Here is a 288,358-nt window from a genome sequence, read left to right as displayed (position 1 = left end):
CCAAGATTTCTCTATGTTCCCGAGGGCCTACAGTTACAACTCTGCTACCAGACTGTAGCAATTCAAAAGTTACGTCGAATGAGCCTATCGGCGTATACCTGGCTATTGTAGTTTAGGAGATATTGGCAGATTTAGCCATTTTGATTGGGTATGAAAATTTATGAAAAGTTCAATTACACCAAGATTTCTCTATGTTCCCGAGGGCCTACAGTTACAACTCTGCTACCAGACTGTAGCAATTCAAAAGTTACGTCGAATGAGCCTATCGGCGTATTCCTGGATATTGTAGTTTAGGAGATATTGGCAGATTTAGCCATTTTGGGGGGTATGAAAATTTATGAAAAGTTCAATTACACCAAGATTTCTCTATGTTCCCGAGGGCCTACAGTTACAACTCTGCTACCAGACTGTAGCAATTCAAAAGTTACGTCGAATGAGCCTATCGGCGTATTCCTGGCTATTGTAGTTTAGGAGATAGTGGCAGATTTAGCCATTTTGGGGGGTATGAAAATTTATGAAAAGTTCAATTACACCAAGATTTCTCTATGTTCATGAGGGCCTACAGTTACAGCTCTGCTACCAGACTGTAGCAATTCAAAAGTTACGTCGAATGAGCCTATCGGCGTATTCCTGGCTATTGTAGTTTAGGAGATATTGGCAGATTTAGCCATTTTGGGGGGTATGAAAATTTATGAAAAGTTCAATTACACCAAGATTTCTCTATGTTCCCGAGGGCCTACAGTTACAACTCTGCTACCAGATTGTAGCAATTCAAAAGTTACGTCGAATGAGCCTATCGGCGTATTCCTGGCTATTGTAGTTTAGGAGATATTGGCAGATTTAGCCATTTTGGGGGGTATGAAAATTTATGAAAAGTTTAATTACACCAAGATTTCTCTATGTTCCCGAGGGCCTACAGTTACAACTCTGCTACCAGACTGTAGCAATTCAAAAGTTACGTCGAATGAGCCTATCGGCGTATTCCTGGCTATTGTAGTTTAGGAGATATTGGCAGATTTAGCCATTTTGGGGGGTATGAAAATTTATGAAAAGTTCAATTACACCAAGATTTCTCTATGTTCCCGAGGGCCTACAGTTACAACTCTGCTACCAGACTGTAGCAAGTTAAAAGTTACGTCGAATGAGCCTATCGGCGTATTCCTGGCTATTGTAGTTTAGGAGATATTGGCAGATTTAGCCATTTTGGGGGGTATGAAAATTTATGAAAAGTTCAATTACACCAAGATTTCTCTATGTTCCCGAGGGCCTACAGTTACAACTCTGCTACCAGACTGTAGCAATTCAAAAGTTACGTCGAATGAGCCTATCGGCGTATTCCTGGCTATCGTAGTTTAGGAGATATTGGCAGATTTAGCCATTTTGGGGGGTATGAAAATTTATGAAAAGTTCAATTACACCAAGATTTCTCTATGTTCCCGAGGGCCTACAGTTACAACTCTGCTACCAGACTGTAGCAATTCGAAAGTTACGTCGAATGAGCCTATCGGCGTATACCTGGCTATTGTAGTTTAGGAGATATTGGCAGATTTAGCCATTTTGGGGGGTATGAAAATTTATGACAAGTTCAATTACACCAAGATTTCTCTATGTTCCCGAGGGCCTACAGTTACAACTCTGCTACCAGACTGTAGCAATTCAAAAGTTACGTCGAATGAGCCTATCGGCGTATACCTGGCTATTGTAGTTTAGGAGATATTTGCAGATTTAGCCATTTTGGGGGGTATGAAAATTTATGAAAAGTTCAATTACACCAAGATTTCTCTATGTTCCCGAGGGCCTACAGTTACAACTCTGCTACCAGACTGTAGCAATTCAAAAGTTACGTCGAATGAGCCTATCGGCGTATTCCTGGCTATTGTAGTTTAGGAGATATTGGCAGATTTAGCCATTTTGGGGGGTATGAAAATTTATGAAAAGTTCAATTACACCAAGATTTCTCTATGTTCCCGAGGGCCTACAGTTACAACTCTGCTACCAGACTGTAGCAATTCAAAAGTTACGTCGAATGAGCCCATCGGCGTATTCCTGGCTATTGTAGTTTAGGAGTTATTGGCAGATTTAGCCATTTTGAGGGGTATGAAAATTTATGAAAAGTTCAATTACACCAAGATTTCTCTATGTTCCCGAGGGCCTACAGTTACAACTCTGCTACCAGACTATCGCAATTCAAAAGTTACGTCGAATGAGCCTATCGGCGTATTCCCGGCTATTGTAGTTTAGGAGATATTGGCAGATTTAGCCATTTTGGGGGGTATGAAAATTTATGAAAAGTTCAATTACACCAAGATTTCTCTATGTTCCCGAGGGCCTACAGTTACAACTCTGCTACCAGACTGTAGCAATTCAAAAGTTACGTCGAATGAGCCTATCGGCGTATTCCTGGCTATTGTAGTTTAGGAGATATTGGCAGATTTAGCCATTTTGGGGGGTATGAAAATTTATGAAAAGTTCAATTACACCAAGATTTCTCTATGTTCCCGAGGGCCTACAGTTACAACTCTGCTACCAGACTGTAGCAATTCAAAAGTTACGTCGAATGAGCCTATCGGCGTATTCCTGGCTATCGTAGTTTAGGAGATATTGGCAGATTTAGCCATTTTGGGGGGTATGAAAATTAATGAAAAGTTCAATTACACCAAGATTTCTCTATGTTCCCGAGGGCCTACAGTTACAACTCTGCTACCAGACTGTAGCAATTCAAAAGTTACGTCGAATGAGCCTATCGGCGTATACCTGGCTATTGTAGTTTAGGAGATATTGGCAGATTTAGCCATTTTGGGGGGTATGAAAATTTATGAAAAGTTCAATTACACCAAGATTTCTCTATGTTCCCGAGGGCCTACAGTTACAACTCTGCTACCAGACTGTAGCAATTCAAAAGTTACGTCGAATGAGCCTATCGGCGTATACCTGGCTATTGTAGTTTAGGAGATATTTGCAGATTTAGCCATTTTGGGGGGTATGAAAATTTATGAAAAGTTCAATTACAACAAGATTTCTCTATGTTCCCGAGGGCCTACAGTTACAACTCTGCTACCAGACTGTAGCAATTCAAAAGTTACGTCGAATGAGCCTATCGGCGTATTCCTGGCTATTGTAGTTTAGGAGATATTGGCAGATTTAGCCATTTTGGGGGGTATGAAAATTTATGAAAAGTTCAATTACACCAAGATTTCTCTATGTTCCCGAGGGCCTACAGTTACAACTCTGCTACCAGACTGTAGCAATTCAAAAGTTACGTCGAATGAGCCCATCGGCGTATTCCTGGCTATTGTAGTTTAGGAGTTATTGGCAGATTTAGCCATTTTGAGGGGTATGAAAATTTATGAAAAGTTCAATTACACCAAGATTTCTCTATGTTCCCGAGGGCCTACAGTTACAACTCTGCTACCAGACTATCGCAATTCAAAAGTTACGTCGAATGAGCCTATCGGCGTATTCCTGGCTATTGTAGTTTAGGAGATATTGGCAGATTTAGCCATTTTGGGGGGTATGAAAATTTATGGAAAATTCAATTACACCAAGATTTCTCTATGTTCCCGAGGGCCTACAGTTACAACTCTGCTACCAGACTGTAGCAATTCAAAAGTTACGTCGAATGAGCCTATCGGCGTATTCCTGGCTATTGTAGTTTAGGAGATATTGGCAGATTTAGCCATTTTGGGGGGTATGAAAATTTATGAAAAGTTCAATTACACCAAGATTTCTCTATGTTCCCGAGGGCCTACAGTTACAACTCTGCTACCAGACTGTAGCAATTCAAAAGTTACGTCGAATGAGCCTATCGGCGTATTCCTGGCTACTGTAGTTTAGGAGATATTGGCAGATTTAGCCATTTTGGGGGGTATGAAAATTTATGAAAAGTTCAATTACACCAAGATTTCTCTATGTTCCCGAGGGCCTACAGTTACAACTCTGCTACCAGACGGTAGCAATTCAAAAGTTACGTCGAATGAGCCTATCGGCGTATTCCTGGCTATTGTAGTTTAGGAGATATTGGCAGATTTAGCAATTTTGGGGGGTATGAAAATTTATGAAAAGTTCAATTACACCAAGATTTCTCTATGTTCCCGAGGGCCTACAGTTACAACTCTGCTACCAGACTGTAGCAATTCAAAAGTTACGTCGAATGAGCCTATCGGCGTATTCCTGGCTATTGTAGTTTAGAAGATATTGGCAGATTTAGCCATTTTGGGGGGTATGAAAATTTATGAAAAGTTCAATTACACCAAGATTTCTCTATATTCCCGAGGGCCTACAGTTACAACTCTGCTACCAGACTGTAGCAATTCAAAAGTTACGTCGAATGAGCCTATCGGCGTATACCTGGCTATTGTAGTTTAGGAGATATTGGCAGATTTAGCCATTTTGGGGGGTATGAAAATTTATGAAAAGTTCAATTACACCAAGATTTCTCTATGTTCCCGAGGGCCAACAGTTACAACTCTGCTACCAGACTGTAGCAATTCAAAAGTTACGTCGAATGAGCCTCTCGGCGTATTCCTGGCTATTGTAGTTTAGAAGATATTGGCAGATTTAGCCATTTTGGGGGGTATGAAAATTTATGAAAAGTTCAATTACACCAAGATTTCTCTATGTTCCCGAGGGCCTACAGTTACAACTCTGCTACCAGACTGTAGCAATTCAAAAGTTACGTCGAATGAGCCTATCGGCGTATACCTGGCTATTGTAGTTTAGGAGATATTGGCAGATTTAGCCATTTTGGGGGGTATGAAAATTTATGAAAAGATCAATTACACCAAGATTTCTCTATGTTCCCGAGGGCCTACAGTTACAACTCTGCTACCAGACTGTAGCAATTCAAAAGTTACGTCGAATGAGCCTATCGGCGTATTCCTGGCTATTGTAGTTTAGGAGATATTGGCAGATTTAGCCATTTTGCGGGGTATGAAAATTTATGAAAAGTTCAATTACACCAAGATTTCTCTATGTTCCCGAGGGCCTACAGTTACAACTCTGCTACCAGACTGTAGCAATTCAAAAGTTACGTCGAATGAGCCTATCGGCGTATTCCTGGCTATTGTAGTTTAGGAGATATTGGCAGATTTAGCCATTTTTGGGGGTATGAAAATTTATGAAAAGTTCAATTACACCAAGATTTCTCTATGTTCCCGAGGGCCTACAGTTACAACTCTGCTACTAGACTGTAGCAATTCAAAAGTTACGTCGAATGAGCCTATCGGCGTATTCCTGGCTATTGTAGTTTAGGAGATATTGGCAGATTTAGCCATTTTGGGGGGTATGAAAATTTATGAAAAGTTCAATTACACCAAGATTTCTCTATGTTCCCGAGGGCCTACAGTTACAACTCTGCTACCAGACTGTAGCAATTCAAAAGTTACGTCGAATGAGCCTATCGGCGTATTCCTGGCTATTGTAGTTTAGGAGATATTGGCAGATTTAGCCATTTTGGGGGGTATGAAAATTTATGAAAAGTTCAATTACACCAAGATTTCTCTATGTTCCCGAGGGCCTACAGTTACAACTCTGCTTCCAGACTGTAGCAATTCAAAAGTTACGTCGAATGAGCCTATCGGCGTATTCCTGGCTATTGTAGTTTAGGAGATATTGGCAGATTTAGCCATTTTGGGGGGTATGAAAATTTTTGAAAAGTTCAATTACACCAAGATTTCTCTATGTTCCCGAGGGCCTACAGTTACAACTCTGCTACCAGACTGTAGCAATTCAAAAGTTACGTCGAATGAGCCTATCGGCGTATTCCTGGCTATTGTAGTTTAGGAGATATTGGCAGATTTACCATTTTGGGGGGTATGAAAATTTATGAAAAGTTCAATTACACCAAGATTTCTCTATGTTCGCGAGGGCCTACAGTTACAACTCTGCTACCAGACTGTAGCAATTCAAAAGTTACGTCGAATGAGCCTATCGGCGTATTCCTGGCTATTGTAGTTTAGGAGATATTGGCAGATTTAGCCATTTTTGGGGGTATGAAAATTTATGAAAAGTTCAATTACACCAAGATTTCTCTATGTTCCCGAGGGCCTACAGTTACAACTCTGCTACCAGACTGTAGCAATTCAAAAGTTACGTCGAATGAGCCTATCGGCGTATTCCTGGCTATTTTAGTTTAGGAGATATTGGCAGATTTAACCATTTTGGAGGGTATGAAAATTTATGAAAAGTTCAATTACACCAAGATTTCTCTATGTTCCCGAGGGCCTACAGTTACAACTCTGCTACCAGACTATCGCAATTCAAAAGTTACGTCGAATGAGCCTATCGGCGTATTCCTGGCTATTGTAGTTTAGGAGATATTGGCAGATTTAGCCATTTTGGGGGGTATGAAAATTTATGGAAAGTTTAATTACACCAAGATTTCTCTATGTTCCCGAGGGCCTACAGTTACAACTCTGCTACCAGACTGTAGCAATTCAAAAGTTACGTCGAATGAGCCTATCGGCGTATTCCTGGCTATTGTAGTTTAGGAGATATTGGCAGATTTAGCCATTTTGGGGGGTATGAAAATTTATGAAAAGTTCAATTACACCAAGATTTCTCTATGTTCCCGAGGGCCTACAGTTACAACTCTGCTACCAGACTGTAGCAATTCAAAAGTTACGTCGAATGAGCCTATCGGCGTATTCCTGGCTATTGTAGTTTAGGAGATATTGGCAGATTTAGCCATTTTGGGGGGTATGAAAATTTATGAAAAGTTCAATTACACCAAGATTTCTCTATGTTCCCGAGGGCCTACAGTTACAACTCTGCTACCAGACTGTAGCAATTCAAAAGTTACGTCGAATGAGCCTATCGGCGTATTCCTGGCTATCGTAGTTTAGGAGATATTGGCAGATTTAGCCATTTTGGGGGGTATGAAAATTAATGAAAAGTTCAATTACACCAAGATTTCTCTATGTTCCCGAGGGCCTACAGTTACAACTCTGCTACCAGACTGTAGCAATTCAAAAGTTACGTCGAATGAGCCTATCGGCGTATACCTGGCTATTGTAGTTTAGGAGATATTGGCAGATTTAGCCATTTTGGGGGGTATGAAAATTTATGAAAAGTTCAATTACACCAAGATTTCTCTATGTTCCCGAGGGCCTACAGTTACAACTCTGCTACCAGACTGTAGCAATTCAAAAGTTACGTCGAATGAGCCTATCGGCGTATACCTGGCTATTGTAGTTTAGGAGATATTTGCAGATTTAGCCATTTTGGGGGGTATGAAAATTTATGAAAAGTTCAATTACAACAAGATTTCTCTATGTTCCCGAGGGCCTACAGTTACAACTCTGCTACCAGACTGTAGCAATTCAAAAGTTACGTCGAATGAGCCTATCGGCGTATTCCTGGCTATTGTAGTTTAGGAGATATTGGCAGATTTAGCCATTTTGGGGGGTATGAAAATTTATGAAAAGTTCAATTACACCAAGATTTCTCTATGTTCCCGAGGGCCTACAGTTACAACTCTGCTACCAGACTGTAGCAATTCAAAAGTTACGTCGAATGAGCCCATCGGCGTATTCCTGGCTATTGTAGTTTAGGAGTTATTGGCAGATTTAGCCATTTTGAGGGGTATGAAAATTTATGAAAAGTTCAATTACACCAAGATTTCTCTATGTTCCCGAGGGCCTACAGTTACAACTCTGCTACCAGACTATCGCAATTCAAAAGTTACGTCGAATGAGCCTATCGGCGTATTCCTGGCTATTGTAGTTTAGGAGATATTGGCAGATTTAGCCATTTTGGGGGGTATGAAAATTTATGGAAAGTTCAATTACACCAAGATTTCTCTATGTTCCCGAGGGCCTACAGTTACAACTCTGCTACCAGACTGTAGCAATTCAAAAGTTACGTCGAATGAGCCTATCGGCGTATTCCTGGCTATTGTAGTTTAGGAGATATTGGCAGATTTAGCCATTTTGGGGGGTATGAAAATTTATGAAAAGTTCAATTACACCAAGATTTCTCTATGTTCCCGAGGGCCTACAGTTACAACTCTGCTACCAGACTGTAGCAATTCAAAAGTTACGTCGAATGAGCCTATCGGCGTATTCCTGGCTATTGTAGTTTAGGAGATATTGGCAGATTTAGCCATTTTGGGGGGTATGAAAATTTATGAAAAGTTCAATTACACCAAGATTTCTCTATGTTCCCGAGGGCCTACAGTTACAACTCTGCTACCAGACGGTAGCAATTCAAAAGTTACGTCGAATGAGCCTATCGGCGTATTCCTGGCTATTGTAGTTTAGGAGATATTGGCAGATTTAGCAATTTTGGGGGGTATGAAAATTTATGAAAAGTTCAATTACACCAAGATTTCTCTATGTTCCCGAGGGCCTACAGTTACAACTCTGCTACCAGACTGTAGCAATTCAAAAGTTACGTCGAATGAGCCTATCGGCGTATTCCTGGCTATTGTAGTTTAGAAGATATTGGCAGATTTAGCCATTTTGGGGGGTATGAAAATTTATGAAAAGTTCAATTACACCAAGATTTCTCTATATTCCCGAGGGCCTACAGTTACAACTCTGCTACCAGACTGTAGCAATTCAAAAGTTACGTCGAATGAGCCTATCGGCGTATACCTGGCTATTGTAGTTTAGGAGATATTGGCAGATTTAGCCATTTTGGGGGGTATGAAAATTTATGAAAAGTTCAATTACACCAAGATTTCTCTATGTTCCCGAGGGCCAACAGTTACAACTCTGCTACCAGACTGTAGCAATTCAAAAGTTACGTCGAATGAGCCTCTCGGCGTATTCCTGGCTATTGTAGTTTAGAAGATATTGGCAGATTTAGCCATTTTGGGGGGTATGAAAATTTATGAAAAGTTCAATTACACCAAGATTTCTCTATGTTCCCGAGGGCCTACAGTTACAACTCTGCTACCAGACTGTAGCAATTCAAAAGTTACGTCGAATGAGCCTATCGGCGTATACCTGGCTATTGTAGTTTAGGAGATATTGGCAGATTTAGCCATTTTGGGGGATATGAAAATTTATGAAAAGATCAATTACACCAAGATTTCTCTATGTTCCCGAGGGCCTACAGTTACAACTCTGCTACCAGACTGTAGCAATTCAAAAGTTACGTCGAATGAGCCTATCGGCGTATTCCTGGCTATTGTAGTTTAGGAGATATTGGCAGATTTAGCCATTTTGCGGGGTATGAAAATTTATGAAAAGTTCAATTACACCAAGATTTCTCTATGTTCCCGAGGGCCTACAGTTACAACTCTGCTACCAGACTGTAGCAATTCAAAAGTTACGTCGAATGAGCCTATCGGCGTATTCCTGGCTATTGTAGTTTAGGAGATATTGGCAGATTTAGCCATTTTTGGGGGTATGAAAATTTATGAAAAGTTCAATTACACCAAGATTTCTCTATGTTCCCGAGGGCCTACAGTTACAACTCTGCTACCAGACTGTAGCAATTCAAAAGTTACGTCGAATGAGCCTATCGGCGTATTCCTGGCTATTGTAGTTTAGGAGATATTGGCAGATTTAGCCATTTTGGGGGGTATGAAAATTTTTGAAAAGTTCAATTACACCAAGATTTCTCTATGTTCCCGAGGGCCTACAGTTACAACTCTGCTACCAGACTGTAGCAATTCAAAAGTTACGTCGAATGAGCCTATCGGCGTATTCCTGGCTATTGTAGTTTAGGAGATATTGGCAGATTTACCATTTTGGGGGGTATGAAAATTTATGAAAAGTTCAATTACACCAAGATTTCTCTATGTTCGCGAGGGCCTACAGTTACAACTCTGCTACCAGACTGTAGCAATTCAAAAGTTACGTCGAATGAGCCTATCGGCGTATTCCTGGCTATTGTAGTTTAGGAGATATTGGCAGATTTAGCCATTTTTGGGGGTATGAAAATTTATGAAAAGTTCAATTACACCAAGATTTCTCTATGTTCCCGAGGGCCTACAGTTACAACTCTGCTACCAGACTGTAGCAATTCAAAAGTTACGTCGAATGAGCCTATCGGCGTATTCCTGGCTATTTTAGTTTAGGAGATATTGGCAGATTTAACCATTTTGGAGGGTATGAAAATTTATGAAAAGTTCAATTACACCAAGATTTCTCTATGTTCCCGAGGGCCTACAGTTACAACCCTGCTACCAGACTGTAGCAATTCAAAAGTTACGTCGAATGAGCCTATCGGCGTATTCCTGGCTATTGTAGTTTAGGAGCTATTGGCAGATTTAGCCATTTTGGGGGGTATGAAAATTTATGAAAAGTTCAATTACACCAAGATTTCTCTATGTTCCCGAGGGCCTACAGTTACAACTCTGCTACCAGACTGTAACAATTCAAAAGTTACGTCGAATGAGTCTATCGGCGTATTCCTGGCTATCGTAGTTTAGGAGATATTGGCAGATTTAGCCATTTTATGGGGTATGAAAATTTATGAAAAGTTCAATTACACCAAGATTTCTCTATGTTCCCGAGGGCCTACAGTTACAACTCTGCTACCAGACTGTAGCAATTCAAAAGTTACGTCGAATAAGCCTATCGGCGTATTCCTGGCTATTGTAGTTTAGGAGATATTGGCAGATTTAGCCATTTTGGGGGGTATGAAAATTTATGAAAAGTTCAATTACACCAAGATTTCTTTATGTTCCCGAGGGCCTACAGTTACAACTCTGCTACCAGACTGTAGCAATTCAAACGTTACGTCGAATGAGCCTATCGGCGTATTCCTGGCTATTGTAGTTTAGGAGATATTGGCAGATTTACCCATTTTGGGGGGTATGAGAATTTATGAGAAGTTCAATTATACCAAGATTTTTCTATGTTCCAGAGGGCCCACAGCTACAACTCCGCTACCAGATTGTAGCAGTCCGAAAGTTACACCGAATGAGCCTATCGGCGTATTCCTGGCAATTGTAGTTTAGAAGATATCGGCAGATTTAGCCATTTTAGGGGGTATGAAAATTTATGAAAAGTTCAATTATACCAAGATTTTTCTATGTTCCCGAGGGCCCACAGCTACAACTCCGCTTCCAGATTGTAGCAGTCCGAAAGTTACACTGAATGAGCCTATCGGCGTATTCCTGGCAATTGTAGTTTAGGAGATATTGGCAGATTTAGCCATTTTGGGGGGTATGAAAATTTATGAAAAGTTCAATTACACCAAGATTTCCCTATGTTCCCGAGGGCCTACAGTTACAACTCTGCTACCAGACTGTAGCAATTCAAAAGTTACGTCGAATGAGCCTATCGGCGTATTCCTGGCTATTGTAGTTTAGGAGATATTGGCAGATTTAGCCATTTTGGGGGGTATGAAAATTTATGAAAAGTTCAATTACACCAAGATTTCTCTATGTTCCCGAGGGCCTACAGTTACAACTCTGCTACCAGACTGTAGCAATTCAAAAGTTACGTCGAATGAGCCTATCGGCGTATTCCTGGCTATTGTAGTTTAGGAGATATTGGCAGATTTAGCGATTTTGGGGGGTATGAAAATTTTTGAAAAGTTCAATTACACCAAGATTTCTCTATGTTCCCGGGGGCCTACAGTTACAACTCTGCTACCAGACTGTAGCAATTCAAAAGTTACGTCGAATGAGCCTATCGGCGTATTCCTGGCTATTGTAGTTTAGGAGATATTGGCAGATTTAGCCATTTTGGAGGGTATGAAAATTTATGAAAAGTTCAATTACACCAAGATTTCTCTATGTTCCCGAGGGCCTACAGTTACAACTCTGCTACCAGACTGTAGCAATTCAAAAGTTACGTCGAATGAGCCTATCGGCGTATTCCTGGCTATTGTAGTTTAGGAGATATTGGCAGATTTAGCCATTTTGCGGGGTATGAAAATTTATGAAAAGTTCAATTACACCAAGATTTCTCTATGTTTCCGAGGGCCTACAGTTACAACTCTGCTACCAGACTGTAGCAATTCAAAAGTTACGTCGGAAGAGCCTATCGGCGTATTCCTGGCTATTGTAGTTTAGGAGATATTGGCAGATTTAGCCATTTTGGGGGGTATGAAAATTTATGAAAAGTTCAATTACACCAAGATTTCTCTATGTTCCCGAGGGCCTACAGTTACAACTCTGCTACCAGACTGTAGCAATTCAAAAGTTACGTCGAATGAGCCTATCGGCGTATTCCTGGCTATTGTAGTTTAGGAGATATTGGCAGATTTAGCCATTTTGGGGGGTATGAAAATTTTTGAAAAGTTCAATTACACCAAGATTTCTCTATGTTCCCGAGGGCCTACAGTTACAACTCTGCTACCAGACTGTAGCAATTCAAAAGTTACGTCGAATGAGCCTATCGGCGTATTCCTGGCTATTGTAGTTTAGGAGATATTGGCAGATTTAGCCATTTTGGAGGGTATGAAAATTTATGAAAAGTTCAATTACACCAAGATTTCTCCGTTCCCGAGGGCCTACAGTTACAACTTTGCTACCAGACTGTAGCAATTCAAAAGTTACGTCGAATGAGCCTATCGGCGTATTCCTGGCTATTGTAGTTTAGGAGATATTGGCAGATTTAGCCATTTTGCGGGGTATGAAAATTTATGAAAAGTTCAATTACACCAAGATTTCTCTATGTTTCCGAGGGCCTACAGTTACAATTCTGCTACCAGACTGTAGCAATTCAAAAGTTACGTCGAATGAGCCTATCGGCGTATTCCTGGCTATTGTAGTTTAGGAGATATTGGCAGATTTAGCCATTTTGGGGGGTATGAAAATTTATGAAAAGTTCAATTACACCAAGATTTCTTTATGTTCCCGAGGGCCTACAGTTACAACTCTGCTACCAGACTGTAGCAATTCAAACGTTACGTCGAATGAGCCTGTCGGCGTATTCCTGGCTATTGTAGTTTAGGAGATATTGGCAGATTTACCCATTTTGGGGGGTATGAGAATTTATGAGAAGTTCAATTATACCAAGATTTTTCTATGTTCCAGAGGGCCCACAGCTACAACTCCGCTACCAGATTGTAGCAGTCCGAAAGTTACACCGAATGAGCCTATCGGCGTATTCCTGGCAATTGTAGTTTAGAAGATATCGGCAGATTTAGCCATTTTAGGGGGTATGAAAATTTATGAAAAGTTCAATTATACCAAGATTTTTCTATGTTCCCGAGGGCCCACAGCTACAACTCCGCTTCCAGATTGTAGCAGTCCGAAAGTTACACTGAATGAGCCTATCGGCGTATTCCTGGCAATTGTAGTTTAGGAGATATTGGCAGATTTAGCCATTTTGGGGGGTATGAAAATTTATGAAAAGTTCAATTACACCAAGATTTCTCTATGTTCCCGAGGGCCTACAGTTACAACTCTGCTACCAGACTGTAGCAATTCAAAAGTTACGTCGAATGAGCCTATCGGCGTATTCCTGGCTATTGTAGTTTAGGAGATATTGGCAGATTTAGCCATTTTGGGGGGTATGAAAATTTATGAAAAGTTCAATTACACCAAGATTTCTCTATGTTCCCGAGGGCCTACAGTTACAACTCTGCTACCAGACTGTAGCAATTCAAAAGTTACGTCGAATGAGCCTATCGGCGTATTCCTGGCTATTGTAGTTTAGGAGATATTGGCAGATTTAGCGATTTTGGGGGGTATGAAAATTTTTGAAAAGTTCAATTACACCAAGATTTCTCTATGTTCCCGAGGGCCTACAGTTACAACTCTGCTACCAGACTGTAGCAATTCAAAAGTTACGTCGAATGAGCCTATCGGCGTATTCCTGGCTATTGTAGTTTAGGAGATATTGGCAGATTTAGCCATTTTGGAGGGTATGAAAATTTATGAAAAGTTCAATTACACCAAGATTTCTCTATGTTCCCGAGGGCCTACAGTTACAACTCTGCTACCAGACTGTAGCAATTCAAAAGTTACGTCGAATGAGCCTATCGGCGTATTCCTGGCTATTGTAGTTTAGGAGATATTGGCAGATTTAGCCATTTTGCGGGGTATGAAAATTTATGAAAAGTTCAATTACACCAAGATTTCTCTATGTTTCCGAGGGCCTACAGTTACAACTCTGCTACCAGACTGTAGCAATTCAAAAGTTACGTCGAATGAGCCTATCGGCGTATTCCTGGCTATTGTAGTTTAGGAGATATTGGCAGATTTAGCCATTTTGGGGGGTATGAAAATTTATGAAAAGTTCAATTACACCAAGATTTCTCTATGTTCCCGAGGGCCTACAGTTACAACTCTGCTACCAGACTGTAGCAATTCAAAAGTTACGTCGAATGAGCCTATCGGCGTATTCCTGGCTATTGTAGTTTAGGAGATATTGGCAGATTTAGCCATTTTGGGGGGTATGAAAATTTTTGAAAAGTTCAATTACACCAAGATTTCTCTATGTTCCCGAGGGCCTACAGTTACAACTCTGCTACCAGACTGTAGCAATTCAAAAGTTACGTCGAATGAGCCTATCGGCGTATTCCTGGCTATTGTAGTTTAGGAGATATTGGCAGATTTAGCCATTTTGGGGGGTATGAAAATTTTTGAAAAGTTCAATTAAACCAAGATTTCTCTATGTTCCCGAGGGCCTACAGTTACAACTCTGCTACCAGACTGTAGCAATTCAAAAGTTACGTCGAATGAGCCTATCGGCGTATTCCTGGCTATTGTAGTTTAGGAGATATTGGCAGATTTAGCCATTTTGGAGGGTATGAAAATTTATGAAAAGTTCAATTACACCAAGATTTCTCCGTTCCCGAGGGCCTACAGTTACAACTCTGCTACCAGACTGTAGCAATTCAAAAGTTACGTCGAATGAGCCTATCGGCGTATTCCTGGCTATTGTAGTTTAGGAGATATTGGCAGATTTAGCCATTTTGCGGGGTATGAAAATTTATGAAAAGTTCAATTACACCAAGATTTCTCTATGTTTCCGAGGGCCTACAGTTACAATTCTGCTACCAGACTGTAGCAATTCAAAAGTTACGTCGAATGAGCCTATCGGCGTATTCCTGGCTATTGTAGTTTAGGAGATATTGGCAGATTTAGCCATTTTGGGGGGTATGAAAATTTATGAAAAGTTCAATTACACCAAGATTTCTTTATGTTCCCGAGGGCCTACAGTTACAACTCTGCTACCAGACTGTAGCAATTCAAACGTTACGTCGAATGAGCTTATCGGCGTATTCCTGGCTATTGTAGTTTAGGAGATATTGGCAGATTTACCCATTTTGGGGGGTATGAGAATTTATGAGAAGTTCAATTATACCAAGATTTTTCTATGTTCCCGAGGGCCCACAGCTACAACTCCGCTACCAGATTGTAGCAGTCCGAAAGTAACACCGAATGAGCCTATCGGCGTATTCCTGGCAATTGTAGTTTAGAAGATATCGGCAGATTTAGCCATTTTAGGGGGTATGAAAATTTATGAAAAGTTCAATTATACCAAGATTTTTCTATGTTCCCTAGGGCCCACAGCTACAACTCCGCTTCCAGATTGTAGCAGTCATAAAGTTACACTGAATGAGCCTATCGGCGTATTCCTGGCAATTGTAGTTTAGGAGATATTGGCAGATTTAGCCATTTTAGGGGGTATGAAAATTTATGAAAAGTTCAATTATACCAAGATTTTTCTATGTTCCCGAGGGCCCACAGCTACAACTCCGCTACCAAATTGTAGCAGTCCGAAAGTTACACCGAATGAACCTATCGGCGTATTCCTGGCAATTGTAGTTTAGGAGATATTGGCAGATTTAGCCATTTTAGGGGGTATGAAAATTTATGAAAAGTTCAATTATACCAAGATTTTTCTATGTTGCCGAGGGCCCACAGCTACAACTCCGCTACCAGATTGTAGCAGTCCGAAAGTTACACCGAATGAGCCTATCGGCGTATTCCTGGCAATTGTAGTTTAGGAGATATTGGCAGATTTAGCCATTTTAGGGAGTATGAAAATTTATGAAAAGTTCAATTATACCAAGATTTTTCCATGTTCCCGAGGGCCCAATCTAAAACTCCGCTACCAGATTGTAGCAGTCCGAAAGTTACACCGAATGAGCCTATCGGCGTATTCCTGGCAATTGTAGTTTAGGAGATATTGGCAGATTTAGCCATTTTAGGGGGTATGAAAATTTATGAAAAGTTCATTTATACCAAGATTTTTCTATGTTCCCGAGGGCCCACAGCTACAACTCCGCTACCAGATTGTAGCAGTCCGAAAGTTACACCGAATGAGCCTATCGGCGTATTCCTGGCAATTGTAGTTTAGGAGATATTGGCAGATTTAGCCATTTTAGGGGGTATGAAAATTTATGAAAAGTTCAATTATACCAAGATTTTTCTATGTTCCCGAGGGCCCACAGCTACAACTCCGCTACCAGATTGTAGCAGTCCGAAAGTTAAACCGAATGAGCCTATCGGCGTATTCCTGGCAATTGTAGTTTAGGAGATATTGGCAGATTTAGCCATTTTAGGGGGTATGAAAATTTATGAAAAGTTCAATTATACCAAGATTTTTCTATGTTCCCGAGGGCCCACAGCTACAACTCCGCTACCAGATTGTAGCAGTCCGAAAGTTACACCGAATGAGCCTATCGGCGTATTCCTGGCAATTGTAGTTTAGGAGATATTGGCAGATTTAGCCATTTTAGGGAGTATGAAAATTTATGAAAAGTTCAATTATACCAAGATTTTTCTATGTTCCCGAGGGCCCACAGCTAAAACTCCGCTACCAGATTGTAGCAGTCCGAAAGTTACACCGAATGAGCCTATCGGCGTATTCCTGGCAATTGTAGTTTAGGAGATATTGGCAGATTTAGCCATTTTAGGGGGTATGAAAATTTATGAAAAGTTCAATTATACCAAGATTTTTCAATGTTCCCGAGGGCCCACAGCTACAACTCCGCTACCAGATTGTAGCACTCCGAAAGTTACACCGAATGAGCCTATCGGCGTATTCCTGGCAATTGTAGTTTAGGCGATATTTGCAGATTTAGCCATTTTAGGGGGTATGAAAATTTATGAAAAATTCAATTATACCAAGATTTTTCTATGTTACCGTGGGCCCACAGCTACACCTCTGCTACCAGATTGTAGCAGTCCGAAAGTTACACCGAATGAGCCTATCGGCGTATTTCTGGCAATTGTAGTTTAGAAGTTATTGGCAGATTTAGCCATTTTGGGGGGTATGAAAATTTATGAAAAGTTCAATTATACCAAGATTTTTCTATGTTCCCGAGGGCCCACAGCTACAACTCCGCTACCAGATTGTAGCAGTCCGAAAGTTACGTCGAATGAGCCCAACGGCGTATTCATGGCTATTGTAGTTTAGGCGATATTGTCAGATTTAGCCATTTTGAGTGGTAAGAAAATTTATGAAAAGTTCAATTATACCAAGATTTCTCTATGTTGCCCAGGGCCTATAGCTACAACTCCGCTACCAGATTGTAGCAGTCCGAAAGTTACGTCGAATGAGCCCAACGGGGTATTCATGGCAATTGTAGTTTAGGAGATATTGGCTGATTTAGCCATTTTGGGGGGTATGAAAATTTATGAAAAGTTCAATTATACCAAGATTGCTCTATGTTCCCGAGGGTATATAGCTACAACTCCGCTACCAAATTGTAGCAGACCGTAAGTTACGTCGAATGAGCCCAACGGCGTATTCATGGCTATTGTAGTTTAGGAGATATTGTCATATTTAGCCATTTTGGGGGTATGAAAATTTATAAAAAGTTCAATTATATCAAGATTTCTCAATGTTCCCGAGGGCCTATAGCTACAACTCCGCTACCAGATTGTAGCAGTCCGAAAGTTATGTCGAATGAGCCCAACGGCGTATTCATGGCTATTGTAGTTTAGGAGATATTGGCAGATATAGCCATTTTGGGGGGTATGAAAATTTATTAAAAGTTCAATTCTACCGAGATTTCTCTATGTTCCCGAGGGTATATAGCTACAACTCCGCTACCAGATTGTAGCAGTCCGAAAGTTACGTGGAATGAGCCCAACGGTGTATTCATGGCTATTGTAGTTTAGGAGATATTGTCAGATTTAGCCATTTTGGGGGGTATGAAAATTTATGAGAAGTTCAATTATACCAAGATTTCTCTATGTTCCCGAGGGTATATAGCTACAACTCCGCTACCAGATTTAGCAGTCTGAAAGTTACGTCGAATGAGCACAACGGCGTATTCATGGCTATAGTAGTTTAGGAGATATTGGCAGATTTAGCCATTTTGGGGGGTATGAGAATTTATGAGAAGTTCAATTATACCAAGATTTCTCTATGTTCCTGAGGGCCTATAGCTACAACTCCGCTAGCAGATTGTAGCAGTCCGAAAGTTACGTCGAATGAGCCCAACGGCGTATTCATGGCTATTGTAGTTTAGGAGATATTGGCACATTTAGCCATTTTGGGGGGTATGAAAATTTATGAAAAGTTCAATTATACCAAGATTTTTCTATGTTCCCGAGGGTATATAGCTACAACTCCGCTACCAAATTGTAGCATTCCGTAAGTTACATCGAATGAGCCCAACGGCGTATTCATGGCTATTGTAGTTTAGGAGATATTGTCATATTAAGCCATTTTTGTGGTATGAAAATTTATGAAAAGTTCAATTATATCAAGATTTCTCTATGTTCCCGAGGGTATGTAGCTACAACTCCGCTACCAAATTGTAGCAGTCCGTAAGCTACGTCGAATGAGCCCAACGGCGTATTCATGGCTATTGTAGTTTAGGAGATATTGGCAGATTTAGCCATTTTGGGGGGTATGAAAATTTATTAAAAGTTCAATTATACCGAGATTTCTCTATGTTCCCGAGGGTATATAGCTACAACTCCGCTACCAGATTGTAGCAGTCCGAAAGTTACGTCGAATGAGCCCAACGGTGTATTCATGGCTATTGTAGTTTAGGAGATATTGGCAGATTTAGCCATTTTGGGGGGTATGAAAATTTATGAGAAGTTCAATTATACCAAGATTTCTCTATGTTCCCGAGGGCCTACAGTTACAACTCTGCTACCAGATTGTAGCAATTCAAAAGTTACGTCGAATGAGCCTATCGGCGTATTCCTGGCTATTGTAGTTTAGGAGATATTGGCAGATTTAGCCATTTTGGGGGGTATGAAAATTTTTGAAAAGTTCAATTACACCAAGATTTCTCTATGTTTCCGAGGGCCTACAGTTACAACTCTGCTACCAGACTGTAGCAATTCAAAAGTTACGTCGAATGACCCTATCGGCGTATTCCTGGCTATTGTAGTTTAGGAGATATTGGCAGATTTAGCCATTTTGGGGGGTATGAAAATTTATGAAAAGTTCAATTACACCAAGATTTCTCTATGTTCCCGAGGGCCTACAGTTACAACTCTGCTACCAGACTGTAGCAATTCAAAAGTTACGTCGAATGAGCCTATCGGCGTATTCCTGGCTATTGTAGTTTAGGAGATATTGGCAGATTTAGCCATTTTGGGGGGTATGAAAATTTTTGAAAAGTTCAATTACACCAAGATTTCTCTATGTTCCCGAGGGCCTACAGTTACAACTCTGCTACCAGACTGTAGCAATTCAAAATTTACGTCGAATGAGCCTATCGGCGTATTCCTGGCTATTGTAGTTTAGGAGATATTGGCAGATTTAGCCATTTTGGGGGGTATGAAAATTTTTGAAAAGTTCAATTACACCAAGATTTCTCTATGTTCCCGAGGGCCTACAGTTACAACTCTGCTACCAGACTGTAGCAATTCAAAAGTTACGTCGAATGAGCCTATCGGCGTATTCCTGGCTATTGTAGTTTAGGAGATATTGGCAGATTTAGCCATTTTGGAGGGTATGAAAATTTATGAAAAGTTCAATTACACCAAGATTTCTCTATGTTCCCGAGGGCCTACAGTTACAACTCTGCTACCAGACTGTAGCAATTCAAAAGTTACGTCGAATGAGCCTATCGGCGTATTCCTGGCTATTGTAGTTTAGGAGATATTGGCAGATTTCGCCATTTTGCGGGGTATGAAAATTTATGAAAAGTTCAATTACACCAAGATTTCTCTATGTTTCCGAGGGCCTACAGTTACAACTCTGCTACCAGACTGTAGCAATTCAAAAGTTACGTCGAATGAGCCTATCGGCGTATTCCTGGCTATTGTAGTTTAGGAGATATTGGCAGATTTAGCCATTTTGGGGGGTATGAAAATTTATGAAAAGTTCAATTACACCAAGATTTCTCTATGTTCCCGAGGGCCTACAGTTACAACTCTGCTACCAGACTGTAGCAATTCAAAAGTTACGTCGAATGAGCCTATCGGCGTATTCCTGGCAATTGTAGTTTAGGAGATATTGGCAGATTTAGCCATTTTAGGGGGTATGAAAATTTATGAAAAGTTCAATTATACCAAGATTTTTCTATGTTCCCGAGGGCCCACAGCTACAACTCCGCTACCAGATTGTAGCAGTCCGAAAGTTACACCGAATGAGCCTATCGGCGTATTCCTGGCAATTGTAGTTTAGGAGATATTGGCAGATTTAGCCATTTTAGGGGGTATGAAAATTTATGAAAAGTTCAATTATACCAAGATTTTTCTATGCTCCCGAGGGCCCACAGCTACAACTCCGCTACCAGATTGTAGCAGTCCGAAAGTTACACCGAATGAGCCTATCGGCGTATTCCTGGCAATTGTAGTTTAGGAGATATTGGCAGATTTAGCCATTTTAGGGGGTATGAAAATTTATGAAAAGTTCAATTATACCAAGATTTTTCTATGTTCCCGAGGGCCCACAGCTACAACTCCGCTACCAGATTGTAGCAGTCCGAAAGTTACACCGAATGAGCCTATCGGCGTATTCCTGGCAATTGTAGTTTAGGAGATATTGGCAGATTTAGCCATTTTAGGGAGTATGAAAATTTATGAAAAGTTCAATTATACCAAGATTTTTCAATGTTCCCGAGGGCCCACAGCTACAACTCCGCTACCAGATTGTAGCACTCCGAAAGTTACACCGAATGAGCCTATCGGCGTATTCCTGGCAATTGTAGTTTAGGCGATATTTGCAGATTTAGCCATTTTAGGGGGTATGAAAATTTATGAAAAGTTCAATTATACCAAGATTTTTCTATGTTACCGTGGGCCCACAGCTACACCTCTGCTACCAGATTGTAGCAGTCCGAAAGTTACACCGAATGAGCCTATCGGCGTATTTCTGGCAATTGTAGTTTAGAAGTTATTGGCAGATTTAGCCATTTTGGGGGGTATGAAAATTTATGAAAAGTTCAATTATACCAAGATTTTTCTATGTTCCCGAGAGCCCACAGCTACAACTCCGCTACCAGATTGTAGCACTCCGAAAGTTACACCGAATGAGCCTATCGGCGTATTCCTGGCAATTGTAGTTTAGGCGATATTGGCAGATTTAGCCATTTTAGGGGGTATGAAAATTTATGAAAAGTTCAATTATACCAAGATTTTTCTATGTTACCGAGGGCCCACAGCTACACCTCTGCTACCAGATTGTAGCAGTCCGAAAGTTACACCGAATGAACCTATCGGCGTATTCCTGGCAATTGTAGTTTAGGAGATATTTGCAGGTTTAGCCATTTTGGGGGGTATGAAAATTTATGAAAAGTTCAATTATACTAAGATATCTCTATGTTCCCGAGGGCCTATAGCTACAACTCCGCTACCAGATTGTAGCAGTCCTAAAGTTACGTCGAATGAGCCCAACGGCGTATTCATGGCTATTGTAGTTTAGGCGATATTGTCAGATTTAGCCATTTTGAGTGGTAAGAAAATTTATGAAAAGTTCAATTATACCAAGATTTCTCTATGTTGCCCAGGGCCTATAGCTACAACTCCGCTACCAGATTGTAGCAGTCCGAAAGTTACGTCGAATGAGCCCAACGGGGTATTCATGGCAATTGTAGTTTAGGAGATATTGGCTGATTTAGCCATTTTGGGGGGTATGAAAATTTATGAAAAGTTCAATTATACCAAGATTGCTCTATGTTCCCGAGGGTATATAGCTACAACTCCGCTACCAAATTGTAGCAGACCGTAAGTTACGTCGAATGAGCCCAACGGCGTATTCATGGCTATTGTAGTTTAGGAGATATTGTCATATTTAGCCATTTTGGGGGTATGAAAATTTATGAAAAGTTCAATTATATCAAGATTTCTCAATGTTCCCGAGGGCCTATAGCTACAACTCCGCTACCAGATTGTAGCAGTCCGAAAGTTATGTCGAATGAGCCCAACGGCGTATTCATGGCTATTGTAGTTTAGGAGATATTGGCAGATATAGCCATTTTGGGGGGTATGAAAATTTATTAAAAGTTCAATTCTACCGAGATTTCTCTATGTTCCCGAGGGTATATAGCTACAACTCCGCTACCAGATTGTAGCAGTCCGAAAGTTACGTGGAATGAGCCCAACGGTGTATTCATGGCTATTGTAGTTTAGGAGATATTATCAGATTTAGCCATTTGGGGGGGGTATGAAAATTTATGAGAAGTTCAATTATACCAAGATTTCTCTATGTTCCCGAGGGTATATAGCTACAACTCCGCTACCAGATTTAGCAGTCTGAAAGTTACGTCGAATGAGCACAACGGCGTATTCATGGCTATAGTAGTTTAGGAGATATTGGCAGATTTAGCCATTTTGGGGGGTATGAGAATTTATGAGAAGTTCAATTATACCAAGATTTCTCTATGTTCCTGAGGGCCTATAGCTACAACTCCGCTAGCAGATTGTAGCAGTCCGAAAGTTACGTCGAATGAGCCCAACGGCGTATTCATGGCTATTGTAGTTTAGGAGATATTGGCACATTTAGCCATTTTGGGGGTTATGAAAATTTATGAAAAGTTCAATTATACCAAGATTTTTCTATGTTCCCGAGGGTATATAGCTACAACTCCGCTACCAAATTGTAGCATTCCGTAAGTTACATCGAATGAGCCCAACGGCGTATTCATGGCTATTGTAGTTTAGGAGATATTGTCATATTAAGCCATTTTTGTGGTATGAAAATTTATGAAAAGTTCAATTATATCAAGATTTCTCTATGTTCCCGAGGGTATGTAGCTACAACTCCGCTACCAAATTGTAGCAGTCCGTAAGCTACGTCGAATGAGCCCAACGGTGTATTCATGGCTATTGTAGTTTAGGAGATATTGGCAGATTTAGCCATTTTGGGGGGTATGAAAATTTATTAAAAGTTCAATTATACCGAGATTTCTCTATGTTCCCGAGGGTATATAGCTACAACTCCGCTACCAGATTGTAGCAGTCCGAAAGTTACGTCGAATGAGCCCAACGGTGTATTCATGGCTATTGTAGTTTAGGAGATATTGGCAGATTTAGCCATTTTGGGGGGTATGAAAATTTATGAGAAGTTCAATTATACCAAGATTTCTCTATGTTCCCGAGGGCCTACAGTTACAACTCTGCTACCAGACTGTAGCAATTCAAAAGTTACGTCGAATGAGCCTATCGGCGTATTCCTGGCTATTGTAGTTTAGGAGATATTGGCAGATTTAGCCATTTTGGGGGGTATGAAAATTTTTGAAAAGTTCAATTACACCAAGATTTCTCTATGTTTCCGAGGGCCTACAGTTACAACTCTGCTACCAGACTGTAGCAATTCAAAAGTTACGTCGAATGAGCCTATCGGCGTATTCCTGGCTATTGTAGTTTAGGAGATATTGGCAGATTTAGCCATTTTGGGGGGTATGAAAATTTATGAAAAGTTCAATTACACCAAGATTTCTCTATGTTCCCGAGGGCCTACAGTTACAACTCTGCTACCAGACTGTAGCAATTCAAAAGTTACGTCGAATGAGCCTATCGGCGTATTCCTGGCTATTGTAGTTTAGGAGATATTGGCAGATTTAGCCATTTTGGGGGGTATGAAAATTTTTGAAAAGTTCAATTACACCAAGATTTCTCTATGTTCCCGAGGGCCTACAGTTACAACTCTGCTACCAGACTGTAGTAATTCAAAAGTTACGTCGAATGAGCCTATCGGCGTATTCCTGGCTATTGTAGTTTAGGAGATATTGGCAGATTTAGCCATTTTGGGGGGTATGAAAATTTTTGAAAAGTTCAATTACACCAAGATTTCTCTATGTTCCCGAGGGCCTACAGTTACAACTCTGCTACCAGACTGTAGCAATTCAAAAGTTACGTCGAATGAGCCTATCGGCGTATTCCTGGCTATTGTAGTTTAGGAGATATTGGCAGATTTAGCCATTTTGGAGGGTATGAAAATTTATGAAAAGTTCAATTACACCAAGATTTCTCTATGTTCCCGAGGGCCTACAGTTACAACTCTGCTACCAGACTGTAGCAATTCAAAAGTTACGTCGAATGAGCCTATCGGCGTATTCCTGGCTATTGTAGTTTAGGAGATATTGGCAGATTTAGCCATTTTGCGGGGTATGAAAATTTATGAAAAGTTCAATTACACCAAGATTTCTCTATGTTTCCGAGGGCCTACAGTTACAACTCTGCTACCAGACTGTAGCAATTCAAAAGTTACGTCGAATGAGCCTATCGGCGTATTCCTGGCTATTGTAGTTTAGGAGATATTGGCAGATTTAGCCATTTTGGGTGGTATGAAAATTTATGAAAAGTTCAATTACACCAAGATTTCTCTATGTTCCCGAGGGCCTACAGTTACAACTCTGCTACCAGACTGTAGCAATTCAAAAGTTACGTCGAATGAGCCTATCGGCGTATTCCTGGCTATTGTAGTTTAGGAGATATTGGCAGATTTAGCCATCTTGGGGGGTATGAAAATTTTTGAAAAGTTCAATTACACCAAGATTTCTCTATGTTCCCGAGGGCCTACAGTTACAACTCTGCTACCAGACTGTAGCAATTCAAAAGTTACGTCGAATGAGCCTATCGGCGTATTCCTGGCTATTGTAGTTTAGGAGATATTGGCAGATTTAGCCATTTTGGGGGGTATGAAAATTTTTGAAAAGTTCAATTACACCAAGATTTCTCTATGTTCCCGAGGGCCTACAGTTACAACTCTGCTACCAGACTGTAGCAATTCAAAAGTTACGTCGAATGAGCCTATCGGCGTATTCCTGGCTATTGTAGTTTAGGAGATATTGGCAGATTTAGCCATTTTGGAGGGTATGAAAATTTATGAAAAGTTCAATTACACCAAGATTTCTCCGTTCCCGAGGGCCTACAGTTACAACTCTGCTACCAGACTGTAGCAATTCAAAAGTTACGTCGAATGAGCCTATCGGCGTATTCCTGGCTATTGTAGTTTAGGAGATATTGGCAGATTTAGCCATTTTGCGGGGTATGAAAATTTATGAAAAGTTCAATTACACCAAGATTTCTCTATGTTTCCGAGGGCCTACAGTTACAATTCTGCTACCAGACTGTAGCAATTCAAAAGTTACGTCGAATGAGCCTATCGGCGTATTCCTGGCTATTGTAGTTTAGGAGATATTGGCAGATTTAGCCATTTTGGGGGGTATGAAAATTTATGAAAAGTTCAATTACACCAAGATTTCTTTATGTTCCCGAGGGCCTACAGTTACAACTCTGCTACCAGACTGTAGCAATTCAAACGTTACGTCGAATGAGCCTATCGGCGTATTCCTGGCTATTGTAGTTTAGGAGATATTGGCAGATTTACCTATTTTGGGGGGTATGAGAATTTATGAGAAGTTCAATTATACCAAGATTTTTCTATGTTCCCGAGGGCCCACAGCTACAACTCCGCTACCAGATTGTAGCAGTCCGAAAGTTACACCGAATGAGCCTATCGGCGTATTCCTGGCAATTGTAGTTTAGAAGATATCGGCAGATTTAGCCATTTTAGGGGGTATGAAAATTTATGAAAAGTTCAATTATACCAAGATTTTTCTATGTTCCCGAGGGCCCACAGCTACAACTCCGCTTCCAGATTGTAGCAGTCCGAAAGTTACACTGAATGAGCCTATTGGCGTATTCCTGGCGATTGTAGTTTAGGAGATATTGGCAGATTTAGCCATTTTAGGGGGTATGAAAATTTATGAAAAGTTCAATTATACCAAGATTTTTCTATGTTCCCGAGGGCCCACAGCTACAACTCCGCTACCAAATTGTAGCAGTCCGAAAGTTACACCGAATGAACCTATCGGCGTATTCCTGGCAATTGTAGTTTAGGAGATATTGGCAGATTTAGCCATTTTAGGGGGTATGAAAATTTATGAAAAGTTCAATTATACCAAGATTTTTCTATGTTGCCGAGGGCCCACAGCTACAACTCCGCTACCAGATTGTAGCAGTCCGAAAGTTACACCGAATGAGCCTATCGGCGTATTCCTGGCAATTGTAGTTTAGGAGATATTGGCAGATTTAGCCATTTTAGGGAGTATGAAAATTTATGAAAAGTTCAATTATACCAAGATTTTTCCATGTTCCCGAGGGCCCACAGCTAAAACTCCGCTACCAGATTGTAGCAGTCCGAAAGTTACACCGAATGAGCCTATCGGCGTATTCCTGGCAATTGTAGTTTAGGAGATATTGGCAGATTTAGCCATTTTAGGGGGTATGAAAATTTATGAAAAGTTCAATTATACCAAGATTTTTCTATGTTCCCGAGGGCCCACAGCTACAACTCCGCTACCAGATTGTAGCAGTCCGAAAGTTACACCGAATGAGCCTATCGGCGTATTCCTGGAAATTGTAGTTTAGGAGATATTGGCAGATTTAGCCATTTTAGGGGGTATGAAAATTTATGAAAAGTTCAATTATACCAAGATTTTTCTATGTTCCCGAGGGCCCACAGCTACAACTCCGCTACCAGATTGTAGCAGTCCGAAAGTTACACCGAATGAGCCTATCGGCGTATTCCTGGCAATTGTAGTTTAGGAGATATTGGCAGATTTAGCCATTTTAGGGGGTATGAAAATTCATGAAAAGTTCAATTATACCAAGATTTTTCTATGTTCCCGAGGGCCTACAGCTACAACTCCGCTACCAGATTGTAGCAGTCCGAAAGTTACACCGAATGAGCCTATCGGCGTATTCCTGGCAATTGTAGTTTAGGAGATATTGGCAGATATAGCCATTTTAGGGAGTATGAAAATTTATGAAAAGTTCAATTATACCAAGATTTTTCTACGTTCCCGAGGGCCCACAGCTAAAACTCCGCTACCAGATTGTAGCAGTCCGAAAGTTACACCGAATGAGCCTATCGGCGTATTCCTGGCAATTGTAGTTTAGGAGATATTGGCAGATTTAGCCATTTTAGGGGGTATGAAAATTTATGAAAAGTTCAATTATACCAAGATTTTTCAATGTTCCCGAGGGCCCACAGCTACAACTCCGCTATCAGATTGTAGCACTCCGAAAGTTACACCGAATGAGCCTATCGGCGTATTCCTGGCAATTGTAGTTTAGGCGATATTTGCAGATTTAGCCATTTTAGGGGGTATGAAAATTTATGAAAAGTTCAATTATACCAAGATTTTTCTATGTTACCGTGGGCCCACAGCTACACCTCTGCTACCAGATTGTAGCAGTCCGAAAGTTACACCGAATGAGCCTATCGGCGTATTTCTGGCAATTGTAGTTTAGAAGTTATTGGCAGATTTAGCCATTTTGGGGGGTATGAAAATTTATGAAAAGTTCAATTATACCAAGATTTTTCTATGTTCCCGAGGGCCCACAGCTACAACTCCGCTACCAGATTGTAGCACTCCGAAAGTTACACCGAATGAGCCTATCGGCGTATTCCTGGCAATTGTAGTTTAGGCGATATTGGCAGATTTAGCCATTTTAGGGGGTATGGAAATTTATGAAAAGTTCAATTATACCAAGATTTTTCTATGTTACCGAGGGCCCACAGCTACACCTCTGCTACCAGATTGTAGCAGTCCGAAAGTTACACCGAATGAACCTATCGGCGTATTCCTGGCAATTGTAGTTTAGGAGATATTTGCAGGTTTAGCCATTTTGGGGGGTATGAAAATTTATGAAAAGTTCAATTATACTAAGATATCTCTATGTTCCCGAGGGCCTATAGCTACAACTCCGCTACCAGATTGTAGCAGTCCTAAAGTTACGTCGAATGAGCCCAACGGCGTATTCATGGCTATTGTAGTTTAGGCGATATTGTCAGATTTAGCCATTTTGAGTGGTAAGAAAATTTATGAAAAGTTCAATTATACCAAGATTTCTCTATGTTGCCCAGGGCCTATAGCTACAACTCCGCTACCAGATTGTAGCAGTCCGAAAGTTACGTCGAATGAGCCCAACGGGGTATTCATGGCAATTGTAGTTTAGGAGATATTGGCTGATTTAGCCATTTTGGGGGGTATGAAAATTTATGAAAAGTTCAATTATACCAAGATTGCTCTATGTTCCCGAGGGTATATAGCTACAACTCCGCTACCAAATTGTAGCAGACCGTAAGTTACGTCGAATGAGCCCAACGGCGTATTCATGGCTATTGTAGTTTAGGAGATATTGTCATATTTAGCCATTTTGGGGGTATGAAAATTTATGAAAAGTTCAATTATATCAAGATTTCTCAATGTTCCCGAGGGCCTATAGCTACAACTCCGCTACCAGATTGTAGCAGTCCGAAAGTTATGTCGAATGAGCCCAACGGCGTATTCATGGCTATTGTAGTTTAGGAGATATTGGCAGATATAGCCATTTTGGGGGGTATGAAAATTTATTAAAAGTTCAATTCTACCGAGATTTCTCTATGTTCCCGAGGGTATATAGCTACAACTCCGCTACCAGATTGTAGCAGTCCGAAAGTTACGTGGAATGAGCCCAACGGTGTATTCATGGCTATTGTAGTTTAGGAGATATTATCAGATTTAGCCATTTTGGGGGGTATGAAAATTTATGAGAAGTTCAATTATACCAAGATTTCTCTATGTTCCCGAGGGTATATAGCTACAACTCCGCTACCAGATTTAGCAGTCTGAAAGTTACGTCGAATGAGGACAACGGCGTATTCATGGCTATTGTAGTTTAGGAGATATTGGCACATTTAGCCATTTTGGGGGGTATGAAAATTTATGAAAAGTTCAATTATACCAAGATTTTTCTATGTTCCCGAGGGTATATAGCTACAACTCCGCTACCAAATTGTAGCATTCCGTAAGTTACATCGAATGAGCCCAACGGCGTATTCATGGCTATTGTAGTTTAGGAGATATTGTCATATTAAGCCATTTTTGTGGTATGAAAATTTATGAAAAGTTCAATTATATCAAGATTTCTCTATGTTCCCGAGGGTATGTAGCTACAACTCCGCTACCAAATTGTAGCAGTCCGTAAGCTACGTCGAATGAGCCCAACGGCGTATTCATGGCTATTGTAGTTTAGGAGATATTGGCAGATTTAGCCATTTTGGGGGGTATGAAAATTTATTAAAAGTTCAATTATACCGAGATTTCTCTATGTTCCCGAGGGTATATAGCTACAACTCCGCTACCAGATTGTAGCAGTCCGAAAGTTACGTCGAATGAGCCCAACGGTGTATTCATGGCTATTGTAGTTTAGGAGATATTGGCAGATTTAGCCATTTTGGGGGGTATGAAAATTTATGAGAAGTTCAATTATACCAAGATTTCTCTATGTTCCCGAGGGCCTACAGTTACAACTCTGCTACCAGACTGTAGCAATTCAAAAGTTACGTCGAATGAGCCTATCGGCGTATTCCTGGCTATTGTAGTTTAGGAGATATTGGCAGATTTAGCCATTTTGGGGGGTATGAAAATTTTTGAAAAGTTCAATTACACCAAGATTTCTCTATGTTTCCGAGGGCCTACAGTTACAACTCTGCTACCAGACTGTAGCAATTCAAAAGTTACGTCGAATGAGCCTATCGGCGTATTCCTGGCTATTGTAGTTTAGGAGATATTGGCAGATTTAGCCATTTTGGGGGGTATGAAAATTTATGAAAAGTTCAATTACACCAAGATTTCTCTATGTTCCCGAGGGCCTACAGTTACAACTCTGCTACCAGACTGTAGCAATTCAAAAGTTACGTCGAATGAGCCTATCGGCGTATTCCTGGCTATTGTAGTTTAGGAGATATTGGCAGATTTAGCCATTTTGGGGGGTATGAAAATTTTTGAAAAGTTCAATTACACCAAGATTTCTCTATGTTCCCGAGGGCCTACAGTTACAACTCTGCTACCAGACTGTAGCAATTCAAAAGTTACGTCGAATGAGCCTATCGGCGTATTCCTGGCTATTGTAGTTTAGGAGATATTGGCAGATTTAGCCATTTTGGGGGGTATGAAAATTTTTGAAAAGTTCAATTACACCAAGATTTCTCTATGTTCCCGAGGGCCTACAGTTACAACTCTGCTACCAGACTGTAGCAATTCAAAAGTTACGTCGAATGAGCCTATCGGCGTATTCCTGGCTATTGTAGTTTAGGAGATATTGGCAGATTTAGCCATTTTGGAGGGTATGAAAATTTATGAAAAGTTCAATTACACCAAGATTTCTCTATGTTCCCGAGGGCCTACAGTTACAACTCTGCTACCAGACTGTAGCAATTCAAAAGTTACGTCGAATGAGCCTATCGGCGTATTCCTGGCTATTGTAGTTTAGGAGATATTGGCAGATTTAGCCATTTTGCGGGGTATGAAAATTTATGAAAAGTTCAATTACACCAAGATTTCTCTATGTTTCCGAGGGCCTACAGTTACAACTCTGCTACCAGACTGTAGCAATTCAAAAGTTACGTCGAATGAGCCTATCGGCGTATTCCTGGCTATTGTAGTTTAGGAGATATTGGCAGATTTAGCCATTTTGGGTGGTATGAAAATTTATGAAAAGTTCAATTACACCAAGATTTCTCTATGTTCCCGAGGGCCTACAGTTACAACTCTGCTACCAGACTGTAGCAATTCAAAAGTTACGTCGAATGAGCCTATCGGCGTATTCCTGGCTATTGTAGTTTAGGAGATATTGGCAGATTTAGCCTTCTTGGGGGGTATGAAAATTTTTGAAAAGTTCAATTACACCAAGATTTCTCTATGTTCCCGAGGGCCTACAGTTACAACTCTGCTACCAGACTGTAGCAATTCAAAAGTTACGTCGAATGAGCCTATCGGCGTATTCCTGGCTATTGTAGTTTAGGAGATATTGGCAGATTTAGCCATTTTGGGGGGTATGAAAATTTTTGAAAAGTTCAATTACACCAAGATTTCTCTATGTTCCCGAGGGCCTACAGTTACAACTCTGCTACCAGACTGTAGCAATTCAAAAGTTACGTCGAATGAGCCTATCGGCGTATTCCTGGCTATTGTAGTTTAGGAGATATTGGCAGATTTAGCCATTTTGTAGGGTATGAAAATTTATGAAAAGTTCAATTACACCAAGATTTCTCCGTTCCCGAGGGCCTACAGTTACAACTCTGCTACCAGACTGTAGCAATTCAAAAGTTACGTCGAATGAGCCTATTGGCGTATTCCTGGCTATTGTAGTTTAGGAGATATTGGCAGATTTAGCCATTTTGCGGGGTATGAAAATTTATGAAAAGTTCAATTACACCAAGATTTCTCTTTGTTTCCGAGGGCCTACAGTTACAATTCTGCTACCAGACTGTAGCAATTCAAAAGTTACGTCGAATGAGCCTATCGGCGTATTCCTGGCTATTGTAGTTTAGGAGATATTGGCAGATTTAGCCATTTTGGGGGGTATGAAAATTTATGAAAAGTTCAATTACACCAAGATTTCTTTATGTTCCCGAGGGCCTACAGTTACAACTCTGCTACCAGACTGTAGCAATTCAAACGTTACGTCGAATGAGCCTATCGGCGTATTCCTGGCTATTGTAGTTTAGGAGATATTGGCAGATTTACCCATTTTGGGGGGTATGAGAATTTATGAGAAGTTCAATTATACCAAGATTTTTCTATGTTCCCGAGGGCCCACAGCTACAACTCCGCTACCAGATTGTAGCAGTCCGAAAGTTACACCGAATGAGCCTATCGGCGTATTCCTGGCAATTGTAGTTTAGAAGATATCGGCAGATTTAGCCATTTTAGGGGGTATGAAAATTTATGAAAAGTTCCATTATACCAAGATTTTTCCATGTTCCCGAGGGCCCACAGCTACAACTCCGCTTCCAGATTGTAGCAGTCCGAAAGTTACACTGAATGAGCCTATTGGCGTATTCCTGGCGATTGTAGTTTAGGAGATATTGGCAGATTTAGCCATTTTAGGGGGTATGAAAATTTATGAAAAGTTCAATTATACCAAGATTTTTCTATGTTCCCGAGGGCCCACAGCTACAACTCCGCTACCAAATTGTAGCAGTCCGAAAGTTACACCGAATGAACCTATCGGCGTATTCCTGGCAATTGTAGTTTAGGAGATATTGGCAGATTTAGCCATTTTAGGGGGTATGAAAATTTATGAAAAGTTCAATTATACCAAGATTTTTCTATGTTGCCGAGGGCCCACAGCTACAACTCCGCTACCAGATTGTAGCAGTCCGAAAGTTACACCGAATGAGCCTATCGGCGTATTCCTGGCAATTGTAGTTTAGGAGATATTGGCAGATTTAGCCATTTTAGGGAGTATGAAAATTTATGAAAAGTTCAATTATACCAAGATTTTTCCATGTTCCCGAGGGCCCACAGCTAAAACTCCGCTACCAGATTGTAGCAGTCCGAAAGTTACACCGAATGAGCCTATCGGCGTATTCCTGGCAATTGTAGTTTAGGAGATATTGGCAGATTTAGCCATTTTAGGGGGTATGAAAATTTATGAAAAGTTCAATTATACCAAGATTTTTCTATGTTCCCGAGGGCCCACAGCTACAACTCCGCTACCAGATTGTAGCAGTCCGAAAGTTACACCGAATGAGCCTATCGGCGTATTCCTGGAAATTGTAGTTTAGGAGATATTGGCAGATTTAGCCATTTTAGGGGGTATGAAAATTTATGAAAAGTTCAATTATACCAAGATTTTTCTATGTTCCCGAGGGCCCACAGCTACAACTCCGCTACCAGATTGTAGCAGTCCGAAAGTTACACCGAATGAGCCTATCGGCGTATTCCTGGCAATTGTAGTTTAGGAGATATTGGCAGATTTAGCCATTTTAGGGGGTATGAAAATTTATGAAAAGTTCAATTATACCAAGATTTTTCTATGTTCCCGAGGGCCTACAGCTACAACTCCGCTACCAGATTGTAGCAGTCCGAAAGTTACACCGAATGAGCCTATCGGCGTATTCCTGGCAATTGTAGTTTAGGAGATATTGGCAGATATAGCCATTTTAGGGAGTATGAAAATTTATGAAAAGTTCAATTATACCAAGATTTTTCTATGTTCCCGTGGGCCCACAGCTAAAACTCCGCTACCAGATTGTAGCAGTCCGAAAGTTACACCGAATGAGCCTATCGGCGTATTCCTGGCAATTGTAGTTTAGGAGATATTGGCAGATTTAGCCATTTTAGGGGGTATGAAAATTTATGAAAAGTTCAATTATACCAAGATTTTTCAATGTTCCCGAGGGCCCACAGCTACAACTCCGCTATCAGATTGTAGCACTCCGAAAGTTACACCGAATGAGCCTATCGGCGTATTCCTGGCAATTGTAGTTTAGGCGATATTTGCAGATTTAGCCATTTTAGGGGGTATGAAAATTTATGAAAAGTTCAATTATACCAAGATTTTTCTATGTTACCGTGGGCCCACAGCTACACCTCTGCTACCAGATTGTAGCAGTCCGAAAGTTACACCGAATGAGCCTATCGGCGTATTTCTGGCAATTGTAGTTTAGAAGTTATTGGCAGATTTAGCCATTTTGGGGGGTATGAAAATTTATGAAAAGTTCAATTATACCAAGATTTTTCTATGTTCCCGAGGGCCCACAGCTACAACTCCGCTACCAGATTGTAGCACTCCGAAAGTTACACTGAATGAGCCTATCGGCGTATTCCTGGCAATTGTAGTTTAGGCGATATTGGCAGATTTAGCCATTTTAGGGGGTATGGAAATTTATGAAAAGTTCAATTATACCAAGATTTTTCTATGTTACCGAGGGCCCACAGCTACACCTCTGCTACCAGATTGTAGCAGTCCGAAAGTTACACCGAATGAACCTATCGGCGTATTCCTGGCAATTGTAGTTTAGGAGATATTTGCAGGTTTAGCCATTTTGGGGGGTATGAAAATTTATGAAAAGTTCAATTATACTAAGATATCTCTATGTTCCCGAGGGCCTATAGCTACAACTCCGCTACCAGATTGTAGCAGTCCTAAAGTTACGTCGAATGAGCCCAACGGCGTATTCATGGCTATTGTAGTTTAGGCGATATTGTCAGATTTAGCCATTTTGAGTGGTAAGAAAATTTATGAAAAGTTCAATTATACCAAGATTTCTCTATGTTGCCCAGGGCCTATAGCTACAACTCCGCTACCAGATTGTAGCAGTCCGAAAGTTACGTCGAATGAGCCCAACGGGGTATTCATGGCAATTGTAGTTTGGGAGATATTGGCTGATTTAGCCATTTTGGGGGGTATGAAAATTTATGAAAAGTTCAATTATACCAAGATTGCTCTATGTTCCCGAGGGTATATAGCTACAACTCCGCTACCAAATTGTAGCAGACCGTAAGTTACGTCGAATGAGCCCAACGGCGTATTCATGGCTATTGTAGTTTAGGAGATATTGTCATATTTAGCCATTTTGGGGGTATGAAAATTTATGAAAAGTTCAATTATATCAAGATTTCTCAATGTTCCCGAGGGCCTATAGCTACAACTCCGCTACCAGATTGTAGCAGTCCGAAAGTTATGTCGAATGAGCCCAACGGCGTATTCATGGCTATTGTAGTTTAGGAGATATTGGCAGATATAGCCATTTTGGGGGGTATGAAAATTTATTAAAAGTTCAATTCTACCGAGATTTCTCTATGTTCCCGAGGGTATATAGCTACAACTCCGCTACCAGATTGTAGCAGTCCGAAAGTTACGTGGAATGAGCCCAACGGTGTATTCATGGCTATTGTAGTTTAGGAGATATTATCAGATTTAGCCATTTTGGGGGGTATGAAAATTTATGAGAAGTTCAATTATACCAAGATTTCTCTATGTTCCCGAGGGTATATAGCTACAACTCCGCTACCAGATTTAGCAGTCTGAAAGTTACGTCGAATGAGCACAACGGCGTATTCATGGCTATAGTAGTTTAGGAGATATTGGCAGATTTAGCCATTTTGGGGGGTATGAGAATTTATGAGAAGTTCAATTATACCAAGATTTCTCTATGTTCCTGAGGGCCTATAGCTACAACTCCGCTAGCAGATTGTAGCAGTCCGAAAGTTACGTCGAATGAGCCCAACGGCGTATTCATGGCTATTGTAGTTTAGGAGATATTGGCACATTTAGCCATTTTGGGGGGTATGAAAATTTATGAAAAGTTCAATTATACCAAGATTTTTCTATGTTCCCGAGGGTATATAGCTACAACTCCGCTACCAAATTGTAGCATTCCGTAAGTTACATCGAATGAGCCCAACGGCGTATTCATGGCTATTGTAGTTTAGGAGATATTGTCATATTAAGCCATTTTTGTGGTATGAAAATTTATGAAAAGTTCAATTATATCAAGATTTCTCTATGTTCCCGAGGGTATGTAGCTACAACTCCGCTACCAAATTGTAGCAGTCCGTAAGCTACGTCGAATGAGCCCAACGGCGTATTCATGGCTATTGTAGTTTAGGAGATATTGGCAGATTTAGCCATTTTGGGGGGTATGAAAATTTATTAAAAGTTCAATTATACCGAGATTTCTCTATGTTCCCGAGGGTATATAGCTACAACTCCGCTACCAGATTGTAGCAGTCCGAAAGTTACGTCGAATGAGCCCAACGGTGTATTCATGGCTATTGTAGTTTAGGAGATATTGGCAGATTTAGCCATTTTGGGGGGTATGAAAATTTATGAGAAGTTCAATTACACCAAGATTTCTCTATGTTCCCGAGGGTATATAGCTACAACTCCGCTACCAGATTGTAGCAGTCCGAAAGTTACGTCGAATGAGCCCAGCGGCGTATTCATGGCTATTGTAGTTTAGGAGATATTGGCAGATTTAGCCATTTTGGGGGGTATGAGAATTTCTGAGAAGTTCAATTATACCAAGATTTCTCTATGTTCCTGAGGGCCTATAGCTACAACTCCGCTAGCAGATTGTAGCAGTCCGAAAGTTACGTCGAATGAGCCCAAGGGCGTATTCATGGCTATTGTACTTTAGGAGATATTGGCAGATTTAGCCATTTTGGCGGGTATGAAAATTTATGAAAAGTTCAATTATACCAAGATTTCTCTATGTTCCCGAGGGTATATAGCTACAACTCCGCTACCAAATTGTAGCAGTCCGTAAGTTACGTCGAATGAGCCCAACGGCGTATTCATGGCTGTTGTAGTTTAGGAGATATTGGCAGATTTAGCCATTTTGGGGGGTATGAAAATTTATGAAAAGTTCAAATATACCAAGATTTCTCTATGTTCCTGAGGGCCTATAGCTACAACTCCGCTAGCAGATTGTAGCAGTCCGAAAGTTACGTCGAATGAGCCCAAGGGCGTATTCATGGCTATTGTAGTTTAGGAGATATTGGCAGATTTAGCCATTTTGGCGGGTATGAAAATTTATGAAAAGTTCAATTATACCAAGATTTCTCTATGTTCCCGAGGGTATATAGCTACAACTCCGCTACCAAATTGTAGCAGTCCGTAAGTTACGTCGAATGAGCCCAACGGCGTATTCATGGCTATTGTAGTTTAGGAGATATTGTCATATTTAGCCATTTTTGGGGTATGAAAATTTATGAAAAGTTCAATTATATCAAGATTTCTCTATGTTCCCGAGGGCCTATAGCTACAATTCCGCTACCAGATTGTAGCAGTCCGAAAGTTACGTCGAATGATCCCAACGGCGTATGCATGGCTATTGTAGTTTAGGAGGTATTGATATGAGTATCAAAGCGAAAATTCAGTCTGGTACGGATAAACGGCTGAAGTAAATGGTAGCCCGTCGGTACCAAAGCAGCTCTTGCTTGCAAAAAGGTTGGTGATCCCTGGTATAAATGAACTGACACCGTCAATTTACCTGTTCAAACATCATTTCTTTCATTAGCGAAAATGATTAGAAACATAATTCGAATATAGTTGATTTGGATCAGTGTGCTGCGGGGATGATATGTAAACGACAACACCGTGTATTTTACAGCACCATGTTGGCATACGAATATTTCTCAATTTTGCAATTTACTTCGAGTATATAATTGTCTTAACAACACGTGCTCGAAGAGATTCATTTGATAAACCTACAATTTGCAACTGTATGTCCTGTGCAATTTTTCAACTGATTAGAATCTTGTATGATGTTTTGCTGTAGCCGTTCCAAGGGAATGACGTCTTTATTGAACCATACGTATAAATTCGAATGTATTTTAGAATTTCATAACACGCACATATATATTCATATCAAACACGAGTATATGATATTTGTGTGGCTCTTTTTATCAAGCTTTCGCGCGAAGTGCGAAGTCTTATCGAGTGTTTCTTGGGAATGATATAGTCCAGGGGCGGGCAACTTCTCCAGTCGGCGGGCCGGATATAGGAAAATTAAGTACTTGGCGGGCCGCATTGCTGAATCGATACATTATTCGCCCATTTATCCACATATACAAGGAATAAATCGCATTTAATGAATGTATTTTAACGACAGCAATGTCACTTCAAAGCCATTTCTCGCCGATGGTGACGAAGACAATGTGGATTTGAGAATAGCATTGTCATACAGGCGCCGCCATGTCTGCTTCTATCTGATCAGTCAACACACGGTGCAATTATTAATTAAGATTTCAAGGCGTTCGATAACCCCGGTAATTTACCAAGATCATTAGGGTTGAGTAGGTGACGAGATAGGGTCATTGTTCAACTGTGTGGCCTGGGGAAGCGAGTGGCGCAGTTGGTAAAACACTGCAGTCTCGACATCGATGGTTGATGGTTCGAGTCTCGGCTCTGCCATGTTTCTATGTGTCGGAGGTTTATCTGGGCTCCTCATCGCCGATCCCGTTGTGATACAGCGCATAGAAAAGCTCAGACGAAGAGAGAGAGCCGAACTCTTGAAAGGAGGCAGCAAATGAGCCAGAAAAAGACTGAAGTCAAGTGGACAAAAACACATTATGAAATTTACTGTGCGGGCGCGAATGACCGCGTTGTTGAAAGCGCCAATTATATGTGTGTGAATAAAACAAAACAACTGTGTGGCCTGATTAATCTCGATATTGGATTCATGCGGTCCGCGTCCTCTACGAATTGCCCGCGACTCGTTTTGAGTTGGCGACCCCTGGTATAACGGTGTCGTACTAGGGCTTACCATACGTGCTCTTGTAAGAGGATTTGTCTACTTTTTATACTTTTTTGAAGGTGTCCTCGGAGGACGCCCAAATATCCTCTTTTTTGAGATTTTTGGTTGAATACATGGTAAAATCGACTGAGATATAGTATATTAGCACTGAAGTAACGATACAGCGGCTATTTCGGGAGATGAGCCGGAAAGTTGACCTGATAATGTGAAAGGAGAAACTGTATTTCGGGCGCTGAGCGACAAAGGTGACCTTTCTTTTTTGGTCAACCGACCACGAAGTGGGAAAAATTTACCATCCTCCGGTTTTGCAAGTCTGAAAATTTTGAAAAAGTGTCCTCTTTTCAGATTTCCAAAATATACTAACCCTACGTCTTACAAAAGCCTAGAAGTGTGCCGTGCTACAAGTCGGCGGTTACGGAATGAAAAATAAGAAATATCAGCCTGGTGTAAATGACCATTTGTAGTCGACAAACACCATGATTACCAGAAGCAACATTAGGGTTGAGTACACCGTAAATGCCGATAATGCAACAATTCTCGCATCGACGAACTTACGCGTAAGCTCCACTCTCGCACGCTGCGCAAACACGTATAGTATGACATACAGTCAGTAAAATTTGACGTAGTAAGTAAGTAGTGGGAAATCCCGACAAGATTGCGACAAGAGAGCGCAATCGTTAAGCGTCCGGCTTCTTGATCGGTAGGTCGTGGGTTCTATTCCCGGCCGGGTCAGACCAAGGACCTGATTAGTAACACTGGTATCCATGGCTTCCCTGCTTGGTGCTCATGCATTACTGAGATAGCATGGAGGGGTGGTGCATGACTTAGAATGCCGTAAATGCTATATCTGCACTTCCTTGTCCGGCGGCATATGCACATCATGCACTCATGGTATGCATATGCGCAGATCGTGTGTATGTGTATCATGAGTCGGTGTATAATTTAGGGATGGTGTGAACGTGAGGTTCACGTTCGCGTTCTGTGTGTGAACCTCGGATATTTAGAGGTTCACGTTCACAAACGAACCTTGGTAGGTTCTGCACTGTGAACCTTTTTCATATATTACTATTTTCACTTCAATTTATCATCTCTGATTGAAATTTATTGCATTTCAACTGCGAGCCACTCAATGCATGACGCTCGCAGCAAAAGTTTGTCCGAAATATCCAGCTTTCCGTTTGTGAATATTTAGTGACTCTCTGCTGTGAGCTTGACCCGCAATCACACAACATCAAGAGCGAAATACAATGCATGTAGCATGTAGGTAGTCAGCGAATGATGCTTATTCAACCAATTAATGAAATTTATATCATTGTCTGATGTAAAAAATCTAGCAGGCGTACGTGGTCAATCTTGATTTCATATGTTTATTGTATCATAAAAACCAAATCCGTGTGATTGGGGTGTTGACTACTGCAGTATAACTTGTTAAAGTATTGTCGGTAGCACGTACAGAAACCCGTTTTGCACTCTATTCGTTAAACGTAGCAATACTCAGACGCCGAAGACATTGTCCGGTCTGGCCTGGACCGTTGAGGCGTAAGCTTATATTTCCTTGCAAGTCCTCGTCGAAATTGTCGGCAAAGCGACGAAAGATATTGATATTACGGGATTATCATATCATTTGATTGTCCCAGTTGATATATTTGGCTACGTTTAAAACGTCAATATGTACTGCAGCATTGCGGCATTATGACTCCCGAGTCGACGCTATAGGCAACGTGTACATTGATATTGGCTATAACTTCACTGAAATGTAGGGATGGAATTAGCAATATGACGTCACATGACGTCATGAGGTTCACGTTCGCGTTCGCACAGAACCTTTCAAAAAGGTTCGCGTTCACACGAACCTGAACCTTTCAGAGGTTCACACCATCCCTATCACTGTATATGCCGCAAAAACATCAAGAACAAAAATAAACTACGTCCTTTCCTTCCTTTCTCGGCAGACTGGGGCCGTGGGTCACATTATCATGTAAGACGAAAAACTCTCCGCGGGCCGGACAAAATCCCTTCGCGGGCCGGATCCGGCCCGCGGGCCGTATGTTGCCCACCCCTGATATAGTCCGAAATGCTGCGTGGCAATAGGGTTGCATTCAAAACAAAAATCTGTTTAAAACCAGGCCCATATTTAAAACATGTATTTTATTGTTTTTGTCTTGTTTTGTTTTTGCCTTGTTTTGTTTTTCAAGCCATGACGTCACGAATATACAATTGTGTCAACTACGTGTGACTATGTCGATTGACATTGACAATTGAAAATATAGGGTAAATATAGCTCCTTTGACGAAAGAGGCTTCCAACCCCTGTCATATACGGACCATAATATTCTCAACCGGGGCTACATCCACATGCAGCATTTTTACGGTCGGCAGACATCATCATCGGAACATTCATTCGGCACTAATGATCTATATCTACGCAGCATAGATATTGAGCCGCCTATTTTGAGGGTACCATCCATTCCTTGTCATATACATCGGCTATATCGGGTGTACATCGTCCGTAAGCTCATACTACATATTTTGTGGAATGTATTTACACGATTATGGCACAACTATACATCTTTAAAAAAAAAATTTGTATTGTTTAAAAAGTTCTTTGTTTAAACACCTTAAAACACATTTCAAACAAGGTTTTTTAGACGACCATTTGTCTTACATGCAACCCTACGTGACAATATGTCAACGTTTACGGTCCCTTAATCGGATAGGCCTACTTTACTAAATCAAAAAGTGGCGTGAGAAATGTATCCCGTTATAACGGTATACCATTAATACTGTACTCTTTTTGCTCACTCTGAGCACTTCGTTTATTTAACAAATAAAAGAGTTCATCGGCATATTTTTCAATTATCACAGCTGTTTCACGAATCGAATCGAAGTCGAATCAATACACGAAGTCAGTCCAGTCGAGTCGAATCATTTTCCAATTTTATGAAAATCTCTCGAGACAAGTCGAGTCAACGAGAAATTGCGACTGGAGCCGTTACAGTCCTGGGTAGCATAACCAACCTTAACCATAATGTTGAAAGAATCGAGTTATCTTATGAGCTCTGTAAATGTGATTGCTCTTTATACATACCAACGTATCACCAATTGCTGACTTAACCGTGTTCAGATTTTGATATCGTGATCCGGATGTTTTCCGTGTTTGGTGTTTTGGCAGCATCTTCCGTCGACGTTTCGAACGTTCAGACGAAGCTGCTGAAACAGAATCTTTGGGAAATACCAGAGCACAGCTGTCGTGACCTTTCGATGACAACCGAATAACAGACATGAGAATTTTCATTCACTAGTACTGGATTCATGACACAATAATACAAATGGCTTAATGCATGCCATACTGGAGACATCACAACACTATGAATGATGACTGCTTAACTCACGTAATGACGAAATGACTTTGGCATCTGAGGAAATACCACGACTGTCTTCAACGGTCAAACAATTTGACACACAACGTATAGTTAATTGTGCGTTTCAATACATCAGGGGTGTCAAACATACGGCCCGCGGGGCGCATCCGGCCTCCCAGACCAATTCATCCTGCCTGCGAGGCCATTCTGAGTAAATTGATATATTATCGCATTATTCCAGCAGCTTTTTAGTAGAAGTTGAGATTTATAGTAATAATGCTTCGACGTAAATATCATAACCCATCAAGACAGCAAATGTGGAACATATGCATTGTTCAGACGTCACATTATAACTACCTGTCGGCAGGCAGTTTTGAGTTCTTACTCAAGTATCCTTCGGCAATAAGTCGAAGACATTGACACTACATTTTTACATGGCATAAAAGTACACAGTTCCGAGTTTTCTGAAAAAATCGCCCAAATAATATTTTTTCACAGAGGCGGAAACGACAATCCGAAACCGTTGCATGTAAAATACACGGATAATATAATTAGAGCCCGACTGATATTGGATTTCAGAGCCGATACCGATAAGACCGATCGATATCCAGTACCTCCACCGATAACCTCGATATATTCAGCCGATATTCAAAAAGATATGGAATCTAGCTCAAGGCCCATATTTAACACCTCAGAGCATTTATTTCAACAACTTTACAGCCATTGATATGCTTGAACATGAAATAAATGATCTAGGGGCTATAAAAATATATCAAAAGCACCAATTCAGCAGTTGCAGATTACAGTTCACGAAGCACAATTTCTCGGCCCTTTCTTCAAGGAGTGAACTTCTGTGGTCTTCCATAAATGATGTATATATAGTACTAAACACAGTGAGCAGTCTTTCACTTGGTACCATAGTTAGTGGCACAGAAAGAATTGGAAATCTTTCTCCATTTCGGTTCCACCGCTCCCTTGCAGGGGATCTTTCCTTCAATGGTTTCACCAAATATTGATACTAATATTGATATTATTCTGGCAGTGCACCTGCAGCCTTCAGCACATCATTAACAAATAGCTGAAGAGAATGTGAAAAACAACTCAAATTGTCCACGTCTGCAACTGCTCCACCCATCCGGCAATCCCACTTGGGCCTTGATCACGACCAGCATTTCAACAATCAATTGATCAATATTTTACGCTCGTTTGTCAGAATTGGCCAATGTCATCATGGAATCAAAAATTTTCATATCAACCATTGGCTTTACTCCACGTTTGCTTCATTTTCTCGCCCTATATGCTCGCATATTCCCTATCATGGTGGCCCCGCAGGCCTCAGTCTGACTTCATACATTACTGGTATAATTAGCTCTGTTGGTAGTGAACCAATAGCACAAGCACAATCTTCAGAGAAATGTTTCGATGCGACGCTTTTCTCTATCATCACAAGGGTCAGTCCAGCATGATTGAAGTTCCAATTTCTCTTACTGATTGAAATCTTCTGCAGACAACTGTCCACCCAGCTGCTCTCTGTTGTTGGTGATCGATTACTGCAGGGGGATTCCCACGAAGTCAGTGGTGGTTAGTTATCTATAATATTTTTCAGATAGGCACGCCTATTATCTGTATATGCACTATGCACTATTTGCAGCTTGGCCATTTATTTTTATAATATATCGTCCTCACGTCTTCTATCGACTTATCTGACTCACTGCCACCATGTTGTGACGTCACGAAACTGGCCGATATTTTTTTACCTTCAATGGCCGATACCGATATTTCTCTGCAAGCGTGATATCGATTCGATATTATCGGCGAGCCGATAATCGGTCGGGCTCTAAATATAATATCTGCGCTAATAATAAAATACAAATATCTTTGGTCGCAGTGTTGTTTTACCTTACGCTGACCCAAAAGACGTCGTCTACGCCCTATCTACAGAGAAACTAAAATGGTAAATTGGCGATTGAAAAAATATTGAACAAAATTCCCATGCCCGCGTTTACAATACCCTGCAGGCCTAATACGCAGGGTCGACCACGCAAATCGACTAAAACAAGGAAAGCATAGAATTATTTCCACTTATATCCTGGTTGAGCCACAGTTAAGTCGCTTATAACTGTATTGTCGTATTTCTGCCAATTCTAAAGTTTGCGAATAACGGTGTTACTCGGATAGAGTTTTTAGCCCACATGATCTGTGATATAATGTGTAATACTGTTTTGCATAGCGTTGGTAGTAAAGCATTCCAGTGAAAACCAAAGGTATGGATTTCAACGTAACCTATTGGAATTATTTGACTGATCCGGCCCGCGAGCAAGTGAAACTCTTGAATCCGGCCTGCGACCCAAGTTGAGTTTGACACCTCTGCTTTACATCGATTCCTTGATGATTTTCCTGCGGAGAGTTCTTAATATTTGAGAATCTGACAGAATATTACTTTACATATACGGTATAGATTTCATTCCGTTTTGTGACGAATCGGGGAATATCGTGGGTTATTAGCATCCAGAAGTTCTACTCTGCAGGCTTTGGCATCACCCTTGTTTCTCACAAAGGTCCATTGAAATATCGTGGTAGCTCTGCCTCTATGCAGGAACAAATATGGTATCGGCATATACGCCATGGATATTCGTACGAAGCTGTGAAATATATTGGAAAACACTTGGTGGTACAAGGCATCGGATTTGTTCCATAACCTCTGAGTTGCAGACGCATATTTATTGAATGCTGCCAAATTCCGATGATTTGCAGGATTGATCGCTTTCACATTCTTGACAGGAATGCTTCGTATAATATTTAAATCCCTACATTCCCAACATTCTGCGGATTTGCTGCAGTTGTATCGCCGTGTTCGAGCTAAAGTGTGAAATGAATAATTGTTACAGACCTGCAATTACCGATGCGGCACGATGTTGGTGCACGACATACAATTCCTGTGGAAGCCTTAACTCTTGGAAAACGGAATGCGGATTGGAATCACGGAAGAACTGCTCGATCACAGATCACGTTCTTGGCAACTGCCCATCTCTGTTTTGCAGTCTACCAGGAAACATAATTCCGAACATAGCATATACATAGTGAATGGTATATTGCGATTACGAATTCGATTTTGTATAAAGTTCAAACTGAACCGTTTCACTTCGCAACCTTAACGGTATCAGCTCGGGCACAATCATGAATGTATGAAGATAAAAACATTTGCGGCGTAAAAAGTCCCGATACTCATCAGCTAGCGCACACCGAGACGGGTTCTCACAACCGAAACGGCCTATTCTGCCTTTTTTATTCGAGACACAATTCCCTGGGAATAATGAGAAATAGGAAATGATTGCACGGACGCTGCCCGGATGCCGACGCATCAGTGATGTCACGACTTTTGTTGCCGAACAAATCGATCACGTATAAAAAAAATCAAGTCCTAGTAGTGGATAGAACAGTTTTTATATTTTAATCGTTTGTTAATGGATTTCTCTCGATCGCCACGAAAATGGCAAGTCACCGAAATTACCTTCAGTAGTTCAGACGCGAGAACCATGACATCAGTGATTTCTAGGGTACAGGATTTAGAAAGAATCTTCCCATATTCCAGATACTTGGAATGTCAATGAAAATGATGGCGCGCCAAATTATAAGATGAGTATATACCCCCTGTAACCAGTCCCTTTGGTGTCATCTTATCTATTACGCTACCCTAACATTATTCCCATATGTTATTTCGCTTCTTCTTTAAAGAGCTTCTTGGAGTTATGGAACTTCAATATATAATTGGATGGTATATTCATTTTGAAATGAATCCGAATAATTTCGGCTGACATTCGTCTATTATGCTATCCATATTACATTCCCATTTGATATTTCGCTTTGTTATTCAAAGTGTTTCTTGGAGGTACAGAAATTCAGGCATTCAATTGAATCGTATGTTTGGGCTCATTTCAATGTTATTAAATGTCATAGATATATCGAGAAAATAAATATTACCGTACTCAGGGTTCCATCCCTTGTTAAAACATTAGCTTACTGTGTCGATGATTTTTTTCGTTTTATTTTATGCCTGACGTCGTAAATCTTCAATTGACGTTGTGATATGTTTCCGCATAATTATAATCCAAAATTTAAGGCCAACAAGGTTTGACGCGACGAAAATGGTGTCGGACCCAGAAATAAATTATCATCATCGGTACACCCGTTTCGTTTCAGCTATTCATATCAATAGTTATATATACGCTGCAACTGTTGAACCGACGATGATTTCGAAGGTTGCAACCAGGGCCGTAACAGCACTTCGTCAGGCCCCCCCCAAAACTTTGGTCTTGGGCCCCCCCATAGTGTTATAGATCTAACGTCTGGGGGGCTTCGCCCCCCAGACCCCCCTCCGGCGATACACTGTTTACCACTATTCATCATATTCATTGGGAGTTTCTTTAGTGAGTCGGCTTTTGTCGCCTAAGCGCGCAAAGCGCGCAAAATTTCTAGAATTCATGATTTCATCGGTCAGTATGATCGGGAATTGCATACATTGTTATCAATTTTTATCTTCTCTCTGCTCACGTAATCAGATTTGCCGGTAGAGCTGAGTGAGGTGTGTTTAAAAAGGTAGGACCACTCAATAATAATTAAACATCTTCGGGCGTATACCCGTTGGCAGGAACGAAACAGCACCTCGTCAGGCCCCCAAAACGTGGGTGTTGGGCTCCCATAGGGTGATAAAACGCCCCCCCCCCCATCACGTTGTTCGCGTTTGTCACGAAATTACCCGTACGGTATTGAGAACCAGCGCGAAGCGCGAAAATGTTCGATAATTTATGATAAAATCGGTAAATCAGATCGGCGACTACATATATAATATGCTATCAATTTATTGTCCTCTCTACTCACGTAATTAGATTTACCGGTAGAGCTGAGTGAAGTGTCTTGAAAACGGGAGGGCCCGTAAATAATGATTAAACATCTTCGGGCGGGCGGAACCGTTGATATGACTTCGTTACATGATGTTATTTCGTGACTTCAAGTCTGCTATATCAAAAAATATAGAACCGCCCAAACGTAGGCTTCTAAACTAAGAGAAGCACACGATTTAAAATTGGTATTTCTGCACTGGCATAAAATTTTTCCCAGCGGGATGGTATTTGTCTTGTGAGGTTCTGATTGCGAAGACAGAAACATTCGGCGCCAGTCATTTAGGCGCCTATGGACAATTTAACCTATATGTATTTTGTATATATAGCGAAGTCTTTGATCTGCATAAGGGCATAGACCTTTTCGGCCAAGCTTTTCTCGCTGCCAATCGTTCTGGCACACTTCTTGGAGTCGCATGTTATATGGCCTAAAACTTGATTGTATGTCTTGGTGGGTCGTGGCGCGGTAATGGCCCAATACCCAACAGGAATGATAAACGGCTACGCGAATTCGCGCGCCGCGCGAAAAAATTTTGAAAAATTGCATAAATTTTCAAAAAATACTCTATGATTTTTGCTAATTCACAAAATAATTTTGGGCCCCCGTCGAGCTCGGGCCCCCCCCCAATTGGGGGGTTTGGGGTGCGGCAGTTACGGTGCTGGTTGCAACCATTTTATATTTGATACGTCGACTTTATCTAGTGCAAGTCTTCCCAAGGCTCATATACTACACGTTTTTGGAAAGTATTCATAAAATTTCGACGTGATTATGTAACTTTTGAAACAAACTATTTTTTTAAATGGCATTTGTTTGAAACCGGGGCCTACGGTAACTTATCGTAGGCCCCGCAACTGCTTTTTAAAATGCAACCATATCTATACGACTTTCGCTTTAAAACTGAGATTCTTTCGCGTGTTATAGTTTAGTCATTATTCGGTGATGACATTATACCCTTGGGAATAAGTCGCATCATTCGTAGGGTGATGGCAATGCGTGTAATCGTAAGTGCAAAGTAGTAGGTAGTTGAATAAACTCACATTTCCTAACGTTTGGTGGGCTCTGATTTACGGATTCATTGTTCGAGCTTCTTTCAGATGTTTATGCATAAGATTTTACAGCTAATTCAAAAATATCCAATGAGAAAACAAGCTGCGTTATGTATAGGCCTATTGGCATTTTTGACACTGGAAGGTGAGTTGATTTCTATACTGGGGCCCAATTTACGAATTAGCCCACGAGCCGACATAAAGAATAAATACTATATAGTCATACATGAAGTATATCTTTCTTTCGAATTTTTAATCGTGATCCAGCAGCGAGATTCTGTCAGGTAGGCCTACCAACTGGTACCAATTGTTACCTATCATCAAGCTCGGGCACCTATGTTTCACTGAGACTGATTTTAGGTCATCATCATCGCTGTCAGTACGGAACGAAAAGATGAGCTTTGTTAGTTCTGGTGTTTTACATTCACTTATCAATAAGTCAAGTGGTCTACTTCATGATTTGTGTCGTTGGCATTTCGAATTATTGTAAATGTGCTAGTTTTGGTAGCCGACGAAATTTATCCGAATTCTTTTAATTTGGCAATATTCGAAACTCTATTTCGGGAAATCTGAATATAAACAGGATACCGATGACTATGCTCAGAAATACCAATACCAAATGTTGCCGTGGGTGACTTTTGTGAACGAAAAAGGCGCCACCCTGTTTTGAGATGAGGCTTTCTGTCTGTACAATTAGAAACTGGCATGAGCAAGGTATTTCACATGGAAACATGGGTGGTACAAAAGCCAAAACGGCTGAGAAATCCAGTAGTAGTCGCTTTGACATGGATATTTGCCGTGCAGGCGGGTTTTATGGCTGTTCGTTTAAGGGCATGTGGCTGTACGCTATATATGCGGTCGTTAATACAGCATAAAGTTTGAACATGGATGTCATATTATACTCCTATACAGACGAAATTCTGAAGGTATCCTAGATGAAATTCCACATTGATTAGCAAAATTAGTAATTATATTTATATTTGACTTGTTTTCCTCAGCTCCAGCGTCCGATATACCGGCGATGACAATTAAACATGCTGCGCATGGACTTCATAGTCCATTAAATTCCAAATGTGATTATATTTGATAGGTGTGTGACGAACTCCCCTCCGTCAATTGCCTACATGTTCAAATTGTATTACGCGCATGCGAAACGCTACAGCTTACAAGTTCAAATGCCAAACCTTTACCATCGAAGGACAGCACGGATGGATAACGGACTTTCGGAAAGAATTTCCAATATTAATGCAACTATTTTGTAAACCAAGCCTTCCACTTGAGTAGTTTTGGTGGTTGAAATGATCAAGTTTGTGCAAAAATAACGAACTGACAATGATGAAATTCGATTAACGATCATGAAATTGAACATTTGCGATATCTGTGGTCAAAAAAGAAAACTGATACCCAATTGCAAGACTTCACGTAATGGGCGTAAGGTAACAAACTGTGATTGCGTTTTAGGCGTGGCTGCTAGGAATGCATCGTGTGTGGAATTGATTCATGAGAAAGACAATAATAATAAACCTGAATCCGACATCGACTGGCAATGCGCGCTTTTCAATTCCAGGAACCGTATTGCCTATTGGAATGATCAGATTGAACAACATTGGTAAGACTATTCGATAGCAATAATCAGTCAGCCTTGCGCCAGTAGCATTTAGGGATGGCCAAAGGATTTGGGGCCCAATGCATACAGTATCATACGCAGTCTACCATAAACGACATTCCAGGCGATTTCGAAAAGTATCTACTATCCTGACCTAATTATTATCCGTATTTTCGCTTAGCGATAGTCGCTCTCAAATAATAACAACTGTAACTGTGTCCTGTCTGCAATTCTGATGGCCACATGGATAAGACGGATATGAGATTTGTGTGGATGTTTTGTCCAACAACTGTAGGAACAGCAGACGACAAAAAGGTTGATCTCAGTTCTACGGTTCTACAACTATGCTTAGTGATATTGGCTGTAGAAGTGGCTCACTCGTCACCTAAGCCCGCCGGGTCGATTTTGATTTCGAATAGGTTAAGATATTCGGGATAGTACCGGGCTGTGGGAGGTTATGCGATCAATTCAGAAATATGATGTGAAAGCATTCAAATACAGTTCTCGTTGCAAATATACAATTGACTAAAATTTGCAGATTCACAGATTATATTACTCGTCTCGCTTCGCGCAAAATATCTAGACGGTATGCAATGATTCCCAAATGCAGAGGTCATTATATTCCATGTAAAATATGATTACGTGCTGCGTGTGTGTACTCTGAGACCTCACGTGCACACACAGTTTTATCGCACAAGGCTGGCGTTTGATCAGCAGAATTTTTGTGTATAATCTTGCAGCACACGACGTGTTCATATCAGGGAATGTGGTGATTCGTGATTTTTGAGAGAGGCACTCCCCAACTAGTAGAACCGGTCATTCTAACCCAGGGGCGGCCAACCTTTTCAGCCAAAGGGCCATATTTGATTGACGAACTATTGCGCGGGCCACTAGCCGCGCGAAGCGCGAAAATTTTGCGAAGTTCATAGGTCAATAATATTGTCACTTGACTATATTGCGGGCCTGCTGTATATCGCTGGGCTCAGTTTGCAAGGAATGGACTATTCGGCGCCTGGACATATCGATATCGAAAGCTTCGACCAACACGCGTCAATCATTTTGAGCCTGGGTTTCATAAACGACGGTCTTTCTGCGAGCGCAAACGCAAGGTCGCATATGTTGAACGACACTTTGTCTTCTAATTGCGAATATAGTTAGACTCAATCTGATACATTAGGCTTTCTTTCATTTTCAGAAAGGGGTAACAATAGTAAAAGCAAAAAATCCAGTGACAACATGTTGCGCGAAGCGTGTAGAAAATTTTTACTTTTGATCAATTTATCGCAAATTATTCTGCTTTATTGTAGTGTACGAAGATCTACCAAAATGTGACTGGCTCATGGATCTGCCAATGCGCCGGAACTGATATTTTAGTCATCACATGTCAAATGTTGCGGCCAGACTAATCAAATTATTGGTTGGCCTTGCAAGTTCACAATTTGTGCAATCCATGTTTCATAATATTACTAATTTTGGAAATTAACTCGCGGGCCCCTCAAAACCTTCTCGCGGGCCACGGGTTGGCCGGCCCTGTTCTAACCTATTCAAGCCCGAATTTCTTTCCCAATACAAGCGAGAAACCTAAAAGACAGACCAAACTCGAACCTTGACCAAATAATGTTTGTTAGAGTTCTTATAATATGGGGACCGCTAGGCCATGAAAATCTATGAAAGGTGGCGATGAAGGAAAAACGTTTAGATCCTGGGGCGACCAACCATCTTTTATTCTCTGTGGGATTTCTGTCGATATTGAAACCTGCAATGATGTTATCGAACATCTGAAAACGGGCAAACTTTACCAATTGCTATCTGGTCAACGTTACATTGAAATGTCCATCGTTTATCAGTTCCATCGCCGGTCAAAGGTATCCGGAATTTCACCTCAATTGTCCTTCATATCCTGATGTTGCCTGTGAGGACGAATCAGCTAGCAGCGTGATGGTCGACTCGTTTAACTGCTCATTCACGTATTGCTCCAATGGAAGTTACCAGGGTAAGCATCGCGTTAGATTAGCGCAGTGTTGGGATAACTCGAGTCATCTTTTTCGCATGACATGACTTGACTCGAGTCACCAGGCAAAAATAATTTGACTTGACTCGGCGTATCAGAAATGAGGATTGACTCGTGACTCGGAACAAAATTCACGAGTCAATTGCAAGTCATCAAGTAATCGGCGTCGATAGAAATCACTATGTATTTGTAAATGTTCGGATTGTTCGCGAAACGCTGGTGTAACCCGTTGGAGCGAGCACTCCGTCACTGATCGTGCGTTTTATTGAGCCTCCATTGTTCTCTCACAAATAAATTGGCCACCAACGGGTTGATCGGATCTTACATTATCGTAAACTAGTAGTGAAGTAAATAAATAGCAAAATATATATCTCTATTCTCACCTTAATTAAACCTCGTGTTTTATTTAAATTGAATTCGAATATAGTTTACATACTCGTCAACCACTGGCGCAGGCTAGAATTGTAACGCAAGAATATGTAGGTGGGTAAGGTATTGCATCTTATCAATTCGTTTCTCTATTCTCTATTCTCTATTTTGACTGGTAACTATAAACTGAGGCTATGCAATTACTTACGTAGTTTAACTGTTCTAAGTATATGTGAGCGATACAACGCATTACTGCGTGTATATTGAACTGTATATTCATTCATCGGTTCAAAATCAATAACCCTCCATTCTGTATTTCAAACAGCTAGATATATGAAATGCAATCATGCAATCAATGCAATCAATGCAATCATGTCTCATGCTTCGAAAAGGCAACTCAACTCGCATTTTGACTTGACTCATGACTTGACTTGACTTGACTTGACTCGAGTCACGACCAAAAATCGAGTGATTTGACTTGGCTCGAGTCACCTTTGAAAATCGATTGACTTGACTTGACTCGAGTCAAAATGTGCAATGACTCGAAATGACTTGTGACTCGAAGGTAATGACTTGATCATAACACTGGATTAGCTTACCCCCTATTATTATAGACAGTTTTAATGTTCCCTCTACTTGGTAGACCGAAACATTCTACAAACGATTTCGAGGGAATATTTCACCACTCAACGTGTTATAAGCCGTCTACTTGAACGATTTTTGGATTGCAAAGGAAGGTGAGGGATTAAAAAAATGTGCAAAGTATTCACAGTCGGAATAGCGTGTCGGTTCAATTAATATTATACTCTTTCATGATTCATGATTTCCTTTCTAGCGTGCACTTGGATGCATAGAATAATCAGAAGTTGGAATATCAAGTAGTCTATATCAGTGGCTCTCAACCTTTTTGTCTTTGCGGACCCCTTGTTGACCCTAATGGATCACCAATGACCCCCAAGTTTTAGTTGAAATTAAGCTCAATCATCCTGCAACCGTCATCTGTCTTGTGCAAATAATATCTGTAGGCTGTTGATAAACAGAATCAATATGACTTTTCTTGATATTAACATAGCGTATTATTTATGTGGAAATTCGGAAGACTTTCATTATTTCAAAGCGAATTCTGTAGCTGCATTTCTGACATGTGTGTCTTGAAAATTACGCTGTCGATTTGATATGAACGCTTCTGACGACGCCTTTGGATATAATCGCGATGCCACCAAAATTTAGAAACATATTTTTAATGAACACATAACGCCCAGTCTATAGTCACTTTTATCTACAGCAGCTTATCTTGAAGATATTCTGGATAAACGGTTATGTGTATCGCAGGAAAAATGGATTCAATCCTAACAAGCAATATGTTGGCATCAGTAGGCTATTGCCAATTTGGCAATTAAAATTAGTTTGCACAGTAAAAGAATTCAGCAGCAGTTATGAAACGAAACTGCCCCGTGATATCGGTAATTACAAAAAATACAAATTAGGCTATCAACCAGTTTGCTAATGTGCAGGCTTCGCGGACCCCCGGTTAAGAACCACTCATCCAGATCAAATACGTAGAATGATGTTATATTACAAAAACGTTCGCAGTTCACAATTGAACATAAGATTATTTTGCGAATGTGAACGAATCGTTCGTTCGCATCATCCATATTACATATGACGCAATTACAATGAATTTTAGTGGTCATAAATATTGGCTTTGGCATGTGTATGACTTTCAAATCACAACTTCAATATTAGTTCATCATCCACCACCTAAATTACGTATAGTAACCGATAGTGGCGTTAAGGAAACATACTTATATTATTATTATTATTATTATATTTAAAAGCGATTTTAGTGACGCATATAACAACTATGGTCTTTTGCGTCACGACGTAACGGTTGCTAATCGAATCGATATTGCGATAAGTAAATACAGTCAACTAAACATTTAGTATTGTCTTTTTGTCTTCGCAAGGAATTCCCACAGCAAAGGTAATATATAATCACTTGTTATTACATTTTCCATGGTGAAGGGTACTCTCAGGTCCATTACGGCAGCTCTAAACTGGCATCTTTCATTAACGTACTTTGCACACTCCATAATAACGTGCTCTGCAGTTTCTTCTACATGGCATGTGGTACAATCAGGGGTATCGGAGCATCCAATTTTGTTAAGATGGGAGTTGAGACGACAGTGTCCGGTGCGTAATCTGAAAATGGTGGTTTCGGCACGGCGTGGCGTGGTAAAAGTAGGTAGTTTTGTGTATATGTCAGGGCAGAACTGTTTGAAATGTGCTCCAGAGGCGGTTTCAATGAAACGTTGGTTCCAGTCTTGCCTACAGCGACCTAAAATCAATGAGTTGGCCTCGCTAGAAGTAAGATCTACGCTAGAAGTAAGATCTACACTTTGGTCAGCTAAGTCATGGGCCGCAGCCTCTTTCGCAAGTCGGTCAGCGACTTCGTTCCCTTCAATACCACAGTGTCCTGGAATCCATACGAAAGAAATATCTCTATGGCTTTCATGTAAGAGATGGTGAGTTAGTTCTAATATTTGATTGGTAATATAGTTATTTTCACCAAGATGGTTTTTCAACGACAGCAATGCACTCAAAGAGTCACTCAGAATAGCAACTCGTTCGATGGAATTTTCTGAAATCCATATCAGTGCATCGAATATTGCTTTCAGCTCAATCGAGAAGATTGATAGGAGTTTCGAACATACTTTTGATGTTCTTATATTGCGATCAGGGATGTAGAAGGAGTACCCAGCACCGTTGATGTTTTTAGATCCATCGGTGTAAACTAGCATTCTGTTTGGGTATTGCTCAAAAATATAATCTCTGAATATAGCATCGACAAGGTGACTTGGTGGATCGCGTCCGAGGGCTGTTTGTAATGATGTATCAATCATAGCGCATTTCAATAACCAAGGGCATATGGTTAGAGGGTGGTCACCTCTGACTTGCAAATCATCCAATATTTGAAGTCGGGATAAGAGATTGAAAGTCACGAATCGGTCCGAGAGTAGATTGTACATTTCCTCCCATTAACCCTCCAATAAACTGCGTGCTGGTTTGATTGTTGTGTTCTGATCTTGGAACGGTACTTGAGACAAAGATATTGGTGCCTTAGAAAAAGGGGCATGTCGTTACACGAGGCCTCTAATACGCATATAGGGGTGCTGGGCATGGCACCGCAAGGAAGTCTCAGAGCTTGATTGCGGATTGATATTATTTTCGTGAGGTGTGATTTCGGTGCGAAGAAGTACGCTTCCATGCCATACTCTATGATGGATCTTATCAGGCTCCTATACAGGGTTAATAGCGTTCGAGTGGATGCACCCCAAGATGTGCCGGATACCATTTTGAGTAAATTCATGCGCTTTGCGCATTTGGATGCAACGTTAGATGTGTGTATCTTATAGTTGAGTCTTTTGTCAAAAGTGACACCTAAATATTTGAAGGATTCCACATACCTCAGTTGATGACTTCCAAGTTTGAGTACAGGTTGTGCATAATTTCGCTTTTTCGTGAAAACCATTGCTACGGATTTCTCGACCGATACCATAAAACCCCACTTTACACACCATCGATGGATCTGATCAAGGGATGACTGAATGTTTTGAGCAAGTTGGTCAACAGCAAGACCGGCCTCCCAAATGGCACAATCGTCCGCATAGAGCCCCATGTCTGACTCGATAACTGTTGGAAGGTCATTTATCATAATGCTGAATAACAAAGGGCTAAGCACACTCCCCTGCGGAATACCATTTTCGGTGAGGAAAATGTCGGATAACGTTGTCCCGATTCGAACTTGAAAAGTACGGTCGTGTATGAAATTGTTGATCCAAGAAAGACAAGGCCCCGAAATACCCATTTCCCGTGATTTATGGATGACAGCAGCCCTCCACACCATGTCATATGCTCTCTCGATGTCTAAGAAGACAGCCAAGACCGATCTTCCATTATGGATAGCTTTGTAAGTGGCATCGTGTAATCGGAGAACATGATCCAGGGCCCGCCGTCCCCGACGAAAGCCACTTTGAGCTGAGTGGAGTAAGCCGTGCTTTTCTAGATACCAAGATAGTCGCTTCATAATCATCGTCTCCATCACTTTACAGAGGTGGCTGGTTAAGGCTATAGGACGATATGACTGTGGGTCTGATCGGTCCTTGTTTCCTTTGGGAATTGGAATAACAATCGAGTGCTTCCAGCTGCGAGGGACAGTCCCATTGCACCATGAGTTATTTATCACCGAAAGCATACTGAGTAGGGCATCTGGCGGAAAGTTTTTGAACATGGAGTAGCAAAGAGTGTCATGTCCCGGGGACGTGTCTTTTTTCGACTTCAGTGCTTTCTCAAGCTCTGCAATCGTGAAAGGATTGTTCAGAAGAGTATCGTTCCTATGGTGTTCGACTTCTATGAGGAGTGAAGCTCTCAAGTCCAACCTATGACGGTAATTCAAAGAGCTGCTACAACGTTGGAATGTCTTCGCTAGTATTTGTGCTTTTCCTCTTTCATCAGTAATATAATTGCTCCCAACTTTCAAAGATGCCACCGAACTATTAGAAAGATTGCCCGAAATAGAACGGACGACACTTCACACTTTCTGGAGATTTCCCCTGGTGCCAAGTGTTTCACAAAAGGATCTCCATGATTCACGTTTCGCTGTTAGTATCACTCGTCTGCACTGTGCACGACTACGTTTAAATTCAGCAATGTATTGCGCATCAAACGTTTGCCTCATTTTCAAAAACGCTGCCTTCTTCTTTCTCACAGCCCTGGCACAATCGTCGTTCCACCATGGTACTGATGAGCGACTGTGACTTCTCTTGATTGGAATGGACAGGCTGGCCGCACATAATACATCACTAGTGAATTTGTCGACCATGGCGTCAATGTTGTTCCCTAAATTTGGCACCTCGGACAGATCAAGGATCTGGCGAAAGCTCGCCCAATCTGCCTTCGAGAGGGCCCAAGTGAGCAGACGTTTGTTAGAGCGGGGTAGTTTAGCCAATAAAGATGTCAGTATGACAAAATGATCACTGCCTAATAGGGAGTTTGTCACGTTGGTAGAGCACGAGTGTGCGATATCTGCCGACGCCAGTGACAAGTCGATGAGTGAGGCCCTGCTCACTGCGTTGTATGCAGTATTGATGCGAGTTGGACTCGTTGCGTTCAGGGTTACCAATCCATGCCGATTTATCGAATCATACAACAAGTGACCTCTGCGATTCGAGTTTCCAGCACTCCATGACCAGTGATGGGCATTGAAATCACCTAATATCAAAGACCTGTCGGACAGGTCACCCAAGAAGTCTAAGTCACCATCAACAACTCGGTATTCGGGAGAGCAGTATATGTCACAGATCCGCAAACCGTTCACTTCGATGCACAGCGTATCTATACCACCACCGGGTGACTGAATATCGAGTATTCGATAAGACAATTGCTTATTGATTAAAATGGCTAGCCCACCACTGCGAAGTGTTTTATCTTTTCTTTCCATGATGTACCCTTTAATCTTTGGAACATATTTATCAATAAGATGTGTCTCTTGAATTAACATAATATCAGGAGGCGTAGGGAGTTGTTCTATAAAGTTCTTCAGTTCAGGTAACTTCCTGTATATTCCTCTGCAGTTCCATTGCAGTATAAGAACACCAGCGTTCTTATACATTTTGTGGAACTGCGCTCAAAAGGCTTTTCAGTGATTCAGGGTCGAAAGAAACGCTTAGCCACTTCTGAGCCGCGGAGGTAATCAATGACGGAAGATCGATATCATCGCTTGAACGACAAGTTTTAGCTGTGAGGTTCACAATTTCGCATATGAATGCGAAGAATAGTAACGGATGTGTAGAAGACATGATAGATAGAATTGACGAGTCGTGATCTGATTCGGACGGGGTACTGGTGGCCTCGTTTACATGAGAAGAGGTCTCCAAAAAGGATAAGTTCGCATCATTTGGAAGGGGTTGTCGCGGTGGACTGATTTTCGCCGAAGTTGACTTAGCAGAGGCGTTCTGACGTTGGTGTACAGCCTGCCGTCTGTGTACAGCCTGACTATAAGTTTTACCGCTGGGAGTTGGCGACAATTGTGTATGTGAAGACGTTTCTGGTGCTTTTGATTTAGCATCGACATGCGATACTTTGGATTTAGCATCGACATACGATAGACTCTCTCGTTCTCGAATTATTTGTATTTTGGCTTCCCTTTTATACACTGGGCACCCACCGTATGCTGCGCTATTGGGCATTTTACAATTGACACACCTCTTTTCCTGATCGCACTGATGATGTTCATGCTCATGACTCCCACATTTGGAGCACGTTTTTCTTCCGCCGCAATTTGCCTTCGTGTGACCAAATCGATTGCATCGGTGGCACCTCAATGGGGGAGGATTATAGGGATTGGTCTTGAATCGAAGATATCCAATATACAACTCATCTGGAGGTGTTGGAACATTAAACCCGAGCAGCATTGACAAACTAGCAACATAGCCATCAGTGGACTTGCGTTTTAGACGTTTAGCAAAGCACACGTGTGATTCGCTTAGGAATTCAACAACTTCGTATTCTGACATGTCAGCTGGCACACCTCGGATAACGGCCCTAGACGCATGCTGATGCAGTTTATTCTCATCGTAACATCCCGTATTAATTGGAATTGACACTACTCCGTCCGTAAACATATCTAGAGATAGGAGCTTATCGGCCTGCATGCGATTGTGGCAGGTGACGAGTAAGTCTCCCGACGGGAAGACACGGATCCCTTCATAATTACCAATCACTGCGTGTAAGCACTTGTTCACTGTGGTAGGATGATAGTGTTTCATCTTCCTATCTTTACCCTTAACAACTATTTTCAAATTTTCGGTGCGAGCTGGATCGGCTGAGAGGTCAGCATAGTCTGCATCAGACTTATTATTCATTGCTTTCAATGGCGGACTATCACAATCAGACTCGCTTTGTGAACCTCTTTTACTGCGTTTTGACGTGACAACAGTAAATTCCATGTCATCGTTACCAACATCCGCTGCCATCAGGCGGGATGGTGGCTTATACAGCAATTAACTTCTCACTGCACGTAATCCTATCCGAGTACCGCTAGAGTATTACTACAAGTAAGCCGTAAGCCTTTACACCAGAAGACCAAAACCTCGCAACAAGCTATCGACGCTGATTGCAGGATGAGCTGCTCAATCTAGACACGTCCGCACACCTCGGCGGTCAGACGCGAATGAAACATACTTATAATATTGTAAACTTCATTGAGGTGAAATGAAATGATTCTAGTCATATCTGATATCTTATAACACTCCTCTGGTAATATTACCTAGGCCTATATCTATGGGGTATGTTTTACATTGTTTCAGGACCGACAAACCATTATAGTTAATTATGCATTAAATCGCGACGTCAACTTCGTCATCCCCCACCTTTTATTTGGTCGTGACGTATATGTAACACTCCTCGTTTTTGGTTATATCATATATATTTTGGATGTGATTTCTCGGGATGAGCTTCCAACTCTTATACGCTTGATTTTGCTCCTCATGTAGTACGGTGATAGCATGAACATAAGCTGATTTATCACATCAATGTGAAAGAACCGCCTGTAACTGGTGGGCAGAGTGTGGCTCGAATTTTAGGATCCGTATTTATTTATAACTGACCAATATATTTGTTGATAAAATTCCTCTTATACTTATAAACCTGGGTTAGTATAAACCTGGGTTAGTCAAAGTAGTCCAACAAGCTAATCGAGTAGAGGAAGTAGGCAATAAAAAATCTATTAAATTAGTGGTATAGTAATGGTTTAGACAGCGAGCTAAAACGACTCCAAGTAAAAGCAGAGTTTGCTCGCTTTAAATCTACCCAAGAAATCGAGTAGTTGTGAAAAGCAGTCATAAACATAGTTATGCTCTGATGAACTGTCAAAGGCTGGCAACTCATCTATGCGGTCAATGTAAAGCAGTGTTTCTTAACCTGGGCGCCAGCACCCCAAAGGGGCGATTTGGATTTTCAAGGGAACGGAACGGAAACGCTCATGGGGTGATATGGGGGACGCTGGACTCAGGGGGTGGTTTGGGGGGCGCTGGCGTCGCAGTAGAGTATGCAGTGGGGGTATATGATAAAATAGTAGAACAACATCTCTATATATATCTGAGTTCCTATTGCAATTTAACATTAGATGAAATCTGTTGAAATCTCGAAATGTTTTGTCGCGTTATAGGCGCGAAATATATGCGAGCATTGTTTGCAACATGTTTCCATGTATGCAGTGGTTTATTATAATTCATGTAAAATTAATGGAGCTTATTATTAGGTATCTAATTCCCCGTTAAAATACTCCAGTCACGCTAGCTCGGGTAATTTTCCACTATATGTTTTGAATAATAGGTATTTTTATCCCGCAGCGCATAACATGTCAAAATTGTAGACAGAGGCACTGTACCACTTTTGAGAGTGGGAGCCCCTTATGCATTGAAGATGTTTTGAAGCTTTTTGGTCCAAAGGATTAACTCAATATATTGGTATTAGAGAGCTACAAAATTAAATCTTGAGCATATATCTTCATCGTATCGTAAAGGATGATTCTGTTTAGTGTTATGACCCGCAACGTCACATCACCGTTATATAATATGGGCAATGTTCCCTCTAAGCTGCGCACGTGCGCAAATGCGCAGTGCTGACACGGTCTCTGCGCACAGAAAATCTAAGTTGCGCACAAAAAAATCCGAAGTTATGACCTTTTTTTCAGTCGTTACGCACTGTTGTCCAAGGGTCTACGCAGTGAGTTAGTGAGTGTGCGCAGACTCGTCAAAAATTAGAGGGAACATTGAATATGGGTTGCTTTGTTTGGAATACATTCATGTTAAAGTTAATAACTGCGTACGTACACTACTAAATTCAATATGAGCAAAGATCTGTACCACTACCCCAGTTGTTTTACTAGTCACGTAAAGTAATACATCAACACCCAATACAATTAACCTCCCCGTATTGCCAATCGCAGAGATGAATTGGTGATGTGTACACAGGGCTCGAACCAGATAGTATGGGCCTGTACCCGATAGTTGTTATAACAACTTTGAATTGGTCCCGAATAAAGCACACACAATAATTATAACGTTAATTAGTCGTGTGGTCCGCGAGCGTGATTCAAGCTACTTCCGATCGTGAAATCCCAACCCGAAAAGACCGACCGGACTTCAAACTCTTACCCCTTGTTTCACTACCGTCCTTAAAATATGGAGGGAGGAAAACAGTTTTTAATCACATGATTATCATCTCCCCATTAAAACAATTCTCGAGAGGGCTGGGTGGCGACGATATGTCACATTGCGTTATTTCGTGTTATAAAAGAGGCACAGTCGCCTACAGATTATACCAACTAGTCCAGTATGCTCTATTATAGTGATAGAATATTTGTAACGTTAGTGACAAACGGACAATCAATGCTCGGTAACCACTTGTTTAACGCTGACTCTCACAACTATGCAGAATATATATAGGTAATCACCCTCCGACGACTTGTTTTGTTTCCGTAGAGCTTGTCGTGATTCCACTACTCCTCAGTCACCCAGCATTACAGCAACCACAGCAACAGGCGAGTGAAAGTATTTAAATAATCTATACCTAATATTTGATAGCAACGTTAGTGAATTATTCCGAAACTCACAACATTTCAGAATACGATTTGCGATCTCGTGGTATATAATTCAAGAACTTACTCGAAATAAGTGTTTAAATATCTCGGTCCACGGATTTTATCAAGTTGTGCCAATTATTGGTAGGCCCATGTCGCCGTAGTGATATAAAAGAAATCTGATGTAGCAGGCACAGCGCCAGAGATTTTGGAGCCAACTCAAAATGGTGTCATAGAGTATCCGACGACAGCAAGTTACCTTTCAACGATGTCCGGATCAACGAAGGAGCTAACAACAATGAGTGGTATGTAACTGCATACTATCTTCCAAGCGGAAAGACTCTCTTAGTTATTGTCTTCCATAAATTCAAAGTGTTGCGACTGGAAGATGAACATAGCAATCACCAGTCACTGGGAGTAGGAGGGAAGATAGCGTATAGTTGTATAATCCACAGCTGCAACATCAATGGATTGTGGCCTCCAGTCCGACCGAGGTCGACACCAGACTTCCTATCGAAGTGTTGAAGGATTATCTATAGGCTCCTTTTCGCCACATTATCCGCGCAAGCGGTGTATTAAAAAAGCCTAGAAGTGGGCCGTGTTACTAGTCGGCAGCTACGGAATTGAATATAAGGAATATTGGCCTGGTGTAAATGACCGTTGTAATCGACAAACACCATAAATATACCACAAACAACCAAGGCTTTGGAGTCGGAGCCCCGGAGTCGTGTATTTTCAACGGATCCGGAGCTGAAACCGGAGCTATAACTATAATTTTTATGAAGCCGGTTGTTTGAAAAGTAGCTCCGGCTCCGTTGTATATCATAAGATGCTATGCTAATACTTTTGGCTGAGTTCACAAGATTTTACGGTAATCGTTCAAAAAATTAGGAATCGTTGCCTCGTTGGCGCCACCTTCTTTAAACGAAGAATGTTCAAATTGGTCAAAACGTGCCAAACTTGAGTATGCGAGGGTATGCCGTGGGTATACCGTGCATATTACGACGTATAATTACTGTATTGTGGGACGTGGTTATTCGTCATACATTGTAATTTCGTCATCAGCACAGTACTGTTGGCCAATAGAGCGGTTCGATAAATATTGATCACTATGCATTTTACAAAATGGGACTGGTGCTTATGAGAGCTGAGCAAATTTACTAATGAGTAATTAAATTAGACGAATCTATGCTGGAGGATAAACGTGATCTTGCTGCACTTGCATATGTCGATTTGGAGGTGCGCACGCCCAGATACTGTACGCCGTCTAATCTCTGAATTCGACGAGCAAATGCCCGTTTTTCGATGATAGCCTCTTAATTCTACCGCGAAATTTAACAGTGTATTATTGAGTTCTTGTTGTCTGTGGTATTGATGGTGTTTTTCGACTACAATGGTCATTTACATCAGGCCGATATTCGTTATTTTTTGATTCCGTAACTGCCGACGTGTAGCACGGACCACTTCTATAGGCTTTTTGTAAGACACCGCTTACGCGATGAACACGGCGAGGAGGAGCCTAGATAACTCTCCAACACTTAGGTAGGAATGGTGGAGTCTACCTAGATCAGACTCAAACCCACAACCCCCTGGTGTTGTAGCTGTGGATTTGTGTTATTGTGTGTGACTGCGAATTGGAATTCAATCATGCGCCTGATCGTGTTTCGCTGTAAAGATCTGCGAACGCAAATAAAGAAACGCATCCCAGAACGCCGGTATACTGAGCGAACAATTTTCGCGATGCGAGCTGGTCAATTCGATGCTTTCCAGTATGTAATCATCTGTTTTGTGCATATATTCTTGTATGCTTGAAACAGTCGCATTCCTGAATTGTCACGCAATGATCGTGAATAGTTTAATTCGTTACTGACACGGTGAATTTTGTAATGCACGTCGTCAGTTGTCAAATGTTAATGCAACACCAGATTCTCAGTTCGCACTAGTTCTAAACTTATTCGATTCTCCCGTAGGAAAACTGTCTAATTCCAGTAAACTTGATCGACACCGGACGGACTGGTAAGGAGCGCATCAATATCGAATTTCGACCCATTTGATACTTAGTGGAGAGCAAATTTATACTGATATGGTCTCAAAATGCGCTCATGTTGCACTTGCTGCAGTAACACTTGAACAATCTCACAATTTCAAGATTTCAGTCATCTGTATGCTTGATATGAACAAGTGGAGCGCCGGTATAAAAACGTCGCATTGGTATTTTATTGCGGTAATCATTGACTACTGACTGTATCATTCGATAGTTTACGGAGCCGGAGCCGGAACAGCGATATCAATGAGCTCTGGAGCTGGAGCCGGAGCTAATTCATGATAGAAGAGAGCTCTGGAGCCGGAGCTGGAGCAGCTTAAAATGTACGCCAGCTCCAGTGCCCTGCAGACAACACCAACAACCAGTCACTGTGGCGAAATTTGTTACATTGACGATTCGATATTTCAGATTTTTGCCAAAATATAAAGTGCCTTCCTTGTCTATGTAACAGACTCTTTCTTGGCCTTCCTTGGTCTTTCTTGGCCCGAATGCTGGTTTCCGAATCTGATGAATTTTGGTTAAACATGTCAGACGCAACACTGTCATCAATTGGTTGGCATAGTACAGGGGCCCGCGAGGGTACGTTGAGCCGCCCGTCAACAGTTTAAATTCTTATATATGACAATGTGGCCCGTTGGTCTACAACATTTTCGAGCAAACATTTTTGACCATAAACATTAACAAAACAAACCTGCGTTCCAATCTAACTGACGTTCACGTGTAATCTTTACTAAGGGCTTCTACATCCTACATGCAGCCAGAGTCAATTCGGATTTTCAAACGCCGCTGCTCATTACCACGTCACAAGTATTAGCTTTGCTCGTCGATGATTACGTAACAAATTATCCACACATAATAAGCAGGGATTTCTAGATATCCCTGATGATAAGTCGATATTCGATGAACATGTGGTCGTGTGATTGTAAGCATCATCGGGACGTCGTAAATCCGGTTAACAATATACTCCAGACATCCCCACGTAACAGCATAACAATAATCACCACTATGCCTAGCTTCAAATAGTAGCGTTAGTATTGATTTTTAGTTATGCTTAGTTGAACGCAGTTTTAACGTTGCTTTTGGCGAGGATTAGACCTACGACCGTTAACTGGACAAAGATTGAAATTTTGTACTCTTCAAATGAAATATTACGATTTCCACATCGAATCATTAGAAATCAACGACTGCTGATATGAATCATAACCGAGCTATTTACTCATAATTACATCGCAGGCCAGATGTTTGACGCTCCGGATTTATACAATACTTCATTATACAGTCAGCATTTGTAGCAGGAAACTATGGTTGCAAATTTTACGTAACTGACACGTTTGAACTCCGTTTATTACAGACGAGTGTATGATCGAAGCTGCAGGACGTTGCTATTGGATTTTTCTACAGCGTTCATTTTCAATTGACTTCTTCCGGGCACAAAGAATTTGCGCCAATCGAGGATTAGAACTTGCAGCGATTCCAGATGAAGAAACCTACCGTGCTGTCGTAAATCATATCAGGCGAAAGTCGTCACGGGCTGTAGTTTGGCTTGGAATGACGATAAATGAGCAGGTCAGTTGACATTTAAAGTGACATGCTTAGGAATCGTACCAGCGTACACTAAAATAAATGTACACATAATATTACAATGAACAGTAGGAATTAGAGCAGGGGTCGACTGCAGTCGGATTTTCTCAATCTTGGCCGGATCAGTGCTTTTTCTGAAACAGCCGGAGGCAGATGGGAGCCGGAATCGAGATGGGAGTCGACTTTTAGTAAGACTGTGTCACCAACAGGAGTTCGTTTGCATCTAAGAATAGTATATTGAGCGCTCTCTTATTTGAAATTTCATTATGGTGAAATCGTATTTTGTGATACGATTGTTGATATACAATGTTCTTTCCAATTCTATACTAGTTGGTGTCGATTAGGCCTGTCCAGCCGAGAATATTCATTTCAATATGAATATATAATTCAATTGTATATTGAGGACCTTCAATTTCGTTAGTGTAAATAGAGAATTGATTGGATGACTAAGCACAATTCGCTGGCTTCCCACATGCTGTGTGTTTCGTTCTTGTTATTCTGTGATTGCGGGCAAAACTGACATCACAGAGTCACTGATTATTGGCAAGCGGAAAGTTGAAGATTCCGAAGAAACTTGAAAGCAAGTAATTTTTTGAAGCGTGGAGGGTGGTCCGAAGTTGAAAAGCAAAGAATTTCAACCAAAGACGTGTAATGACATTTAAAACTGTATTACGTGGAAAGGGTTCACAGTACAGAACCTACGAAGGTTCGTTTGTGAACGCGAACCTCCAAACTTTAGAGATTCGCACAGGAAAAAAGAACATGGTCCTCACGTTCACACCATATCTAGTAGATATGTACAGGGTCAGGATCATGGTGTCTAGACGGACAGGAATCCCGCATGATTTTCTGAACCGGATTGGATCTGGAATCTTGATCTGGTCAGGATTGTAATTCCTGACTTTCAGTTAGGCGTAATTAGGAAAATATCGTAGGTACTCCGGTATAGAAGCATAGAAATAGCAATTTCCAAACATGAATATTTTAGGCAGAAAACTGTTGAGTACACTCGGGGCACCGTGTACACCGTGTACTGTACGCCGTGTACTGTAGCACAGCTACAACCCCCATGAGTGGCGGGTTCGAATCCGACAGAGGTCGACTCCAGAATTCCTGCCTAATTGTTGGAGGTTTATCTAGGCTCCTCCTCACCATACCATCCTTGTAAGCGGTGTCTTATAAAATCCAAGAAGAGGACCGTGGTACGAGTCGGCAGCTACGGAATAAAAATGAAGAGAATTGGCCTATGGTGTAAATGACCATAGTAGTCGACAAACCCCACGATTATCACAAACAACAACAGCACCCGTGTGCCACCCGTGATATTCAGGCTTACACCACCATGGTGTAAATCAAACACAACATCTTAATCTAAAAGATTCTTGCATGGAAGGACTAAGAAAGATATGCACGTAAGCACCTAGGATTTATAACCGCGATATAATTCCGAGTTAGGCTCTGCTCTCGTGCACCACCTTTTGGATGTGAATACACTCTCTTTTCGCGAAGAGTGTGGCACTAGGTTTAAGTCATTAACATCTCAGTAAGTAGTGCAAACCAAGTAGAAGTGTATGCTTGATTACCCGTAAAAATAACAAGTACTTTGTTACTGATGACTAGGACGATTTTTTCACCTAAAAACGGAAGATTTTGACCAATAAAAATCAACATTTTGACATTGTTTGTCCTTGAAAAACTTTATTTTCATCAAATTTTGGCATCGAGTATGCAGATTAGGTGTTTTCGTAAATAATGTTAGAATTTTACTAGTCATCTTCATTTGTGGTTGGAACTGTCTGTCCTTGCGAAGTAGTTTGGCCAGAAAAAAAAATTTGACATTAAAACTGACAGATTTCTACATGAAAAACTTAACGAAAAACTTTAACGAAATCTGGCCCTATGAAGAATTCCAGTAGTTACATCACGTACTATGGTATAAATGATTAAAATTTGTTGTAGTACAACGAAAGATACTTTCGTAAATTCTCGCGTAGAGAGTGTATGTATCCCTACTAAGTAGCTTGCCAAGACTGGAGAAAGAACGTCCAACAGCAGCTGTTGTTGGCTGACGAAACTGACGTTGTTCGTACACTGCTGGTGGCACACCGTGTTGCTTCATTCTGACAATGTTGTCTACATCACAATTTTTCATCATGCGCTTCTTGATATAAGAACCATGCAATGCACAAGCAGTCTTGATTCAGTTAGGATATTTCGGTACGTTGACGATAACACCATGTCAACTTTTTTGTTTCATGATTCACAATGAGCAGACAGTTGTATAAAAATTTTGACAATTTTTTTTACTTATTTTGACATGTCAATAAAAATCGCCTGTCCTTGAAAGGGGCAATAGATGATCGGAATTTTTGAATGCGCATTGCGCATGCGGAAAAAATGACGGAAATAGGATTAAGTGTGGATCAGGATTCTGTTTTAACAAAGCGGATCAGGTTGTGATCTCAACAAAACCATGATCCACACATCTCGAATAGGGAGGTAGGCCAAACGCGCAGCCTTATCTACACATATTTAAATCTTTTGGAGAGTCAAATTCACTATTAAGAACAAACGTGTGGATGTGCACTGTGCAGTGTTTCCAATGATTAAGCAATGCGACGTCCTAATTTTGTGTTCACATCCTCCACAGCGACTTGCATTCGTGTTCACACTTACAGCCTTCCATCCCTAATGAACACTATTAAGGTTCAAATTCGAACCACAGTGTCTTTTATACGGATAGATAACTGATTCTTATGGTTCCACGCGGGTGTTGCTTCCGAACTGGAATCTGGAATGGATTCGCAATTGCTTTTTTGTTGTTGTTGTTGTTGTTGTTGTTGTTGTTGTTGTTTGGTATTCACGGTGTTTCGACTGCTATGGTTGTTTACACCAGTCCGATATTCCTCATTATGATTACTGATTTGCTCACTTCGAAGATGGCTTTTTTGCCATTGTTGATCGCCTTCGGGTAATAGATTCAATAGGCATAGCCAATAGGCAACAGGCATACCAGTGTTGGGATGACCTGAGTCGTGAATTGACTTGACTAGTCACGTGTTTTGAATGATTTAACTTAACTCAAGTCACTGTCCTGAAATTTCATGGCTCGACTCTGACTCAACGTATGAGAAATGTGGAGTGATTACGTCTATAAAAACAATTGCCAAGTCAATATTCCCCGAAATATTGCACATCGAAAAGCACTCTGAACCTCTCAGCCGCAATACCAGTCCTTTATTGATAGGGGTTTACCGTCCATATCTATTTCCATTTTTGATATGGTTCTTCCGTCAGCAGAAACCTCGCCGTTACCTGCGTTCATACGGCTTTGATTTTCATAATATTGTTTCAAAAAGCATATCTAAATTATCCCGCAATCAACGCTTTCGTAGACTTCGTAGACATGGTTGTACAAGGTTACAATGAAACGAGTCGCAAATTTTCGTTGACTCGATCTTAAGCGAGTCATTTCCCCCCAAAAAAACGGAAAATGACTCGACTCGAGTTGAGTCAATTCGTGTATTGACTCGACTCCTAGTCGAGACATTTGATTATTCGATTCACCCCGTGTAGCAGGACCAGTAGTTGAAAAATAAACCCATAAACCGTCTTTGATTTATTTAAATAAACATGTTAAGAGTGAGAAAAATGAGTATATTTTGAATGCGAGAACTTCGATATCACTCAAGAGTTTTATAGAAGTGAGTCGAACCTGTATTGAGCTCGAGAACGAAAAGTGAACATGATGGATGACTTGAATTCAGACTTGATTCAATATTGAATTGAAAATGACTCGACTTGACTCGAGTCAAATATATGAAAGTAAAACGGAATCTTGACTGGGAACCTCGTGGCTTTGCTACAACCATGAGGAAGTAATATTTTACTAAGTACTAAAGTTCGTTCTTTCTTGCTCGTTTCGACAAAATTTACGGTTAACAAATTTCTTTTACGCGCTCAAGTATTCTTTCTCCTCTACGCATATGAGCTTGGTACTGTCGTCACTGCATCCTACATGCCGCATTTCAGCCAATAACCCCCTGTTACATTGAATTAGCGCCATATTACTTGGGCGGGATCTGTATTCTCATCGACTTATATAAATAACTCATGACTCGCGTCATATTAGTGGTTTCGAAATGATACGTAACCAAGTTCCACAATTTTGGCGTGGTCTAGTCAGCATATGCACATACAATACGTATACATCTGCCTCCACACGTATAATCAGATACCACAAAATGAAATCAGTTGATGTTTTGAAAGGCATTCGAAATCCGAAAATTTCAGATGACTTGATTTCATTCGAGTCACATTAAAATCTAATTAACTTGACTTGAAGAATTTTATAACGACTTGATTTCACTCGAGTCAGAACTTGCGGTGACTAATGACCCAACGTGATCCGAACACTGAGTACGTTTTGGAAGTATAACTCATTTCCCAATATTGTTTGATTTTTCAAGACGAAACAGGTCCATCCTATCGGCTCGTTCCAAGGACAATGGCTCGGCAATATTCCCATATGGGATTCGGCACCCGAACCAAATATATACCTTGAGGTTAACTCTCTATACACTGGAATGATGTACATTCGACCTGGTATACCGATAAATGGTGCAGTGTGTTGGGGACCTAAGAATATCGGCACGACGAGAGAGTTGGCGGAAACTGATGGTATGCATGTTATATATAATTAATACAGTATGACACTGTCTGATAACATGCTTGGTAACATTTGGTCACTATATCACGAATTGAGGTTGACTGAAGTCAACAAACCGACTTGACGAATGTTCGTTTTTTCTTATCCATATACTCGAAACAGTTTCACAATAACAAAAATGAATATATATCTATTTATCGTTTACTCAAGATCATTCGGAGTAGGTTAGGAGGTTATATTTTTGAAAGTTGCGTCCTACTGCAAGGAACTAAAATGTATTCGGTATCACAGTCACCACACCATCGGCAGTGACGCCATTTCGTAACGATGACATTGGACGGGTAACGATAACGAGCCGAGTTGCCACCACTTCCTGGATTACCACGCCAAGTGGTACGTATGTATTTTTACATTTACTTGACATTGCTTCGCGGGCCGGATGAAATCGTCTCTCTTCCATCAAGATACCTCGTAAGCGGGTATGGTTGCTATTAACCTAACAGTATTCGGCGTCTCATGGCGAATAAAATAATGTAGCAAATCAGAATCTCGTCCGTCAGTAATGAGCTCTCTCCAATGCGATTTACCGCGGCGCATTAGTGCCAAAATCTGAATTGCAATATATTTTGCGACCAGCTCGAGGGGCTTTGAACTCACGTAAACACGAGACGCAAAACATAGTGTCGCAATCAACGCGTTCGTTTGTGATTTGGTCATGTCGGCAATCTCTGAAAAGGATGTTATCGGCTGAGGACTTATAATGCTTTGTGGTCAACGATTTGCAGTTAACAGTGAACATCTTTCACAATAAGGGCAATAGAAATGCAAAAAATGTGGTTTTGGATTTCGGCTGAACAGAACAAAATCGCAGTCGAACAGTGCATTGTTGTTCGCCTGCTAAAGGTCACTATACATCTAGTATCGAGCATACATGGATATTTTAGTTCATATGAGGAAACAGTTGGGTCAATATAACATTCTTGAAACACGGCGCGGATAGTAATTGGCAACGAGTTTATAGGCATACCGAATTGGACTGAATGCTATCGTTCGGCATCGAACGACGACCGCACGACATGCTAGCCAAAGATAAACAGTGGGTATTATATGAATATTAACCATAGATTACTAACTAGTAGGCTAGTACTGGGCTAGTAATCTATAACTTAACACTCTAATAGCATGCTTGCTAGCCTTTACAGAACTCAAGACTGCGTTATATTCATAAATGTCTAACGGCGATCAATAATGATGTAAGATTGTGTGTGGGTCACAACACTACCAAAATCATTTTTATGGTGTGAGAGGAGGAAGATACTGACAATTTGAATTTGTAGCTCACGAAGAAAATGATAGTTGGTTTTATTTTAGCTTCAAATCATGTCTACCGTACAAATGCCTCTCATTCTCAAGCGCGGTATAAAACCACGTTCTCATGTTTCGATCCGTAGTGTGCTGCATGATACACTGCCTATAGTTGGAAACATTTTTTCGGGCAAACCCCTATATAGTGCAATGAAACTGTGTTAAATAAGACCTTGCGTTTTAAAAGTACGCGCATGGAGTATAAAACCAACATTTCACAGGAATTATAGTAACCACGGATTTTTTTGGAAATATTGCATATACGTCATTGATATATTTCGCGAGAAGCGCGAAGAAAATATTGACTATTTTGTGAATTTTGTGATAAGTAAATTTGCAAACGACATCTCAGGAACATGAAGGACTATAGTTCTACGATGGAACGTTGTGTCCCTATGAGTACTGCTACGCCATTTATCTCCGGCGCCCCCATAGCGTCCCAGCGCCTCGCATATCCCCCCCCCCCCACACACACACACTCCGTGTGTTACCCCTCCTTCGAAATTCGTGGCGAGTTCAACTCCGCCAGCTATAAACTAAGCGGTTAGTTAACGCGAGAAAGATGCAGTAATTTCAGTTTTGCGTTAACTTAGCGGATACTGATGTTTGTGACGCAGTCCGTTGACGTTTACCCTCGATTCCTACGTTTGCGGTAAGTCAATTTCACTGGAAGACATTGTTATTGAAGGTTTTGTAATCGCGACTGCCCGCTTGTCTCTAATTGGTAAATGTTGATTCCGTAGCGCGGTTGTTGTTATGAAATGCTCCCCAGGGTTGTCAAACATACGCACACGAGGACGATTTGTCCCGTCCTGTTTAGATATGCTGAGTATAGATAAAAATATTTTAACTATAATAAACATATCTATCAAAGGTCGAGACATAAAGTTTTGAATTGCTACCAATTAGAGTAGGGCCGGCCAACCCGTGGCCCGCGGGCCACATCTGGCCCGCGGGAAGGTTTTGAGTGGCCCGCGAGGTAATTTCCGAAATTAGTAATATTATCAAAAATGGAGTGCTCAGATTGTGAACCTGCAAGGCCAATCAAAAATTTGATTATTCTGGCCGCAACATTTGAGATGTGATGACTAAAATATCAGTTCCGACGCATTGGCAGATTCATGAGCCAGTCACATTTGGGTAGATCTTCGTACTATCGTACACTACAATAACACAGAATAATTTGCGATATATTTATCAAAAGTAAAAATTTTCTACAGGCTTCGCGCAACATGTTTTGCACTCGATTTCGTGTTTTTAATATTGTTACCACTTTCTGAAAATGAAAGAACGCCTAATGTATCAGATTGAGTCGAACTATATTCGCGATTACGAGACGAAGTGTCGTTCAACATATGCGACCTTGCGTTTGCGCTCAATGCAGAAAGACCGTCGACTATGAAATAGGGATGGTGTGAACGTGAGGTTCACGTTCGCGTTCTGTGTGTGAACCTCGAAAATTTAGAGGTTCGCGTTCACAACAGAACCTTGGTAGGTTCTGCACTGTGAACCTTTTTGGTAAATTGTAATTTGCACTTCATTATAAGATCTTTGGTTAAAATTTATTGCATTTCAACTGCGGGTCACTCTATGCATGGCGCTGGCAGCATACAAAATCAACACTATAAATGAGCATGCACCTTGACAACATTAAAAGTTTTACTTGCTTTTTTGTTACAAAAAATTTCTCGAAATATCCAGTTTTCCGCTTGTGAATATTTAGTGACTCTCTGCTGTGAGCTTGACCTGCAATCACACAACGTCATGAGCGATATACGTAGTCAGCGAATGATGCTTATTCAACCAATCAATGACATTGATATCGTTTTCAGATGTAAAAAATCGAGCGGGCGTACGGGGTCAATATTGACTTCATATCTTTACCGTATCATTAAAACCAAATCCGTACGGTTAAGGTGCTGTCTACTGCTGTATAACTTGTTGTTTATGTTATCGGTAGCGAGTATAGAAACCCGTTTTACACTCTGCTCAATATCAATGTAGCAATACTCAGACTCCGAACACATTGTCCGGTCTGGCAAAGACCGTTAAGGCGTAAGCTTATATTCTCTGGTAAGTCCTCGTCGAAATTGTTGGCAAAGCGACGGAATGTATTGATTTTATGAGATTATTATATGCCTTGATAACCGCGGTTAATACATTTAGCGACGTTTAAAACGCCAATATGTACTTCAGCAATGTGACATTATATGTGGCCCGAGTCTTCGCTAGGTATCGTGTACATTAATATGGGCTATCACTTCATTGAAAGATAGGGTTGGAATTAGCAATATGACGTCACGAGGTTCACGTTCGTGTTCACACAGAACCTTTCAAAAAGGTTCGCGTTCACACGAACCCGAACCTTTCAGAGGTTCACACCATCCCTACTATGAAACCTGGCCCAACCAAGTGACAATATTATTGACCTATGAACTTCGAAAAATTTTCGCGCTTGGCGGGGCTAGTGGCCCGCGCAATAGTTCGTCAATCAAATGTGGCCCTTTGGCTGAAAAGGTTGGCCACCCCTGAATTAGACAGAGAACGTCGAACATATTCATTGATCATTGTTCATATTTATCATTATATAACCACCCGATCATTAGTAAAAAGTTTGAGACAAATTCCGAGAAGGTAACAAAACTCAGTAACATGGACTAATATAGGTGGTTAAAGTTATTCACAGAAGCGAGAACGCCAACGCAAAATCGGTCCGTGCAAACCAAGTAGTACGCAAATAATATAATGGAAATATCGGTGGTGACATTGCTATATCGTTTTTTACTTATCGGTTCACATAGATACAATCGGCAAATCATTGCGAAGATGCCGAAACGACGGTCTTGATCTTTATTCGGCGGTCTTCTCAATACAATACTGTCCTCGTTATTTTTCATTCACTTCTTTGTATATGTCCTTCATCGGGAATGTGAATACCATGATGGCACACGTGTGCGGTGCCTACGCAGAGTTTGAGGTTAAAAAGGAAAATCCCATCCCTTTGAAATGCCAATTCTGTCTTAGGTTATCAGCTCATTTGCAATTTAAGTAATTCGGAGCACGCCGTTGCGTTACGACCTGTTACTCGTCAATGTAATGCTAGCGCAATCCTGTCATTTCTCTATGTCAGTGGCTCTTAGCCTGGATTTAAACGAACCCCGGCGGCTCCCTGAGTCTCAGAGGTAACAAAAACTCACCCGTCTTATATATGATTCGTGATAACACGCTCGCTGCAGGGAATCGGATGTGATCAGTGGTCGAATAGTAACGCGTCGTCTGCGGTGGCGAGTGCAGGGGGCAAGGGTTTGGGGCTCAAAATCAGTGGTTTCATGGGTTCTCTAGAGGTCAAAAAACTCACCCTTATATGATTCGTGATAACACGCTCATCTAGGGATCTAGGGTATCATCGGTGCAGGAAATCGGATGTCATCAGAGGTCTAATAGTAATACGTCATCCGCAGAGCCGAGGCAGGGGGGTTAGGGCTAAAAATGAAATCGCCGACCTACGCTATATCCGATATTTATTAGCTCTCATTTGGCAATTGGTATCACGCTGTTGTGAGGCGTTTTGAAGGTCAAACCTGGCATTCCTGATAGAGAAGAAGATACACTGATTTGTGCGCTATACTCAGTTTAATCTTTTTGGCTGTATTTTGTGATAATGGTGCTTCAATGGATTTGTTCTATTCAAGGCTGTTGTTGATGCTCAGGTAATATTATATGCTAGTAGTCTAAAGTAATATATAAGATTTTATCGATACATCTGTTAAACACTGTGTACTGAAAACGTAATTATTTGTTTAAGTCCCTTTTTTGGTGAGCTGCAATAACATGCTGCTACTCTTAGAATCATGTATTTCTACAAACATTGACAACAAAACCTCGGGCTACATCCAGTCACCCAATTATCCAGGATTCTACCATAACAACGCGTGTTATTCGTGGAAAATCATAGTCCCGGAAGGCATGGTAAGTCAAAGCTTGAAATCGGAAACTGTTCCCTTATTGTGTTATCCACAATAATTAGGTAAGGCTGTACAAGTACAAGCAAACCATGTACTTGACTACTTGTATGTATGTATGTATATACGCATGTATGCATGTACAACACATGCGCACTGTGCCGTGGTAGTTACCGCCTTTTAGGCCTTGTGCACGTCTCTCAATCCTTCTTGCAATCATCCTTCAATCATTCTCACGTCAATGCGTCCCGAACGTCGTGGTCTTTATTGCCGATTATTAGCTCGACTCACTTCACGTCTGGGCTTTTCAATGCAACGTACCGTTGCAGTGAGGTAAGCGCCACTCGCTTCTCCCTGTAGCAATAGCGACATTGATATATCGAAAGTAAGACGAATCTTGACCATTGTTAGCCATTGAACTAAAGATTGTAACAATCTGAAAAAGTGGTTCTCAAGAGGGACTCACACGAAGGGTGGGTTGAATTCTCTTAGTTTGGAGTCGCGGTATAGCGTTTGCGGAGTATAATCACATTACGTTTCTTGAAATTATGGTACATGCAAGAAGTAGGCTAACTGGTGGCCTACGCTGAATTTTGCTACAGCGCCAAGTCTTTCTTTCCTTGAGATGCGTGAATGTTCCATTGACATTAAAATTCCAGAGATCACGTTACAAGGATTGTTTTTAAATGAATTGCCCATGCTACCTTCAATCTCATGGGGTTCCATGAAGCTTGACGTCACGAACGTGGCTCTGACAGGAAAACGATTGAGAACCATTGATATGCCGGCAAATCCTTTGCGTTATAATTTCAATTGAAATTCAATGTCTAATTATTCAGCAACTCGGCATGGTTACAAAGTATTAATTAAATTTCTTTGCTAAACAATTTTATTTTTCAATCATACAGGTAATCATGGTTGAGTCGCAAGGAAATTTCCGCTTAGAAGGAGTAGAAGGAGTCTGCGCATATGATTCGCTCTCGTTCGATGGCTACGCTGTGAGAAACTGTCTTTCAGCGATGATCAAGTTTTCAGTAATTCCAATTTATTTCAGAGGTTTTGCGGTTCTTCATTCAGAGGCTTCCAAACTAGGAACAATATGTTGAAAGTAAATTTCACAAGCGACGGTTCAGTAACCGAACGAGGGTTTTCAATTTTGTGGTACGCTGTCAGTAAGTATGAATCAATTTAATCTGAATTAATATATAAATAGAATTTGTCAATTACCAAGTAGCACGATTGTCGATTCTAATAATACACATGAAAATAATCCGTATGATTTCCATTACAATCATACATTTGGGGAAATGTTTAGACGGTATTCAACACATTACCGCATTTGCTTCTAACGCAACTATAAACTGACGACCGGTGTAAGCTCGGAAGTCGGAGACGCTGAAGTGTTTCGGGTCAGCCTAGCATTTGATTACTGAACTGGACAATGGCCCCTTATTCGACTATTTATGCCCTACAGCAGTACTAAGAGTTGATCAGATAGAGTGCAGTTGTACAGCGCATTATGGGAAGTATAGGCTCACACACACATCGACTGATGTAAGTCGGTAAACTGGGATGCAGACACTCTAGGATGGTGGTTCCCAACCTTTTGTTCTTCATTCCCCACTTCTGGTTAATTCCGAGTCTTCATTTATCGCAACCTGAAACCCCTCTATTCAACCCTTAAAATGACCTCTCCAATAAAAATGGGTAAGCTTTTGTATGGTAACGACTTGATAGTGTAATTTAGGATGCTCCATGTTTGATAGTGAAGGCACGTGCAAGGAAATTAACGATTTTGGCCAGGGTTGCATTTCAAACAAAAATCAATTTAAAACAAACATGTTTAAAATAATTCCCTTATTTAAAACATGTTATTTCATGTTTTTTCAAAGCCATGACGTCACAATTATTCAATTGTGACGCCATAGTGGATTAACATTGACCATTGAAAATATAGAGACAAATAGCTCATTTGACGAAATGTACTATTGCTGTTGAACAGACTATTTGGAGGGTTCCAACCATTCCATATGGATATACGTCGGCTACATCGAGTGGTGATCGTCCGTAGACTCATACAACATGTGTTTTGGAAAGTATTGAGACAATTATCGCATAATTTTACAGCTTAAAAAAAAAACAATTTCTCTTTTTTGAAAAAGGCCTTATTTTAAAACACTGTTTAAAACATGTTTTAAACAAAGTCTCTTAAAACACTGTTTGTGTTAAATGCAACCCTAATTGGGGCAGTTGCAAATAATTCTTTTAGGTTAAGTCACTATGTTTTACTGGGCTTTAAGTTTACTAAAGTGATATGCCGGATGTCGAGAAGAAACTATTTGATTATTTGAATTCACTCAACATCTGTCGAACATCTGACAATAGACATAGACAATTGCCTTTTACTGTAACATGAAGTTCTTGTGTACCGGTATCCCACAAAACTCTGTGAAAGCATTATATTGTACGCTACACTACTTGTGCTAAACGAGTTTTTTTAAAAGAACACGCGATAAAATTAGCGACACATAGGGGAGACCGGGGACAATTGTAACATTTTTTGGATTTTCTAACATTACGTGTTTTTCTCGTGGAAATTTCGTTTCCAAAGTTTTATATAAAGAAGCCAACAACTCGATAGTTAGTATAAAAACTAAAATGGAACTCAATCGATAATAAATCATGGACATTTGTGTCGCGAAAATCGCCGCTCAAATGTTACAATCGCCCCGTATACCCAGGGGCAATTGTACCACTCATGCGGGGCAATTATAACAGCGTTATTTATATTTAAAAACAAACCAAATGAACCAGGAAAACGTGAGCACCAATTGTATTATTGCATTAAGCTAAAGAGAGAAGAACTTTGAACGCTTCCAGGCACATTCATTCGATCCTCTCCCTACACACATTCGGCCTCTTTTACCAAGGTGCTGTTTTTCAGCGTGCATAATGGGTTGGGCATTCGGTCACCTGCAAAGATGCGAATCCCACCTGGCTAAAATATCGTGGTTGAATGGACCAGGGATAGTGTAGAAAAACGAGGACACAACATTGTGCGGCGTCAAAGCTAATGGCATTCTTCAGTTCTGTACAAAATTAAAATAAATTGTTCACACAAATGACAAAATGTAAGTGGGCCATGCTCAAAGATAGGGGATGAGGATTCGGTCATGGGCAAGCTCTTAAGTGACAATTGAAGGTCGACACACCTAAAATCGATCAACATGAGAAAGGGTGGTAGAATCGCGGAAATAACCGAACTCTAAGATTCACATCACTACTTTTGTATGGCCTTTCCGACAAATGATAATCTTAGAATCGGTATGGCAAGGTAGTATCTGTTCTGGTATTGAACTTATGGCTGTTGCTACATTGGTCTTCAGTAGATAAATGGTTATACCAAAATATGAACAGATATATTCAGCATTAAAACGATATTTTATTGGGGCAAAAGTAACAGAGTGTTACGATTGCCCCTGACACGTTCGACCATGATTAGCGTCTTAGTATGGTACCTTCCCGGCGATGCAAGTCCTAGATTTCCTATCATCACGGTAGACTATCGTAACATTGTTCCAGCTACATATATTATGTTGTAACCACTTGAGGTACTATCCGTCTGAACAAGTTATTCCAGACCAGAAAATATTAACTCAATGGTCCAAAATTTAGTTCTTTTTAAAATTATTCCAGGGTTTCGCGTCGTAGCTCAACATAACTCCAGGTATGTTAGGAAAGATATCTCAAAATATCAAGGCGATATATCCACCCTACTAGCGGCGAGGTCGATTGTTAGATTTGCCCCTAGTTACATTTGTCCTCGGTCTATCCTACACTTCAGAGCGGTGAACTGGTAACCGTAACCACAGTGTTGTGCCACCGTTCATCTCTATATACTGTAGGTCAAAGGTTCTCAACCTTTTGTGTTCGCGGAAACCCGAATATTTTCGGCTGAAACTCGTCAGGGGTAATTGTCAGCAAGAAGTAGGGAGTTGGAAAGAAAATATTTTATATCAGCAATCGTATCACCAAATATTGCGTCACAGGTAGGGTTTGCATTTAAAAAAATAAAATAAAACAAATATGTTTAACACAAGGCCCTTGCTTAAAACGTGGTTTTTTGTTTTTTTGTTTTTTTCAAAAGCCATGACGTCACGAATATTCAATTGTGACGTCATAGTGAATTGACATTTACAATTGAAAATATAGGGTAAATATAGCTCCTTTGACGAAATATCTACGAACTATTGATGTTGAACCGACACTTTTCAGTGTTCCAACCATCCCATATCGAATATCTCGGCTATATCGGGTGATAATTGTCCGTAGGCTCATACAAAATGTTTTTTGGAAAGTATTTACTCAATTATGGCATGATTTTACAACTTAAAAAAAAACATGTTTTAACAAAGTGTTTTAAATAGCCTTTGTTTCAAATGCAACCCTAGTCACAAGCAATGTTCCCTCTAAGCTGCGCACGTGCGCAAATGCGCAGTGCTGACACGGCCTCTGCGCACAGAAAATCTAAGTTGCGCACAACAAATCCGAAGTGATGACCTTCTTTTTAGTCGTTACGCACTGTTGTCCAAGGGTCTGCGCAGTGAGTAGGGGAGTGTGCGCAGACTCGTCAAAAATTAGAGGGAACATTGGTCACAAGCATGATATTTCAAATAATCAAAGCGAGGAGATCACTTTGGGTCAATATACTATTTTAAATGTATCCTTGTGCGATTTCTTGAAGTCAAATATCTTTGTTACTTCTGACACCAGATATCATGGCAAACTAGCCGTACTCGTTTTTTAAAGAACGAATTATTAAGGGGAGCAAAATTACGAATATTCAATTGTAAGGTGTTGAGCCAATGTGGAGTGCGACTACATGGCTTGATATTGTATAACATTATATCAGTTTTCAATACACAAAACCTTTGCAAACGACGAATCCTGCGTAGTGAACTTCAATTTCGAGCCATCATTCAGTCATGAATCTACAACTGTGGCGTCCCAAGTAATGACATAGTTATATTGCTCATTGTGAGCTGCAATTGAACAAATTCGCCAATATGACACTGTCACGAAAAATGTACCCGGCCCGTAAGTTCATGTCTGAACTATAGTGTTGTTTTGGGCTGCGTGAGGCGTATGGAGACGATGCTTTGCTATAATGTCCCCGTACATAAGTGTTACTGAAATTTGTTCATTCATCGTGGCATGTCTCTAGGAAGAAATATATCACAAATCGCAATGAAATATCATGCATTCCGTATAGGAGTTCCAACACAATCCACGGTGCAGTCACATCGAAGCGGTAACACGGAACATGCGACAATGGCGAACGACGTTTCCACAATGTCTGCCCCAACGAACGAATTCACAACACCAACTGGTACGTACAAGTATATACGAAACGGACTTGGCAGCTAATCGCTTCGGTAGTCTAGCGGCTGGTGCCTATCATTGTTGTAATGAATCGAGTCGAAATGTTGTGGGACTCGACTTTAATCAACTTGAGTCACGTATATAATTGTGCAGGATTGGTCCGAATCATATGAATCAAGCCAATGACTTGATTCAAGTCATATATGTTGATAGTCTTCCTCGGGTGTCTCATTTTCTTAAAAATGGAAATGACTTGACTGGACATGAGGCTATCTGTGTATAGAATCGATCTGTGTTCGATTCATTGTGCATGACTCGTCCACGTTATTTGTCTCAGGACATTGCATGAGTGATTCAACTTTTGACTTGAATAGTCTAGTCGAGTCATGACTCGAGTCATTATTTTTTGATGACTCGACTTGAATCGAGTCATTTTCTCAAAATACGGAAATGACTCGACTCGAGTCAAAACTATAAAAGTGAGATTTTCTTCGACTTGGAGCACAGCGACTTGTTTACAACCCTGCTCTCAAGATGTTCCAGCAATAGTCTTCCATCATATGATCATCGCATCTGCCCTGATATTATTCTTATGCTGTTTTTGTGTCTTGGCGGATCCTTTCCACTCGCTCCTCACTCTAATCGACAACATGGTCGCTAAATATACCAGGATCACTGAAAAGGAAGTAAACGTTGATGTTCATTGCTAATATTTGTTCCAAGTTTTATATATGCAAAAAAACAAGATTGAAGCAACTAGTTGTAGTTTGGGGCTCTGTAATTTACCAAGCAATTCTTTCTATATATCTTTAAAGGAATCCATGCCGTAAGCTGATTTCTGTTTATGTGAAATGAGAACAATTCACACACATTCAAATCTGAGGTCCATCAAAGATACCATTCTTCTCATTTAGGAGTCCTCAGAATTGTCTGCAGTAAGCAATTCCTCTCATTATAGCGCTTGGCAAACTGCTCCATCATCCCTTATTTAATATGTAGAGAAGGAAGTACAATTCTATCTCTGGGTATCAAAGGCTCAATGATTACATTGACTGTTCCAATTCGAATATCGGTTCATTCTGACGAGTGTTTCTTGCTCCTGTGTGGGATTTTTGACCTGCAGTCACACGAACATAAAACACCTTGTTCGGCCAGAAGAAAATTGACTACTTTCGAATCAATATAGATGTGCCACACGCCACACCACACATGCGTATTGTAGAAAAGACTTTCAATGACAAATTTGATGTCTCAATACTCCTCATTCGACTTGGTTGAATGCCCAATTATACGGAAGCAATAAATTTATGTTGTGAAAATATTCAAATTTATAGCGGAACAGGTCATCAAGTTCAGATTGTTTGAATAACCGAGGACCGCTGAGAGTTCTTTATAGATCATTCTCTATTTTTGTACAGTATAAAAGTAACATAGCTACAGATTACTTGTTTTAGGAGACATGTTTAGGGGTAAATACAGTATCTTTGGATTATTATTAGCATGCATATCCTACAAGCCAGCAGGATTGTAATTAAGTGAAAAGGCTCTGAGTCACAATTAATCAATCCCACTTTTATAGTTTTGACTCGAGTCAAGCCGAGTCATTTTCAATTCACAGCCTATGCAAGTCCGAGTCCATAGTTATCGAGCACCCGGTCCCATAATTTGTAGGGCCCATGTCCATTACTATGATAAGCTTCCATCAAATTAAATAATACTAACAAAATTTAAAAGCAATAATGCTGGCCAACTAAATTTAAAAGCGTAAGGATAAAAACCTCAATCTAATACATTAAATTTTCTAAAACATATATGAAGGATGTGAACTTGAAAACCATGCCCGGCACCTTTCATATGTGAGGTGTCTGATATATGATTGTTGGCCGTATATTAGTAGTAAACGTATGTCAATATTACGTGATAATTAAGCAACGTATTTCAGGTATCGTTCCCGTACTTCACTACGGACCAATATTTGGTAAGTGCCATTTAAGTTTTCAACAAGACAAATGACTTTCCATTCGAGGGATACGCAGATTGTAACAGATAAAAAGATATCTTTGGATATCATGCATGCACTCGCATAAAAATTCAGGTTTTTCAAACATTTGTGTAATAGGTCACCGAAATATCGTGATTGTTCATTTGACATAATTTGACTCAAACTATACAGGTATAATCTATCACTAAAAACCATTCTTTTAATCGAAAATTAATAAGGGCCCATTTTGACTTATTTATATAACAGACATAGAAAATTACCCTGCACGTTTAGCCAAATTCATTATACAATTGAATAGTATACTCATATTGAAATAAACCCGAATATTTTCGGCTGGCACTCGTCAGGGGTAATCGTCAGCAACTAGTAGAGAATCTGAAAAAACATTGTATATCAACAATTGTATCACAATGATATACAATGTTCTTTCCAATTCTCTACTAGTCCAACTCGAGTCACCATTTTCTGATGACTCGTCTTGACTCGGGTCATTTTTTCAAAATACGGAAATGACTCGACTCGACTCGAGTCAATCTGTGTATTGACTCGACTTGGACTCGAGTCATTGCGTATGACTCGAGAATCAGACGGCTAAGACCGACATTTCATTGTAATTTAGAAGAGTAGTAAAGTAACAACACTATTAGGATTTCGTCTATTCGTACTGGTACTTGAAAATGCGACTAAAAACTGCTAAAAGTGAGGAAAATCACTATAGTATAAATGCGAACCATTCGATATCACCAAACATAGTTATTAAAAGTAGGTTTAACAAGACGTTAAATGGAAATTGAGCAGTCAAGACAATGACTTGGAATCGGACTCGAGTCATAATACAATGACTCGGACTCGACCGTCAACTCACTGACTTGGACTCGGACTTGACTCGGTGGTGAATTGAATTGAATTGAATTGAAAATGACTCGACTTGACTCGAGTCAAAACTATAAAATTGAGATTGACATGTGACGCGAAGCCTTGTGACTTGGTTACAACCCTGGTACGATTACAACTTGCACTAGAAATATTGCGACTGATCCGCGCATGTACAAAGGCCTAGATCAGTGGTTCCCAACGTGGGCGATATCGCCCCCCAAGGGGCGATTTGTCGGTCCAGGGGGGCGAAAATAGCAAAGGGGGCGATAGGGGGGCGTAAACGGACGAAGGGGGCGATAGGGGGGCGATCGTGCGTTGAAATGGCTATATTGGCGTCCATGACCGTAACTGCCACACCCAAACCCCCAATTGGGATTTTTTCGTGAATTAAAAATAATTATAGAGTAATATTTTGGAAATTTAGCCAACTTTTTAAAAAAAAATCGCGCTGCGCGCCATTTCGTGGTCACATGTTTCTTGCTTATTGGATACCCTTCCTCCAAGAAATAATACGCATGAGTTATAGAAATGGGCATCTCGGCGTCAGCCATTGTCACACCATGACACACCAAGACATATGAAGTTTCAGGCCATATAACATGCGACTCCGAAAAGTGTGACAGAACGAAAAGACCTTGGCAGAAAAGGACTGCCTTTATGCTGACCGACTTCGATATATATATACGATATACATATATATTTAATTTTCCATAGGCGCCTAAATGGCTGGCGCCAAATGTTCCTGTCCTGGCAATCAGAACCTCGCAGAGAAAATTAATTGGCAGTGCAGAAATACCAATTTGAAATCGTGTGCGTCTTTTAGTTTAGTACGTATGGGCGATTTGAATGTCTTTTGACATAGCAGACAGGCCACGAAATGTCATTACGTAACGAAGTCATTATACCCACGGGTCCAACCGAATATATGTTCATTATTGTTCAATGATTATTTACTAGCCATACATTTTCCAAGACACCTCACTCAGCTTTAGCAGTAAATCTGAATACATGAGCAAAGAGAGGATAAAAAATTGACAGCAATATATATATGCAATTCCCGGTCATATTGACCGATTAAATCATGAACGATCGAAATTTTTCGCGCTTCCTGCGAATTAAGCCCACTAACTAAAGACTCCAACAATTTGTGCTGAGAAGTAGCGGTAAAGAGGTATCGGGGGAGTTTGGCCTGAGGGGCTCAGAAGTTTGCTTTATCTTCCTGTGGAGGGGGTCAAGACCAAAGTATTGGGGCTGGGGGGCTGACGAAGTGCTGTTACGATCCTTTTTGAATCAAGTCGGAGAAATCACCTCTTTTGTTAGTCAACTCACCAGTGATTGCAGTCTGTATGCCCATTTTTCGGTTCCCAATATTTGGGGGGCGATGATCGGTGTATAGTTTGAAAAGGGGGCGGTGAGTCGAAAAAGGTTGGGAACCACTGGCCTAGATGTTACAGAGAACGTCGAACAATGTATGCAATAACAATCCCTCTGGTAGGACTGGTAATGTTATTTGTTGTAACCTTTTAAACCAGCAATTCAACATGTTTAATGACTACAACACATTTTTGGAAATGAATAAAACGTCTTGCCAAATATGTTGGTGAAACTATATACAAATCGTCTTTACAGAGGACGTATGGTAAGCCTAACACATGGGTTTCAAATGTAGGGGTCGTTGATCTATTTTCTCGGGGTCGTGGAGACGAAAATTAAATACCAACGTCTATCATGAGAATGCTGGATGGGATCGGAGATACATTGCGGAAATATTTAGTGCATTTTCAAAACAGAAAAGAAACCAACTTTCAGTAATTTGAACGCCACAAACAAAGTATCATATCGGTTCAAGCATTACTTCAAAGCGCCTAATACTAACCGTATTATTATTATTATTATTAATTGTGAAAATGGGACATTGTGGCACTTATCACCTTATCGGTCTGAGGCGCCACGACTAAAAATTTCATATTACATGTCTCAAATCGTTTACCTAAAACGAATTGTTTAAATCAACACGTCGCTGGCCAGGACGAACTCAAAGAGAGGCGATAGAAGTTCTGGCCGTACGAGAAGGCTATCTGTGGTGAACTCAACTTTCGAGTTCAAGCAGAAATCAATCAAATATTCTCGGTACCAATCATATTTTGGGCATGCGAGGAGAAAGTGGTCCACATTCTCGGGCAAGAGGTCACGCAATGGCGTGTCGATGCAGACTATTTTGAATAAATGCCCTTTAGGTGACAATGGCCGGATCGGAGACGATATATTATCGTTCCATACAAACGCGATCTGTGCATTGAGGGAAACGTCGTCTGTACCGTTTGGTGGAAACGTTTGTAGTGGTTTCCCGTCTCTGTGGAACCGTACTCGGTCTGCCACCCAGTCCGGACGTATAAAACTGGTACCTGGCTACCACTGTGAAGATTAAGGGCCGGGTGCATAGAAGTCAATAGGACGGGACGGAAAACTACGAGTGAGCCGGTAGAGCCATGTATTAACATAATACATCCACAGTGCACACCCGCTCGGTGCGGTGTAATAGCTTACTCTGCGTTTGCGTGACGCAGGATTTCACGTAATCACTTGACTATACTGTGGTGAATTCTTGTGCGCGATTGTCTCGTCCTTTATATTTAGTTAAACCGATTATTACTTGATTACCTGTCTTTTCCTCTATATATTGTCTCGCTCCTAATTTGTCATTTCTTGGTACCTTATAGTTGCTGGCCTAGCTGTGTTGCGTATAGTGCTCGTTTTCAGTTAATAAAAGCCTTGGTTACTCAGTGAAATAAAGGTCATCACAATTTTATTAACTGAAAAGATCTACTATGGCGTCGAACCAGACGCTCATTCGCGTTCCTGTGTTAAAGGCTATGCCGAGGGATGATGATGCTGGTCAGGAGTTCAAGCACTGGATGCGCATGATAAAGGCGTATCTCACGTCCGTCGATGCTGCTAGAAGAGATGGTGACCCAGAGATCGATAGGTTCAGTATAATGGCAGGGTACTTGTCGGCTGAATCTTTTTCGCTGGTTGAGGAAGAATCGACCTTTACGGATGCGATGAAACTTCTTGAGGGCTTGTACATGAAAAAGAAGAATCTTGTCTATGCGCGCCATGAGTTAGCCACAAGGAATCGGCAGCCATCGGAGACCATATCTGAGTACGTTCAGAGTCTCCATACTCTGGCTAAGCAATGCGAATTCAAGGACATTTCGGTAGCACAGTACAAGGAGGAGTCCGTGATGAATGCAATGATCACCGGATTGCGCTCTACAAGTGTACGACAAAGGTTGCTAGAGTATGAGGACCTCACACTGCAGAAGGTCATCCAAGTGGCTGATTCTCTTGAAAAAGCACAGAAGTTCTCTGAAAACTACCAGCAGCCGTTGGCATCGGTCGCCAAGGTATCTGTATGTGCGGATAGCGCTAATGACTACGCACTCGATACCAAACCAGATCCGCCTGCCATTGCTGCTTCAACCTCGAAGACTCGTAAATACCAAAAGAAATGCTGTTATTGTGGCACTCGTCATGTTTTTCGCAAGAGTCTCTGTCCCGCGAAGGATGCTGAATGCTTTGGATGTGGGAAGATCGGGCATTTCAAGAAATACTGCGATTCGCTTTATTCCGACGAACCTATTAAGGATTCGGACCGCCGACGTGTGGCATCGCTTCTGGCTAGGATTCCGAGCTCGTTAAAAGATGCAGTAACCAAAATGCGTGGCTCCGTAGCGGTGTCCATAAACATTTCCGGAAGCGTCTACCGTAACGTTCATGTTGGTGTCGTTTCTAATCAATGCGCCGATGTTATCTTGGGACACGAGTTTCTAGAACAGCATAAAGAGGTGATATTTAAATTTAATGGACCTCGTGATACACTCTATGTCGGACAGTGCAACCTCGCCGCTGCAAAAACCTACGAGATTCCGAGACTGTTCCGATTTCTTGATTCGGATAGCAAACCCATAGCAACAAAATCGAGGTATTATTCCCGCAAGGATAAATCTTTCATCAATTCCGAGATTGAGAGAATGTTGGGGGAAGGGATAATAGAAAGGTCTTCCTCGCCCTGGAGGGCGCAAGTTGTCGTAACCAAAGGCGACAGACATAAAAGACGGATGGTTATTGACTATTCACAAACGATAAACCGTTATACATATCTGGACGCATATCCTCTGCCGAAAATTGACAAGGTCGTCAACGAGAAGCGAAAGGTAGCGTTTATAGCTCCGTTGATTTAAAGTTCGCCTACCACCAAATTCCCTTGTCGGATGACGACAAGCCGCCAACAGCGTTTGAGGCGAATGGGCGGCTGTATCAGTTTCGTAGAGCTCCATTTGGTGTGACTAATGGTGTTTCAGCTTTCCAGCGTTTCATTGACGCGTTCATCGATCGCAATAAGCTGGAAGGTACGGTGGCATATCTTGATGACATCACGGTCATTGGGCGATCACAGGAGGAACACGACAGACGTCTGAAGGCCTTCATGGAAGCTGCAAAATTGAGTAATTTAACACTGAACCTAGAAAAATCCGTTTTTTCAGTGAAAAATCTCAGACTTCTCGGCCACTGCGTATCCCACGGTGATATCAGACCCGATCCTGAAAATCTGCGACCACTCATGGAAATGAAACCACCTGGAAATGCTGCAGAAATGAAGCGATGCATTGGTATGTTTGCGTATTACTCTAAATGGATTGTCAATTTTTCAGAAAAGTTGAAACCTCTAACAGAAAATAGAGGGTATCCACTGGGGCAGGAGGCGTCGAACGCTTTTCAGAAGCTCAAAGATGGTTTGCTGGAAGCCAGTCTTGGATACATATGTGATGATTCTCCGTTTGTTGTGGAGTGCGACGCATCAAACTGTGCTGTCGCTGCTGTTTTGAGCCAGAAAGGTAGGCCGGTCGCGTTCGCGTCTAGAACGCTCAATAAGACGGAACAGAACTATCCGGCCGTTGAGAAGGAAGCTGCAGCTATCATAGAAGGTTTACGCAGATGGGGATATCTGCTTCACGGTAAAAGGTTCAAGTTGGTTACTGACCAAAAGGCTCTGTCCTTCATTTTCAAGAAATGTCATAAGAGTAAAATTAAAAACACAAAGCTTCTACTGTGGAAACTTGAACTTAGTGCATTCGATTATGAAATTGAACATCGTCCTGGAATACAGAATTTTGCTGCTGATGCTATATCAAGGATATTTTCTGTTCATTCTATTTCAGCATTGCGGGAGGCACATGTTAATTTAGGACACCCGAGAGTTCGGAGGCTTATGCATTTCGTCAGGGCTAAAAATCTGCCCTTTTCGATTGATGACGTTAAAGCCGAATGCCGATCGTGCATGGAGTGTGCCAGAATCAAGCCTCGTTATTTTCGGCCGGCGGAGGAGTGCTCGTTGATTAAAGCTACGAAACCAATGAAGCGACTGAGTGTGGATTTCAAAGGCCCCGTTGCTGGCAGAAATAAGTATCTTTTGATAATCATTGGCGAGTTCAGTCGTTTTCCGTTTGCCTACCCGTGTAGGGATATGTCTTCGAGAACGGTGATCAATCGATTGTCTCAGTTGTTCTCACTTGTCGGCGCTCCTAACTATATCCATAGTGACCGGGGGATGTCGTTTCTTTCCAGAGAGGTGAAGACCTTCCTTGCGAAAAGGGGGATTGCGAGCAGTCATTCAACGCCTTATCACCCGACGGGAAACTCACAGTGCGAAAGAGTGAACCAAACGATATGGAGAACTGTCAAGCTTCAGCTGGCCTCTCAGAATATGCGCGAAGATGACTGGGAAATGGTACTTCCCGATGCTCTTCATTCTGTGCGTTCATTGCTGTGCACTGCAACTAATGTTACTCCGCACGAAAGGTTTTTCGCATTCCCTCGTAAGTCCACGTTCGGGCAATCTTTACCAGATTGGTTGCTTCAAAGTGATACTGTTCTGCTACGCAAGCACGTCAGAAGCAAGGATGAACCCTTGTGTGAGCCCGTGGATTTGCTGGATGCAAATTCGAAGTATGCCTCTGTCCGTTATCGCAATGGTACGGAATCGAGAGTTTCGGTGAAAGATTTAGCGCCCTATCCGAAGAACCGAGATGACGTCGAGTCAAGAGCCGCTGCGGAACATGTTGAACTTGACGACACCGATCCTTGTGATCAGCGCAACTCACCTGCTGCTCCAGAAGTCGTATTGGACCAAGACAGCCCGCAGACGGCTGAAGATAATGATAGTCCGCCTTTACGCCGGTCTACCAGAATCCGTAAAGCCCCCGATCGTTTTCGATATTGAGCCAATTGCCAATTCCTTGTACGTATTGTACGATTTCCTTTCGGGCGGGGAGATTGTGGTGAATTCTTGTGCGCGATTGTCTCGTCCTTTATATTTAGTTAAACCGATTATTACTTGATTAGGCTATACCTGTCTTTTCCTCTATATATTGTCTCGCTCCTAATTTGTCATTTCTTGGTACCTTATAGTTGCTGGCCTAGCTGTGTTGCGTATAGTGCTCGTTTTCAGTTAATAAAAGCCTTGGTTACTCTGTGAAATAAAGGTCATCACATATACCTCATTGGATAGAGGTGGAAATCATTCCAAAAGACGTATATACGTTGCTATAGCCTTGCTAGACGGCGAGGAAATAGTTCGTAATTTCAGAATTGCTATACTACAGCGCAAAGTGTCGCCCGCTTTCCACCTAGGCCATGAGTAGCTTCGTGCGTAAGTGCTGACCTTTTTTAGTAACGTGCCCGCCAAATTAAGAAGTGGGTCGCGGAACATTATCAGATAAAAATTTGAAGTCGCGACCATAAAAAGGTTGGGAACTGGCCTAACACAATCTCAATATTATCAGACGACTGCAAATACGATGCCAATGGAGGCTGCTTCTGGGTAGAATTGAACGGAACCAGTGTCACAATCGCCGCTGGAGAGGCAGCTTGTCGCAAGTATGGCTCCGTCCTGGGAGTAATCCCCGACGACGACACATACTTCCGAATCATCGAACATGCCAGACAAAATTTTTCGTACCTGTCGTTTTGGGTTGGCATGAAATTTGTAAGTGATCCGATACAAATTTAAAAAATCGATTTAACTATCTGTTCTGTTCTGTCTGATTCATGTTGTTGTGACACATGAACAATTATCGAGATTTTCCTTATGGCAATCGTTGTCACTGGTTGGCCGGTAGCTAAATATCAGTTTTCCAAACTGACCGAGTCATTTGTGCTGTTCCTTTACATTGGGCTGCTTCCGTTAACCACCACTTAGCACACTTATGTTTATGAATTTTGACCAAAAATATTCTTCTAATTGGTTAGAGAGAGCCATGGTCATTGGTCATTGATCACTTGTGGCAATGGTCGTCAAAACTCAAAACTAAGTTTTTGTGAATGGTGAGAAACTGATTTTTGTCTTGTAAAATGGAAACGAAAATATTTATTCAATCATCGTGGGCTCAGATTTTGACGTTGTTACAGATGGTTGATGATTTTGTTTAGATTTTGGTCATTACCATGTGGAATTTGAAATTTCATGTCACCCGCTTTGTTATATGATTCAGTTTAATTTTCATTGAGGTCACCAATATAAATTTTTTGGAAAAATCACCTTTATTTTAAATAAATATGCTATGTTTTCACACTTCTGGAAGTTCAAATGACATAAATATCATCACCTTTACACTATATGTTACTTTGCTTTCACTTTCGCTTTAACACCTGATGAAGGAGCAAAGCTCCGAAAGCTCGTGTAACTAATAAAGTTATTTTGATACATGTGGACGTTAAATAGGGTGTGAAAATGATCAAGGTATTACGTTTATTTATATCGTCTGCTATCGGCGCCACAAAGTATTCAACAGAAATAAGAGAGAGACTCCTGAAATATTGTTATTATTGGAGTGAAAGGTAATGACTTCGAACTTGAGCTACGTACTAAAGCCGGGATGATAGAAGGGAACAATTTGTTCAACAAAACAAAGAGAAAAACCTTTTAAATGTTGAAATTGATCATTTAAACAGTATTTTATATCTACTTTAATAAGCCCTTCTATTTCGCGGTTGAGTGAGCACAAAAAGCTTTTAGTTATTATGCAATAACTTGAAAAATACTTTTGCAAATCATTTGAAATAAATAAACTTCACAGTGGTTTCAGACAATTTGTAGCCAAATATAAAACCTTGCGTATACATACATATTACATTAAATACGGTTCATTCCTTGTATAGGTGAGTAAATACGCGAATAATATCGACTCTGTTCCGACCCGCTAAGTGCTTCATTTTTTCATATCAAGCCCGCCGATCGGAGAACTTTCCCGCCCCTAGTGTAAAGGCTAAGCAACGACGGTACGGATGCGATACTATTAGACACATGTACGCCTATTTAAAGCCTGACGCTTTCAGCGCCGGGACACATGAAAACAAGAGGATTTGGGCAACATGCGACTGAGCAAAGGGCAATGCCACAAAGATAAACCACTAGCGAAAAGTGAAGTATGTTTCCCGCCCGTTTATACCACCCCTGATATACGAGTGTGAATATCCAGTAGGGCGGTTCAAAAATAACATTTTTTCCTTAATCTTGCGGGCTACATGATTAAATCGTCAGGTTACCTTAAAAAACGACGCACACCAAATTTGAATTCATTCCAACCAATATTCGCGGTTTACGTAGAGTTTGAAAATTTTGAATTTGCCCAGAAACGCAAAAAAAAAAATTTTTTCAAATTTTTCTGCTAACCCCATGAAATTGTTGGGCTGTCTTCAAAGACTATGCAAAACAAATTTGACTCAATTCTAAGCAGTAGAAGTGGAGTTATATCAGTTTTTCTTTGATAATTCTGGGATTATCCTTGATTGGTGGATAATCCAAGAATTTTCATCGAAAAACTGGAATAACTCCGCTTCTACGGCTTGGAATTGAGTAAAATTTGTTTTGCATAGTCTTTGAAGACAGCCCAACAATTTCATGGGGTTAGCAGAAAAATTTAAAAAAAAAAATTTTTTCGTTTCTGGGCAAATTCAAAATTTTCAAACTCTACGTAAACCGCGAATATTGGTTGGAATGAATTCAAATTTGGTGTGCGTCGTTTTTCAAGGTAACCTGACGATTTAATCATGTAGCCCGCAAGATTAAGGAAATTTTTTTATTTTTGAACCGCCCTAATATACAGCCGTGGTACAAGAAACCGGAACCTACCTAAGACTTATACCGCGGTCTAAATCGAGTACAACATTTTATCCAAATTATGCATGCATGTAGGCACTTATAGGATTATTGACTGCGATGTAATTCTGAGTTGGGTTCTATTGTCATGTCGCACCCTTTTCTGCCCTTTGTTTGCGAAGGCACACCTTGGCCCCAAATAAACAACGCAAAAACCTTAGATATCGATGTGTACGGTTGTCGAAATGACGGTCGCTTAATAGTCCCGTCTTCGCATACTCAGCCCCGAAGAAGAAATGCGCCTGGCGGAGGAAAATACTACTATGTTTCTTAAGAATTGCTGACTTCACGCTCACTATGTCATATATACCAGAGTTGGATCAATTACAGTAATTAATTTCAATTATATTTACAATTACAATTACTATCTTGAATGTTTTAATTACATTGCAATTACAATTACTGGTAAACTTGTAATGATTACAATTGTAATTACAATTACAAAACTGTTAGACATGTAACTGATTCGGCAAAGACGTTTTCTTTGGCAATCGTAGTGACGTAATTAGCAAAAATCTCAAGCTATTCATGTTTCATTCATGACACGTGAAATACCCTTCAATTCAAAACAACTTGAACGTATTCGAACCATTCCTAATCATGAGTACTGAAAACTACAAAACATAAATTTTTTTCAAGTGACTATTAACAACCAAAAGTTTGAGCGACTAGCAGCGAATATGCTACAGGACAGTCAATGAAATGTAATCAAATGAATAGGCTACTCAGAGCTGCGTAAGGCAAATGAAATGTTATTGGTAAGGCGTCAGCGATAAAGATGATGCCGAAGGAGTGAAAAATTAAAATAAATGCAAAAGGAAAGAAGCTCCTGGTAATACCGAATTAAGAAATTTTGGTTCGCATTTGCATTTTCACTTGCTCGAAAACTGATAGATTGCATTTGATGAACATTAGGTAGCGGAAAGTTTCTGACCCCAGTAAATTTGGCTAAGATTGGAGGTAAGATTGGGATAACATCTCCACAAATGTTCGATCAAGTTTGATGAAGCCTTGGTTGCAATTTTTGCAGCAAGCCTCAGTACTGTGTTCAGAGATTTAAAAAAAAAACTCTGACCGTGGTGTAAGAAATGGATCATCACAGGTTTCAGAAGAGTTTATTTGCTGTTCATCCATTTTTGAAATATTTAGATTTAGTTTAGCCCACTGATTCTATGACTTTTTTAGAGTCTCCCCCTTTATGACAGTGAATATTTCGTGCCCACCGTATCGTCATATCACACAATGAAACCAGAATATTAGCAATCCTTACAGATAGTTTAATAATATGGAAGGTTATGACTTTTGATGAGAGAATTCTCCAATATGAAATTCGGACTATACACAGAGCAATAACTATGAGATTTGGATTAAGGCCGCGGTTTTTAAAAGGTTCAAGAATCGCTGATTTAAAATCGAGAGATCAGGAATATCATTTGCCACCCTTCCGTGCGCTAGTTACGCTTTTCGTCCTGGGTGAAGGATGACCAGAAACGCAGTCAGCGCCTAATAGACATGGATTCATCTTGCTACATAGAAATCAGGAATAGGATTGGCCGGATTGATTGCAAATGTCATGTTTCCAAGTCAAGTCTAGTTTATCTGCAACTAGTCAAATCGGGTATGGTAAACATCGTATTTTTTTTTTACAGAGGACAGATATATACCCAGCGCGTTCCTACCATGGACACCTGAGGTCTAGTACGAGTGATCTTCTTCTAACGATTAGTTCGGCGTCAGCGTGGCGTGATTTGACTTTCACTGGCTTGCAACCGGCCACGTATCCAGGCACAACAGCTTCGGGGTCACTTTGCTGGAAGCCTGCAACGAACAACACTGGCGTAAATCACGCCCCGACAACAATTCAAACGCCTGATGCCGAGGAATTGCCAAGTAAGTGAGAAGTGTTGCAATGTTAGTTAATACTCTTCATCAAGCGTTCAAGAAAAATTAGGATTGTGAAATTGGTCATTTCTCGTGAGAGAGTCATATCTCCCTACAAATACAATTCTTTTTACAGAAACCAACTATGGGCCACTTTGTGGTGAGTCTCGTGGATTACGCTCCTTACTATTTATTGATTCGTGAAAATATTCCTGGCTACTGTCAGTTCCTCCGTACCTCATCGTGTGTTATACGTTATGCGTCCAATATCTAGGGTCAATGGCGTATGGCGTGGCGAGTGGCGCTCCACGGTATATTTCAACACTGCAAAAACAAGGTGTCGCGGTTTCGAGTCCGACCGAGATCGATTCAAGAATGCTCTACTATGTGTTGGCGAAAGTCTAGAACTAAAGTGGACCATGCTATTAATCGGTAGCTCGGAACTAATCAATGAAGATACCGACCTGGTGGAAAATTAACATGAATGCCGAGACCCCATGAATAATAATGAACAACATATTTGCCTGTGGAGCGAATATTAATTTTTAACAAGGTCTTTGTTTAAACATAGTGTCCTATATTGTGTGGACACAGCGAGACTGAACGGCTCACTGCATTTGGGTTACGTGATACTTTCCATTTGACCAGAGCCAACTTTACGGTCATTTGCGACCGGCTTGTATCGTTATCGGCTTGTTGCGAGTATCAATGGAATGGAAAGCTGCGCCAGTTTCAGGGGCTCACTTGAAGTCAAGAAACACATTCCACTTATATATATATATGATTTGTAATGATACAACTGTCTGGACCACCATTGGTTGCAGGTCATTCGACTGGATTGTGACTGCTGCTATGGCACGCCATTATTTTGTAAAGGGTTCCGAGCCCTTAACCCTGGATACGCCACTGTCTTGACCCATCAGACATGTTTATGCTGCCACAGGAATAATTATTCTGGCCGTTACGAAAATTTACTGAATAGTTGCTGTAATATCGATAAAATTAAGTAGAAAATTAGAAATATGTCAAAGAGCCTTATCTTATATCCGAAAGAGCCATATATGGCTCGCGAGCCATGTTCCCGACCACTGATATAAAGCAACTTCAATTGCTCTTGTTATTTTAGTTTGAAAACACAGCTTATTTATGGTAAATCGTGCACCGGGAATGAATTTCCGATAATCCCGTGACCAAACCTTGATTTAGGTAACGCAGATGACAGTGTGAGGAACAGCTCAACCGATGGATGCTATTGGATTGAGTTGCGTCGTGATGCCAACGTCAATTTGACGGAAGCTCGTGCTATTTGCTCACAACATGAGTCCGTACTCTCAGCAGTTCCGGATTACAGTATCTACCAGGAAATTGATGATCAAATATCATATCGATATTCAGAGATTTGGGTTGACGTCAGATTGGTAATTATTATGGTCAAAATGAATGAATGATTAGAAATCGATCCCTATCATTTATAATATAAGACATCAATCGATCGAATGATCAAAATTTCTCATACCATATGCAATACACATTCGGATTGACCGATATCATTTGGCGGGATTTGATAGCAGGGTGTCATAACATTCCGAGGATATATTTACGTTGACTAGTGCAATGTTATTAAAGCCGCTGTGCACCAAAATATGCATGGGGTGCACCAGCACGAAAAGGTACACATAAGCTTGTTACACTAAAACAGTGATTTATATTCTCTGGGTGACGCTCGCGAAATCGTCACCCTTTTCCTAGTAAGTAGACCGTGCAAGAGGCCGTTACCAGGTTCGCCGGGAAGTGCTGGGTTTTCTTTTAGTTGACGGCCAACTACACAATATTATCTAAACCAGGGGTGAGCAATTATTTTCCACGCGGCCCAATTCAGAGGCAAAAAATAGGTTGTCGGACCGAGGCTGAAGTTAAAAATACCGTATATTCAGTGGCGTATTTTGTTTCTAAGTATACAATAGTGAATTACATTGGTAACACAAGTTGTTATTGCTAAGTGGATGTGTTGAAACTTGGCTATGAGAAAGTGAGGTTGATTTACACAAAAATACTATTTATTCATTCGGTGTCATTATTCAAAACATTAAGAAACATAATACATTGGTGAGTCATTGAAATCACATTAACCCCAGGCCATATTTTGCTATGGAGACGTCCAAATGTATTTGGGATATTATTAGGCTGGTATTGGTCCCAAGCTGTGCGTAGTTTGTTATTAGTAGGGCGTTTTTTTTTTACTAAAAAAAAAGAAAATTTTGACCTAAGAAATCAAAATTTTGACTTTTTTTGACCTAAAAAAATGAATTTTGACCAAATTTTGACCTAACGTATGCAAATTCGGTGTTTTCACAAATAATGTCAAAATTGTACCAGTTATCTACATTTCCGGTTGTAACTGGCTGTCCCAACAAAGTAGTTTGGCCTGAAAAAACGTTTTTGGCATAGAAACAGGCAACTTTGTACATATAAAAAACAGTATTTTAACGAAATCTGGCCCTATGAAGAATTCCAGTGGTTGCAATACGTATTATGGTGGAAATAATTTAAAAAAAATTGTAGTACAACGAGTGATACTTTCCTATATTTTTGGGTAAAAAGTGCATGTCCTTACTTGCCAAGGACGTTCAACAGCAGCAGTTGTTGGCTGACGACACTCAAGTTGTGCAAACACTACTGGTGACACACCGTGTTGCTTCATTCTGACAATGTTGTCTATTACAATTTTTCATCATACGCTTCTCAATATAAGAATGATGCCCCACTTAGGATATTGCGGTACGTTGACCATAATACCATGTCCACCTATTTGTTTTATTTGACCGTTGATGATTCAGTATGAGCAGACAATTAGCCGTTTACAACAGTAGGCCTATAAAGTAGGCTACAAGCTGTAAAATATCAAATGATACGTTCACCGACAGTGCAAAATCTGCGATACAAACGAAATAAAGATGTCAAAAAATTTTTGACTTTATGAACAATTTTGACAAATTTTGACCTAACGCTACAATTTTGACAAACTTTTGACAAATTTTGACATGTCAAAAAAAAACGCCCTAGTTATTAGCCTTGATGATTTGAAAGCTTCGCTGGCAGAAATCCGGAGATCCTGAGCTCTTTCGGGTCCAGCCATTCGACGAGTGTCTGTATTCCCCTGCGTTCCTCACATATTGCGGATTCGAAATATTTTTCTAAGCACGACTCACCACAAATTAAGATGACGGGTTTCCCTCTGACTCAAGTAAACAAATATGTATACAGTGCTAAATTCCAGGCTTCTTTTCGCGGGTCAGTAAGAATCGCGTCGCGGGCCGCACTTTGCCAAGGTTTGATCTAAACCAGTGGTTATCAACCGGGGCTCCGCAAAACCTCAAAACAGTTGATTAGCTAATTTGTATTTTTTAAATTCGGAAAATCACGAGGCAGTTTCGCTTCATTACAAGTAAACTCCAGAGCTCGCATCAACAGAATGGCAGTCTGAGATGAAATATCCTACTGTGCAGACTCATATAATTGCTAAATAGCCAATAGCCTACGGATACAAACATTTTCCTGTTTGGAGATGTTTTGTTGGGGATTGCGGAAAAAACTGGGATGAGTAAGGTCACGCACAGGGACTTCGAAATTATGAAGAAAAAAACACATTTTTTCCTGTCATATATAACCACTTTTCCATAATAAGTTCAAGATAATCTGCTAGATAGAAATGACCTGGCCTGACGTTATATCAGGAGCAGGGAACTGCCAACTTCTCCAGTTTGCGGGTGGGTTATGGGAAAGTCAAATACTTGGCCGCCCGGATTCCGGAATTGATACATAAATCGCGTATTTATCCACCGAAACAGCGAATAAATCGTATCTAATGTAACCTTTAAGTTTAAAGTAGAGACCACAACCAGTATTTATTGGATTACTCGTAATGTAATTCAATAGCTGTTGAAGTTAATGAGACATCTGTGGTAATCGAAGTTGTCAACAAGTTCTTTAAACTCTGGCTGCATGTCAGACGTAGAAACCTTTGGGAAAGAATACACATGAACGAACGTCAGTTAGATTGTTTATGTTTATGGTCGAAAATGTTTGCTCGCAAATGTATGTAGACCCGCGGGTCAAATTATCATAGAAAACCGGAGACTGTCTGTTGGCCACTCAAAATCCCGTCATGAACCGGATCCGGCCCGCGGGCCGCATATTGTCCGCCCCTGCGTTATATGTTAATTAAAAAATTGTTCGTCGATTTTGGTGCCATATTTGTTGCGATCACACCAAAACGTGTCGTCGGGAGCGATACACTTTACTATTACATTTGCCGACACCTGTATTTGTGGAAATAGATTTTCGGCACTCGTTTATATACTATCGAAGGCGCGGATTTTGAAGACACGACCGCAGATTTCAAGTAATGCTATTGCAGAATTTGCTTTGAAGTAATAGAAGTCAACTCAATTTCTACAATGATAGTATGATCTTATTTTCAAGAATAGTCATTTATTTTGTTGTTGTTTATACTAAGCCTATAGTTATCATTTGCACAAGCAGATGACGTTGGCACGATAATTGAGTTAAATTTGAACTAAAACATTTTGGGGGTCCGTTGGGGTCCGTCACGGTCCAAAAGGGGCCCGCGAAGACAAAAAGGTTTAGAACCACTGATCTAGACAGATTGGAAGCCATGGAAAGCGATAACCTTTTTTAGATATCAGGTTACATAACCATAATGTGTCCGCTCCGAGAGCGTACAGTGCATGAGCTCGTTATATCGCAAGTTTAAGGGTTCATCACAGGTTGAGTTGCACTGCGCTGGAGTGCATCGAACGAAAGCCTTGCTATGTACGGCGTAGGTTAGTCATATACCAGTGGTTCTCAACCTTATTGACCTTGCGGGACGATTAATCATCAAAATAAATGCTACGGACCGGTGAACTTTCAATAATAGAAATTCACTCAAATTGGAATTACGACAAATGATGTATGTAACTGGGTGGTGTATATTGGAAACTTTGTTTAATGCTGCCATTTGATATCGACCGTGTTTCCGTGGTTCGTTTAAAGTTTTTTGAGAGGAGTGGTGCTATTAAAACCACTATCATGGGTTTGATTGTTCGGTTCGATGCGATTTACTGTTTGCTAGCCTCTAATTTGCTGCTAAATGTCCCTAAATTATACTGCCAAAATTTAACGAACTTTGTTAGCATGTGTTTGTATCTTTCACATTATATCTGTTAAACGAGCTGTAAACTACATTAAATAGTTTCGTATAATATTTGCAGCATTGTGGCGTAAGCTAAGTTCAAGGCAGACCATGAAATTTATATTACGACACTATGCAGAAAAATACGTTTTAATTTTCGAAATCAATTAAAATCTAATGCTTCATTCCTCTAATTAAAAGCCGTCCCATTTCTTGCATATTGATATTGAGTTATAAAATTCTAATATTTTTTGCGGTCGGCAGGAAACTTGCCACGGACCGCCACCAGTTCGCGGACCGTTGGTTGAGAACCACTGATCTATACTATGAATCTGGCACGGTCATATATGATTTCACTGTCGATTTTAACTGCATGAGTCGTCATTGTGTCTCCATAATGACTCATTTTTGTAAAACGAACCACAACCTAACGATACGAATTGCGAGCCTGTGTCCGAATTACACGGTCTCGACTGTACTTGTCGATATTTCCCAATTCGAAGTAAGACGTACCTAGACGTACAATTATGCGCGACAAATAGCGCAATTACTAACCTCGCTTTAGCACAACTGTCGTGCCATATAAAGTCGTTTCTCAATGCCTCTCAACAACCCAGAGGCTTGTTATGTTATTGTCACCCCAGTGTGGATCCACTGTTTTAGCTTATACTTGATGACAGTTATTGTGATCTCCCTAATTCTTTTTCAGATACATACCGTTTTACCGGAAGGTTCATTTGACAAGTCTTGGTACTCGGCCGGTGGGCCTTATTACAAACACGCGTATCTTTCTCCATACGGATTTCGTCGTGGCAAACCTGATCGTGAAACCAACGGCGCACTTTGTTGGAAGCCAAGAAGGTCCTCTGAAAATATGACATGTACGTTTTCTTACCGCAGGCAGAAGTATAGTAGGAGACAGCCCCTATCTACTCGAATCACCCGTCGTTATTGTGTTTTGTGCACTGGATTTCTGCGCTTAACTGATGTGTTCGCATTTTTTAAAGAAATCAGTCGTGACATATCAACCAGCCTCTGATCTCGTTGACTCGATGCAATCGAAACCAATTTGATTGTCTTCTTACTTAATCAGTCTTGTCGGCACTCTGGTATAGGCCTGGTTATCGCATATTTTCCCCAAATCCCGATAATAAGTACAAAAGCATCCGCCAATTGGCATTGCATAGTCCTATACATGGCGGTGTATTATATTGGCTACAAACATATATCCTGTAAGCCTGTAGGCCAGGGGTCACCAACACGCGGCCCGCCAGGTCATATTTTGCGGCCCGCGACATGATTTGAGATTTAGGAAGAACGCTAAGAAAACATTTTGAAATTCTGAAATTGACGTGCAATGGCCCAAACACTTCCTATACCGAGACGCCTAGAAAATTGCTTAGGGCAGTGGTTTTAAAACTGAGGGTACGTCCCCCACATGGGGGCGTGAAAGCATCTGAAGGGGCCGTGGAGCTGCGTTCAACTGAAATTTTTTTCGCGGTTTGCGCGATTTTCCTCGAATTCATAGTTATAGCTAGTGCTCTGTGTATAATCCGGAATTAATATTATAGAATTCTCTCATCAACATTCATAACCTTCCATACCATCAAACTATCCGTTCGTATAGCCAGCATTATGGATGCATTTTGTGACATGACGATAACTGGGGGCGAAATTTTTCAGTATCATATAGGGGGGCATGTCAAAAAAGGTTTGAGAACCCCTGGCTTAGGGCTTACACACAAGATTAAGCTTCAAGTGTGGATAGTCTTTCAGCTAGTTACGTATCTCGCTAGTCCCAAAATGCGTTTCTAGGTATCGTGCACAGCTCGGAGTTTAAAATAAAATGAAATTGATGACAGTGATACTTTGTTGTATTTTTATTCTTTTAATAAAATATTACTTTTTTGTGGTCATCATAGCCAATGCCTATGTTAGGTAGAACAGCGTTGTACTGACGTAGAGTTTCAAAACGTGGTTGCCCACTTTATATCGATATTGAATTTATGCGGCCCGCGGCCGCTACGAAATTTGAAAAGTGGCCCGCGACCCGTTTTGAGTTGGCGACCCCTGCTGTAGGCCTATACCCAACCCAAAACAGTAGGCTATTTGCTGTCTGTGTTTTTAAGTTAGGTGTCCCGTGCAGCCCTGGACAAGTAATTCAATAAGTATCTGTTGTCGGCCGTCGACATGCAAATTGAATTTCTAATTGATTCCCGAATTTAAGAGAGATTTTAATTATTCTTGAAATTTTCTTGTCGCGATTTAATGCGTCTTCATTTTTTCGATATAGTAACGCCCTTTCCAGTCTGCACCCCACAGTACAGATGTGAATCAAAGAGGAAATGATGCGCCGTTTATATAAATACCAAATTGGAATCGTGTGTTCCTCACGAAAGAAATTTAGTTCTGGTACGTTTGCGCGATTCCAATGTTTCCAGTATACCGGCAATCCTGATGGAAGGTCACGAAATAACAGCATGCGACAACGTGACTAATAAAAATTGACCCACCCGATGACCCATCATTTATAAATTGGCCTAAATTTTCGAAACCACCACCTTCATCAACTCCACATGAGCTGAGAAAGAATAAATGCTTGATAGGAATATATAAAACTATACTAATATTTGAAGAGACTCTTTGGGGTACAGAACTTTAATATACATTTTAATAATATATTCATAGTAAAATATATTAAAACCCGAAGCTTTTCGAGCTGACACTTTTAAAGGGCAATCGTCAGCAAATGGAGCATTTCAAAAACATGCATCTAGCTACATTGCAAACAACCAATTATGACGTCATAGAAACAAACAACATGAAATACAGGCAAACCGCGAGCGCAGTTAGTGGCCAATTTTTAGATTCACTAAAAATTCCTTCTGCTGACACAAGCGCGGTCGGTGGATTTTAATATAAGTTGATTCCAGTGCAGACAGATGGAAATTAGTGCGGCCTCTGCCTAATATAGAAAATCTTTCATCGCGATAGTTTTTAGCGCAAGTTGCATTCTCAGCCAAATGCTTGCCGATGGCAGAGTTCATAGCCATGGCCTGATTACGTTCTAGTAATCGCAGATCAGTTACGGCTGCGTCTTCGCGAGAGTCCAATGTGCGTGATCTAATAACGCTCGGAACATGTTGTTTGATGCGTTCCTGCAAGCGCTGAGTTGTTCTTCCCACGTACCGACAATCACAGTGGCACTTGAAATCATAGACCAGGGGTCACCGACACGCGGCCCGCGGGCCGCATGCGGCCCGCCAGGTCATATTTTGCGGCCGCGACATGATTTGAGATTTTGGAAGAACGCTAAGAAAACATTTTGAAATTCTGAAATTGACGTGCAATGGCCCAAACACTTCCAATACCGAGACGCCTAGAAAATTGCTTAGGGCAGTGGTTTTAAAACTGAGGGTACGTCCCCCATATGGGGGCGTGAAAGCATCTGAAGGGGCCGTGGAGCTGCGTTCAACTGAAATTTTTTTCGCGCTTTGCGCGATTTTCCTCGAATTCATAGTTATAGCTAGTGCTCTGTGTATAATCCGGAATTAATATTATAGAATTCTCTCATCAACATTCATAACCTTCCATACCATCAAACTATCCGTTCGTATAGCCTGCATTATGGATGCATTTTGTGATATGACGATAACTGGGGGCGAAATTTTTCAGTATCATATAGGGGGGCATGTCAAAAAAGGTTTGAGAACCACTGGCTTAGGGCTTACACACAAGATTAAGCTTCAAGTGGGGATAGTCTTTCAGCTAGTTACGTATCTCGCTAGTTCCAAAATGCGTTTCTAGGTATCGTGCACAGCTCGGAGTTTAAAATAAAATGAAATTGATGACAGTGATACTTTGTTGTATTTTTATTCTTTTAATAAAATATTACTTTTTTGTGGTCATCATACCCAATGCCTATGTTAGGTAGAACAGCGTTGTACTGACGTAGAGTTTCAAAACGTGGTTGCCCACTTTATATCGATACTGAATTTATGCGGCCCGCGGCCGCTACGAAATTTGAAAAGTGGCCCGCGACCCGTTTTGAGTTGGTGACCCTTGTCATAGACCAGGGGTCTCCAACACGCGGCCCGCGGGCCGCATGCGGCCCGCGAGGTCCTATTTTGCGGCCCGCGACCTGATTTGAAAAAAAATCAGAAAAACGCTTAGTAAATCATGTTGAAACGCTAAAATTGATTTCAGTTGAAACATAATGTTGTTGTTTTACAAAGTGAGCCATTCTATGTGCCCACTATCACTATTACTCACTAGTTGATACGGCTTCGGCATGGTAATATCATTCCATGGATGAAGAATTTGCTGGTACGAATGGGCATATTGCCTTGACGTGCAATGGCCCACCACTGCCAAGACCGAGACGCCTGCAAAACGACTTCGGGCGCTCCAAAAGACCATGCTTTACGAGGAGATAGTTGTCTAGCAAGTAGGCCTACCGTGTATAGCTAACCCCAATATTGATTCTTCAATCCATGGGTGGCCAATCTGCAGCAGTAGAAGGAAAATTATGCGGCTGTCGACACTTGTAATAACAACCCTAAGTTTTCGCAGATACCCCCTGCATCAGCTGTATCTGGGAATCTGATCACATTGGCCGAGAAAGGATAAATATTTTATAGTAATATGTGAAACTATACTAATATTTATTGATGAAATTCACTCATGAACATGAAAAATTTTTCGCGCTTCGCGCGACTACAGATTGGTTATCTGTGGCTCTTTACAACATAACTACTAACGATTTGGTGCGCATAGTAAGCCGATATGTGCATATAGATTAGTTCGGAGTGTACCGGCAATGGACATGGACATGATAACGTGGGTATTTGGCCCCAGCTAGTTTATCATGACTAACCACCGGTATGCGGCCGCAGGCTACATGAGTACGCGAAATGCGGCCGTGAATTACAAAAATGTTGGCCACCCCTGTTTTAGCGGCTAAAGAGTGTTGTCATTGTCAGGTATCGTGTGCAGCTCATAGTCCAAAATATAATGACATTGATGATCATGATACTTTTTGTTGTATTTGTGTTTGTTCAATAAAATATTAGTTCTTTTGTGGTGACTATAACCGTCCCCTGTGTTAGAAAGCACAGCGTTGTAATAACGTAGAGTTATCAGACGTGGTTGTTGAACTGCGTTGCCTACTTTTATATCGATATTGATGTCATGCGGCCCGCGGCCTCCAGGAATTTGGAAAAGTGGCCCGCGACCTATTTTGAGTTGGCGACCCCTGTCATAGACTATATTGCTTTGTTGAGAAGCAGGAACAACATCTTTGCGCGTTGCAGGAAGCAATTGTTTGGTGGTAAACACAACATTAGTTTTTACATTATCGTAACAGCGATTTACAGCAGAAATCAATTGCTTTTCAAACCGGGAAGAAATGGGGCCCAGCCACGGTAAATGTATATATACATTTTCCTCAGACCGTGTGTTCGTGTTTTGTGATTTGTTGGGATTGAAATTCCTGAGTTTTCTGTCAACAGAACTCTTGATGATGTGTTCGGGGTACCCGTTATCGATTAGAATTTTGCGGATGTATTCTAGCTCCGCGTTTAATTTTTCATCCGAACAAATCATCAAGGCTCTGTGCACCAACGTGCCAATCAAATTTAGTTTACGGCGATTCGGGCTAAAAGAATTCCAGCGTGTATAATAAGATTTTCTATATTAGGCAGAGGCCGCACTAATTTCCATCTGTCTGCACTGGAATCGACTTATATTAAAATCCACCGACCGCGCTTGTGTCAGCAGAAGGAATTTTTAGTGAATCTAAAAATTGGCCACTAGCTGCGCTCGCGGTTTGCCTGTATTTCATGTTGTTTGTTTCTATGACGTCATAATTGGTTGTTTGCAATGTAGCTAGATGCATGTTTTGGAAATTCTCAATTTGCTGACGATTGCCCTTGAAAAGTGTCAGCTCGAAAAGCTTCGGGTTTTAATATATTTTACTATGAATATATTATTAAAATGTATATACTAATATTAATTACTAAATTCATCCGAGAATCTGAAAATCTGACCAGTGACCACTGGCGATTTCGTTGCGTATAGTAAGCTGAATTAAATAAATAGATTATTCCGGAGTTCACCGGAAATGGATGTGGACAGTTTACTATGGGTATTTGCGTCCTGTTCGTAACGGCAATGTCCTATAATGTGGCTGTAGGTTTCATGAGTATTGGAATTGCGGCCGTGAATAGCAAATAAGTTGACCACCTCTGGTCTTGCGCAATGGTCGTATTCAACCGCACCGCTGTAATAGATCCTTTTCGCGAAATCAATAACACTAGGCGACATTTTTCAACGTTTTTATTATTTTTTCGAACAATTCATTGAGTCACGTCATAATTCTTCGCAAAAAAACGAACGAGAATTTTCATAAAAAACGGTTATATTAAGGACGCTTGTGCCCCATTACAGGTCCGTATATGATACGAAAGACATTCTATAACAGTGGTTCCCAACGTGGGCGATATCGCCCCCCAGGGGGCGATTTGGCGGTCCAGGGGGGCGAAAATAGCGAAGGGGGCGATAGGGGGGCGAAAACGGACGAAGGGGGCGATAGGGGGCGATGGCGCGTTGAAACCGCTATATTGGAGTCTAGGACCGCAATTACCGCACCCCAAACCCCCAATTGGGATGGGAGGCCCGAGCTCGAAGGGTCCCAAAATTTGTTCATGAATTAACATGAATTAGAGTAATATTTGGGAAATTTATGCAACTTTTTTAAAATATTTTCGCGCTGCGCGCGATTTAGCGATGTCACATTTCTTGCTTATTGGATAACCGTCACCCAAGAAATAATACGCATGAGATATAGAAAAAGGCATCGCTCAGCCATTACCACGCCATGACGCAGCAAGGCATATGAAATTTCAGGCCATGTAACATGCGACTTCGAGAAGTGTGCCAGAACGAGAAAACCTTGGCGGAAAAGCACTGTGTTTATGCTGACCGACTTCGATATATGTACCATATATGATACACATATATGTGTAATTGTCCATAGGCCCCTAAATCGCTGGCGCCAAATGTTCCTGTCCTGGCAATCAGAATCCCACAAGACAAATGCCATCCCGCAGAGAAAAATCAATTGTGAGTGCAGAAATAACAATTCTAAATCGTGTTCGTCTTTTAGTTCAGTACGTATGGGCGATTTGAATATCTTTTGACATAGCAGACATGCCACGAAATGCCATCACCTAACGAAGTCTTTATACCCACGGGTCCGCCAGAATATTTTTAATTAATAATTACGGATCCTACATTTTCCAAGACACCTCACTCAGCTCTACCGGTAAATCTGAATACATGAGCAGAGAGAGGATAAAAAATTGACAGCAATATATATGCAATCCCCCAACATATTGACCGATCCAATCATGGATGATAGAAATTTTTCGCGTTTCACGCGAATTAAGCCGACTAACTAACTAAAGAGTCCAATAGTTTTTGCTGAGAAGTAGCGGTAAAGAGGTATCGGAGGAGGGAGTCTGAGGGGCAAAGCCCCCCAGACGTTTGGTTTATCACCATATCGGAGCCCAAAGACACACGTTTTGGGGGCTGACGAAGTGCTGTTACGGTCCTTTTGGAGTCAAGTCGGAGAAATGGCCTTTTTTAGGTCATATCGTCGGCGATTACAGTTTGTATGCCTATTTTTCGATTCCCAATATTTGGGGGGCGATGATCGGTGCGGAGCTTGAAAAGGGGGCGATGAGTCGAAAAAGGTTGGGAACCACTGTTCTATAAGGCTCTTAAGAAGGTATCTTAAGATTGGATTGAATTTGACGTTTTATTATCTTAAACCTTAACCCTCCAAATAATCAGGATCCTTAGTATTTTCATGAAATTTAGATGCAGCTTCGTTGAAAGACAGTCATCTATTATTTCAAAATATGTTAGGATTTGTGTTGAGTGTTCTGATTTGAGGTCCAATAAGTACACCGACCTCAAATTTCTCGGCACTCAAGTAACGAAACTTTTCCCAAATGTATCAATCAATCAATCAGGTTTATTAATATTTTCATCGTTTCAAAACATCACAAGATGCGCCCCCTATTTGTTGAGGTCGAGTTTAATATACAATGGTGGATATACAACATTAGATTTGCCGATAACAGCAGGCTTTGAAACATTTAAAAGCCCGGTGTAAGTTACTTCATCAACAGCCACTCACGTCTAATTTAATGATTTCAACTGTCCCCTTCACAGATAAAACAAGGATACTTTGTAGTTCCAGATCATTGAATCAGTAGCATATTTAGGAGTTCAAAATTAACGGAAACTTTTCACGTTGAGTACTGTATTGCAAATTTGAAATAACAAGTTTCATATTTTCGTAAGATCTCTTGTTGCTAGTTGCATCAGCTATAGGGATAGAATCACATTGATTTGTATTCTGCAACAAAACAGCTTTAACGCTCGACTTTGATGCATTAATAAAGAGACTCCTGACACTGTTCCAAATCTCTCGATAACACCTTGAACATCCACGCAATAGACTAAAGAGGGTTCGGAGGAAAATAAGTTGGTGTATTCACTGTCACGATACATGTATGGAGCACAAGTAGTATCAGTGTTAAGCGTACGTTTGGCATTCAATCTGAAACCTACAATAAGAGCATACTCATTTGGCTATTTAAAATATCTGACGAAGTCATTCAGTTCCGCTTGATTCAGCTTTGGCTGCTGATCGCCACCACACTCATGCTAAAAACATTCTTCAGATAAAGGCTCTTCACTGATAGAATCTTCTTCAACTGTTTGTAAAACATTTGAAGATAATGAAATTGCTACATCTGTTCCATGAGGAATCGGTCGTATTGCGAAAGACACATTAGGGTATTGAATTTTATGCCAATTTGTTATATTGAATCCAAAAACAACAATTAGGCAAAAGTAACATTCTTTTCCGTGACCAATGATCATGTTGCTCTCACCAAACCATTGACACACCAAATGCCAAAGATTTTTGATTCCAGTGCTTCACAGCCTTAATGATGACACACCAAAAACCAGAATGCTCACATTTTCACTTACTTGTAATTAGTTACTTTAATTTACTTTACTTTCTACTTGACTACCGATGGTGAATACTTTGACCATTTATGATGACATCACAATGACGTATAATGGTTAAAACTATGACCCAGCAGCAAAGAATACTTCATAGAACAGTCTTTTTTTAGTACTGTGATGCAAGCTTTTAAATCACAGATTATACAAAAAAACTTGACGTGATAGGAATAAAGCAACTTCATATTCGTCACCAGCGTATGAAAATTTTCTTGTAGTAAGTAGTCACTATTTTGGCCGGAAAATAAAAATCATGTAGACTAGTGTAATTCGGTTAGCGTTACTGGTTACTGTCAAAGGTGTTTCCTAACCTAACTGGCTGATAAATATAGCATTCGTGATGGAACCAGGAAACAAAAAAGTCGACGGCCGTAAATGTGCAATTTAATTAAACGTATTGGATCTCAAATTTTTGAGAGCTTCAAATTAAACCGGAATCATTTCTTTTCGTGATCGCACGATTTACGGTGAAGTGAGTTTCGTTTTCAATATAGTATAGAACCGCAAAGAATTAAAATGCACGCCACGAAGATATAACAATTTAGAGTAGTGTGCGTCTCATGAATGAAGACTTCCTGGTTCATGGTTTGCCATTACGACTGTCCGCTGGAATGCGACCGTGTGCTATATATGTAATCAAAATGCAGTCGTGAATGGCAATAAGGTTGAACACCACTGGCCTATATCATATTGAGGCTACGTAGAAAAAATGAAGTTAATGATGCTACTAAAACCCAGACTCTGGGATTAACATAATTTATAGTTCGCTCGAACATTGTCTAAAGCTGACCTTTTTTTTCCCAGTTGTGCATTCAAATGAATGAATTTGATACAAGATATATTATACTGTTGCAATTCAGTCAGCTCTGCTCTCAGTACGATTATTGTATTTGAAATGTGGAAAACCTTACGTGTCCAAGTCCAACCAGACAGTTGCGTTCTCTCGCATGATAGAATTATTCGTAAACTTTGCAACTCGCAAGTAGCTGTCGACATTTCATTTCAACAGCGATGATAATTACGTATGGCAAGTTTCATTTACTCGGCGGGCTCTCCTCTCAGTAACGAATTACCATTATTCTCATAGTAGCTGGCTCGTGGCTACCGAAGACTAATGCATGGTACTTCTGGTATGATTCTTGCCTTTGGAACGAACGTTTCATTGTGTCGTCCGCGTTAATTTTGACTCAACACCGAATAAACTCACGCGGCCATGGCTATCTCTTCGCAGTAGCACTGCACTGAATTGTAATGATATGTATATGGTGCAACAGACAGCGCAAATTCGACAAGGGAGCCTTATCGAAGCGGTAACACGGAACATGCGACAATGCCGACCGACGTTTCCACAATGACTGTCTCAACGATAGAGTTCACAACTGCGACTGGTATGTACAAGTAGGGCATGGTGGGGCAGAATGGGCAGCAACTCACATTTTTGGTCTCAAAAATATTGGAAATCCAGAAATACCAATGAACTATAGCAAAACGATTGATGAACATAAACTGATTAGAAAATACAAAGAAGTAACGAAAGCACAATCCATTGAAAAGCTTACTTTTTTGTCCCATTGTGCACCATAGACGGGGTACAATGGGACAAGCGGTGGGGAAAAATGGTACAGTAATAAAAAATTTAGAACCGCATCAGTTAGCAAAAAACTGAGAACTGTTTAAGAAAATGATGCACAAGCCGGTTTACTAGACCAGTTATTTGAAGAGACTCTTTGGGGTACAGAACTTTAATATACATTTTAATAATATATTCATATTAAAACCCGAAGCTTTTCGAGCTGACACTTTTCAAGGGCAATCGTCAGCAAATGGAGAATTTCAAAAACATGCATCTAGCTACATTGCATACAACCAATTATGACGTCATAGAAACAAACAACATGAAATACAGGCAAACCGCGAGCGCAGCTAGTGGACAATTTTCAGATTCACTAAAAATTCCTTCTGCTGACACAAGCGCGGTCGGTGGATTTTAATATATGGATTTTATATTAAAATCCACCGACCGCGCTTGTGTCAGCAGAAGGAATTTTTAGTGAATCTGAAAATTGTCCACTAGCTGCGCTCGCGGTTTGCCTGTATTTCATGTTGTTTGTTTCTATGACGTCATAATTGGTTGTATGCAATGTAGCTAGATGCATGTTTTTGAAATTCTCCATTTGCTGACGATTGCCCTTGAAAAGTGTCAGCTCGAAAAGCTTCGGGTTTTAATATGAATATATTATTAAAATGTATAGACCAGTTATAGTTTACAACTCGAAGTTTAGAATTGTAATGGGACTTGCATAAAGATCGCTGTCAGCTCGTCGATCCACATTGATTATAAGGGCTGGTTTGACACTTCAAGAGATGTTTTCCGAGGGAGTGTTTTTTTTTATATCTTGTGCAATTTGTCTTAGGATATCAATGGACCGTTGTGCCCCAACCAAATTGTCAAAATGTACCCACCCACTTCTTCAATGCAGAAAAAAAACGCAATTTTAAAACCACAATCCAGCGCCTAAAATAGCATGCGGGACGACTGATGACTGCTTTGACTAAGCAAAACTAACGTGATATAGGCTACCCACCTAAAATACCACCGAAAGGTGGCTATGTAACTTACACAGGTTAGCAAAATTTAGCAACTTGTAGCCCTGTATCAATTGTGCCCAACCTTCACCTACATACGAAACGTACTTGGCAGCTATTTGCTTTGGGTAGTCTAGCGGCTGGGTCCTATTAGTGTTGTATCAGTGTATTCTAGAGTAATGTATAAGATGTTATAGATACACCCGTGGAACACTGGTAACTGAAAACGTACTGTTTCGTTTGAGTCTCTTTTACGGTGAACTGCATTAATATGCTGTTATTCTTAGAAACATGTAATTCTACAAACATTGACAACAAAACCTCGGGCTACGTCAATTCACCGAATTATCCAGGATTCTACCATAACAAAGCGTGTTATTTGTGGAATATTACAGTTCCAGAAGGCATGGTAAGTTAAAACTACTTGATACTTCGCCACTATAATCTCAGTAGTGAGCGATTTGTCTCTTTGAAAGCGGAAACTGTTGACATCTGTTATCCACAGTAATTACGTGATATACGAGTCTTCACGACAAGCAAACATTGCAATTGTATGACGTGTGTACGCAATATTGATCACAACACATACGCAGTGGCGGTTACGGCCTTTTTAGGCCTTGTGCACCTCGACACGAATTTCATAATGTTCAGGGGGCCTTGCTTTTGTATATACTCTTGAAGACGTCTCTGTCGCGATTCCTTCTCGCAGTCATCCTTCAGCCTCTCTCACTTCCATGCGTCTGAACGTGGTTTTTACTGGCGACTTAGAGCTCGGCTCACTTCATTTCTCTACGAGTCAATGCACTGTAGTTGCAGTAAGGTCGGCATCACTCGCTTCCCCCTGTAGTAAAAGCAACCTTGAGATATCGAATGGAGGACGAATCTCGACCATTGTTATCCATTCAATAACGATCGTTACAGTCTGAAAAGGTGCTTCTCATGAGGGACTCGCACGAAAGATGGGTTGAATTATCTCAGTTTGGAGTCGCGGTATAGCGGTTGCTGAATTTAATCACAATTTATTTCTTGAAATTATGGCAAATACGAGTAGTAGCTCAACTGGTGGTCTACGCTGAATTTTGCAACATCGCCAAGTCTTTCGTTCCTTAAACTGCGTGAATGCTCCATTGGAATTAAAATTCCAGAGATAATATTCCAAGGATTGATTCTAAATGAATTGCCCATGCTACTCGCAATCCCGTGTCGTTCGCATGGAGCTTGACTGCAAGAACGCGGCTCTGACAGGCAAAACGATCGAGAATCATTGATGTCTCTGCAATTCCTTCATATCATAATTTCAATTGGAATGCAATGTCTAATCATTTAGCAACTCGGCTAGGATGCAAAGTATTTAGTTTCTTCGCAAAACAATTTTGTTTTTCAATCATACAGGTAATCGTGGTTGAGTCGCAAGGAAATTTCATCTTAGAAGGAAACTGCGCATTTGATTCACTCTCGTTCGCTGGCTATGCCGTGAGAAACTAATATACAGCGATGAGCAATCCTTCCGTAATTTTAATTTATTTCAGACGTTTTGCGGTTCTTCATTCAGAGACTTCCGAACTAGGGACAATATGTTGAAAGTAAAATTCACAAGTGACGCTTCAGTGCGTCAACCCGGGTTCTCACTATTGTGGTACGCTGTCAGTAAGTATGAATCTATTGAATATAAATATAATATATAAATAGAAATTGTCAATTGCCAAGTAGCGCGATTATCACGAATAAAAGTCGATTCTATTAATCCGTACGATTTTTCAATACAATCATACATTCGGGGTGGTGTTTAAATGGTATTCAGCGCAATACCGCATTTGCTTGTAACGCAACTGCAGAGGTGGTCAGTAACGAAGTAGGCTACTTCTACTTTTTCGAAGTACTCAAGTAGTTTTCCTCTACTTCTGGTACTTACTCAAGTAGATCTGATTTTCGCTACTTCTACTTCTACTTCGTCATATTTTGTGATCTACTTACTTACTTTTCGCTATTTTCAGTTTGTCAAGTAGAAGTAGTTTAATCCTTCAATCAGGAAGAGGACCTGAGGAATTTCGGGGCTGTTTTCACGGAGTTACAACATTTAATTTTCATAAAAGTTGAGTAGAGTCCAGAATTTTCGTCGCGCTTCGCACTCGGTGGAGTAACCAGTATGATTTCACGAAAGTATCGGTGAATATAATTTAGGTAACGGGTTGGCGTGGTTCCGTTCACACCGCATTGTCGCCCTTCACCCATATGAATTATTTCATCACAGTATATATGGCTCATCATAACGTTTGAAACTGATGTTTCGCAATTTAGCATTTACTTCTCATATCGTAGTCTCAGTCAATGGCTTGTCCTAATCTGGAAAAGTGGTCTCAGACTTTTCTTAGTTTTAGAGCTGTTTTGGCATACCACCTTTGAAACTTTCTGGACTAAAGACATGAAATACATTTTCCGCTTTTAGAAGTAATATTTATATTTCACTTTCAATTCCCAGTATCATATACCTTGAGTTCTAATTAATATCAGTTCTTTTGTCTGGATAACATACATGTTGAAGTATAAAAGCAAGTGTATTTACAGAAATAAAGCTACACAATATGGCATTTTTACGATCCACCATATTTTTATTAACGTTTACTAATCGCGCAAAGTGTTTACTTTTACACCGTATCCCATACAACTTCTCCGTATTGCTCTTCGACTAAATTACTGGCCTTATAATATGGGGGAGTGCGCCATACCATGATATTTTCTAAAACGTGCTGTTGGATTAAACAGAGGATTAGAATCGCATTTCCATATCAATAGTCAATACTATCATTTTCGTCCCATGATGCGTACGTATGCTTATGCTGTCGGAAATTGGATACCTCCTTGTATGCATCAATATGAATCAAGCTCGGCACCTTTCGCATAGCTCAATTTACACCCATGCTAACGAATTACAATCGTTTTCACTACTTACTTACTTGAGTAGATTTAAAGTCAGTCAATTCTACTTCTACTTCAAGTAGTTTGAGGTTGCTTATGGAAGAAGTACTTCTACTCGTACTTGAGTAGATTTCTTCATCGCTACTTCTACTTCTACTTGAGTAGCTTTCTTGACTACTCTGACCACCTCTGCGCAACTGTGACCTTACGACCGGTGTAAGCTCGGGAGTCATGAGACGTTAAAGTGGTGCAGGGGCAGCCTAGCGATTGATTACTGAACGAAACAATGGCTCTTCATTCGAACGTATTTGCCTTACACCAGTAATAAGAGTTGATCAGATCGTGTGCAGTAGGATTGTTCAAAAGTGACTTTTTTTCTCAAATTATACTGGGTACTTGATAAAATTGTTAGGTTACCTAATTTAAGCCTGCACACCGAATTTGGTTCAATTGCAACCAGTAGCCGCATTGCTACAGGAAAACAAAGTTTCTATTTATTTTATGAAGATCATTATAATAAAATTTCAAAATATTCTGTTCACCCCATGAAAGTGTTAGGTTGTCTATAGAAACGATCTTCGCCAAATTTGACTCAATTCCAAGTCCAACCAGTGGAAGTGTAGTTTTTGCTGTCAAAAATTTGGATTTGAATAAAATAGTATAGTAGCACAGTGAAGGCCCGTGAAGCGAACATCAATGGTTGTGGCGGTTGTTGCTAATTTATCTGTCCAAACGTGAATCCAATGTGGATATAACTATGATCGTATTTTCCTTTAACTTGAGTGACTACGTTTTATAGAACTTCAAGTTCACTAGAGTGATATGACGGATGTCATGGAGAAGCAATTTGATTATTTTAATGCAATCAACATATTTGACATTATACATAGACAATCACCTTTTACTGCAACGTGAAAACAAAATTCTGCGAAAGCGTTATATTCTACGCCACACTGCTTGCGAATTCCATTATCGGTGTTCCAGAATTAAAAACAAGTTTTTTTAAAGAACACGCGATAAAATTAGCGACGCGTACAGTTCAGAGCGGTGAACTGGTAACCGTAACTACAGTGTTGTGCCTCCTTGCATCTGTATATACTGTAGCTATAATTATTTTGCAAGTGCGTTTGTTGCCCACTAGACCGCCCCTAATTCCTCACTTGTGGGGAGTTTCCCACTAGTTTGGGACCACTACTCTAGGAGGTACAAAACTTCAATATACAATTGGATAATATATTGATATTGAAATAAACCCGAATATTTTCGGCTGTCACTTCAGGGGTAATCGTCAGCAACTAGTTGACAGTTGGAAAGAAAACATCGTATCACCAAATATTGCGTCACAGGCATGACATGCCGAATAATCAAGGCGAGAAGATCACTTATGCTCAATGTACTATTTTTAAATGTATCCGTGTGCGATTTCCGGAAGTCAAGTATCTCTGTTACTTCTGACACTCCCTATCATGGCAGACTAGCCTTCGGGTAACTGACCGATGTCACAATGATTTACATTCCATCACGCATATAACTTCTCAGAGAAACATCTTCCGAATGTATTTAGTCGTAATGAATATTCCTATTTAACACGTTTTGCAAGGCACGAATTACTACGGAGAGCAAAATAAAATGTTCACACGAACACGACGAATCATATGTAGTGAGAATTTCGTGTCAGCATGCGGTCATGAAACTACAATTGTGGCGTCCCAGGTGATGACATAGTTACATGGATCATTGGGAGCTACATTGGAACAAATTGAACCAATATCATATTATGACGAAAAATGTACCTGACCCGTAGTCTAGTTCTCGTCTGAACTGGTGTTGGGCCGCGTGAAGCGTTTGGAGACGATACCTTGTTGTAATTTCCCTGTTCATAAATTTTACTGAAATTTATTCATTCACTGTGGGATGTCTCTAGGAAAAAATATTTTATCCCATGAAATATCATGTATTCGGTATAGGAGTTCCAACACAATCCACGGTGCAGTCACATCGAAGCGGTAACACGGAACATCCGACAATGGCGAACGACGTTTCCACAATGTCTGCCTCAACAAGAGAGTTCGCAATACCGACTGGTATGTACTGTATGTATGTATGTATGTATGTATGTATGTATGTATGTACTGTAGGCTATATACGAAACGGACTTGGCAGCTAATCGCTTTGGGTAGTCTAGCGGCCGCCGCCTATCACTGTTGTATGATCCGAGTCATGCATGGCTCGAGTGGCAATTCTTTGTTGGCTCGACATGACTCGAGTCATTTTCTTAAAAATGGAAATGACTTGACTCGACTTGAGTCAATTTGTGTATTGAATCGATCTGTAATCGAGTCCATGTGCATGACTCGACCACGTCATGTGTCTCGAGACATTACATGACTTGATTCAACTCTCATGTATCAGGACCGATACATGAAAAACACCTCTCACATCTATTAGAGTGAGAAAGTGAGAAAAGTTAGTACATTGCAAGGGTCCGTACATAGTTTTAGGTTGATAAAGTAAGATTGTTTTCTGGGGTTCTGAAGGGTACTGATTTCAAATCCTCAAGTTTTATTTTCAAATTTGCTCTAATTTTGGATATAACCTATGGATTCATCTTGACTACTATGTAGTATTTAAGCCTTGTGCGCTGTATAAAAACAGCTCACCCCTATACTATAAATCTAGGAAATTCAATTGAATCGTTATTTGTAAACAACGAAGACAGTCAAAAAAACGTTATTCAGCAAAATAACATTTTAGGGGTACTAAATTTATACTGGTTGAATACTTTTACGGATAACTAACCACATGGAATACTGAAATATCGTTGCATTAATTCCGTCAGTGGTATGACGTATAAAAGACCTATAGTAAATTCAACAAAGTCGCGTGGAATACAATAAGAATATTTAATCTTGAAATCAAAATTGTGTCTTGTACGATTTGAACCCGTGAACAATTTTTGACAGTATCTCAAGACGTTCCATCGTTGTATAGTCTCTCACCGTTCATTGCATTTTCCCTGTTTTTTTTTTTGTTGCTTTTGAATCTTGGTGGAACCTAAGGACTTGCCCTTCACTCGAATCCACAAATGTTCGGTAAATATATCAGGGTCACTGAACAGTAAGTAAACTTTGATGCTCATTGCACATGTTTATTCCAAGTTTTCTATATCCAGAAAACAAGATTGCACCAACTGGCTGTAGTTTGGGGCTTCGTGATTTACCAAGCAATTTTTTTCTACATATTTGAAGGAATCTTATGCCGTAAGCTCATTTCTGTTCATGTAAAACGAGAAAATTTCATCCGTATTCGAATCTGAGGTCCATCAAAGATGTCAAGGCTTCTCATTTAGGAGTCCACGGAATTGTCTGCAGGATGTACTTGAAGCAATTCCTCTCATTGTTTAGTGCCTTGACGGAACTGCTCCATTGACCCTAATTTAATGTGTAGAGAAAGAAATACAGTTCCATCTCTGGGGGCCAAGGGCTGATTGACTACATTGGCTATTCCAATTTGAGGACCGGTTCATTCTGACCAGTGTTTCCTGCACCAGTGTGGGATTCCGGTCACACAAACGTAGAAAACACCTTGTTCGCCCAGTAGAAAATTTACTACTTTGAAGTCAACATAGATGTGCCACATATGCGTATTGTAGATAAGACAAACTGGATGGCTCAATACTCGTAATTCAACTTGGCTGAATGCGCAATTGGTACAGAAGCAATATATTTCTGTTGTGAAAAAATACAAATTTTAGGATGGACAGGTCATCAAGTTCACATTGTTTGAACAACTGAGTAGCCTACAGCATGCGCGTTCCTCATATTTAATTATCTATTTTGTATAGTATAACAGTAAAAATGCTACGATTTACTCGTAATGGGTGAAATGTTTAGGGGTAAATACAGTGAATTTGGTTTGTTTATGGGCATGCGTATCCTTCAAACTAGGAGGATTGTAATTAAGTCACAAGGTTCCGAGTCACAAGTCAATCCCATTTCTATAGTTTTGACTTGACTTGACCTATGTCCATTACTGTGCTAAGTTTCTGTCACATTAATTTTTTCTAACAAGCTGTAAAAGTAATTATGCCGGTCAACTAAATTGGAAACCGTAAGGATAAAATCCTCAATCTAGTACAACGGATTTTCTAAAACATATAATAAGGCTGTGAACTCAAAGAAAACATGCACTGCCACATCTCATAAATGGGGTATCTGACAGTGTTGGGATGACTCGAGTCATGACTTGACTCGAGTCAGACTCGAGTCACCTTTTTCGTATGACTTGACTTGACTCGAGTCACTTTGCTAAAATGACTTGACTTGACTTGACTCGGCGTATCAAAAATGTGGATTGACTCGTGACTCGGAGCAAAATTCACGAGTCAATTTCAAGTCATCAAGTAATCGGTATCGATAAAAATCATTGTATCTTACATATGGTCGGATTGCTCGCGAAACGCTCGTGTAACCCGTGGGAGTTACTCATCATTCAATGATCGTGCGTTTCGCTGTGCCTCCATTGTTCTTTCACAAATAAATTGACCGCAAACGAAGTGGTTGAAGCTTATAGCTTACGATGTCGTAAACTAGTATAGTAAAGTAATGTATACTTCTGTTCTCTGTTGTTACCTTACCCAAACCTCTTGTTTTATTGAAATTGAATTCGAATATAGTTTATATAGTCATCAACCGTTGGCGCAGGCTCGAATTGTATCATGTCAATTTATAAGTGGGTAATGTATTGCATCTTATCAATTTGTTTCTCTATTCTGTATTTTGACTGGTAACTATAAACTAAAACTATGCAATTACTTACGTAGTTTGGCAGTTCTACGTATATGTGAGCGATACACCGCCTTCTTGCGTGTATAATTAACTCTATATTTGTTCATTGGTTCAGAATCAATGATCACTCAAATCTGTATTTCAGACAGCCAGCAAAATGCAATGACGTAATCATGCCTCATACTTCGAAAAGGCAACTTGACTTGAATTGTGACTTGACTCGTGACTTGACTTGACTTGACTCGACTTGACTCGAGTCACTTCCAAAAATAGAGTGACTTGACTTGACTCGAGTCACCTTCGAAAATCGATTGACTTGACTTGACTCGAGTCAAAATGTGCAATGACTCGAAATGACTCGTGACTCGAAGGTAGTGACTTGATCCCAACACTGGTATCTGATAAACGATTGTTGACTGTGTATTATTAGTAAACTTCTGTCAATATTACGAGATAATAGAGCGACATATTTCAGATATCGTTCCCGCACTTCACTACGGACCAATATTTGGTAAGTGCCTATTAAGTTTTATACAGGATAAATAATTTCTGTCCGGAGCATGGACAGATTGTAACAGATAAATAGAACTCGTTCGGATATCATGCATGCACTCGCCTAAATATTGAAGTTTTTCGAACATTCGTGAAATAGGTCATCAAAATATCGTGATTGTTAATTTGTCATGATTTCACTCACTCCATATAGATATAATCTACCACTATTAACCCAAAATTAGTAGAGACTTATTGTGACTTATTTACATAACAGGCATAGAGGTGTTGTATTTACATAACAGGCATAGATGTGTTCACTGGTCTACCAATTTCTAAAAACAAAATGTGCCAAAAATTTTAATGGTTGATTTAGGCTAATTTAAGGTGGTGAATCCAATTCTGTGCTCAGAATTTCTCTATCACGTCAGACTTTTTCCGTATGAATTTTTCTCATTATCATAAATTAATCAAATTTCGGCTTCCGTTAGTGACATCACGGTAAGCATACAACAGCAGCAGATCAAATAATGTTATTGAAATCATCAATCATGAAACCTGGGTTGTTGCAGTACAGAATTAGTGAATTTTCGGTGAACTTGAACCCAGTGATTCTCTATCTTCGTTCAATAAGAAGCTCTTTTCGCCACATAAATTACACTGGTCAACAAATTTCAAAAAATATCAGCCCTAAAAATTTTAATGATTGACTCAGGCTAATATTACGTTGCTGAATCCGATTCTGTGCTCACAATTTCTCTATCACGTCAGATTTTTTAGGTATGTATTTTTCTCATTTTCATAAATTGATCAAATTTCGGCTTTCTTTTAGTGAGCGTACAACACCATCAGATCATATATTGTTATAGAAATCATCTATAATGATGAAACCTGGGTTGTTGTAAGTAGTTAGTATGATCGGTCGCGAATCGCCATTGGTTCTTATGGGCCCGCTGGTGACCTGCCGCGAAACTCGTGTTGGTGACCCCACCCTTTTGACCCCCCCTTCCGCTGGTGACCTGCCATGTGTTCCTATGGGATCTCTGGTGACCCCATCCTTTCAGGTATAGGGTTCGCTCATGACCTGCCGTGAAAACTCGTGTTGGTGACTCCACCCTTTTCGAGTCCCTATCGCTGATGACCTGCCGTATCGTCGGTGATACCACTCTTTCAGGTATACGTTGTGTCGATGACCTGCCTGATAACGTTACGGGTATAGGGATCTCTGGTGAAGTGGTGTTAAATATCAAGTATAGTAAACAGTGACGCCATTACTTAGCATGTATATTCAATATTATTATATATGACCGATTTGAGTTATTCCCAACGTTTACGGCGAGCGCGACTTCGATATATCGCTATTCTTATCGGTGCGGCGATGATTCGTACTTTCGTTTATAGACTGCGGACGGCATGTCGTACTTTCAGCAAAAAGGTGTGAAATAGTTTGCTAAATCTAGAAATCACTTGCAAGGTAATATTTTGGTAATTAGTTTACCACAGAGCCTGCGTAGACAACGATTCCAATACCAACAATAGCCGCGTTCACATATTAACACTCCAAATAGGTGTGAAATAGTTTGCAAACCCTGCGATCGCTGACAAGATAATGTCTCGGACATAGCCATCTTTCGCGGCTTGGTGTTACAGGCATATCGATCGCTCACGCGGTGAAATTTTCGTAAGCAGTTTGTCACAGAACTTGATTTCACTCGTAAGATTTAATAAGTAACGAATAACAGACCGCCAGTGTCGGTAACTTGAATAGCGACAAATTGTCACTTATTTCTACTCTAACCCTAATCCATTGTGAAGTGTACGCTTATTCAAAAAGTTGCGAAATAATTCTAAAATCCTACGATCGCTCACAAGATAACACCTATAAGACATAACCATCTCTCGTGACTTGTGGTTACATACATCGCAATCGCTACAATGTAATATGTTGGTAGTTTGGTGCAGAACTGGATTTCACGAGTCTGATATAATAAGAATATTACCTATTAAGTAATAAGCACCGAATAACAGAACCGTCGCAGACGGTGACTTGAATATCCAAGATTTGATACTTTTCGCGATCGCTATATGTTTCACGTTGACTTTGGTTGCGTGATGCGAATCATGAGAATATTCAATCAATGTGTCAATTTGTCAACTTGAAATGAAACTCACTACACAAACCAAGTTGATTCGTATTTGAATGTGTTGATCCGGTACAACTCTAATCCTTTGAGAAATCCATTTACCGCGATCAGTTGATTAGAACGTAACTTGAATATTGCTGACTCCAACTTCAGTCGCATCGAATTATCCACATATTCCACGCTGCTGTTTCACACCTATAGAATCAATACCAACTAACTAAACAAGAATCAAGAATCACAAGTATGCACATACAATAATTGTATTTATTACTGAGAAATCAAACGCTTAACAAAACCACGCAACTTATCATTTGCCAACTCTAGCATTACCAAAAAATCAGGTAGGTCTATTGTTGATTGAAAATCCTTGAGTCCTTATTATCAAAAATGTTATAGTGCGGCGTCGGAATCCATTCGCGGGATGTACTAAAGGTAAATTCAGATAATCCAAAATGAAATATCTCGACTTTAACGCAGAGCGAACGTTTGTAGTTGTATAATTGTATATCTGACTCCAAGATATATTATTGACTCCAAGAAGGTTGCGTTTACAATTCGCTGCGTGTTTCTTCTTCCGTTCGACGACCGGCGTAACTCACGTCGTACGACCTTGTTGGCTGACGTACCACCAGGCCTGTCTATTGCACACGTATTCGATGTATCACACTGACGAATATATTTTGTTTCCGTCTCCCCGGCTTGTAACTTTATTGAATATCACGTACGGTTCAAAATGCAATATATATCCACCCAACCAGCGAAATACTTATGAATGTCTATCGACTTCCGAATCAGCTAATAATCATGAATGTATATGTACGCTGTATTACATCCGTACCTATATCATAACCACAACAGATTACATGCACCAAACATCGTACGATTTTATACTTTGTTATCTACGTTCACACGACAAAATATACGACTCACGAAGGCCTTATCGGGTTTACTCCTTATTGGATATCATTAAAATGGCGTTATACCAATATACTTCGTTAAAAGTTCCCCCTTCCTAGCAAAAGAACTTGGTGTAAAAAAAACGAATATATTGGTCAATATCTCATACCTAGGGTCATACACATATGGACTGGGGCTAATCATAGGGACTGAAGTTAATCCTAGGGATTGGAGACAGGAAACGATTTTTATATGCAGGGGCAAAAGTAAACTAATGAAACGACATACCATCCAAGCGTGGCATTCGGAAACCCTATTTTACATTTCCAACTCGGAACGACTCGCAATATCATAGTTCCTTCCAACGGGCAACAATAGTGTTCAAATAAAACAAAGAAATAAAACACCTACTTTAACTAGCACAAAATCGGTATCGCCGTTACATCAACGATCACTACACATGCAATAACAACGTTATATCATCAATATAATAAAATAAACATAATAAGTATCTCAAAAGCGATACCCTAGAGACATTCAATATCTCATTGCTTACAATAACATACCATCATAATACACAAATGCAGAACTAAAATATCAAAAGCACAAAACGTGGCAGCGGATACATTAAAGGTATCTTCGCACGCAAACAACAAAGTAATGAAAATGAATAATGAATATAAACTAAATGGGACACATACAATGTAATTCATAGACAAAACCAGTCTATATGCACTGACGAATGCCATCTACGTGTATGCAAGGCCATACCATCGATAATCATGCCCCAAAACCCACAGAACATGCTATTCACTGTCATTCACCTCTTCTACTTTATCACTAGAATGACCATTTCTATTAATTTCCGCCTCCCTTCGATTTCTATATTTTTACAGTAATTTTTTTATTTTGATGCGATCATTCTCATTTTCACGATTAGCGCGTGATATCCGCAACTTCTTAGAGCGTCTCATCCCGTACCGTGTAAACTTCCCACACACCCCACAAGCAACAATCACTACGAAGGCCACTACCAATACCGATATAACCCGACCAGCGGGACCAGTAATCATTCCGAGCAAACCCAGAAAGGAATTCTTGAACCATCCGCCGATTTTACCCAGTACCGAAACTACCCCCTCACCTTCGCTAACCACTACCGAGCCAGTAACGTCTCTCGCGAGTCGACGCACTGCCTGAGCGTGCCTAACGAAGTCAGATGTGGTTTTAAACATTACCGATTCCACATCAGCACCGTCCTCAACATCCTCACCTGCAAACAACTCAGTCATGACGGCCAAATAATCAACTTCCTCATACGGAATTTCAATATCACGAATGTTTGGAATGAGACGGCGCACAGTTACATTCACCGACACCAACGAATTGTTATAGAATTTGAAGAACATGCCATTAATCTTGAATAACTTTACCAAGTGGGTATTACGTTTAGGATTTGTGGTTTCGACGTCATGGACTCCCTTCTGGATTGTATTACCGTAATATATTTGACCAATTCTATTTTTGCCTTCGTAGTCCTTAAACATTACAAGAGGTCTTGCTGACACAACACCTTCATGCACCAAACTGTCCAACAAAGTCGCGTTTACGTCCGTACAATGCATTACCACGAACGCGTCGCCAACCTTGATCGCCCGTACGGGACGATTCATCATCGTGGACAACACAGCACTAGGGTGAGAATTCGCCAAAATTCTCATATTTGACGCCACAATCTTTTCCATCTGACAATGGATCGCATTTAACGCGCTTTGTGTACCCTTGTTGGCGGCTAGATTCCTATCCTCTATATTTTGAAATATCGCCGATAAAATACTCCCTTACTTAGGATGGGTCATGTTCATAGCAAAATCATTAATTTCGTAGTCTATGCATTTAACATTTTTGAATACTAAACCACTATACGTACAAATCAAGTCATGATCCGCAAAACAATCCGAATCTATTTTACCGCATTCGTACCACTCGTGAAAAGACATGCCTAAAAATGGGAGTTCTATACGAGATACTTTCTTATCCTCGTCTAAATACATTACCATAGAGGTGTTACTCTCAATTTCCAAGTTCGGGCATACGAGTTTCTCACTCGCATCCCACACAAACGTATACGTTTCCGTTTCACATGAACCTTGCATTACACGACATCCGTCAGTAAAAGATAAAGGCGAAGACAATTCGTTCTTTTCATGATCATACATCATGCCCGTTTTTAACACGAAAATATTTGTCACAATAGTTTGGCAAGTCCGCAAGTACACATAACTGTATTTAGCCGTGTTGTTCGTACGCAACAACACAGGGCTAATGGCGATCAACGGACCAAATTTACCGTCCCCATTTTTCACATACGCGGCGCAATCCCGAGCAGAGATAGGCGGTCCCACGCGAGACTGACAAGTAGCCTCCGTGGACCCAAACACGTATCGAAACGTCTCAGTTTCAATCAACATAACATGGCATGCCACTGCATTTAACTTGGTCTTATGACGATTCTGATGATACACCCCACTAGTACAGTGGCGAATATGTTCAACATTGTGACGCGTGCATTTAGCACTAGTGATATCATACACTTCAGCAGCGAGCTTAGGTGACCCCACCTTACATTCTACGACGGGAGTCACAACATGATGCAGCAATCCTGCATTTACATATCACAACAACATATCACTGTATAAAGCGCACTTTAACCGCGTCTATCTTTACTTTACGCGATTCAACAATCGACGAAGCAGCAATCCTGCCTTTACGCAACATATTATTGCACAAGGCACAATTTTCATCACACGTATCTTTATTCTACGCGATTTAATGCAACACGTAATCATTCAAATGTCTTGGTCTAACAATTCGTCTCCCTCTGGACGTATACTTTGGACTTGGCTCGTTGAGAGTTCTGCCTTCATTGCATGTTTGGGTCTTAGGTTAGGATTCATGTCCATTATTATCGCAATCGACTTCAACAGGTAAGCTATCAGATATTCGCTCTCGAGACGCATCACTAACACTACCCGGACAGTCGCTACCGCTGTCATCATCACTAGACGACACTACACACGCGTCGCCCGGAGTTACCGCGGAGTTTAGTACCACTTTGTCCGCATCAACGGGCGGAAACTGCCGAACAAAATCATCGAACATGTCGTATCTAAATCAAATGACGGAAAAAATAACAACGGTCTATTTATGCAGACTACTGAAATACAAATCAACAACATAAGGCGCTAAAAAAAACACAAACATCACGTAATACCTCAAAACAGTACATACACGATATTACGGCAACATTAAAGGATACATTACATTGGGCATTCAAAAAACCGATAATATCACTCGCACACGAACTAATTAGCAAGATACTGTAATCGGTATAAAAAAAATCGAATCGAATATTCACCTGCAATCATTTTATTCTAAATCGATATGAAACTTCCTAATTCATATCACGTAGCATTTAACATTGGTATATACCAACAGAACGAGAGTGTGCCCTATTTATTGTATTACATGCAAAGCAATGTTTGCAAATATCATGCACTACCGCGGTGCATATTTTTCTCAATGATATAGTCAACATAAGGGTATCGTCGTATGGCAGAGGCCTAATATCTCTTCATAAGGCTTGCAATATATCATTATTCATCACACATACATATCAAGCTATTCAGCTATTGGATACATCATGGCATCGAATAAATAGGGTAGCCTTCTTGCCACGGGTTTACCCGCACACATCTCTTAACAAAACATCATGCTATATAAGCACCTGCGTCATACATCTGCAAGCAGCGCAGTATTTGACCCGCAGGAAATGCGACCCCTACCTGGGTAGAGAAACCAATGATTGCAAGTTACTCTACTAAACTATACTTTGTCAATATCCCAATAACAGTAACCAACCAATGTCGTAGTGCATGAGAATAAAATCGATCTACCTTAAATTATTCTAATCCGTGTGATGCATTAATCAGCGATTTCAGAGCTCTGGGGTTCATGCCCGGAACTGCCTCGGCATAACTTCTGATTAATCGGAACATCAAAACGGTCCAACAGAACACTTTTAAACAAGTCGTAGCAATTAGGATCATGTGGGCCAGGAATACTTCCATCGATAGCGGCGAAGTGTGCGTCATTCAAGTTCCTCAACAAAATGAGATATTTAGCTTTTTGCGACCGTACATTCTCGCCCTCGAGCTGATGTTCTTATATTCTGAAATACAGTGCCGGTTCCTGCTCGTTAAAAGGTCGATTGATAGTGATCTCGCGAGAAGTGAATCTATCCAGAAGTTCGTTGTCACTACTTTCCACTTCCATTTATGACAGTGAATAGCAATTGCTCATGCGAGAATTGAAAATGATTACCTTCTCCGTTGCCCGTACACGCAAATGTCGCACTGCACACAGACGAAGATTCCGCAGCAAAACAGCTCAGATTATTGGATATATCACTGAGAAAACAAAATTAAAGTAAGCCACCTGGAATTTACACCGAAATACTAGAAATTTTCTACTTTTAATTAAATTATTCGATCGGATATAGAATATTCATACACAATACACATTTACAACATATCTCGATTCTCTGACATGACTCAAAGAATGAATTCTGATATTTATGCAATTCAATACACACTCCACCGTCTCTGAAATCGAAATAAAACTGCAAATCCCTCTCCGGGTATGCTACTTAACTTCAAAATATGGTACAATTCTCCGTATCTTCTGCGCAGGCGATCTTCGTTGTCAATTCTTCTTGCGAGAACGTCGCGATGTCTTTTGATGTCTGTCCTCGTCACTGATTGTAGATTGAACTTTCCCACCGTCGCCGTATTGCAAGGCGAGTCTTTATATTGATCGTTTCCGTGGTCCGTTGCTGTATTGCCCTTTCTCGCCGTCGTGAAAGGCGAAACTTTATATTGATTGTCTTCGGTCGGTCGGCCGGTCGGTCTTGATTGATTGAACGTCGGAAGGTCACCACTTTAACGCAGAGCGAACGTTTGTAGTTGTATAATTGTATATCTGACTCCAAGATATATTATTGACTCCAAGAAGGTTGCGTTTACAATTCGCTGCGTGTTTCTTCTTCCGTTCGACGACCGGCGTAACCCACGTCGTACGACCTTGTTGGCTGACGTACCACCAGGCCTGTCTATTGCACACGTATTCGATGTATCACACTGACGAATATATTTTGTTTCCGTCTCCCCGGCTTGTAACTTTATTGAATATCACGTACGGTTCAAAATGCAATATATATCCACCCAACCAGCGAAATACTTATGAATGTCTATCGACTTCCGAATCAGCTAATAATCATGAATGTATATGTACGCTGTATTACATCCGTACCTATATCATAACCACAACAGATTACATGCACCCAACATCGTACCATTTTATACTTTGTTATCTACGTTCACACGACAAAATATACGACTCACGAAGGCCTTATCGGGTTTACTCCTTATTGGATATCATTAAAATGGCGTTATACCAATATACTTCGTTAAACTTCGTTTGACATAATTTGAATTGAAATAGATTGACAAGCATGACTACCAACTTTCAACCCAGTCATATTTAGAGATTATACGCATATTGATTTGAAACAAGTAATGAAACCTTACAACTCTATTCACGACTGAGTTTTCCGTTTGTCAAATAGAGTTTCAGTAAATAATTTCACTATGCTATCGCGATATTTTATTGTGTTACTACACACAATCAAGTTAATCAATGAAATAGCACCTGTTGTAAATATTTCTTACTTGACAGCCACTTGTGCATACCGCGATCGAGTTGCGACGCGATGAGTTAAATCGGAATATTTCAATCTATTTGTCGAAACCTTGAACAAGCTGTCTGATTATTTTTTTGTTGCAATTGAGTTAACGGAAATAGTATTACGCATCGACATCTTACCATCTTACCATACTCCAAAGAGTCAACAAGGAAAAACCTTGCCAAGTAAACCCGTTTGTAACTCACCCAATCAACTCAAACAGTATCAGTATGAAAACACCCAAGCATACACGAGTCCATACAATCACTAAAACCTAAAGTCCGTAACAAGCTCGGCTGTATTCATATCCCTACGACGGGTCTTTTTTTCAACTGTAAAAGTCGTTACTATTTCACAGGACAAAGTAATTACTACTCGATATATTTTGTAAGATAAAAGTAATTTCTACTCGGTGCAGGTGACTTGAGATTAACACATTACATTTGAGTATACGAGATTTGAATGTCTGACCAACGTAGTTGAGAATTCATTTCTTACAATCAAACGCCGGTGTTATATTCAAAGTTATCATGCTGTAAACATAAGGATTGACACATTGATTTGACATATGTCATAGTTGATCATGACTTGAATATTAAATTATTTGCGTTAATTAGACACGGCGTTGTGGTAAATGTTATGACAGCAACAAACTTTTCAGTGCCATTGTTCTTAACATATTAAGTAGTAAAACTATACGTGTCTGAAATGTTCTTGATTGGAGAATTACTCCACCTCGATAAAAATCACTCTGCGTATCGCGATATCAGGAAATATTTTACAAATGTAATTGTTTCCAGTAACCAAGACTAAAGATGAAACAGCAATATCGGTATTACTACATTCAACAACCAGTACAATTATTAAAATCTATCGTTTGCGATAAACAACGCTAAAGATGCAATAATTCCATTATTCATACACTGAACATCCGATACAAAATGCTTTATTATCCCGATTCGCAACGGGTAATTGAAACGACTAAGTGTAGAGTCAGTATATCACAGTGACACGTCGTTACTATTGAATCCAGCAATTGAAACATACACAACTTGCAGAGTGTGAAAATATCACTTTGGGTATCGAGTACCCTTTGAAGCGCGCAATCAATACATAATTCCAGTCGCACTCTCTAAGACATTGTGAAGTCTACGGATTTACACTTCAAGACTTTGATCAACACAGAAGCAATTTGGAATATCTTTACTGGACGCATCCTATTCAACTAGACTTGAGTATACGCTAAACTCATAGCATTAACAAAATCGCAATAGGCGCTACACTGAAATTTACAAAATGTGTTTGTATTCTTGCTCAAAGTAGTGATCATGAATTATCATTTGAATCTTCTAAAGTAATTGTAATCGTAAAACCAAACTTGCGATAGTCATTACCATAACAAAAGAATATTGTAGGTTGCTTGCTAAATGTATGCCGGAAATATTTGTAGAACGCTCACGACCAAAGAAATCGGAATTTGTCATTCATCAAAGTAAATGTCGTCACAATACTCTGCCACTAAAAAACGTTACTCGTATGTGATTGAATAGCCTGTAATTAACTCGCTAAATCAAACCCTAAGAAATTTCACTCACTCATCGGATATTAAACAGCGTCGCTTAATCGGTGTAGTTCGTTTTTTTCTAAATACAAATCATACCTAGCCAACAGAAAACAATTTTCACTCACTCGGTAATGGAACCAAGTGGTGGGTCTCCATTCGATATTTTGTTTGTGTCAAATACTTTGCAATGAACACATTTGAGTGGTTGAGCTTTACATCATCAAGCTGTCATTTTTAAATCAAGATTTCGGTCAACTTGTAAACGTATCATTTAACTAACCAACATTTAGTGATTCGTGAACATACCAAACGATACACATCCACCTCCGATCTTAATTTCCATCATCGTGATAATCGAAGTACATTTCTTTCGAATTCGTAACAACCGGCTTTTCTGTGACATGATAAATTTTTGACAAGTTATGCTTAGAAGATTGGTTGCATATCTCGAAAAATAATATACCGCTCATATTGATACTGTTACTCGGTATTTTTCCCGTTGTCGATTTTCAAACGAGTAAAATTTATTACTTGAGTTTCTCCGCTTACTATATGTAAATGTAAACTCAGTCGTCTTTCAACATCACAAATACATTGATAAAAAGTAGGCAATCAAACGCTACAAGTTTGACTTTTGTAGGATGTGTATGATTACCCCACGCAACTCATTTCTTACCAAAGGTATATGAAATATATTCATGGTACACGAAAATACTCGATATTCCCATACTACGAACCTGTACAACGATTGGCGGTGCTTTCACCTGTTTCGATACCTCAAGAACTTTATTGTCTGAATGGATGTTCATGTATCTTAATAATCAAATAGTTCAACACAGAACTAGTATTAACAGAAACATCAGAGTTGTCTACACAGAAGTTTGTATGTGTACAGTATGCGAATACCATGTGTAAGTCCAGCACAATTGTGGTATACATCCGAGTTTAGTCTCGAGAACCAGTTATTCAAAAAACGTGAAAGTGTTTCTACGCCAAGTCGTTATGTTGACGAAAGCGTATATTGTAATATCATGATCGATTTGCATTCGTTGGTCACAAAATGTCACTACTCTAAATAATTATTTTTCACCCAAACACAAATGCATACTTGTCACCATTATTTTTCATCAAGCACGAGTTCAAGAAAAATACTTACTAAGACATGAATTGTTATTTTTATATTGTGTAAATAGGTAATAATTCATTTTAGTAACACTATATCAACATCATCGAGTTGCGCGAATAGATTTACATGTGGTCTTGTGGTTTTAATCGAAGTACACAGCACGGTCTAATGTAGAGTCATCTCTGTTGTACAGCAACTCGGTAATCGAAATGCATGCATTAAAATTTAAACAGCGATCTTGTTTCGTCACGCGAAAAATATGTTCACTATCGCGATACTCTGCACAGGACGTGTAAATCCTTTTCACACTCGTAATAGTATACCAACGGCTACCGGCGACAACGTTTAACAACACCAACGACACTAAACATACGATACCTACCCAAGTAAAATTTCCATTTTCACCTGGAGGTCAGCCGTTACCTGAGTAAAAATACCATTATTCTTTGGAGATTTATCGTTTAATCAGAGTAACAATACATTTGCACTTGGAGGTCTATCGTTTCCAAGAGTAACAAACCCCTTTTCCTTTGGAAATCTATTTTTCCCTGGGTAACAAACCATTTTCACTTGGAAATATATTTTTTCCCCGGGTAACAAACATTTTTCGCTTGGAAATATATTTTTTTCCTGAGCAACAAACCATTTTCACTTGGCGGTTCGTCGTTTACCTGAGTGAAAATATCATTTTCCTTTGGAGATCCGGCGTTTATCCATTGTAACAAACCATTTTCACTTGGAAATATATTTTTTCCCCGAGCAACAAACCATTTTCACTTGGAAATACATTTTTTCTCTGAGCAACAAACCATTTTCACTTGGCGGTCCGTCGTTTACCTGAGTAAAAATATCATTTTCCTTTGGAGATCCGGCGTTTACCCATTGTAACAAACCATTTTCACTTGGAAATCTGTCGTTTACCTGAGTACCAATACCGTTTTCACTTGGAAATCCATCTTTTCCCTGGGTAACAATACCATTTTCGTTTTGAAAACTGACCACCACACCGGCCAATTTGATATTTTTGTATATTGTTACAACAGGCAGCGACAAAATATACACCAACAACGACTCCAATACATTTGTGTAATCGCATATTCACTTGTTCTGGTGCATCTCATCGAAATCCTCAGTTACGCGCATGCAATGTGCTGTTGTACATCGATTTGTATGTTTTGGAAATTGGACAATAGGTTTCGACATGTCTGCGATGTCCGGGTTCGTGCTTTGGATTTTCCAGAGTCAAAATGTCTGAATAAAACACCTCCTCGACTTCGGTAAATGTTTGGCACGCAGATAACGGCGATCGGAAATCGAGGAATTTATGTTTCCATCGGGCTAACAACTCCAGGTTACTTGTGATTTATCTCACACGTGTTTACTATGTTGTGTCGCTCTTTATTGATCAATACATACCACACCATTCAGTTTGAAATCGGAAACCCCGAGAAAGAATTAACCGGATCCGGATATCAACTCTGAATCGATAAACCATATTCAAGTAAACATGCCACAACCTGTGTCTCCATGAAAATAACAAGACATCGCACAAATCAAGTATACTTCGCGATTATTTGCCCACACAAGTAATCACGTAAACGAGGTGTATGACATTACATACATCATGGATAACATAGTGTCTAGCATTACAAACATCATGGGTGACAAATTCGTCTTCTCAAGTCTCGTCATGCACCGACTCTGTACATTCAGTGTGGGTATAGATGACTTGGGGATAGACAAACAGACATCTTTGACCGTAACATGGCCTTAGCATGAACCGAGATGTATTCAGCTTGGGGGAAAAATTAGTCGCACACTATTTCACCGAGATTACACCCCTTTCACGGTTCACACCTTGATTTATCACCTTCTCAAGGTAGTTCGGATTCTCAGATAGACTTGGTTCATGATTCGGACTTCGGGGTATAGTAAAATCAGGATGTGTAGTTTAATTACTCACTCACTCACTCAATGTCCTGTATATTGGTGGTGGTCCTATCCTGCAAACTGTTTGCTGAGAACGTAGCTCATCCGTTGGTTCAATGTATATACGGAGTGCGAAAACTGTCGCTGTTTTGACTATGTGTCACAATCAATACTAAATATGAGAATTCGTTACACGGGTGCAACGTCGCAGTCCGACATCCTTAACAGTGATTCCGTGTATGGAAATCTTAAATTCGATTGCGGTTTTTGTAATCCGGGTTACTGTGTTTCTGTGGTGTGAAGACTAAATTCGTATTGATCCCCTCGCAAGAGCGTGATGTCTATTTTACACCTTGAGCAATTATAAAACGCATCTTCGAAACTTTTGGTCTAATTCATCCGCTTGCATTTCGAAACGGACCATCACCACAAGGCAATTGAAAAAACGTTATCGTTACCTGACCATATACAAGAGCATGGATGGACTACGCATAACTGTCCATAGGTTCCTCTGGCCCCACACCGTGGTTTTAAGACACAGACAAGATGCGGCAGTGGAAATATTGAAAATGAAAAACGATACCTTGGTTACATTTGATTTCGATTTTACACCTGATGAGCCATACACTCGATTGATACATTGGGACGACAACTCTATCGTCGAAGTCGAGGGAAAAGAAATGTACAGATTTGTTGGTGTCGTGGCTATTCAACGAAAATCGGGATACAAGATAGTACATGGTGCACATATATGACTATGAATATGCATAATGCTCTGTTCACTGTATCGATATCACCAATATAATTTGAACGAATAACTATGTTACGGTCAAAGATGTCTGTTTGTCTATCCCCAAGTCATCTATACCCACACTGAATGTACAGAGTCGGTGCATGACGAGACTTGAGAAGACGAATTTGTCACCCATGATGTTTGTAATGCTAGACACTATGTTATCCATGATGTATGTAATGTCATACACCTCGTTTACGTGATTACTTGTGTGGGCAAATAATCGCGAAGTATACTTGATTTGTGCGATGTCTTGTTATTTTCATGGAGACACAGGTTGTGGCATGTTTACTTGAATATGGTTTATCGATTCAGAGTTGATATCCGGATCCGGTTAATTCTTTCTCGGGGTTTCCGATTTCATACTGAATGGTGTGGTATGTATTGATCAATAAAGAGCGACACAACATAGTAAACACGTGTGAGATAAATCACAAGTAACCTGGAGTTGTTAGCCCGATGGAAACATAAATTCCTCGATTTACGACCGCCGTTATCTGCGTGCCAAACATTTACCGAAGTCGAGGAGGTGTTTTATTCAGACATTTTGACTCTGGAAAATCCAAAGCACGAACCCAGACATCGCAGACATGTCGAAACCTATTGTCCAATTTCCAAAACATACACATCGATGTACAACAGCACATTGCATGCGGGTAACTGAGGATTTCGATGGGATGCACCAGAACAAGTGAATATGCGATTACACAAATGTATTGGAGTCGTTGTTGGTGTATATTTTGTCGCTGCCTGTTGTAACAATATACAAAAATATCAAATTGGCCGGTGTGGTGGTCAGTTTTCAAATCGAAAATGGTATTGTTACCCAGGGAAAAGATGGATTTCCAAGTGAAAACGGTATTGGTACTCAGGTAAACGACAGATTTCCAAGTGAAAATGGTTTGTTACAATGGGTAAACGCCGGATCTCCAAAGGAAAATGATATTTTTACTCAGGTAAACGACGGACCGCCAAGTGAAAATGGTTTGTTGCTCAGAGAAAAAAATGTATTTCCAAGTGAAAATGGTTTGTTGCTCGGGGAAAAAATATATTTCCAAGTGAAAATGGTTTGTTACAATGGGTAAACGCCGGATCTCCAAAGGAAAATGATATTTTTACTCAGGTAAACGACGAACCGCCAAGTGAAAATGGTTTGTTGCTCAGGAAAAAAATATATTTCCAAGCGAAAAATGTTTGTTACCCGGGGAAAAAATATATTTCCAAGTGAAAATGGTTTGTTACCCCGGGAAAAATAGATTTCCAAAGGAAAAGGGGTTTGTTACTCTTGGAAACGATAGACCTCCAAGTGAAAATGTATTGTTACTCTGATTAAACGATAAATCTCCAAAGAATAATGGTATTTTTACTCAGGTAACGGCTGACCTCCAGGTGAAAATGGAAATTTTACTTGGGTAGGTATCGTATGTTTAGTGTCGTTGGTGTTGTTAAACGTTGTCGCCGGTAGCCGTTGGTATACTATTACGAGTGTGAAAAGGATTTACACGTCCTGTGCAGAGTATCGCGATAGTGAACATATTTTTCGCGTGACGAAACAAGATCGCTGTTTAAATTTTAATGCATGCATTTCGATTACCGAGTTGCTGCACAACAGAGATGACTCTACATTAGACCGTGCTGTGTACTTCGATTAAAACCACAAGACCACATGTAAATCTATTCGCGCAACTCGATGATGTTGATATAGTGTTACTAAAATGAATTATTACCTATTTACACAACATAAAAATAACAATTCATGTCTTAGTAAGTATTTTTCTTGAACTCATGCTTGATGAAAAAGAATGGTGACAAGTACGCGTTTGTGTTTGGGTGAAAAATAATTATTTAGAGTAGTGACATTTTGTGACCAACGAATGCAAATCGATCATGATATTACAATATACGCTTTCGTAAACATAACGACTTGGCGTAGAAACACTTTCACGTTTTTTGAATAACTGGTTCTCGAGACTAAACTCGGATGTATACCACAATTGTGCTGGACTTACACATGGTATTCGCATACTGTACACATACAAACTTCTGTGTAGACAACTTTGATGTTTCTGTTAATACTAGTTCTGTGTTGAACTATTTGATTATTAAGATACATGAACATCCATTCAGACAATAAAGTTCTTGAGGTATCGAAACAGTTGAAAGCACCGCCAATCGTTGTACAGGTTCGTAGTATGGGAATATCGAGTATTTTCGTGTACCATGAATATATTTCATATACCATTGGTAAGAAATGAGTTGCGTGGGGTAATCATACACATCCTACAAAAGTTAAACTTGTAGCGTTTGATTGCCTACTTTTTATCAATGTATTTGTGATGTTAAAAGACGACTGAGTTTACATTTACATATAGTAAGCAGAGAAACTCAAGTAATAAATTTTACTCGTTTGAAAATCGACAACGGGAAAAATACCGAGTAACAGTATCAATATGAGCGGTATATTATTTTTCGAGATATGCAACCAATCTTCTAAGCATAACTTGTCAAAAATTTATCATGTCACAGAAAAGCCGGTTGTTACGAATTCGAAAGAAATGTACTTCGATTATCACGATGATGGAAATTAAGATCGGAGGTGGATGTGTATCGTTTGGTCTGTTCACGAATCACTAAATGTCGGTTGGTTAAATGATACGTTTACAAGTTGACCGAAATCTTGATTTAAAAATGACAGCTTGATGATGTAAAGCTCAACCACTCAAATGTGTTCATTGCAAAGTATTTGACACAAACAAAATATCGAATGGAGACCCACCACTTGGTTTCATTACCGAGTGAGTGAAAATTGTTTTCTGTTGGCTAGGTATGATTTGTATTTAGAAAAAAAACGAACTACACCGATTAAGCGACGCTGTTTAATATCCGATGAGTGAGTGAAATTTCTTAGGGTTTGATTTAGCGAGTTAATTACAGGCGATTCAATCACATACGAGTAACGTCTTTTAGTGGCAGAGTATTGTGACGACATTTACTTTGATGAATGACAAATTCCGATTTCTTTGGTCGTGAGCGTTCTACAAATATTTCCGGCATACATTTAGCAAGCAACCTACAATATTCTTTTGTTATGGTAATGACTATCGCAAGTTTGGTTTTACGATTACAATTACTTTAGAAGATTCAAATGATAATTCATGATCACTACTTTGAGCAAGAATACAAACACATTTTGTAAATTTCAGTGTAGCGCCTATTGCGATTTTGTTAATGCTATGAGTTTAGCGTATACTCAAGTCTAGTTGAATAGGATGCGTCCAGTAAAGATATTCCAAATTGCTTCTGTGTTGATCAAAGTCTTGAAGTGTAAATCCGTAGACTTCACAATGTCTTAGAGAGTGCGACTGGAATTATGTATTGATTGCGCGCTTCAAAGGGTACTCGATACCCAAAGTGATATTTTCACACTCTGTAAGTTGTGTATGTTTCAATGCGCTGTCACAAATCCCGGCAATAAATCGTATCAATTGCTGGATTCAATAGTAACGACGTGTCACTGTGATATACTGACTCTACACTTAGTCGTTTCAATTACCCGTTGGGAAACGGGATAATAAAGCATTTTGTATCGGATGTTCAGTGTATGAATAATGGAATTATTGCATCTTTAGCGTTGTTTATCGCAAACGATAGATTTTAATAATTGTACTGGTTGTTGAATGTAGTAATACCGATATTGCTGTTTCATCTTTAGTCTTGGTTACTGGAAACAATTACATTTGTAAAATATTTCCTGATATCGCGATACGCAGAGTGATTTTTATCGAGGTGGAGTAATTCTCCAATCAAGAACATTTCAGACACGTATAGTTTTACTACTTAATATGTTAAGAACAATGGCACTGAAAAGTTTGTTGCTGTCATAACATTTACCACAACGCCGTGTCTAATTAACGCAAATAATATAATATTCAAGTCATGATCAACTATAACATATGTCAAATCAATGTGTCAATCCTTATGTTTACAGCATGATAACTTTGAATATAACACCGGCGTTCGATTGTAAGAAATGAATTCTCAACTACGTTGGTCAGACATTCAAATCTCGTATACTCAAATGTAATGTGTTAATCTCAAGTCACCTGCACCGAGTAGAAATTACTTTTATCTTACAAAATATATCGAGTAGTAATTACTTTGTCTTGTGAAATAGTAACGACTTTTACAGTTGAAAAAAAAGACCCGTCGTAGGGATATGAATACAGCCGAGCTTGTTACGGACTTTAGGTTTTAGTGATTGTATGGACTCGTGTATGCTTGGGTGTTTTCATACTGATACTGTTTGAGTTGATTGGGTGAGTTACAAACGGGTTTACTTGGCAAGGTTTTTCCTTGTTGACTCTTTGGAGTATGGTAAGATGGTAAGATGTCGATGCGTAATACTATTTCCGTTAACTCAATTGCAACAAAAAAATAATCAGACAGCTTGTTCAAGGTTTCGACAAATAGATTGAAATATTCCGATTTAACTCATCGCGTCGCAACTCGATCGCGGTATGCACAAGTGGCTGTCAAGTAAGAAATATTTACAACAGGTGCTATTTCATTGATTGACTTGATTGTGTGTAGTAACACATTAAAATATCGCGATAGCATAGTGAAATTATTTACTGAAACTCTATTTGACAAACGGAAAACTCAGTCGTGAATAGAGTTGTAAGGTTTCATTACTTGTTTCAAATCAATATGCGTATAATCTCTAAATATGACTGGGTTGAAAGTTGGTAGTCATGTTTGTCAATCTATTTCAATTCAAATTATGTCAAAGTCGAGATATTTCATTTTGGATTATCTGAATTTACCTTTAGTACATCCCGCGAATGGATTCCGACGCCGCACTATAACATTTTTGATAATAAGGACTCAAGGATTTTTAATCAACAATAGACCTACCTGATTTTTTGGTAATGCTAGAGTTGGCAAATGATAAGTTGCGTGGTTTTGTTAAGCGTTTGATTTCTCAGTAATAAATACAATTATTGTATGTGCATACTTGTGATTCTTGATTCTTGTTTAGTTAGTTGGTATTGATTCTATAGGTGTGAAACAGCAGCGTGGAATATGTGGATAATTCGATGCGACTGAAGTTGGAGTCAGCAATATTCAAGTTACGTTCTAATCAACTGATCGCGGTAAATGGATTTCTCAAAGGATTAGAGTTGTACCGGATCAACACATTCAAATACGAATCAACTTGGTTTGTGTAGTGAGTTTCATTTCAAGTTGACAAATTGACACATTGATTGAATATTCTCATGATTCGCATCACGCAACCAAAGTCAACGTGAAACATATAGCGATCGCGAAAAGTATCAAATCTTGGATATTCAAGTCACCGTCTGCGACGGTTCTGTTATTCGGTGCTTATTACTTAATAGGTAATATTCTTATTATATCAGACTCGTGAAATCCAGTTCTGCACCAAACTACCAACATATTACATTGTAGCGATTGCGATGTATGTAACCACAAGTCACGAGAGATGGTTATGTCTTATAGGTGTTATCTTGTGAGCGATCGTAGGATTTTAGAATTATTTCGCACCTTTTTGAATAAGCGTACACTTCACAATGGATTAGGGTTAGAGTAGAAATAAGTGACAATTTGTCGCTATTCAAGTTACCGACACTGGCGGTCTGTTATTCGTTACTTATTAAATCTTACGAGTGAAATCAAGTTCTGTGACAAACTGCTTACGAAAATTTCACCGCGTGAGCGATCGATATGCCTGTAACACCAAGCCGCGAAAGATGGCTATGTCCGAGACATTATCTTGTCAGCGATCGCAGGGTTTGCAAACTATTTCACACCTATTTGGAGTGTTAATATGTGAACGCGGCTATTGTTGGTATTGGAATCGTTGTCTACGCAGGCTCTGTGGTAAACTAATTACCAAAATATTACCTTGCAAGTGATTTCTAGATTTAGCAAACTATTTCACACCTTTTTGCTGAAAGTACGACATGCCGTCCGCAGTCTATAAACGAAAGTACGAATCATCGCCGCACCCATAAGAATAGCGATATATCGAAGTCGCGCTCGCCGTAAACGTTGGGAATAACTCAAATCGGTCATATATAATAATATTGAATATACATGCTAAGTAATGGCGTCACTGTTTACTATACTTGATATTTAACACCACTTCACCAGAGATCCCTATACCCGTAACGTTATCAGGCAGGTCATCGACACAACGTATACCTGAAAGAGTGGTATCACCGACGATACGGCAGGTCATCAGCGATAGGGACTCGAAAAGGGTGGAGTCACCAACACGAGTTTTCACGGCAGGTCATGAGCGAACCCTATACCTGAAAGGGTGGGGTCACCAGAGATCCCATAGGAACACATGGCAGGTCACCAGCGGAAGGGGGGGTCAAAAGGGTGGGGTCACCAACACGAGTTTCGCGGCAGGTCACCAGCGGGCCCATAAGAACCAATGGCGATTCGCGACCGATCATACTAACTACTGTTGTAGAACAGCATAACTGAGTTTTCGGTAAACTTGAATCCAGTGGTTCTCTATCTTTTTTCGATCAAGACCTCTTTTTGACCCATAAATTCATATGTGGATGCACCTATTTTTAGTCGGTATAGTAGTTATCATCTTTATCTACCACTCTTCGTTTAAAGATTGTGATTAGTAGCTCCGTACCTAATGTAGTTCCCTGCGTCATCTATCTTTGTACATCTGTCCTGCAGACTTAATCGGTCAATGCATTTAATGACAGCATACTGCTCTTTCGTAAAAGTTAAAAGTTTGCAAACAATAAACATTGTATTGTTGGTATATTATACAAAAGAGAATTGTTCAATCCAGTACAGGACCCAAATATGTGGCCTTTTGAGCTTGTTTTGAAACAGTAAAAGAAACAGGATGTCTGCTTTTCCAAAGAAAAAATGGCTTATCATGATAACTTGAAAGAGTTTAACATCAATAATCTCCGCCTGTACTCATCAAGCTAATTCTTCTTCCTCAGTTTCCATATACTGTCACATTTTATCGGAATCGAGGAAAACTGTTTCTGAGCTGTGTTTCTGTTGGTTTATTGCCATGATATAAAGAGCTTCTTTTGCATTGTCTAGTATAGACAACCAGATGAATGGAGACTGCTTACTAACACCTCAACACGAAACCTGAAGTGCGTGTTACTTCACAATAGAAATAAATATGCATCGGTTCTAGGACAGTCGATCAGTCTCGACATAGGACATTCTGTGGCCTACACCAATTACCATGTGTTCTATGATAGAACATAGCCAAAGATGAGCACTGGTTAATTTCTAGTGATGTGTTTAAATGGTTTCGAGGCTTTTTGTCAGTAGGCCTGGTTACATGTTCGACTCGACTTGGCGTTCAAGTCGTCTCCGGTGACGCCACGCCTCATCTCCGAGCTGACTCGTAAAAGGGCCCTGTTTACATGATCCTTCAGGAAGCTGTATAGTGGACGACCGGGTGTCGCTTTACCCCTTACAAATATATATTCGTAGTAAGTCTGGTGGGCAAAGGTACAATGGCAATGTGTGTTTGGTCGTACTCTGAAACGTTTGTTCTCCTCGAAATTAACGAGGATGATGAGATACTCATAACATCGATATTTGTAGAGGACAATAATCTTGTTCATATCATGATTGTAGAGGAAAACAACAAGTAGCCTGTAAGTTATCAGCTAGCTTTTTCGGCGTCAACGAAGATGGGCCGTGGAGTAGGCGGGAGTAACGACTGTTTTGATATTTCAGGCATCACTTGTCGATGCTATTAAAATAAGGTCATTACCACTCAAGTGACCCACTTGCAACCCCATGTGGCCTCTAGTTGTTCGGCCGCTCCTCTGTAACAGACTACCCCATGTATGCGGGTGACTCAAGAGTCACGATACAGCAACTACTGCAGAGACTTTATTGAAGCATCTTGTCGGCATGATATACCAAATAGGAAGTTAACAATACCAAAAATGGCTATAAAAACTGTCAGCAGATCACTATAACCCAGAACTAAAAACAAAGCAATAATCCCAACACCCCTGTGCTTCATCATCACCAGGAGAGTCACAAATCTCCATATCATCCTCCCGGGAGAGACACCAGCTCCATCCCATCACATGCGCGCCTCACATCAGTTTAGCCAGTGGAACAGTATGTACGAAATGCAGCAATCGTTCATGTGTTCCCGTATCGATGTAGCACACTGCACAGCCGTTTCTTCAATCGGTTCACTATGCATATGCATATGCATGTCGTAGTCGAATTGTATATACCGGTACAATCCACATATCTTCCGAACTGTAGTCTGAGAAGTAGAAATACCGATGTAACGTTATACCTTGTTTGCCATTTTATGTAACTGATGACAGCAACTACGCTACTACAGATCGAAGCGTCGCAGCCAAATATCAAAGAACACACAGGGAGTCGCTAATAAAACTGTCATCACAGAGCACGGTAGCTACACCGGTACTGGTGTATTACATGCATTCAATCGTAAACAAGCGAGCACTTACAAAGTAACCCCACCTTTCCTTGCCATGTTTGCCCAATTTCTCAACAACAGATGAAAAACATGAATCACGATGCCAAGAGCCCGCGCGGCAAAAACCAGCGCCGTCGAACGAAAATCGCCGGACGCCGATGGCCGAATACTCAAGCCGATCGTAAACCACATTACACGACAGCTTGAGGCTCGAGTCGACTTGAAGCAATTTGCCTTTCTCTCTTCATCGAATACGAGAGAGTCGGATCGACGAGTCAGCTTCGAAGCTGACTTAAACCGTCATGTAAATGGGCCTAGTGTTTTGAAGGATCAAACCTCATTTCTTAATACAAAAAGCTTTACATTTTTGGCACTTGATGATTTTCCGTAATATTTTACTATGAACTAGAGTTGGTCGATGTGACCGGCGTTGCTACTCAAGTAGCACAAGTAACGCCTTACATTTCAATTCAATTACAAGTGGAAGTAGTAATTTCTAAGACACGTGAAAACTATTTCAAGTGGAAGACGAAATGAAAGGTCTGAGAATTACTGAAAGTCAGTAAATATCTGAATATATTTGGTCGCGGTGAGGGTGGTCGCATACTTTCAACAGTTAGTCGGAGGTGGCTACATATGAAACCGCAAGATGTATCGTCTCGGCTAACGCAAAATGACAGTAATGACACCACTCCTGGGTAGAATCTTCGAAAAAAATATATTGAACCACTTTCAAATTTACAAAACCCAAATTAGTTCATCCAGAATACTGTTCACGTATATGTTGAATTAGTAGTAAAACATTACCACTCCAGTCAGTATTGCAAGTGGCTAAAATCTACTTGAGTACCTCGAAAAAGTAGAAATATTCAACATATAGAATATTTCAAGAACGTGATGTGATAGAGCAAAAATAACGCCAGATTCGTATTCGGCGCCCCCAAATTAGGTATGATTGAGCCAAAGAAGTCCTTGCGCAAAAATCGTGTAGACCAGTGTTATCTTCCAATGACATCTCAGTCACCTTAATTTGGATCCCAAGTCCCAAAGGCATCAGTCGCAACGAGACCGTTGACAAGCTAGCAAAGCAAGCGGCATCCGAGCATACGCACAGCAGGACCATTGAGATTACAGCGAGGGAATGCAAGTACGTCATTCGAGAGCATTGCGAATCTCAATGGAAATCAGAGTTTTGTATCAATGCCGAGAAATCCTTATACTCAAATTTGTTCCGAACCATGAGTTCCCATGCCCCGGTGCCTTCATTGCCAAGAAGAGCCTACGCTGTGCTTATCCTTCTGCAAACAGGTCATTGAAAACTGAACTCTTATCTGCATAGATTAGGGATTCACGATGCTGAGCAGTGCGAAAGCTGTGGCATACCTGAAACAGTTGAACATAACGTCATACACTGCACCAAATATGAAGGCCCTCGACAGTATCTGCGGGACCGAACAAGAGACGCCGTTCCTTTCCGCTTGGAAACATTACTTGTCAATCTTCTCACCATGGGTACTCTGACCCTACTAACTGGTAGAGAGTTATAAAGATATAAAACGATATATAATACTTTCATCATAGATCTGGAGTAAACGACCATTAGAAGTCGAGCACCAATATTAAACTTATGCAACAACAACAACAAGGCATAGAAAATTACCCTGCACGTATATATATCCTATGTCTGTCTGTCGTTTATTATCATACGTTCCATCAATAGCCGTTATTTATATCCGATCAGTTTCGTCCAGCATCGGTAAACGTCCCAAACAAGATTCTAACTGGCGACTAGGTTAGGGTTGTCATTCGTTTGGATTTTCGAGGACATGTCCGGAATTTCAGTGTCCAAACTGCGTCCGGATGAAGGAAGTCCGGAAGGCTTGAAGGAAGCTCATAATTATTTCATAGACCATCACACAAGCAATAACTTATTTTGGGGCAGATTTGTCCCACTTGAATTTTTTCTTCGTGGTGTGTGCGGTTTAGTTTCCCGTGTATTGATTTACTGAAATAAGTTTAATTGTAATCGCAATCATATATTCTGAGTGTCGGTTAAGGCCGTTTGGATGCTTTAGTCAAAGACCGTGGTTCTCAACCTTAGGGTTGTTTGGTTTCTTTTCGGAGATCGTGAAGATGTTGAACGTTGCCACGGATCACCTTCCAAAATAGGCCGTGAGTAAGGGACTGATTAATTACTTATCAGTTTACCAAATTTTGAGGTGGGTTACAGAACATTTTCAAATTGTAAATGGAGTCGCAACCAGAAAAAGTTGGGAACCACCGATGTGAGAAATAGTGGCGCATACGGGCATTTCGGCTCATCAATAGTCTTTTCCGTGTGACGTGAACATGACTTCATTATAAGGGATACCATGTGTCCTCCTTTAAGAGGAATTGCTCTCTTTTTTCAGAAATCTGAAATGTCCTCCGAGGACGCCTAAATATGCTCGTTTTCGGAAAATCCTCCTCCTTTATTGCTTTTAGTGTTAAGCGACTAAACAGAGACAACTATAAAAGGTCATATCGTCCAAAAATATACATATACCTCAGTGGCGGCTCGTGACAATATCGGGTGGTGGGGCAAGGGCTGCGAGCGACTTTTATCAACATGACGTCACAATGGCGTTTTCCAACGTAAAAAAGTAACTTTAATATGATGGTCACATGAATTTCCCGACAACAGTGATTTTAACGTAGGTGCCGCGAGAGGTTTGCCGGTGAGCCGTGACTTGAAGTGTGGTAACAAATGTTTTATTCATTTTTTTTTAATCAAAGGATTATTTTACATAATGTACGTGAACTAAGAATCGTCCCTATGCCACGAATCAATTATCAGTTCATCCTTAGTAGCATGCGTTATGATTTCATGGTAGAGTTAGAGATTACGCAAATCGATAGGCCGTCCGAAAGTGTTTCGTACACGATCCTGGTGTGTTACGACCACTGAGCTGGTGGTTACGAGTTACGACCAGGTGATAGGCAACCAAAGCGGAGGTACCCGGCGTACGATTGGATCAATGGACTGGACAATTTCTATCATCATCATCATTGGTTTATTAGCAATTTTATCTGTTCAATACACCACAAAAATGCGATACAATGAAAAGACAGGAATATGTCGAAGCGACAAGGAGTAGTCTTCTAGCTAGACCTTTAATTTTCGCTCTAAAGGCAACTGCGTAAACTAGCCTACGTACGGAGCAAAGATTCAATACGATTCATGTTCGCACTTGACTTGACCAGACTAATTCCAATGACTAGAACTCGAGAGATTGCGTAAGCCTAACTGCAAAGGTCAACGACTTCGGACACATACGCAATTGTTATCTCATAGATTGGGCCTGTCATATTGAATCCAGAACATCAATTTGAATGGTCTTTGAAGAACTAAGGACAGCAGCCTCGGAACAACATAGTACATTTTGGCCTTGAAACTGGAGATTGTGACGCAACACATACGGCTTACTATCTGCTGCCAAATCGCCGTTGGAAAATATATTAATCAATAAATACATGAATGAAAGCCGTAAACTTAGCATACTGTTACATGAAATCATCGAGAAGTAGCATTCGCAATCTCATAACCCATTCCGGCATGGTACACTGTCAAAATCAATACAAACAGACGAACACCGAACTTTGAGTAAAATAGATCGAGGAATAGGCTGATCGAATGATCAGCTGTTAGCCGACATCGAAAATGAAATAGCTATCGCATTTGACAGGGGATTGTAAGCAAATGGTTTGAAGGCCACAATTTCACAGTGAAATGCACATTGGCGAACATAAAATTATGTGAATATTTGAATGCAAACCGAGAATCTTAGTTAGCTGTTTCATGCGATCATCGAGATATACCATTGGAAATATCATCACCGATCTCGTTATGGAACGCAGACTAGATTAGCACATACGACACCAGCTTTTCCGTGAGATCCGCAATGATGTAGGTAGGCTAAGTATCAGATCAGCGCGCATCTCTACCATACTCGACCTCGAAAACGAAATAACTGCCTCAATCATTGAGCGTCAACTTTAAGACTTGGCACCGCGTTCGATACTAAAATCAAGACATACCGTGCAAAAGCTCATGACAGATCTAGGTATGAAACATCGTTAAAATCAATAGAGACCAATAACGGCTTTTGCGTAAATCTGTTAGCGATAAATGAAGAGTCAGCTCTCACTCGACTTTGGAAACGAAATTACCACCCACATAGTTCAGTGACAAACTTAAAACTTATTACAGCGGTCGATACTAACATTAAGACTTACTGTGCCAAATATCATGACCGATCTCGGTATGGAACATCGTCAAAATCAATGGAGACCAATACCGGCTTTTGAGTAAAATCTGTTTGCTGTACAATGTACATGATAGATAAGCACACACTGAACTTCGGAAACGAAATTACCACCCTTATCTTTGAGTAGCAAGCCTGAAACTTGGAGCAGTGCTAAATACTACCTTCACGACATATCGTACCAAGTTTCAAGAATTATCATGGTGCGAAACACCGTCAAAATCGACATATACCAGCAAAGGTCGAGTCAACGCATATCACGGTAACCGAGTTCAGATATAGATACGATTGTTACATCACACCTTAAGGGCGACAGGCATAGTTGCCCCACTTGCTCGGCCATTTTACGAATAGGAGAGAGTAAATCACCGTTTCTTTATTGTGCACGGCTTTGAGAGAATAGATAGTGAAAGCTTGTTATGAGCGCTACCGGGGCAAGCCCCGGCTAGGCATTCACAAAGCGAAAACACAGAAGAGAATTCGATTTTCGCAGAGACTTCGCTATGTATGGGCATTTGTTAGCGAAAGCACAAGAATAATGCGGGTTTCGCCGTGATCTCGGTATATACTGATTGCTGTGCGTCTATAAATGGTTAAATTGTTATTGAACAGAATTTTAGGTGGGGCAATGCCCCAGTTGCCCTATAGGACGAGCCGCCACTGATATACCTATATTCTAGGGGTGGTGGAGACGAAAATTAAATAACAATGCCCATTATGAGAATGCTGGATGGTATCGGCGATTCATTTAGGATATTCATTCTTGAATGATATTTTATCATTTGTTCTGCAGCACTCCTATAGTACTCTCACAGGCGAATTATAAGACTAATGGTCATCGTGACAGATCTTCTTCCTATCAAAAGTTATCGTCCTCTCTTCATGTCATCCTCTACATTTGGTGAATACCATCCAATTGTATCCATATATCGTGGTAAAACATCTATGCGTTTTATTATTCTATGACAAGAAGGAGGTTCAAGTGATATTGAAAGACCAGAAATGACTAATGTGCTTTATAAGCTCAGTGGGTTACAATTTAGTTGCCTGAAGCTCGTGAAGTTTCGAGCACATAAAAAGCTTTAGTATCAATGCTTATATGAGATACCAGAAATGCTTTTTAAACTCATACTCAATACTATTCATTGGCATAGCCCATTTTCAACTGCAATCAGCACCATTTTCAACGCACTGGATCAGTCAATGTCAAGTAGCAGAGAAATAGCGGAACACTGAGCTGCTGAGGAATGCAACTGATGTAGGCCTATCTGTGAATGAGATTTTGGGAATGGCGACTTTGCAATCATTAAAAACTTCGAATCAAGGCAGAGGACATCGGTATGCCCTGCATAACTGGGATAGATTTCGTAAAATCTAAATTGGTCCGACAAAAAATACTTTTAGATATGACTATCACTTGAGAAATATATTTACCCGTATTTTACCTGCTTGTCAGTTCATTTCCTTTACGTGGTCGTTAATTTCAGTGCGTAAAGTACTCAATTTGAAAATTATCTCGCCATCGTTTTAATTGGCTATTTCAATGAAGTGAACTAATTTCCAGCTAATCCGTGTCACGTCTTTTTTTTCGTTTATTGGCGATGTCTTCGTCCAAACTCCACCATAGGCCCGTGTCAAGATCACAACAAATGGAAAAGAAATCCTTGCCTCTTCAGGCATACCTGGAACGCGATTTTTGGTCATGACCGTTTGACGAAATTGGTCACCGGAAATACTATTATTTAAAAAATGACTGAAATTTCAATTTGACTCACGTCGGTTTCTACTGGTTGGAATTGAGTCAAATTTGGTGTGCAACGATTCGACAAGTAAGCCGATAACATTTGAAAAATAGTTTTTTCGAACACCCCTAATGCACAGTGCACGCACGCTCGGTGCAGTCCAAAAACTTATAGATCGTTATCTGTGTTTGCGTGACGCCGGATTTCACGTAACATCACTTGACTACTTCGATTGGATAGAGATATAAATCGCTCCAAAAGACATATGTTGCTATAGTCTTGATAGACGGCGGGAAAATATTTCATAATTTGATAATTGCTACTACTACGTACATAGTCGCACTCTTTCCACGTAGGCCATGAGCAGGTTTGCGCGAAGGTGCTGACGATTTTTTTCGGTAATCAGCACGCCAAATTGGGAGGTTGGTCTCTGAACATTTTCAGATCAAAATTTGAAGTCGCGACCATAAAAAGGTTGGGAACTGGCCTAACACAATCTCAATATTAACAGACGATTGCAAATACGATGCCGATGGAGGCTGCTTCTGGGTAGAATTGAACGGAACCCGGGTCACAAACGCCACCGCGGAGGCAGCTTGTCGCAAGTATGGCTCCGTCCTGGGAGTAATCCCCGACGAAGACACATACTTCAAAATCATTGAACATGTTGGACAAAATGTATCGTACCTGACGTTATGGGTGGGCATGGAACTGGTAAGTGATCCGAAACAAATTTTAAAATCAGATCCAAGCTATCTGTTCTGTTCTGTTTGGTTCATATATTGCCACAAGAACAGCTATCGAGATTTTTCTTATTCATTAATCTTTGTCAGGAGGTAAATATCAGTTTACCAATATGACAGATCTATGGACACCTGTGTTAATCCTTTTCATTAGGCTGCTTCCGTTAACTACCAATTTTGACCCATTCTTGAGATTGGGTCTAGTAACAGCCATGGTCATTGATCGCTATAGTGATAATGGTCACCTCGCCCATTTTTCAAGGGATTATATAACACAATGATTAAAACTGATAGCTAACTTTCGTTTTTGGTAAATGGCGAGGAACTGATTTTTGTCTTGTAAAATGGAAAAGAAAATATTCAAAGAACGAATAATCATCGCGGGGCTCTGTTTTTGACCAATGGTTTTGCTGTTACAAATGGTTGATGATTTGGTTTAGACCAGAGGTCTCAAACTCAAATGTCCTCGCGGCCCAGTTTTGCAGTTTTGACGACGCTGCGGGCCGCAGCATATATAGGGGTATTATATGTCTTTCCAAGTAGGCCTTATTTGACGGGATGGAATTGTCCTATTGAAAGTGAGCCAATCCCACAGGCTGACAAGAAACACACATCGTCAAATGTGATTTACTCTTGTATCAATTTAGGCCTGGCAGGAAAAAAATCATCACATTTATTACTATCTGAATAGAATTCTTGTTGTACTTGATATATATTAATTATAAGATATCGACACAATATGAGTGGATAAATGTATGATGTCATCATTAAAGTTATCGCCTTTCGATATTTCGAATTTATCAGATTGAAAATAGAGACTGATCTGATATCACAACATTTTTGGGTTGGGCAGTGTAATTCCAATCCAGGATTTGGGCATACTCCTGATAAGTAGGCTATTGATCTCATGGTCAAATATCTTCGAAAATAGGAGCGGAAAAATATATAAATATAACATGAATATATTAATGAATGCGTACTAGTAATAGAAATGTCGGAACATCGAACGGCCCATCGTTGGAGCGTACCACTACGATACTCGGTACCTTGAAGTGGCCCTAATAACATGGTTCAGCGACTAAGCGACCCAAGATGTAACTAATAGATTGCCAATGGTTGCCATAACTACTTGCTTAGTTTCTTGCGTCCATGGTTCTAACAATTCACGGCATTCCGAGTCACTCCGAGTCCACTCGAGTCATTTTCATTTTTTCATCGAGTCAGCCCGAGTTCGAGTAATTTTAAGAAAGGTCGCATCCAAATCCAACTCACAAATTTCAGTCACGAATCGTCCAAGGGTCAAGTTTTATCATCATGAGGTGAAAATGTAGCGAAATAGCGAATCTTCCACTGCATGGTAGCGTTTGCAATTGATGTGATAGTGAAATATGATCAATAGTTTCAGGCTTTCAGAGCAATTTTAGAGGGAATTTACACTTTATAACCTGAAAAGATATGTGACACTTACATATTGTCAAATTTGTAAAAATCTAAAATGTCGTCGCGGGCCGCAAAAAATGCTCTGGCGGGCCGCGTGTTTGAGACCTCAGGTTTACACTCTGTTCATTGCCATGTGGACTTCGGAATTTCTTGTCAGGTTTATTTTGCTATTAGATGGTCGATCCTACTTTTGCCTGTCGGTGCGACTTTCGCCCTGGGATGAGTGTCAAGAAATGAATCAAGAGAGAGCTTTTTTGCGGTCAAATTTGTAGGCCACCCGCTTTGTCATATCATTAAGTTATATTTTCAAAGGAGTAAACAGTGCAAAATTTGTTGGGAAATCACCAAACTTTATTTTGATTAGATATGCAACGTCTTCACAATTCAGGAATTACTAATGACTTACATATCGTCACCTGAACGTTATATGTTACAATAGCTTTCATATGACACCCTTCACAGGAAATTTGAAGTAGAAAAAAATAAGAATTAGACTCCTGAAATATCGTTATGCTTGGAGTGAATGGTAATGACTAATGACCTTTAACTTGAGATACGTGTAAGAGCCGCGCACCAAAAACCCTAAATTGTCATTTGGATGATAGAATAGATCAATTTATGCAACAACATAACGAGAAAAACCCTTTCAATGTTAAAATAATTTATTTAAATAATATTTTACATCTGCTTGAATAAACCCTTCTACTTCGCAATTGAGTGAGCACAAAAAGTTGGTTGTTATTATGATATAACTTGAAAAACACTATTGCAATTCATTTAAAATAAATTTGCACCTACAGAAACAATGGTTTCAGACAATTTTTAGCCAAATATAAAACTTGGCGTCTACCATATCTATTTTTGGTTGATTAGACATAAAAATAAAATCACCTAAATATAGATTTAAAGTATCTAATAACACATATTCGAAGTTATGGTGGTATAAATGAGATTTTTCATGTCACTGCTGACACAGTCTCTGCGCACCGAAAATCTAAGCTGCGCATTACAATTCATTCTGTGATATTTTTCAATCTGAGTGAGTGATTGACGACCTGTGACTTACTGCTAATCACATACGTAGTTACGCGGCTAATCAACGTTATTCGGCCCATTAACTTTACATGATTAAGCCGTCTCTGAGAAAAGTCGTCCTAAGGTGACGTCACGACACGAGTACACCTTGCCTAATTATTCTGAAGGACAAGGCCAAAGTCAAAGGGGGCCTAGCAGACTTGGGCAACTACATAATTCTAGTTGTCTAATTTCACTAAATTAGAGCGAAATACCAGTAATCTAATTTTAATCTAATTTGTGAAATGTCTCTATGCTATAATTTTAGTTTTAATCTAGTTTAATGTTTTCCTGAAAATGCCTCATTGTCCGAAGCACTTTGCAGCGAGTCAACAAAAATATTATTCTCGCGCATGGAAATACAGTGCCAAGTCGTCATCGCCTTACTTACGCCGTGCAGTCGTAGTAGTTGTTGTGACTAATAATAATAACTGCTAGCATATTATCTAGTAGTCTACGAACAACATTCTACATTTTGAAACTTACGTCAGTACAACGCCGTGCTGATTAACATGAGCGATGCTCATGATTAGCACAAAAGAAGTGATATTTTATTAAAGTAGTACAAATACAACAAGAAATATCATGATCATAACCGTCATTTTATTTTGAACTATGAGCTGTGCACGATGCCCGACAACGCTTTCCAACGACTAATGAATTTATATTGGGGCTAGCCAGCAGGGTTGTAACCAAGTCATAAGGCTCCGAGTCACAAGTCAATCTCACTTTTATAGTTTTGACTCGAGTCAAGTCGGGTCATTTTTAATTCACCACCGAGTCAAGTCCGAATCCAAGTCACGAAGCAGGGTGTCGAGTCCGAGTCATAGTGTTTTGACTCGAGTCCGAGTCCAAGTTATTGTGTTAACTGTTTAGTTTCGAGTTAATGTCATGTGAAACCCACTTTTTACAAATCAGCTCGGTGTTATCGAATGCTTTGCATTCATAATGTACTAATTTTCCTCACTTTTAATAGTTTCTGGTAGCATTTTCAAGTATGAGTACTGATAGTCGAACTATTAATAGTGTGATAACTTTACTATTCTTCGAAATTACAATGCAACGCTTGTCCTTGTAAACCCAGTTTCGAGTGATATGACTTGGTCCGAGTCATGCGCAATGACTCGAGTACAAGTCGAGTCAATACACAAATTGACTAGAGTCGAGTCGAGTCATTTTTCCTTATTAACAAAATGACTCGAGTCAAGTCGAGTCAACAAGAAATCGTGACTCGAGTCGAGTCAGTACTCGAGTCATTACAACCCTGCTAGTCACACATGTTACTAGCTGAAAGACTATATCATCGTAAAGATCGATATTGTGGGGACGTCATGTGCAGTTTTCTAAGCGCCTCTGGCTTGGCAGTGTCTGGGCCAATGCGCGTCAAGGCATGTTTATTGATATCAGCAGACTCTCCATCGACGTATTGCTGTTGTCATCGCCGAAGCCGTTTCAGCTAGTGTGCAATAGCACAGGCGAATAGCTTAATTTGAAAGAACAACAGTAATTTGAAACTTAAATCAATTTTAGCATTTCAAAATGCTTTATTTCGGGTATTTCCAAAATCTCAAATCAGGTCGCCGGCGGCGATTGCGCTGACCCCTGGTATGCTGAGAAACGAGCCAATCATGGTGTATAGACGTTAGTCATTGTCATGGTTATGGGAATAATGGATTGTGATTTGATATGAACTGATTTTTGCTGTATTCATTTCCCATTAACAATTTCATTCAGTTTCCAAGTTTTTGCAAATTTAGCAATTCTAATTCTAACCTAATTTGGAAAAAGCTGTGTAGCTCTAATTCTAATTCTAATCTAATTGGAAAACATTCGTAGCTCTAAGAAAAAACTGTAGCTCTACTGCTAGCTGCAATCTAATTCGGAAAAGCTGAAAATTTTCTAGTTGTTTAAGTCTGGGGCCTGGTGCTTCTCGTAAATCAACGAAAACTATATTTTACGGCAGCTATTTCAACGTGAAATATTTCTTCGCGCTACGTTTGCCAACCCGAGAAAGATGGTCATGAGACTACTTGTTCTGGCCGGATCTACATGCATTTGCGAGCCAACATTTTCGACCATGAACATAAGACCTTAACCAAGACAATGCTGCGTTCCAATATAAGTTCAAAGAACTTGGTGAAAACTTTTATCGATCACATATGTCTGATTGACTTCGACAGCTATTGAAGTGCATTACGTTAATAAATTCACTTAATACTCTGTTTGGTCACTATGCTTTAACCTTAAGTTTACATTGAATACGGTTCATTAACTGTATAGGTGGATAAATATGCGATGAATGTATCGACTTTGTTATCCGGCCTGTTGAGAGCTTCATTTTCCCATATCAGGCCCGGCGACTGGAAAAGTCTCCCGCCCCTAGTGTAAGGGGTAAGCAACGACGGTACCGATGCGATACTATTGAACACGCCATGTGCAGTGTGCACCACTCCTTATATAGGAGTGTGAATATACACCCGTGACATACGGAACCAGAACAGATCTCAGACATGAGCAGCGGTTTAAATCGAGTACAACAGTTTAATCCCAATTATGCACGCACGTAAAAACGTAGAAACGTAGGAAGGCACGTAGGCAGGCACGTTTGACTTATGACTGCGATATAACTATGAGTTTCTTAGACTTTCTTTTAGAGTACCACCCTTTTCTGCCATTTTCGCTGAGAGTGTAGGCGGCGATTACGACCTTGGCCCAAACTCACCAACGCACCCACCTTCGATATCGACATGTCCGGTTTTCGAAATGACCGTTGCCTAATAGTCCAGTCTTCGCATTCTTAGCCCCAAAGAATAAATGCGACCGGCGGAGGAAACAATTTCTTTAAAGGTGTTAGTTCAAAACGCTGTTTAAAACATGTTTCAAACAAAGTGTTTTCTACAACCATTTGTTTTAAAAGCAACCCTAAATGCACCTCAGCTTGAATCCACGTGTTTTCATAAAACTAAGTTCCTTACGAATTGTTGACTTAACTTTCACGATGTCATACATGACCGTAAAAACGTAGTAGCCAACACTAACATCGAAAATGCACTCACTTCGATGTGTGACACTGGGGTCGAGATATTCTACTTGAAGTCGGATTTAGGCCGCGGTTTTTAAAAGATTCAAGAATCGCTGATTTAAAATCGAGAGATCAATAATATCATTTGCCCCCCTTTCGTTACGCTAGTCACGCTCTTCGCCCTAAGTCAAGTATGGTCAGAAACGCAGTCAGCGTCTAATAGACATAATTTTATTTTCTACGAAAAACAGTCACAACGCGCAAACGTCGATTCAACTTCTGACATAGAAATCAGGAATCCGATTGATCAGATTTATTGCAAACGTCACGTTTCCAAGTCAAGTCTAACATAGTTTATCTGCAACTAGTCGAATCAGGTATTGTAAACAACGTATTTTTACAGAGGACAGAGGTATACCCAACGCTTTCCTACCATGGACACCTGAGGTCTAGTACGAGTGATATTTTGCTAACGATTAGTTCGGCGTCAACGTGGGGTGATTTGACGTTCACTGGCTTGCAACCGGCCATGTATGCAGGCATAACAGCTTCGGGCTCACTTTGCTGGAAGCCTGCAACGAACAACACTGGCGTAAAGCACGTTCCGACAACAATTCTATCGCATGATGCCGAGGAATTGCCAAGTAAGTGAGAAAAGTTGCAGTGTTAGTTTATGCTCTCTATCAAGCGTTCAACAGAAATTAGAGTTGTGAAATTGTACATATCTCGTGAAAGAGTCATATCTCCCTACAAATACAATTCTTTCTACAGAAACCAACGATGGGCCACTTTCTGGTGAGTCTCGTGGATTACGTTCTTTACTATTTATTGATTCATGAAAATATTCCTGGCTAATGTCAGTTCCTCCGTATCTCACCGTGTGTTATATACGTTATGTGTCCTACATCTATGGTTAATGGCGTACATAGCGTGGCTAGTAGCGCTTTAACGCATTGATATATTTCAACACTTCAATAACAAGGTGTCGCGGTTTCGAGTCCGACCGACATCGAGTAAAGAATCCTCTGCTATGTGTTGGTAAAGCCTAGATAACAAAAGTGGACCACGCTATTAATCGGTAGTTCAGAGCTCAAAATCAATGGGAATAACGACCTGGTGGAAAATTGTCATAGATTTCGAGACTCCATCTATAGTAAAGAGCAACATGGTTGCCGGTGGAGCGAAGAGGTTTTGTGATCACGATCAACTGTAGATAAACAATAAACAATTATAATATTTGGATCTGAGTGGATGACATAGGTTGTTCTTCTGTGCTGAACGTTGTAGAAGCGAGTAATGCTACCCAGGCACCCCCTCCCCCCACACACACACATACTTACACCGGTGACGTGTGGACAGGGGAGGCAAGTGAATCAGTGTCTCACCTGCCGCCATAATGAGTTAAAGAAAATTGTGACATATTCAATTATTATAACACCAACGTTGTGTGTATTTCGCATCGATTTTTATGAATTACTAATTTTGAAACATTTTAAAAACAAAATCACGGAATTTACACGTGGATTGTGCTAAAATGCAGCGCGAAAGGAGAAGTGAGGCACAAGTGAGGCAGGATCTGGCCAAGCCTCACCCGTAATAGCGCAATTTATCATAAACCGCTTGGAATCTGTAATAACTCGTGATAAATGAATGCTAATGTCGGACTGATTCCGAAAATCTAAATATTAACAATGTCAGAACACCAGAACCCTCTCGAAATCGCCAAGGAATGGAAAATTTGGCATTGTTGCGTACAATGTCAGCACAGTGATACATTGCTCTATTGACAGAAGTCGCAACCTGGCGGTGTAGCATGAATCGTTTCGTGTTTTCCATCCATACACAGGCCTATACCTTCAACTGAGGGTGATATGACTAGTAGCCTACCTTCTTGCGTGTGAAGAGTGCTAATGGGATAAGATAGAGTAGGGTAACAGCTACCATTTTGTGTATATTATATAATATTATATATAATTATTTATATAATTATAAAAGGTAAGTTCTTTGCCAACCATGAATCTCATCTCACGTCACTGTAACCACCGACACAATGAGTTGTGTGAAGCAGCAGTTCCTTGGCGTATACTTTTATTATTCCATGTCATCATCGGGGTCGTAATGAATGACTCGAGTCATGTCGCTATACTCGAGTCCGACTCGAGTCACGATTTTACGGTAACTCTACTTGACTCGAGTCATTTTTTCATATGCATAAAATGACTCGACTCGAGTCAATTTTTGTATTGACTCGACTTGTACTCGAGTCATCGTGCATGACTCGAATCAAGTCATTTGACTCGAGACTAGGACGGCCAAGACAGACTACAATTGTAACTTCGAAGAATAGTAAGATTACCACATTATTGGTACTTTGTATATCTACGTCCTGGTACTTGGAATATAGGGCCAGAAACTGGACTGAGGAAAACTACGATATTACGAATGCGTCACTCAATCATAGTTGAAAAAGTGGGTTGAACTAGATAGAACGCAAAACAGAACAGTGAATGCAATAACGTGTATTCGAACTCGAGTCGCAACAACTATATGACTTGGACTCGACCCTCTACTCACTGACTTGGACTCGGACTTGACTCGGTGGTGAATTTGAAGTGACTCGACTTGACTCGAGTCAAAACTATGAAAGTGATATTGACTTGTGACTCGGTTACAACCCATGGTCATCATTCGTTAGCGCCTGTTTTGCGAACGTACTTCCATCTGCTAATGTGTACATATAAGTAAATATTGTGTTCTACTGAAAATATTTTACGTGTGCTATGGAGCTGGTCAAAGAATTAGTTGGAAGTTTGACTGACCATAGACCAGTAGTTCCTACTCGGTGTACCATGGAACACTAGGCATTCGCTGAGCCAGTATGAGGGGTTCGCTGGAAGTCAAGACACTAATTCCACTTATGCATATGATTTGTGATGATACCCAGTCTGGACCATCATTGGTTGCAGGTAACCATAGGCTCGATTATGACTGCCGTGATGGTACGTCGTGTTCAGTATCGTACGCAGGTGAAGTTGGGTTTGAGGTATTCATAGTGTTTGTCGACTACTATGGTCATTTACACCAGGCCTATTTTCTTCATTTTTATTCCGTTGCTGTCGACTTGTAGCACGGCCCACTTCTGGGCTTCTATAAGACACCGATTACACGGATGAGATGGCGAGGAGGAGCCTAAATAAACCTCCGACACTTAAGTAGGGAACTGGAGTCGGCCTCAGTCGCACTCGAACCCGCAACCGATTGGTGTTGCAGCTGTGGATCATACCACTACGCTATCTCGCCACATGGGGAGGCTGGGTTCTAAATCGCAATGCCAATTCCTTCTCCAACATTTTAAATATTAGTTGTAATTAAGTAATTGGTGTCGCGCGGTTGTGTTTCGACCGAACAATCCGATGACGCCTATTTGCGAGCTAGTATTTGAAAGGGAACAGCAGAAATCGAACTGATTTGTCATAAACATTAATTTTAGAGTGTTTTTTTTGTATATTTGATGTTTGTTTTTCGTCTAGCGCTCCGTTGATGCAAACTGCGCAGTTCATTCTATGCACCAGTAATCTATAGTAACGTATTAGTGGTGAAGTTAGATATGAATCTCGGTAGATTTTCGTTTTTTATGACCTACTGAAAATTTTGCGCAAGTTTAAGTTCAGCCATAGAACGATCGATTTTAATGGCCGGCAAATCCACTTCATTTTAATAACGCAAGACCCCGCTTATATTGCGCGGTATCAGAATTAAATTCTTACCTTCCTAAAATTGTTAACATTGAATGCGTATTGTTTTGAGATTGGGATACTTCTTAGTTGCATCAATGCGTCCGACTATGTTGCTTTTGTGTTAGGTGGTGCTTTGTGGGGTATTATAGCCTGAACGACGTAACTGATATCATTTAGTTACGTCGTTCATACAATGTAGGCGAAAATTGTATATTTCGCGAACTTTGAACGTCGTGTATGGCTCTACAATAATACGTTAAGCAGCACTGTCTGACAAGCGATTCCGCTTTCACGCCACCCCACGAAAGCGTAGCAAGTTGGTACAAATAGGCCAACGGGATACTAGGGATGGTGTGAACGCGAGATTCACGTTCGCGTTCTGTGTGAACCTCAGAAATTTAGAGGTTCACGTTCACAAACGAACCTTGGTAGGTTCTGCACTGTGAACCTTTTTCATACATTGCAATTTTCCAAGTTATTGGTTAAAGTTTTGGTTAAAATTCATTGCATTTCAACTGCGGGCCACTCTATGCATGGCACTGACAGCATAACAATCAACACTAAACGAGCATGCAACATTGACAGTCTCAAAAACTTTAGTTGATTTGTTACAAAAGTTTGCTCGAAACATCCAGGTTTCCGTTTTTAAATATTTAGTGACTCTCTGAGTGTGAGCTTGACCCGCAATCACACAATATCAAGAGCGAAATACGCTACATGTAGGTATAGTTAGCGAATGATGCTTATTCAACCAATAAATGAAATTCATATCATATACATCGTTGTCAAATGTAAAAAATCTAGTAGGCGTATACGGAAACCATCTTGATTTGTGTTTCATAAAAAAACAAATCGGTGTGATTTGGGTCTTGGAGACTCCTGTATAACTTCTTAATGGGATGATATCGGTAGCAAGTATAGAAACCCTTTTTACATTCTATTCGATATCAATGTAAGCAGTACTAAGACGCCGAATACATATTCCAGTCTGGCCTATATAGACCGTTTAAGGCGTAATCTTATATTCCCTTGCAACTATTCGTCGGAAGATATTGATTTAAAGGGATAATTATATCCTTTGATTGCTCCAGTTGATATATTTGGCGACCTTTAAAAAGTCAGTATGTACTTAACCATTGTGGCATAATGAGGCCTGAGTCGTCACTAGATATCGTATTGTACATTAATATATCACTTCACTGAAATGTACGGTTGGAATTACCAATATGACGTCACGTGACGTCATGAGGTTCACGTTCGTGTTCACACAGAACCTTTCCAAAAGGTTCGCGTTCACACGAACCTGAACCTTTCAGAGGTTCACACCATCCCTACGGGATACCCATTGCTGTAGAAAGTTATATTTTCTCTAGAGATAGCGACAAGGGATTACTATCCCTATCAGCTATATAAGTCCGTCACAGTTCGGTGATTGCGGGGCGGGTATGCGCAAGTATATGTAATAACTGCAATTGCTCCTCATGCTGATTTAATTTCAAAACGCAGCTTATTGATGATAAATAGGGCGCCGGGAATTAATTTCCGATAATCCCGTGAGTAAACCTTGTTTTAGCTAACGCAGATGATTGCATGGGGAATGGCTCAAACGGTGGGTGCTACTGGATTGAGTTGCGTCGTGATGCCAACGTCAATTTGACGGAAGCTCGTGCTATTTGCTCGCAACATGAGTCCGAGCTCTCAGCAATTCCGGATGAGAATATCTACCAGGAAATTCAAGATCGAATCGCATATCTCAACTCAGAAATTTGGTTGGACGTCAGATTGGTAAGGATTATGGTCATAATGAATCGATGATTAGAAATCGATTCCTATCATTTATGATATATGATTCGCATAGGGCAGTGAATCTCAACTGGGGGTTCGCCGATCCCTGTGGGTCCGAGAAGCATTTTCAGGGAAACCGCGAAACCTCAAATTCGCAAAATTGTTGATGAACCCAATTTCTTTTTTTTTTTCAATTAGAAGAAATCACGAGGCTGTTTCGCTCCATAACTGGTATAACTTCGGGACCTATACATAAACAGAATGGCGATCAGAGATGAAATATTCTACTGCGCAAACTCGGTTTATTTGCCAAATTGCCAATAGCCTGAACATATTGCTGTTATATTTGGCGAGCGGCAGGAAACTTGTGATGGACCGGCGCCGGTTCGCGAACAGGTGGTTGAGAACCATTGATCCATACTACGAATCTGGCATGGCCTTATATGAGTTCATTGTCGATTGTAACTGCATGGCTCGTCCTTGTTTCACCATGATTACTCATTTTTGTTAATACAAACTAGAACCCAACTATTCGAATTGCGAACCTGTGTCGGAATCAAGCGGATTCTACCGTACTGTTGATATTTCCCAATTCGAAGTAAGATATACCGAAACGGACTGTAGGGTGAGAAAAACTAGCGCAATTCCCTATCTTACTTTGACAACACTGTCGTGCCGTATCAATTCGCTGTGCAATGCCTCTCGACAACCTCAAGACTTTGTTATGGTCACACCGATGTGGAGTAACTGGCATAGTCGGTGTTGGGTTTTGGGGTGGGCGAAGTGGGCGGTCGCCCAGGGCCCTCTGGTGGGTGAGGGGGCCCTCTTTGGTTTAAAAGCTTTTTAAGACTTATAGCGAATAAACGAGGTGTGCTGGCTTATTACTAATTTCAGCCGACAGCTTTCCAGATTAGCGCGGTATTGTAGCCGTAGCACCGCTAATCTATTAACCCACGCTACATGCCATACATCTTCAACATGAAGACATGAGCTATAGTTAATGGGGTCACTTCCTTTATAATGTGACAAGACATCATGAAAGAAGGCCCAGGAGCTAGAGCAATTCAACATTTAAACACGCTTCAAAGCCACGTTAACCTACTTATATCGGGGCCCATGGAAGTCTCGCCAGGGCCTCTCAATCGTAGGGCCACCACTGGGCACAGCCTATAATTGATGACGGTTAATATGATTTCCTAAATTATTTTTCAGATACATACCGTTTTACCGGAAGGTTCATTTGACAAGTCTTGGTTCTCGGCCTTCGGTCCAAAAGATTACAACCATGCGTATGTTGCTACATATGGATTTGGCCGTGGCAAACCTGATTATGAAACCAACGGCGCACTTTGTTGGAAGCCAAGAAGGCAGTCTGAAAATATGACATGTGCGTTTTATTACCGCAAGTACAAGTATTCGTAAGAGGTAGCCCCTCTTAATCATCCGTCTTTATTGTGTGTGTTTTTGCGCCGGATTTTTGCTTTTAACTGATGTGTTCGCATTTTTAAAAGAAACCAGTCGCGGCACATGAACCAGCCTCTGATCTCATTGGTGCGAACGTTCGATGTAATCTAAGTCAATTTGACTTTCTTCCCACTTAATCAGCTTTGTCGGCACTCCGGCGTAGGCCTGGTGATTACATATTTCCCCAAATCCCGAAAATCAGTACAACAGCATCCGCCAATTGGTATTGCACGGCCCTATACATGAGAGTGTATTATATTCGCTACAAATATCCCATAAGACTATGGGCCTATACCAAACCCAAAACACTAGGCTATTTGCTGCCTGTCTGCAATATTTGCAATGTGACTTGCAGAGCGGGCCGTTATACACGACACGTCGTGAATCTTGTGGAATGGTTGAATTTATATGAGATCAATAACACTAGGCGACATTTTTACACTTTTCTGTTCGTTTTTCCTGCAATTAATTGAGCGCACCTAATTTGACAACGCTGATTCCGAATTTGCTGTCAGAATTCACTCATCAGGTCACAATTTGGCGCAAAAATTCATTAACAACGGCTGCGTTAACGGTGCTTGTGCCCCCTTACAGGTAAAGAGGTCCGTATATGATTCGAAAGACATCCTACAAGGCTCTTGACTTATAAATTGGATAATTGAGCCCCAATGACGACACACCGAAAACTAGGCCTAGAATGTTTACTTCATGGTTATTTCTACTCCAACACCATGAATACCACAAACAAACACATAATTGAATTAGCAAATGTTGACGGCCGTAAATGTGCAATTTGATTAAACGTATTGAATCTCAAATATTTGACAGCTTCTAATTAAACCTGAAGCATTTCTTCGCGCGATCGCGCGATTCAAGCTGATATGCGTTTCGTTTCTAATATAGCGATAATGCCCGCTTGCAAGCTGAATCCAGTCGTAAAAATTGCGAACCTCATAGACAAATGATGCACGCCACAAAGAAATAACAACTTAGGGAATTGTGCGTCTCATGAATGAAGGTTTCCTGGTACGTTTGAGAGATTACAATACACAATTCAACTACACCCACAATCCTGATGTGAGGTCAAGGTTTGCCATTACGACTGTCCGCTGGAATGAGGCCGTGCGTAAATATGTAATTAAAATGCGACCGTGAATGACTAAAATGTTGAACACCCCTGGCCTATATCTAATTGAGGCTGGGAAGAAGAAACGTGCTTAAAGGGGCACTGCGCTCTAAAAATGATGTGGTCTCAAATTGAAGGTAAAAAGGAACAAAAATTTTTGGCCGCAGCCATTTCCTTCAGAACGCCACCGTAATGGAGCTGCAATTTATTGAAATTTCTACAAGACCAGCTGCCGCGGCTGTTTAACCCGTTACGGCGTTACATGGCACGATATCTTCACCGTCGCACTTGCTCGACGCGATTAGGCAGTCACGCAGAGAACGAATTTTAGATAGTTGTCAGCCGATGTTATGAAGGAAATGTGTCCAAGTTTCGTTCTCTGAGTGACCGCCTTATCGCGTCGAGCAAGTGCGACGATGAAGACATCGTGCCATGTAACGGGTTAAGCAGCCGCGACAGCTGGTCTTGTAGAAATTTCAATAAATTGCAGCTCCATTACGGTGGCGTTCTGAAGGAAATGGCTGCGGCGTAAAATTTTTGTTCGTTTTTACCTTCAATTTGAGACCACATCATTTTTAGAGCGCAGTGCCCCTTTAATGATGCTACTAAAACGCAGACTTGGGGATTCACATAATTTGGAGTACTCTCCATCACTGTCTAAAGCTGACTTATATTTTCCCAGCCAAGTATTCAAATGAATGAATCTAATACAAGATACAATTTACTCTTGCAAGTCAGTCACCTCTGCTCTCTGGAAGATCATTGTATTTCAAACGCTGAAAACTTCAAGTGTCCACCAATATAGTTGCTTTCTCTCACTTGATAGAATCATTCGTAAACTGTGAAACTCGCAAGCATGTGTCGAGTTCTCATTTTAACAGCGACGGTTTAATTCGTATAGCAAGTTTCATTTACTCGGTGAGCTCTCAGTAACGAATTATCCTTTATTCTCATAGGAACTGGCTCGTGGCTACTCAAGACTAATATATGGTACTTCTGGTAATAATCTAGCAGTTGGGACGAACATTTCATTGTGTCGTCCGCGGTAATTTTGGCTCAACACCCAATAAACTCGCGCGGCCAGGGCTATCTCGTCGCATTGGTATTGCACTGAATTGTAATGATGTGTATCTGGTGCAATAGATAGCGCACAATCGACGATGGAGCCATTTCGAAGTGGTGGCACAGAACAGGCGACGACGACGGTGAGTCACATTGGCAAAAGGACCGACACAGGGAGCGAATCCACAGCACCCATGCGTACGTATATATTCGAATGTAGTTGGTATAAGAAGCGATCAGTTTGTTGTTTTGGTGGGATCCGCAGGTGGTGGCTTGCCATAATATCTACCAATAATTACGTGTGGAACTATGCCTTCTGTTGCAATTTGAAGTTGTCACTTTCATTTTTACCAACATACATTATTCCTGTTTATCACATGCCTCATGACAGCGGTTCCTACACATTTTAGACCGCAAATAAAATCCGAGTTTTAATGACATCTCACCCAAGCCTCACACACCAAAACAATACATTTTGAATATTAGTATATGGTACGTTTTCACGGGTATATAAGACATCGAAAACGCGGCGACAACAGTTGAACGCAACGCAGCTCTGTGAAAAATAATATTCCATATTAGGGTGAATTATAGGCTACTACTCCGGAGGTCGGATTTGTACTGCATCTGTACTTCTGTATGCTCAGATTGGGGCGGAGCGGATCTACAAATTCCCTGATCCTACTCCAATCCTGTTTTTTAAAGCTCTGGTCCGACTCCGGTCCGACTCTTAGAATGGATTCTAGAACTAACCGTGATCCGGTCCGAAAAACTCCGATGATAATCACCTACTCACAGGATGTTGTCGAATATTGATTGAAACAATGCAAACAGGAAATTAAAAACTCAGATGTCGAACCCAACCCTTATCTGAAGTAATCATGCCAACTTGGAGGTAGCATGTGGTTTATGTCCATGAACATTTCACTTTACCTATTGATTCGAGGGTGCAGCAGGATAATGCTGTCATATTCTTAGTAGAAAGTACTGATCCGGCTCCGATCATACTCCGACCGTATTAGAAAAATACTGATCTGGCTTCGAACCTGCTACGGCCAAAACTGAGAAAATCCGGCCACATATCTAATTCGGCTCCCGTCCATGCTCATCCCTGTGACAAGGATCGGGCTATTCGGTGCGTAACATTTCGAAGACCCATAATATCAATATTGAAGCTTTCGGCTAACTCAGTGGTTCCCAACCTTTTTCGAACCATCGCCCCCTTTTCAAGGTCAACATCGATCATCGCCCCCAAAATTTTGTGTACCGAAAATTGGGCATACAAACTGAAATCACCGGCGGGTTGACTAAAAAAAAAAGTCAAATTTTCGGCTCGATGTCACACTTTTGTAACTAAATTTCCGTGGGTTGACTAAAAAAAAGAGGTCAGCCGTTTTAACGCGTCATCGCCCCCCTATCGCCCCCGTCGCCCCCTTTGTCCATTTTCGCCCCCCCTGTCGCCCCCTTCGTCATTTTCGCCCCCCTAGACCGCCAAATCGCCCCCTGGGGGGTGATATCGCCCACGTTGGGAACCACTGGGCTAACTAGTTAATGGTCAATTTTGGCCAAGGGTTTTTGCCGCCGCACCCGCACTTTGCCCAGTCAAAACGCATGTTGGCTAAATAAGAGTTACAAAGTTTTGTGGCCCAAATTCCGGACACTCTTTAGTGCCTCCCTAGGTTTTTTTTAATGAGGTATGAACACATATGAAGTCACACTGGCAATGTTTTGTCTATCGATTGTATACAGGAGTGGAATTTTTTAACGTAGGTAGTGAAATAACCGTGGGCCATCTCGGACTTTTGCTGTGGTAATTGCTAGAGTCGGTATTCTCATTTGGTCTGCAACAGACTTCTTCACGGACCGGATTGTAGTAAATGATAGTTATTTTAATTTATTTTTTATTGTAGTTTTGGCCACGACATGGGTATCCATATTAAAATCAATATATGTGACATTAAATTGCGTTGGGCGCGAGGAAAAATTTCGAATAGCATAATCTTAGCCGAAATAGGATATTGCTTATGTTGATCTACGAAACAAATTTCAGATCCCTCAAGCCTTCAAACTTGCGGACATTTAAACACATTTCAGCAATTCCTCCCGGAATCAGTTTGAACAGTAAAATTCCGGACATGTCTATGGAGTTCCGAACGTATGGCAACCCTAGACTAGGCGGTATTGTCAGAAATATATCGGCAATAGGAAGCGATTAGAGGTGTTCACTAACGAAATACTTGTACTTTTTCGCAGGAAAGTAATATGGTAAAGTAATAATTAGTGTTCATATCAAATTGTATTATATGATTGAAGTTGACATTAGCCACTGCCCGATGTATAGGTTATGCATCGAAGAGCATAAAAAAACTCGCAAATTCAACTTTTCTGCGGCGACATCATTCATTTTACGTAAGTCACAAAGATTCATTTCGAAACTTTGAAATCGGATAATGCTTTTCGACCAGCACAAGTCTACGTCGTCACGTCCCAATATATTTCATAACTACTTCAGATAGAAATAGTATTTTTCCATATATTTCCATTTACAACAGCACTTGCATATAGATGTAATTGATCCCATAAATGAATACTTTGACAACCGGTGGCAGAGATACGCGCTTAACGCAAAATGAGCTAGGCGGATTGTGATAAGGTCGGGTTATCATACGTGCTAGGGATGGTGTGAACCTCTGAAAGGTTCAGGTTCGTGGGAACGCGAACCTTTTTGAAAGATTCTGTGTCAACGCGAACGTGAACTTTATGACGTTTCATGACGTCATATTGGTAATTCTAACCCTACATTTCAGTGAATTGATATAATAATGTACACCAAGGGTCGGCAACCTACGGCCCGCGGGCCGGATCCGGCCCGCCAAGCGAAATGGTCCGGCCCGCGACATAATAATTAGTTATCACAAGAATACGGCCCGCCGTTTCATAATGAGTTTCAATCTGCAGTGCAGCGCTGCATGAAAAAAATGCGGCATTACTACGCTATAATAGTAGCCTACATCGTATTAGTCTATTGTAACGCCATAAAACGAAGGTGGTTGAAGTAGGAGATGGAGATAGACTAGACTGGATCAGTGCTTATCAATCGGGTGTATCTCGCAACCGAAAGTGTTCCATACTTTTTTAAAGGGCTTACCACTCTAACGGGGTGTGACAATAAAGGTGTTCTTCCTTTGCTCCAAAAACGCTTGGAACATCTCAGACGCAATGACGGAATCTCAAACTGTTCAATTATAGATAACTAGCCTCCGTATGATAGTTAGCCTGTCTATGGATTAATTTTCCAGAAGGCATTGTGTGCCAAGACAAAAAACCTGAAAAGTGTTTTGGCCACATTGGTGAAAACTTTTAATATGATTTTTGTCCCATTAACTGAATCAGTTACGCCAGATATATCTAGAAACAGAGAATCAATATGGCGATGTCATGTAGGCCTATATCTGTCATGTTCGCTCATTAAGTCGAGCAGCTATGCTTATACGAGTGTATAAACTGAGAAATGAAATAGCAACTTTCCTCGAAAACACAAATATCGCCGACTCATAATCTTGTAATCAAAAATGGGTATCTCATCTTGCTTTCCTGGTACATTTAACGTCACATCTGAACAAATTGAATTTGCAACTTCAGGGGGAAAACAACTAAATACATGAGATGTTGAGGCGCATTCAAAACAAATCTGTGAATCTGGAAATGTCAACAGTACAAAGAAAATTATGCTCACTTTCCTAAACTGGAGGAGAGAAAACCTAGTACCAACACTACATTTGTAACTGTGATACGAAATTTAACTACTGAATATTCAACCGCTTTTCCGACATTCCTTCTCTACAAAATGAATTCTGACTATTCAGTGCTCTGTTTAATGTGGACGCCAATACCATTGCCTGGAAATTTCAAATGGGCCTTTCTGAAATGCGATGCAGTTGAATTGAATGACAAATTTTATACAAAGAGCATATCGCTGCATGACTTTGACAAAGAGTACGTTCATGAAATTGGTCTTTGTCCCAGCTTGACCATGACCAGCAATGCAAAAGAAATTGCATCGATTTTTGGAAGCACGTACGCATGTGAACAATAGTTTTGAACAGTGAAATTCACGAAGAGCAAGCCAAGATCACGTATTTCGGACGTCCATTTTGAATAGGGTCTGATTCTTGTTTCATCGGACTTGTTACCAGAAGTTGAAAACCTTTCACAAAGCAAGCTGCGTCAATTGTCACAATTATTCTGTGTTGTTGAAGTGTAAATACATGTGCCTTCTGATTGGTATGATTGAGATTGCAGCAATGTAGGATAATATACCGAAGTGAGCGTAAAATATAGTACTAAGAAAAAATCCGGCCCGCCAAAAAGTTGTACACCCGAAATTTGGCCCGCGACTAGCAAAAGGTTGCCGACCCCTGATGTACACGAACACGATACATAGCGACAACTCGGTCCACATTATGCCACAATGGTAAAGTAGCCTACATACTGACTTTTTAACCGTTGTCAAACGTATCAACCGGAGCAATCAAATGATATATTAATCCCATAAAATCAATATCTTTGCCAACAATTTCGACGAGGTATGCCCTAACGGTCTAGACCAGACCGGACAATGTATTCGGTGTCTCAGTATTGCTACATTGTTATTGAGAAGATTGTAAAACGGGTCATATATTAGCTGCCGATAGTATCACATTAACAAGTTACACAGGAGTAGTCGACACCCCAATCACACGCATTTGGTTTTTATGATACAATAATTAAATAGTATATTCATATTGAAATGAACCCGAATATTTTCGGCTGACACTCGTCAGGGGTAATCGTCAGCAACTAGTAGAGAGTTGGAAAGAACATTGTATATCAACAATCGTATCACAAAATATGGCGTCACCAGCATGAAATTTCGAATGAGAGAGCGTTCAATGTACTATTTTTAGGTGATACACGAACTCCTTTTGTTGACAGAGTTTTGGTTGGTGTATTTTGATAAAAGTTGATTCCAAGGCACACAAATATATACAATAAACATATTCAATCAAGATTGATCCCATACGCCTGTTAGATTTTTTACATTAGGCAACGATGTATTCCTAATATGGATTTTATTGACTGGTTGGATAAGCATCATTTGCTGACTACTTATATGTAGCGTATTTCGCTCTTGCTGTTGTGTGATTGCTGGTCAAGCTCACAGCAGAGTCCTTAAACATTCACGTACAGAAAATTGGATATTTCGAGCAAACGTTTATAACAAAGCAAGTCAAATTTTCGCTGTTGTCAAGGTGCATGCTCGTTTAGTGTTGATTTTTTTGTGCCGCCAGCGCCATGCATAGAGTGACCCGCAGTTGAAATGCAATAAAATGCATTTCAACCAAAGATGTTATAATGTCGTGGAAAATTGTAATATATGAAAAAGGTTCACAGTGCAGAACCTACCAAGCTTCGTTTGTGAACGTGAACCTCTAAATTTCCGAGGCTCACACACATAACGCGAACGTGAACCTCACGTTCACACCATCCCTAATACGTCCTTCCTTAGGATAATTTGTCCTCCTTTTTCAGGTTTTTGAAAATGTCCTCCGAGGACGCCTAAATGTCCTTTGGGAGATTTCGTCTTCTTTTTTGAGAATTTGTGTTAAATATTGGTCAAAATTCGACTGAGATACAGTAAATCAGCACTGAAGTAACGCTCCGACGGCTATTTCGGGAGCTGAGCCGGAAAGTTGATTTTTTTTCTCTTTTTTTAGTCAACCGACCACGAAATGGGAGAAATTTACCATTTTGTAAATATTTTCCTCCGGTATTGTAAGTTTGACAAATTTGAAAAGGTGTCCTCCTTTCCCGATTTCAAAATATGGTAACCCTAAATAATGTAAATTAGTTTTTAGCATCAGCGCTGTCGTAGATGTATGCTCGCCACTTGAAATTATTATGTAAAACCTTTTCCAACTCTTTTGAGTCGCGCTGTGATTTACGCAGTATGTCCAACGCTGGAGCAGAAGCTAGACATTATCTTCATTTTGGACGGATCCTACTCGGTCAGAGACTATTTCGATGACATCATCAGATGGACGCAAAATATGACAGCCAGATTTGGGGTGAACTCCGGCTTGAACCAGATAGGAGTGGTCCTGTATTCAAACTACGAACGTGGGTAAGTTTCTCTATAGTTTCAACCCCAGTCACCAAGAGCTGTATATAAACGTACACAGTAGCGCATATAGCCAGTGGTGGCTTTTGGGGTGGGTGAGGTGGTTGGTCGCCCGCCCCCCCCCTGGTCGAAGGACCCCCTCTTTAGTTAATCATCATATCTCTGCATTTGTTAGAAAAGTCCCATATCCCAATAATCATCAAGTCTCTGCATGCGGTAGAGGAAGGCTACTTAGTTTTGGGTGTAGTCTATCCTTTCAACCATGCGATAATATATAAGACCTAATCCATCGCCTGTTTAAAACCCTGACGTAGTGTGCTGGCTCGTTACTAATGTCAGCTGATAGCTTTCCAGAATAGTGTGGGTCTATTTAGCCTGCAGCAGTTGTATCGCTATTCTATTATTTCCAGAGGTGGTCAGTAACGAAGTACTTCTACTTTTTCGAAGTACTCAAGTAGTTTTCCTCTACTTCTAGTACTTACTCGAGTAGAACTAATTTTTATTACTTCTACTTCTACTTCGTAATATTTTGTGATCTACTTACTTATTTTCCGCTATTTTCAGTTTGTCAAGTAGAAGTAGTTTAATCCTCCAATCAGGAAGATAGCCTGAAGAATTTCGGGGCTGTTTTCACGGAGTATCAACATATTTATCAGAAAAGTTGAGTAAAGCCCAGAATTTTCGTCGCGCTTCGCGCATAGTGAGTATGGAGTGACCAATATGATTTCGCGAAAGCATCGGTGAATATAATTCAGGCAGCGGGTTGCGTGGTTCCGTTCACACCGCATTGTCGCCCATATGAAATATTTCATCACAGTATATATGGCCCATCATAACGTTTGAACCTGATGTTTCGCAATCCAGCATTTACTTATCACACCGCAGTGACATATCGATCTCACCTTCATACTTGCCACCTGATTTTATCGCTTGCCACTTTATATTATCTTCTTTTACTTTCATTCAGTGTGCATGCCTCCTCTTTACGTCGCCTAGACCCAGGTGGATGTCTGATCTTAAAACTACTCCTATACTCGTTTCGGCATCTTCTTATCATTCATTGTATTGCAGTCTTGTGTTGTTTGGAACTTATGAAATTTTATGAATAAACTTGAACTTGAACATGTAGTCTAGCAGTCCATGACATGTCCTAACAGTGGGCTCTGACTTTTTTTTTAGCTTTAGACCTGTTTCAGCTTACAACCTTTGAAACTTTCTGGAATAAAGACATGAAATACATTTCCGCTTTTAGATGTACTATTCATATTTCACTTTCAATTCCCAGTATCATACTTTGAGCTCTAATTAGTATTAGTTCTTTTGTCTGGAGAACATATATGTTTAAGTATAAAAGGAAATGTGGTAATGCCTTTAATTTCCGGAAATAAAGCTACACAATATGGCATTTTGACGATGCACCATATTTTTTATTAACGTTTACTAATCGCGCCAAGTGTTAAAGTCGTATCCGACACCACTTCTTCGTATTGCTCTTCGACTGAACTAGGGGCCTTATAATATGAGGGAGGGCACCATGCCATGATATTCTCTAAAACGGGGTGTTCGAGTAAACAAGGATTAGTATCGCATTTCTATATCAATACTATCATTTTCATCTCATCATGCGGACAAACGTTTATGCTGTCGAAAATTGGATACATCCTGGTATGCAACAATATGAATCAAGCTCTGCACTTTCCGCGTAGCTCAATTTGACACTTTTGACAATCAATGCGAACGAATTACAATCGTTTTCACAACTACTTACCTACTTGAGTAGATTTAAAGTCAGTCAATTCTACTTCTACTTCAAGTAGTTTTAGGTTGCATATGGAAGAAGTACTTCTACTCGTACTTGAGTAGATTTTTCCGTCGCTACTTCTACTTCTAGTAGCTTTCTTGACTACTTTGACCACCTTTGATTAATTCACGCTACATGCCATACCTCTTCAACATGAAGGCATGAGCTATAGTTAACTGGTTCAATCCTTTTATAATTTGACAATGTACGATAAAAGAAGGCTTAGGAGCTAGAGCAGGCGCAGCCAACCTTTTCGGCCAAAGGACCACATTCCATTGACGAACCATCGCGCGGGCCACTAGCCGCGCCAAGTGCGAAATTTTTTTAAAGTTTATAAGTCAATATTATGGTTACTTGAGTATATTCCGGGTCTGCTGTATATTATTGGGCTCAGTTTGCAAGAACTGGACTATTCGTCGCCTGGACATATCGATATCGAAAGCTTCGGCCAACATGCGTCGATCATTTTATGCCTATGTTTAATCGTCGACGGTCTTTCTGCGAGCGCAAACACAAGGTCGCATGTTGGACGACACTTTCTCTCGTAATTGCGATTATAATTAGATAGATTTCAATACAACATCCATTGCAGTAAAATATTTATTCCACTCGAAGACTTTTCGGGTGCTTAGCCTTAAAATCAACAATCATCCAATTGACGAAGCCTATTTTATATAGACAAAAAGATTTTCTGTATAACTTACAAATTTCCCATTAGTGCGTTCTAAGTATAGTGTTTGTTATTGTTTAGTTTCAAATTGCTATGTTATTATAGTACCGTACCGTACAGTTCAAAGTTTGTTATTGTTGCCATTGTTTCATTGCGGACTCATGGTATGTATAATTTCTGATTGTTGCGTCATACTTTGCCTCTCTGGTTTTGCTTTTCATTCTGTTTAAATCCCTTCAGTGTGCTGGTAATTCTTGAAAAGAGGCACCCGAAAAGTCTTCGAGTTGAATAAATATGTTACTGCAATGGATGGTGTATTGAAAGCTATCTTCAAGTTCTGTACCACGAACCAACTGTTTATTATAATTAGACTTGATCTCGCACATTAGGCGTTCTTTCATTTTTAGGAGGGGTAACAATATTAAAAGCAAGAAACCGAGTGACAACATATTGCGGGAAGCGGGAAGAAAATTTTTACTTTAGATAAATCTACCGCAGAAAATTCTGCTTTATTGTAATGTACGAAGATCTACAATAATTTGACTGGCCCATGGATCTGCCAATACGTCGGAATTGATATTTTAGTCGTCACGTCCCAAGTGTTGCGGCCGGACTGATCAAATTTTTGGTCGGCCAATGAAGTTCACAATCTGGGCAATCCATTTTTGGTAATATTTCTAATTTCTGAAATTACCGCGTGAGCCACTCGAAACCTTCTCGCGGGTCACGGCCGGCCCTGAGCTAGAGCAATTCAACATTTCGGCCTCTGTCAAAGCCTTGTAATAGTGTCATATGCACACACGCAATCCCGTTTCAAATGGAGCCCTAATATTAAGCTGGTAACCCTGTGATGCGAAAGGGAGTCTGGGGCGTAAGTAGTGAGGGGATCCTTAGTTGGTACGCACCCTCAGGCTATTTACGTTCATCGCTCACCGCTAGACTATAGCCGTGTGTATTTAGGAGCAAATTTCAAAAAGTATGATGTCTGTGCAAGACTATATTCGGCAGATATTCTATTATGTGTATTTTCCTGGATATTCTATTATGGGTATCGTTTCGTGCAGGCCAATCCCCCGCCCTGAGGCTATTTACGTTCATCGTGCACCGGTAGACTATTGCCTTGTGTATTTATGAGCATCGCTCGCCGCTACACTATCGAAACTTTCCTCCGATATTCTATTATATGTATTTAGGACTAATGCGACATCTATTGCGTAGAATATGCGTACTGAGCTGTTTTTGAGAATATGAATTCTCGCACACTTAACGTTGAACTAGATTTCATGACATCATCACAGAGGAAGTAGGCGACTATCTAGGTTGTAGGTTCGATTCTTGTCGCTTCCGCGAGTTCCATTTAGTCACCGCATTTCATCTATGCCCGGTTTATGATGTCATCACAGAGGAATTAGGCGACTGCAGAAGGTTATAGGCTCGATTCCCACTTATTCTATTATGTGTATTTTCCTGGATATTCTATTATGTATATTTGTATTAGTGAAATGCGTCTTGATAATATTAGAGCGTTAACTTTCGAGAAATAATTTTTGTATATTTCGGACTATGTATGTTCGCAAAGACTGTAATTAATTAATATAAAATGGGATTTCGCCTATTCCTACTTCCAAACTTTTATTTTACACTCGCTGTTTTATTGTTAAGACGGCGTGAAACAGCGCTTTCGCTCGATTCTTGTAGTGACCACATTTCATACAATTCAGTCCTTTTCATGTCACTAGAATAAGGGTGATTAAACCGACAGTGAAACGCCGCCGACGTCTTATAACGATCATTATTTTTTATAAGCCGAGAAATGTACCTTCGCGCAATTTTTACAGGCGGTCTCACACACTTTACTGCGTCTGAAGTAAAATTTCAGCATCGTTGTTTGCTATAAGCCGGGAAATTAGAGTCGCTGCTTCGCACCATTTTACAGGCAGTCTCAGACACTTTGCTGCATCCGAGCTTCATACTAATACATGCATAATTTTTGCATGACGAGAATACGGGTAATACGGTCAATAATTGCCGGAGGCGAGTCATTTAAACCTTGTTGCTAGATAAAACCGCTTTCGGCTACAACAAAGTTGCCCTGCAACAAAAAATAGAAGCCCTAATGATCATGCAGAGGAAAGTTCAATTATACATCGAATTATTCGAATAGAATATCTACATTGTGTAGGTATGAAGTGAAATAGAACGGAGTTTACGCAAAAGTTGCTATTGATCATAGACCAAGCTTGCTTTCAGATCTGGAAACTAAATGCATATGAAAATTTACCTAGGTTTTCCCCACACGCATCAAATGTAGGCCTACTCAAGTGTTTATGAGGTGGCGAATAGTTCGAAGGTTTTTGGCATGCAAGGGCGTCACATAGAATTGTGGAGTTTTCTGTAAACTATAATCCAGTGATCGATTTTCAATCACTATATTTTTCATTAATATAAACTAAGTTACTGTTAGTAGGCAAACCCTAGAAAAGTATCCTCTGATAAAAGCCGGAGTATATTTGTTGTCCGTGAAATAAATAGATGGTGCGCAATATGAGCGGTGCTGCAATGACTGACAAATACTTTGAATTAATGTATAAAAGTAGCGATTTCGAACTACGTAAAAAGTTAGTCCAGCTCACGCAAGCGACAATTTGCGCGTTCTGAAGCCGTAAATTTACTCAACAGCATTGAGATAGCCCTGATTTAAAGAAATTTCATCACACATCTAATGATGGAGCACCTTCAAAACTAACGCAGTCGAATACCGACTTTTACGCATATCTGTTTGCATGAACATAGCGTATACCTAAACATAGTCAATTTTAATAACGGAATTACCATGCTAATAATCAAATCCCCAGCCTGAAACTTGGTACGCGGTCGTAGGACATTATGAAAATACACCACACCAAACTTCGTCAGACATTTCATGATGTAACACCTTTAAAACTAACGCAGTTCTCTACAGACTTTTGCGTAAATCTGTTTTTCGGTATGCGACCGATGCATTAATAACTTTAATACTATGTACTTTAAATTATCCACACCTATGAGTCGAAATGTTGTTAAGTAACTCATGTTTTCAGCATAACCTAAAAGCAAAGTGGACGAATTTCCATGTTGATCAAATACCCCAAACACTGCTTGCTTTCATAGTTAGTAATTAAGCGCATCACAGAATTTACCCAAAAAAGTCGGTACTCCGAAAATTTTGTAAAGTAGAGCTTTTGGCGTTGGACTTACGTTCAAATGAACAAGTGTTCACGTAGGTTCGAGGTCTGAATGAGTCTTTTAAAGCATATAGAAACGAAAAAACTAATCTAAAAAATTTAGGAAGTTTGGATGCGGCATATTTGGGTTTTTAAAAAATTATTTATACCCACGTTCCGAAATATTGTTAACTAACTTATGTTTTCGACATAAGATAAGCGTGAAGTGTACAAATTTCGATGTTGCGCAAATACCACAAACTTTGCTTGCTTTCAGAGCTGACAACTAAATGCAAGACAGACTTTACGCAAAAAACTTATACTTGAGCACTACGAAATGTACAAGTACTTACCTTTACACGACGTTTTTTGTAAAATGAATACTAATTTTATTAAAAAATAAAAAAGAGCGAAAAACTACATTTTATCCCGGAACGCAACATGAGAAATCGTTTCGATAATATCCAACATGGTGGTTCACTTCGAGGGTAATTTGTAAAACTCAAATATTGCATGGTTGGACTTCGCAAATTTTCGATTTATGTTTGCTATTTTTCAATTTCGTTAGTTCCCCGCCTTCAAATATCATGTTATACAAATATTATGTATAAGGAACAAGTATAAATCTGACTATGTTGTTGCTATTTACAAAATTACCTCCCTCAGTAACCAATTTCGCGTAGACTATGCAATTTTGTAAGGTATATAGAAAACTACTTTTACACTGTTACACTTATACTGCGAGTAGCGTTACACTGAATATTAAGTTCTATTCTGAAAATTTTGCCAAGTTAATAGTTTAAAAACTTATACTTCTGCACTACGAAATGTACAAGGACTCTACCTTTACACGACGTTTTTGTAAAATGAATACTAATTTTATTAAAAAAATAAAAAAATAGCGAAAAATTACATTTTATCCCGGAACGCAACAAGAAAAATCGTGTGAATTTGTAAACTACTTATTCATGACATAATAATAATTCTACATGTACACTTTTTCACATTTTATAACACTTTTAGTCGTACTTAACAGTTTCAGTTTTAATTAAAATTCGGAATATAAACTAATCGAAAAATTCGGTAACCAATTTCGCGTAGGCTATGCATACAAATGAGGAAAGTTACATCAACGCGTGTTAACTAGTTGTATCGAGTTATCGAATGATTTTTCCTTACATCAAAACAACTAGAATGTGTAACTACATTGAAAATCGTCCTAACCCTTTACACACCAGCGATAAATCGTACAAGCAACAAGTTTATAAAAATTCGGTAACCAATTTCGCGTAGGCTATGCATACAAATGAGGAAAGTTACATCAACGCGTGTTAACTAGTTGTATCGAGTTATCGAATGATTTTTTCCTTACATCAAAACAACTAGAATGTGTAACTACATTAAAAAACGTATCTAAATGAGCTCCAGGGCATTGTGATTATGCAGCATACCAAATTTCATCACACATTTCATGATGGACCAACTTTAAAACCAACGCAGTTCTATAGCAACTTTTGCCTAAATCTGTTTTCGGTAGCGTGTACATATACATAGTCAGCTTTAATAACAGAATTACCATGCTAATATGTGACTCCTCACCTTGAAACTTGGTACGTAATTGTAGGACATTGTGATTATGCAGCATACCAAATTTCCTCGCGCATTTCATAATGGAACAACTTTAAAACTAACGCGGCTCCACATCGACTTTTTGCGTGCATCTGTTTTGCGGGAGCGTATAGCACGTACCTATACATAGTCAACTTTAATAACGGAATTACCATGCTTAACATTGAATCCCAACTCTAAACTTGATACGTAGATGTAGGACATTATGGCAATGCACCATGCTAAATTTCATCACACATCTAATGATGGAACACCTTTAAAACTAACGCAGTCGAATACCGACTTTTACGCATATCTGTTTTGCGTGAACATAGCATATACCCATACATAGTCAATTTTAATAACAGAATTAGCATGCTAAAAATTAAATTCTCACCTTGAACGTTAGCACGCAGTTGTAGGACATAATAGCAATGCACCATACCAAATTTCGTCAGACATTTCATGATGTAACACCTTTAAAACCAACGCAGTTCCATACAGACTTTTGGCTAAATCTCTTTTTCCGTAGCGTAGCAGGTAGGACTACCTATACATAGTCAACTTTAATAACGGAATTACCATGTTAATATTCGACTCCCCACCTTGAAACTCACTTGAAACAATGCACCATGTCAAATTTTGTTACGCATTTCATGATTGAACAAATTTTAAACTAACGCAGTTCCATACCGACTTTTGCGGGAGCGTAGCACGTACCTATGCATACTCAACTTTAATAACGGAATTGCCGAGCTAAACATTGAATGCGCAACTTGAAGATTGGTTCACGGGTGTAGGACATTATGACAATGGAACATATCAAATTTCATCACACATTTCATGATGGAACACCTTTAAAACTAACACAGTTCTATACCAACTTAGCGTGAATCTTTTTGCAGGAGCGTAGCACGTACCTATGCGCAATCAACTTTAGTGATGGAATTACATATGTAGGCCTAACTAAGTTGCAACACTCTTACAATGATTCGTCTTGCTTCCTATAACATCCCACTCGATGCCCTCGTTATTAGGCTGTAATCTCAGCCTGAGCTATGTCTTGAAACCTACGGGACTCTGCAAATTGTTTCGATTTATTCTGTCCGTTTCAATTTAAGATAAGGAGGCCCATTTCACTCAATGAATCGATGCCTACGGTACTCTACAAAATTTTCTGATTAATTCTCCCTATGCTTATTAATCACAAGAAAGATGAGTTGACACCTAAAGTACGAAATACTTGTTCGCTTGAGCTAAGCCACAGCGCTTGGAGTGGAATTTTACGAGGTATGTGGACTCATTTCGTAGGGCTCTATGCCATAGGAGCATACTTTACGCTCCAATTCGATTCCCACACAATCCATATAATTACTAACAAAACCATTGAGTACCAGCCTTGACCCGACAGTACGACGGAGACTATCAAAATATCGAGAGGAGCCCTCTATTCTATTCTGAAATAATCAAGGTTTTATCAGGACTTCCATTCATATAGACTCCAGCAGAATCACTAATAACCTCTCAAATTTACTCACCTCGTTTAATCTGATACTCGTGTACCAAATCCCTATTTTCCGCAAGTATGATAGAGGCTATCGCTCGACACTCAACGATTCGTAATTTTGCTGGAATAGCCTACAAGTACAATTAGGGATTGAAAAGTAACTGATATAGGTTGGTATGTTTGTAGGATATTTACACTTCTACTTACCGCTTTTTCAGGAGAAACTACCTACTTTTAGGACTTTATATTTCAAAGTAGTTTGAGGTTACGTTTGTATCACCTTGATAAGTGCTATTATCAAAAACTGCTTTTGCTAAACTCTTACACTTTCACTGAACTTCAACACTGAATCTTGTAAAGTAGATAGAAAAGGAAAACTATTAACATAAGGTAAGTGAGAAGCACGCAAATTTCGATTGCATACAAATGCCATAAACTGCGCTAACTTTCAGAGTTGTTAAGTATAGAAGTACTCGTACTTCTTGAGAATACCCAAGTAGGTTTTTGCCTACATGCACCACATAGTCTCAAGTCCTTATGATATTGGAGTACATCAACTTCATGATAGCTAGAGTATTAAACAGTAATAGACCTAGAGTACTAACGTTTTACTTACTCGGAAATGACTACTTCTACCTTATTTTAAAGGATATCTCGTTCGAAGCGAAATTGTATGTGGTTTTGGATAACATCCAAGATGCAGGCTCACTTTGAAGGTTACTTCGTAAAACTCAAATATTGCGCAGTGAGAGTTCGCAAATTCTCGAAGTATTTTTGTTATTTTTATTGCGATAAGTCATTCTGCAGCGCGAAAATGCGTCGTAGGATATAGATGAAACTAGGACCACTCATCAAGACCGCTGAAAACAGTACGTTCAACATTTAGTAGCAGTAAATTTCTAGTAAAGTACAAGATGTGATGATTTCCGAGTGAGTTAAAAAGTAAGTATTGCAGGTATAGTTTACCTGAAAACCGAATACTCTGAAATAGAAGTAGATGCAGTGTAAATAGTTAATCACTTGATTAAGTTTGGTGCAAGCAGATAAAACCTATACTTGAGTAGTACAAAATGCACGAGTACTTCGCTATCGCCTCCCTCCACGTAATAAGTGACTACGGTTTAAGACAGCTTTTACCGATACTCGTCGGTTTCAGTTTTAGATAGAATTCGGAAACCAAATAATTTCATAAACATAAGCTAATTTAATGAATTTACTCGAATGTACTATGCCGCGCTGATAAGATTAATTATAATATACTTATCATGTTACAGAGATTTTTCTAGCGTAGAAAATCTTTAAAATGTAGTAAATAAAAAACATTCCCGCGCGCTCTTAAACAAAACACTTCCTAACCCTACCACCTAATACTAAGACGCGCGCGGGAATGTTTTTTATGCCTATACAACTAAACGAATACCCATCGGCCTGCTTACTACATTTTAAAGATTCTCTCCACTATTGTGTATACAAGAATATACTTCTCTTAGTAAGCAATTTCTCGTGAATTCCGAAGCACATTGACGCGTGTTAACTTCTATATTAGGTGATAGTATCATTTTCATGTCTGATAATGTTACTTGTCAAGGTGATACAAACGTAAGCTCAAACTACTTTAAAATTTAAAGTCTCACCAAATTTTATCTAAAACTGAAACTGTCGAGTACCGATAAAGTAGTCTAAAACCTAGTCACTTTTTACGTGGAAGGAGAACATAGCGAAGTACTTTTACATTTTGCAGTACTCAAGTATAGGTTTGGCCTGCTTGCGCTATACTTAATGGAGTGATTACCTATTTACACTGCATCTACTTCTATTTCAGAGTTTTTCGCTTTTTCGAGCAAACTATACCTTCAATACTTACTTTTCAACTAACTGGGAAATCATTACTTCTTGTACTTTAGTAGGACTTTACTGCTACAATATACTTTTGTTCAGTGGACCAGCGGTCTTGGTGAGTGTTGTCAGTTTCATCTATATCCTACGAAAAGCTACTTGAGTACTTCACGGGTTCGTATCATCGCAAATAATATATTCTAAACATGTTTAGATAGCGAGGAGTTGTAATTATAGGTGAAAGGGACAAATTTTATCTAAAACTGAAACTGTAAAGTACCGATAAAGTAGTCTAGAGTATTTTTTATGTTTATTCAGCTCAACGAATATCTTCATTTGGCCTGCTTACTACATTTTAAAGATTTTCTACGCTAGAAAAATCTCTGTAACATGATAAGTATATTATAATTAATCTTATCAGCGCGGCATAGTACATTCGAGTAAATTCATTAAATTAGCTTATGTTTATGAAATTATTTGGTTTCCGAATTCTATCTAAAACTGAAACCGACGAGTATCGGTAAAAGCTGTCTTAAACCGTAGTCACTTATTACGTGGAGGGAGGCGATAGCGAAGTACTCGTGCATTTTGTACTACTCAAGTATAGGTTTTATCTGCTTGCACCAAACTTGATCAAGTGATTAACTATTTACACTGCATCTACTTCTATTTCAGAGTATTCGGTTTTCAGGTAAACTATACCTGCAATACTTACTTTTTAACTCACTCGGAAATCATCACATCTTGTACTTTACTAGAAATTTACTGCTACTAAATGTTGAACGTACTGTTTTCAGCGGTCTTGATGAGTGGTCCTAGTTTCATCTATATCCTACGACGCATTTTCGCGCTGCAGAATGACTTATCGCAATAAAAATAACAAAAATACTTCGAGAATTTGCGAACTCTCACTGCGCAATATTTGAGTTTTACGAAGTAACCTTCAAAGTGAGCCTGCATCTTGGATGTTATCCAAAACCACATACAATTTCGCTTCGAACGAGATATCCTTTAAAATAAGGTAGAAGTAGTCATTTCCGAGTAAGTAAAACGTTAGTACTCTAGGTCTATTACTGTTTAATACTCTAGCTATCATGAAGTTGATGTACTCCAATATCATAAGGACTTGAGACTATGTGGTGCATGTAGGCAAAAACCTACTTGGGTATTCTCAAGAAGTACGAGTACTTCTATACTTAACAACTCTGAAAGTTAGCGCAGTTTATGGCATTTGTACGCAATCGAAATTTGCGTGCTTCTCACTTACCTTATGTTAATAGTTTTCCTTTTCTATCTACTTTACAAGATTCAGTGTTGAAGTTCAGTGAAAGTGTAAGAGTTTAGCAAAAGCAGTTTTTGATAATAGCACTTATCAAGGTGATACAAACGTAACCTCAAACTACTTTGAAATATAAAGTCCTAAAAGTAGGTAGTTTCTCCTGAAAAAGCGGTAAGTAGAAGTGTAAATATCCTGCAAACATACCAACCTATATCAGTTACTTTTCAATCCCTAATTGTACTTGTAGGCTATTCCAGCAAAATTACGAATCGTTGAGTGTCGTGCGATAGCCTCTATCATACTTGCGGAAAATAGGGATTTGGTACACGAGTATCAGATTAAACGAGGTGAGTAAATTTGAGAGGTTATTAATGATTCTGCTGGAGTCTATATGAAGGGAAGTCCTGATAAAACCTTGATTATTTCAGAAAAGAATAGAGGGCTCCTCTCGATATTTTGATAGTCTCCGTCGTACTGTCGGGTCAAGGCTGGTACTCAATGGTTCTGTTAGTAATTATATGGATTGTGTGGGAATCGAATTGGAGCGTAAAGTATGCTCCTATGGCATAGAGCCCTACGAAATGAGTCCACATACCTCGTAAAATTCCACTCCAAGCGCTGTGGCTTAGCTCAAGCGAACAAGTATTTCGTACTTTAGGTGTCAACTCATCTTTCTTGTGATTAATAAGCATAGGGAGAATTAATCAGAAAATTTTGTAGAGTACCGTAGGCATCGATTCATTGAGTGAAATGGGCCTCCTTATCTTAAATTGAAACGGACAGAATAAATCGAAACAATTTGCAGAGTCCCGTAGGTTTCAAGACATAGCTCAGGCTGAGATTACAGCCTAATAACGAGGGCATCGAGTGGGATGTTATAGGAAGCAAGACGAATCATTGTAAGAGTGTTGCAACTTAGTTAGGCCTACATATGTAATTCCATTACTAAAGTTGATCGCGCATAGGTACGTGCTACGCTCCTGCAAAAAGATTCACGCTAAGTTGGTATAGAACTGTGTTAGTTTTAAAGGTGTTCCATCATGAAATGTGTGATGAAATTTGATATCTTCCATTGTCATAATGTCCTACACCCGTGAACCAATCTTCAAGTTGCGCATTCAATGTTTAGCTCGGCAATTCCGTTATTAAAGTTGAGTATGCATAGGTACGTGCTACGCTGCCGGAAAAGTCGGTATGGAACTGCGTTAGTTTAAAATTTGTTCAATCATGAAATGCGTAACAAAATTTGAGATGGTGCATTGTTTCAAGTGAGTTTCAAGGTGGGGAGTCGAATATTAACATGGTAATTCCGTTATTAAAGTTGACTATGTATAGGTAGGCCTACGTGCTACGCTACGGAAAAAGAGATTTAGCCAAAAGTCTGTATAGAACTGCGTTGGTTTTAAAGGTGTTACATCATGAAATGTCTGACGAAATTTGGTATGGTGCATTGCTATTATGTCCTACAACTGCGTGCTAACGTTCAAGGTGAGAATTTAATTTTTAGCATGCTAATTCTGTTATTAAAATTGACTATGTATGGGTATATGCTATGTTCACGCAAAACAGATATGCGTAAAAGTCGGTATTCGACTGCGTTAGTTTTAAAGGTGTTCCATCATTAGATGTGTGATGAAATTTAGCATGGTGCATTGCCATAATGTCCTACATCTACGTATCAAGTTTAGTGTTGGGATTCAATGTTAAGCATGGTAATTCCGTTATTAAAGTTGACTATGTATAGGTACGTGCTATACGCTCCCGCAAAACAGATGCACGCAAAAAGTCGATGTGGAGCCGCGTTAGTTTTAAAGTTGTTCCATTATGAAATGCGCGAGGAAATTTGGTATGCTGCATAATCACAATGTCCTACAATTACGTACCAAGTTTCAAGGTGAGGAGTCACATATTAGCATGGTAATTCTGTTATTAAAGCTGACTATGCATATGTACACGCTACCGAAAACAGATTTAGGCAAAAGTTGCTATAGAACTGCGTTGGTTTTAAAGTTGGTCCATCATGAAATGTGTGATGAAATTTGGTATGCTGCATAATCACAATGCCCTGGAGCTCATTTAGATACGTTTTTTAATGTAGTTACACATTCTAGTTGTTTTGATGTAAGGAAAAAATCATTCGATAACTCGATACAACTAGTTAACACGCGTTGATGTAACTTTCCTCATTTGTATGCATAGCTTACGCGAAATTGGTTACCGAATTTTTATAAACTTGTTGCTTGTACGATTTATCGCTGGTGTGTAAAGGGTTAGGACGATTTTCAATGTAGTTACACATTCTAGTTGTTTTGATGTAAGGAAAAATCATTCGATAACTCGATACAGCTGGTTAACACGCGTTGATGTAACTTTCCTCATTTGTATGCATAGCCTACGCGAAATTGGTTACCGAATTTTTCGATTAGTTTATATTCCGAATTTTAATTAAAACTGAAACTGTTAAGTACGACTAAAAGTGTTATAAAATGTGAAAAAGTGTACATGTAGAATTATTATTATGTCATGAATAAGTAGTTTACAAATTCACACGATTTTTCTTGTTGCGTTCCGGGATAAAATGTAATTTTTCGCTCTTTTTTATTTTTTTAATAAAATTAGTATTCATTTTACAAAAACGTCGTGTAAAGGTAGAGTACTTGTACATTTCGTAGTGCAGAAGTATAAGTTTTTAAACTATTAACTTGGCAAAATTTTCAGAATAGAACTTAATATTCAGTGTAACGCTACTCGCAGTATAAGTGTAACAGTGTAAAAGTAGTTTTCTATATACCTTACAAAATTGCATAGTCTACGCGAAATTGGTTACTGAGGGAGGTAATTTTGTAAATAGCAACAACATAGTCAGATTTATACTTGTTCCTTATACATAATATTTGTATAACATGATATTTGAAGGCGGGGAACTAACGAAATTGAAAAATAGCAAACATAAATCGAAAATTTGCGAAGTCCTACCATGCAATATTTGAGTTTTACAAATTACCCTCGAAGTGAACCACCATGTTGGATATTATCGAAACGATTTCTCATGTTGCGTTCCGGGATAAAATGTAGTTTTTCGCTCTTTTTTATTTTTTAATAAAATTAGTATTCATTTTACAAAAAACGTCGTGTAAAGGTAAGTACTTGTACATTTCGTAGTGCTCAAGTATAAGTTTTTTGCGTAAAGTCTGTCTTGCATTTAGTTGTCAGCTCTGAAAGCAAGCAAAGTTTGTGGTATTTGCGCAACATCGAAATTTGTACACTTCACGCTTATCTTATGTCGAAAACATAAGTTAGTTAACAATATTTCGGAACGTGGGTATAAATAATTTTTTAAAAACCCAAATATGCCGCATCCAAACTTCCTAAATTTTTTAGATTAGTTTTTTCGTTTCTATATGCTTTAAAAGACTCATTCAGACCTCGAACCTACGTGAACACTTGTTCATTTGAACGTAAGTCCAACGCCAAAAGCTCTACTTTACAAAATTTTCGGAGTACCGACTTTTTTGGGTAAATTCTGTGATGCGCTCAATTACTAACTATGAAAGCAAGCAGTGTTTGGGGTATTTGATCAACATGGAAATTCGTCCACTTTGCTTTTAGGTTATGCTGAAAACATGAGTTACTTAACAACATTTCGACTCATAGGTGTGGATAATTTAAAGTACATAGTATTAAAGTCATTAATGCATCGGTCGCATACCGAAAAACAGATTTACGCAAAAGTCTGTAGAGAACTGCGTTAGTTTTAAAGGTGTTACATCATGAAATGTCTGACGAAGTTTGGTATGGTGTATTTTCATAATGTCCTACGACCGCGTACCAAGTTTCAGGCTGGGGATTTGATTATTAGCATGGTAATTCCGTTATTAAAATTGACTATGTTTAGGTATACGCTATGTTCATGCAAACAGATATGCGTAAAAGTCGGTATTCGACTGCGTTAGTTTTGAAGGTGCTCCATCATTAGATGTGTGATGAAATTTCTTTAAATCAGGGCTATCTCAATGCTGTTGAGTAAATTTACGGCTTCAGAACGCGCAAATTGTCGCTTGCGTGAGCTGGACTAACTTTTTACGTAGTTCGAAATCGCTACTTTTATACATTAATTCAAAGTATTTGTCAGTCATCGCAGCACCGCTCATATTGCGCACCATCTATTTATTTCACGGACAACAAATATACTCCGGCTTTTATCAGAGGATACTTTCCTAGGGTTTGCCTACTAACAGTAACTTAGTTTATATTAATGAAAAATATAGTGATTGAAAATCGATCACTGGATTATAGTTTACAGAAAACTCCACAATTCTATGTGACGCCCTTGCATGCCAAAAACCTTCGAACTATTCGCCACTTCATAAACACTTGAGTAGGCCTACATTTGATGCGTGTGGGGAAAACCTAGGTAAATTTTCATATGCATTTAGTTTCCAGATCTGAAAGCAAGCTTGGTCTATGATCAATAGCAACTTTTGCGTAAACTCCGTTCTATTTCACTTCATACCTACACAATGTAGATAGTCTATTCGAATAATTCGATCTATAATTGAACTTTCCTCTGCATGATCATTAGGGCTTCTATTTTTTGTTGCAGGGCAACTTTGTTGTAGCCGAAAGCGGTTTTATCTAGCAACAAGGTTTAAATGACTCGCCTCCGGCAATTATTGACCGTATTACCCGTATTCTCGTCATGCAAAAATTATGCATGTATTAGTATGAAGCTCGGATGCAGCAAAGTGTCTGAGACTGCCTGTAAAATGGTGCAAAGCAGCGACTCTAATTTCCCGGCTTATAGCAAACAACGATGCTGAAATTTTACTTCAGACGCAGCAAAGTGTGTGAGACCGCCGGTAAAAATTGCGCGAAGGTACATTTCTCGGCTTATAAAAAATAATGATCGTTATAAGACGTCGGCGGCGTTTCACTGTCGGTTTAATCACCCTTATTCTAGTGACATGAAAAGGACTGAATTGTATGAAATGTGGTCACTACAAGAATCGAGCGAAAGCGCTGTTTCACGCCGTCTTAACAATAAAACAGCGAGTGTAAAATAAAAGTTTGGAAGTAGGAATAGGCGAAATCCCATTTTATATTAATTAATTACAGTCTTTGCGAACATACATAGTCCGAAATATACAAAAATTATTTCTCGAAAGTTAACGCTCTAATATTATCAAGACGCATTTCACCAATACAAATATACATAATAGAATATCCAGGAAAATACACATAATAGAATAAGTGGGAATCGAGCCTATAACCTTCTGCAGTCGCCTAATTCCTCTGTGATGACATCATAAACCGGGCATAGATGAAATGCGGTGACTAAATGGAACTCGCGGAAGCGACAAGAATCGAACCTACAACCTAGATAGTCGCCTACTTCCTCTGTGATGATGTCATGAAATCTAGTTCAACGTTAAGTGTGCGAGAATTCATATTCTCAAAAACAGCTCAGTACGCATATTCTACGCAATAGATGTCGCATTAGTCCTAAATACATATAATAGAATATCGGAGGAAAGTTTCGATAGTGTAGCGGCGAGCGATGCTCATAAATACACAAGGCAATAGTCTACCGGTGCACGATGAACGTAAATAGCCTCAGGGCGGGGGATTGGCCTGCACGAAACGATACCCATAATAGAATATCCAGGAAAATACACATAATAGAATATCTGCCGAATATAGTCTTGCACAGACATCATACTTTTTGAAATTTGCTCCTAAATACACACGGCTATAGTCTAGCGGTGAGCGATGAACTGAACGTAAATAGCCTGAGGGTGCGTACCAACTAAGGATCCCCTCACTACTGGCGTAGGAGGCCCATAGGTCTCGCCCAGAGCCCCCAATTGTAGGGCCGCCACTGCATATAACCAGGGTACGAAAACCCCGTGCAGTGAACGAAACACCACTGTTAAAATATTCGTCTCTACCTCATTGTTCATAATGACTATAGGCCCATCTGAAAGCTGACAACTGCAATCATGCCTATCCGCACTGATTACGACCATGAGAGGCGATTAAATCGATGACTTTTGTTTCACTTCCACAAAGAAATTGTGCGCATCACATTACTTGGCGTGCCATTTTAAATCATCCCGATGGTCAGGGGATTCCGACCCAAGCTGTATTGGCTGCCTGTAGAAATTTGGCATAAGCTTTCAATGTTTTATGGTATATATTATTATTATTCAGAAAAACGTTACGGAACCAAAAGTATATCACAACCGAAATAAGACTCGGACAGTTCAAAAGAAATTTGGAATTGAACGTAAGTTTGAGAAATATTGCATATCAATAGCGTTATGAAAAGAGACGTTCGTTACTAAGATCCGGCGAGGTCAGGCATAAATGGCTTTGAAATATTCAATACACCATAGAACAGTGGTTCTCAACCGCCGGTCCGCGGACAGGTGCCGGTCCGCGACGGCATTCCTGCCGGTCAGCCAGGTATATTACAATTCTATACGTTAAATTTAAGATGCAATGTTGAAGGCTTGTCCATTGATAAAATAAATAAAACATCAAATTTTACACTGATTCAGAACTTCGTGAGGCAACTTTAGGGCTGGTAACATGTTCGTTTTGACTTAAAGTTCAGGAAGTGTCATTTGACAACATGCGAGCGACAAGTACAGAACAGGTACGAACTGATTCATCGCTAAACAGCACAGTTTGCGCGATCCTTCGTTTTCGATTCATTCATTCTGTGCAGTACCGTAACTGGGACACCCCAAACCGCCCAATTGGAGAGGGGCCGAGTTTGAAACGAGTCTAATATCATTTTGCAAATTATTACAAATCATAGCGAATTCTTTTGAAACTATTTCCAACATTTTTCAATTTCTTTTCGCGCTGTACGCCATTTAGTTCCACTAAATGTCTTGTTTATTAGGTGCCCTTCTCCGAGAAATAGACCTACGCATGATTCATAGAAATATGCATTACGGCGTCAGCCATTACCGCGCCACGACGTAACAACACATTATGAAGTTTGGGCTAACATGGGACTCCGAAAGGTGTGCTAAAAATTCGGCAGCGAGAATTTTCGCTATTGACGTGATTGAGCTACATAAACTCTCTGCTTACACTGAGCAGAATGAATGTGCTGACAAGTACAGGTGAAAACATTCACCCCACTGTAGGCGCGAAGCCCCCAGAAGTTTGTCTTGTCGCCCTGTGGGGGCCTAAAACCAACGTTGTTTGGGGATGGCTGACGAAGTGCTTTTTCGGCACGGATTAAGGATGGCCAATATAGTTGCTGTATGGTGTTTTCTTGTGGGACGCATTGTATTCGTAGTTGCCAGAGTAGCCTATGCGTCCGGTGGCAGCCGGCCATGAACAAGGTGTTTGATTCGACTCCGAAACGCTTCTTCTCTCGATATTGTCAAAGAGAAGAATATTGTTCTAGTTGGCGTGGTCGGTTAAACACACCGGCATTCGGCGTGAAAGACTGTCAACGACTCTCGGCGGTAGCACGTTTATCTGGACAAGGCAATTTTACCTCGACTCAGCAGACTGACCACCATAAAATCACATGGATGCCATCATGAAGATAATAATTAACGATCAAACCCCGCTAAATGTCACTCGCTGGCACCATATAATTGCAAAACACGGTTGCATGCTCCACATTTTAACTTCATTTCAATTTTGAAAGCTCACCGGTCCGCCAGGACATTTTTTTAAATTTTACCGGTCCGCGAGGTGAAAAAGTTTTAGAACCACTCCTGCCATAGAATACCAATAGAAGCAATACGATTTCGTGATCTGATGACCATATATACAGCAGAAGTGTTCTACCTGAGGGTCATTTGCCTCTGGAGGTCGCGAAGGTTCTCGCCTTTCTCAATAATCAGCTTTTTAGACATCAGAAATTAGCTCGCGGAACATTATCACATCGGAAATGAAGTCGCGACCATGAAAAGGTTTGGAATCACCAATGTTCCCTCTTATTTTCAAGAGTAACCGCAAATTCACCAACTCCATGGGCGGTCCCTTTTATATCAGTGCGTAACATATCTTGGTAGCAATGCTTTTCCCTAAAAATAGGTCATCATTTCGTCAGGACTACAGATTTACCCGCATTTTCCGGTAATGTGGTGTTGACAAATAAAAATTAATAATCAGTGTTTTCTGCGAAAGATATAGTGATAATTTTTTTTGTGAGCGGCCCAGATTTTTCTGTGCGTAGCTCAAATGGACCATTGGGAATCGCGGATATACAGCTACATCGATTCACGAAAAAATATGTCATACTTTCACATCGCTTTCGGCATTCATACCTCTCAAGATAGTCGAATAATTAAAATAAATTAAAGAAAATATTTGACGATAACACCACCGACTATCGAGGCTGTTCGCCTACTCTACTAATGAGAAGCCACGCACATTTTATGCCATTGTTCATTCTTCGTTTCTTACATCGTCCTTAGATAGCGTAATGATGAAGCGTCCGACTTCTTCTTGATCGGTAGGTCGTGGATTCGACCCCCTGCCTCGCCAGGCCAAAGACCTGATTAGTAGGGCGATTTTTTTTTTTTTGACATGTCAAAAAATTGTCAAAATTAGGTCAAAATTGTAGCGTTAGGTCAAAAGTTGTCAAAATTGTTTACTATGTCAAACATTTTTTGACCCCTGCATTTTGTTTGTATCGTAGATTTTGCGCTGTCGGCGAACTTATCATTTGATATTTTACAACTTGTAGCCTACTTTATAGGCCTACCGTTGTAAACGACCGATCGTCTGCTCATTGTGAACCATAAACGGTCAAATGAAACAAATAGTAACATGGTTTTATGGTCAACGTACCGCAATATCCTAATGAAGCAAGACTACTTGGACATTGATGTGCTTACATCAAGAAGCGCAAGCTGAAAAATTGTGATATAGACCAGTGGTTCTCAACCGCCGGTCCGCGGACCGGTGCCGGTCCGCGATGACATTCCTGCCGGTCCGCCAGGTATATTACAATTTTATAACTTAAATTCAAGATGCAATGTTGAAGGATTTTCCATTAATAAAATATATAAAACATCAAATTTTCAACTGATTCAGAACTTCGCGAGGTAAAATTAGGTGAAAAAGGTTGAGAACCACTGATATAGACAACATTGTCAGAATGAAGCCACACGGTGTGTCACCAGCAGTATGCACACAATTTCAGTGTTGTCAGCCAACAACTGCTGCTGTTGAACGTTCATTCTCCATTTTTGACAAGCTACTTAGTAAGGACAGATACTTTCTACCCGAGAATGTAGTAAAGTATCTTTCATTGTACTCAGGGCTTTGGAGCAGCCGTAAATTTAAACTGCTCCAGCTCCGGCTCCGGAGCTCTCTTCTATCATACATTAGCTCCGGCTCCAGCTCCGGAGCCGCATTATTACCACTGCTCCGGCTCCAGCTCCGGCTCCGGCTCTGAAATTATCGAATGGGCCTGTCTATATCAGGGGTGGCCAACCCGCGGGCCAAATGTGGCCAGCGAGAAGGTTTTGCGTGACCCGCGAGCTAATTTCCTATTATATTATCGAAAATGAATTGCTCAGATTGTGAACTTGCAATGCCAACCAAAAATTACAATTCTGGCTGCGACACTTGGGATGTTGATGACTAAAATATCAGTTCCGACGCATTGGCAGATCCAGGGTCCAGTCACATTTTCACTAAATCGTCCTACATTACAATAAACTAAAATAGTAGCGAAATTTTTCATCACGTTTTGCGTGTTTAATTGTCACACGATTTCTTGCTTGGTAGCCTACCCTCTACTGAAAATGATTAAAACGCCTAATTTACCCGATTGAGTCTAACTGTATTCGCAATTACGGGAGAAAGTCTTTTCGCGATTGCGCTCGCATGAACATCGTCGACGGTGAAATGTAGGCACAAAATGATTGTCGCATATTATCGGAGACCTTCGATATCGATGGGGCCAGACGCCGAATAGTCGTGTCCTTGCAGACTGAGACTAGCGGGCGGTATACAGTAGACCCGCAATACTCAAGTAATAATATTATTGACCTTGTTTCTTTATAAACTTAGAAAATTTTACCCACTTGGCGTGGCTAGTGGGCCGCGCACTCGGTCGTCAATTGCATGTGCCCCTTTAGCCGAAAAGGTTGGCCATTCCTGGTCTATATAGATTACTAATCTACCCATAGGTTAGTAATCTAGAGTCTGTCAGTCGTCAGTCATATCCGATGTAGCAACGAAGACATATAGGTGCCGCCGTGACGGCTTGTGACGTCATACTGAATACTTGTCAATTGTCGGCAACATCATAGTTGCACTAGAACGCACATGCCATTGCTGTGCACAGCATTTAAATTCAGGCCTGCTGTTCAATTATGATAAATCAGCAGATGTGGTTGTTGCTTATATAATAGCATCTTATGAAATAGGTCGGAGCCGGAGCTACTCCTCAAATAACGGGCTCCAGCTCCGGCTCCGGCAGAATTTTATGTAGAGCTCCGGCTCCGGCTCTAGCTCCGGTGAAAATGCACGGCTCCGGGGCTCCGGCTCCGGGCTCCGGCTCCGGCTCCAAAGCCCTGATTGTACTACAACAAATTTTAATTATTTCCACCATAATACGTAATGTAACTACTGGAGTTCTTCATAGGGCCAGATTTCGTTGAAACATTGTTTTTTTTTGTAAAAATTTGTCAGTTTTTGAGCCAAAAACGTTTTTTCAGGCCAATCTACTTTGTAAGGACAGACAGTTCTAACCAGAAATGAAAATAAGTAGTACAATTTTACCATTATGTGCGAAAACACCTAATTTGCATACTTGAGCTTAAAATTTTGTCAAATTTCAGTTGTTTAGGTAAAAAAAGTCAAAATTCAGATTTGTTAGGTCAAAATCTGCCGTTTTTTAGGTCAAAGATAAATCGCCCTACTGATTACCGTAGTAATACTGGTATTCGTGACTTCCCAGCTTGGCGCTTATGCATTATTGGGATAGCATGGAGGGGTGGTCCAAGACTTAGAAAGCCATACAAGGGTATATCGGCACCTTCTTATGACAGCGGCATATGCACATCATGCACTCATGATATGCATAGGCTCAGATCGTATGTATGTATATCATGAGTTGGTGTATATGCCGCAAAAACATTACGGACAAAAATAAACTACGTTTTTTCCTTTCATTATTGGTACGAATAGCTTCGAACAATCACTGACTATAGCGGAGGTTTTGATTGCGCGTCAGATATACAAGCTACATTCTTTACAATAAATTTCTCTTCAGAACTCAATCAGAAACATCAGACGCAATGGAGTTTCAACGTACACCGCACACGCTCTCAATAAAACGGTGCTTGACTTCCGTGCTGGCCCTCGCTGGTCAGATCCCGACACGATGAAAGTAATGGTGGTATTGACAGATGGAGAGTAAGTATCGCGATAGGAATATGATCAATATTGCATGAAACCTGAGTTGACATGATATGCATCAGAGAAACCCAAAATACTATTTTAGCGTCGCCGTTTGTGCGAATGAGAGAACCAGAGTCAATGAATATTCGTGTTCGATTAATTATTATTTTACAATCGCTGTGGTGTCACATGTCAGACTTCCATCGGATCGTACAATATTAAAGATTACCGGACAAAATCATCCATCTTATAGTAGCTAAATAGAGAAATTTTGGTGAAAAGAGAATAAAAGAGACGCTTAGGACTACACAATCTCATATTACGTTTGACTAATACATTCATATTGATTCCCGAAACTTTTCCAGCCAACAGTTATCTATCCCTCCAAAAGCTTCGGGAATAAATTTGAGTAGGGTTGCATTTGAAACAAAAATCAATTTAAAACAAACATGTTTAAAAGATGTTTTTTCAAGCCCTGACGTCACGAGTATCCAATTGTGACGTCATAGTATATTGACGTTGACAATTGAAAATATAGAGCGAAGGTCTCAAACACGCGGCCCGCGAGATTATTTTGTGCGGCCCGCGTCGGCATTTGGGATTTTGAAGTATTCGACAATTTAACTGCCTCATATATTTTTTTATATTTAAGAACTTCAAATTCGCTCCATAACCACCCCCAACACCTGAAACTACTCATAAAATTTCACTATTATCGCATCACTTTCAAAAATTACGATACGGTGAAAGATCAACTATTACCTCACAATACCTGTTTATGACGGTAAAACATGACCCGTTGATGATTCCTGACTGAAAATTGTGATTTGGACTTGGGCGCAACCTTTTGTAGAGTTACTCGAGCTCGGACTGAATGTGTGATAAAATAAAAATGACTCGAGTTGAGTCGGGTCAAACGTTAAAATCTGAGAGGGACCTGTGACGCGGAACGCCGTGACTTGGTACAAACGTGGACGCAACCAACTATCAAACTGTTGTGGGGTATAGTAATATATCAAAATGTTATAGCTTGCGTTGCGTACCGTATTTAGCTATCTAAGCAGGTCGGTATGGCAACCATTGGAATTCTGTTGCCCCTTAATGTTTCGTTAGTTGCATCCTGCGTCGTCTTGGGTCTCTTCATCCATGTTATTATTGCCAATTGAAGAGTGCGACTAAAATAGTTGCATGTGCTCCGCAGCAGCTGTAACACCAATGCATTCTTCGGCGATTAGACATTTCTATGACACAATTATCATTATATTTTAGTTGTTATTGATCTGTTCTGATATTCAAAAGTAAATCTCATGCCGATTTAATTTGACTTTGGTAATGACATGATCAATAGCCTAGTTATCGGGGATAGGCCTATGCCCGAAACCCAGAGTAGGCTGTAGCCTACTGCTCCAACGCTCTGATATCAGATACATCTTTGTCAAATTCTAAAATATTCTGCCTATAAATATGACACGTCAAATGTCCGCTATTATCAGCGAAATTATAACGCGACAGCTTTCACGATGTCATGATGAGTTTGTACCTCCGCATGATGTCGATAACTAGGCTAATTATTTTGACGAACTATACCACAACGGCAATTTTATACAAATATTTATACAACTCCCCCGATACCTTTTTACCGCTATTTCTCAGCACAAATTGTTGGACTCTTTAGTTAGTGGACTTGATTCGAGCGAAGCGCGAAAAATTTCTATCATTCATGATTGAATCGGTCAATATGATCGGGAATTGCATATATATTACTCAATTTTTTATCCTCTCTCTGCTCATGTATTCAGATTTACCCGTAAAGCTAAGTGAGGCGTCTTGGAAATGTAGGCCCCGTACGTAATAATGGAACAGATTCGGGCGAACCCATGGGTATAATGACTTTGTTACGTAATGACATTTCGTGGCCTGTCTGCTATGTCAAAGGATATTCAAATTGCCCATACGTATACTAAACTAAAAGACGCACACGATTTCAAATTGGTATTTCTGCACTGGCAATTAATTTTTCTCTGCGAGATGGCATTTTTTGTGGGGTTCTGATTGCCAGGACAGGAACATTCGGCGCCAGCCATTCAGGCGCCTGTGGACGATTAAATATATATGTATATCGTATATATATCGAAGTTGGTCAGTATAAAGGCAGTCCTTTTCCGCCAAGGTTTTCTCGTTCTGGCACACTTCTCGCAGTCGCATGTTACATGGCCTGAAACTTCATATGCGACCACGAAATCCAAACTAATAATCTATAATTATTGTTAATTCATGAAAAAATTGTGGGCCCCCTTCGAGTTCGCCCCCCTAACCCAATTGGGGGTTTGGGTGTGGAAGTTACGGTCATGGACGCCAATATAGCCATTTCAACGTGCCATCGCCCCCCTATCGCCCCCTTCGTCCGTTTTCGCCCCCCTATCGCCCCCTTGGCTATTTTCGCCCCCATGGACCGACAAATCGCCCCCTGGGGGGCGATATCGCCCACGTTGGGAACCACTGCGCTAGGGTGTTCCAGAATTTGCAAAGGGTGTACCACTCGGATGAGGTGTACAGGGGTGTGACAGATCCGCATCTCAATGAGCCGATGACTAGCTATCACAAAGGCTGGTTTATGCGTCAGTACAGGTTGACGCACAGATTGATAAACGACACTGCTACATTGTGATGTCATAAGCAAATATTTCTCGTATTCATTTAGCCGTCGGCAATGAACCAATGGTTCATTTTGGAGTTGGAAAGGATGCAGTTAAAATGTGTTCTGCTAGCGATTTGTCTTTTAGTGATTCTCGAGGATACCGTCGCGATAGCTCAGACTTCCTGAATTGGTACTTCCTACCTGACGTTAGTAAATACCGCAATGCACATAAATGAAGTAGCGCAGCCAGCCAGGGTCGAAACAGCTTCCATGTTGAAATCGAAATCCAATTCTTTTAAAATGCCGATTATAGGTCTAATATTTCGCCATGCATTTGCAATTCAGTATTTTGTTATTAGTGATGCAAATTAGCGACAATGTGTATAGCGGCATACGATCTGAGATTACTGACATCTCTTGCAGCCCTTGTGCTACTATCGACTTGTGCTACTATCAAATTTGGTTCAAAAGGCAAAGTTCAAACAGTTCAAAAGCTACACTGATTTCTGGGTATCACTTCTTAAAACTCCGGAGTATCGAGATCTGAGTCAAAAAGCGATTACGATTCTTGTTCGCAAGCCTACGACATATCTTTGTGAGCAAGGATTTTCTGCACTTGTTCCAATTAAATCGAAAAAAAAGAAATTCCATCAAGGATGTTGATATGCTTATGAGAGAAGCCCTCGAAAAAAAGGCTACTACATGCCTAACTTCGCGCAGCTGGCAGACGAAATACAGCAGCAACGCTCGCCTTGAATGTCTGGCATTATTTTGTATTGGAGTATTTTGTATTTGTATGTACAGTGGGCCACAAATTCGTTCGTTATATAATCATTTTCATCAATTACAAACGCTACAAGATTGCGAGTAGTCTTTTAATGAGACCCCTTGGCCTAGAAAGTTTGGATAAGAAACATGTACAACACGTGTACTTAAAAGTGACAAAACAGACATGTGTTTGTTTGTTTGTTTTGGGGTATTCATGGTGTTTCTCGAGAACTATGGTCATTTACACCAGGCCGATATTCTTTTGTCTTTTCCGTAACTGCCGACTTATAGCACGGCCCACCTCTAGGCTTTTGTAAGACACCGCTGACGCGGATGAGGTGGCGAGGAGGAGCCTAGGTAAACAGACATGTGTCGTTGCGCTTTATCGATATGTTAGATACGGTAATCTCGGGCCCTGGTTAGTATTTAGCAGCTCCTATAGCTTGCTAATCCTTATGATGATTAGGCCATTACCGACTTGTGTGTGTTTATATGAACAAGGGTGTACGAGTTTCGAGCAAACGTTAAAAAGGTGTACCACGTCGGAAAAGGTTGAAGAGAACTGCCATATCGTATGCGTCGGCTATGTCGGGTGGTAATCGTCCGTAAGCGTATACAACATGTTTTTGGAAAGTATTTACACGATTTTGGCACAATTATACAACTTAAAATAACACAATTTTTTTAAAAGGTCTTTGTTTAAAACAGTGTTTAAAACATGTTTTGAACAAAATGTTTTTAACAACCATTTGTTTCAAATCAGGGTTGTAATGACTCGAGTCATGACTCGACTCGAGTCACGTTTTTCAGATGACTCAACTTGACTCTAGTCATTTTCTCAAATTACAGAAATGACTCGACTCGACTCGAGCCAATTTGTGTATTGACTCGACTTGGACTCGAGTCATTGCGCCTGACTCGAACCAAGTCATATGACTCGAGACTCAGACGACCAAGACCGACGTTTCATTGTAATTCCGAGGAATGGTAAAGTAATCACACTGTTGGGATTTCGTCTGTTGGTCCTAGTACTTCAAAATGCGCCCAGAAACTGCTAAAATGGCGAAAATGAGTATATTATAAATGCGAACCATTCGATATCACCAAACAGAGTTACAAAAGTGGATTTAACAAGCCTATTACTGGAAACTGGGGGTGGCGAGATAGTGCAGTGAGATAATCCGCGGCTGCAACACCAATGGGCGCGGGTTCGAGTCCGACCGAGGTCGACTGCCGAATTCCGATACCGAAGTGTTGGATGTTTCTCTAGGCTCCTCCTCGCCACCTCATCCGCGTCAGCGGTGTCTTACAAAAGCCTAAAGGTGGGCCGTGCTATAAGTCGACAGTTACGGAAAATAAGAAGAATATCGGCCTGGTGTAAATGACCATAGTAGTCGACAAACACCATGAATACCTCAAAAACAAACAAACAAAACAAACTGGAAACTGGGCAGTCAACACAATGACTTTGACTCGACTCTAGTTATAATACCATGACTCGACTCTCTGCTGGGTGACTTGGACTCGGACTTGACTCGGTGGTAAATTGAAAATGACTCGACTTGACTCGAGTCCAAACTATAAAACTGAGATTGACTTGTGACTTGGAGCATTGTGACTTGGTTACAACCCTGTTTTAAATGCAACCCTTAATATGAGTATATTATTCAAATGTATTCAAATAGATGTAATCATTTGTGCCAATGTAATTCAAATTATACCGGACTCGGAGTATATGGCTTCGGGTTAGGGATGGTGTGAACCTCTGATAGGTTCGGGTTCGTGTGAACGCGAACGTGAACCTCATGACGTCACGTGACGTCACATTGCTAATTCGAATCCTATATTTCAGTGAAATGATAGCCTATAAGCAGGGCTGTGGAGTCGGAGTCGGAGTCGGTGGAGTCGGAGTCGGAGTTTGGCTAATTTTCGCTTGATGGAGTCGGAATCGTGAAAACTATAATGGATGGAGTCGGAGTCGGAGTTTATGAGAATGACCCTGACTTCGACTCCGACTCCGACTCCAGTTTCTCTATATTGAAAACAATTGCTTTCACAGGATTTTCAATAGAATTTTTATGTACCACCAATCACTGTTATTAAAAACCATACAGATCAGGTGCGGCTAACCCGTGGTACGCAGGCCAAATATTGCCCACGAGAAGGTTTTGTGTGGCCTGCGAGGTAATTCTCGAAATTATTTATAACATCAGGTAATATTGCAAGGCCAACCAAAATTTGATTAGCCCGACCGCGAAATTTGATGATGACTAGCACATCGGTTCTGACGCATTGGCGTATCCAGGGGCCAGCCACATTTATCGCAGATCTTCGTATATGACCATAAAGTAGAATATTTCGTAGCAGATTTATTTGACTTGAAATTTTTCTCGGCACTTCGCATGATTTATTGTCACTAGATTCCTTGCATTCAGTATTGGAGCCTCCTTCTGAAAAATTATAAATACATGTTATTTACAGAATTGAGTCTAACTATATTCGCAATTAGGAGATGACGAGTCGTCCAACATGCGGCATTGCTTGTGCACTCGCAGCGAGATCGTAGACGACGAAACATTTTCACAAATGATGGAGGCATGTTCACCGAAACCAGCGATATTGCTCTGTCTAAAAGTCGGATAATCGTGTCCTTGCCAAATGAGCCCAGTGGTACACAGATGCGACTCCTAATATATGTTAGTAACATAGAATTCAGTCATTACCTTTGAAAAAGTTTCGCGCTTCGCGCGACCGGTCATAACTGCACACTGCACAGTTGCATGACATAACTGTCATCAATTTTCGGGCGTAGTAATATAAGTCTCGTTTGCAATGTTATCTGATTCGATTCGCTCCTATCGGACGACTATAAAAAGGTTATCAACATTCCATTTGCCCGCGCAATGGATCATAAATCTCATGTGTCCCTTTGGCCGAAAATGTTGACCACCCCTGATATCGATAAAATTAGACATTACTTGCAAATTACAATTCAGTTGCATAGAGGAAGAAAATCGCAATATGCTTTTTCGCGATGCAGTCAAAATTGATGCAAGTTATGGAATGTCACCATGATATTGTGACAGAGCAAATGAATCGGCTGATTTTGTAAAATTGTAAAATTCATGTAAATATAACCACGATGCTTCCCACTTGACAAACTTAAAAATATTTGTAGTGTAGCCTAGCTGTTTGGGTCGAACAACTGCCGATTAAGAAAGACTGCAAGTCTTAGTCCTTGAATACTTGACCAAGTACATGTAGACTAGACATAGGCTATGGTATTTGACTACTTGCTAAATTTCATTTATGACCAATGTCTGTTAGTAGTAAGAATATGTGTGCTTGTAATCAGTATAGTGCATAATGAAAGATTAGTAGGTTCAATCTCTGTATTAGTTGCTGCCTTATACACAAGAGCTAAACTTGGATTTGTAACTACATTTTAATTATACAGGAATATATATTTGTCATATTTGAATGATTCATACATATTAGAATATTACAGAGTCCATGTCATAAAAACTTACAAAATATGAAAAAGAAAGGATATTTAGCAAATCATTCTTTCATGTTAATTGCATAATGGATAATTCGACCTGTGCCACATTAAAACCATTTTGCATGTCACCGTTAATCACATGTTTGCATGTGTTTATTGGTTGTATGATAGTCATTCAACCGACAGTGTGGCATATAATTTTCGAAGTAAATTGGTAATACTGTTGGAGTCGGAGTCTGAGTCGGAGTTTTCCTAAGAAAATAGTCTGAGCCGGAGTCGGAGTCGGTACGTTTAATAACTCATGAGTCGGAGTCGGTAAATTGAAAATGTGTGGAGTCGGAGCCGGAGTCGGTGGTGAAATGTACCGGCTCCACAGCCCTGCCTATAATAATGTATACTATACCTAGCGACGACTCGGGCCACATAATGCCACTGTGCTGAAGTATATATTGACGTTTTAAATCTCGCCAAATGTATTAACTGGGTCAATCATATGATATAATAATCCCATAACATCAATATCTTCCGTCGCTTTGCCTACAATTTCGACAAGGACTTGCAAGGGAATATAAGATTACGTCACGGCGAGACCGGACAATGCATTCGGCGTTTGAGAATTGCGACGTTGATATTGAGCAGAGTGTAAACGGGTTTCTATACTTACTACCGATATTACCCCATTAACAAGTTATACAGCAGTAGCCAACACCCCAATCGCACGGATTTGGTTTTTATGATATGATAAACATATGAAGTCAAGATTATCCCCCTATACACCTGCTAGATTTTTTACATCAGACAACGATATCGATTCCAATGATTGGTTGAAAAACCATTATTCGCTGACTACATGTAGTGTATTTCGCTCTTGATGTTGTGTCATTGCGGGTCAAGCTCACAGCACAGAGTCACTAAATATTCACAAACGGAAAGCTGGATATTTCGAGCAAACTTTTGTAACAGAGCAAATAAAATTTTGGAGATTGTCAAGGTGCATGCTCGTTTGGTGTTGATTTTTTTATGCTGCCAGCGCCGTGCATAGAGTGACCCGCAGTTGAAATGCAATAAATTTCAATCGAAGATGTTATAATAAAGTAAAAATTGTAATATATGAAAAAGGTTCACAGTGCAGAACCTTCAAAGGTTCGTTTGTGAACGTGAACCTCTAAATTTTTGAGGTTCACACACAGCACGCGAACGTGAACCTCACGTTCACACCATCCCTAGTATCAAGCTTATGAATAAAAATGATGCCAAACATGTATTAAAAATGCTAATATTGTACACTTAAATACATATGGGTGGAAAATAGTTGTGTTTATGAGATTTACACCATGGTGGAGGGTGGAAATCCAGTCATCGACACTTTCTGGTACCAAATTCTGCCTTCACCCCCATACAATGGGTGAAAACGAGTCAAATACGCCACCCATTTTAGAGGCGTATCGCGGGTGCCAAGTAGGTTGTTTTACGTGTATCACGATTTTGCACCTTCTTGTGGTGGTTCATCACAAATACAGAATCCACATCTCCACGTCTGAAGTATGTCTCCTTACGACTTGGAGTATTTTATACAATTTTCACAGCAAAACTGTGTACTCGAAAGTGCTATATCTGATTTTCACCCCACACTATATTGGAAAAAATTAAATTGATTTACGAAATGATTAACTAAATAATCCACGGCCCATTCGAGTCTGGGCTGTCCCAATTGCGGGGTTTTGGGTACTGCACTTATTGCATTGATTCTATGCCGCAATAGCCATCACGCTATGTCTCTCTTTTGTAAAACAGTGCATCGGATGGAGACCAGCTTGAATGCAGTGCAAACTACGTTCGTTCATTGGGTATCATACCATTTGCCGTGGGCGTCGGGGATTACGATATCACGGAACTTCGAGTGAGTATACACCATAGTACCATCAAACCATGCATGCTGAACGTCAGACTAGTACAGGGGTCTCAAACTGAAATATGCTCGCAGGCCAATTTTCCTAGTTTTTAGATGGCGCCGTGGGCCGCAATACCTATGATAGGGGTATTCAATGTATTCCAAGTAGGCCTTATTTGACAGGACTTTGCAGACTGGCATTCCAAACGTCTCGTTAAAATGTGATTTACTATTGTGAATTCACGTCTGGTATGACTAAAATCACATTTTAAATATTTGAATAAGATTGTTGTTGTACTTGGCATAATTTATCGAAAAAACTAGTTATAAACAGCATGCGAGAATAAAAATGCATCATGACATTGTAAAGGCTGTCGCGTTATAATAATGCAGCTAGCGGACATTTGACGAGCCATAATTATACAGGTAGAATATTTTAGACTTTAACAAAGGTTGATCTGATATCAGAGCATTGGAGCAGTACAGCCTAATCCTCGATTCAGGCATCCTCCTGATTACTAGGCTGTTGATCATGTCATTACCAAAGCCAGATGAAATCGACGTTAGATTTACCTTCGAATGTTGGAACAAATCAATAACAACTTCAATATAATGATTAAAGGTCCATAGTAATAGAAAATAGATTATTGGAGGTAAAGAACTTCAATATACAATTGAATAGTATATTTATATTGAAATGAACCCGAATATTTTCTGCTGATACATATGGATATATTATTCAATAGTAATAGAAATGTCCAATCGCCAAAGAATCCATTGGTGTTATAACTGTGTTTTAACTACTGTACTTTTCACCTTTAATTGGTTATAATAATATGCATAAAGAGAACCAAGCTGACGCAAGCTGTATCTAACTATACATCAAGTGGAAGCAGAATACAAAAAGTTACCACACCGGCCTCCTTAGATAGCTGAGCACGCTATGCAACGCATGCTACGAACTTTCGATTTATTACTATTCCTAATAACAGTTTCGTAGTTTGTTGCGTCCGAGGTTGCACCAAGTCACGGCGTTCCGAGTCACAAGTCGTTCGCACATTGTAACCAGACATGGGGTGATTACTTGACGAATGTAATCGATTGCGATTACGATTACTTGTGAATCCCGCGATTACGATTACGATTACGATTACAGCCAAATCAGGAAGTAGTCGATTACGATTACGATTACTTTTCAAAAGTAATCACGATTACTCCCGATTAGATTTGTTTTACTTCTTAGAACTAATTTCAGAAGAGATATTGGAAGACAATATAAATAAGGCTTGCGATGAAAAGGTCTAATGAGATAACAACTTTCTTTATAAATCATACGCCATTTGCTTGTTACGTCGTAATGCACCCATCGCCCACTTCTATGCAGGACTATCCGTTGCACCCAACGATTTGCATTCTTGCCAGGTCCGTAACTGCCACACCCCAAACTCCCCAATAGGACCGGAAGCGAGCTCTAAGGGGACTCGAAAGTATTTTGTAAATCAACATATTTTCAAGAGAGTTAATTAACTTGAAAATTTTCTTCAGCTTCGGGATTTAATGTCTCTAAATAGCTTGATTTTGAAATGCATACCTCTCCCCCTCAAGAAAAAAAGCATGTAAATTTATAGGAATTGGCATTTCAGTGGCGGTCATTACCCCGCCACGACACACCAAAAGACGTAAGCAATTTCGGCCAACATGCAACTCCACAAAGTGTGCTACCAAAGAATGACCTTGGCCAAAACGTTGGGTATGTGTCCATTGTAAGTAGCCGCGCTCTGTGGGCGTGACGAATAGTCCGGCCCTTCCAATCAGAGCCCCAACAATGCAAATGCCACCCGGGGCACTCACAGAGGAATGAAGATATGGCAATTTGTGTGTGCGTCTCACGAAAGTTTTTCTTTTAGTCTGCTACGTTTGGGCGACTACAGTATCTTTTGATTATATATAAGACGGGAGGTCACGAATTAACAACATACAATAATGAAATTAAAACAACATACCAGATGCTATAATTATGAATTACTTGCCCCCAGCTCTACTGGTAAATCTGAATGAATAGCCAGATAATGCAATTACCAATATTATTGACGATATTCACTCATCAACTTGAAAACTGACCACCCTATGGGGCCCCAATACCCAGGGTTGTAATGACTCGAGTCATGACTCGACTCGAGTCGCGATTTTTTGGTGACTACACTTGACTCGAGTTATTTTTTGTATTACCTCGACTTGTACTCGAGTCATTTTGCATGACTCGAGACTAGAACGGCCAATACAGACATTCCATGTAACTTCGAAGAATAGTAACGTTACCACATTATTTGTATTTCGTCTATCAGTCCTAATACTTGGAAATGGGGCCGTAAACTGTGAAACTTGACGAAAAATACGATATTATGAACGCGAGCCATTCTATATCCCTCGAGCAGAGTTGAAAAAAGTGGGTTGAACCGGATTGATCAGAAAACTGATCTGTGAACATAACGACTTGGACTCGTACTCGAGTTAAAAAATATGACTCAGACTCGGCCCTATACTATAGCTGACTTGGACTCGCACTTGACTCGGGGGGGCATTGAAAATGAATAGACTTGACTCGAGTCATACCTATAAAAGTGAGATTGTTTTGCGACTCGGAACATTGTAACTTGGTTACATATAGGGTTGCCATACGTCCGGAATTTCCCGGACATGTCCGGAATTTCGCTGAAAAATCTGCGTCCGGGAGGAATTTCTAAAATATGCCTAAATGTCCGGAATTTTGAAGGGTTGAAGTAGGCTGAAAAGTTTTTCGTAAATCAACATAAACAATATTTTTTTCAAGCAGATTTATGATATTCAAAATTCTTCTTCGCGCTGCGCGCGAGGTAATGACACGTATATTGATATTAGTGTGGGCACCAGGCACCACTTTCGCCAAAAAATGCAATCAAAATAAATATAAATTACCATCATTTACTGAAATAAGTCCAATGGTAATCGCAATTATAAGCAAACGGTATAGTATTAGAGTTGGTCAACGCCGATTAGATGCTTTAGTCACAGATAGTGGTTCCAAATCTTGGGGTCGTTTACCTTTATCTGGGGATCGCGATGATGTTGGACGTAATCACCGTCCTAGGCCGGGAGTAAGTTTGGGCAAGTTAAAATTTTTTAGCAATCAGCTTATCAATTTTTAGCAGGGACACGGAACATTTTAAAGTTTGAAATGAGGTCGCGACTATTAAAGGTTGGAAATCACCGGATGTGCAACCTGCTGGTGCATTTTATGGTAGCCTAATGGGAGAACCAATATTATTGAATAATTCATTCATAAGATTTCACAGTCAAATGCATATAGTAATTGTCCAAAAAGTTACATCGATTACCCTATGCTGGGTTAGAGATCAGTGCTCTTTTTTTGGGCGGAAGGGGGCGGAAAAAATGTTGTTTCGGACCTGAATAAAAGAAAAACAGACAATCAGATAGCCGCACCGACCTAACAGTAGAACGCAGGGCTGTCAAACACAATCCAGACGGGCCAAACACGGCCCGCCAGACGATTTCATCCGGCCAGTGGAGAAATCTATTGCACACCATAGCAAGTAGCAAACACCAGAGCTCACATTTCAGAGGGCCCAATTCATGACCTATGTGTCCCACTCCATTCCTGTATACAGTCGTTTGGCAATGCTTTGCTCGTGTGACGTCATATTGACACTCAATGTGTAACACCTCATTTTTAAATCCGCTAGTGGGCGCTAAAGAGTGTCCGGAATTTGCTTCACAAAAATATGGTAACCCTAGGTTACAACCTTACCAATACCAACGTTTGGAGTGGGGGACGAATTGCTGTTTTGGTTCTGATTGTACCTACAACCCACGCTTACATGGTGCATAAGCGGGGGGCTATGGCGGCAGGTATAAATGTCGAGTGAAGAATTGTGAAATAACGATTGCGCCCGTTTGAAGTAGTCATATGAGGATAAGATAAAGTGAGCTTAAAATTCTACCTTCCACTTAATACAGATACTGCAAGCTGCCGGTTATGCCGTTAAAAGAAACGGCAAAGAACGGCTCTGTTATGATGTATAAACGCAGCGTAATGTTTCATTTGACGAGTACAAAACTTCAAATCTTTGTCCGGTGTACGTACAATACATACGTACACTACATAGATAGGCCTACTGCTCGCCAAGCAGCAACGGTCAAACTGCGTTTAACTATAAGCATAACCAAACATCAATACATGAGTTACTATTTGAAACTAGGCAGAGTGGTGATTATTATCTTGCTGCGAGGTAGTGGCGTCTGGAGTGTTTTGCTAGCCTGTTATACAGCATGGCTTACACTGTTCTAACTATCACACAACAATGTACATAGAATATATATTTACTACGTGTGGATACTTCTTTCGCAAGGACGAGCAAAGTTAATATTTCTGACGTAATAATGAGCAGTGGCGTTTGAAAATCAACCGCTTGCGCTATCAATAACCTAGTATAATATCTCTTCCTTGTTCTCGAATGTTCGGATATGTCATATTCATTGTACAAATAAAAAGTAATCGTTCTTTCACAAAACAATCGATTAGATATGCGAAGTAGTCGATTACGATTACGATTACTTTGGATTTTTTTCGAATGTAATCGATTGCGATTACGATTACTTAAAAATGCTGTAATCGTCGTAATCGATTACGATTACTAATCGCGATTACCCCATGTCTGATTGTAACGTTATACTCGACTCTACTCGAGTCATTTTTGTTTTATCACCCATTCAGTCCGAGTTCGAGTAATTCTACAAAAAGTCGCACCCAAGTCGCACCCAAGTAATATGACATAATATCTGATCTTCCGCCGCATAGTAACTTTTGAAAGTGATGTGATAATGAAGTTCGATGAGCAGTTCCGGATATTTGGAGTAGCATAGTCCTGGTCATTTCGATGCATTACACCATAGGGATGTCAAACTAAATTTGCGTCTCGGGCTGGATTCAAACCTTTTGATCGCTTACGGGCCGGACCTGTCAAATAATGCCAAAATGTTGCCTCCAAATCCGTAGGCCTACCTTTGTTTTGCAGTGGGATGATACATTATCAACTACGTACAAATTGTACATATTTATTGTAACACATATCATAGGGTTCTATTCCATTGCAATACCTTCATACGCCAATGATTCAAATGAAAAATATGCTGTGTTTGACTCATTAAAGACAGTTGGAAACCACTGAAACAGTAACTTCAGTTCAGAATTGATAAGTCATCATTTGGGTATCTTCGGACAGGATTTGCAGTAGGGTCGGTCAACCCGTGGCCCGCGGGCCAAATGGGGCTTGCGAGATAATTCTCGAAATTAGATAAAATATTAAATAATGAATTACCAAGGCAATTTATTTTGAACTTGCATTGCCAACCAAAAATTTGAATCGCCTGCCCGCAGAATTTGGGATATTGATGACAAAAGCATCAGTTCCGGCGCATTGGCGTATATACGCCAGGGACCGGTCACATTTTCCGTAAATCTTAAAGGGGCACTGCGCTCTAAAAATGATGTGGTCTCAAATTGAAGGTAAAAACGAACAAAAATTTTTGGCCGCAGCCATTTCCTTCAGAACGCCACCGTAATGGAGCTGCAATTTATTGAAATTTCTACAAGACCAGCTGCCGCGGCTGCTTAACCCGTTACATGGCACGATGCCTTCATCGTCGCACTTGCTGGACGCGATAAGGCAGTCACGCAGAGAACGAAACTTAGACACATTTCCTTCGTAACATCGGCTGACAACTATCTAAAATTCGTTCTCTGCCTGACTGCCTAATCGCGTCGAGCAAGTGCGGCGGTGAAGATATCGTGCCATGTAACGGGTTAAGTAGCCGCGGCAGCTGGTCTTGTAGAAATTTCAATAAATTGCGGCTCCATTACGGTGGCGTTCTGAAGGAAATGACCGCGGCCAAAAATTTTTGTTCGTTTTTACCTTCAATTCGAGACCACATCATTTTTAGAGCGCAGTGCCCCTTTAATATATGTCCATAAAGTAGAATATTTCGTGGTGGATTTACTTGACTTGATATTTTTCTTAGCACTTCGCGGGATTTTATTTTCACTCATTTTATTTCTTTTAGTGGCTCTCCTGAAAATTAAAAATACGCCCTATTTACTGAGTTGAATCTGACTATATTCGCAAGTATAAGAGAACGTGTCGTCCAACACTGGACTTCGCGTCTGCTCTCGCAGAAAGATGGTCAACGACGAAACCTTTGCACAAATTGATAGACGGATATTCGCCGAAATCTTCGATATTTATATGTCCAAGCGCCGAATAATCCTATCCTTGCCAATTGAGCTCCGCGGTATACAGATGCGATATATCCGAGTGACATTAGTATTGGCCGAACTCATTCATTAACTCTGAAAAATTTTCACGCTTCGCGCGGATAGGTCGTTAGTGCACTATGCACACTCACTTTTCATTACATATTTGTTATAAAGTCTGATTCGTAATAATGTAAGTCTTGCTTTCATCGTTACCTAATCCGGTTCTCTCCTATCGGACGACTAAAAAAGGTCGTCAACATTCCAGTGGGCCGCGCGATGGATATCATTGGCCCTTTGGCGGAAGAGGTGGGCCAATCCTGATTTAGAGTCGCGTTAAAATATAATTATTTTACGACCTTTGTGACCCAACTCATCACGCTAAAGAATGTGGCGAATTTGCTACCGCAACTGACAAACTTCTAAAGCGCACATTCGCCGGATAGAATTGAGTGCAGACCAATTAAGTTGTAAGTTTGTGGAGCTTTTGAGTCAATATTCATGTAGTATGGCTACCATAGCTGTTTGTACCATATACCTACCATTCGGTCCATTTTCATGAAATCTCTGAACTATGTCGGCACTTTTTGGTGTCGACTTGTGATGTGACTAATGACGATTGGAGTTAAAACGCAACATTGCCGTCAGAAATTTTACGATGTGGCATATGAGCATCTTCGACATTTGATGTCTTGAGAGATTATTTACTAGGAAGTATATCTTAAATTTCAACCTTTGACAGAAATGTGCTGGGCCATTGATATGTGGGCCGTATGAATCGGCCGTATATGTTTGACATCCCTGCATTACACGGTTAAAGGTTTGCTTCTTCGATAACAGAAATGGGTGCTACAAAAGCGATTATCACTTGCGAAATGGCAATCATTCACACCTTTTAAAAAGGGTTAATGCATACGCCTGTTCTGATGCATTTTACAGGTGTTGCATATAATGTATACGTGTTATGTGTTTAACGGCGAGTGGCGCAGTTGGTTAAGCACCAGCGTCATAACATCAATGACAGTGATTAGAATCCCGGTTCGGAATAACCTATATGTGTCGGATATTTATCTGGGGTTCTCATCGCTAACCTCATTGCGATCGTAGTGTATGAAAATCCCAGAATGAAGGTGAGCCGAGCCAAAATTCGGCAGCAAAAAGACAAGATTCGGACGCACGAAAACCAAGAGAGACCGGTGGTTGGAGAGCGCGTGCATGGAAGTCGTACGTCATCTGACGAAATGACCTCGAAACACACTGAACTTAGTGAAGTTACTAGACGGGCGCAAATGAGTTGTTAAGCGGGAATGTTGTGAATAAAACAAACAAATATCTGTTACGACATCTACCGGGGGTCATGATAATAGAATTAAAGCTCTTTGAATGTAACCACCGAGAGCGGGTGAGCAGGTGAGACGTACGTGGCATGAATCGTTCCCCTCCTCCACGCGAGGACAAGGTATGGTATATAATCATTGTGCCAAATCGTTGCCCTGGATAGCGTCATTTTCACACACGCGATTACATCTTTTGTTTCCTGATATGTTCAGACCATTGCGACTGGTGACCAAACATCAGATCAACGAGTTTTAAGGGCCGAAGACTTTGATAGACTGGACGGCACCGTTCAGGAGTTATCAACTGCAATTGAAAAAGTCGTTTTGGAAGGTAATTACAATCAGTAATCTTGTTTCGATAATGCATGAATGCAGTGCAGTGCATATACTATGACCTACAACAATGTGCCTGGCCCCTGGGATACGCCAATACGTCGTAACTTATATTTTAGTCATCAACACCCCGTACATTGCGGCCAGGCTAATCAAATTTTTGGTTGGCCTTGCAAGTTCACAATAAATTACCTGAGTCATTTAATTTTTTGATATTATAACTAATTAAAACTAAATTACCTTGCGGGCCACTCAAAACCTTATCACGGGCCGGCCACGGGTTGGCCGCCTCTGCCCTAGACCAGTGGTTCTCAACCTTTTTCACCTCGCGGACCGGTAAAATTTCAGAAAATGCTTGGCGGACCGGTAACTTTCAAAATTGAAATCAAGCCAAAATGTAAAGTGTGCAACCGCTTTTGCAGTTATATGGTGCAAGAGAGTGACATTTGGAGGGCTTTTATCGTAATTAATTATCTTCATGATGGCATCCATGTGATTTTGTGGTAGTCAGTCAGCTGAGTCGAGGTAAAATTGACTTGTCCAGATAAACGTGCTACCGCCGATAGTCTTTTACAGTTTTTCGCGCCGAAGGCCGTGGATTTAACCGAACACGCCAACTCGTATATTATTATTCTCTTTGACAATATCGAGAGAAGAAGCATTTCGGAGTCGAACCAAGCACCTTGTCGCGCTACCTTGCTCATTGCCCATTGCCACCGGACGCATAGGCTACTCTGGCAACTACGAATGCAATGCCTGCCGCAAGAAAACACATTACAGCCACTGTACCGGCCATCCACCAATCCGTGCCGAAAGAGCACTTCGTCAGCCCACCCCCAAAAACCCACAGGGCGATAAGTCAAATGTCGGGGGGCATCGCCCCCAGACCCTAGTGCTGTTGGGCGGATATTTCACTTGTACTTTTGAGCACATTCATTCTACTAAGTGTAAGCACAGAGTCTATGTAGCTTGATCGCGCCAATAGCGAAAATTTTCTAGCATTCATGTCAGAATCGATATTCTCGCTGCCGAATTTTTGGCGCACCTTTCGGAGTCCCATGTTAACCTACACTTTATTATGTGTTGGTACGTCGTGGCGCGATATATGGCTGACGCCGAAATGCCTATTTCTATAAACCATGCATATCTCTCGAAGAATGGAACCTAATAAGCAAGACATTTCGTGACACTAAATCGCGCAAAGTACGAAAAGAAATTGAAAATTGTGGGGAAAATTTTCAAATAATACGCTATGATTTATGTTAATTTGCAAAATAATTTGGCGCTCTTTTCAAACTCGGCCCTCTCCAATTGGGCAGATTGGGGTGCCCAGTTACGGTCCTGCACAAAATGATTGAATCGAAAACGAATGATCGCGCAAACTGCGTTGTTTAGCGATGATTCAGCTCGTACCTGTTCTGTACTTGTCGCTCGCATGTCGTCAAATGACGCATCTTAAACTTTAAGTCAAATCGAACATGTTTCCAGCTCTAACTTTACCTCGCGAAGTTCTGAATCAGTTGAAAATTCGATGTTGTATATATTTTATTAATGGAAAAGCCTTCAACATTGCATCTTGAATTTAAGTTATAAAATTGTAATATACCTGGCGGACCGGCAGGAATGTCATCGCGGACCGGCGGTTGAGAACCACTGCCCTAGACCATCCCCACCATAATTTTCGTCTGGATACAACTCTGTATATGAGTAATGGGAGGTATATAGCATAAATATATATCAATTGAGTCTGGATATCGCATATATTCCGTCGTAATGTGTGCAGTTGCCCCTTTATCTGTTTGGTTTGTTTCATGTAAGCGTGAATTTGAGTCTCTAAAATGGTTGCTGAAATTTACTTTCATCTCTAATATATGACAGTGCTCACACATTGAAATCTGCGGTCAATGTTCTTTAATCAATCACCAATCTCTTTCAGAGACCATTCCCGCACTTCACCGAGGGCCGATTTTTGGTAAGTCCGTGTAGTCAACTTATCATTCAGTTTGATTATGCGTTGACGTTTCGCACACAAGTTCTGATCTGGCGGGATCCACGACCACGAAACACCACAAATTTGATTTGCGAAAATTCGAGGGAATATGGATTCAATGGGATATCATTATTTTTATCATTATATTTTAATCACTCGATTATCATTATCATGCTATTTTAATACCACCAACAATTTATAAACTTTTCTCTGTACCTGCCACAATTCCCTTGATGATGGACAGTCTTGCAATGAACTTATCTTGAAATAAGATTATGGACATGAGCAATAGTATCGAAGCTATAATTCTCCTTTCATCGACATAACTCACAGTCGTATGGAGCGTATAATTTCAGTACACGGCTCATCTCTTGCTGCTCTACACGCGAATCATTAGAATTAACACTTGGTTCAGAGTACTCGAGTACTAGCAGGTGCCACTATGTCAGATCGGTACAAATCCTTGCACTCGCTCTATATGCGGCCCGCAACATTACACGAAGTTGTTGGACCGCCCAACGCGATTCACGACGAAATCGGAACTTCAACGGTATAACTCGCGGAACAACTTTCCGCTTGCAGATTTTTAACAGCTAGTGCTTTCATGCCCAAATACAGAGAGCATATATCTAACCAAGAAGCGTTGTTTGCCACTTTCTGTTACCGTTTTTATCTGTTTAAGATGCCACAAAATTCGCAGAACAATCAGAAAACCATGCACCAACTTTTGACAACAATCAGGGTTGTAACCGAGTCTCAAGGTTCCGAGTCACAAGTCAATCTCAATTTTATAGTTTTTACTCGAGTCAAGTCGAGTCACTTTCAATTCTCCAACGAGTCAAGTCTGAGTCCAAGTCACGGAGCAGAGTATCGAGTCCGAATCATAGGGTTTGACTCGAGTCCGAGTCCAAGTCATTGTGTTGACTGTTCACAATGTCCAGTTACGAGTTAACAACTCTGCTCGGTGATATCGAATGCTTCGCATTTAAAATATACTGATTTTACTAACTTTTAACAGTTTCTGGTAGCATTTTCAAGTACCAGTACTGATAGACGAAATAATAATAGTTTGATAACTTTACTATTCATCGAAGGTACAATGAAATGCGTGTCTTGATAGACCCAGTCTCGAGTCATATGACTTGGTCCGAGTCATGCGCAATGACTCGAGTACACGTCGAGTCAATACACCGATTGGTGCGAGTCATTTCGAGTCGTTTTTCGTTTTTACGAAAATGACTCGAGTCAAGTCGAGTCACCAAAAAATCACGACTCCAGTCATTACAACCCTGACAACAATAATAATAAAAGGATATGTAAATATGAAGCATACGCCCTAAATGAAAAATTAGGAGAGGATAACATAAAATGAACAAGCAACGAATCTGAAATGCCGTGCGTCGGTGGTGAAATCCACAGTCAATTCATGGTCCGGTTATTTGAAGCACAGGCTGGTAGGTTATTCATTCAGTATTATTCAATATGGTTACTTGTGATATCAAGAAAATGAAAACCGTGAGATTCTGCTGCACCAAGTGCACGGTTTGTAGAAAGTGACTGCTTCATTTCAATGATCAAATCAAGAGTGATAAACATAGAAATGTTGGATTATTAAGAGCAATAAATGACACGAATACGCGAATTCAATGATGGCTGTAAGAAGTTGCACGTTAACAAAATATTATAACGTAGTGAGTAAATGATTTATTGCCTGAAATACTGTTTCAGTCTATAAATGTCTTAATTACAACATGATGAAGGAAATTATTCGACAGTATACGCTTGCCTAATAATTCGATAAAATGAATATCACTACTTAGCTCGAAAATCAATTCAATCATTCGAGCGTTGCCTTCGCGTACCCGTAATCTTTTCCGATTCTCATGGCGTCTACTTCAACCTCACTCCGGCCCCGGTCTATAATGCGTACAACTATAGACTTACTACCGAACTCCCTTCAACTCAATTTGCGTAACGAAGTCATTCCTATTTACAGACGATTGCAAATACAATGCATGTGGGGGCTGCTTCTGGGTGGCACTGCACAATTCCAGTGGCCGCCAGGCAACCGCCGATGATGCAACTTGTCGCCAACACGGATCCGTTCTGGGTGTTATTCCCGACGAAGAAACGTACTTTGGGATCATCGACTATGTCAAACAAAATTATTCAGAACTCTCGATTTGGCTTGGCATGGAGATTGTAAGTGATTGTAGCTATCTAGTGCATTGAAAATGCAACTGATCAACTTGTTTTTAGATAGTACCGGTAAACCGAGATTAGTGATCCGTCATTTTACTGGCGCATGTAAACATAGTGGGATAGAATAACAATCAATCATAAGAAGTTAAGATTGAAGCTCACAATATATTAATAACACTCAAATATATCATACATGACACTTACAAGATAAAATAAAATCGGCAACACAAGGTATTGATCGGCAACAACCCTTTTGGTCCGACGAGTTATACGCAATACGAATTAATTAAAGGGGGTGGCGATAGCGTAATGGGTGGTACGTTCTAAAAGTCTCAGGAATCCTGATGATGGCTATTTGCCGAAAATGAATAATGACCTAAACAACGGATGAATTAAAACTTCAATTTTTGTTTACGGCCTATATTTTGAAATAGCCTACCATAAGGGCGGAGATCACAAAGTTAGCTGATCTCAGAGAATTCTAATCTGCTAATCGTGGCCCATTTTGAGCGGAGATCATAAAGGGTAGCTGATCAGGGTGAATGCTAATCGTCTGATTCATTTTTTTAATCGGGACGCATACAGTTTTAAAGGTTACGCGCGATAATGACACCGGTCTACAAATTTTGATAAAAACAATCGCGCCAAAATTTTAATGATTGAATTAAGCTAATTTAAGGTTGCCGAATCCGATTCTGCGCTCAGAATTTATCCATCACGTCAGATTTTTCCGTGTGAATTTTTCTAATTTTCATAAATTAATCAAATTTCGGCCTTCGTAAGTGACATCACCGTAAGCATACAGCAGCAACAGATCAAATATTGTTATTGAAATCATATATCATGAAACTAGGGTTGTTGTAGAGCAGAATGGGTGAGTTTTCAGTGAACTTGAGTCCAGGGATTCTCTATCTTCGTTCAATCAGAAGCTCTTTTCGACCCATAAAATTACACTAGTCTAAAAATTTCAAAAGAAAATATGCGCCAAAAATTTTAATGATTGATTTAGGCTAATTTTAGGTTGCTTAATCCGATTCAATGGTCAGAATTTCTCAATCACGTCAGGTGTTTTCGGTATGTATTTTTCTCATTTCCATAAATTAATCAAATTTCGGCTTTCGTTAGTGGCATTACGGTCACTCTACAACAGCAACATATCAAATATTGTTATCGAGATCATCTATATTGATAAAACCTGTTTTTTTGTAGAACAGAATAACTGAGTTTTCGGTGAACTTGAATCCAGAGGTTCTCTATCATCTTTCGATCAGGACCTCTTCGACCCACAAATTTATATGCGGATGCAACTATTTTTATTCGCTAGCAGTTATCATCCTTATATACCACTCTTCGTTTAAAGGTTGTGATTAGTATGGCTCCGTACCTAGTTTAGTTCCATACGTTATCTATCTTTCTATATACATCCGTCCTGCAGACTCAATCGGTCAATTCATTTAATGACAGCACACTGCTCTTTCGTAAAACGTAAAAGTTTGCAAACAATAAACATTGTATTGTTGGTATATTATGTAGGAGATAAATGTTCACTCTGGTGCATGACGCAAATATGTGGCCCTTTAAGATTGTTTTGAAACATTAAAAGAAACAGGATATCTGTTTTTCCAGTGAAAAAGTGCTTATTATGATAAAATTTATCATCATTACCCTCCACCTGTACTTATCATGCTAATTCTTCTTCTCGAGTTTCCATATATTGTCACATTTAATCGGATTCGAGGAAAGCTGTTTCTGAACTGTTTTTCTTTTGGTTTATTGCCATGATATAAAAGGCTTCTTTTGCATTGTATATTATACACAACCAGATGAATGGACTGCTTACTATAATAGCTCAACATGAAACCTGAATTGCGTGTTACTACACAATAGAAATCAATATGCATCTGCTCTAGGACGGTCGATCTGTGTCAACGTATTATATGCTGTGGCCTACACCAAATACCACGTGTTCTATGCTGGAACAGAGCCAGAGATTAGCATTGGTTATTATCGGGGCTTTTTGTTAGTGTTTTGCATAATTAAATACCAGTTCTAAAGACAAAAAGCTTTACATTTTTGGTGGTTTCTGATTTGCCGTGATATTTTACTATGAACTAGATTCGGTCGAAATGATCAGCGTTGCTACTCAAGTAGCACAAGTAACGCCATACATTTCTACTCAATAGAAGCAGAAGTCGTCATTTCTAAGACATGTCAAGAGTACTTCAAGTGGAAAACGAAATGAAAGGTCTTAGAATTACTGAATGTCAGTATATATCTAAGTATCTAAGTCGGAAGGGGGGGGGGTGGTCGCATACTTTCAACATTTAGTCAGAGGTGGCTACATACGAAATCGCAAAATGTATCGCTACAAATAACGCAAAATGACTATAATGACACCTTACATGGGTACTATCTTCGAAAAAATGAATCCAGTTACCGTGATTCAAATGCTATTTGCCGCCTTTCTGGTTACAATTTACCTCATGATAGTGGTGCAATATTATCCCTGAACTACTTTCTACTTTCCACAAACCAAGTTGCAAAAGTAATTAGTTCATTCAGAATACTGTTCAGGTAGATGTTGAAGTATTTGTAAAAGATTACCACTTCAGTAAGCACTGCAAGTTGCCAAAATCTACTTTAGTACCTCGAAAAAGTAGAAATATTCAACATATATAATATCTCAAAACGTGACGTGATGGAGCAAAAATAAAGTTAGATTCGTATTCAGCGCCACCAAATTAGGTACAAATGACACAAAGAAGTCATGGCGCAAAAATCGAGTAGACCAGTGGTATACGAGGTGTCCCAGGTGGTGAATATGGTACGTCGTGTGTTCGACGGTATCTATTGCGTCGTAGTGCGAAAATATGTTATTGGCCGTCAGCTGTCAGGTTGTTGAATGAATAGACGGCAGACTGTTGAACAAACAAACTGTGACTGTAACAGGTAGAATTATCATCATCACGAAATGAAAGTCGTGTACAATTCGTGCGGTTCAACCACGGAACGGATTTCAGAATATAGATAATATATATTGCTCTGCAATGATGCATGCATAATTCGATCGATTACTCACCTACCGTAGGTTAGCAATCATTCACAATTCGTTTATAGTCCTATTACGGAACTTTTCCGAGTAATAATTTTACGCAGTGAACAGTGTGTCCATGATAAATCATGAGAATAAAAAGGTTACTCCGTTGATGCGAAAGTATCAATCGGTTACTTTAATCCTGGGTTGTTAAATCCTGATGAACGCGATGATCGACTCTTTAATCAATCCAAATTTATAATCTCCGCCCAAAAAGCAAGAGTCTGGACGAGAGTAAATCCACGCCGTGTCATTAATTTGAGCACGATTCCGAAACCTGTATGTCGGTTGTGTCCAGCAAAATCCGGACCATACATCCATCATTCAGTACTCAGGCAATCGAACAAAATTTTAATCATCCGATGCAATAGGCTAATATCATTGATGATCATTCGTTTAACTGATACATCTGACGCTACGAACATACGCTGTTTGTGTGCTATTGGTATAGCAAACTGGATCAATCATATGAGAATGCCACAGCGTATTTCCGATTGTCAAACCAAAGTAAAAAGGTTATATTTATTTCGCCCTTGATCGTTTCAACTCGGGAAACATCAGAATAGCACCATCCCATTCCTCTTCAGATTCGAGAGGTACACCCGGGGCATCCAATCCAGAAATCCTGGCTGTCTGGTTCATACAGAGGATCTATATCAAGTGATCTCTTACTAACGATTAGTTCGGGGGAGTCGCAAGTGGATACGAATCTCACGGGGTTGCGACCATCTATTGTTGGTCCTAGCTTCGCATCGGGATCACTTTGCTGGAAACCATCTGTTACGCATACCAGTGAGAAGCCTGTCAAAGCTGCCCTTCCTGAAACCGATGAACTACCAAGTAAGTGGCAACGGATGTGATCTAATCAGATTGATGGCGCGAATAAAGTATTGTTCCTGAAATGCTCCCGTGCCATGGTAGTCCGGATAGAGGGTGGGAATTCCATTCAGGCACATGTCGCTGAACTTATTCTTTTTACAGGAATCAAATATGGGCCACTTTCCGGTGAGTCTTATTCAGGAATTCTTTTTATGTTTCATAATTCGTAAGAATTTAGCCTAACTCTAACAATTCTTCCGTAGGTTAGTCTTTTATAGGTTCTACACTAGGGGTTTGTGGTTGTTTGTGGTATATTCATGGTGTTTGTCGACTACTATGGTCATTTACATCAGGCCAATTTCTTCGATTTTATTCCGTCGCTGTCGACTTGTAGCACGGCCCACACCTGGGCTTTTGTAAGACATCACCTAGACGTATCATATGGCGGGGAGGGGCCTACATTAACCTCCAACACTTAGGTAGGAATTCTGTAGTCGAAGGTAGGAATTCTGTAGTCGATCTCGGTCGGACTCGAACCAGCAACCCACCCCAACGGGGTTGTATGCCTATTCTGTGTTGTCGAGGAGACGGAAATTGAATACCAATGACTATTACAAGAATACCAATTGATCACATGCTATCGTCGGCTCATTTCTGAATATTTTAGTTCATTTTTCAACATAGAAGAAAAAACGACCTTGGAGAAATGCGAATCCGACAAATACGGTATATCAGATCAGTCGAAGCGTCATCTTAAAGTGTCACCCTCTATCTATAAAATAAGAATGGTGTCTGGGCTTCACTATGAAGAATAATTTGTCGGCAGCATTGAGATCAATAGGACAGTAAGTTTTCCTTAGAGGTAAACTACCAGTAACCGCGGTAGTTTTATATATGCTAACAGTATATTGTAGCGGCGAATTAAAAAACCGACAGAGATGATGGACGAAATGCTCGCGCTGCTGGGAGATCATCACCCCTGCTTCATTTTCAAATACTTATTCTTACAGCAAATGCCGGAAAACATACGGGTAGTGCTGGAAAAAGAGGATCTAGATAACCCGCAAGATTTGGCTTGGCGGGCTGATCAAATGTGGCTTTCGAGATACGGCAATTATAGCATTAGTAAATTGACTACGGCAATTATAGCATTAGTAAATTGACTAAGACAAAACCGACCATCCCTAATACTATTGAGCCGGTTTCAAACCTCTGCTTCTACCATCGACGATTTGGTAAGAAAGCACGACAATGCTGCCCTCCCTGTGCTTGGCAACAGGAAAACGACAAAGCCTGCTGTCCGCAGTAAACGGGGCAACCGGCAAAAAATATTTTACCTGCAAGACCTTAGGTCTAACTTCCTTTTTCTTGTCGACACCGGGGCGGAAGTGAGCGTATTCCCACCCACCAGGCTCGAACCGAGACACAAAACATCAGGTCCACTGCTTACGGCCGCGAACGGAAGCATCATACATACTTCGGGACTAAGCGTCTTTCTTCGGTTTTCCCGTCAGGCAAATATGGTTGGGAATTCACCTTGGCTGACGTGTCCCAGCCCTTGCTCGGAGCAGATTTCCTTCGAGCGCAAGATTTGCTGGTTGATGTCAAACACCATCGCCTGATTCATTTGCATATACCCTGACCTGCGTTCTTCTCCGTATTAGTGAACACTTTTCGCTTGGTCATAATGCTGTCAGCACGGGTCGGTCTTGCTACGGGCAAATCTTAGCTGAATTTCCCGAGATTATCACCCCTCATTTTATGCATGTACAACCCAAGCACAAAGTGGAGCATCTATCTCAACAACAGGACAGCCTATTCATTCACGTGCAAGGCAATCGACCCCTGATAAGCTCGCCATCGCACAAACTGAGTTCAATAAGATGTTAGAGCTAATCTTCGAGCCAATGGTCTTCCCCTTTGCACATGGTGCCCAAGGGTTCCGGAGGTTGGCGGCCTGTTGGAGATTACAGGCGTCTTAATACCATCACACAACCAGACCGTTATCCAATCCCACATCTTCAAGACTTCACCGCGCGCCTCGCGGGATCAAATGTATTTTCTAAAATCGATTTGATGCGGGGCTACCATCAGGTTCCCGTAGCACCTGATGTCATTTCGGTAACAGCCATCACCACACCATTCGGATTGTTCGAATTCCCGCGCATGCTATTCGCGCTCAAAACGCAGCGCATACATTTCAGCGAATGATGGACATGGTTTGCCAGCATTGATGGTTTGCCAGTCACTTGATTTTATCTTTGTCCACCTCGACGATATCTTGTACGCGAAATCATTTACGCTATCAATGGGCGGCAGAGCAGAAGTGGTGTCCGTCAATCGTCTGAAGCCGGCGTATATGGCCTTGAACGAACCAGTGGACGTAGCACAACCTGCGAGACGGAGCATACCACCGCGGCAAGCAAGTGGGATCGAGCAAGCGCGCGATCTTCAAAATGCAAGAAGATCGAAACGCAAGAGGTATCCTACATCTCGCTACGGTTCCTGAGGATTCCCGTCGCCGGAGGGGGATGCTGTAGCGGCTCTACAAGGCGCGCTCGTCGATCGTGTTAATTATTTGATTAGCAATCTGTGTATGCTTCCGCGTCCCTTTCCAATGCATGCATGTTGATGCGTTTACGCGTCAGTTACTCTTTTCGCTCGCAATGAACGGAGCTCTCGCTCCAATACAAGACATACATACACGTTCGGCGCGGCCGAATAGCTCGTATAGGCTGCCTACAATGGAGGATTCCTCGGTTAGTAGTTTGTGACATTGCCTTGCCATACGATTCCCGGTGATGAGCATTTTCGCTGAAGTTTTGTGATTTTGTGATCGTTTGATATTCCAGATGAATGCAAGAACAGCTCAACCGGCGGATGCTACTGGATTGAATTGACATCTGATTTTCCTCACGACGCATACGTCAACCTAACGGAAGCTCATGCTCTATGTGCACGTCATGATTCCGTGCTCTCTGCGATTCCGGACGACAAGACCTACCGCGAAATTCAGGATAGGATCCGATTACACAGCCTAGCGATTTGGGTGGACATGACAATGGTAATCAGGAATCACAATTCAGTCACCCTACTACTGAGTTTATGATCGTGATAGATTCGCATATAGATTTGTAACTGAACGTTTGGATCATGGGCTATTTAACGCAAAAACGTCGCGACCACTTCAGTGGTTAAAATTCTATTTTCGTACATGACCCCAAAAGACGCATTAATAACATGATGCTCATTGCTCACTTTTTCTTGTCAAAACAGGCTAGATATGTCATATTTAGATACCCGTGCTGATACGGTTGCATTTAAAATAAAGATCTATTCAAAATAAACATGGCCGAAAACATGGCCCTTGTTTAAAACATTTTTTGATTTTGTTTTTAATCCTCGCGTCAAGAATCTTTATTTGTGACGCCACAGCGAATTGACATTGACAATTGGGTCAATATAGGGTCAATATGGCTCCATTGACGGAAAAATCTTAAACGGACCAAAAACTATCTTTGAACAGGACTACAGCATTTTACGGTCGGCCGTCATCATCTTCAGAACACCTAATCCTAAATCCATGTACTATAACTGTTTACCAACAACGATTTCGCTGATTGCATTTGAAATTTAGATTAGTTCATAGAATTTCACGAAATACATTATTAATTATTACAGGTATATTTCTCCAAAAAACTAATGAGACTACGAGAGAACTGGTTTTCAAATGTGCGAGTGAATCCCGCAGGTTATACGACGCGAAACGTAGGCTACATCGCCTGCTAGAGGTGATATCCTTGCCTCGAATAATAAGTGTTGCGAACCCTATGGCACAGTGGTCGGGAACCTTTTTCATCTGAAGAGCCATGTTTGCCCTATATTTTCCATTTTGGCTCCAAAAGAGCCATGCATCTCAATCAAATGTTACGTCACAATCAAAAATTCTCGACGTCATGGTAGTACAATTCCAACTCCTTACATGGGAATAATCGTGGGCGCCATATTTCTGTAAAAACACTGCTGGTCTCAGGCTACTAATCATCATGTGGTAGCGCAATTCATCGTAAATAGATGAGAATTTATAATAATTGATATTAATCTAATATATAACTGCAGTACTGATTACAAAAATCTAAATATTGATCGACTTCTCAATTCGGCGGTAACACAAACGTTGCACTACTCGCCTACATTTTAACGGCAATACTAGAAAGCTACTTATCGATGACGAACGTGGGTGGCAAAGCGTTGATTGTATGTATGTATGTATATGGGGGGTTATGGTGCTTAGCAACTATGGCCTTTTGCACCAAACCTAAATATTATTAGTCTATATTCTCTATTAAACTACTAGATAAGAGCTGTCTCTCGGTTAAAAAAAAACGTATTCAATGACTGGTACAATGGTGTGGGGGTTGCCGAGTAGAGCTACAATATCGATTGGTACGTGGTTCCTATCTGCTATGTCTAATAAATGATTTCGCTGCACGTTATAGCGAGTGCATTGAAGCAAAAAGTGCTCCACCGTTTCAGATACGCCACATGTCGCACGAAGACCATCGCCGTGACAACCTAAGCGATGTAAATGGGCGTTCAGTTTACAATGCCCAGTTTGAAGTCGTATCAGTATCGATGATTTTTTTCTTGAGAGCCCTAGCATCGGAGAAATCCCGTATGCTGCTTGTATTCTCTTGTAGAGATTTTCCGATCCATTTGTGGCAACTTCATCAATCCATTTTAGGCGAGTTAATTCTTTGGCATTTGTTTTGGCTTCTTGTCGGGAGAGCGTTGATTGTAATTTGGTTTTGTAATTGGAATGTCACTTCCAAGGCAGTTCATTTCTCGGTGCAGATCAGGAAGACAATGTGCATTTGAACGCTAGATCGTCATATAGGCGTCCCCATGTCATGCTATTCTCTTTGATCAACAAACGTGCGGTGCCCAGAAGCGGTCAAAGTAGTCAGAAAGGCTACTCAAGTAGAAGTAAAAGTAGAGGCGAAAAAATCTACTCAAGTACAAGTACTTCTTTCCTAGGCAACCTAAAACTACTTGAAGTAGAAGTAGAATTGACTGACTTTAAATCTACTCAAGTAAGTAAGTAGTTGTGAAAACGATCGTAATTCGTTCTCATGGACTGTCAAAAGCTGCAAATGGAGCTATGCGGAAGGTGTAGAGAGCTTTATTCATATAGATGCATCCCAGGAGGTGTCGAATTTTGACATAATAAGCAGTCGTCCACATCATGGGATGTATATGATAGTATTGATATGGCAAAGCGATACTAATCCTTTGTTTACTCGAACACCACGTATTAGAGAATATCATGGCATGGCGCCCTCTCCATATTATAAGGCCCCTAGGTCAGTCGAAGAGCAATGCGGAGAAGTTGTGTCGGATACGGCTTCAACACTTTTCGTGATTAGTATACGTTAATTACAAATATGGCAGATCGTAAAGATGCCATATAGTGTATATACCTTTATTCTCGGAAAATATAGGACATTACGACACTTGCTTTTATACTTCAACATGTATGTTCTCCAGACAAAAGAACTGAAACTATAATAAAAACTCAACGTATAATACTCGTTACAAATACTACTTCTAAAAAGCGGATATATATTTCATGTCTTTTGTCCAGAAAGTTTCAACGGTGGTCTGCTAAAACAGGTATGATGTAAAAAAAAGGTCAAAGTCCACTTTTCCAGATTAGGACACGTCCTGGACTGCTAGCTATAATAGGTAATTGCTAGATTGCGAAACGGCAGTTTCAAACGTTATGGGGGGCCATACTTACTGTGATTAAATATTTGGTATAGGCGACAATGCAGTGTGAGCGGAACCACACAACCCCATATCTAAATTATATTCAGCGATACTTTCGCTAAAACATATTTGTCACTCCATCTCCATATGTACTGTGCGGGAAGTGCAACGAAAATTCTGGGAATTACGTGACTTTTATGAAAATTACTTCTAATTGACAAACTGAAAAGAGCGAAAATAGCGAAAAGTAAGTAAGTAGTTCACCAAATATTACGAAGTAGAAGTAGCGAAAAAAGATCTACTTGAGTACGTACCAGAAGTAGAGGAAATCTACTTGAGTACTTCGAAAAAGTATAAGTACTTCGTTACTGACCACCTCGGGCGGTGCCATCCAAGATTACGCAGCGCGCGATGCTGGGTACATCGAATTCGTGAGTGATATTAGTCGCTGTGGCCAAAGCAACTTACATTTGAGGATTTTGTAAAGGGATCCAAGTCCTTAAGCCTGGATACTCCACTGTCTTGACCTCTCAAATACATGTTTATGTTGCCACGAGCATAATTATTCTAGCCGTTAGGAAAATTTACTAACAAATTGCTGCAATATCGATAAACTTTAGTACAAAATTGAAAGTATGTTAAAGAGCCGTATCTTATACCCAAAAGAGCCATAGGCTCCCGACCGCTGCTATAGCACATCCAAATAAGCCATGCGTTGTATGTGCCCCCAGAAGTCAGCTTTATACAAAGGCTTTTGGGCGGAAAGTCACCTTTGCTTTTTGACATGGAATGCACCCCAAGCAACGGCAATTTCTCAGCTATGAAACGACAACGTATGAACGCCACAATGTTTGCAGGACCGCATTAAACAACAAGTCACCTGATTCAATATTGTTTCGTCTTCAGTCCAGCCACTGTCGTCTGAATAACCATTTGTTTAGAATAGGTTCAGTGGAATCTCCTCTTTGCTCTCTTTGTCGCTATCCTGAAACCACTGAACATTTTTTGATCCACTGCTCAAAATATGATTTCCATCGTACTTTTCTCATTGCTAAATGTGCTGAATTGAATGTTGATTTCCGCCATGAAATTATCCCTTTTACAATTGAATTTGTGTTACCCTGCAACCGTAATTTGTGAATAGTCGTGAATGTGTCCTTTTTATCTGCTCTGTAAATTCCCTTTTCTCGCCTGGATATTCTTTCGTATCACTGAAATGCTACTTTTTTTAAATGTCTATCCAATACGTACTCCATCATCGTAAACTGATTTTCATTTATTACGCAATTCTTGGTCGTGGTGCAAAAGACCAACAGGTGATAAGCGCCAAATCTTTATTTTTAATAAACAACAACAACCTGATTCAATATAACACTCGCATCACGCTCAAATGAACGGTCCTTCTTGGTTCGCACCAGGGCTTTGGAGCAGCTGTAAATTTGCATTGCTCCAGCTCCGGAGCCGCATTATTACCACTGCTCCGGCTCCAGCTCCGGCTCCGGCCCTGAAAACTATCGAAAATGTCTGTCTATATCTGGGGTGGGCAACTCGCGGCCTGCGGGCCATATGTGGCCTGCGAGAAGGTTTTGAGTAGCCCGCGAGCTAATGTCCCATTATGTTATCGAAATCCTGTTATATTATCGAAATTGAATTGCTCAGATTGTGAACTTGCAAGGCCAACGAAAAATATGACTAGTCTGGCCGCGACACTTGGGACGTTGATGACTGGAATATCAGTTCCGACGCATTAGCAGATCCAGGATCTAATCACAATTTTAGTAAATCGTCGTACATTACAATAAACTAAAAGAGTAGTGAAAATTTTCTTCACACGCTTCGCGCGTTTGATTTTAACACGTTTTCTTGCTTTGTAGCCTACCCCCTCCTGAAAATGAAAAAAACGACCCATTTAGCCGAATGAGTCTAACTATATTCGCAATTACGAGAGAAAGTCTTTTCGTGTTTGTGCTCGCAGAAAGATCGTCGACGATGAAATGTAGGCACAAAATGATTATCGTATATTAGCGGAAATCTTCGATATCGATATGCCTAGATGCCGAATAGTCATGTCTTTGCAAACTGAGCCCAGCGGGCGGTATACAGTCGACCCGCAATACACCCAAGTAATAATAATATTATTGGTGCACTCGTTACCTGTCCATCCGGTGCCGATCAAGTTTATCGGTATGTAATATTTTCCCGTCGAAACGATTCGAATAATCGAATTAAACACTGTACCATGCACATTGCGCCATGCCCATAACGAATTAAACTATGCAGTATGCACATTGCACATTTTCAAGTCACAGTGCGCGATAATCCGGGAATACTAGAGTATCAAGCAGACATCAAGAATGAATTTACGAAACGATGATTACAAATTGGAAATCGAGTATCAAATCAGTAATTTGTCTCCATGAAATACCATGGGGTCCTGACATCGCATTGAGTGGCTCGCACCGCGACAATTGTTCGCTGAGTGTAACGGCGTTTTGGGCTACTCTTCTGCCATCCCCTATTCCCGCTCGAAAATCCTTTCTGGAGTGAATTCGCATGCATAATTGCATACTCAATAACACTGTCTAATTTCGGGGCCCGACTAAAGAACTATCACGAAAGAACGAGTATTTGCTCATCCAATTCATATCAGCGATGAGTTGGAATTTCTCGGCTCGTGCTCGTCATATCGACATGTGCAACGAAATCACGTTTTTATCCTCTCTTCCATTTCGCGCAATACGTAGTGATCATTATTTTCAAACCTTACAATTGGCCAACAAGGTTGTGCTGATGATGAAATTGCGGGTATGCCGAATACCCACAATATTCACAGGCATATCTAGCATACCGAGGTTCGGCACTCATGTCTAAATATTGAACATTGAACATATGACTGCTCTGCTGTTAAATCCGCAGGAATATGGTTAGTCGGAAAAGATAGCGCCAAAGAGGAAAAAATTCTTGATTTCGCGAAGGCCTGCTGTTGAATTATGTGAACTCAGTAGATATGGTTGTTGCATATATAATAGCATCTTATGAAATACGTCGGAGCCGGAGCTACCCCTCAAATACCTAGCTCCAGCTCCGGCTCCAGCTCCAGCTGAATTTTATGTAGAGCTCCGGCTCCAGCTCCGGTAAAAATGCACGGCTCCGGGGCTCCGACTCCGGGCTCCGGCTCCGGCTCCAAAGCCCTGGTTCGCACCCTGAAGCTTGAAAGTGATGGATTGTAATGGATAAACTCTATTATTGCTGAAGATTTCTTATCGAGACGAATGATTTTCCGGGATAGGCCGTTCATTCTTCCATTTATTATCTTGAACTGGACTTTTATCAAAATTTGCCAAGGCAGTCAGTCCCGACAACAGTTGCAAAAAATGATATATTGAGCTCGATTCGCCTCGCTTAGGCTACTCAAATTTCCATCCAGTGACGACATATTTAGTGAAACGATTGATGATGTAGAATGTTCTTTTCAATTCTTGACTTCGGGCGATTACCACTGTCGAGTACTAGTCGAAAATATTCATATTTATTTCGATACCAATATATTATTCAATTGTACACTAAAACGACAAATAAAGCAGAATCGCTATAAAGCACAGGTTTCTGGTAATGCGTCCCGACCGCCGAATTGTTCCGTTATAATGAGCAACCATCGGAAATAGATTTTGTTCTGATATTTTGATTTGTCTTGTATATATGTCCTTTACTAGTAGAAATCCTCCTCGCGCTTACCTCTATTCACCTTCAGTATTGGCGATTGTTATGTATTGTCCAATGTCAAATTTAATTGATAATTCTCGCCATCATCCTTTCTAATTGTTGATGCGAGGATGTGCATTGCAACTGTTAGAAAAGTCTGTGTATGTGAGATTTGGGAGATCAACGTGCAGTCGTGTAATTTTGGAAACTCTTTCAGAAACCTGTAGTTTTGCCGGAAGGCTCATTTCACAAGTATTGGTATGCAGATCTGGGGCCCGAAAGACCAGTAGACTACGTATTTGTTACTCCGCACAGATTAAGTGGGTACGATGCCAGTTTCGTAACCAACGGCGCATTTTGCTGGAAACCAAGAACTCCCTCCGAAGATCTAACGCGTAAGTCTGCTCAGTGCTCACTGTCGATGGAATGATGGCAGTAATCCGGTTAGTTTCTCTGCGTAGCCTACATCATGTGAACATTCGACCAGTTCCAGTTTTCCATGTATGGAAATAAGAAGGGTATTATGTGCGAGCGAGTTTTATAATGACACGAATCTGTGTCCGACTCGACTCGAGTCGCAATTTGATGCCACAGAAAATGGCTCGACTCGACTTGGGTCTATTTATGTATCGATTTGAATTTGACTATGACTTGCGCATAATTCGACCTTTTTCATTCTAACTTCACAGAATAGTAAAGTCACCACATTATTGGTAATTCGTCTATCAGTGGGCCTACTGATAGGCCTACTTGAAAAATAGGGCGGGAAACCGTTAACTGTTAGAAATATGAGTAGGCCTATGTATGCATGTATATTGGGGGTTATGGTGCTTAGCTGCTACGGCCTTGTGCACCAGGCCAAAGTGTTGTTGGCATGTGCGCTCGATTTTCCTACTACATTATAGTTGCCTCTCGGTGAGGAAAACATAATCAATCACAGGCAAAATTGTGTAGGGGTTGCTAAGAAGTGATACAATGTCTATTGGCACATGGTTTCGTAGTGCTATATGTCCTTAAAATAGTTTCGCTCCGAGCTATATCGAGAACATTGCAACAAGAAATACTCCCCCGTCTCTATAACACCACATGTTGCACAAAGGTCATCGTTGTGACATCCAATTCTATATAAGTGCCGGTTCAGCTTGCAATGTCCAGTCTGAAGCCGTAACAATATTGTGTTTCCCATCTTGATAGTCCCAGTGGCTGTGAAATATCATGTGCTGCGTAAATTCGCTTGTAGAGATATTCGGAATCATTCGTTCAAAATTCGTTTTTTCATCTTGTTTGAGTCAGTTCTTCGATAATTATTCTAGCTTCTTAAGAAAAATGAGTATATTATGGATGCTAGGTATTCGATATAACCACAAGCAGAGTGTAAAAAAGTGGATTGAACATAGCCTGAGCTCGAAACTGTACAGTAAATATAATGACTTGGACATGGACTGATTATCAACGCTATGCCTTGGACTCAACCCATGACACCCTTGGCACTTGGATTCGGACTTCACACGGCAATAAATTGAAAATGATTTGACTCGAGTCTCCTTCAAAGATCACTTGACTTGACTCGAGTCAAAATGTGCAATGACTCGAAATGACTTGAGACTTGAAGGTAGTAACTTCATCCCAATTCTGGCTATTTCTGCACCAGACGCATAGTCCTTACGGTGCTATATTTCTCCTACTCGAATTAAGAATTTATAATCAGAGAAATATAGCGAAGGATCTATTATGTAGTGCAATTTGTGTTCAGACGAATGTATCAGCAACCAAAGTATTGGCTGTTATTGGATTGAATTGCACCGTCCTCACTCAATCAACTTCACCCACGCGAATACTATTTGCCGTCGTCATAATTCATCGTTAGCGATGGTTTACGACAAGAATATTTACGATGCCCTGACGGAAGAACTTGGTAGCATGATGTCACTGGTTGAAGTGTGGTCGGGCATGACATTTGATACGGAAGTAAGTTTGTTCCAACGTTTTTCGTATTATTAAACTGTTATGTTATGATATTCCATTCCGACCAGTTACTGCATCAGAGTTTATTGAGTAGCGTCCAGTGAAGTGCGGTTAGGTCCATGGTTCGTGAATCGCTGACTGAATCATATTTACAAATATATCGAGCTAAAACGGTGTAGCTTAATCGATGTGTACATTTGTTTCTTGCTAGGCCTACATATCAATCAATTAGAGCTGCTGGAAAACTTGAATACATTCAATTGATGCCCCGTTGTTCTGATACATCCAATGATAGCGTACTATCAACAATAGGCTTACCATATTTTGGAAATCTAAAAAGAGGACACTTTTTCATAAATTTCCAACTTTCAAAATCGGAGTAGAATTCTCAAAAACCGGTTAATTTTACCCACTTTGTGACTGGTTAACTAAAAAAAAAAAAAAGGTCATCTCTTCCGCTCAGAACTCAAAATACCGTTTTTCTCCCCACATCGCCAGATGGATGACTAAAAAAAAAAAAAAAGGTCATCTTTTCGCTCAGAGCTAAAATCGCCGTTTTTCACCCGTCGGAGCTTCACGTCTGTGCTAATATGTGGCATATCACTCGCAATTTGCTCTAAATCTGCTCTAAATCCTAAAAAAGAGGACAAAATCTCAAAAAAGTGGACAAAAGGGCGTCCTCCGAGGACACTTTCAAAAAAGTCAAAAAAGAGGACAAATCCTCTTAAAAGAGGACGTATGGTAAGCCTAATCAACAATATTCAGACGGGACAAGTAAATCCACTTGGAGCGTTTGACCAATACCGGAATACGACTTCATACATCAAAAGTTCGAAGAAGACAAGGATTCTGCTCACCGCTGAGCAGCATGTTGATTCTGAAGACAGCATCAAAATCTCCGGAGGATCAAAAAATGTCGAGTCGTCTTACCGAGCTGATGGTGTTCTGTGCTGGACACCGAGAGATTAATCTGAGGATATGTGATTATTGAATGATACCTTGAAATGATACAGTTTTTAACTGCGATCCCTTTTCGAAGCCGTACATCAAATATGCCTACTTAATTTGGATAGATAGTTGCTTTGCCTCGACAGCTTTCTAATAAGTGTCCCTCTACATATTCATCAGCTGCCGTGTCTCAATAAACGAACTATAATCTTTACATTCGTGCCGAATAAAGCTTGGTGAGTATACTAGTACATTTTCAGTGCTGAGAGAGACGAGGTACATAGGCTACAATTACCAGTTCTTATTGCCGAATCTGGACTGTCCATTTGACTCAGTCAGGGCAGTCAGTTGCCATGGCGTTTTTTATCTTTCATAGGAAATAATTTTGGATTTCATGAATGATGATGCAAGAAGGTATTGATTCCGTTTTACGACTCAGTGTCCACCTTCGTCACTAGCGGTTGGATGGTGAAGGGTAAATTATTGCGACACGGACCCGTCGACTCAGTGATGATCATCGGACGGACTCGGATAGGATTTGGACAGGATTACGTACAATTTAGTGGCAGTAGGATAGGATTCGGAATATACAGCAGATTTTGTTTCGGAAATTTACGTGTAGTTCTAACCAGACGTGATTATTTAATTCAAGTTGAAAGAAAATAATCGGTAGCTTGATAACCAAACTCGGATAGTTAATGCCTCGTGTTAAGACTGGTGGCACTCAAGTTGTTCTGTCAAAGATCCAAGCAATTATAAATCAGTTAACCTTAACTGTAGCCTTTATTAATGTATATGTATAGGCTGTACAAATAGGATATTCTTCGGAAAATTTAGTCAATTATAGGATTTCTCGGGTTACGGCCGAGGTTTATCGGATTCCCATGGATTTTTGGATGATATTATTCGGATTCGGACGAATTGTTCATCAGACACTATAAAGTTGTCGGACGAATTCGGATTCTCAGAAATCACTATCCGCTCCGATTAACGTCTGAATATCTATGGTTGGCTGCGATGAACCCACCAGACTGGTTTTCGATCTAGATCTGTGCTTTTTAGCATCAACTGGGTTTCCGGTATTCTTCCTTGAAATCTGTTTTTTCAACATCTGTAACCGCCCGTATCCGGAGGCTGGGTGGTCTCCGGGTGGGTGATCACGCCGGCGGACAAAAGAGGTGAGGACTGAGGAACTATATTTATTCTGCTGCTGCCTTTGAGCAATACATACTGTGAGTTTGCAATCGGTTGCACCTCTCATTTCAGTCTCGAACCTGAAAGACAGTGGCATCATCTCCTTTGAGGTAGATATACCTTAGAAAGAAAAACAAAAGACAGAACGGCCACACGTCATTTTCGTCAGGTCGATTCTACGCTAATCATAATGTCGTAAAATGTACGCGTACTTCATTGTTGTAACGGTATAGAGCGCAGTGCTCTTCAACCTGTGTGACGGTTCACACTTGTGAGAATGAAAAAAATTGCAGTGCGAATGACGAACATGGTGCGAACGCTGCGAATGAAAATCCCGGATGAGTGCGAATGACGAAAGTGGTGCGAACGGTGCGAATGAAAATCCCGGATGAGTGCGAATGAAAATTGTGAATAGTTATTGTTAATTTTTCTGACCTGGAATAATTCAAATAAACCTAATAGGAAATTCAAAGGCAGTGTACCTTCTGCTGCTGCGACGCAATAGTAAAACTTGTTTAAATTACGGCCAACCACTAATCGTATAGCTCTCACAAGCCACAGTGAATTAATATTTTCCCACTATAATTATTACGTTACCAAAAGCCTGGTTTGGAAGCTTGTGTGACATACAGTATATCAGCCCGTCTGAGCCTGCGATAGACTGAAAAAATGACGTTAAATTGATATTCTGCTTACTTCCACTAAACCAGTGGTTCTTAACCTTGCCCCCAGCGCCCCCCAAGGGGCGCTGGCGATTTTGATGGGGGCGGAAACGCTCAAGGAGCGATATGGGGGGCGCTGGGCTCAGGGGGGCGGTATGGGGGCGCTGGACAAAAATGGCTTCGCAGTAAATGATGTGGTGGTAGGACAGATCCTTAATCATTGTTCAGAGCAAATTAACACCGAAAACTTGGTTATATATAGCCTTCAAAATACATATAGGTTTAATGGTCCATCGGCGCCTAAATACCGGCACCGAATGTTCCTGTCTTGGCAATCTGAACCCCAGAAGACGAATTCCACCTGGCAGGGAAAAATTATATGCCTGTGAAGAAATACCAATTTGAAATCGTGTGCGTCTTGTAGTTTAGTGCGATTGGGCGACAGGAATATTCCTGCTGGGCGATATCCCTGTTGGGCGATTCTATATTTTTTGATATAGCAGACAGGGGGTCATGAAATAACATCATGCAACGAAGACATACCAACGGGTTCGCCCGCCCGAATATGTTTAAATATTAGTTACGGGCCCTACAGTTTCCAAGACACCTCACAATGTTCGCTTTAAGTTTTGATGAGTCTGCGCACACTCAACAACTCACTGCGCTGACCCTTGGACAACAGTGCGTAACGACTAAAAAAAGGTCATAACTTCGGATTTGTTGTGCGCAACGTAGATTTTCTGTGCGCAGAGACTGTGTCAGCACTGCGCACGTGCGCAGCTTAGAGGGAACATTGCACCTCACTCAGCTCTACTGGTAAATCTGGTAACGTGAGCAGAGAGGACAAGAAATTGATAGCAATATATATGCAATCCCCGATCTTACTGACCGATTGGCTGGCTCGCTGAACAGTAGGCTACAGCTGATTTCGTGGCAAAAGCGAACAACGTGATGGGGGGCGGTCGGTTTATCACCCTATGGGAGCCCAAGACCCAAGTTTTTTTCGGGAGCCTGACGAAGTGCCGTTTCGTTCCTGCCAACGGGTATACGCCCGAAGATGTATAATTATTATTGAGGGGTCCTACCTTTTCAATCACACATCACTCAGCTTTACCGGTAAATCTGATTACGTGGGCTGAGAGGATAAAAAGCTTATAGCGACTTATATATGTAATTACCACCTATTCATTCATGCATTATAGAAAATTTTGGTACCTATAGGGCGACCAGGCCACACAAACTTTGCTGACCATCGAAATCACACTATGGAATTCTTGGGGGCGAAGCCCTCAGAAGTTTGGTTTATCACGCTATGGGTGCGCAAGGCAATCGTTTTTAGGGGGGTTGACGAAGTGCCCTCCCTCTTACTCGTTGTCTTTATTACATTCCTTACAATATGAGGTTGGGGGGGCGCTGGAGCATGATAATGTTTGAAAGGGGGCGCTGGAGGGGAAAAGGTCAAGAACCACTGCGCTAAACAATCATCATACTTTCGTAATACCTGTTCGATTAGTGCGAGGCACGAGGATAGTAGTATAAATACCATCATTACAGACTCCCATTTACAAGTTACTGTAACGCAAATTTTACCCCTTCAAGGGTTATTAAAGTATGGACCGCAAAGGGTATAATTTTGGGCCGACACAGTGCAAGAGCTATCTGTTAATATAGGGATGGTGTGAACGTGAGGTTCACGTTCGCGTTCTGTGTGTGAACCTCAGAAATTTACAGGTTCACGTTCACAAACGAACCTTGGTAGGTTCTGCGCTGTGAACCTTTTCATATTTTACAATTTTCACTCCATTATAACATCTCTGGTTGAAATTTATTGCATTCCAACTGCGGGCCACTCTATGCATGGCGCTGGCAGCGTGAAACAATCAACACTAAACGAACATGCATCACCTTAACAATCACAAACATTTCTCCTGTGAGCTTGATCCGCAATCACATAACATCAAGAGCGAAATACACATGTAGGTAGTCAGCGAATGATTCTTATTCAACCAATCATTGAAAGTGATATCGTTTCGAATGTAAAAAATCTAGCAGGCGTACGGAGTCGATATTGACTTCATCTTTATTGTATCATAAAAACCAAATCGTGCGATTGGGGTGTTGGCTACTGCTGTATGACTCGTTAATGGGGTAGGCCTAATATCGGTACCCGTTTTACATTCTGCTCAATGTCAACGTAGCTATACTCAGACGCCGAATACATTTTCTGGTCTATGGCCGAGACCGTTAAGGCGTAAGCTTATATTCCGTGCAAGTCGTCGTCGAAATCGTTGGGAAAGCGACTGAAGATATTGATTTCATGGGATCATTATATTATTTGATCATCCCAGTGGATACATTTGGCGACGTTTAAAACGTCAATATTTATACTTTAGCATTCTGGCATTATGTGGCCCGAGTTGTCGCTAGGCATCGTGTACAATCAGTACATTAATATGGCTATCACTTCACTGAAATGTAGGATTGAAATTAGCAATATGACGACACGTGACGTCATGAGGTTCACGTTCGCGTTCACACAGAACCTTTCAAAAAGGTTCGTGTTCACACGAGCCTGATCCTTTCAGAGGTTCACACCATCCCTAGTTAATATGTATGTAGTATTTGTTGAATTTATTGAACCCTGCTATAGTTTTTACAAATCTAAGATCAAGGTGTTGGGTATACTGTAGCCAATAAGCGAGACACCTAGAAAATATGGCTCTATCTTGAGAATTAATGATAAGATTTGTCCGACTCATTTTTTCTCCTGGAAAACATGGTCGAAGACCGTTGGGATGAACTACTGTGAACTAGGGATGTGGAACGAGCGAGTTCAGGTCTATGAGACTCATTCATTTCGAGGCCTACCCCTTCTGCTTCGGGTCACATGAAGACGTAAAGTTTTGGCCAACAAACGGCTGATAAAATGCGGTGCCAAAACATAAGCGTCGACAAAACCGTGGTCAACAAATGACCGATGCTGGATGGCCAAACCATTCGACGTGGATATGCTCCGTTGTCGTCACGGAATAGTCCCGTTCTTGCAAACTGAGTAGACAGCAGTACATCTGCGACACGCAGAGGAATTTAATCCACCCTAATTTGAAATCGCGTGCGTCAGAGATATTTTGTAGAGCTGTGTTGGATAGAATTGTGGTGTGCGCGTTCTGCATGTCATGCATGTCCGTAAAATCATAGCATACTACTCTAATTTTAAAAATGAATTCATTTTCATGGGTGAGGCTCGGGTCATGAGATGCCACAAAAACTCAGAATTTGATTGTAGAGTCTAAAAAGCTGGTTTAACGTTATTAAACTGAATTCTCAAGTTAGATTGAGCCAAAGACCAGAACACAAGGTATCGTGAGTTTATTTGCTTTTCCTCATACTCGCGAGACAGAAAAAGGGAAATAGAAAAAAGTTGGATCAACGTATCATAAGGTAGCGAGCTCTAATGTGCCTACTCTCCTTGATCGTTTGGACCTTATTTTCCAAGACATAAGGCAAAAGCCTCAACACAAACAAGATGGTTTTTCACTCTTTCGAGATACTGGAGCCTCAGACCTTTTTGTCAGCTCTCAAAATCGATTTTGAGAGCCCGTGAAAAATGCGTTGTATTTTGGATAGGAGTGCAGAACAGATTTTAAGACATGGCCGTCCAAGCACTAATAGACGTTCTAGTACAAAACACAACAACTTGTTTGGCCGAGAAGGGTTTTAGTGAAATAGTCGAAATCAAAACGAGCGAAAATAGTCGGGTTTTTAATGACACACTTGATAGCTTAAGATAGATAGTAGCCAATTTGTTGCACATCTGAGCAAATAAATGTTGTATTTACATATTCATTTTGTATAACAATTTTCGGTTAGTTTGTGCGAATTAAATATATTTCACAAAAGAAGTGCGAATGAAGGTCAAAAAGGTTGAAAAGCACTGGTATCGAGTCTTCTTATAGAGAGTGTTTCACTACAGAAAATGAGAAGCCTGGGCGTTACGCGCTGGATCTTCATTGAATACCAACTGCCAGGTCGTAGAAAGTCGATAATAATCAATAATCGTCAGATTATATTCTCATCTGATCAAGTCACACACGATGTACAGTGCAATGTAACGAACAGATAAAAGGATGCCAAACGACCAATTGCGGTATCTTAAACTGGCAACCTCCACCGATGTGATAGTTCTTGTTCGAGGTTAATATTCCGCGGCTCTTTCTTGCTCTTTTCATTCCTTGCGAGTGCATTCTTTCGTTAGGTCTTTTTCTGTTCCGAAGAGGAGCCTAAATAAAGCTCTGACGCGGAATCGAACCCATTCCGCCCGAGTGGCAGGGTTTATCGTCATCCCTACGACAACTCCCCCGCTGAGGGAAACTCTTTGGAACCGTTGTCTTTTACGATTTAAAACGACTTGAGACTCGAATGCTAGTACCACTTCAACAAATTCATCGTGTATCAATAAATAACTGTAAAAGTATGCACGTGGATAGACCAGGTGTTCATCCGACTAATATATGATATTGGTACTGGGACATATTTACTTCCAACACACTCAGAGAGACAGTTGGCCACCCGCGCAAGTCAATCGGAGGGGTTGGTTATTCTATCAGCACATTGAAATATCCCCAGAATTTTGTGAGACGGCAATTTATTTCGTCTAAACAGGCCTGTCACATTATTCCAGATAAAAGTGATTGCCCCAGGATTGGTCGATCGAAAGCTATATTTTCAATCTGGTAAGGTCACTGGAAACAGCCGAAAATCATCCTCAGAGATGGGATTGGGGAATGGAATTGTTACGAACATTCGCAGCGTTATGATATGATACACTATATATTGAACATTGACGCTACGCACCAATTGTTTCATAGCAATGCGTCGAGAGGAAAAGAACATATTTTCGTAAGATTTGTAGTTTTGAGCTGTTGGAATCTCGATAAAGGGCGAAAACCTACTTCTACGTCAGTATGGCTGTAACTGCAATAACTGTTATTTTCCTGGTACACAACTATCTCATAGAAACTCGAGTGAATTATAGAATCTGTTTTTTTTTTGGTATTTTTTAGCGTCCGCATCTGAAATTTTTCGAACGATAGCAGTGGCATCCCTGGATCCCACGTGTCACAAAATCCTACAATAACCGGGTTGAGCTAGGCCTACTTGTGAGCGGATCAACCTCTTCCGTACACCATATATTGTGGACATCCCGTCAGGGTTAGTATATACACTCACCCAACTGCCTAAATAAGTGATTCCCGAACTCTGTGTCGCGAATATTTTTGGACATTCGGAAAAAAACTTTATAAAACTTTAAACATGCATAGAGGCAGGTAAGCATTTGCTATTTGAAATCTTTCTTATTGCTCAATAGCTGTTCTGTTACAATTACGACTTTGCCGATATCGCACGATCGCCATGTCATAAATTGGCTGCTGTGTGGAAAATTGAGGTCTCAAAAATTCTTTGATTCGTTTCCAGCTCATAATTATTCAAGTCATAAACAAATCATCATTCCGCAAATTCTAAGCTCATTGTCTGGACTTTTGCTTGCACTTTAATATTAATTCCCAGAATTTGCCGTTAACAATTTAGATTGGAAGTCAAGCAATCATGGAATCCTTCCCAGCTCATTGATATACGAAACGGAGCGTTACAGTTTGCCACTTAAAACTTATCACGAGCAGAAGTCACGAGTACGAACAAAACATGCAATCAATGCTCACATATAGACATAGATTTTCTATATCACTGTACTTGAGAAACACGTAGCCAGAGCCGAAACAGCACGTCGACAGTCTCCCCCCCCCCCCCCCCCAGTTTCGAAATTATAACAGTAACGTGGACTTGATACTTGGTTACAACCCTGAGTCTTACTAACGAGACCGAAAACTGATCTTCCGCACCTACCTACATCACACCAGTGACCACTTACCCCTGACTAGTAGGGGAGATGTGGTACCGATGGATCAAAAATTGCAAATGATCTCTTCAGCCGAGAACAGCGGATCTTTTGCTGTCCCAACACTTTGATACAAGCTCTAAATATCGCGGACATTTACATGGATATCCTGCTTTTCACAAAATATATATAAACGTTTAAAATTTGTAGCTCGAAGGTATCATCGGTCCCCCCGAGGGTCCAATGGCACACGACCACAGGACCTATGGGGCGTACGCTCAAAACTCAAATTTTTAAACTTGTTTTGTTGTGTACTATAATCTAAGCTACAACGTGCCAATGAAGAATGTTTCGTCGCCGCCTATAAGAATAAAATAGATTATATCAACTCAAATGTTGGGATAAAATCGTGTTTTGATTTCCGGCGAAACTTACAAAATTAATACCACATACATATTACCGGAAAATCGACTTATTTACTTTCAAATATCTTGTAATAGCGATAAAACCCCACATGTCACTATGATTTTATAGCCTCTATATATGTAGGCGTATTACTGTTGTTTAATAATTAGTCTGTCCAACTATTTTGCTTGATTTGGATATGGTACCATAGGTCCCTCACCCTATAAATATTGTAATTGAATTGAAAATAGTCCACTTGAGGACGGTATTGATTCAAAAAATATGTCCCATTATATACCCTGATACAAGCCCTATTATTCACATCAAAAATTATTGCGGGTTTGTTAGTCTGGAAGGTGATATAGAAAATTATATATGTCAATCCAAATTTACTTCGCACCCCCTAACTAAAACGTAAATCATTTGTCACAGACCCCATAACTCACACAGGTCGAAGCTTTTTGCATGTGAGGCATGTGCCAGTTTGCCATTGCAGACATGTCGCGTACCGTAATCATGGGATTATCACAGAGAATTTTTCAAGTATTTTCGGTCCCAGTGTCTCATTGGTACCACATCTCCCCTATTCAAGAGAATCAGCGTTCTTTTGAAAATACTTATTTATACATAATCGGCAGATCAATATCAAGCAATTCAGCATAGAGAAGGCAAAAATTGAGGCATTCTTAAAATGATCACAGAACGTACTAAGTAATCTCACACAGAGGGGCATACCATAATCACACACGCATCCCAGTCAACAACGGCATACATGAAATGCCCAATAGGATAAGGCAGTACAGTTCAAAGCAATGATTTGAGAAAACGTTAAAACAACCAACATTATTACTCAGTGTTCATAATCTGCTTCCCGCATCACTGAGAATCAGACAACATGTAAAAGCTATAACGAATGACAAGAATATCACAAGCTACCAAGAAAGTTTTAATTGCAATAGCAGTAATACCTTTCACAATGCTCTGGCTAGGTAAAGGATTGTAAATAACGATATTGCATACAAGGCGGTCACCCACACAAGAAGTCAGTAACATTGAAAGTCATGGCTTGGATTGTTAAAAGTATTGATAAGACACTGTGCAGCCGCATTTACACTTCTCAAAATGGCTGCATATTTCATTGCTCTATTGATTTCTGCTTATGGCACATTTAGGCTCTCGCGGATGCAAAATGTTACAACACAACGTATGACGTAAAGTAGACCCAGTAAATGTTCTGAAGAATTGAAAATGGGCCTCAAGCTAGAATAGATGCTATATCTTTTGAATAACGGCTGTATACATTGGGGTTATTCGTATCAAAAATCCAATATCGATCTGGCTCTAGTCAGATCATCGAGATAAAAAGTCAAGTATCATCGCACATAAAACATAACTTGGACGCCCTCGTCTTCAATTTTGCTGGGGTCCTGCAAATGCAGGAGAAAGGCCCCGCAGGACCCCGTGTGATCGAAGACTTCTTCCGGATGCCGTGAAACAACGGCCGTCGGCTTCTGTGGTGTTGATTCAGGTAGCAAAGAGTGACGTTTCTTCAAGTGCGGGTTGCTGAATCTGAAAGAAATTGAAGGTGTGTGGAGTTAATCAATAGCGTTAGGCAGATACTCGAATCTGAATTGAGTATTAATGCCAGGATTGTAATGACTCGACTTGACTCAAAGTCATTTTTACAAAATACGGAAAATGACTCGAGTCATTGCGCATGACTCGGACCAAGTCATATGACTCGAGACTCGGAAGGCCAAGACCGGCATTTCACTCTAATTTTGAAGAATAGTAAATTTACCACAATATTGGTATTTCGTCTATTAGTGCTAGACTTAAAAATGCGACTACAAACTGTTAAAAGAGAGGGAATTTAGCATATTATGAATGCGAAACATTCGATATCATCAAGCAGAGCTGTAAAAAATGGGTTTAACAAGACTTCAACTCGAAACTGAACAAACAACAAAATGACTCAGACTCGACCCTCCAATCGCCGACTTGGACTCGGACTTGACTTGGTGTCGAAGTGAAAATGACTCGACTTGACTATAAAAGCTAGTTTGGCTTGTGACTCAGAATCTGGTGACTTGGTTACAACCAATGTTCCCTCTAAGTTGCGAGAGCGCATGGCTGACAAAAGTCTGCGCGCACAGAAAAATGTACGCCGCGCAACAGAAAAAAAAACACCTGTGGTTCATTGGCTCTGCCGTGGCTTCGGCTGGTTGGAATTGAGCCAAATTTGGTGTGCAGCCTTTTTTCTGGCAACCTAATCATTTAATCAGTGAATCCCCGGATTCAAGGAGAAAACGGTATTTTTGAACAACCCTAGAATGTAGTAAGTTTGCATAAGAACGTCGTGAAGAACAGTGTATCGCAGTAAAGATGTTTTTTTTTAAATTCAACTATTTGTAGTTGGATCGGTCATGCTGTGATCGGTCACGATTGATTTTTGTAATTTCGAAATAGCTTACATCTGTTGCACTGCCAAAAGCATACGGCCCATCGACCAAAACTACTTTGTATTCTTCATACCTGTCACTAACATGTCTCCCAAATTCCTACTTCTACCTCTATCGAGTGGCAAGGCAACTCTGACTGCTTTTATCAACTTAGAACATCCCCACGAATGTATCCTTACCTCATGACGACGCAAACTAGTAAAACAGCGAAGAACAGCAAAAACAGTATGCCGCAGACACCAAAGGCGAGTTGTGCTTGCACGTCATCCAGCCAAACGCCAACGGGTATCCGATCGCTTAATACTTCCTCTGAGACCAAGACATTTTCGTCGGCGGTAATCACGTCATCTGGAATTACAAACCAACACTCTGCGTTACAAGAGATTCTTGGAGGGACAGAATGGGTGTGGGTCTGTTTTGATAGAAGTTGACACAAAGCACAAAAATGAGAGAATGAATGACATGAATTCTGTTGTCTTACTCAATGATTCCCGACCGCGGCTCTGACTGACCTCTAAATATGCGACAAAAGTGTAATAGACGACAGTTGTTGTTTGTTTTTATTAATAGTTACAGTCAATTTCTGTATATGAATGCTAAAATGAGCGATATGTCTAAATCCGTCCAAATACGCTTCTGAAAACCGGGAAAGAGAATTCTTGCAAGACTAGCATTAAACACATGGATGAATACCTGTCAGAGAAGGATATATCTTGAGTTCTGCTGATCATAGACCTTTATATATTGTCTCTTTGAAGAGTAAATTTCGACAGTATTTCACTAACATCAAAATAAAGGCTCATAAACGAGTATAAATTGCAATAAGTCCAATTTGACTCGGCGTATCATCCCCGCAAACTTGTACATTACGTGCTGGAATGTATGAAGAGCAATCACACAACGACACAATCATAGGCGCCGAACCTAGGTATGCAAGGTATACCACGCATACCTAGACATTTTTTTAGGTATGCGGCATACCTAGAATTCTGTTTGGCATGTATCGGCAGAAACGCCAATTGTGCTATTTAGAACAAATTGCGATGTCTTTCGGTTTGCGACATTACCTGCTGTCGCTTATGTGAGCGAGGTAACCTGTTGCGTGCGGCTAATTAGCGAGAAGCGTGTTGCCAATTAGCGAGATTCGCCTGTGCACAAAGTAACGTGACGCGATTTTCCGTTGAGATGATCGCGAAATTAGGTAATTGATTGCCGCGAGCTCGGCAATCGTCGCTGGCCTGATTTATCGCGTTCCAACAAGCCTAGTTCCACTGGCTTGATGAATCGCATCTGCAATAAGCCCGGTGCCCACTATACTATCGCTGGCCTACGCGATCAAATCTGCATGGGCTTGGTGTGCACGGTATCATCGCTGGCCTACACAATCGCATGTGCAATTGGCCTGGTATGAAAGATATCATCGATGGCCAACTATCGCGTCTCGGGCCTAGCATGCGTTGGCTCGATGGCTTGGGGACAATGTCGTTAAGTGTATGCTGATTAGCGATTGTGATAAAATGGTCACATCGCGAAACTGAATGACGTCGAATGTCCGCAGACATGTGCGATTATGCGTGCGTCTGCGTACCAGCGCATTGCGCAATAGGGTTGTCCAAAATTTGGAAAATCTCAAAAATACTCCGTGATTGTGTCTCATTCTATAGATTATTGACAGAAAACAACAATGAGCCTGAAAAAAGGTCACAGGAAAGCAGTTAAGATTTCACTCAAAGCGATTGAAAGTAGTTGCCCAAGAATGGGCGTGCCACCGACCATAGAACGGCGAGGAGACTAGTAATCACATAACCACGGCTCCTGATTGGCTGTTCGGCTATGCTTCAATGATGACGACAGTAACAGCTTGCTGGGAGGAGTCTGCTACCGGCGGGGATTCTGAAAGCGCATAGTTGGTAGGTTGGCAGGTGATAATTTAAGATTAATTCACGACTTGTTGAGGTACGAAATACATGATGAACAAACAACAGCTGTTTAAAAAAAACTTTTACAGCATGACTGCTTTATTATGAAGGAAACGGCTGTAGCCTACATGCCGTGTTTTCATAGAGGGGAAGCAAAGGCGCTTATGCAATTGGTTAACGAATTCCCCGTTTCAGAAGGGATCCATCATCAGTGAATACAAATATAAAGCTTAACAATGACATTATACTTTGTGTAATCTTATTGAGCTCAAGCTGTAGTATATAGTTGACGTTTTGAATGCTCTAGGGATCGACGGAATCAGCGTGTTATGCTTGGCACTTATCAGATGCTTACAGCAAATTGAATTCACCTGGCAGTGTTGTCAATGTCCTTAATGATAACGCAGAAAAGAGGTGTAAATGTACGCCCAGGCTATGCTTGATACGGTATGTCAAAGCCCTTATTGATTCCGCAGCAAAGTGGTGTAAGGAAAAGCCCATACTATGCTGCATAGTATCCAGCATAGTTTGGATACCATATCCAGCACAGTCTTTGCTTACCTTACACCTATTTTCGGCGTTATGATAAAGGACTTTGACAACACTTACAAGTGAATTCAATTTGCTGTAAGTATAACTGCCAAGCATAACGCGCTGATTCAGTTGATCCCAAGAGCATTCGAAACTACAACTATATACTACAGCTTAGGTCCAATAAGATCACACAAGGTATGGTGTCATAGTCAAGCTTTATATTTGTATTCACTGATGATGGATCCCGTCTGAAACGGGGAACTCGTTCACTCACCACTTGCATAAGCGACTTTGCTTTCCCTACATGAAAACACGGCATGTAGGCTACAGCCGTTTCCTTCACAATACAGCAGTCATGCTGTAAAAGCTTTTGTGAAGCAGCTGTTGTTTGTTCATCTTTCGCACCTCAACATGTCCTGAATTAATCTTAAATCATCATCTGTCAACCTACCAGCAATGCGCTTCCAGAATCCCCGCCGGTAGCAGACTCTTTGAACACCTAACCAGCAAGCTGCTGCTATCGTGATCATTGAAGCATAGCCGAATAGCCAATCAAGAGCCGTGGTTATGTGATTACTAGTCTTCTCGCCATTCTATGGTCGGTGGAACGCCTATTCTCGGGCAGCTACTTTCAAACGCTTTGAGTGAAATCTTAACGGCTTTATTGTGAGCTTCTTTCAGGCTCATTGTTGTTTTTTATCAATAATCTATAGAATAAGACACAATCACGGTGTGTTTGAAAGATTTTCCACATTTTGGACAACCCTATTGCGCAATTGAATTCCGCTAATACTTAAACATAACCATCAGAAGATGTGTGTGAAGGCTGAGTTATTAAAGACGAGAAAGGTTTGAACCACCTGAAGTCGGTGCCATTATATCCCATGCTATCCCAGTAATGCATGAGCGCCAAGCAGGGAAGTCATGGATACCAGTGTTACTAATCAGGTCTTTGGTCTGACCCGGCCGGGGATCAAATCCACGACCTACCGATCAAGAAGCCGGACATTTCACCATTACGCTATCTTGTCGGTTTATTAACTATATAGAACACAGGCAGTCACATAGGACCAGTACTAAAACATGTACTATTTAATGAAGTAGGCCTACCTCCGAGAGAAGTATCAGCCAACGATTTGATGCGCAGCGAGGATTTTACGGCATCCACGGAGGTTGATTCCCAAGCGTGAAACTCCAGAACTTTTCTTTCACGCATATGGAATGCGTTGTCGGAAAATCTCCCTGCAATCGACAAAAGAACTGTAACTGCATATTGACAAAACTGGAAGGAATCGTATGTGATTGTGAAATACAATTCTTTACAGGTTGCCCTTCATGTCATAGATGTGTTCTTCCTCTTATCAGTAGGGAACGCCAGTGATATGATGAATCCAACACGGAATTTACAAAATATTTTGCCAAAAGTACTACTGCGTCACATTATATAATTGAATGACTTATTGTTTCGTGTAAGATCGCATAGCATGGAGGAATGAAGTGAGACGGATGATTGAACCATCTCGACAGGGCTGTAATGACTTGAGTCATGACTCAACTCGAGTCGGACTCTATTCAGAATTTTTGGGTTGACTCGATTTGAGTCGATTTGTGTAATGACTCGGCTTGTACTTGAGTCATTGTGCATGACTCGAACCAAGTCATTTGACTCGAGACTAGGAGGGCCAAGACAGACATTTCATTGTAACCTCGAAGAATAGTAAAGTGACCAGATTATTGGTATTTTGACTATCAGTCCTGATACTTGGTAAATAGTGCCTGAAACTGTCAGGACTGAGGAAAATATTGATATTATGAAAGCGAACCATTCTGTATCACTCGGGCAGAGTTGAAAAAAGTGGGTTGGGCCGGATTGAATTCATAAATGAACAGTCAACACAGTGAACTCGACCCTCTACTACAGTGGTTCTCAACCTTTTTGACCTCGCGGCACCAGCAAAGTACCAGATTACTTACTTCACTAGTAACGCTGACTAATGTGACCACCTCTGCAGTCAATCCACAATGTTTCTGTATTAAGTTACCGTAAACCGGGGTAACTTTGGACAATTTTCAACAATTCCGCTTTGTATCTCGGAAATGCTAGGGTGTAGGGGAGGCAAGTTTTGTGTTTTTAAGGGGTCATGGAGCATAGATTAGAATTACCTAATCCAAAATCTTCATGGTCATAAATAAGTACCTTATTTTCGTAAATTATCCGTGTCCAAAGTTATCCCTGCATGTGGGGTAACTTTGGACAATGTAGTTTTTTGTATGCCTTTACACTCAATTGTTTATGAAACCTCGTAAATGAGGCTTATTTGGTAAGAGTTGATGAGAGCAGTGGCAAAAACTGAAACAAAATAGTATATGTCTGGCCTATTGCATGATATTTACCTAACCCCCCCCCCCCCCCAAAAAAAAAGTATATGGGTAGTTTATGAAGGCTACTGGGCCCTTATTCATCTCTTATCTCAATTTTCCCTCATGCCTTCACCAATTGGAACTTATAAATAACGTATGGTGATAAGGGGTATCCCACTGGCAGTGTCAGCAATCGACAGCGAACGTTAAACATGTTAACGTGATTTATTGCCGATTTCAAATATATTACTGTTCTTCAAATGATACACTTTCCCTTTCCTATCTCCTCTGATGGATATATTTGTCGTAATTTACGATACCCCATATTCAGCAGGCGCATCTTTAGGAGAATGTGATAAGTTTTTGAAGTAGCTTACACAGGATTACAATCTCTCAGCTCATTGCCTACCCATTTTTTATTAACCTTCTCATTCCATTTTAAAAAGCCATCAAACCGGTAATAAGGAATATAGTTGACCATACACTTTGACACAGATCAAGCAGCCACTTTCCAGAGCTCTAAATATCACATTTTCCACTGTCCAAAGTTACCCCGTTCTGATATAATTTGACGGGGTAACTTTGGACATCACATTTTCTTGTATTGATCTAAGGATGAGCCCACTGAGATTTTTGCCACGGATTAAGACTGCTTAGAGGTATCTGCTGCCAGGTTTTCAATCGATGAATCACATGCTATCTATGTTTGGTTGTAAGAAGTTTAATGGCCATTAATTTTGATGAAATTGACCCCCGCCATTAATTTATCAATGTTGGGTCAAGTTTATCTGGTAGTGAAATGAATCCACCTTTTACTGTGACTACTTGTGGTACTGTTGCCACATGAAAAAGAATTGGACATCCAGCGGCAACCCTTTTCCATCAATAACCATTTAAATCTTTTACTGCTTAGTGTCCAAAGTTACCCTTAAGTCCAAAGTTACCCCGGTTTACGGTAATCAATTCTAGCGAAAACAGAACAATTTCTTTAATTTTAACACAAATAAAAGTCGGTGCGAAATTTGCACTCGATTTCTAGCGCATATATCGATGTCTGTGCGCACATTTGGTACTGCTATACTCTCATCACATCTTCCACAGCAAGTAACTTCTCTCTTTTTTTGGTTTTTACGTTAACCAAAGCAGAAATCCGGTCTGGCACAGATCCGACGTGGAAAATTGAAGTAAAATAACAATTGCCTCGTCTCCAATGCCAGAATTTTGCGTCTGGATTTTATTCAAAAATTCGTCGACAGCCATCTCATTGTACCATCACTTCAAGTCTCCGTCGCTACTAGGGTTACCATACGTCCTCTTTTAAGGGGATTTGTCCTCATTATTGATTTTTTTGAAAGTGTCCTCGGAGGAAGCCCAAATGTCCTCTTTTCTGAGAACGTGTCCTCTTTTTTGAGAATTTTGGTTAAATATAAGGCAAAATTCGACTGAGATACAGTAAATCAGCGCTGAAGTAACACTCTGGTGGCTATTTCGGGAGCTGAGCCGGAAAATTGACCTTTTTTTTAGTCAACCGACCACGAAGTGCAAAAAAATTTACCATTTTTCAGGATTTTTCTCCGGTATTGCGAGTCTGAAAATTTTGAAAAAGTGTCCTCTTATCAGATTTCCAAAATATGGTAACCCTAGTCACTACGGATGTCCATCAGCTCTTCCTCCTCGTTGAGATTTGAAGTAAAATGGGTTTTCTGCGGCAAAATGCCTTTTTACCCATGCATAGTTTTCTGTGGCTAGTCTTGGAATATAAGTGTTTATTTTTGCTTGCAAAAACTTGAGATGCTTAACAACTAATGGCAAGATTTCCCTGTTATTCGTTTCCGAGAAACCAGGGGACATGCTACAAGTTCCTGCTTCTGCTCCTACTCCACTTTTAATTTCTCTTGCAATGCTTAAATTTTGTCTGTTGAAGATAAGAGATTTCATTCTTGCGCTGCATACTGGAATTTGTCTTATTTAGGTAGTCAAAGTTATCTACCGAATATGCTAATGTCTCTGGACATGTCCCAAATACGTCTACGATTGGTATCATTTGACATGGAAATCGTTTACAAATCATCTGCAGATTTGGTCCCAAACATTTTTTTACAATTCAAGTGCAAGCACGAAGAATAACTTTCTTTGAATTTTTAGCTAGTACCTCCATTACCACATAACTGGCATGTTGTAATCTCGTTGAAAGTTCAAACGTTTTGGTAAACGGCCTTACTTTTCAATTCTCATATTTGTCGCCTGTAACACAACGTTGCACTACATGCTTACATTTTAACGAAAGTGCCGGCACCCTACCTAACAATCGCAATGTGGAATGCTATGTTTGTAATTCGAATTTGTGAACGTGATTATCACTTCTCACGGGTGAAACAAATTCGCAGGAGGTATTGATTGTGGGGATAACATCCATTTTGATTTATCAAAATTACAAACTTCACATGAAGTTCGATCAAGATTATTATTGATCGTTTGCTATAAACTAGAATTATTTTGCGCAAAATTTCAAAATTTCGAAGAAATCGCTCGCGGCACACAGGCGAGACGTGAACGGCACACTAGTGTGCCGCGGCACACCGGTTGAGAACCAGTGCTCTACTCCTTGACTTGACTCACTGGTGAATTGAAAATGACTCGAGTCAAAACTATAAAAGTGAGAATGACTTTTGACTTGGAGCCTTGTGATTTGATTATCACCCTGGTAGAGGTACCCAGTTGAGATTTTCAAGACATATGAAAATGCCTTCAAGTAGAAGTAAAAACCCACCGACTTTAAAAGTAGCCAACTGCAGCTACCAATTCCAAAAAATTGCAGAGAGATACTACCAAACCCTGACGTGTGTTTATGAGCCGTGATTCAGAAAAAATACAATCAGTTATTATTTACAATACCAAAAAAACAGAACGGCTTAGCGCACCTTTTACCCCAATCACTTCAAGCATCACGAAAAACGCCGGTGCCGAAGATGTCAATGATATCAGATACTGCTGCGCCGCTATTTCAGATGAATTCGGCTGGACCGCAACGACACTTTGTACCTGTGCAAGACACGCAAATGACAGCACAGAAATAAAGATATTCCACTTCAATTATTCATACCATCAGTGGTTCGAGATTTATGAATATGCGGCCACGTTGTTTCTGGTCGTACAAGGTGTATTCACTCGAAAATCGTTACGTAGATGTTCATTGTTATACAACATTGGGTTTTGAAACCAACCAGGCAATCAATCAAATAACGAATAGACTAATTATTCAGTGACATTTACCGACCGCAAGTTACAAGCACACATTCAAACGCATGTACAACGACGACGATGAAGTTTCAAGTGCATATCGCACCACAACGATGTAAGATAATTCGGAAGAAAAATTGGCCTGGTAAGATTATTTTCACTGAATTTGTCTGTCCTAGAATTTCCACAAAGTGTGAATCTGACATAGAGTTCATAAACAATGTATATTGGGGTGACAATAAATTAGACCAACAGAAAATAGTGCAGTGGACTATGCAATGAAAAAATACCTTTTTGTTCTGGAGTAGGAGGGGGTGAGGGGCGCGTTGATACCTGATTTGCGGCCAAGGGGGCGTCGCGTACAAACATTTTGGGAAACACAGTGTCACACAACCGAAATATTTTCAGCTGGGAGGATTAAAAAGAACATTGTATATCAACAATAGTATCACCAAATACGACGTGACCAGCATGAAAATTTGTATAACAAAGGCGAACAGATGGCTTAAGCTCAATGAATTCTTTTTAGATTACACACAAACTCCTTCTGTTGGTAGAAAACAGTTTGGCGTAATTTGATAAAAGCCTACTCCAGGCCACACAAATGAAAGAATGAACGGCCTGCACTAGTTGCCGGCGATTAACCATCACGAGTATTTTGCGAGTCAAAAGAAAGCATATACAGTACCTGAATAATCGGTTTCTTCATTCCCACAATATTTTTGAAGGAAGCAGGATAAAAATAGGTAGGTGCTACGTCAGGCAATTCTTCCAAATAAATTTCCGTGTAGCAAAACTCCTATGAAACAGATTTCGGTGTCACAAAATTCAGCTCATACTAGCAACTGCGTAAACACGTGCCTTTCCTTTACAACCCGCATATTGTAAAAGATTGTTTATGTTCTCTTTGCGGAGAAGTTTAGACGATTGCGCGTCGATCTTTACTGCAGTTTTCCAACTGTGGAGAGGCTTGAAATTTCCCCAAAGTCGCGCCTCAATCTGTAAAATTCAACAATGCTTAACTGGCGGCATTGGTCATATTTCGCAGAATTCGATCTGTATTATTACCGTTGATCGTGCTTATGATATAGGCTACATAGGTGTGGGATGCTCGTAATTCAAAAAATCATTCGAAGTTGCCATAATTGGTTATTAGAAGATCGATTTTTTTGACTTGTCAAAATAAGTCAAAACTGTAGTGCTTGGCGAAAATATTGCCACATATTGTGTACAAAGTCAAAAAAATTTTTGCAAGCTGCATTTTGTTTGTATCATAGATGTATGCAGTGTCAGTTAACTTATCATTTGACATTTTACAGCTTGTAGCTCACTATATAGGCCTACCGTTGTAGACGGCCCATTGTCTGCTCATTGTGAATCATAAACGGTCGAAAGAAACAAATAGGTTTACATGGTGTTATGCTCAACGTACCGCAACATCCCAACTGAAGCAAGACTGCGTGGGCATCGATTCTTATATCAAGCGCATGATGAAAAATTGTGATGTAAACAACATTGTCAGAATGAAGCAACACGGTGTGTCACCAGCAGTGTACGCTCAACTTCAGTGTTACCAGCCAACTGCAGCTGTCGAACCTTCTTTCTCGATACTTGGCAAGCTACTTCGTAAATACAGACACTTTCTACCCGAGAATGTAGAAAAGTAACTTTCGTGGTACTACACAAATTATAATTATTTCTACCATAATGCGTGATGTCACTACTGGAATTCTTCATGGGTCAGTTTTTTCATGTAAAAATATGTGAGTTTTTTCAGGCTAAACTACTTCGTAAGGAAAGACAGTAGCAACCAGAAATGAAGATAAGTAGTATAATTCTAACATGATGTGGGAAAGAACCTAATTTACATACACGAGGGCAAAATTTTATAAGGTAAAAATGTCAAAAGTTTGATTTGTTTAGGTCAAAATCTTCCACTTTTTAGGTAACAAAATCGCCCTAGTTATTAGGAGTAATAGACAAGCAGGCTGGGCTCGAATGCAAGTAATCAGTGCTCCCCGAGTGATTGTCATGCTGCAAATTTATACATGCACATTGTGAAAGCTCACAATGACAAACAACTACCTTCATGGATCATTTCAATTTATAGATGACTTTCTTTTCGAAGAAGTTTTCTATGAGACAGTAGAGAAAGAGTATTAACATGGGGATAACAATATTGTACGAAATGCTGATCATTTGCCATTGACAATTAAGAATTCTTTGATCGAAATAGCCTTTTAGGGAGGGGGAGAAGAGGTGTTCCCGCTTTTCTGCAAGAAATTGAGACATATGTTTCTCTAAAGTCACATTATATTTGTGTTGTTTCTAATTAGTAGGCCTATATAATAAATGGGAAGCACCAAGCAGAGTTGTAAAAGATGGGTTTAACAAGACTCCAAACTGAGCAGTCAACACAATGACTTGGACTCGGACTCGACCCTCTGCTCGCCGACTTGGACTCTGACTAGACTCGGTGGTGAATTAAAAATGACTCGACTTGACTCGAGTCAAAAATACAAAAGTGAGATATACTTGTGACTTGGTTGAAACCCTGTGCCACAGGGGTAAATCATATCACTTGGTCCAGGCCATATCCCAACTATCTCGAAACATCATGAAAATTGGCATGCTTACAGAGCTTTGTTTTCTGATTTCAGAAATCCAAATTTCAACAAAAAAGGTCAACTAAATCCGAAGGTATGACCGTCCAAAAATTGCCATTTTTGTGATCGCTCAGGCGGAAAAATTGTCAGAAATATAAACATGTAACTTAAATTTGCCATAATTCGATCAAATTAGGGTTGTTGAGGATGACACTTTCACAATTGTTCATTTACATCCTACTAGATACTTTGCCCCCTACTGTGACTCCTGGGGTTGCATAGTCTGACCTTTAACCCTTTGATTCTGCGCATGTCTTCGAAAATCGCTCATGCGTGACGTCATTTTCAATTGCAAATTTCTTTCGACCAAGAGGTGGTGTCATCAAGTGTAAGGTGTCATTGGAAAGCTCCTGATAAGGACTTTCAGAATCAACTATAACATTCCTCGCTATAGAATCATTACATATCATAAGAGTGCCATGAAACTAACCTGCAAATAACATGTTTCAATTGAAAATCTCACCTTTCTTAACACTACACAAACTCTGTAAAACAACTAATTTTACTTTTATTCTATATACAGTACCTATTGTACTATACACAAGGTAGTCAGTATAACTCAGAACAGATAATTGCTGACATAAATTATGCTGGAAATAATTTTATGAGATATTTTTAAAATAATGGAGAAAATTTGCTTCACAGTTTGAGGTGAACACACAATACTTCAAAAATTAATCAGAATTCACAACTATCGCAATGATAAGATGCAATATCTCATGCATTGTAGTCTTCATGTTATGGTGAGATATTAACAATGCACATATCAGAGTCTTCATGCTGTTGGTGAATCTCCAGTAAAGCTGCATTCTCTTTATGGAAATCGAAAAATTAGATACGGAAAAAGAAAAATACAAGAATTGAATCTCAATGTTAAAACAAAGCTTGCCAAGGTTTTACATGTTGATGAGATTCAAGAATTTGTAGGGACGGGAAAAGACGAATATGAAAATGAAGTTGCTTTTGAAATATCGTATCAAAAATATAAGAAAAAACAATAGCCCTAATTCAACAAGACCTCAAAAAATTCAAATCTTAACAATTGGTCAAGAATGAAAATCTCGGAAATTTTTGGAGTAAGTGGAAGGTTGTTGAGAGATGTGAAACAGCAAGAACAAGACACTGGAGTTATTCTTTGCCACCACCACAAAAATGGAAGATGCTTTCAGATGAAAAAATTGAAAAAGTTGTGAAGTTTTTTTGAAACAGCAAAAACAATAGGATGATGCCGGCGTTGGAAGACCGAGTTAGCATCAAAAAGAGTGTGTATAAACAACACTGAAAGTCAAAGAAGTTTGGAAGAGATATCATCAAAGATAAATATATATATCTGATATGTGCAAGTGCATAGTTGATATCTCACCATAATATGAAATCTACCAACCCGCTGACATTGATTTTCGTTGTTATTGTCCATTTCATTGTTTAGTGCTGATCGTTGCCCAAATGTATTGTGTAGAACACATAAAATATTGCATCTTATCATTGCGTTAGTTGTGAATTCTGATTCATTTTTGAAGTACTGTGTGTTCACCTCAAACTGTGTAGCAAATTTTTCTTCAATTTTCAAAAATTATTTCCAGCATAATTTATGTCGGCAATTATCTGTTTTGAGTTATACTGACTACCTTGTGTGTAGTACAATAGGTACTGTATATAGAATAAAAGTAAAATTAGTTGTTTTACAGAGTTTGTGTCATGTTGAGAAAGGTGAGATTTTCAATTAAAACATGTTATTTGCAGGTTAGTTTCATGGCACTCTTATGTTATGTAACGATTCTATAGCGAGGAATGTTATAGTTGATTCTGAAAGTCCTTATCAGGAGCTTTCCAATGACACCTTACACTTGATGACACCACCTCTTGGTCAAAAGAAATTTGCAATTAAAAATGACGTCACGCGTGAGCGATTTTCCAAGACGCGAATAGAATCATGGGGTTAAAGGTCAGACTATGCAGCCCCAGGTGTCAAAGAAGGGGGCAAAGTATCAAGTAGGATGTAAATGAACAAGTGTGAAAGTGTCACCCTCAACAACCCTAATTTGACCAAAATATAGCAGATTTCAATTATACCATTGATACGATGCGAATTTCATGGTCTGTGATTTTGATTGTTGCGTCATACTTTGCCTTTTTGGTTTTGCTTTTAAATCTGTTTAAATCCCTTTAGTGTGCCGATAACTCTTGAAAAGAGGCACCCGAAAAGTCTTCGAGTTTAATAAATATACTGCTACAATGGATGTTGTATTGAAAGCTATATTCAAGTTCTGTACCACGAACCAGCTATTTAAGATTTCAATTACATGTGTAAATTTCTGACATTTTTTCTGCTTGAGCGATCACAAAAACAGCAATTTTTGAACGGCCACATCTTCAGTTTTACTTGACCAATTTTCATAAAATTTGTTTTTCTGAATTCAGAAAGAAAAGTTTTCGAAGCATACCAATTTCCATGATAATCTGAGATGGTGGGGGCATAAGTTGAAATTTTTCTGGACCACCTGACATGATTTGACCCCACAGCAAACAATATATTTATGTATTTGCAAATCATTTGGAGAGATGAAGGTAGCTATAGCTAGATTCTTAAAAAATTTTTGTTGCGAACTAAGTCACGCAACAACAAAATATTCCAAAATTGTAGGCACCAATGAGAAAGTTTTATCAGAATGTTTCGAAAGGCATCATAGGCATCAAAATATCTAGATGGGCCTCACCCACAGTCGAGAACCTCTGATCGCTCAGCAGCCCGTAACGAGGTAATGGCCTATGAATAATGAACATGCTCTACATTTGCTGTGTTTGAAGGATTATTTACCGGAAGTATTTCTTACTAAAAATACCAACACTAATACAAATGAAAATCCTTACCACTAGAGTAACGTTGATCGCTTGGTTGACGTCAGACAGAGAATAAACGCTCATAAAGGTTCCGTCTTGGATCACCGAGAGAGTGACGTTGGCAAAAAAGTTTTTCGCAAAATAGTGAAGCGCTTTCCAACTGCCTCCGTATTCTGAACAGAATTAAACATACATGTGTAAATGCAAACAGGCTTATATGCATTGCACCATTGGACTTGAGGACTCAAGGACTTGACTTGACTCAAGTCATTTTATTGAAACTGGAAAATGACTCGACTCGAGTCAATTTGTGTGTTGAATCGGCTTGCACTCTAGTCATTTCGCATGACTAGACCAAGTCATATGACTTGACACATTCTATATGACTTATTCAAGACTCGTATATCAAGACTGATAATTGAAATGGCTCAGAAACTATCCTTATTTCTGTTTGAATAACAAGTTTGGAGTGAGAAAAATAAGTATATTATGAATCCAAGGCCTTCGATATCACCCATTTCACATTGACTCGAGTCAAAACTAAAAAAGTGAGATTAGCTTGTGGCTCGGAACCTTGCGACTTGATTACGACTAACTGGTAGATAACAAGGTACAGGAGTTTGGCATTTTGAATTTCTTATACTACATGCATGTCTGCATGAAATCGTGAAATTGTCAACAAGAACGGTGCATAGCAATTTTTTTCACTTCCAGCCAGTAGAAGAAAAGGTATTGCAGTTGGAAATTATTTATATTCAAAAATAGCATCGACGATGGCCGATGGGTAATCCCTGAATTATTAATGAAAAATATAAATAACGTTGCTTTTACAGGTTGAAATTGAATTGTATATTCATATTGAAATGAACCCGAATATTTTTGGCCGACACTCGTAAGGGGAAATCGTCAGCAACTAGTAGAGAATTGGAAAGAACATTGTATATCAACAATCGTATCACAAATTGTGAAGTCACCTATCCAATTCTCTACGAGTTACCGGCGATTTCCAAAAATCAGACTTGTACAAACTACTGGATTTTCAAAATACGCAACTAGAACTAGAACTACTAATTTTCAAAAACCGCAAGAATAAGTAGAACTACTCACTTTTTAAAATTCACAACTAGAACTAAAACTAGAACTACTCATTTTTGGATATCCGCAAATAGAACTAGAACTACTCAATTTTCAATATACGCTACTAAAACTAGAACTACTCAATAAACTGTTAGATAGTTGACCGTCAACTAACTAAATGTGTAGTTTGTACAAGTATGTCTGAGATATCTACACAGAACACACGGCTGATGTGGAAGACTTGCTAGCGAAACTAGCAAAACGGCAGGGCTATTTTACCCAGCCACACAGAGCTCGGGACGCAGCCTAATATTAGCACATCCACTTGGCAGCGTGTATTCACTGATTTCTATTTAGATATAAAACTGCCCGTCTCGTTCAGCCAACGTATTTTCTGCTTCACATTTGGCCATCCGCAAAAAATAATTGCCAACCCAGATGTAGACCAAGAAATTGTCACTAAGTTTCGATGGTTTTGAGTGGTTCCGCACTTACGAGTAATTATCGCATTTCATATCACATTTGATATGGAATTCCAACTCACCGATAGAAGACCATGAAGTGGTCTGCCAGACATCGTTGAGCTGCCAATACAAGGCACCCATCGTGTGTCCTTCTCCGTCAACAATTTCAGACCGACTGCGCCGATAAAATTCAGTTTCACCCTTATAGCAAAGTCCCTGCATGATCTGGAACACAGAACTTTGTAAACGCATATTGGTTGGACATGTATTCAATTCATACTTGAGAAAGATAAACTACGTTGCTGAACCATTCCTCTTTCGAGTCAGCAGATGTGATATTGAAATGCTTTATAATCTGTAAAGGAAATCATTGATTTAATAAAAGAAATGGATACTGCTTTTTCAATTCAACTTTATTAGCTAGTTCTGTGGTTCTTAACCTTTTCCACATAGTGACACCCGCTGAAAGGGAAAAATTGCTCACGGCAAGGTCTGAGAAGTAACCCGTCAAACATACGCACACGCAATTCCATTTGTAGCCTATGTGTTGGCGACCGTCGACATGCAAATTGAATTTACGAATTGACTCCCGAATTTCATCGAAATTTTTATTATTGAATATTTTCACCCGAAACTCGTCTATTAGTTGCTGACAATAACCCCTGACGAGTATCAGCGGAAAATATCCGGGTTTATTTCAATATGAATATACTATACAGCTGTATATTGAAGTTCTTTAAATGTGTGAAAAACATTAGCGGCAGCCATTTTCATAACAAAAACATCCGATTCAAACTCAAAAGATTTCAGCGACCGTGAGTATATTCACATTACTGCCATGAATACAGCGTCTGAGGTCGCAGCTCATTTCGAGCCACGCTATGCATCAATACGGCAGCAGCCCATACTGATCTCTTTTCTCGCAGTCACCGTAAATCTTGGTAATTTCGCCCAGACGACTTCTCTCCAATTTTCAACATTTTGTTAACTCTGGCTTCTCTTCATTACTCGAACAAAACTTTCGCCTTTTACTAAAGTTTTCCGTGGAGAGGAGCGCTCAATGAGTCTTTAAAATTTTTCTCGCCCAGGTGTGCCTGGGCTTCTAATGATATTGGAGTTAGCTCTGACAAGTCGGGTGATTTGTAAGAGCTTCTGGGAGGTACCGAACTTCAATACAGAATCGAGCAGTATATTCTATACATTTAGGAATCAACATCGCGATTTGATATCGTCATCGATTAGGGCTATTGGCCGATAATTATCATTGCAATCCATTCACGCAACCCACACAAATTCGATTGATCGAGGCAGCACATTTTCAAGGACTCCAATCAATCAGGAGACCAAAAAGCAACTACTTACCACCAGGGCATGGTATGGTATGGTATGGTATGGAAGTATGGTATGGTATGGATCGATATTTTGGTATGGAATATGGAACGATACAAGTATGGTATGGAATGGAAGATTTTAATCTATGGTATGGAACGACATTTCCATACTTCCATACTTAGGTATTTTATACATTTTGTCGTGATCGGAGCAAGCTTCATGAAGCGTACGTTGTTCGCTGTTCACGGAATACGATCGCTTTTGTTATGTGTGAACTATTGAACGCTGTGTAGGAACACATACACGCTTATGGAACGGTTAGGAGCACTTGGAATGACATGATTCTGTGATGCAATAATGACAACAGTAATGTTGATCCGATATTCTACTGAGTCTACAAGACACGACGTCTCCGAGCGTAGTCTGTCATGTGACGCAATAATTGGTAATATAGGCTACTCCTACTACCTCATTCCTTGAGTGACGGCAGCTTACCAGCAATCATGCTGCAATGTACTAATAGCTCAATGTGATTGATAATTACATTTCATCTGAAACATTATCCGCCACATTTACACTGTTTACATACCGAGATATGTTATTGGTCATATTTCAAACGCTCTCGCATTCGGATTATAGATCAGAGAGTGGGGTAGATATAGTTTAAAATTCTCGTCACGCTAACCTCAACCAAATACTTTACTAATAATCACGCAGATCGCTGCAGTATTGATCACCTGCAGCTGGGATATTTTGTTGGTGTGCCTATATTCTAAATTTCTGTGCGAATATTTAGCCTACTTCAAACTTTCATGTGCCTCATGCCAATGTATCGGAAATGCTATGATATTCTTGTGGAGGGTCGTAGATATCAATCCGCTGACTATCTCATTTTGCTCGCTGAAGCTGTAGACCAGAGGTGTCAAACTCAAATTGCGTCGCGGGCCGGATTGAAACCTTCAAATCGCCCGCGGGACGGACCAGTCAACTGATTTTAAAATGATACCTCAAGCTCTTGTTTTTTTTCAATTGGATACATTGTTATCAAGCATATACATAACAGTATATTACATTATATCACTGATCATAGGGGTTATATTCTAGCAACCCCGCTAGTCGCGAACAATGGAATTGACAAAATGCGTTGGCGTTGGCCCCGCATATGTGTTGTGGGGAATACAAGAGAGTTAACGGTACATGTGGACGTTGGAATTTGATTTATTATTATTAATAAATCGAGATTTCAGTTTCACCGGAGATCGGGCACTTTTGATTCACAAGTTATACAGCAGTGCGATCACAGATCATTGAATTAGTATTTTGTGTAACTAATATATTCTTCATGTAAATTTCGTATAACGGTTCCACGTTGGCGTTTTCGCTTCTGTGAATAACTACATTTTGGTCAATTTTTTCCATAAAAGTCTAACCGAGAGTGCACCTTTTGGCTTTCACGAAATTGGGTGTCAATCTCACTGACTTGTTCCTATAATGATAACTAATAGAGTGAAACCCCGTAACGCTGAATACGTCCAGTCCAGCGTTGGCTCTCTTGGCGGATTATTTAATGGAAGTGTCTACTACAAAATAATATCGACATTTGTTACAAATGCGCCGGATAATTAAATACGAGCATTTCTCAAACTACTCAGAATTTCTTCGCAGGCCGGATAAAATCGTCTGGCGGACCGGATGCGGCCATCGGGCCGTATGTGTGACACCCTTGCTGTAGACGTGCACGTGAACTTAAACCTCACCAAAACAGACTCTGTAAAACTATTACCAGGAATTAGATTCGCATCATTGCTGGTTTAAACAATAATTACACCCGAAATATCAATAATACAGGTGCTAGAAAAGGTACTTTACATATAATATTGAAGTGTTTGAAAGTATGGAATATGTATCAAGTATGGTATGGAACAATGTTGGTATGGTATGGAAAATTGTAAGTATGGTATGGAGAGAGTAAGGCAAGTATGGAGTATGGAAAATCCTCGTTCCATACCATACCATACCATGCCCTGCTTACCACAGTCCTGAATTCTCCAAAGCAATAATTCGATTGAAAATAAACCTACTTGCTTCATGATCTGTTCGTCGCCATCGGAATGATGATTTCTGTAAATCAGGAAGCTGGAATTCCAAATTAAATCAGTGGAGAGCGATACTGCCGACATTGTCTGTACAGACGAGAATGACTGATATCCATATTCCGATGCAAATCTGAAATGAATTACAACAGAACTGATTATAATGTGCACTAAATTTCAGTCCCTGCTGTGAAGAACGACGTATTTACACTTTATAGATAAGAATACATTAACCTACTCAGCAAATCCATTATGGGATTTTATCAGATCTCTAACGAACTCTACCTTGTAAATATTATACACGGTATTTTAGAAATTCAAATTACCTTGTTTTGGGGTACTTGGTCCAATCCAAGCAGTCTGCGTCATAGTTGTAGTAATGCACGTCGCCATAATGAGCGTCGTAGGGATTTTTAGCAACCCAACCTTCACTTTGTGTTTCGGCACCGTTGGTTGGACTTGAACTCAAGTAAGGTCGAGTGGAGTCGAGTTGCTTGGCAGTCTTACCGATTGTATCTGAAAGCAGCCGAAGAATATCATCATAGTAAGAAAAAATTGCGCGGCCCATGCTACAAATCCAGCAGTCATTATAAGTTCACTGTGTTATAAGGCCTGCTAGCCGTCTGCGTTTTTCAAGTAGCTTGTCCGATGCACTCTACAAGACAAGCAAACAGTGGGTGCGTATGGAATCATACTATATTTTAGATATGATCGCAGAGCAAGAAGCATTTTGATGACGTGATATGAACTATCGCAACCTTCCAGGTAAGGGCATACATTTCTGGTCAATGTGTGTTTTCGTAAAATTATTGGTTGGTTACAATTTCAAAACGTTATCTCTATTGGCTCGGAATTTTTCTGCTGGTGGTCCATGACTGTAAAGTGAGTACAAAAGGTGAGGTTACAGTGATAAATTTTGAGCGTGGCTTTTGCAATCACTTCCATATACAATTTAATGGGATATTCATATTGCAATGAACCCGAATATTATGGGCTGACACTTGTCAGGGAAAATCATCAGCAACTAGTGGACAATTGGAGAGAACGTCGTATACCAACAATCGCATCACGAAATATGATGTCATCTGCAAGAAATTTCAAATAATTGGGAAGAAGAGGGAGCTTGATGTACTATTTTAGATGGTACATGAACTCCTTCTGTAAATACTTCCGTTAAAAAGCATTAACACTGATCCCCTTTTGAAGCAAAATCCAAATTAGACGATATTAGGTTCCATTTTCATAACCATGATTACGATTTCACAATCATCTGTACCAATCAGAAGACAAAAATTATGTAAATTCGTGTCGAGATATTAGCTTAAATGGATATATCCATACTAGAATGGTCACAGTACAATAGTCTTCAAGGAAATTACAGCATACAGATCTTGAAACATGTAACATAATGAATTATTTATTCCGTCACAGTCATTCATTGACGAATACTCACCAATATAGAGAGCTACATAGTCTTTTTTGTAACGTTCAAAATTGTCAGAAGTATTATACCAGTTCGTGGCCAAAGCTGCTTCGTTTTCATTGTTGCCCGCCCACAGCACAATGGAAGGATGTGACTTTAACCTCCACATGGCTTCTTTTATTTCCTGAACACAAGTATAGCGGATGTTGATCAAACAAAAACGGCTATTGCTGTGTGCGTGTGTGATAATTATGTACACTAGTGTAGTTCAAGAAATAACTTTTTATGATGGATTCCAGGGATTCGCTGATTAAATTGATTGGTTGCCTATAAAAATGCTGCACAACAAATTTGGCTCAATTCCAACTGGCAGATGTAAACGCACAGGGGTTTGAAAATTTTGAATTTATTTTCAGATTTTACTGTCAAGTCCATGAAGCTGATGAGTACCGGAATTTTCCATGTATAATAGGCAGAATTTCCCGATTTTTTGTCCTAAAATCAGAGGTGTGTATTATGCATGGGTACAACAAGCCTTGAAAGAAATCTCCCTCGGAATTTAACCTGAAATCACACCTTTCTTCATGTTTGTTTTAATCGAGCATCACACTCAGCCATCATGCCCCGTAATTTGTATTATCAGTGTTACTTTCCAGTCGCCAATTAGCGAGAAGCGTGTTGCCAATTAGCATCTGCGCTGCACAACAGCAAGCAATCTCTTGTTGAGTTGGTTTGCAGTTTGTGCGCGAGCGAAATTAGGTCATTGATTGTTGCACGAGCGCGGTAATCCTCGCCAATTCATCGTATCAACGACAGGCCTGAACAATCGCATATACAGCACGCCATGTGCGCAAAATATAATCGCTGGCCTAAAAACTTCAGTCACATCTATAACAGACCTGGTGCGCACGACATAATCGTTGGCCTGAGCAATCGCACCTGTAATATAAGAGTCGTGCGCAAGATGTCGCTGGCCTTGAACTATCGCGATGCGGGCCTCGCAGGCTGTGGCTGCTATCTACTATCGTTTAGAGACAATGCCGTTGAGTGTATAATGATTAGCGATGGTTATGTCATGATTGTTCAACAGTCATCACAAAACAGAATGACATCAAATGCTAAAACATAACTATTCATGTACTGCGAATGCAGAGTGCATACTATGCATGGGTACCGACCTTTTCGGAAAATCACGGTAGTCTACAAAAACGATGCAAAACAAGTTTGACGCAATCCCTCCGGCAAAAGCGAAGTTATTTGAGTTAATAATTCTGGGATTACCCACCGTCCAGGCCAGTTTTGTGAATCAAAAATTTTAAACTGCAATACCATCGCTTTTACCGGTTGGAAGTGAGCAAAAATTGTTAAGCCTTGCTCTTTTAGACGATATAGCAATTAGATGGGGTTCACAGAAAAATTTGGAATTCTCAAATTTCTGAAGCTCTTGTGCGTTCAAATCTATCAGTTGGAATCGAGCCAAGTTTGGTGCGCAGCGTTTTTTGGGCAAACTAACAATTCATCAGTGAATTCCTAGAATCCGTGAAAAAAAGTTATTTTTGAACAACTCAAGTGCACAGCTGTTCACTTCACAATACCGTTCGAGACTCTGGAGCGTGATATGAAAAAGTCGGTATGTACAGAACATTACGGCAATCACAAACCTGGGTGACAGATTCCAGAAATGAAGGATCGGAAGGATACAACGCGCACGCAAACATGAAGTCCTGCCATATCATAATGCCCATGGAGTCAGCAAGCTCGTAAAATTCGTCCCGCTCGTAGACGCCACCTCCCCAAACCCTCAGCATGTTCATGTTCGCGTCCTTGGCCGACTGCAGCAGATTCGTGTAGCTGGGAATCAAGCGTACTTAAATTTTGACATGTTGCAATGCAATGCAGAAGTGTTCGCCACGGGTCCGTGGGGTGGTTTTAAAGAGTTCACAAAACAGCAATGAAAATTCCCAGTGTATGAATTTCAAGGTCAATAGAATATTGTCTAAATTTTTCTATGTTATTCTATGTTATCTACATCCAATATCACAAAATGTCAATAAAAGGAAACTACAGTCACGATTTCTTTTGTTTTTTCATTTATCACTAACGATAGGATACAAAAGCCAAGGTGCATACTATATAGGAAGGTTCTTGCAAGTGGAAGTATGCAGCCTTCAACGTGAATCGAATCTGTGTATCCCAAAAATTCATCTGACAATATTTATATCTTTATATCTTAATCATGAAGACAGCCGGAGCTTTAACGAAGCTTTATCAAGTAAAGAACTTAATCATGAAGCATCTTATAAGGTAGGTTGTCACACTGCCGATTAAAAATATCATACACTGTCGTATACAATCGAAGATATTGAAAATCATATTGCATTCGCTATTCTTCAAATTTCACAAACAATCCTCTAGCTCAGCGGTTCTCAACCGGGGGTCCGCGAAGCAATTTCAGGGGGTCCGCGAGACCTCTAAATTTTTAAAATGGTTGATAACCTAATGTTTATTTTATTTTTTAATTTGAGAAAGCATGAGACAATTTCGCACCACAACTACTAAAACCTCATGACTCATATCATCATAATAATCGTCTGACATGGACTGTCGTAGTGTGGAAACTCATTTTCATCGCCAATTTTCCAATAACCTGCTGATACAAACAAATTGCTGTTTAGAGATGTTTTGTTGGGGTTTGTGGAAAAAATGAAAATATGGAGATAGTAACGTCAATCAGGGTGACTTCGTAATGTCTGCGAAACCTTTTCAATTTGAAGTTAGCAGTCTCATCAAATTAGTGAACAGTCGTTTGAAATAAAAATTTCCGAAGTATTTCCATAATTTGGCCCGATGCAGGGAACAGCTTCTTGGAGGTACAGAACTGTAACATACAATTGAATAGTATATTCATATTGAAATGAACCCGAATATTTTCGGCTGACACTCGTCATAAATCGGACAATGATATACCTATCCTACACTCTTAAGGCTCGACTATCAGATTTTGAGCATTCTTATTGCGGATGCCATATCGACAAGACTGATTTTTTGATGAACAAGGAGTGTTTCGTTGCTATCAAAGCATTACGCTCCAACCCTGAAATTCATATCACCAGTTATATTGGTATGCAGCCTTGTCTTGTTAATGTTCAATTGTTCATGGTCGAAAATGTTTGCTCGTAAATATATATGTAAACCCGAACTGAACTAATCGTTTCATGACAGTCTTTCTCTGGTTGGAAACTTGGATCCATTCTTTGGTGCATAAAATTTGTCTATACTTCTAGATTGGAATTTCACTTTGACGGTAGAAACTCTCTGCGGGCCGATCAAAATGTCGTTGCAGGCCGAATCCGGCGGTTCGTATGTTGCCCGTCCCTACGCTAGATGCTGGACGTGATATGTTCATAAAATATGTGTTTCTTCATTTTGGTGCCATAAATGTTGTGATCACACCAAAAGTATCGTCGGAAGTGTTATGCGTTAATATTGCATTAGCCTCCATCTATCTTTGTGGGAATGGTTTTCGGCACTCCTCGTTATATCAAAACGAAGACGCGGATTTTCAAGACACGACCACGTACTTCAAGAAATGCAGCAGCAAAATTAGCTTTGAAATAACAAAAGTCCACCAATTTTCACATAAATAGTATGATGTTATCTTCAACAAAAATCAATATTTTGCTGTTTATCACAAGCCTACAGTTCATATTTGTACAAAATAGATGAAGGTTGCACCATAATAGAGCCAAAATTGTACTAAAACTTGAGGGGGTCCGCGAGGGTCCGTGACGGTCAAAAGGGGTCCGCGAAGCCAAAAAGATTGAGAACCACTGCTCTAGCTGCAAATCCATTGTATTGTTTCATGTCAAATTGATGACGTTCAAAAAACTCTCTCGGACTAGGTCACAAAGCAGGTCCACGCAAAACCCCCTGAAAAATTTTAGTGGCCGAACTAAAAACAAGGTATAAAGCAGCTTACTTTGATTTAGTGACTCTGCTCGGAAAAGCGTCTCCCGGGATCCAATTGGAACCTTTCGCAAACACGGACCGGCCGTTGATTTTGAAATAGAAACTCAAGCCTTTCGATGAATCAATACGCGTTTGCACGAGTTCGACTTTGCGAAATCCAAACCTGAAGAAATGACAAAAACTCTGTACAGCTCAAGGTTGTCAGTTGTCACTATCATAGCCTGGCTGATATCAGAATTTTCTGTTTGCATTTTCTAGGTAGAACTTCTAATTAGTGGCAGTAATGTCAATAATTTGAAATGAAGCCTATATAATGTAGAAACTTCAGTTTCAGCCTTTCCACCAAGAAGTGAGCTCTCAATGGAAAGTCAAAGAATGGAAATCTACTCATTCAGACCTGTGAACGAATGGACATGGCTGTCAAAAGCGGAAAACATGGAAATACAGAAGGAAACTATAGCATTCTGGCGCTTTTTAGACTATTAACTGTGTGAAATTTTGGATTTTCAGAGTGATAATGTGACTTTTGCACGTTACGAAATTGATGTGGCTTTTTCTCTAAATTTTCTATTTTTCGTACCTTGAAAGTTATGAATTATTTTTGAGGCAGAAAAAAATCGTCCAATCAACGTGAAAATCTGCAGGTATAGCCTATGTATCTTGGGATGCTTCTCCAGATGAAACTGTTCATTTTATTTTATAAGGGTTTAGGTTCAACTAACTCAAAAATTGTTAAATTTTTTTTCAAGAGAATAACCCTAGTTGAAAAAAAAAGAGTTTCATCCAGAAATTTGGGGTAATTTGAATCTATTATAAGCACCCAGAAAAAATTTCAATTAAAAAAATTTGCCATAAAAAAAATCACAAAAACATAGTTAGAAAAATCATAAAATCGGATGAAAGTCAAAAAAACGTTGACCATTTTTCACCAAATTTTCACCAAAGTTCAGATGTCCAACACAGCACCTTGTGTCAAAATTTCAGAAAGATTGCTTCATTAGTATCAAAGTTATGGTTTTATGACTGATTTTCCAATTCGAGGGGTAGCCTTAGCCGCATAAGTTGAAAAGAAATCCAAGATGATGGTCGCTTACCACAAAGTCCTGAAAGATCGTTCATGCGAGCCATCGACTTGAAAATGCACAGTGATGTTATAAAGTTTTTGCTCTCCTTGTCCATTAGGCCACCACAGCTCCAGGTTTTCCTGAAAAGTCACGACACATGAATCGAATTTTTCTGGTACAACAGCACATGTGAATATTTGCACTCAGATACGCTTGACTGCCATATTCAACATTAATTCGAAAATGGAATTGCTATAAGATAGGAGTCTTTTTCACCGCAACTGAAGAAAACCTTACACTGAAGAGAGAGACAGGAGGCAGGTAGGCTAAAAAGTTTTATACGTATTTTATGAAATACCGGTAGGTATTTTCAATATCATAAAAATTATTTTCGAGTAAATTTGATATCTTGATATCAATTTTTATTGCATTTTGTCAGATACCGGTACACAAATAATTTAGCATCTGATAGTGTCAAATTGACATATTTTAAAAAGCTTGCATTCTGTGATGATCCATATTCCAGTGGTAAGCGTCATAAATTTATCATCAATGATGTGTTGTAGATCCACGAGTATGAGTATTCAGATATTGCAACATCATGCATTTGCTCAAGCATCAAACAGTTTTTGTGCCACAAAGAGATGAGGTTTGACTCATTTGTTCCCGACGAAGGTTACTTATTTGTAAAGCCGACCATGACATACCTGTCAAGCGTGGTGATCATAACCTTTATCAATATTTTGGCAAATGTTGCATACTTATTCTTTCAGAAACAAAACAAATTCGGAAGATGCTTCAGAGTTGTAGCCTACAAAGGATGATTTCGGTCACGTAGTGTAGGATAATTAATATAAATAGGAAAGTCGAACTTGAACGGTTCCATGTTCCAGGGACTTACAGCTGGAATCTTTTCAATCACACTCGCCGTGGGGTTGGTACCGTTGACGGAAATCACATGACTGCGATTGTGAATTGATAGTTCATCGATAAATATCTGGATCGATCCCCATTTTGGCAAGACAGAACCGGTCAAAAGGTAACGAACATCTACACCGAGCGCCTCTGAACCTGTGTGAAGATGCTGATTCAAGTGCATGTCTGTTATAGTTATGCAATACAGACACACACATTTCAACCATTCAATAGGCTATCTCTCGATCAAGTATTGACCTCACACTCATTTACGTTAATGTATCATAAAGGGCTAAAAGCCATTTGTTAATGGGGAAATCCCTGTTGGCTTCATTAGTTCCAAAGTGAAATAATCAGGACTTAAGAACGGCATACTGCATTCAAACAACTATCGCGTAATTAGTCTTTGCGCAGTTAAAATTTCAGGTGTCTACTTCAGTCATTAACGGCAAGGCAAATTGTTGAAGACAGGGTTATAATGACTCCAGTCAGGATTTTTCGGTGACGCGACTTGACTGGCGTCATTTTTTCAAACACGTAAAATGACTCGACTCGACTGAAGTCAATTTGTGTATTGACTCGAGACTAGGAAAGCCAAGACTGACATTTCAACAACTGCGAAGAATGATAAAGTCACCACATGATTGGTATTTCGTCTGTCAGTCCTGATTCTTGGAAAATAGGGAAGATTGCATACTACTGAGCTAGACCTCAAACGATAGATTTGCATCACAATGCTTGGTTGTATTAAGGTGTGTTAGACTGTTAAAACACTAAACCTCACATGAATACCAGTTCATCACACATAGCCTAAATACGACAACATAGAGACCGAATTAACACTAACCCCAATCATACGAGAGAGATACATCTGTCAGGACTGCTTCGTTTACCCCAATCATGTAGATGGGTTTCCAGATTCCTTGACTTGCGAATCCAGGACCCCAGTCCCAGCTGAACGAGCTTTGCTGCTTCCTACAAGGAAATGGTATCATTAACTGCAAATATAGAACAGACCTGAATGGTTAAATCGAGTAGTAGGCTATGCCATCACAGGAAAATAATATTAATCCACAATTGCAGGTATATGAATGTGTCAATATGTATGATAGTTTCAAGTATACATAACGTATGTATGTTCATGGATGAATATATGCAGCTATGTTTTACGTAAGGGCGTATCCAGACAAAAGTAACTATGGGGGTTAACTTTGATTTACCAATTTGTCTTTACCACATCACAGAGAGTTCATGTAGCTAGAAAACACCACTGTATCCTAAGATTTGTTTAGTAACCAAACAGTGCCCAAAATACCTTTGCAGATGTAGTTAACCAACGACCATATACAAGGCTAACGGATGAAGTTATTGTAGTGGCCACGATAAGCGCCTGCTAACTGTGACATCGGGCCCTATGTGGATGCCAGTTTAAGAGACAGCAACAGGTCGTTCAGCATCCTCCTATCTGTTTATTACATCGCATTGTGTCTGTAGGCTACATCGTGTGTATCTTGGATCTGATGGAAAAATATAATCTGACGATTAGTGATTATTGGATTCAGAGGACTGCATGAATGCATGGTTTCTTTTTAAACCCTGTCCATGGAAAACACGCAGTAGATGCAAAATAAACTTCCATTATGTATAGTGAGAACCTGAATTGTTCTACTGGCAGTCAAGTATGATTTCACAATCATTTTATTAACTGATATAATCACTTTGCTGTGTCGTTTAGAAAAACTTTACTGCTCAATGCGCGGTGGTAATACCCGCAGTCAAGAACAATTCAATCATTCTTACAAACTGGGTTAATCACTTTGTGAAGAAATCATATAAATCTTGAATACCGGTGCTGAATTCTCCGAGTTAATACTGGCAGTCAAGCACGATTCAATCATTCTCACTAACCAGCATAAGCACTTTTTAATGCCATCAAGTAAACTTTACTACTTAATTCTGGGTGGTAACGGAATGTTGCACTAGTAACATACATAATAACCAGATGTGTGTTTTACACAGTAATAAGTAACTATTATACTAGTAAATCGGTGTTACTTTGGACGCGGGGAAACTTTGGACACCAAGCAGTAAAGCATTTAAATGGTTATAGATGGAAAACAGTTGCCGATGGAGGTTCAATTGTTTTTCATGAGGCAACAGTACCATAGTAGCCTCAATAACAGGTGGATTAATTTCGCCACCAGATAAACTTGATCCATCATCGCTAAATTAATGGCAGGGATTAATTTCATCATGTCTTTTTACAGCCAAACATTGATAGCCTGTGAGCCATGGATTGAAAAATGGCAGCAGAGACCTCCGAGTAGTCTGAATCCATGGAAACATCTCACCTTTAGCTCAACATAAGAAAATGTTATGTCCAAAGTTATCCCCTCATATTTTACCAGAACGTGGTAACTTTGGACAGCGGAAAACCTGATTTTTAGAGCTCTGGATAGTTGCTGCTTCCTCTCTGTCAAGTGTATCATCAACTATATTCGCTATGACTTGCCTGATGGCTTTTTAAAATGAAAAAAAAATGGGTAGGCTAAGCAATAAGCCAAAAGATAGTACTCGGATGGAAGCTACTTTAAAAACTAATCACATACTCTGAAAGATGCGACTGGTGAATATGGCATATATTATGACATAATATATCCATCTGAGGACATAGGAAAGGGAAAGTGAGGGAGAGGGCCATTACAAACGAGCCGTTGGTAACAGTACATTTCGTTAAAATTTTACAAGCACCATAATACAGTGTATATGGTCGCCTGCTGGTTTTCATGGTAGCCAACTATATGTTTTTCATCAGTGTGTATTTAAAACAAGCCAAAATGTGAAACGATACACAACCTGATGAGATTCACGTGGCAGTAGCCGTGCTGCACATCTGGAGGGCATTCCGGAGGGATCGAATATTTCAAGGCGTCGCTGCTTCTGTTAGCGTACCGGGTTGCGGATTCAAACGAGACTTGCATAAGATTAAAGCCGTCTTGCATAACTCCAGTGACGTTGAAGAACTGAGAAGAAAACATGTCCAATCATTGAAAAAACATTCCACAAATTCAAAATATTAAAATTTCTTCCAACAGCATAACCGGTAACTTTCATATCAAACCTACCAAATTAATCGTAAATATAGGCCTACATATCTCACACATATGACTTGTGAATTTTATAAGCTTCCAATAAGTTGATTCACTACAAAGATTGAAATACCTTATTGAAAGAAATTTTCAAGGTCGACTTGATATAGTCATTATGTTACGTCTGGTGTTATATCACTTTATAGGATCCCGAACCAAATCATAGTTGCATGTAAACAAGCCTTACACTATTTTCTTCAAAATCAATGCTTCATGTCAATGCAAGAAATCGACCCACATATTAGGCAATTTGTCTTTGCTCACGTGACAACTGATCTATCAAACTGCCAATATCAATAAGCCAGTTGAGTGGAGCTTTTATTGAGCATTGATCACTACCTAACACGAAAATTGACCCCGATTGGCAGTATCAACCAAAACACCAAACTCTTTTCTGTGCAGCACAAACAATAACGTAAATCATCAATTAGATACACCAAGAACTACACATCTACTATAATGTACTATATGTAAGATTGAACTGGTGTCTGTCCGGTATATCAACTGTGTTCGAGTATCGCCCAGGCATTGGTGTGCTCACTTCCCAAAGCCCTTGGCGTTCATCTAACTGCAAAAAGTCAATTGATCATTTGGAGCTAGGTGATCTGTTGATCAACCCGATATAGATTAGACTTGAGAAGCGTGCAAGTTCATTAGAAACTAAATTTGACGTCATTGATATTTTCCAATGATCACTTTAGAGGTTTGTATATCAAGGCATTATGTGTGGGGGCTAGGGCCTTATTTTGTTAGGATACCCACATCTTTGCAATAGCATATTCTCTTGATCTGGTGAGTTGGAAAATTATGTCGTTCATTTGTGGAATCAAAGCCTAAAACTGAAACCTAAATGAAGGAATTGGTCACAATGAACCAGTGCCGACAATGTTAATAACAAAGTGTTACATGTTAATAATAATATATCTGCCTATGAGGCATATTCCCTTGTATTCTTCATTTAAATTGAAGGGGCCGTCAGGCAAAGCATGGTTAGTTAAGGGTTCATCAAGGAGAATTATATCAGCAAAGCACGTCAATGCATTGAATAACAAAATAAATTGCTGCAAGCAGCATTATAGTGTACCAGGGTCATAAAAACATAATAAAAGCCAGCAAAGAATGTGTGAATGATCCATAGCGCAGTCAACGTATAATATGTCAACATTGAGAGCAATGAATGACAAGGCTGTCATAAGTGTTCCAAATGCAACATTGTAACTCGGGTCTACCTTCGTGGCGCAGACACCATACCTCATTTTGTGGTCAGTCATTTGGATGTTTGAAAGACGTAAGTGATGAGTTTACATCATTTCATACTGAAGCAATTGCCACTATATTGATTTCATAAACGAGAAATTAGGTGGGCCTACTTACAATTTGCCTTGCACACAAATGATGTTTACTGTCATGATGCAATCCGCAATCATGAAATAGTCTACAATCCACAGCCTTTGGTAGGAACTATGGGCGATTATATTTGCAATGCATTCAGTTGCAAAACTAGTGTCAAACGTATGTGTGCAGCCAACTATAGGCCATTTGCTTAGCATTGGCTACATGATTTGTTGAGATTGACTGGTTACTTGTTAGCTTTCTCCATGTGGCACCACCTAGTGCCCAGAAAATTTCAAATCACAATATCTTTTGCACCGCTTAAAATGTGTAGATACCATATTCGACAATGCTGCGGGTGTGCATTACAAATTTCAAAAAATTAACTGAATTATATTGGTATTTGCCATAAACTAGCAACTACTCGTAACTGGAATACTTGAATTCCAATTTCCCATCAATAACAGTAGGCCTACAACTTACATGGCGAACAAACATGTTTTTTGATGTTCCCAGGAGTTTCGTGTTGAGTGAAATATTAGCAATGGTGTCCAGCCCCTCGCAAACAAGCCACTGCTCCTTGTACTCTCCGAGACGTTGGTCAGCGATGAACGTTTTTTCATACACCCAATTCATGTCTGCAATGTCTTTCCACAGGCCATCGTTGAATCGGTAAAATGGATCCTACAAAGAATATAGCATTGCCTTCAATCTTGAAATTGTGTTGAATGTAGCATAATTTTCATTAGAACCTAGGATACAATACTGGAAAGGCAAATAAAATATCTAGAAGCCCACTGTATATGTAAAAGATTAATATACTGAATTAGCAGTGTTCAGAACCTATTCAGAGTCACGAGAATCATGCAGACCCTCCATTGATAGACTTGCTACAACGACCCAGAAATTAAAGTATCGTATCAAATCTCATTCCAACACGACAAAAAATACTGGAATCTAGACCACGGAGTCTCAAAGTCACTCAAAGTCACTCAAAGTCAGCCATCTGTTCGGGTTTGAACCGTAGCAATCAGAGATGTATAGAGGATCTGTGTATAGTCCGAATTTCATATTTTAGGGTATCTCAACAACCATTACAACTTCCATGCCACCAAACAATGCATTCGGATTGCAAACATTCTGGTTGCTCTTATTATATTATTTGATAGGACAATAAGGGAGGCGCAAAAGTTTTCACTATCATCAAGGGTGGCGTGTCGAATAATGTTGGAGAACCACTAAACCAGGGGTGGCCAACCTTTTCACCATTCACGGCGGCACTTCGACTACTCATGTATCCTACGGCCGCATTCCAGGGCATAGTCGTAATGAACGAGCAGGGCGCCAAATACCGATGTTAAAGTTTCTGTGTCCATTTCCGATGAACTCCGGACTAATCTATTTAATGATATAAGCTTACTATATGCACTGAAATCTCGAGTGGTCACTGGTAATGTTAAGAGACTGGTTATAGTCGCGCTAAGCGTGAAAAAAATTCAGATTCGCTAATGAACTTCGTCATTAATATCAGTATTTTTACACATTACTATCAAACATTTACCCTTTCTCAGCCCATTTGATTATATTCACCAGTATAGAGTTGATGCAGGGGGTGCTTACGAAAATTTAGAGCAAGTTATAAATTATGATGAATCTTCGGGTGGTCCAATTGTTATTAGTAACTTTGTTGCATGCTGTTATTTCTTGACCTCTAATCAGGATTGTCGGTATAGTGAGGAGCACACGATCCCGAGTTGGTATTTCCATATGAGGCGCACCATTTTCCTCTGCTGTTCGCATCTATATTGCGGGGTTCTGATTGCAATGGGCGCTACTACTATAGTAAAATCCAAAAATGAAGTCACATTGAATCGCGCGCAGCACGAAGAAAATTTCAAGAATAATTCAAATCTTCCAAGAGTTCGGGAATCAATTCACTAAATTCAAATTGCATGTCAGTGGCCGCCAACAGATACTAATTGAATTACGTGTCCACGGCCGCACAAATTTCCCTCTACGGCCGCAGGTTGGCCACCCCTGCACTAAACTATAGTCATTGCAATTTTAAACTGATCACATCATGAGTCAGAGTGGATAATTTAGATTTAGTGGTGTGTAATTGAAGCTGTGATCCCAATGTCAGTTTGAGTCGAGTTAATTTTGACTATGAGAGTCGGGAGTAGGCACACAATCTGCAAATTCTGTGTGACTAGTCATTCCTGATATTAACAATTTCCCTAGCCGCCATTTTCCGCAAACCCACACATTTCCAAATAGCTTTTAACAATATTGAATATTATATTCATCTTAAAAGTTTTATCAACCAATCGCTCATTCAAGGAATATTGACAACCGAATACTCACATTTTCTTTCCGATGTCCAATATGATCGTACCAATCAGTGTGAATGCATCCTGGTACAGTACCTTTGACCTGCTGGAAACGATTCATTCCAGGTAGTGCCGAGACCCCAGTTGCCTTCCAATCATCTCCCCCTAAGTCTTGGATATAATCTTGACCCGATATAAACTGGAGTAACTGCACAGCAATCCAGAATAGGCTACCATGTGATCGGTGGCACATCGCACAATCTTACACAATGACCGCACTTAGCTTGTAAACATCATTCTCTGTCGAGTAAAAATACAATGGAGTTATTAAACAACAGGAATAGTAGACCTATGCTCAATAACAAATTGAAAACAGATATCACAAGAAAAATAACTTCACACATTCGTATTGACACAGAATATTAAATAAAAATTATGATAGATAATTACGCCTATAGGTAGAAGTAAAAACAGAATCTATATAATATAGTCGTTAGCATTCAATAGCCTAAAGGCGCCCTCACCCAAGGTACGCCTGACAAATAATGTAAATATAATGAGTTGGATTATTGTGTTGACGGTGAATTACAATGAAACGATGGAGAAATAATATTCACAAAAGCGCAACATTAGTGTTTTCAATTTATCAGAAGTAATGCAGCTCAATTTTGCAACCTTAATCTGCAACCAATTTTTCTGCGCACCTATATTCTCGAATGCTGCTCATAATTTGCTAAGAACAGTTTCATTGTGAATGTCAAAAGCAATTGCAGAGCTAAATTGGTATTCACTTGCTAACACAAACAACACTACAGAAATCAATTTATTCAGAATCATTAGCGGCAATTGCATATGAGTAGCCTAACCATTCGAACTCGAAGCACCTAGCAGAAATCTTTGACAAACACATCAATTTAATTAGGAACACACAGGATGTATTTCCTACTTTCAATTGTCATAACTGGAAAAACAAAATTGATTCTATTAGTATCGATCAGGAACTAGAAACATGTAGGTCGATAGGTAAATTGACCTTGTTTCTTAGGAAATGGTCATTCCAGAAAAGCTTTTCCACTTGAAAATGTCTTAGTTATTGAAGCATGCAGATTATTGGAACTAAATAATCAGAATGACTATTTGCAGAGATCAACATTTTACCAGATCAAAGGACTGGAGTCATGTTACCGGATCAAAAGCTTCATAACTTCTCAACAAAAACCACGGTAAATGCCAATATAGGCTAGATCAGTGGTTCTTAACCTCGCTCCCAGCGCCCCCCAGGGGGCGCTGGCGATTTTGAAGGGGGGCGGAAACGCTCAGGGGGCGATATGGGGGGCGCTGGGCTCAAGGGGGCGGTATGGGGGCGCTGGAGAAAAAATGGCTTCGCAGTAGATGATGTGGTGATAGGACATATCCTTAATGAATATTCAGAGCAAATTAACACCGAAAACTTCGTTACATATAGCCTTCAAAATACATATAGGTTTAATTGTCCATGGGCGCCTAAATGACTGACACCGAATGTTCCTGTCTTGGCAATCTGAACCCCAGAAGACGTATGTCAGTGAAGAAATACCAATCTGAAATCGTGTGCGTCTTTTAGTTTAGTACGATTGGGCGACAGGGATATTCCTGTTGGGCGATATCCCAGTTAAGCGATTCTATATTTTTTGATATTGCAGACAGGGGGTCACGAAATAACATCATACAACGAAGTCATACCAACGGGTTCGCCCACCCGAATATGTTTAATTATTAGTAACGGGCCCTACAGTTTTCAAGAAACCTCACAATGTTCGCTTCAAGTTTTGATGAGTCTGCGCACACTCAACAACTCACTGCGCTGACCCCTGGACGACAGTGCGTATCGACTAAAAAAAGGTAATAATTTCGGATTTGTTGTGCGCAACGTAGATTTTCTGTGCGCAGAGACCGTGTCAGCACTGCGCACGTGCGCAGCTTAGATTGAACATTGCACCCCACTCAGCTCTACCGGTAAATGTGTTTACGTGAACAGAGAGAGGATAAAAATTAATCTCAATTTACATGCAATTCCCGATGATATTGACCAATTCAATCATTAATTTGTGAAATTTTTCGCGCGAAGTAGGCGAGTATAGCTGCATCAGTAAATGGACACCCAATCTAGATACCCAATAGGCTTTCAGCAAATAGAGGACAGCCTAATGGGGGTCTGGGAGTCCCCCGGAAGCTTGGTTTATCACCCGATGGGGGCCCAGGACCAACGTTTTTTGTTTGGGGGGGGGGCCTGACGAAGTGCTGTTACGGCCCTGGTAACGAATAATTGTACCTGCGGGCACGCCCGAATATGTTTAATTAATAATTACGTGCCCTTTATCTTCCTATACAACAGCTCACTCAGTTTATCGCGACTTATATATGTAGTTACCACCTATTCATTCATGCATTATAGAAAATTTTGGTACCTAGGGCGACCAGGCCACACAAACTTTGCTGACCATCGAAATCACGATAGGGGGTTCGTGGGGGCGAAGCCCTCAGAAGTTCGGTTTATCACGCTATGGGTGCGCAAGGCAATCGTTTTAGGGGGTTGACGAAGTGCTATTACAGCCCTCCCTCTTACTCATTGTCTTTATTACATTCCTTACATTATGAAGTTGGGGGGGGGGGCGCTGGAGCACGATAATTTTTGAAAGGGGGCGCTGGAGGAAAAAAGGTTAAGAACCACTGGGCTAGATGGTCCTGACTGACAGTGTTACATTTATTTGCAAAAGCAATAATAGGTCTACATCCCCTCTATAGATAGACAAAATAAATGATTTTTTTTTTGGTGATGATATAAGGTTGATTTGGGCTACATGATGACGTCTGTGATTTCAAAGACTACCCCAAGTCGTTTTGACACCGTATTATCTTTTCATTGTATCACAGTCTTGTGCTGTATTGAAATGATGAAATTGTTAATATTAAATTGAATTGGCGCACTTTGAAACTCATTAGAGCCAGAGAGCTACGATATTGTGATTGTACGACAACTTGACAACAGTAAACTAACAACAAAAGTTCATAAGTACAATTCCTCTAAAACAGTGCTTCCACTCTATGCCTGCGGTGGATATAAGAGTAAAGGATCGCTACTGATGCGTGTCGTTCGACATCCTCCTATCTCTTCATGATATCGCTTTGTGTCTTATCGCATAGTACATTGTGTGTGACTTGTTCCGATGAAAAATATTATAACCCAACGATGTTATGTTATGTTTAGCTGTAGACCATGGGCCTCTGGTGAACAATGGGGTGTTGAGGTGGACCAAGGAGCTATTTAGCTATTTGTAAGATCATTAAGTTGATAGAACATTTTGTTTATCTCATTATCCCAGAAAAATATATATAGCCTACATAATGCAGGATTTATTCTATTTGAAGCTGACTTTCGTTAGGAGCACATGTCAGTAAATAAGGTAGGCCAATGCTGATTCTGAAAAAGACAGAATTTAGTCACTTTAGTCACAGACTGTGACGTAATCATAACAACTAAATAGGCTTGTTAATAGCATATAACAATCAACAGCTAACAGCAGTGGTGACAAATCCTATCGTAAAATGAGCGGAAACCAACATGACAATGATTTATTCCCGGGTCATATTATGTCATACACAGATCAACAGTGTGTTTACTTGTTTCAATTTTTGGCAGAACATTTGAGAGTAGTTTCTGGGGTTTCCGAGGTTGCTGATTACGAATATCCAGAGGTGGTCAAAGTAGTCAAGAAATCTACTCAAGTAGAAGTAGAAGTAGCGATGAAAAAATCTACTCAAGTACTAATAAAAGTTCTTCATCCATAAGCAACCTAAAACTACTTGAAGTAGAATTGACTGACTTTAAAAGTACTCAAGTAAGTAAGTAGTTATGAAAACGATCCTAATTTATTCACATGGATTGTAAAAAGGTGCAAATTGAGCTATGCGATAGGTGACGAGCTTGATTCATATTGATGCATACCAGTAGGTATCCAATTTTTGATAGCATAAGTATTAGTCCACATCATGGGATGAAAATGATAGTATTGATATGGAAATGCGATGCTAATCCTCTGTTTTCTCGAACAGCAGGTTTTAGAAAGTAGCATAGTATGGCCCCATTCCCCATATTATAACGCCCGTAGTTTAGTCGAAAAGCAATACGGTATGGATAAGTTGTATAGGATACGGTGTAAACACTTTGCGCAATTAATATACGTTAATAAAAATATGGTGGACCGTAAAAATGCCATATTGTGTAGCTTTATTTCCAGAAATTTATGGCATTACTACACTTGCTTTTATACTTCAACATGTATGTTATCCAGACAAAAGATCTGATAATAATTATAACTCAAAGTATATGATACTGGGAATTGAAAGTGAAACATAAATACTACTTCTAAAAGCAGAACATGTATTTCATGTTTTTAGTCCAGAAAGTTTCAAAGGTGGTATGCTAAAACAGCTCTAAAACTAAAAAAGTCAGAGTTTACTTTTCCAGATTTGGACACGCCATGGACATGCTAGATTACGACATGACACGCAAATGCCAGATTGCGAAACATCAGTTTCAAACGTTATGATGAGCCATATATACAGTGATGAATTATTTGATATGGACGAAGGGCGACAATGTGGTGTAAACAGAACCACGCCAACCCTCTACCTAAATTATATTCACCGATACTTTCGTGAAATCATACCGGTCACTCCGTATCCAGCACTGCACGCGAAGTGCGACGAAAATTCTGGGCTTTACTAAACTTTTATGAAAATTCAATGTTGATACTCTGTGAAAACAGCCCCGAAATTCCTCAGGCTATCTTCCTGATTGGAAGATTGAACTACTTCTACTTGACAAACTGAAAATAGCGAAAAGTAAGTAAGTAGATCACAAAATATTACGAAGTAGAAGTAGAAGTAGCGAAAATCAGATCTACTTGAGTAAGTACCAGGAGTGGAGGAAAACTACTCGAGTACTTCGAAAAAGTAGAAGTACTTCGTTACTGACCACCTCTGCGAATATCACATTAGCTTTGCCAGATTGGCTTTTGTTCAGGAGATACTTACACCCCTAAAAAGCCCAAAATTACTGTATTTACCATTGAATATTTCACTTGGTAGGAAGAAAATTGTAGTTTTTTCTAATCTTATATTGCACATGAATAGATAATTGACTATGAAGAACCCTCACGTCGTTCTCAGTCATTCTATAAATATTAACATGACCTGATGCGAAATATTTGTTTGTCAAGCATAACAATTGTACTTTTGCACAACGGAAAAACATATTCTCCTGTATCAAATTGGTCATTCTACCAAGATTAAAGAGGAGTATAAGATATAAAATTTGTCCCTGAAAAGCTTAACTACAATACTCATATGCGGCTCATTTCTTTCGACTTGGAAATGGATAATTTTCCGCTGAGTCAACAAAGTGGGTGTACCTATAGTATCCCTATCAAACGAGAAGCTTAAATCTGGTATCTTTGATAGATTTCCGATTCGAATAAGGATGAAAGAGTCCAATTTCTTATTAGGAAAGAATTCACTGCATGGAATTTCTCGTAAGATGTAAAGATGTAAGAATGAAACTTTTTAGATGATCACAAAGCACCCAACTAGGAACATATGGTCCGAAAAATCCTATCTGCAACTTGGAATAAACTTGGAATAAACATGAGCATAAAAGTATACTTCCTGTTCAGTCATCTTGATATACTTCATGATCATGTTGTTGATTAGCAAGGGGAGAGGTTCCACCAAGACATCAAAACAACAGAAGAAAGATATCAGGGCCGATCAGATGAACATATTATAGCAGGCCATTGCTGGAACCTTTCGAGAAACTGCACTGAATTGCTTACAGGCGAAAATTGTACAAAAAACAATTGTGATTTAAATAAATTATTAATATTATATTCCAACTGATTATTTTAAATTTACAATAGATGGTTGACGTAAGACTGATTGAATTAATGCCACGTTATATCAGTATCTAGTTAGATACTTATATACATGAATGTAGTTTATTTATGTAGCCTACATGATATCCATGAAAGTCTATAACTATGATGAACCTAACCCCCAAACCCCCCCGCGCGATCTCAATACACACCAGTCAACTTCACAGCACCGATTCACAAATGAAATATTACCATTCCCTGAGCTCAATCATAAAATGTTGTGCGCGTTTTCCATATTTGCTTTTCAAGCTATATGTTATTTCAGCAGCCATTCCATTGTTTCAATTGATAGTTGTTTCAGTAGGCAAGCAATTATCTCAATGTACGAAATTGGCATTTACTCTGAAATTACCTGTCTACAACTAGAAGTTGTATTTGCCTTTATTGTAAAGAAACTATCAAAGTTGATTGTTGCAGATACCTGATAAGATTCCCACGTGCCAAGAGACAGTCTCGGAGATGTATTTGGTAGCCAATGTCTAAACTGGTATCACTTGAACTAGATTTGCATATGATGCTACATTCTACAAGCTCCCTAAAGAAAAAACAACGTTACAAGATACAAAAAGGCTATATTTTTTTAGAATAATTATAGATTCATTAGACTTTAAATTGCAAACACTGAACATTTACATGGAGGCTGGTGACTTTTGACTTTTTGCGGACACACAAAAAAGGTGTATTTCGGTAATAACTTTCACTCAGTCAAAGACATTTCTCCCTTACAGAAATACAATATGCTGAGGGAACAATGAAATGCAAAATCACTAATTCAGTACAAAAAAATGAAGAATTTCATCGACATTTTCATAGAACAGAAAAAATACCCCCCACCCTGTAACAACAACACTTCCAATCCTGACATCGAGATACAGCATAACTTTATCGGCAGTAAGTAAATGGAACATAATTACAGTACATGCTCTTTTGTAAACATGAACGCGAATTGCAAATAAGTTCAATATAGCACACTTTGGTCAAAAAGATTTAGAACTATTCATGGTGTAGCCTATCAGTTGGAATGCACGGCGACAGAGGTCGGTGAAATTGGCCTTTTAACCTGCAATTCCCACCTCCATTCGGACATATATTGCTCATTGCCAGGAAATTGTTTCTTGTAAATCACACACGGGAAAAGAATAGGAAATCTGAGCGGGTGTTCATCATCTGTGGAGAGATTAGGTTCAACGCAAACTATTGGAAGGTTGTGTAATGTGTACCTTACCAATACCGAATACACCATCATTATAACAGTAGAATTGAAACGAAGCCATAAAATTTGATGCAAATTTCAGAGTGAACAATATATTCTCCTTCACAGATTTGGTAGCTCAAAACATCTTGTCGAGGAACATGCAATTTTAATAAGTGACAATCAATGCAATTTGAGCAATCAAGCATGAACAGGGAAGGCGGAGAAAACTTATTTATTATGAGGTATGAAGTTAACATGTCAAGATGCCATCTGGGAATGAAGCATTGCATCAAGTGAAATTTGTTACAGAATACAGAAAACAATCTTCTATAATAGAGGGGCTTGATTCAAAAGAGCTGACAGCCCGTGATTTCATTAAGTTGAATAAACTATCAGTGCTGTGCCTCATATATTCCTCATGTGCACACCTGACAATCGAAACATTGTACCATTACCTCGCCCAATTTAAAGCATCATTTGTTGCTAGCAAAACAAGGCCCTGAATCTTTACCGATGCAATCACATTTTCGTGTCGCAAGAGTAATATTTACGCAGTGTGCATAGCAATATGAAAGACAGATCGTGTAGCTTGTATTCTGAACAGCAGCAATACGTGAACATTGTGAGATTACGATATTCAATTGAAAAGAGATGCCTACGATTGTTACCTAGGTGGCAGAGACCTAATATGCATAATAAGGGCACCTAGCGCCTTTGACAGGACAGCGTGCATTGTGCATATCAATATTGTGTAAGGATATCATCGATTTTTTTTGTTCATAGTTGTTGATTTTCGCACAAATACTTTCCGCTAGTGTATTTTTTCTTTACCAACGACACTCTATACCCATGCCCTACTAGTTGAAAATCTGCACCACTGAGAATGGTGCCTTCGGACACAAATCTTGCCGCAAACACGGAGGGCTTGCTGGGGCCGTCAAGAACCGGCATCGCGCTTTTCAAGTGACCAGAAGGAGACGTCTTCGATATTTCAGGAATTGTCCACGTCAAGCGGTTTTGGGACTGATTCCAGCTTGCTTTTGGCGTCGACTCATGACTGCTTACAGAGCCGTCAACAGGAACGATTACATTCACGGAATGCAAAGGCGACGATGTCACACTAGAATTATACGAATAATCAACATCGAAACACGTCAAACCGGGCTCGCATTTCCACGAACAAGACAGGTAAAGAGGAAGAGTAGAGTGAGAAGACGGAACAAGATACGAGATGATATGAATATTATAATGCGGGCAATGCGGATTTTTATCGACTAATTTCCGCAAGTGTTCGATCAACGCGGGCATGTCAAAGTTGAAACAGTAGCTTCCCCCGTTGACGCTGGTACTTTTCAATATACCCTTGTTGTGGGTGAGATTTTGCAGTTTATTAGCTTGACTGCAGCACACGTTAAAGCTAAGAACAGGAGGGTTTAACGTTGAGGTAAACGCCCTCACGATACCGGCCGGAAATGATATCTGCACCTCTCCAGTGACTTTCGTTAGAGTTCTGGACGGATCTCCGCCTTTAAAATACGCATGGACAGTTTCGATAAAGGCGACCGCGATTGGTATGTTGTCAGTTGCCGACAACGTTAAGGGACTCGGTCCGCGGGAAAAGCTCGCAAAACTAGGCACCGATGGACTGCCGGTATCATTCGAATACGCCGACATCGATCCTTCGCCTGATGACAGAGAAGACCAGCTTTCAGACCCGATTAGTTTGCCAGGTCTCGGCGATTGCTCACTGCCTGTGATGCTCGACAATTCGAGATCGATACTGTTCGGTTTTGGTGGCCGCGGTGGTGGCATATCGGGCACGGCATCGACAATAGATTTGTCTCTATCAGAATCGAGCGTGCTTACGGACGAATCTTTATCCTCTGTTGGGATAGGCGGCGCGGGACCTTTCACAACAGGCGCATTCCTTTCTTTCGCGGACTTCCGCGGCTGCAGCGAAGCATCGTTTTTCAGTATTTCCGATTTCCCGCTTTCGCGTTCAGAATTAGTAGCCGGTTCAACAACGGCATAAGTGGAGCTAAAGTCTTCCGCGAAATTAGCGTGCGGGCTGTTCATACGTTCCGACCCACTCGAAGATGGCGACGTATTATATTTATTCTTCTTGCTCTCAGGAGGTGGCAAGCCTCTCAAACCGGGCGATGATCCAATGTTCAATTTTTTCGTAATAGCCGCCAGTAACTCTACGTTGTTAGTATCTTCGCTTGGAGTGACTGATTCTTTCGGTTTGATCATCACGTTAATTTTTCCGCGAGTTATATCGTCATCATCGTCAGAATCAGAATCGCTGCTGTACTTAAAACTTTCTTTTTCCGAGCGACTAGGAGACTCCGGTCGTATCGTAAATCCTTCCTCGTCGACCATATATTTATCATCCTCTTTTTCAGACGTTCCAGCCGCAGTTTCCTCGGCTTTAGCACTGGCGCCCTGATTATTCTTCGATTTACGATGACGCCTGCGTCTACTGAACAACCCACCTCCCTCCTTTTTAGATTTACCTGACGGGGCTGCCGGGTTTTCAAGCGTCCCGACATTGGCGTAAATGTTTTCGCTTTGAACTGCCGCGGAATTATCGGGAGTGTATTCTTCGAATTTAATCGTGACAGGCCGTTCCGTTCCAGTCCCTCTGTCTTTAGCGTATTGACATAAAATCGAGTCCGATGTGTTCTCTCCCAGCTGACGTCGGAATTCTTGGTGTACCTGACTGACGAGGACGTGGGAGTTCTCGAAAGAGAGAATGTATGTGTCTAAAAAGCTTTTCATCCTGTCTAGATGTTCTTTTTCGAGACGTTGGAACTCGTTTGCGGCCTGGTACATTTTTTCTTCAAACTGATGCCGAGCTATCGCATGCTTACCGACGTTACCTCTATAATCGTCGCTAGCTTTTTTCAACTTTGCAGCTAGCCTGTCTTGATCTTTCTGTGTGACCGCACTGGCTCGCAGCTTTTCCTCCTCTGAACTGATTTGATCAAATTTTTCTTTGGTTTTGTTCACGGCTGAAGTCGCGGCTTGCAATTGATGCAAGCTCTCGCTTGTGCCGCTAAACGTGTCTTTATGTTTTTTGAAAAGGCTTTTTTGTTCATCATGATATTTCTGCAGGTCTTTGATAATGTCCTGAAGTTTTAGAACAATATCCATGTGGCAGCTAGACACCTTTTCGTTCATGACTCTAAATATATCCATGAGCGGAAAAAAGGTACCCTGCTGACTGCAATTCGCGGCACTTCTGGCCAGTTTCATCATTTGCTTGGCATAAAGTTCTTCCACACCTGCACTCTCCCGGATATAATCTTGCAGCTCTTTTATTGATGTTTGCCCGTGCTTCACGTTCTGATAGAGCACTTGGAAGCCAAGGTTTTTATCACCCCAAAAATATTGAGCAAAGTGCTCATTTGATTGGTTGGCAATAAAGTCCTCTGGTTCTATCATAAGAAGATCCATAGCCATGCTATAGTGTTTCCTGTAAGAGCAAAAAAAAAGATATCAATGTCATGTGCATCAAAGTCGCTACCTGAGATATGCGGGATCTAAAAGTTATCACTACAGCATACTAAATGGAGAGCCATTTAAATTCAATGCAAAACTTGGTAATTCTAATAGCATAATATTTGAATTATATAAGGTGTGAGAAGAATGTAAGCCTATTTACTCAGTAAACTGTAGCAGCTGGTACTTCAACATGAAAACGCGATGTGTAGGCCTATTAAATTCTGGTTTGTCTCTATTATCACTAAATGCTGATTATTATACTATTTAAATATCACCAAGATGTTCACAAGATCATAAAAACTGGCCACAAATGATACATGGCCAGAAACTGTGACTTGGACTAAACTTTTGATACAGTGATTTCGAGTCTGACTGGACTCTTAACAAAATGAATATCCGTTGACTTGACTCGAATAATAAGTAACAGCCCTAGCCAAGTCTTTTATGGATTTTTAGTGGCTTCATTTGTGATGACATTGCAATAGTGGTTACAAACTGTCAGGATCAAGGTAAATAAAATAGAGTAATATAAATCATTCCGCACTCCATCAAAAGAGACTCATTAATTATTTGATGGCACTAGAAATCAACATTTATATCTCCTTTTGAGAACTGGTCATAACTCTTTTAAAGTGTCATCTCAGAAGTCATTACACTGCCCAGGAACATTTAGCAATATTTTAAAGGTGGAACCCCATAAACATACATAGTCTGCCAGAATGATGTCTGTATTTCGCTAGTTAGATATTTTCAACATGATAATGAATACTTGAATTTATAAGCAGTCAAAGAAAATTCTACATCAGGGTAACCACAGTTTTGCTGACCCTGTGATCAATCTGTTTGACGAATTTTGCAGCACAATGACACAATTATAATCTTCACAGTCTGTGCTCGATTAACACTGACATTGATGTAAGACACAAAGTCAAAAACAGTTTACGAATGACTATAAACTCGTCAGTTGTAAACAGTAATTTAGCGTAATTTTCAGTCTAGTTTACCTTATGAATGACACGAAAGTAGGCAGAGCAGAGAATACTGCAGACCTAAAATTCATGAAAGTCAAATAGCCTACAGACATTCCAGAATTGTTTCCAATTAAGAATCAGCAAGAGGTCCGATGTGTGCCATGTACAAATTACATCCATTTTATCATTTGCAATGATTTACTTACACCAAGATCAGTCACACATAAATAAAGTAGCCAACACGAAAATGTTGGGTGAATGCTTGTTTAATTACTATATTAATGAGACCAAATATAATATGTAGGCTACATAAGACTTAGGGATAGCATCGACCTATTGAAAATCCAGGGCTGCAGCGGTAATTTATAGATTCAAGAAAAACATTTGACATATCTAAACCAACTGAACATGCAAGCGCAATACTGTAAAATGCGTAGTTTCGAGCTAATAAAGCCCATAACATTCATATTCAATTTTGCAGAAAATTACTTCATAAGTTTACATATTTTCAATTAATTTTATTCAATGCCTTGATAATTTTAGCTTGTGCGTGATTTACTGTTCCCGTCGTCTTTCTTTTCTTAAAGTTCTGCGATATGCTACACTCGGTGACAAAATCACTATTAGCATTTGTGGAGAGTCAAGATCTAGACTGGATTTCGGCAATAAGTTCCTTGCATGTTGCATAGTATATAACTAAGTAATGAAACATAAAGTTGCGCGTGACATTGCCACTTGCCAGCAATTCCAATCTCAAGGCAGATTAACTTTTCTCAAGTAGCTGGGAATAGTCAACAAAGTCCTCATGCAACAGACATGAATCAAACGCTATAGTGGCACAATACACACGCAGCCTGATAAAGTAACTAAGCCCACGGGCTTGAACGGAAACCAATTGACAGCATAATCCGTTTTCACAAGACACTACTGGGATAGGAGGATGTCAAAACAGGCAATCTACCAATTCAACGTCAACCTATATTGACCTCTATGTCAACTTCAAAATATGTTCAAGGTTCTAGTTTTAGCAGATGGACTTCACGACATCCACGAGAGCCATAGGTAAAGTCTGCGCACGGGGGCCACAGGATTCAAACAGTCATGAACCACTGTTGTACAGTTCGAAATTAGATACCATCTGGAAAACACTTTCTTATATAGAGAATTCATAGCAAGACATGAATTAGAGTGAAAAAATTGCATCTTGTGTTTCAAGTTTCAAAACCTCAATAAACAGCTACACACTTTGATTCACACTATAGTTTGTCCTTCTATGACAGAGAAACTCCCAAATATATGACGATAGGAACTAACGATAGTTTGATCTGAGTACATATATTACTGATTATACCCTTTGCATATAAGCCTATAATATAGGCTTATATGCAAAGGGTATAATATATTATATACTTGTAAAAATTGTGAGAATGAGAAATAATACGAAATTCAAACAATAATAATCTGCGAGAAACACGGTCACCTATGACGGTATTTGAGAGATTACAGTTCGCAGTTCCATCATATGTTAACTAGGTAGCGATTTCAACACAATCAACACTACATATATGATAATCAAATAAACCTCTAAAGTCCGGCCTAAATTGAGCAGAACTGAAGGAACAAGATGAGCCCTACGTAAAGTCAACTCAGATTCAGGTTAATACCGCTTGGTGTCGCTAAGGTTCGGCACAAGAAATACTGAAAGGCAACCATCGGACCCCAGTATGGGATGAGCAGAAGGAATCACGAAAACGATTTGAACTATCGTGCCGTATGATTCGAGACAGACATGTCGAATCCAATAAAGCAAACCAAACTAATCATACTATGGGCAAAGTGATTTCAACTGACAACTCGCAGTATCTGTGATAGACAGTGTTGCCTTTTGAGGTGGGCGAATTGGGCAGTCGCCCGGGCACTCCCTGGTCGAGCCCAACCCCCCCCCCCCCCCACACACACACACACACTTTGGTCAATCATCAAATCTCTGCATTTGTTAGAAAACTCCCATATCTCGATAATCACCAAGTCTGTGCATACGGTAGAGGTAGGCCTACATAGTTTTGATGTAGTCTATATCCAGTTGTAACGATGCTCTAATAGATATGACCTAATCCAGCGCCTGGCTCAAAACTTGACGTGGTGTGCTGGCTCATCACTAATGTCAGTCCGGCTTCTTGATCGGTAGGTCGTGGGTTCGATTCCCGGCCGGGTCAGACCAAAGACCTGATTAGTAACACTGGTATCCATGGCTTCCCTGCTTGGCGCTCATGCATTACTGGGATAGCATGGAGGGGTGGTGCATGACTTAGAAAATCGTAAAGGCTATATCTGCACTTCCTTGTCCAGTGGCATATGCACATCATGCACTCATGGTATGCATATGCGCAGATCGTGTGTATGTATATCATGAGTCGGTGTATATGCCGCAAAAACATCAAGGACAAAAATAAACTACGTCCTTTCCTTTCCTTTCCTTCCTATTACTCACTATACATGCCATACATCTTCAACATAAAGGCATGAGCTATAGTTAGCTGGTTCACTTCTTTCATAATTTGGCAATGTATGATAAAAGAAGACTGAGGAGCAAGAGCAATTCAACTTTCCGTGTCATAACGTAATACCGTTCAATATGGCGCACTAATATTAAGTTGGTAACAACAGATGCGAAAGGGAAGTCAGGGGCAGATTCCCCATAAGCAACGATTACATAGCCTACTTATAGCCCCACTCCCTCCGGAAATCTCGCCCAGCCCCCTCCCCCCAATCTTAGGGCCACCACTGGTGATCCGAGTCCAATTCAGTGAGTAACCGGTCGAGTGTTGTGACTCGAATCCGAGTCCAAATCATTGTGTTCACTGTTCAGTTTTGAGTTTAATCCGATTCATCCAACTTCTGTCAACTCTCCTCAAGTAATATAGAATAGCTCACATTCAAAATATCGTAATTTTCCTCAGTCCTAGCAGCTTCTGGTCCTCTTTTCCAAGTATCAGGACTGATAAACGAAATACCAAGAGAGACATTTCAATGTAATATGGAAGAATAGTGAAAGTCATGTGGTTCATTACACTAACACTGTTGCCCTACCTCGCCCA

The 288,358-nt window shown here is 40.2% G+C and overlaps 3 protein-coding genes, 3 long non-coding RNA genes and 1 other non-coding gene across 12 annotated transcripts in view; 3 read left to right on the top strand and 4 right to left on the bottom strand.

The window, feature by feature from the left end:
- Window positions 1-36,934, top strand: part of LOC145459419 (uncharacterized) — a 42,260-nt gene extending 5,326 nt beyond the window's left edge. Inside the window, exons 1-4 of one of the 2 annotated variants that reach the window (XR_013921408.1) lie at window positions 1-14,500; window positions 18,214-19,627; window positions 22,637-31,125; window positions 35,194-36,934. The exon at window positions 1-14,500 is cut by the window's left edge and continues 5,326 nt beyond it. This is a non-coding gene — a long non-coding RNA (uncharacterized LOC145459419). Of the gene's footprint in view, window positions 14,501-18,213; window positions 19,628-22,636; window positions 34,412-35,193 lie in introns of those variants that run through there. The other variant, XR_013921407.1, reaches the window with a different exon arrangement.
- Window positions 36,935-47,482: 10,548 nt separating this feature from the next.
- Window positions 47,483-230,535, top strand: LOC145459351 (uncharacterized). Of its 5 annotated transcripts, none has more exons than XM_080337999.1 (44): window positions 47,485-47,775; window positions 49,092-49,239; window positions 51,084-51,229; window positions 52,260-52,353; window positions 61,162-61,220; window positions 61,451-61,564; window positions 64,655-64,869; window positions 69,354-69,564; window positions 69,845-69,946; window positions 74,766-74,887; window positions 75,789-75,878; window positions 75,935-76,052; window positions 80,153-80,269; window positions 82,205-82,240; window positions 89,986-90,188; window positions 94,010-94,250; window positions 94,378-94,401; window positions 95,448-95,659; window positions 100,145-100,316; window positions 109,812-109,925; window positions 111,411-111,532; window positions 112,516-112,596; window positions 112,653-112,770; window positions 116,007-116,123; window positions 119,302-119,337; window positions 148,626-148,828; window positions 154,797-155,037; window positions 155,165-155,188; window positions 159,704-159,915; window positions 161,128-161,302; window positions 163,649-163,765; window positions 169,556-169,730; window positions 187,842-187,917; window positions 192,895-193,037; window positions 201,725-201,830; window positions 209,679-209,796; window positions 211,735-211,770; window positions 213,785-213,990; window positions 217,672-217,924; window positions 218,066-218,089; window positions 220,756-220,967; window positions 227,592-227,769; window positions 229,128-229,342; window positions 230,105-230,535. In XM_080337999.1, exons 1-44 carry the CDS (start codon window positions 47,679-47,681, stop codon window positions 230,306-230,308), a joined length of 6,027 nt encoding a protein of 2,008 aa, XP_080194125.1. In that variant the 5' UTR covers window positions 47,485-47,678; the 3' UTR covers window positions 230,309-230,535. The 5 variants fall into 5 exon arrangements, with proteins under 5 accessions (XP_080194128.1, XP_080194126.1, XP_080194127.1 ...); XM_080337997.1 differs by having other exon boundaries at window positions 61,448-61,564; XM_080338002.1 differs by lacking the exon at window positions 80,153-80,269 and having other exon boundaries at window positions 47,483-47,775; window positions 61,448-61,564.
- LOC145459411 (uncharacterized) lies at window positions 121,705-127,755 on the bottom strand. Its single transcript, XR_013921402.1, has 2 exons — window positions 125,169-127,755; window positions 121,705-123,188 (listed from the first exon to the last, which is right to left on the bottom strand). It is a non-coding gene; the product is annotated as an uncharacterized LOC145459411 (long non-coding RNA).
- On the bottom strand, window positions 141,485-142,746 carry LOC145459408 (uncharacterized). Its single transcript, XR_013921399.1, has 2 exons — window positions 142,100-142,746; window positions 141,485-141,881 (listed from the first exon to the last, which is right to left on the bottom strand). It is a non-coding gene; the product is annotated as an uncharacterized LOC145459408 (long non-coding RNA).
- An 8,511-nt stretch (window positions 230,536-239,046) lies between the features above and the next one.
- On the bottom strand, window positions 239,047-273,915 carry LOC145459216 (beta-mannosidase-like). Its single transcript, XM_080337853.1, has 20 exons — window positions 273,650-273,915; window positions 271,769-271,969; window positions 269,661-269,827; window positions 267,652-267,779; window positions 266,791-266,960; window positions 265,920-266,029; window positions 264,836-264,988; window positions 262,518-262,707; window positions 260,887-261,040; window positions 259,760-259,949; window positions 259,422-259,566; window positions 256,289-256,363; window positions 256,089-256,233; window positions 254,498-254,640; window positions 249,822-249,959; window positions 249,649-249,759; window positions 248,642-248,762; window positions 244,470-244,601; window positions 241,086-241,254; window positions 239,047-240,013 (listed from the first exon to the last, which is right to left on the bottom strand). The coding sequence occupies exons 1-20, from the start codon at window positions 273,866-273,868 to the stop codon at window positions 239,818-239,820; spliced, it is 3,057 nt and encodes a 1,018-aa protein (XP_080193979.1). The 5' UTR covers window positions 273,869-273,915; the 3' UTR covers window positions 239,047-239,817.
- Window positions 256,994-257,108, top strand: LOC145459524 (U5 spliceosomal RNA). The gene has a single exon (XR_013921444.1). It is a non-coding gene; the product is annotated as a U5 spliceosomal RNA (small nuclear RNA).
- Window positions 273,916-280,139: 6,224 nt separating the features above from the next.
- On the bottom strand, window positions 280,140-286,620 carry LOC145459217 (F-BAR domain only protein 2-like). Its single transcript, XM_080337854.1, has one exon. It carries the CDS (start codon window positions 284,245-284,247, stop codon window positions 281,560-281,562), a length of 2,688 nt encoding a protein of 895 aa, XP_080193980.1. The 5' UTR covers window positions 284,248-286,620; the 3' UTR covers window positions 280,140-281,559.
- Window positions 286,621-288,358: the final 1,738 nt, after the last annotated feature.

Source organism: Botryllus schlosseri, chromosome 16 (assembly GCF_051294905.1).
Source record: "Botryllus schlosseri isolate E-star chromosome 16, Bs_hap1, whole genome shotgun sequence".
Classification (NCBI taxonomy): Eukaryota; Metazoa; Chordata; class Ascidiacea; order Stolidobranchia; family Styelidae; genus Botryllus; species Botryllus schlosseri.
The sequence above is the reverse complement of the archived record's forward strand: the minus strand, read 5'-3'. Positions and strand labels throughout refer to the sequence as shown.

Coding starts and splice junctions, on each gene's coding strand:
- LOC145459351 (XM_080337997.1), top strand. CDS start 47,679: ATGTTTATGCATAAGATTTTACAGCTAATTCAAAAATATCCAATGAGA. Junction 211,771..213,784: donor TCACCGAGGGCCGATTTTTG/GTAAGTCCGTGT, acceptor TCCTATTTACAG/ACGATTGCAAATACAATGCA. Junction 217,925..218,065: donor TGAAACCGATGAACTACCAA/GTAAGTGGCAAC, acceptor TTCTTTTTACAG/GAATCAAATATGGGCCACTT.
- LOC145459217 (XM_080337854.1), bottom strand. CDS start 284,247: ATGGCTATGGATCTTCTTATGATAGAACCAGAGGACTTTATTGCCAAC.
- LOC145459216 (XM_080337853.1), bottom strand. CDS start 273,868: ATGTGCCACCGATCACATGGTAGCCTATTCTGGATTGCTGTGCAGTTA. Junction 262,708..264,835: donor AGCAGAGTCACTAAATCAAA/GTAAGCTGCTTT, acceptor CTTGATTCCCAG/CTACACGAATCTGCTGCAGT. Junction 249,960..254,497: donor CGATCAACGTTACTCTAGTG/GTAAGGATTTTC, acceptor TGAATTTTACAG/ATTGAGGCGCGACTTTGGGG.